This window comes from Phalacrocorax aristotelis, chromosome 1 (assembly GCF_949628215.1).
Source record: "Phalacrocorax aristotelis chromosome 1, bGulAri2.1, whole genome shotgun sequence".
Lineage (NCBI taxonomy): Eukaryota > Metazoa > Chordata > Aves > Suliformes > Phalacrocoracidae > Phalacrocorax > Phalacrocorax aristotelis.
The window spans coordinates 153986565-154221184 of record NC_134276.1 but is presented as its reverse complement, the minus strand read 5'-3'; the positions used below and the strand labels follow the sequence as shown (position 1 = coordinate 154221184).

At 40.3% G+C, this 234620-nt stretch overlaps 1 protein-coding gene and 2 long non-coding RNA genes across 13 annotated transcripts; 1 reads left to right on the top strand and 2 right to left on the bottom strand.

Annotated features, from left to right (window-relative positions):
- Window positions 1-12335: 12335 nt before the first annotated feature.
- On the bottom strand, window positions 12336-38736 carry LOC142067894 (uncharacterized). Its single transcript, XR_012664165.1, has 3 exons — window positions 38585-38736; window positions 26178-26341; window positions 12336-13295 (listed from the first exon to the last, which is right to left on the bottom strand). It is a non-coding gene; the product is annotated as an uncharacterized LOC142067894 (long non-coding RNA).
- Window positions 38737-64258: 25522 nt separating this feature from the next.
- Window positions 64259-169666, bottom strand: CHRM2 (cholinergic receptor muscarinic 2). Of its 10 annotated transcripts, XM_075116829.1 has the most exons (5): window positions 169337-169666; window positions 95804-95914; window positions 77783-77897; window positions 71642-73077; window positions 64259-68377 (listed from the first exon to the last, which is right to left on the bottom strand). In XM_075116829.1, exons 4-5 carry the CDS (start codon window positions 73036-73038, stop codon window positions 68356-68358), a joined length of 1419 nt encoding a protein of 472 aa, XP_074972930.1. In that variant the 5' UTR covers window positions 73039-73077; window positions 77783-77897; window positions 95804-95914; window positions 169337-169666; the 3' UTR covers window positions 64259-68355. The 10 variants fall into 10 exon arrangements, with proteins under 10 accessions (XP_074972930.1, XP_074972964.1, XP_074972920.1 ...); XM_075116863.1 differs by lacking the exons at window positions 77783-77897; window positions 95804-95914 and adding an exon at window positions 164898-164982; XM_075116819.1 differs by lacking the exon at window positions 77783-77897.
- Window positions 169667-169758: 92 nt separating this feature from the next.
- Window positions 169759-184080, top strand: LOC142067883 (uncharacterized). Of its 2 annotated transcripts, XR_012664162.1 has the most exons (5): window positions 169759-169837; window positions 177465-177583; window positions 178152-178198; window positions 178787-178861; window positions 183263-184080. It is a non-coding gene; the product is annotated as an uncharacterized LOC142067883 (long non-coding RNA). The 2 variants fall into 2 exon arrangements; XR_012664161.1 differs by having other exon boundaries at window positions 177465-178861.
- The last annotated feature ends 50540 nt before the right edge of the window (window positions 184081-234620 follow it).

Below are 234620 nucleotides of genomic sequence, written 5' to 3'. Positions count from 1 at the left end.
AATCTTCCTGTTTTTAATTATAGCTGGTTGAAAAATAGTATGTCTGGTGGGAAGTAGCAGAAGAAATCTGTTTGGAAACTCCCTGAGATAGTTCATATTTTTGACCAAAAAAGGGACAATTTGTGGGACTTGAAACCAATAGGAATGAAATTAATTTTTGTTTCTGTGTTAGTAAAGCATAAGGGAAACCATAAAGCCAGTACCTTTTGCTTTCTTCCATTTTTATATAAGAAAAAAGACCTTGGAAAAGCTCAGTCAAAATAAGAATAGGTTGTGATTTTATTTTTTTTTTAATTTTTTAATGGTCTGCAGAGGAAAAAAAAGAAAAATTATAATCAGGCGGTTTTCAGTTTGTTCAATTTTACCTATTTTAAATTATCATAAGTCCTCAGAAAAGTCATGAAGTAGAACAAACATGTGACAAAGGGTTGGTCTGTCCCCAGGTAAAGGGTTGTTTAACAAATAACCAGCAGACCAGAATTTTTAGAGGAAACATAAGGGATTTCAATGCCTAAATTAATTTCAAAATCATTGCTTTTAAATTCTAAATCTTATAATTCAACAGTAAGAAATAAGTTTTGCCATTTTTGTAGACTGCAGGCTTGCTTGCTGGTCAACAGGAATATTCTCCCTTGTGCTGCTGCGGGTACCCACTGACTTCAGCAAAGCTGCAGCAGGGTGTGTTCATCTGAGTAAATCACATTGCTCTCTTGGGATAAGCTTGTAGACAAGCAGAGAGTCTTTTTCCAGACTAACATCACTCCCCTTTTCTATGCAAAAAAATTATAACAATTGCAGAGCTTGCCCTCTTTTTTTTTCTCACAGGGAGGGTATGGCTGATCTGAACTCACAGCGAGGCAAGGCCTTCTGTAGACGTTCCCAAACCCTTTTGAAGCCAGCTGGCCCAGGCTACACATAGCTCAAGGTAGACTAGCCACACAATTATTTTCCAGACTCCTCAGGTGTGTTTTGCAGTCTGTGCTGATGTCCTTGTTACTTTGGCTCTGCTGTTAGACATGCCTGAGCCAGTGGTACAGTTAAAAATGTCCCCAACATGTGGTGGATGTGCAATGACCAAATCCAAAATCATGAAGGCTCATATTTCGGTGGTTCTGGGTGCTACTTGGTTTGTTCATGGTCTAATCAGGTCTACCTGTGCTTGTGCCTCAGACTTAAAATAATGGATTGGTAGGTCTGACTGAAAACAAATGGAGAAAGAAGCTTTTTCACTCACCAAAGGTTTGTCTGTCTAAATGCTGCATCAGTTCACTTAAAGTGGTTCAGCTTTGAGTGCAAACACTGTTGCACCATTGTCTTACACTGGTTAATCTAGTCATTGTTACATAGGGAGCTGGCAGGAGTTGGGAATGATGCTGAGACCAACAGTTTGACTATCCTTTAGCAAACCTTAGATGTGACTTCTGATTTCCACCTCTGTGAATAAGGGGAAAATAAATTCCCCTGTGTTTCCTCTGACACCTTATGGCCCTTATCATTAACTGTCCATCTGGCTTATTAAAGGAACATTCCTAATAGATTTTGAAGGAGGCCAGTCAAGTTCCTATGGTGGTGTAGGGCCTCCATGGAGAGAGTTTACAGAAAATAAAGAAACAAACAAAAAAATACCATGTTCGGACCAGAAGAAAGCACAACAGTCCTGGTAGCAAAGGGTGTGAAATAGGAGAACACTTCCTCTGTACTACTCAGCCACGCATGTTTGGATCTATATTGCCATCTTATTGTTGACAGTGATTGGAGTTGTATCTGTCATAGTTTATAAACAAGAAAGAATATTTCCAGGAAACCAGCAGAAAACACTTTGTGAAAACTCTGGCTATGAAGAAGATGACAGAAGTAATTCATAGCAAAACATAGAGGAAGACTGAGTAGAATAGTCAGTCAGGCCACCTCTGAAAGGAGGTACTTGGTACCTAACAGGAGTAGTTGCTTCACTAGTGATATTATCAAGAAAGCAAGAGGCACGTATCTGAAAAAAAACATCTTCCCACCCTATTGTGCTCAATTTCCTCTTGAGTCATTCTGAAATTTCTCCTTATTTGCTTTCTAATCTACCCTCTGTTCTTTAGGAGAGCAAGCTTGTCTGACAGTGCTGTGGGGGCAGCTACTTCAGATGAAATATGCATTTTTACCCTCTTGGTGCTATCTTTTTACGACAGAAAATGACTTAGCATAGACGCGTGGCTTAGCTAGTTGAACCGACCGAAGCTTGTTTGATGAATGTCCCTCTTGGGACATGGTTTCCATCTTCTTTTGCTACAACTATACTATGGTATGGGGAGATGACAGAAATCCCCTAAATGACAGTCTTTTTGTGGGCACTCAAATATTTTAGAAAAGAAAGGGTGAGTTGCTGAACATTAGCTAAGGATGAGTCTGCATCCAAACTCTGGGTTCTAGCAAGTTTAAAATTAGGGGCATTTGAGTATAGGTGTAGCTCCCTTCCCTTCCTCTAACTAGGCTGAGCCATGCTTCTAAGCAATTAGACCTGTCTATATCTTGATTCAAAACAATATTTGAGGATTGGCGCATTTTCTGACTTTGACATGTCTCCTGACAGAAGTGTCCATATTGAAAGAGAAAAATTGCTTGTCAGCCTGGCATATTTAACAGCCTATTAAGTGCAGAAAAACTGTAGGGTAAGGCTCCAGGAAGGGAAAACATAAGTTGTACGTGCAGGTAGATGATAAGTTGTAACTTACTGATTCTCATCTTCTAATTCCATAATGACATTCTGGACTGTACTGTTTCTCAAAGGAGAAAAATTAGAAGAAATGAAAGAGTAATAATTACAAAACATATCAACAGACAGTGCTGGAGACAGGTATGAAGTCAGGAGCATTTTACATAAACTTATTTTGCATGCTCCTTGAGTAGGGAAGGCAGGATTACTGGCTGGCACATTTGTTTTTATGTTTTCCTTGATTTATGCCTTAATGAAAACTATTCAAATGTAGAATGTTACAGAGAAGTAAAGTCCCACTCCAACCTCAAAAGAATGTGTCCAACAGGAGGCAAAGTCTAAAGGAGACAATATAATGTCTGCCTTTTCTGGTTTAGGAGTGCAAGTTATGATGATGTTGATAGGACTAAACATATCATATATCTTTAACTTTGGTGTTCACCACTTGGCATGTGGCAATGGACAAATCAAGTAATACAATGGAGCATTAGGACAAACGAAGGGGAATTGAATACTTGTGGAGATTGTTTATGGAAACAGGCCTATAAAACTGCTGAAACTAGCCATGCTTGTAGCAGCAAGCATCTGAAGGTAAATATTGTGCGGCATTCACATTTGTTTAATGAAATCCCTTACCATATGATGAACTGTATCTGAGTTTCCTTAGTCTAACATCAGTGATGAGGGTGGGACAAAAGTCAATCTCATTTTCCTTCAGTCTAGGAACTCCAACAACATTAACAATGTAAACCTGACACTTTTCTAAAGCAAAATATTGGTGAGGTACACCATTTTGACATGACAGAGTAGTCTTTTACATCTCCCAGATTCTTACAGGAAGGGGAAGCAGTATGTCAATGGCGGTAGATATCTCATATTCAGTCTTTTTAAACTCTCTAGGACAGCATCTTCTGTGAAATTCTGACTATGTTCTCTCCTTTGTGGGGACAGATTATACCTGTTGTCTGTCTTCCCCACTCATCCCTAATTGCAATAGTATTTGTAGGTTTTCTGTCAATTCTGCTAAGGCATTCTACCTCTCAGCCAAACTTCTGTGTATGTTGTTGATCCTTCCTCATGCTTGAGACTGTATTCTCCATTTCTTGCTGGATTGTTGTAAAAGAGCCCCAGCAAGCCCCTACCATCGGGTACCACTCACTGTGTTCTTCTAAGATTAAAAGACACAGCAGCAACTTGTTAATCAGAAGATTACAATGAACAAGGAAATGTGAGAATGAGCAAAGAGATTCCCTGGCTTCACTGGGAGGGTGGCTTGGTGATAAAACCGTTGCCATAGCTCAACCTGGGTAAGGCTTCCTAGGGGATAGAAGTTCATCACATTTGATCGAAAATTAGAGACAATGATGAAAGAGTGTCTGCCTCAAACAGAAAAAAACACCTTTGCGAAGTAAACAGTGGCAAGAAGCTGCATCCTTTCCCACTGTGTCCTCTTTTACCATCAAATTAAAGGGAAGAGACATGGTGCAGAGAGCTTCAGGGATAGTGGAAGACTTGCCTGAGTGCAGCAGAGCACAGAGAGAGTCTCTTCCACCCTGTGGGTGTTTGCATTTGTAGAAGGTCTGTGTAGTCTTGGTCATAGCAGCAGAAAACTTTTTGTGCTTTTGGACCGAAACTAAATGATGCTGAAGCCTAACCATTCTCCTAATGTCCCCTTTCTGTTACTCTTCAAAAATGGCAGTCTGCCTTGTGGTCTCATCACTCTGACCTGAGCAGAAATGAGATATTTCAAGGAAAACATGGAAATTCAACTATATTCAACTCTCATTATCTCATTGGTGGGGCTATGCAATCCTTTTGCTCTTTCTGCAGTTTGCCATTTAAGTGTGGAGTGTCTTGGGGTCCTGGACAGCTAAAAACTCAGTAGGTTTCTCCTAGCCTTTAAATCACTTTTCTTTGAGTGAGCTGCCTAAGAAGAAAATGACTTACAGTTCTTTTTCCTTTCTTAAAAAAAAATGATAACAAACAAAACCCATAACAAAACTGAAGGCATGTGTACAGTGTATGTCTTTACTGGTCAGATACAACAGAGGCTCCCAAGTATTCCCATTTCAGAAGGTTGTTCAAAGTTAAAGACTGTACAAAAGCTTTAGCCCTGAATTCTGTGATATAAAGCTAGAAAAATAGATAGCCTTTGCAGGGCTCTCTTACCCATGCCCAATTTTATTCTATTAAACACTGTTTGAATTCCCTCACCCTGATCTACCTGGCAACAAGACATTATTTGGCTTTTCTCATTAGGTCATTCATTACACTTCCCATACTATAATTATGTAGTTCATCTAGATTTTTATGGCTGAAGGGAATGCCTCTGATAAACCAGAGTGTGTCGTGGTTGCTGTGGGGACCTGAAACAGAGGCAGTCTAGTACCGCTGCAGGTTGGAGCTAGAAACCACCTAATGAGAATGTCAGCATCAGACACAGCAGCTCTCTAGACATACATACATACTGCATGTATATATATATCTATATCTCCATATATGAGGAAGCAAAACGCTATAAAAAGTGCATACATAACTCAAAATGTGTCTCACAACTAATGCTGCCGTGTTTTTAAGCTAAAGTAGAAGTGAAAGAGCTTTTTGTCCTGCGTTGTTATTTACACAAGGATACAAAAATAGTATATAGGATGATGAGCTAGGTTTCTTCCCACTCACCAGCATATCAGTTTAAGGATAGCTGTGTCCAAGGAAAATGCAAAACACATGCCAATGAAATGGCCAATAGGACTTAGTATCAGAGTGATGTTCTCTTCTGTCACACCAAGTACATGGAAGGGCTTTGTTCAAAGCCTCAGAGTGGACGAACTGCTTTAGTTAGGTTGGAACATAGAAACCCAGGCAGAAAAAGGCTTTTTCTCTGCCAATAGAAAGTGAGGAAAATAAGAAAAAAGGATGGAAAAAACAACGTGAAACAGAAATCATCTTGATACTTGTAGTTTAGGTGTTAAACAGAAAGAAGGAATGAAAGTCAAAATAACAAATTAAAGCCTGAATATTGTGTGTTCAGTGGATTTCTAATTCTGTATATATCTATTAAACCAGTGCTATATGATATCTTCTCATGGGTTACTCTCTTTCTCCTGTTCCTTTTCCTTTTTTTTTTTTTCAGTTTGTATATTGATTTTGTAAGCTAGCAGTGTGTTACCTTTTCGATTTTTTTAAACCTGTATGAAAGCCATATATCCATATTGTAGAATGAAAGTATTAATCCTGTAACATCCCTTAATGTTTCCCTTAGCTCTGTGGGATTGTGGGAGGCTCTAGCGAATGTATATGTTTACCAATTGTATCAACATAATTTACTTGCTCTTAGCAGTGATAAAGAATTAAATAAACTAATAAAGAGAAGTGTGGTGTTCTCATTTGGTTGTGAAAACCATAGGGGACTTCTGAAGTGTCTTAATACCAAGTATTCTTAGTGGTCTGTCTTTATTGTGCTAATTTCCCTTCAGCTATAGGTGTTGCTTGTCACAGAAACATTTTTCTTTGTAAATTCAGAAAAAGTTTTCGTCTGTAGAAAGAAATCTGCCAGAAAATTATTCTAGCAGAAAACTGCTCTTTGGTTTATTCATACCAAAGTCTGAAGCCTGTCTTCCCCAAATTCCTGACACTTATCAGTTCTGTAAAGCAGCTGGTTTCAGTATACAGTTATTTCAACCTGTATAATATTGACACAATGATGGGTTACAGACGAAAAGTTAGATTTTGGGGCTGATTTATATTTTTTTTTTAAATTACTCTATCAGCTAAGCAGTGGGAAAACCTTATTCCCAGCCCCATTGTGCTCAGCTGTTTTACTTTAATAGTGACTTTAATGAGTGTGTCTGTTTGGTGAGAAACGATTAAGCCTTAAGAGTGGAGGATAGAAGTTAAATTACGTTAATGGACTAAATAGAATTATGCAGAAATTCAGGTAATTCTCATTTTATGTTAATTTATTCTCCTTTCCTTTTGTTCTTTCATTATCCTTTTTTTTTTTTTTCCCCCTAAATGTACTTTCTTTTCCAAATACTTTTCCTGGTTTTGTTTCTGTATCCAACTATTAGTTAAAATGTTAGAATAATTAATTGCTCCATACAAGCCATTCCATCACTTACTGCCAAAAGAGGGAGATGCTTCACACTGTTTGCAAGACTGGGAGATTTATACAGGCTTCTGAAATTGTTTGGAAGAATGAAGTATTATAAAGTATGAAAACTGACAGTACACTAATGGACACAGGCAACATAAATCCTACCAATCATTGGAAAGGAGACCAAGTACTCATTATTGTTTGATTACAAAAGAAACACTTTAATTCTTTTTTAATAAGCTACTTAGCAGTTAGTTACATTTTTAGGTTACTAAGTAATGAGAAAGTTTCAAGATGCTCTTGTTCTTCCATGAGAGATATCTAATCTTGTCAGTAAGCATGAGCTGCTTGAGGATTGTCTCAAGCCATGCTTAGCTTCCCAAAGCTCCATCATGCATGGCACACCGGTCTCTGATTTCTCCTGTCCTTCCCACCTCTGTTCCCAAATGCTGACTAAGCTATAAACGAGCCTGGCAAAGAACCTGTGGATCAGTTCTTTTCTGGTGGGTTGCCTTCATGGAATTGGGTCTTAGAAGGCCACCTCTGTCTTTACGTAGCCTCTTTTTGTTATATATGGAGTATATGAATGGAGAGGACCATTCATGCAGAAGAGACCCGAGTTCTGCTACAACTCTGTGCTCCAAACTTCTGGGAGTGGCGGTTCATTAAGTGGATCTATGGATGCAAGGAGGACCACCAGTGGTGAGTGGGATGAGATGCCCACGCAAAAGTAACCACTAGCAGTGTGAAGGCCACTTTGAGAACTGTAAGACCCCAGAGCTCAACCTATGCACCACTATTGCTAAAGTTAAAAAACTGTACTTCATCATCCTTCTGGCCTTGTACAGGAAAGAATTGTAATTAATACTCAAATGCATGATAGTCGCATGTGCACATACACAGAGACACACTCACCTCATCTCTTGCCTTGTAGATGACAGGGCAACAACTGATTTTTCACTGAGAACAGAGAATTTGCAAAATCAACTGTTCACATTCAAGATGAAGCATTCCCACAAAGTAACAACACAATTTTGTCCATTGTCATCTTTTACAGTGATGTGGGGAATCACCTACACAAAGACCCTCTCTCAGTTTATCTTAGCTTGTACTAATTGTCTCCAGAGAAACCCAAACGGAAGAAAAAACCTGTAATATTATAGTAAAACACAAGTCTCAAAATCTTCACTTTTTGCTGAAAGCATTTCTTAAGAAAGACCATCACACTTGACTTGTGGTCAAATAAGATTTGACAACGAATATAAATAGGCATGCACACACGCATAAATATGTGTATACAGACACACACAGAGTCTTAGACAAAAATATGTCCAACATTTCCAGGTACCCTGAGTTATAGAAGGCTCCATTGCTACACAATCACCATTGAAACTATTATATCCATTGGCAAAGAGTGGTTTTTAATTGTATTTATTCAGTCTCTGCTTTCTTAGTTACACAGTAGTCCTTTTAACTTACTGCTTCCCTCCATTTCTACCCCGGGAGCAAAAGATGAGAGCTTTGATCTGAAAAGGTCAGTAATTATTTTTTGTCCTTTTCAGCAGATAAAGCCTCTCAAAACCAGAACACAGAAAGAACCCTTCTTTAAAGACAAAACAAAACAAAACATAAACCAAAACAAAAAAAATCATTAAATGAAATAAAATTTTTATATATATATAAAATGATAAATATTTTCAGTTAATTGATAGCTATTCAGCAGTTGCTAGTGTTTGTTACTGGAGGTTCTGGAGGCAGAGTAAAAGAAAAATATAGAAAAATAAGGTATGGTGGGGATGGAGGAAAGGAAAAGAGCTTTCCATAACAATGATAATTAACTTGCATACTATTGTATTTTGAAATACAGCTGTTACTTTGTTTTGTTTTTACCCTGATATTCAACTTCAAAAACCTACTGTTCATAATAAAACAATTCTGCGCCCAAGTTAAATTTTTTCTGTTTGAAAAAGTAGCTTTTTTATTACATTAATTTCTGTATTTCTATTATTAATTACATAGCACTATAGATGTTCATGGGACCTAGATACTCAGCCTTGGACAAGGGCAGTTGGTGTCACTCCAGAGTGCACAGTGGGACTCAGTCTGACAAACCGGCTGCTTGGGGATGTGCCTGATACAAAGGGAATCTCCAGCTGCAAGAATGGACCAACTTCCACTTTCTCCTCAAAGCATTTATGGAGGAGGTAGTGGCCGAAGAGATGTAATAGAGGGCAATATTATCCCTATTGGCCTTTCTTTTTCTTTCTTCCTTGCTTGATTTCTTTCTTCCTTTCTTCCACTCTGTGCTTGGGCTTAAGCCACATACTGCTGACCCAGAACTCAGGGGTTCAGTGGTCACCTGGGAAGGGACATGTCTCTGATGTCTGCAATTGCATGGAGTCACTGTTGTAAATAATCTCCAAACTTCTGTGGGGCTAGGAGCTTTGAGAAGAAATGTTGAGGTGGAGCAGTGCTTTTGGAAGGTGGGAATAGAATCCCTGATGTAAAGATCAACAAAAACCTAGGTACACACGTCAGAGAAAGACACAAAAAAAGGGCCCAGACTGAGGTGCTGAAGAGTCCTGTCCCAAAAACAGGATTACCTGGGCCATCGGTAGAGCTGGCTGCAAGGAAAGCCAGAGATTTCTTCTCCTGTCTTCTGACAAGATGCACTAAAAAGATTTATGTTGAATTCAGGACCTGATTTTTGTTATATTCTGAAGGTGAAGGGGCCCATTTTCAGCCTGGAGAAATATCTTGAGACTCCTGATACAATGTATAAAGATCTTAACATATATAGTATCTCAGTCCTGTAACAAATTACACGAGTTCTGTGCTTTATGTGCAAAAGCCCGAGGAGTGGCAGGACCAGGTCTCCATTTATCCTTAGCTGGGAGTGAAGTACAACATTTGTTCTTTTTGTTGTTGTCCTCCTTTGATGACAGGGGTCCATCAAGCCACCTGCACAAGTGAGTGTTGCAAAGACAAAACATACGCTCCCTGCGATAAAGACTATTTTCTAAGTAGTTGAATTTGACCTGGGCCTGTGTATCGTCACTGCTACTTGCTCTCTTATCAGGAAAGCTCCCTAAATAAGCCACTGCTCTATCTACCAGCATGGGAAGAAAAAGACCAGTTAATATTCTTTCAGTGCAGTGTGTACCCAAAAGAATAAGTGCTCTGGAACCTTAACATAAGGGTCACATTAAAGTGGTAGAATAATGGCAGAACAAGCAGCTCTTAGAGGAAGAAGAAACAATGGAAAAGGCAGCCACCTTCCTACTTTGCAGCATTTATGCTATGGGTCCATGGATCAGAGGGACTTCATCAAAGGAGATGAAAAACACTCTAATATTAAACCCAGAAATATACATTATTTGCTGCTGTTATTAGTAGCAATGACAACAACAATTTAACAGCCACTCTTGTGCTTTGTACCGTAGTTTAGTAATACACTCTCAGTTAACACCTTTGGTTCAAAAACTTTTATGCAGCTTTTCAATGCTAAGTACCCACCATCCCTGTGCATGAGGTGGAAGGTTAATCTCAGAGGTTGTCCTTAGGCTCCCTCTGTAGCCAATGGAGCATGACAAGTCTATTCAGAAGGTGACTCAGTGTAGACGGCTAATTTAGCAAATCTGAAAGATGTCATGAAGGGCCTCTGTCCTCACTAGCTGTGGAGGGAGCTTAGGGAAATGAAGTGTATTAGGCTGACCTGAGTTTTGCCTGGTAGTTTGCCCTCCCATTAAGATAGCAAGCTGTAACACTGAATACCAGCACTTCAAAGATATTTAGGAATTTTAAAAGTAAGGAGCCTTAACAGCTTTGATGACAGGGGCCATAAAAAGTAAAAGGCAAGTGGGCTAAGGCCATGGATTGTGGCAGCAAGTGATCCAATCTGAAGTCCCAGTGCAAATCTTTCTTGTCAGAGGGGAGGGAGGACTGCCCACATAGCATGGCCCCAAGTACGGCCCAGAGAGCGGGAGAGAGGGGAAAGAGGAGAGTTTGCTGCCTCCTCCTTGGCCCTGACATCGGTGCTGAGGCAGAGGAGAAAGTCCCCGTTTTTGTTCACTTGTTTGCCTGAGCCGAGGGAGGGAGGGAGGCCGGGTGAGTGGCTGTGCTCCCTGCTGGGCTCTGGGTCCTTTGTGCCACACAGCAGGTGTGAGGGGAAGCTCCTCTCCCCGGATGAATGCGCATGTGGATGCGGATGCCCCCGCTTCTTTCAAGGCCGAGCTGGGAACCAGAGCGAAGCCACATTTCTCAACAGCAGGCCAGTAATTCCTGGAAACAAACGAGCACAGGAAGGGGCCACAGAGCAAGAATGGGGATGGTTTGGGAATAGCTCTGCAGGACTACTCCTTATCTAGCATTGCCCATTGACAGATTTAAGGCTTCATCCCACAAGGCGTTCAGCATCTCCCGAGAGACCTAAAAATGGTGTTTTAAATACTTTTCTCTGTGAAAAGCTGATCTGTCCAAAAAATCTCTCTAAATTCTTCAATTGAAAGGGGCTACATAAACTTTAAAAAAATTTATCATAGTAGCCACAGGCGCCTCTTATTTACATCCCAGTTCCTCACTTGCTCTTTGTTTGGCACAAACGAGTTCTCGCCAGCCCGACGCTCTTCCCCCTGCATCCATATCAGTGGCTGCAATGACAAGAGCTCTAAGCCAAATGCCTGGCATCCGAGAGCCTCTGCCAGGACAAAATCCGCATATTTAGATCTCTGCTTTCAGTGCCAGGTGGGAGATGTGAACGTCAAAAAAAGGAGGCCTGAGGCTGCAGCTGGCAGTCTGTGCTGTTGCTGCAGGGGGCCAGCCACTGTTGGGGAGCTTCAGAAAAACAGAATTAAGCACATGAGTTAGAGCTGATGGGTTGTGGTGCTGAATTCACCACATTCTGCCTGACACATTTCAGGTTGGTGCTGCTTTTGTCCCAAAGCCAAATCATGTCACCTCTGAAAAGAAAAGCTGAACTTGCTTTGAAAGTTAAGTTTTTGAGTATGGTTTTAGCCATCTAGGCAAATAAAAAACCAATCCTCTATTATTTCCTGTAGTAGGTAGAGTAGGCTAGGCTGTGCTAATTATTGCCTCTAGGGACTGAACCTCCAGCTGTTGGAGCTAAAGCACGTGCTGCGCTAAGGTACCCGTCCCCCGGGTGTGTTGAAGCACCCAGGCCTATGTCCAGATAGCCTTAGCTTTCCTTGTGTCCTTGAGATCAGTATTCCATACTGGCTGGGCTCTTCTGGAGGTGTAGAGCAAACTGACAGGAATACAGGGTTTGGAACCTTAAGAAGGAAGTAGTCCAGATGAACTGGACCCTTAATACAAAGTCCTGAGCAGCCTGCACCTTCAGAGTGGGGAGAAGCTCAGATAAACCTCTGGGTTTATTGTTGCCTAGATATAACTTCTTCTGCTGATGATGTGAGGATTGTAGTCACTGTATTTTTTTTTTCCTGAATCACTTGCTGAAGCACTGCAAGATTTTAATTAGGCCCCTAAAAATACCTTTGAGGATGTAAGACAGAACCTAGGTATCAGAACAGACTTGTGGGTTTTTTATGGATCAGATGCACCTGACAATACAAAACTCTCCTTTCCATATGTTAAAGAAACTTACTTCTTCAGCATTTTGCTTTGCAGGTATCTGAGAACTGAGCTAGAGAGACTCAGACCATTTGACTGCCAGGATCATTGTCATCTAGTGCAAAAAGTGCTTGAAACTTCTGAGATTTGGTGGTCAGGAAGCTGAACAGAGATGATCTTTTAAATAGTATGAATTTAAAGCACTTTGGAATGGGCTAAGGTAAAAAGGTCTCAGTTCTCCACTGTGAATTACCAGTCCTGCTACCACTAATTCTCATGGACTCCTATAATCTCTGCTGGTGCAGGTTTTGCTTTCTGATGCGGCACTTTCACCTGTGGAGAGATTTTTCTGAGTGAAATCTGATTAGACTTTTCAGAAACCGTGAAATGGAGATTCTGCAAGCAAATGCCTTGCTGAAATATAAAACATGAGAGGTGAGACGGAGAGGTTAAGCCAAAAGGAAATGGGAAATCATAAAGCAAACCCGCCTTCCATTACAGTAATGTGTTTTGGAAAAAACAGCTGATTTGCAGCATATGTAAGTTGGTCTGGCTCGATCAGTGATGGAAGAAGTGTGTTAGTGAGTATAGCTGAAGCCTTCAAATGGTGATGGGAAAGAACTGAGGGAAACAAGAGGAATGTGCTGCGTCCTTAAAGGCAATAGCAGGAGTAGTAGGCATAAAGCTTACTTTGTGCACTTGTGAGCAGGAAAGTGGAAACCAAATTACATACACAGATTTATTCAAGCAATTTTGTCATCATGATCCAAAGCATAGAGGATGCACCTGGAGTAGCATAGTAACATGGTCACCGGTTTTCAGAGCTGCTTCGTTGGAGGTTACAGGCCTGATGACTAGCATACTCAATAAAGGTACCTTTATAAGGTCACTGTTCCTTCAGTGAGGAACTTCCACCTGGAAAGCAACAACAAATCAAGGCTGTCAATAATCTTCTTATACTTTATACCCTATATAACATTCCTGCAATCTCTTGTATTCCTGCCACACTAGTCTTGGTGCTAATATTCTTGTACACAGGGCAAGAAAAATGTCATCCATTTTGGCTTTGGCTTACGTTCCTGTGAGGAATCTGAATTTGAGCCTTCTCCTTCTCAGCTGTGCAAAACTGGCCTGGCCTCTGACCTATGAAATCAACAGGTCCTGTGGATCTTTGACAGGACAAGATGGTCCAGATTTTTAGGGAGGTGGGAGATGGAAAAAGGAATAGAAAAAAGGCAACACACACAAATTCTCACCAGAAACAGGTACAGCAGAAGAAAACACAGCTTTTAAACCTGAAGACACACTTCATACATATCTAAGGGAAAAGAATATATGTAAGAATCTGAATTTTTATAATGCCAACTGTGTCATTTTGGAAGTACTAAAATGACATTTGTAAAAGTCACAGCTTTCTATTTGCAAAAAAAAAAAAAGGCTTTGAACTTCAGCCATATTGTGGTAACAGAGTTGGGCAATTTGTAGGTATGGTTGGTCATTTGCAGTCATTGCACCCAGTGACAAAAGGGATAACTGCTATCTATGCCAGAGACTCAGCTTGAACTATGTGAGGAAAGAATAAAATAAGAAATTCTGAATAAACACTGTATGAGAATGAAGTCAGATTCACAGTGAAGTGCACAAAGAAAATGAACCAAAGGAAAACTAAACTTGCAAGCTTGGTCTGCAGTTTCGAGGAGGTTTTGCCTGGCAATTTGTAGAGATAACAGGATACATTTTGTTTCTATATGTATCTAGTGGTTGCAGTGCACATCCTGGCATCCTGCTAGAGAAAACATCTTTTCCTGAGAAGTTTGTTTTCATAGTCTGCCAGGTAGGCTTGCAAAGCAGCACTCATAAAACTAGACACTACTCAAAACAGTTAACACCTCTGCATCAAGAGATTTTAATGGGGAAAAGAATGGATTATAGGTACCTTTTGGCTTAGAATGAAAAGCTGAAATAAACTCTTCTTCCTTAACGTCATTTGTACATATAAACATCCAGCAAGACTTGAGCATGGCAGGCTCATACCATACCAAGAGCTTAGGGAGTTTAATTCACCTTTCTTTGGTGAGACACCTCTGCTCAGACTCTGCTCTCTGTCATAGCGCATTATGCCTCTTCAGACTACTTGCTTTCTAGTCTTCACCTTGTCAGAAGAGACTGCCTCATGAAACATATTCAACAGTCATGGGGTGGAGCTAAAGACTTTTCTCTACTCACTGGCATTCTTTGATTAACTTGTTTAAATTAAAACCTGCCATACTTCCTTTTAACTGCTTGTATGTTGAAAAATTTTAGAAGGAAGTCTGGATTTTTTCCATGCAACTGAAAGAAAATATGGCCCCTGAATGAAAAGCTAACACGAGTTGCTTTTCAAGAAGGCTGATCTGGAAGAGCCCCAAGCCCTACTTCAGATACCTTCCCTCATAATGATTCTTAGCCATCTAGGAAATGCCTGAGTTTGGCCTAATTCTGGATATTCCTTTACCCAACTGCAGCATACCAGAGGCAGGACACTTATCAAGGGGCATCGTGTTTACAAGCATCATTTGTCATAGCTTCTCTCTCCATTTCTCTCCAAGAGTGGGCTGTAAAGAAATGAAGTGGCATGGTGAAGAGAAATACAGATGATGTTTTCAACCTGCTTTATTTCTTTCTCAACTGTTTATATTAATGATGTCCTGCAGTGTCTGGTTGCTATCTGGCACAGGTGGAGAATGCACTGGAAATGACTGTTTTATGTAATGTTTACGCACACCATATTTTTTTCACAACATACAAAATACAGAATACTATTATTAGTTTCCAAACATGCCCAGTACATGCAACTGCCACCTAGACCAGAAGGCCATCGGAAACATACTCTAGTAGCTCCAGACAAGGAAGCTGTTGGGTACGTGTAGAGGAAGAACCTAAAACACGGTGGAAGAGTGGAACATGAATCATTGGCGCTGCTTTTGTGTACATAGAAGCAGGAAACAAAAACCTAGGTGAGAAGGGGAACAGTGAGAAGAGTGTTTACCCAGGACAGATGTTAATGTCTGAGTAGTAGGAGCACCATAGAACAGCTGAGTCTTGTGTCCTACAAGATGACCAACATGCTAAGACTTGCACTGTATAAGACATACTGAAATGATTTAAGAACAACTTAGTTATGTATGTATATGTATAAACATATAAACATATAGAAGGCATATATACATATATAGATTTCAATATATAGCCTATATGTGCATTTTGTGGGTTCTCTCTTGAAAACCTAGCATATGCTTAATTTGTGGAACTATTTCTGGTGGGTTGTTATGACAGCTAAAAATTTAAACAGGTTCAAAGAGTGTTTGGACAAATTCACAAGAAAAAGCAAAAACATTCAGGACAGCTAAATGCAGTTACCACCTGTAATTTAGGAAGTCTCCAAGATGCAGCTGTTGAGTTGGCAGTAGATATAAATTAGGAGTTGAGAGATTGTCTTACTTGGCCTGACCTTTTTTCTATCCCCTGGTGCCAGTGGCTGCTGTCTCTATTGACAACTCTTAGGGCTGGGTTGATGCTTGACCCTAAAAGTACTTTGCAGTACCATCCCCACTGGGATAAAAAAAAAAAAGAGGCAAAAAATAGCAGATAAACCAAAGGTGTCCAGGAGCAATAATCAAAGGAAGAGAAAGGGAAGAGAGCACAAAACATTTTGGCCATGTGGAAGCAGCACACAGACCTAGCTGGAATTTAGCTCTTACCTGGTTGCCTGACCTCATGTTTTCTGTAATGTTTCCAGTGTTTAACTATAAGCCTATCGAGTCCCTTACTGCAACCTTTATTAAACAAGATTTCCTCCTGTTTTCCTGCCACAGCAATCTGGTGTCAGTGAGCACAGTCAAACAGAGCTCAAGGAAAGCAGAGAGAGCAGACAGCCCAGAGGGACCTGCGCCCAGAGACATGAGTGAGGAGCCTGGCAGTGTGTCCTTCTGCCACAGAGCACAAAGGTGAGTGCTGCTGCCACCCTTTCATGTCTTCTGCCCTCCTCTCTGGACATGAGGGGGAGTCTTGCCATAGGCATGGGTAAAGCCTGAGATGTCACATATCAGTCCTATGTTAGTGTTCTTAAGCTGTTATATTTATCCCACATTCATTAATATTTTTTAAATGAGCAAATAATTCTCAAGTATTTCTCTTGGTTCCACTATTCTACCCCTCTGTTGTCCTTGAACAGCTCCTACATGCTGTTCTACATGGAAGGGATTCATTACTGGAAGTCAATTGCAGGCATCTTCCTGCAGGGATTTGCTATGTAAAATCTTGTGCTCTGTTGGTTGTTTTTCAACTGGACACATGCAGTACAGCATGGGCTGTGTCTCTTTCCCTAAGCAAGTCTGCAAAACTATTAGAATTGCTTTGCTGGCTGGAATTATAACGTTTTCAGATTCAAAAATTGACATAAATGAGCTATTTTTTGCCTGCAAACCACACCACTGGATTCTTTCCAGAAAATAAACAGAAAAAGGGCATCTGTGCATTCAGAGTGAACCCATTTATAATCTGAATTAGTATTAGTGGAAGACATTTTACACTTGATTTACTGAGAGTTTCTGGTTATCTGGGGCTCCCTGACTTTTTGCTTTTGGCTAAATTTCCACTGAGCTACATGGGAGCCTGACAATGGGAAGAACTGAATCATCATGCCCTCATTTTCATCAGTTATGAAATGCTTTATTTCAGTTCTAGTAAGCTGGGAACTTTCAGTAACAGGTGCACACCCCTGTATAGTTAATTATTTTGCCTACTCTGAAATATAAACTGGAAGGTTGTCTTTCTGCCTAGGGAATGTGCTTTTCTATTTTTTTCCTGTAGTGCAGTTGCAATTTGAACTTGTACTGATTTTATAAAGTGGTGAGATATACACTGAATGCAAACCAGCCATTGCTGACAGGGGCTGGCGTGTACTGTGACCCCATGAGCAAACAATAAAATTTTACTACTATGTCCATGTATTGCTGAAGAGAACATGAGCTTTCTGAGAAAGTGGAAAAATCCAGGTGGTTCAGTGGGACTAGTAATAACTTGAAATATTTATCTTCAGTCATTGTTAAAAAAACATAGATGGCCTATCATGCAAGTGAATTTGATTGAAAGACACATCATTAGCTGATAGTGAAATGATTTGGTTTCCACTTATTTCTGTCTTGAATACATCATTACTGATTTTTTTCATTAATCCCATTCTTTACATTGTCATGTAATTTTCAAGGCAAAGTGCACTTCATGAATTCATCCCCTCTCACTATCCTGGCTGTGAAAACATATTTTCAGCATTTATCCATCTCTGCCATTTGAGATTGGCTGCCTCTGCAAGCACACTGACACCAGGTCAGTCTGCTGTGATTTCTCAGGCTTCCAGCAGGGAGCCCAAGGGCTGACCTGCTCTCCCAGGAAAACCATCACCTTCTCCCCACAAGGAATAGAATAAATAACCATCATCTGCTAGGTGGACTAGAGAAGATGATTTGGTGCCAGCCAGGCTGTGCCTGCTGTGCAGGCACAAGACCTTTATTTTTATTTCCAAAGGGGCTCTGGCACTTGGCACAGTGCTTTGCAGGGTCACTGCTCAGGGCGATCTGTAGCTGGAACACCTTCATACTGGCTTCTATCCCTTCCAGCATTTGAGGCCAATCTCTTGCTGCTTGGTCACCTCCAGGAATTCCCAGTCGGACTTGTCATCAGGTAATGAGGTACCTCCAAACCCATTTTTGCTTCTGACACAGTCTTGTCCCTTGCCATCTTTACTGAAAAATCAAGTGAGGTCTGAGACAATGTTAGGTGAAAAACATGACTGTAAGTTACTGTATTGTGCTTATGAAACCTTAGGTAAGTGAGAGCAAATTTACCTTGTAGTCTAAATAAAGAAAGCACACTACCATCCTAGGTATTTTGTTTTATTCAATGTCCTTTTGCCATTCCAATGTCATTTGATTCTGACAGTTACACCAGGGGAATAACCAAAAAGCTTTCTCTGTGTATATGCCCCCATGAGCTAACCTCCTCTATGGGCAGTTAGGTAGGAGACGAGACAGACTGCCCTGGAATGCTAATTAATGCAGAGCATTTACTGACATTATGTCACATCAGAACCAATTACCCTTCCATTACACTTGTCTACTTTACCCCTTCCTGCATACATGCTGTTGAATCCAGTCCATGTTTAATTTGGGAGTGGATTAGCTAATGAGGTGGTAGAATCAGTTACTAGGCTGGCAGCAAGGAAATGAAAGCCATCCAGCAAACACTTTCTGATTTGGAAGTTTTCTCTGAAGGGTAGCAAAGACAAAATAAACTAGAGCAGGCTCTCTTCATTAATCCAGCTTCCCTTAGGAATGGCCTGAGCACAGTTTCCTCATGCTGTGAACTTTCTTCTCTTTCTTCTATCTCATGGTAGTGTGGGGTGACTGAAAGAATAGCTATTAAGCAAAAACCATTTGTGCAATAACTTCTCCAGAACAGAGGAGAGATCTTACATCTTCACAATCTGACTCCAGAAAAGCCAGCTTTGGTCAAACAGTAAATAATCTAGGGTCAAAGTGATGCTCCAGAAATACTCTATGAGTGGAATTATTCTGGAATCCTTCTAATGCTATATATCTGTTTCCAGCTCTGCTCATGTAATTTTACATGGAGGCAGAAAGAGAGCTTGCAGCATTCGTAATGAAGCAATCATAAGCAGCATCAAGCAGATCTGTGTCCTACTTGCTGGAAAAGAGCACTCAGCGGCACTTAAAAGTGAAGCTCAGAGGTCCCATCAGGGAGAGGAAGTGGGAATCTGTTAGGGAGGAAAGGATACTCAGTGCTACTTGGGAGAGAACAGAAATGAGCCTGGGTCCATCTAGGACAAACAGAGCAGAAGGGGTGGTGGCTCCCATCACAGCAGATGAGCTCTGAAGGCCACATAATGCCTCAGGTACATGAATGAACTTGGTTTGAAGAGATGATTTGTGTTCAGGACCAGCAGAATGTGCAGCTCCAACACTGTCAGAGCTCACCCGTCGAGCTGTGTTAAGGGCTGTAGGGGAATAGACAGGGATCGGCGACCGGAAGATCACGGGATGTGATGGAAAGATAGACTCCTCCCCATAGGAGTGGCAGGAACAGGAAGCGCAAGAGCTATATAAGTGTGTGATGCAGCTAAATAAGCGGACATTTTGTATCCATCATATTGATGTCTGTGCATCACTGTCCCCAGGGTGGGTAGAGCCCTGTGTCCCGGAGATATGCGGCCCAAGATAAGTTCTCCCATAGAAGCGTACAGCTACAAGGGCAAAGGATAGCAGAGCTCTGGAAAGCTGCAACGTGGGCTGGTTTTGTGGTGGTTTACGATGGCATCGCTTCATGAGAGTCAAGAGAACTGAGCAGGCTTGCAGGAGCTGAGCATATTTCAGCAAGTAGTGTAGGACTTTTCTATTATAAAGCTGTGTGTCATTAAGAAGTGAATTTTGAAAATACTTTAAAAGTAACAAAACTAGGAAGTCTGTGTTTTGACAGCAATGCTATGAATCCCAGGGACTGAGAGAAGGGAAGAAAGAGGGTGGTGTGGGTGCTGTTACCTCAGCAATATTTTATTTGCTGCTTAATGTTACTCTTACACACTTCTTTTGCCAGGCTGATGTTGGTGCCTGGCTTTTTGAACAGTGACAACTGTTAGGTACAGCTGTATCTAAAATGCACAGTCAAGAGATTAGTTGATACTCTGCCTTTTTAAAAATGACAACTGATGTTAATAGCTTGTAGCTTTCAATCATGAAGGGAAGAGCAAACAAAACCTTTTCTGCTATTAATGTTTACACGAGTCCTAAGCCAGGCTATTTTATCCATTCCTACAGTCAAGATAAAATAAACCAAACTAGACTGTCCAAAGAAGGGAAGAATGAAAGAGGGTTTTTTTTATCCAGACTCTTACCTCCTGTTTTCCACCCCCTATTCTCTACAACAAAAAAATTGATTGAATCATGAAAGATGGGAAATCCAGCATCACAGATTACAAGGAAATGCAGCACGTTTGCATTCTTTATCAGGAGACAGAACTGCCTTCTAGTCACAGCTCCAGCTAGCCCTTTCAGAGCCCTGTTAACAGCAGCATCGCCGAGCGTGGCAGTTTGACAGGGCTAGGCTGATGCTTATTGTTTTGCTATTGCTTTTCATTCAAGCTGCTGTCATTCTGCTGTTTGGCTGCTTTGAGTGGCAGTGTGCAAGGGCTACGTTTTCAACTTGAGGACCTTTTCATGGTGAGGTTGCATGCAGCCTCATAGATAAGGATTTAAATAAGTGGAAGTCACAAAATTAAGAAACTGAAATTACAATCCCCACACTAGCGTGAAGTTAGCCACAAATTCAAAACAGGGCCAGGAGCGGTGGGAAGAGGACAATGAGAGTCACTTCAGCACAGGGTTTAGTCCCATCAATATTTAATGACACAAAATCTGTATTTTGCTTTACAGATGAACACAACTTGCTGAGGGATGAGTATCTTCTGTTTCTGATTTAATGTTTTTAGCTCTTCATCTCTAACTTCATACTGAATTTTTGGTTTATTTCAAAGTAAGGAGCATAGGAAAGAACTGTGTGTGTGTGGTGCTCCTCAGTAAACTATCATTATTTTCACTTTGCACTTTGCAAATATCATATGGATATCTGAGGCATTTTTAGTCATGGTTTCTCATGGACTGGCCACAGAATCACGAAGTTTGTCAGCTGCACTCCTGCATGGATTAATTTACTGTATGTCTCAGTTTATAATAGCTAGGCTGCTGCCAGTACCTGGGCCAGAGGGTTTGGAGGCCATCTGAGGTATATTATAGTCCATACCAGTGTAGGCATATACTAAATGGTAGGTGACTGAATGGCAGTGTAACACCAACAAAAACAGTAATAAAGGGATTTGGCAGTAGGAATAGAAAGGACAATGTGAGTTTTGGATACTGCAAAGATTTCTAAGTTGCTTGAGAAAAAGCAGCCACAGCTATTACCAGCAATCTAAATAAAAGACTGTAGGAGTGAGAAAAGATAGGACAGCACAGAAGCTTGTGCTATTATTAATCATCATAGAGATGGAACAGGAAAGACAGGGAATTCAGGATCTGCCTTGTTAGATTTGAGTGCATGGAGGAACTTGGAGCTGTGACAGTCTAGGAGGGCACCCTGCCACAATGTGTCTTATACTTTGCCCTTCCAAGGTCATATTTAAAACTCTAGTGGATGCATGAATTTGCTGGGAAGCCAATGAGGTTTAAAGGCAGTCTAAAAACATTCAAGCTGTCCTCAGCCCTGCCTCAGAATGGCCAATGTGCGCAGCACATCACCCAGCAGCTCGGGGAAGGGGGAACACAGGGCTTTTTAATGCAAGACTTTTTAGCACAGTCCAAAGATGCTGTCATGGCACAGACCAGCAGTGATTCACTGCCTCTCAGCTATCACATGATTAACCCCTCTTTCATTCATCCTCTCTAATTATTAGTCCTTTTTTTTTTTTAAATCATTGTGTTCTCATCTTTTCCCATATAAAACCGTCAACTTGTCAAAAGTGAGAGGAGCTAGGAAAAATTCCTCTCCTTTTCACCTTGTCTGGCTTCTTTCAAACTGAGCTATGCAAAGCTGTAGTGCAGCCTGACAAGTCCCAACAGCTGAGATTTCACAGATGCTGGGGGAATGGTGGTGGGAGGCAACGAGGGAATTATTCCTGTAAGGTCTTTGCTGCAAGTTACCGCATTTTGCAGGGGCTCACAGATATTCTCCTTGGGATGAAGAAGGGCAGCTAAAATGGAGCAGAGGAAGTCTCCAACAGGAAAGCAATGGATGTAGGAATACAAAAATATGATTATATATCTTCTGTTTCAACACAAGAAAAGCTGCTGATTTAAACAGCCAGGAAAAGTGGAAACTTATTTCTGTAATGAGAGTTGCCCCTGGAAAGGAAGCAGGTATGTTTTATTTTAGGGCAGAGGACTTATTTTACAGACTGAAACTGGATTGAAGGATTACTCTGCTACAAGCAAGCTATCTGTCCATAGATATATTAGACTTGATAATATTCTTTTCTTCACAGCTATTAATACCATGGCTCCAGTTGGCCTGCTGCTATGCATCGTCTTCCTGGATCTGCCTGGTAAACAGGCAGTGGAAGAGGCTGCTATATTCCTAAGACAAAAATATTGTTTTGAGTCTAAAAACTTGCACTGCAGAGTTAGTGAAGTGAAGGGAGCTTCTCTCTTCTGCCATGCAATATGCAAAACCCTGGTAGCTGGCAAGTTTGGTAGGTCTGTGTTCAGCATCAGTTCTGGACCTCTTTTCACCAGTGGCATCATTCTGACATTCACTGCGTGACGATGGCACTAGGACAAGGCTGTGCCTTCTTCTTACTTTACTCTTTCATATCATTTACACAGTTCTTAGTGGACAGATTTGGAGAGGTGTTCCTGATTTGTTACTTTCTTGTACAGGTCTCTAATTTTTTGCCAGGTGCAATTGTAACTGTTGGCACATTTAGGAAGAAAGAAAATATATTATGGGTTACATGAGCAGGGTGGGGAGGAGAGAGCTGATGAAAAGTGAGCTCTGCAGAAAGCAATCTGCTTTTGTAACAGCAAAGTTTCAGCTTATTTGCCTCTTTGATTGTGACACCTTTTGTTTTTGCAGAAGGAAGCAAGTTGTAAGTAGCATTTAATCATCAGAATACACAGGGATGCAAAAACTTTGTGATTATATTGTGACTTTCTTCTGCCACCATCTGGAACAGCAATTGAGTTTACAGCTGGAAAATATCTCTCTCCTTGTCTTTTTTCTCAGTTGTTACCTTTCCAGATGGCAAATAGGAGCCAAGTTTCTCTTCAGTAAAGACTACTGAAGCCCTATTTCTTAACCAGAAGCTGCTGTAGGAGCTCCTCTTTCTCCTAAGTTATACCAGACTCACTGCCTTTCAGGATGCAGGAATTAACTCAGAAACTATCTTGGTCCAGAGATCCTTAGCAGTTTTCTGACAAACATGTAATGAAACCTTATGTCACTGCAGCCGTCAGGGACATTAGTTACAACTCTTCATCAGCTACAGTTTCTTCTTCTCCAGGTTTGGCTTCCCAGACGGACACCATCTTCCCTTTATTTTACGTTCAGTATGCTTGTCCCCAGGTCCTGAGCTCTGGTTTTCATTTGCCAGGAGTTCAGAGCTTCTGGAGCTGCTGGTGGCAGGGTGGGGCTTGTGGAAGAAGCACTTCTTCCATCAGTTTCTCAGAGCAAGGAACATTTCTCCTAGTACCCATCCAGCTCCTGCAAGCTGAATATGCCAGAAAGGTCACAGTTTCAGGCTCTTCAGAAGGCCTTTCCTCTCCTTTTGTTTGAACTACTCACCTTTGAATAACAGAACTCTGAGCCGAAAAAAACAACTTGTCATACAGTGATCTGCAGCAACATCACCCTGGGCCCCCTTTGCAGATTGTGAGGAGCAGTGGGAGGCTTTGAATACACTGTACCTCATCCAAAAGGAGGCACTGAAAAGGTTCTGAGGATTGCTACTTTGGAAGCGCCTATGCTTTCTATATTGGCTGCAGAGTGAGCGTGATGTACCTGGCTCATCTCCAGGTGTCCATGTCGTAGACAGCTGCAATTAGGTGAGAGAAAGTCAGTCTCTCTTCTAGTCTAGACACTGGCTTGTCTTTCAAGGGATTGAATGTACTATATCTATAGTATATTCTTCAGTGCCAGCCCTGCATTTCATACAGTCATTGTTAATCTTTATTCAAGATCGTAATCATAACCCCCTGTGTTAACCTCATAGGTCTGGAGAAATGTAAGCCTATGTTCAGGGAAGATTGCCGTAACTGCTGCCTCATGCCGAGCTGCAGCAAAGTGGCTCCTTGCTACTGGTACCTACCTGGGGGAGCACTGAGCGGAGGGAGAGGGAGCTGGGCCTGGCTGACCAGGGATGCTGCTCCTCACGGAAGGGGCCGGGGCTTTGTGGAAGCAGTGGCTAAAAAGAGCCTGCTCAGAGCAGCTGCAGGGGCAAGGAGAACAGTTGGTGTTTTGAGGAGACATTTGGGGCCAGACATACAGTACCATGAGGATGGGAACACCGAGGAGGCGCACACCAGAGCAAAAAGCTTTAGGCAGTTTATGTCTTCTTGCTCCCTTCTTCCTGGCCTTTGTCTTTGATTGAGACACTTTCATCACTTTAGCTCTTAAATTATGAGATGTCCCACAGTGCAGGTTGTCTCAATCCAGAGGAAGTGCAGTTACAGAATTACAGTGGGTGCAGTGTCATTATAAAAATTTTGAAAGAATGTTCCTTGGGCATAATGGCATAATTTTGCCAATATTCTGTAACTCAATAAACAAGCAGTAAAGCACTGATTCATAGCTAGTGGAAAAAAGAATCACAATTCTCACTAGTAACATTTCTCATTTCTGATTTGACAATAGCTGATGGAAGCTTTTGTAGACCGACCTCTGCTGAGCACACACCTGCAAGGAAATGAACATGTGAGTTAATGTATTGTATAAACTTAGCTCAGGAATAATTTGTACAAATCGACGATAAAAGCCAAAACAATTGAACGAAGCCTGCTATGGCAGCAGTTAGCAAGGAACGGGCCTAGGGGAGGTAGGTCACTTTGCCATCCACTTCAGTCAGAATCCACAAGGTGCCCTGCTTTTCCAGCTGAGCCCAGATTCAAACTGAAAGTAAGCCAACCCTTTGCAACAGCTGCTTTTGGTAAGGAGTTCTCCCTTGCATGTGTGATTCCCGTCTGAGTAAATGTTCTTTACTCTAAGGAAGCACTGAACAGTTTAGCACCAGACTGAGGGAGAAGACAAAGAAAAATGATGGAAGATACCATATGGAAGCAAGTGACAGTGTATTCCTGTGGCCAAAGGAGAGTTTCTCAGATTCTCCTTGACTCAGCATTTCAAGGCAAAACATCATCTTGAGAAGAGCTACTTCTTGCTGGGGTTGCTCTTTGTGGTGAAATAATTTTGCAGTTCTGTTTCTGATGCAGGTTGTGTAAGGCTTTAGGCTAGTCAATGCTTTGTATTGAAGGCCAAATTTTACTATAAAAAACTAAGTTACTGTCATGGCTCAGTCTGCATTAAGCTTCAAATGAAAAGCAGTCTAGATCACTTCATGCTTCTTGTTTCTCCAAGTGCTCACTGGACATTTTAATGTAGTCTGAGTGGAGATGCTTCACAAAATGTGTCTCAGGTTTGCCTCCAGATATCAACCAAAAACAGTTTTAAGGCAAATTGTGCTTTTACCTGCTTTTACCAGGTTATTTATAACAGTAGTATGTGTGAGCCTAAATCAACTTGATTGAGGGTCAGAGGTTGAACTGTTTTTCTGCATGCATCAGATCATTTGAATAGAGAAACCATCTCAAGAAAACTGGCTGTAGCTGTTCCACTTCTGTGGTTTAATGGTTTATTAGTGCAAGGAGGGCTGACTACGCCACTGCTTCAAGCATGCAAATGCAGTGTGGCTATTGGCGGCCCATTGCAAACAGCAAAACGTGGGAAAAGGTGCAGTGTTATGTCACCAGAGGAACAGACAGGCCTTCCTCAGTGGTCCTTCAGAGATACAGACTAACATGTAGTGTGAAGCAAACTGTTTTTCAAGTTGTAGGAGTTGTTAAGGGATGCATGGGAGCCTCTTGGTGGTAAAACTGTGTAAGTGTATATTCTGACGGGGTTGTTCTGCCACAGGATAGGCTCGCTGTGTGTAAAATGGAGTCAGGATCAAAATGTTTCATGAAAAAACTGGTCACCCACCTAGTTCTCTTTCAGGCTTGAGTGATCTGTTTTGTAAGTTTTTCTTCCCTCTTTCAGGAGAAAAAATGCATGAGTGTGTTTTTGGAGACATGTAAGTTCTCAATTCCATCAAAACTCCACACTTCTGTGGGTCTGAAATGTTCCTTTCCCTTGCCATGACCAATCTGCAACAAAGAAATGATATGATACTGAGCGCTGAAGCTTTCTTGTTCTGAGGAATGATGGTATGTGAAAGGTAGGGTCAAGCAAAATTGAGATCTCTTCTAATCTAATGGAATGCAATGTCTTGTGCTAAGTGAAAATAACCTGCTTGATACCTTTTCTGGAGAAGAAAGGAAGAGTGAATGAGGAAAGCTGCTCTAAGAAAATATTAGCCAATGCACAGCAGAAGAGGTGGTTTGCTTTCTTTTTCTTCTGTGTGTGGATTGATCCTGGCTCCTAGAAAATTACACTTTCTCCCATATGTTATCATAAGTTCTCACTCACCTGGGGAAATATTCTCCTGGTAGAGAAAAACTGATTCCTTACATGAACGGAGGAACCTATAGATAAAACAGTAGAGACTGCAAAGTTTTGTTTTCAGTCTCTACTTCTGAGGTACCTCAAAGGTATGTTGTTCATTGGGGAGGATAAATTCACAGTGAAGAACTCAGCTAAAATACAAATGCTGTAGACAAAATAAAAATGGCAAATACTGTCCACCCTTCCAGTACTCATCCACTTTTTATTAGCCAGTTTATCTGTTCTGCTCTCATTAATTTGTTTCGAGCATGTCTTTTTCTCTCTTCATTTTGCACTCATCCTGAGTACACTGTGCTGCAACAAGCAGGAACTATTCAGCAGATGTTTCTGCTTGGCGGACTCTGGCATTCCATACTTGGTTGTTTCTTGACAACTAGAAATCCTGACTGGGATGTTTAATTTTTCTCGCATGAGCTTTGGGAGCACCACAGAATAACATCTAATCAGTACTAATTCCTGAAGCTTGTATTAACATTAATTACTCAACTTTAGGGACAGAACGTACCCTTAGCAAATTTGCAGATGATGTTAAACTGGGGGGGTGGTGCTTAACATGCTGAACAGCAGAGTTACAATCCAAAGAAACCTGAATATTGGGCCAACAGGAACTTCATGAAGTGCAGGAAGGGGAGTGCAAAGCTCTGCACCTGGAGAGGAATAACACCAGGCATCAGTGCAGGCTGGGAACAGACTGGTTGAAAAGGGCCTGGGAGTTACAATGGATGCCAAGCTGTGAGTTAGCAGTGCACTCTCATTGCAAACAACACAAACTGCATAGTGGGCAATTTCAGGGGCAGTGTGGTCAGCAGTCCAAGGGGAGGTGATGATTTGACACTGGTGAAGCTGCGCTTCAAATAGTTTCAAGTTTGCAGACCCTGCAGCCCAAGGAAGAAGGGGAGAGACTAGAGAGGGTCAAGTAGAAGACTAATAGGATGATCAGGGGCCTGGAGCACAGACCTACAGGGAGAGGCTGGGGAGCTGGGCTAGCCTAGCCTGGTGAAGAGACTATTGGTCAGACTAACAGCAGCATACAGCTACTTGGTCTGGAGCTACAGAGATGCCTGAGACAAACTTCTCAACAGTGGCAGATGGTATAACGAGGAGCAACAGTCATATGTTGCAGCTTTGGAAGTTCAGGTTAGACATTAGGAAAAAATTCTTCACTGGGAGGGAAGTGCAGCACTGGAAGGTTATCCAGAGAGGTCAGAGACCTTGTGCCCTTGGAAGTTCTTAGGACTAGGCAAAGCAACAGCTGATCTGACCCAGTGTTGGCAACAGCCCTGCTTCTTATGGGAGGCATCCAGAGATCCCTTCCAGCCAGCACTCCAGTGACTATATGAATTTGAGGGATGCAGTAAGCCAGTCTAAAGGAATCCTGTTGCAGTCAAACTTTAATTGAACGACATATAGTTATGAGCTGTTACTGAGAAGTGACCTGTATCTTCATGTACAATGGGGAAAGTGTTCTCCCAAATCATGCTTCACATGTTATAAAGCTGCTACAGAGTACATGACTCCCAGATGAGTTTAACACAGGGCAACTTTTTTTACAGGCCTGTGCCCAGTTCTGGAAGACTTGTAGTACGTGCCAATGTTTAAGCATGGACTTTGTTTTAAGCCTTTGCATCTATCTGCCATTTTGTTAAAGTCCAAAAGCATGTGCATAATTCTTTGATGAATGAAAGCATTTTCAAGTCCTTAGCTGTCTCCTGGTGGTTGTTCTATTCCTGAGGTACCTCAGCTGTAGCTAACTTTGAAGAATAAAGTAAGTCAGACAAACTGAATGTACATTTTACATTGTGCACATCTGTGTCCCATATTCAGGTTACCGGTTCACAAAATAGCATATCTCTTTTCCAAGTGAAACTTCAATGAAAACACAAGCTGCTCCCATGTCCTCATGAGTGCAGTACTTCTCAGGAGGAAACCCCCCGCAACATCTGCGGAAGCAATAACTATTTCAGCAAGAGTGTTTGCCATCCCTCGCAAAATCCCCTCAAAACAGCTGAGGAGCATTTTTAAAAGTAGAACTTGCAAGAACCCATTACATTTTTTAGTGCTTCATCAGATTCTTGACTTGTTGGACTAAAGACAAGAATGTTGTCACTCTGGTTGACTCATTATTCATAGAATTGATTAATTTGCTGTCACACAGCCAAATATATTTTTTCACAGTATCTCATGTCAGTATGAGTGAAAACTGTAAAGCCTGAATTCAAAGTGTGTTTCAGGCCTTTGGAAATGTTTAGTAAGGCTCTTTTTTAGTAACCCTCTACAAGGTAGGGCATTGTAGGTTGAGACATTCTCATTTGATGCAGCAATTGGATGATACATATATATGTAAGAGTGTATGTCTATGTGAGTTTAAACCTCTTAAAACTTGGATGCCCACTGGGAAGTTCAATGCACTTTTTTCAGAATTGATTTGCTTTTCTCTTTTTGTTTTCATAATTTTTTCATGTACTTTTCTGGTACTCTTATTCCATGGAGATAGTGGTTGTATCTAGTGTTAAATAACTTTTTGCTATATTCAAGCCCCATTATGGGACCAATGTTTTCTGATAGGCTTGAAAGAGTTGCAAGATGTCATTTGAAACTAAGAACAGGTAAGTTGGTGAATCTCCTATTTGATAAAAGCTTCTTATCAGTAGAAGGGGAAGAAATATAATAAACATTAAATGCATGTAACATGAAGGAAAGTTATGGGGTCCTGCTGACAGCTCTTGTCTTTTGTGTCCTTTCAAAAATATAGAACTTTGAGGTTAAAAAGCTTCCTGAATTGAACTTTGGCTACAGAATATGTAGTTATATGTTTTATTAACCCCAAAATCTCCTGCAAATCCTTCAGCCAGCATCTTGTTGTCGCGTATTATGTCCTTGGTTTCAGACATTGATATTTGCTTAGTGTAACTGAGTTTGTGTTACTGTAATATGAATTACTTTGTCCAGGAAAGGAAGAATAACAAAGTTCAAGTACTGTGACTTTTTGTTTGATCTTCACTCATGCTTTAATTTCCATATCAATTATGTATTATAGGAAGCCAGAGACAGAATTAGTGTCAAGAAAAACTAGAAAGAAAAAATTGCTCGAACATGCAAGATTCTCCAGAGTCAGCTCATTCAGCCATTATACTAAATACATTTGTACAAGGTTCTTTTTGTCTCATCATTTTATCCTGAAGCTGTGATTTAGTCAAACGAAAGAATGGAAAAGTACCATATGCTATAATGGACCTATGTACAAAACACTCATTTGTGCCTTTTTCAAAGCTATTACATTGTCCTGTTGTCAGCCCACTGGTCAACGTCTGGGGCTTGGAGACTGTTTTGTACCTCTGCCAGCTGCCCTCTGTGCCATGATAATACTCATTCCCGCCTCCTCTACTGTTATAACACAAGTTGCCCGTCTGTGACAGAAGTAGTTAGAAAAGGAGTAACACCTGCAACAGTTGTGTGTCTCAGCAGCCACCCCTTAGAAGGACTCATGGCTGAACCCTTCAGAAAGGTTTAGATGAATGCTTAAAGTAGATACAGTCACCCACTTCGAGACACTATGTCTGTTTTGAAAAGGAATCATTTGTGAAAGAGCAGGTATCTTAAAAAAATGTTTGGGCCTGGACTTCCATTGAGTATTGCTGTTAATCTCTGTGGAACTGCTGGTCTTTTTAAAAGGGTATAATTGAATTAATATAAAGCCATATGCATATATAATTAGGAGATTGCTATGTGAAATACAGCTTTTTTTAAACAGTCACTTATTATTGACATGAATAGTTGATGCTAGAGATACCATTTGGTGTGTGGCTAAGGATAAAGACCCATAAGCAAGTATCTATGGTTTAGAAAAAGAGGCTGGAAGTGAGGGTAATATTCATCTCCAGATTGTAGACACCTACATTAGAAATCTGAAAGAGATATCTCCATGCAAGCTGGGTGCATATGTGCCCATTCTAATCAGAGGCAAATCTGTGTTTAATTTAGCTGTCTTTTTGTAAATATCTAATCAACAGATTCCTTTAAGGTACCTGAAGTATCATCTTTGCACTGTCAAATATGACACAGGACACAAGGGAATACCACATGATAACTGAAGCACCACTATGGGCCTATATGCGGACAAATGAATGAGCCCTAGATCTGCAGTGACTATGTCAGGAGTTCAGACATCCAGACCACAGGTAAATACAGGTACAGGTACTCCTCCAGGTTTCTGAATTTGAGTGGAATGAATAATCTAAGTGAATAGCCTTCAAGAAGCTGTGAAGTGTACAAAGATATTTTAAATATATGCCTAAAGATCCATAAAGGAATTGTTCCTGAATTGTTGGGCTTGTTATAGGTGAGGCTTTAATTGTTATATTGATCCAAAATCTGAGCTCACCATCTGGGCTAACAGTTATGCAAAAGTAACCCTTCGGGCAGTGACAGAGCTCAAAGGGTCCATTTATGAAAGTCCTCATCTTCTGTTTGGTGACTCTTAATGGACCTCTCATATTTGTTGACTTACTAGGTTGTTCTCACTTGTATAGGAATAAACCTAAGTACTTATAAGGTTTCTTTGGTCTGGGCAAGTTACGGTGGTCTCTCCTTTGATGTCTCTTGTAGATGCTCTGGGTGTAGGCTCCCTTCAGAAAAGCAAGCTCCTGGGATTCAATTACATCCTACACAGATGTGGACGCACAAGGTTCACCAGTTGTTTGCTGTTTCCCAGAGCACAATAGCAGTAGGCAGTCTGTTTAAAAGTTAGTTTTCCCAGAAACTCTGAGTTTCTGGATGAGTTTGGAGGATTCTTACATACTAACAAAGTTTTCACTTCCAACTGTGTGAGAAACTTATGGACCTAGACAAACAATGAAACATCTGAGTTTCTATCCCTGCACTGTGTTCTTTGGACTTAGTCCAGGTGCTTCAGGGTCTCTATAATTGCTCGTATGCATGTCTTCTGTACAGCTCATTTGTCTCCTCCCTGAGTATTCCCCAGTGTATAAACCAAATTGCTTGTCAGCTGAAACTGGTGAATTGACTTGTGTAAGAATTTGTTCACATACCCTAGCATTTTTAATCTGGCCTCTGAAAAGTCTTCTTATTTGTTGGATCCCAAAGTAAATCAGTCTGCAGTCAGGAGATGTTACCCTGATGATAGTCCTACATAGTTTTTCAGAGATCTAAACCTCCTTGTCTTTACCTCCTGAAATGTACACTCCTTTTCTTACTCGGTGTGACCGTGACAATCTGGTATTTGCATTGTTTATTCAAATATCCGTTGTGCTCAAAGAGTTAATGAAGATGACGACAGGCTCACACTGAGAAAGCATACTTGAGGCACCAGGTACAATTCAGCCTTTCCCTTGTTCCTGATCTGTATCTGCTCATTGAAGAACACTCTGTTAAATCTCCATTTTAGAGAAGCTTTCAATGTTACACTGATTTCATCAAAACAGTGGCTATTTACGCCAGCTGAGGGCCCGGTTATGTTTGGATTTTTAAAAATAGCCTAGCAGACAAGTGTAGTGAATTTAAAAGATTATCAAATAAGCCCTGTCTGTGGTTCATTCTATTACACATCTTACTGGTGTCCAAAACGCTTGTGTGGTTCTATTTAAGGGAGTAACTCTCCCATTTCAATTTTGGTTTCTTCACCTTACCTGCTGTGTTATGAGTTTCTTCCAGAAAATTACCTTGCAGCAGAAGACCATAGTATCTTGAGTGAAACAGTCAATGGGCAGAAACTGCAATCTGGACATTTTCAAGCGGAGATCAAATTACAAAGCTTGCTGTAGAAAGTGCAAACAAATTTTGGTTTGATCGGCGCTTATCTGTTTTTGCAAGTACATCAGTTTGGAAAGAGGCTTGCTCAGCTAATCTATAGCTGTCAAGAAAATGTAATTCTTCATTCCTCCAAACCAGTAACAGGCACCTGGCTTGTGCACCCATGCACTCAAGTCTAGCAGTTTCCATGGAAACCCATCAAACTGTTGCACCAGTTTTCTAACATGCTGCCACTTCACAAACACTGGACAAGCTGTTTTGCACAAAATTCCTGTGTAATGCTACTTCGTTTTCTCTCTGAAGACAATTCAGTAAGACTAGATGTTTGCAGACTGCATGAGTTGCTTCTTATTCTGACTAAAACAGCTCATCTATATGAGAACATGCAGGCTGAGGATTTCACAAACCCACGGAAAAATACATTTTAAAGTCCCCATCCTTAGATGAGAAAAATTATAAAGTTCCTTTTCAAATGTAAGTGTATTTGTACTGTGATTTCACTAATATACTACCCATGTCTTTTGTTCCCTTCTGGGAAGATATTTCAGTTCTAAACTCAAGATGCCAGACACAGCTGCCTCTTTCGAGAGGCTCCCATGCTAAGTTTTAAGGTAGTTTGATAAATCTATTCAAGGAGTTTAAGAACATGATCTCTGTGAGAACAGGAGATGGGACTCAGAGATCCAAGAGGTCTTGTCCACTCTATGGCTTAAGGCCCATATCGTGACTAAAAAAACCAAGGCTTCTTTGATTATGAATAATCCAGATTTCAAGCTGTATCCTAGCATACCCAACAAACAAGGTTTCAGAGAAGCTTTAGCATTTCAGAGGTACAGAGGAGTCTGGTACTCGCTCATCAGGACTATCCAAACATGTAGGTTTCAGATATGGTCCAACACATATAGTCCTCTCAGGTTTTCCATTTGAGTACAACTCATGGCAGGTACCCTTCCCATCATGCAACTCAAAACCTATTTATCATTCATCCAGGAGCAAGGTTTTCCAGTGAACAAATATCCTGATATGACCATTTTTTGATTCACACAGTGCTCATTTTTAAAAATGATTCCTGAATCTTAGAAGCTGCTGCCTCCTATAGGTGAAGAGTATGTTAGGGGACTGGTTGTCTTCTTAAAAATATCACGCCTTTTTCTGCATTTGTTTGTTCCCTATGGAGCACTGTTTTATTGATATCAGCAGTGGGCCCTTATTTAAATTGGAGAAGCATCAAACAGTATGAATTTATCCCATGGAACAGCAAAAAATAGTTAACGGTATGTGTGAAATGGAGCTCAAAGAAAAGGTTCAAAGAAATGGTCAATTATTTGGCAGGAGCCATAGAACTAATGCACAGCAAAATATACAAGAATGTCTTATCCAGTGAATATTTACAATGGAGATCAGATGGAGCTGGTAGCTAAAGGGGCATAAATGGGATAAATGTCCATTTATCAAGAAGCATTTTTCAGCTGAGGAAACCTGAGACTGAATAGTGCATACTGTAAAAGATTGAATATACTTAATATTGGCTTGCTTAAAGGAAAAGTTTGTCTACGCTATTTAGCATTAATTTAACGCTAATGTGCCAATTTAATAGCAATTAATATTAAACAGTTTTGTATTTAGTGTTAATTGAAAATCACTGATCTCCAGTTCCAGATAGTATTTAATGACATTTATTTCAACTAGTGACAAAACCCACATTTTTATTTTGACCTGAAAACTTCGCAGGAAACATAAAATACAAGTAGCACAGATCAGTCAGTAGAACTATAAAATTTAATTTAATTGCATTATTGTTGAAAAAAAATGACCATCAAAGCCCTAGAAACATAATCAAATGCCACAAACCACAAAGGATACACTGATATGATACTGCAGTGGCTGTAAACTGAGTCATACTTCTTTTTTCTTCTCCTTTACTTTTTTTTTCTTCTTTTTTTTTTTTTTTCTTTCTGGTTGAGCATGGGTAGAAAGTGGTTATAGTAAGGAAAGGAATTCTGGTTTGATCACCACCTCTTCCAGATTAAAGCCTGTACTCACCTTCTGACTTTCCAGGGCAGATGCCAATGGCCTGCCAATAAAAACTGATGGCATGACCCCTTAATTTTCACTCCCTATGTGGCTAGCTCTATGAATATACACTCAAAATATGCCTTGTGGGTTCCAGACTGGCTGTGAACTGTACAAAGATCCTCAGTACCCGACAGCCTCTCCCTATAGGTATCTACGGTGTTCAGTGCTCTAGGACCTCAGCTTCTTTTTCAATCCAGCTGCTGACTCTTTCTGGAAATTATATTTTATCTCTACTGCAGATGTCTTGCTTGTATCACACAGACTGTGTGTGCAGCCTGTTCATAAATTATCTTTGTCCTTTCCCTCATGCATATACATGCACAGAACAAAAAGAACATGTAACACCTGTGGGTAGGTTCATAAAGTGAAACATTTGCATATGTTATGTTAAGTACAGTTGCATCATTATTTACAAGTAGTCTGCCAGTCTAGATATCTAATCTGCTACTGATGTCAAGGTCTTGTCACTGCCCTCAGTCTTGCTATATTTCTTTGCTACTTTTTTATTCCGCAGGATTTGTGACTCAAGTTTGACACAAGGTATCATGGTTATGTTTTCTGTGCATTGTCTGACTGGATTATTTCAAAAAGTACAGTGAGTCAATTATACTAGTGCCTGTTTTCTAAGTGCTGGAGAGAAGCTCTAATTGCTTTCTGTCAGTTGACTCAGGCATGGCTATTTCCTAAATAAATTCTCTTCACTAGCAGAATAGTCTCCCACTGAGAATACTCCCTCCTTATTGTGGAAACTTGTATTTTGGTGGGTCATAATTAATAACAGTGATGTTATTAATCTTCATTGTATTTTCTAAACTTTAAAGCAAAGGAAAGCATAATTTATAACATTAAGGAATAAAATTATGGTCCACTCCTTTCCTGAGGGGAAATAGGTTTCCTGCACAATTTGTAATTCTTTCCCATAGTGAATATAGCCTGTAGAAGGCTTTTAAAAGGAAAGCTAATCGTAGACGAGTGGGAGGCAATACCGATGGCGTTACTTTACTGTTTGCCTGATTGCTCTTGCACATAGAAAGTGAAGAATGATTTCAGGGATATGCTAATCGTAATAGGTCTGTTATGGACAGGAGCTAGATGCGTCTGTTGTGAGCACCACTGACGGATCATCCTGTTTCTGATTCTGCTGACACAGGAATGTCCATATGTCTGAATCAGTCTGAAGCATTGCACATGTCAAACTGTTGCTCTCCCATTGCTTGCATTGGTAATTCATCTTCCGCACTAAAATTTGACAAGCATAAAATTTTGAAAAGGCCAAGTTTGGGCTCTCTTGAGATTATTTTTGACCTCAGCTTTGACAGCGAATGAAGGAAATCACTAGTTTATGCATTTTGCAAGTCCATTAAGCAACCGAGGCCTGGCAAGTTGCCGTTATTAGTAGGATTAGTGATAGCAAACTTTCCATAGCTAATGGAAGCCATTGTTGATGTTAGAGGCTTGGCAAACATAGAAAGGCTTGCATCACCACTAGGGCTGAATAAATACATGCAGCGGTCCACTGAGGTACTCTGTGGACAAATACGGCTTTTCCAGACTGGAAATACTATTGGTTTGAAACCATGAGGCTGTATCCTGGTGGGGTCCTCGATCCCTGAGGTACCAGCATTTCAGAAGGAGACACTAAGGCTTTAATGAGGTTTGTTATACGTTCTTCTTCTTCATGGTGACCTGAAATCTGAATTACTGGTCTGATAGCTGTGGTGTTTTATCCAGCCAAAACGGGAAAGTAATCCCCACCTGAACATGACTCTGCAGGGTCAGACTAGAAGGTTCAAGGAAATATGCCATTCCAACCTTTGCCTGCAGAGCGCCATCTCGAAAGACAACAGTAGGGAAGGAGATACTCTCCCAGAAGGGAAATCTGTGAGCTCACCCTCCTTGTGTCTCTCTGCTGTTTGTAGAAGTGCTGTAGTGGCACACCTTTCTTAAGGCAACTTTCGCCTGTGCAAAATGCTCTCTCCCTCTTTCCAGTGTGGTCTCTCTATCACTCCACCTTCATTCAAAAAAATTCTTATCCAAAGATCTATATTTTACCATTTCTACCAGCAATAAATTACACCTGTGGTACTCTCACACTTATAGGTAACTTACTCTGAGAGGAGTCAGTGTCTGTGATGGGGTTACTTATGCAGTAAAGATGTCAGAATCTATTTTTACATATGTACCAGAATAAGAAAGTCCAACTAATGAAAGCTTAGGAAAAAACATAAGAACTGTATGTTAAGAAGTGACTGTGCCTGGGAGAGTAACCACTCAGAAATTAACACTATAGCTGTGGATTGGAGTCCTCTTTCCCACTTTTACCCTTTTGATGTTAGCTTTTATGTGGTAGTTACATAAAGAAAAGTAGTAATGACTCTAGCAGGAATACTGTGAACTTAGTATTAATGAAGAAAGAGCTCTGTGCTGTCCCCTTCTTCTGAGGGCAAGAGAGAAGCAAAGACCACAGAAGTGCATTTCAGTGGATAGAGATATGCTAGTTTAGCACATGATAATGGGAGAAACTGAGGTGAAAGCTAACTGAGATGCTGAAGAAGCATATATATTCTAAAGTAGCGTTGCAATAGATTACTTTGTTGTTTCATATTTGTTAACGTCTCCATTTTATCACAGCCATGCTTTAAGAGAAATAACTTGTAATTCAAGTGAAGTGATAAAACAGACTGAGTAATTTGATTTGTCACTGGGTATTTCCTTCCTAACAGTGTGGCAACCCTGAAAAACGCTCTGGCATACTAGAATATTCTAAGAAGTCCTTTCCTTTCCTACACTGGTCAAATAACAATTGTATGCTTTTCTGCCTGGCTTGCATGGGCTGATTAGCATCAGTGCAGCAAAAGTGCCTGTCACTTTTCACCTGTAGATAACAGATACTTTATGCTTATATGTCCAACGAGCAAACGCAACAGAACTGTTAGGCAGGCTTGCTAAACCAAGGTCAACAGAAAATTTATGAAGCTGCTTTTGACAATTTATAGCTACTAATGTAGACTGTGGCTAAATCAATATAAATATTATTTATGAATACAACCTTATAGAATTTTATGTAGTGGCTTGGTTTGTTGGTTTTACTTAGTCTTGCTTTTAAGGAACAAGGTTAACTTTCTTTAATGTTATTTTTCTCTTTCAGGATTTGATTTAGTCTATTTAGAAGGGGGGCTAAATCCTTTGCAGTGAAAAAGAATATGACATGGGAAAGACAGGGCTGGATCAAGAGCTGGTGCAGGCCCATAGACTGGTCCATTTTTTTGCCAGAGAGTCCAGCTCTGACTTCCAGATATATTCCCATGCTGCCAAAAGCGCTGTCTGTGTGTCCCAGCTCTGCCCATTCACCTCATCGGTCGGCAGTGCTGACTCCTGCCTGCGTACCTGGCTCTGGCACAGCACTCCCAAAGCAGGGAAGTACCTCCTCTGCTTCTTGGCACATGCTTTTCAGCACAGGTTTTGTACGGCTGTCTAGCAGCAATGCATTTCCATGCTGTTGCAAGACTAGGGAAAAGTAAGGAAGCCAGACAAGAAACTTCAGTCAAAGAGAACTGCTTTCACTTCCAAAAGTAGACAAAAAGTGAATTGGTGTCCATTAGGAAGAAGTAACCTCAAGGCAATTCAGAAAGTTTCTGAAACTGCAGGCAATGTGGTCCTATTTTGCTCCCTACTCAATTTCTGTTTGGGCTTTACTGTATGTCAGTTATTTTTTATTTATAATTGTTTTTAAACTCATAGCCAGCTCAGCTAAATGAGGTCATCCTTAGAAACAGGCTGTAATTGCTATGAATTGTCTTACGTGCTGTGTACACTGTCACAGTCTTTGGCATTTGTGCCCTTTTAGCATCTTATGGCACACAGAATACAGTGATAAGCCTTTCATACCTTCAAAGTCATATCCTTATAGGCATGTGGCCTATGAATTGAAGAAATGAATGACCAAAGGCAGAAAAGAAGGGCAGAGATTAACTTTCACAATAGCAAGAAACATGATGCAAAGAAAATATCTCATTTAGGGAAGTAAAAGAGCCAATTACCTCTACTGAGAAAAAATGATGGAAGAAGCAGTCTCTTAGGAGGTGAAATAAAACTTAGCCCAGTCTTGAGTTTTACAGTGACTATCTTATCCTTTGGCGGATTCCTGTATGTAACAGTAATCTTCTGACGACATTCAACTGTACAGGGAGTTTGACAGTTTACTTAAAGACTATGGAAGAGTATATGAGGACAGTTCAGAAAATGAGGCATGATTTAGGCAACGCTGGGCTTCAGCACAGTTAACATCAAAATATGTTAATTAGGTCTATTTGGAAACTATCTCAAGAGTATGTTGTATTTTCTCTTAGAATCTTGCCTTTAACATGATCCCTGGGGAACCCTTCTAGTGCATAAGTTTTGGTTTGATCTAAGGCTATTTGTACTCACTTTTAGTCACCGCTCTACCATTTGCTAACATTTTATACTCACTTTATGTAAAGGGTGACAGTGGGCAAACACACCTGTGAGCTTCCTGTCTGACTTGTGGGCGTGTGGAAAAATGCCCTGTGCTGTGCCATTAAGACTGATGTGAATTATGTCAGTGATGTAAAAATGTTTTAAGTACATGGTGTAGCATTTTAGCTCTGAGGGTTTAAAGCAATACAGCATCTTTGATGGATGATTTCAGTGTCATTAATAACAGCTGTCAATGACAGTGGGAGGTGGCAAAGGAAAAGCATCGGTTTGATTTATACTGAATTTGCTTTACTTGCAAAAAATTTCCATCTCCTGTCTGAAGGGTTTCCTGATAATTAGTAGCACTTTACATTGGAGATAACCATTTTTCCTCTTCTGTAAAGAAAAGCACAGTGACTGCATCTTGTCTCTGGGCCTTGTGCTGACAGGGCCAAAGTTTTTGAGAAGCATCAGTTGTCATTTTGCTCAAAGGAAGTGAATTGCTCTGGATCCCGCATGACACTGACCTCCTGCCCTCCCCAGGCAAAAATCTAAGCACTCAGTTACACTTAAGTTGGACACATTTTCTTATAAGGTCTGCTGAACCAGAGCTCTGCAACAACCAGTTAGTTCTCTTATCTCTTTGAAGTTGTATGGTGTCAGTACCCTGGGGTTTGGATCACTGGCATAGGTCAATTTTTCAGTGTTAGACGGTGCTGGGAGAGATAAGTCTAATTAGTGCAATTGTCTTGCAAAATCTGTAACTGCCATAACTGGAGCTATTTCTTTTGTATTTAAAATAATTACAAAACCTTTATTTTCCACTTTTATTCATATTGAAAAAAAATTAATTTTTGTAGCTGGTAAAGAAGCATGCCAAAACCTCCCATTAAAGGGACTTTTGACATCATAAGCCTTAAACTGGAAGAAAAAACAATGTGTGATGGAAAAAATGTGGGCTTTTCTCCTTAGTTTGGAAAGTAAAGTATGAAAATAATAATTGCTTCTTTTCCTTTGAATTTTATATTAAATACATAAAAAGTGTAGTAGTTGTTGATTCACATTTTGCAGAGAATACAAAATTCAACAGAAGCATTGCCATTCATTAAATTTAGTATACTTGCTACAGAGTGTGTGAATGTAAGATATGTAAATACGCTAGTTCCTTCTAAAATAGGTGGATAGGGCTGCTGTTGTATTGTTACATTAACTTACCATATACATAAGAAGTGCAAAAGTGTATGTCTGTGCCAGAGAGTAGTTTCAAGAGTCACACTAGAAATTCAAATCTTAGTTCTTTTTCATTCATAAGTCATAAACCAATTTATCTCTCACTAATTTTATAGGTATTTGCAATTAAATTGGATTTTGCCTTCTCTGAACCCATCTCCTCCTTTGACTGCATTTTTACTTCTAGTGAAGGAAAATTATGCTGAGCTTGTGACATCCATAGCAACATATTATCTTGACATCAAATGCAGGGTCAAATGAGGGTAGGTGCCTTATTGCAAGAAGAATAAGCTTTAACAGGAAGCATGTCCAGTGAGGTAAACATTCCCATCACTCCATGTTCCTTCAGGGGAGCGTTAGCCAGCATATGTATGTTGTTATCAGTTCCAAGTGGCAGAAAGACTAAAGGAAATGCAATGGCCCTATATGCTTCTACAAGACCCTTTGAATAGATAGACTGAAGGTCAGGCAGGTGTGTAAGTTTGAGAGTTATATTTTTCAAACATTTAAGAAAAAAAAAACCAATAAATACAAGTATTCTAGGAAAGCAATACATTCTGTCCTGCAGACAGCTTATTTGGATTTTTTCTGAACTTGAAGCTATCTAGTAACCTGAACATTTCAAATTACATTCCTGAGAAACAATTCCTTAAAATGTGAAGCACATTTTAAACCATGGATGTAGCTAAGTCTGGAAGAATTTCTACTGAATTGTGATGGATTCTCCATTCTTGAAAGCTGTGACATTAAAAATGGTTATTCCTCCACAGAGGACACACTTGCCCAAATAGAAGTAATTCACTGATGAAAGTCACATGACCTGTGTTGTGCCATTGTCCAGACTACATTGTCACAGTGACACCCTGGGATTATTTATGGGTGTATCTGTGAGGCAGTGCTTACTGAAGAATCAGCCACTTATTTTTTTTTCAATAATTTTTCATTGATTACTGGCTTTGTTTTAACTCACCTTTTTTTTTTTTTCCCCCTCAGTAACTGTGCACTAAGAAGAAATTATAATTACCAATTTGTGGGGAAAAAGTGGGAAAATGTTTGTCTTCATTTCCGCATGCAGCTGTTTAGTTGCAAGCCAGAAGAGTAGATGAGAGAGCCAGAAAGCTGTAGGCAAGGGCTATCCCAGCCTGTTAGGTATATTGGGTGATGGATGTCTCTTGATGCTTACCATGCTGGAAGCCTTGGCAGCTCTTATCAGAACAAATCACAGGCACAGACAACAGCAGCACACACATCTTAAGGGATAAAGGAACAATTTTACTCTTGTTTCAGCTTTGGGGAAGTGCTTTGCTCCTCTGTTCTCCAGATAAAGCAACTGTTGAGGGAAGTGAGAGTTAGGCTGCAAGCAGAGCAAGGGCTAGGAAGGAAACTGCAGTGTTAAGTATCTTCAAATTCTCTTCCTGACACCAGCAGCAAACTGAAATGGTGCAAAATCTATAGGGTTGGTTCTGTTTCCTCACCTGCTGGAGTTTGAGGAGAAGAGCCATTACCCTGCAACCAGATCTTCCCTGCTCCGGCTGTGGGCAGAGACACACAACCTCTTTGCTGATACATGAACGCTGATGTAGATTGCAGATAAGTATTTTTGCTTTTAAATTACTGCAAAGTTCATTGAGGTTGGTCTAAAATTTGGCTTTTTATTTTTGAGAGCTCAGGTGGATCCATGAAATCCCTCTGTTCTTTCCTGTATCTGAAAGTTTAGCTTAGGCCAGTTGTCTTGAATGCTTGGAGTATTTTTGTTTGAGGAATGATCGCAACGAAAGCGTAACTTCCTTGTTAGTGTTAATTTATAGGCTTTTATAACTATAGCAATTAAACTTTGGCTGTTAAAAGTGAGTATATACGGCAGGAGTTTATTTATGCATATTCAGAAAAAGCTTGAGGATGAGCCCAGTGGAAAAATAAATACTGGCAATGTTCTGAAATCTCAAAGTGAAAAATGCTGTGACTAAACCAATGATGATGCTGGTTTATGTAATGTCTCCTTTAGTGGAAAGAAAGCAGGACACATATTCACATTACATTATTTTTGTCTTCCCAGACGGCCTTTCTCAGAGAGCTGGAAAACTTGCTTTTGCTAAAAATTATTGCTGGGTTTACATTTTGTTTGTTTTTCAGACTTTAAATATTGTGGAGAAAAGCAAAAATTCACTGTGAATATTTCCATCTTTGATGTAAATTAGTGACCACATATATTCATTCTTTTTTTCTCACCCATCTACATTTTCCTCTCTGCCAAAAGATGAAAAATCTGAATTACCAAGAAATTCAAGAGAATATTTTGAGGATTCTGTTGAACAAAAATATTTTTTTAGTAATTTGAACTAGACTTAACTAAGGCACAGAAGAAGAAAGAGAAAGCAAGAGCTGTAAGAGAGAAAGAGAAAAACTAGCAATCCACCACCTATATTAGTCTAGCTTTTCTTAGAACTCTTCAAGTTTGAATTCATCTCTGCATTGACTTCAAAATTCTGATTTTATAAATGCCCTTAATTAGTATTGGCACAATTGTTGTACTCACCGATTGTGCTCTTTTACACGGCATCGTGGCGTATCATTACAGTGAAAGTGCACTTAACAGAGTTAATGAGGAATGTACCGCAACATCTTAAAATATGTCTGTCAGTCTCTGTCTTTGGAAATCTACTTCCTGAAGCAGCTATACTGCAGCACTGGTGAGGAAAGACCATAACAGATCAAAGATGTTTCTCAGACGTCATCCTTGATGTATCCTGATGGAGTGGTAACTGCTGATCTCTGGATTCCACACTGGGAAAATTCTTCTCTAAACTGAGGGGGAATTGGCATAATTCAGAGGTGATGCAAAGAAACTTTGAAGGTGAAGATGAATTTCGGGCACATTGTAAGTTTTTACTTAATACTATTAAAACAATTCCACCTTATTATTTCCTGCATCTCTTAAGGAAGTTGAAGTTCCCTGCTGCTCTAGCAGTAGGCAAGAATGAATACCATTCATTTGTCAATGTGTCACTGACCTATTTCAGAATAACCTGTAGAGTAGCTACAAGTTCCCGATTTATTTCTCTGGTGAGGCAGTGAATGTGGTTTTATTGCAGATAAACTGACACTGAAAACAAGCTCTCCCTTTCTCTTGCGGCATTCCTAAGGTCAGCAACTCTTTGCCTGCAAAAATACCCCCAGACAGGGCCATAGGAACCTTTGAAGGACTGTGTATAACTGGAAGTTTTAGTGCACAACAAATAAACATACATAAACTACCAGATACCACCAGATATTCTGCCTGAAAAGTAAGCCACTAAAAGAGATGTATGCTTACATACTTACACAGGCATCAGCCGATGTCCACATCTATGCATACATACACAGTATATATTGGCACACATGCACATAACCCCAAGTGCATATAAGATGAAGCAAAGGTTTTTCTGTTCCACTGTAAACATAAATGTATAAAAGATTATTACTTTCTCACCTTCAGAATTTAATATCCACAGAGGGGAGAACAATTAGCCAAGCCTTAGCCTCATACATTTATCATGTCAGTATCAGGGGCAACTTATTAACCTTGACAGAGGATTAAAAAGGGTGTTACTGCATTATATGGACTTGGAATTCCCTAAAGAGAGAGCGAAAGTGAGGAAGGGCTTAGCAAGCCCTTCCCCAGTAGGTTGCTGTAATTTATAACCTCCAGGAATATAGAAGAGAGGTGGGAACGAGCTGGGACTTTTGGATCTCCTTCTTTTCCCCTGTGGTACATGCCATCCCCAAGACAAGTGTAGCTCTAATTATCTTGCTTGAGGACCAGGGTTGTTTATCATGAAAAATCTGTTTCCCATCCTTCCTGCATTTGGTGGTAATAAAATACTCCTACTAGCTTCATGACGTGTAGCACACTCAATTTAAAAGAGATCTTTTCTTTTCAAGTGCCTTCTCTGTTAACCCCATACTTTTGGTACTATCCACAGAGTAACAGCACGGTTATTGTTTTCTAAAATCCTCTTGAAGTTTCATTAAATTTTGCTAGATCCTGTAATAAGCTATGACTAATTCTTTGAGACCCATACTTACGGGTGCATTATAAGTGCATTTATTTTGCTAAACTTTATTTTGCTCTCCTCTGTTGCCTGTGGCTAATATTTGTTTTGTGTGACATCTTGTAAAAGTATTAGAAGACTGTGGGCATACAGAGAGGGAGGTGACTGCATTTAGTTACTCTCTGCATGTGAAGAACATAATTCAATTTCTCTCTGATATCACCAGTAAAGGAAAAAAGAAAGATAGGGAGGTGGTGGTGGTTTCAGTATTCCTCATTAAAACCTGCAAAGAAATTATCAGTTACATCAGCCTCAGTGTTGACAGAACAGATGAGGTGATGTGTAAGCAGCCAATCCAGCCCCTCTGGTGGTCTCTGGCTTGTACTGGGTCAGCTGAAAATAGAGAGGGCTGAGATGAAGGAATTGTGGAGGGTATTCTGAGCAGCTCACACCTGCATGGTACTTGGCTTCAGAAAGCCCTCTGCTCACACTGCTTTCCTAAGACATGCCTGCATTTCTGATAAAAAATAGTTCCTGTTTATAATCTCAGTTTCTCAGTCTCCCTCCCACAGGTGTAAAGAGAAAATGCAAAGTAAGGCAGAATCAGGCACCATGCCTGGGATCCAGACCATAAAATTAAACCTTTGAATCCAAGTTTCTATTCCTCTATGTTCCAATTAAGTTAGTAGGCTTGAAAAGATACACAGGTAGTTAATTTGCTTCATAGTAGCTTGTACCATGCTAAGTTTTGGATTTGTGTTGAAAACAGTATTAAAAACACTGGGACAATGTCAAGGCTTTTTCTGTTTCTTGTGCAGCCCCACCGGTAAGCAGAGTGGGAATGCACAAGAAGTTGAGAAGGGACAGAGTGGAACAGGTGACCCCAATGGACCAAAGGGATATTCCATACCGTATGATGTTGTGCTCAGCAATAAAAGCTGGGGGAAGAAAAGGAAGGGGAACATTAAGAGTTATGTTGTTTGTCTTCCCAAAAAAACTGGTATGCATGATGGAGCCCTGATTTCTTGGAAATGACTAAACACCTGTCTGCCAGTAAGAAGTAGGGAATGAATTCCTTATTTTGCTCTGTTTATGTGTGCAACTTTTGCTTTACCTATCAAGCTGTTTTTATCTCAAGGCATGAGTTTTCTCACTTTTACCCTTCTGATTTTCTCCCCCATCCCACTGGGGGAGTGAGCAAGCAGCTGTGTGAGGCTGAGCTGCCCGCCAGGGTTAACACACAACAGTCCTTTTTGGTGCCTAGCGAGGCACATGACCAACAATGCTGGGATTAATAGTCCCATGCTCCCATGCCAGTAAAATCTGTCTCTTTGGGATTGTTTCTGCCCGAAGCACCATTTGTTTACAGCGGTTCAAAAGGGATGCAAAAATGACCCTGTTTAGATGTGGCAGTAATTACATCTACCTAATACAGACTTATGTGCAAGTTGAGTGTAAAACAGAGGCGAGCAACTCCTTTTCTTCAAGAAGTGAGTCCTTGTTCTGTTTGCTGGAGGAAACTGGAAGTTGAACCCGTCCCTACACTTGCACTGAATTAACTGGGGATCTAGCCCGTGATGAAGTAAGGGCATGTTCTCTTCAGAGGGGTAACATATGCACCTTGGTGATTCACTATCAGTTCATTAATCAATGAAGAGCTGACATCTTATGCAAAATGGAGCTGCTAAAATTTTCATGACTGCTTAATGGAAGGGACCAAAGAAAAGCCAGCCAAAGCCTGTCGGCTATTTGGGATTCAAATATACACAAATTTCCATTCACAATTAATGCAGCGGTGCACTCTGCATGAAGAGCAAAATCACAGGTTGTCCCTGAAATGATTTTTACAGGACTTGGAGGCACCCGGTTTTGTTCTTTGATTGTGTACTTAGGACAATAAAAGCCCTGAGGCATCCTAGAAGGGACATGTCTTGGATCCTTTGTGCTAACTAATTAAAAGCAAAATGTCCTAGTTGCTGGATTAGAAGCATTCATTAAGTTAGTAATTTGTTTTTAAAAGTTAGTGCTATTTCTTTCTGGGTTTTCCTTTCACTTAAAAATTGAAAGCTTCATTAGAGCAGAATAAGGAACTTTATTTTAATCATTTGCAAATGTCTAGAAATAAATGTATAAATGTTAGTCAAGGTATTCCTTCCATAACAGAGACAATTTTTTTTTTTTTTTTTTTTTTTTTTTTTTTTTGTTGTGCATTGTCTTGAATGGACTTCTGGTCAAAGTGCACATGTGCATTAGTAGAGCTATTATTCAGTCCTAAGTCTTTATGTAGGTCTGTAGGTCTAAGTGTAAGATTTTGCATAAGACAGTGTAGAAAATAATATATGCAAACCATTAGGGACGGAACAAGATAAAGATAGGAATAGTAGTTTTGCATAAACGAGTAACAATAGAGGCAGCTTATGCCAGTTTAACGCTAAGTTAGTACATTAGGAAGATGGATAACTGTGAAACTTCAGAGACACAGGTCAGAAGAGTTTGACTGGATCAAAAAGCAGCTGATAAACTTATTCTATAACTCAGGTTAAGATAAAGCAGTATTGTAATATTTGTACACCTTATATAAGGTATATAATGAGATAATGTTATGTCAATACCTTAAGTGAAAGAAAGACCATCCTGGAGAAAGTGCTTTCTTTCTATTAAGCCTGTGCTCGTGTGAGATTCTCATCTATTGATACTCCAAAAATACCTCTGTGAGTTTAGCTAATGAATTTAGGTAACTTGGGTAAGATTTCCTGCCTTAGTAAGTTAATTTCTTTTGAAATAGTCTTTACATTTGATTTGTATAGTCCTTCATATTGTATGCACTTTTCATTTTCCTTCACAAGTGTATTTGTTGGCTGCATACCCTTTATATCTCTGTGTGACAGGATATGTATGAAATACCATTTAGTTATTTAGTCATTGCATTGCAGTTTCAAACAAAAAATTCTTTTTATCCCTACTGTTGCTCGGGGTAGGTTGCTTGAACTCTCTTGATTCTCAGCTAATGTCAACATGTGAGAGCAACAGAACCTGTCTGGTTCATGTTCTCTTCCAATCAAAACTTACTTGTTGCATGTGCAGGGAATGAGCAGCACTGCCAAAAGTCCCATGGGCACTCATGTGGGGGGCTTGTTCTTGGGACAAAGCAAATTCCAGAGCAGCAGGGACCTGAACTGGGGCACTTTCAACCCGCTCCTATCTTTGAGCACAACCTGTCTGATTTTACCAAATAACTCAGGGGTCTGGCTTTTAATCCAATGCAGGAGGAAAATCGTGGAAAAGCTTCAGATATTTTCTCAAAATGTAAATCCTGTTTGATATTAATCTAGTCCCATGTATTACAGTGACCAGGAGAGCATTGCTGGAGGAAATGAACTACCGCCAGGCTGCATTCCACCCCCCTCCTTAGCTCAATTTGCCCAATAATTTATATAATGCTTAGAAAGAGCAGCCAAGAGTTGCTTTAAATGAAGGGAGACCTGTACTCATATTTCTACTAAAAACCCATCAGAGTTCCCCCTAAGCAGCCCCTTGTCTTCTGTGAAAGCTTGAAACAAGCTGTTTGAGGTAAATGGGAGTTCTTTGGTTCACCTCAGTTGGAGATGAATCAAATACACAGAAATCATAACAATTTCAAACTGGTAAGCTCTATGTGATTGTTTCTACTGTTCTGTTGCCATCTCACCTTTCACAGGGTTACTAGTGTTTTACCCTTATTTTGAATTCACCCTAACTCATACACTGATTATTTTCTGCAACATCAATACCAGTATTAGGGTTTGTTTGTAAAGTGTTGCCCAACGGAATCCAAAAGCAATACCTCGGTAAAACAGAAAAAGAATCTCAGTTTAGAAGCTGAAATCTGAAGAAAAAAGGGATGTTAAACTTGAGGGGGGGACACAGCTTTTGCCCAGAATAGTCTTCATGCTACCCTTTGAAGATTTACTTCATTTGGGGATTGCCTCTCCCCCTTCCTCAGGAGCCTGGATCAGAGCTGTTTGCCCTTGAAGGCTGCTTCTGGTTAACAGGAGTTGTCCTCCCACACTCTCGATAACTGCTCCTGGTGAGGATGAGTGAATTAAAAAATGAAAAGCACTGGAAATATCAGAAATACGCTTTTCCTTGTGATATTTAATGAGGTTGCAGCTTATGGTAATAAAGAAATTCCTCACTCTAGAAAAGAAAAGGGGTTTATGTTAATCTGCTGTGACACTGATTGTTTTCTTGGTGTGAAATGATGTTGTGCCTGTGTAGCTGTGCGACAGCAGCCACAGCCTGTGCCACCTCACTGCCAAGCCTGGAGGCTCAGAGATGGGTTTGGGAAATGCGTGACAGAGAGCTAGTCTTGCTTCACACAAGCTGTCTAGCTGACTCTTGCAGACATTGTATTAAACGCCCTCCCTTTGACCACCACCTCAGGGAAGGTAGAGCTCTCTGTGTTTTCCTTTTACACATACATTGGTTTGTGGAACCAAGAACATATTACACTTTTCAAAACATGCAATTACAGTTAATGAGAATCTTCCTGTTGAAATATAATTTTATGGGTATGTTAGCTCTCTCCCTCAAATATTGTGTTCATAAAAGCTGTCTTTTTTCCTTGGAAATTTTATTGGCTTGTATTTAGAAACCTTAAACCCCAGCAGACTGGGCTTTCATTATAGTTAAACGGTGAGAGTGTTGGGCAGTTTTGGATAGAAATATTTTAATTGTGGGATTTTAAAAAATTTTCCCAATGATCATCACTTTGAAATTCAGGGTGTATAACTAACCAGGAACATATATCAATGAGAAGTGGAACTGTTTTAGCAGTAGAGACTGGGAGAGCCTGAATTAACTTGCAGTCACAACACTTGCATATATCGAACACATTGTCTTGCTTACCCACACTGTGCTTTTCCATGCAGGGATATACCCTGTACCTCCAGGCTGTGCTCTGTGGGCCCAGGAAGTCCACTGGGGAGATGAATGAAAGGTAGAGGAGAAAAGAAAGCTTATTTCTAGTTAGCAAAAATGAGCTTTGTAGGAGGCTACATTTCCAAGAAAAAAATTTTTGGGTGTTTACAAATCAAAAAAAGACAGAAATTTATTGTCTTCCGAAATAGAGGGGTATTTTGGGAGCCTCAGCAGCATGCTAAAGGCTTCAGGGATTGCTCTCTCGAGAAGAGGGAGTTAGTTGTCTTGGGAAAAAAGCTGGGGTGAATAAATCCCTTGTATTCATCCTGAGATAAATAGGAAAAATGGACACTGATGAGAGGATTCTATTTAAGATGATGAATTACAGATAATCTACTCTATGTGAGTATATTGAAAAGACAAACTCCACAGGCAAACTCGCACATATAAGGCATAGTCCTGCAAAAGTAGCTGTGCACATCTTTGAAAAGAGAGCTTTGAATAGAGAGCTGGGAATAGAGCTTCATAAAGCACAAGCGAAACAGAAAAGGTTCCTTTGCACACCCATTTTTTGTGGGACTTCACTAGTTCCTACCATTCTTCTGGGAAAGTTGCTTGGTATTAGGAGGCTAGAACAAGTAGTAAAATACACAGCACAAGCTGTGTAGTCATTGAAAAAAAAAAACACACCAAACAGTAAAATGCCACCCTGTGCTTCAGAAAAATAAGAGCCTGGCTCCCATGCGTTCTTGTGTGTGCAACAATTCAGAACCGGATAGTGCCTTTACCTGGAGGAGCTGTGCAGGACCTAGATGAGTTGTGAAGCTGGGTGCCTTTAGGCACACATTCCTTGTCTGTCCCTCTTTCACTTTGCCTGAGGCCCAGTACTTATATCTGTATTTTGGGAAAACACAGGTGGACTCCCCCACAGATGTACAGAAACTCCTGTCTGGACTGCTTTTTATTTCTTGTCATGGAGAGAGGGAGAAGGGCAAAACTAACTTTCAAAATTGATTGCCTGTATGAGGGACTGAAGCAGCGGCAAGGATGGACATTATTAGTCCCAATTTGCAGAGTCAGAGAGGACTCTAGAAGGTGAGGGATGCTCCACATTTTTGAGAGACCTGATTTTCCTGGATGGGAAAGATAGCTGGTTGATTAAGGACTAGAAACCTTTTCACTGCAGTTTTCGGAGTTGCCTGTCTATATGTAAGTAAGGCAAATCTCACGAGCTTTCCTGTTTTGATTCTCTTTGTCCTGATCACTTTCCCTTTGCTCAATTCCCTCAGTCACATCTGCTGTGGAACTCTTGTCTCCAGCTGGAAGGATGAGATGTATGGAATCTTTCCAAAGCTGTATATTGATGACAGCATAGGGGGCTCAGCTGAATGACAAGCACCTTTTTTTAATACAGCTAAATGCAAGGTTGTTCATCTAGGAAACAAAATTGTAGGCCATATTTATATAAGATGAGGTCTGTCTTTTAAAAAGTATGATTGAGATAAAGGACTGAAGGATCAGAGTGGATAATTGTTGCAACATGATCTAAGGATGATGTAGTAGCAATGCAAGAGAACAACCCCCCCTTGGAAGGAACAGGTATTTTATATGCTTAATTAGCATGAATCTAGACTCTTTAATACTTAACCTAAGCTTAGGGATGGGATATCTTGGCCATCAGTGATTATCCATTTAATCAAGGACAAGTGTTCTTTTTAGAAGAAAATTATGGAAAGATGACAAGAGAAAATAGCCTTAAATTGTCCTTGAGTAACATGTGACCATATATGGGTAAAAAGGGTTAGGTGACTTCATCTGCAAAGACCACCAAGAGAGGAAAGCATGCACAGAAGAATCTGAAGTGGAGTCAAGAGGAGTGACTTAATGCCATTACACAGATTAGAATGAAAATGTATTAGATAGGTAGCATATGTATGGACTTATTGTATAAATATGAGGTAGCTGGCTTTGGGGTGCTTGATTTGTGGAAAACTGCTGAGCACTCAAGCTTACGTAACCCTGAAATAAATTAGTCGTGTCTCTTCTGAGTGTGTGATTATTGACTCATTGCACACAGGCCAATGAATCCGCTTTTCGGACAACAGCAAGACAAGAGTCTATGCAGTCCTTGGTTGTGTAAATAAAGATCAATCTGAAGCAGAGGTGCTGTTACCACCATATGTAGCAAGACTGTACACAGCTTTTATATTTAAACCAAGATTATCAGGAAAGTAGGAATTCTGTTTTGCAGGGTGTTTTGAGGCATAATCAATATTTTTAGCCCTGCAAAAGAAAATTGTTTGACTGTTGATGTGTGAAAGCTAAAGACCAAAAAGGAAATCAGGCTAGCCTGTGATAAGTAGTGGTACCTGGGACATCATGGACTTAAATTCAAGTGGCTGGACTGAGTCCCCCATGGGGTGACTTGGAGCCTAGGTACATCTTGGTACCTGGTACATCTTGGTACCTGGTACATCTGAGACTCCTTGATGGTCCCAAGCCTCAGCTGCCTCCTTTCCTGGCCACCACAGAGCTCACAACCTGTGGAAATACTGCAGCAGGGTCTGGGCATGTTTACCCTTTTGGACAACCCCCCTGAAGGACACTCAGGATGGTGGTGCTTCCCACCAGGCCATAGCCCAACCTTTGCGGGTGTCTGCTTTGCGGGGTTTGGACTTGGGATTTGAACCTGAGATTTTCATGCCAGGAGTGCTGCTGCCAGGAGAGGTCTTTCAGAGCACATTATGCACTACTGTTTTCTCAGTTTGGGTCCACTGAGACTCAGTGAGCTACAAAACTGCAATAACTCCCAACTGGGGACAACCAATGTAGAGAACTGCTGTATTAGTGATTAGGTCAATCCCTTGGATTACAGGAATTAAAGATGCAAGATCCCTGCTTTGAACTGGGATGACTTGAACATGTGTCAGCCACATCACTGGAAAATATTTTCAATGTTGCCCTAATTCTAAGGCAATGCAGAAATCTCCTGTAAATCAATATGTTTCCATGGAGAGCTTTGGCTTTCATTGAGAAAAGGTGTTTCAAATAAAACAGTATTCTCAATCAGCTCAAGTTCTTATTTTAAAAAGCATATTGGCAAACTGAAATGTCTAGAAAAGAGCTACAAGAAATATTGGAGTCCTGGAAAATCTTTACTACAAAAACTCATGACATTCAGTCTTTTTAGTTTATCTTTAAAGGTAAATGTTGCCTGTTCATAGTAGATAAGTGTCTATAAGAGGAGTAGATTTACTAGGAGACAACATTTTAATCTTCTGAAGGCATAAAAAAAATGCAGAAAGTTTCTCATAGCTGAGAACTGAGGCTGCTCAAATTCAGAACAGAAATCAATGGTGAATGTTTAAGATAAGGATAATCAATCACTGAAACACCTTTTAGAGAAATGGGTTATATCTGCCAGGAACTGTTGTCATTAAACCAGGATAATTTTAAAATTGTCTCAAGATTCAGCAGAAAGTTTTTTTATAATTCAAGTGGAATTTCTGAACTTGTTGTGGAAATCACTTAATTGTATCCCATGGCCTGTCTTATGCAGAAGGTCAGACTAGGTGATCGTATTGACCCTTTCTAGGTAAAGTTTTGCTATTACTTTTTCTGCCTCATAAGTTACTGTGAATGATAAATAAATAAAATTATTAGATCAAACAAAATGATTTCTCACTAGACATGCAGTCAAAATCTATTTAAATGAAACAAAGCTTGTTTTTCCACCCCTTTCCTTAAATTTTCCACTTACTAAAGTGTAATTTAGGTGATTTTTCAAAAATATTGCTTTCTTTTGACATTTTCATGAAAATATTTCAATTACTCATTCTAAAACTTTGGCTTTCTTCTTTCCCAGGTGTATTTTTTGAGAAACTTCAGACAAATAGCTTTGCTTCACTCAAATATGTATTTTTCATTCCAGCACTGAAAGAGCCTGTACCTTGTCATCTGAGCTTAAAAGACAAGATTTTGAGAAAAGAATCTGAACTCACTCTCTGGTACTTTTCCCCATACTGAAGGGCACACAGGCCCTGGGCTTGCATGCCAGCTTTCTCCCTTGAAGATTTGATAAGTAGCAGTCTTATTTCTAGAGAGATGGTAGAAAAATTGAAGATATTTATTTATATAGATGTTCACTAGTTATGTTTAGTAAAGAGTAGCAAATTGCCATGATAAAGGCAGATAAAGAGCTGATAGAGGCAAATTAGTATCAGACCATCTCTGCTGGATAGGGTTACAGCTGGCCACAAGACAACATTCATGCTGAATCTTACCAGTATCAGTGATGATTTCTGCACAGGAGATAGATTATTCTGCCCAATTTCCCTTCCTTTTCACTGAGATTTTATAGGACAATTCCAAAGAGTATGCAGAGATGTGCCCATGCAACTTTACCCAGAGATGAAAGAGAAAGGTTATGAGAATATTTTAACTATGAATGTATGACTATTTGTTTTCAAAATGTCCTCTTCTTCATTTTCTACTAAGCATGCCATAGATGAGGAAAGCTCCCAGGAATATGGAGAGGTGGTGTACCTAAAAACACAGAGATGGCATTCTGGAATGGCATCTCTCATGCTTTCTTACTGTGTGGTAAATCTAATACACTGTTAAAAATAAATTCCTTTTGAACATTCCCTCATTTGGTGTAAAATGAGAAGTTTGTAAACGGATTAAGTTTTAAAGAAGGTTTAGTACATGCTTTGGATTATCTAAGTCTCTGCCTGAACCATTGTTTTAGTTCAAAAATAAATAGTGACATTTAAAAAACATCTCAGCTGGGAGACTCTAGTAATCACCTAATGTAATTATTTTCAAAAATTTGCATGCTGTGACTTCAGAAGAGAGAAAGTGTTCAGAATCTACCTTCATTTGTTTGGCATCCCATTTCAGATAGTCCTAAAGATGAACCACAGTCTCATAACCCCGAAGCTTAGCTTTCAAGGAAGATTGCTGCCTACAAGGAAGCGAGTTCATGTTCAAATGCTGCCTCTTGCACAGTGGCAGCATCATCACTGGCATCTCCATGACTCCAGAAACCTGTGCCCCTCAGCACAAGGTGAAGGGTGGCCACTAGGCCTTTCTCTGAGGTGAAAGCTGAGGGATGGGAGGAGAGGAAAGGGAAGAGTGGCAGGGCTGGGGAGGATAGGTGAGATCAAGAGCTTAGTTTTAATTCAAAAAATAGTGCTGAGCAATGAAACCTCAGCTGGTTCATCATCTCAGCTACCAGGCCTGTTCTGTGTATAATTCTTATTATTCTACTTTGTGCTTGTGGTCGGCTGGCAAATCAGGTTACAGAGCTGCATATGAACATCCCTCTTCTAGGGCTGGAGAGAAGAAACTCCTCTGGATCTTGATTTGAAGAGCCTGAAGCATTGGACAGACGGTGGAGCATCCTGGGTGGCAGCCTGGGATCCCCAGCTGGGAGAGCCACCTGTGAAACTCCTCCACAGGAATGATTTATCATTGCAATGCATTTCCCTCTGATGCAGTCAACAATCATCTTCAGCTGCAGACAATTTGTAATGACGAATGTGTCATGAGGAATATACTGCCTTCTTGGAGCACTGAAAGAAAGCTTTTCTCTAGGCTACTGCTGTAGTTATTCTGTTGGATTTATATTGCTCCCAATATATGTCCTGGATAGGAATGGACCTTCTGTGATGTGTTCAGATGTAGACCTTCAAAATATTCATCTACCTCATTAATAAACTCAGAGTCACATAAGGAGCTGGGTACTGCAATGCCAGACCTTTTGGTACACTTCCCTTCGGTGACAGGGCCATGAAAGGCTCTCTTTGTAAGGAGCTGGGTGCCTTGGAGAGGAAGGCCTGAAAGCTGGCTTGCTGGGAAGGAGCTGCTTTTTTTTTTGTTAACTGGAGGCAGTGAGGAAAATAAAAAAGGCTTAATAAAATCAAGCACTTTCTTCTACTTCGCATTCCTACATGCAACATTGCTCCAGCTTTCTGATGGTTTCTCAGACTTGAAGCAATACTTTAGTGGCCCAGGAATGCTTGCCTAGCTCTAGAAAACCTTGGTTCACATCCCTGTCTGTCCTGTCCAAGAAGATTCCTTTTGAATCTTTAAGAGCGGCTGATCCAGCTAAAACTCTTCTGTTTATTGGGCTGAACAGAGTGACCACCTAATGTTGTGGTTGGAACACTGACAAAAAAGGGGGAAAGTCAGTTCTGGTAGTTGGTCCAGCTGATATCTGGGCATCCACAGGTATCGGCTGCCCCAGGTGAGTATCCTAACACCAGGTATCCAGTGGGTAAGGCGTCATTCTTTTGCTCTAGGCTACTTTAAGTAGTTCTTGAAAAATAGGAAAAGTTCAACCAGGAGATCTGAGGAGACAGTGGTGGCAGTCTGGCCTCACTGCCAGTGTGGAGCATGGCTGGGAGACTCCGTCCTGCATCACTCCAGGGGCATGGGGGCCCAGGCTGGCATGCTCTGCCCAAGTGCCGTAGCCGTGGGGAGGACTGCTAAAGGCGGGTTGCACTGCCCTGTTGGCAGTGTGAGCAGCAGAGCCCAGCTGGCAGGTTTGCTCCAAGAACATGTATTGCCTCAGGCCAGACAGGCAGAGGAATATTTGTTTATGAGTTTTTGGATCCCAGCAGAGCTTGGGGATGAACTAAGAACTTCCTTGGTCAGCACTCAGCAGGCAGAGGCAGCTCTAGCAATGCAGCTGCAAGTATTTAGACACTAGGGATGTTTTACTACTCCTCTACTTAGTTGCCTACCTGCAGTCCTATTACTGTACAGGGAGCCTGCGCCCACTATTTGCAATCTTAAAGTCCTTGCTCAGCTGTCATGTAAGTTCTTCTTAGCTCCTTTATGTAGAATATTTTGCTCTGTTGTTTTTTATGGTTGCTTCTCTGTCCTTATGGCAGAAAGTATGGGTATGTTGGGTACGTTTTGTTGTCTTCCCGATTCTTGCTGAAACTTCTGGACTATTTGTTTCTTATGTCAGAAGTGTGGGCACAGGGGAAATCACACCTGTTCAGTATTGCTGACTTCTGCTGAAGATGCTTACTCACTTTTTCCCCTTGCTGTGGACTAGTGACCTGAAGTCAATCACTTTTCCTTTCTGCTTTGCCCATTACAGTCTCAGTATGAGAAATGTAATAAAGGCAGGATGGAAGTTACTTTACACTACAGAACATAGCTGGGTCTACTTAAAATATCTTGTTTATTACTAAGAAAAACAACCAGGAAAAGAAACGTTGTCTCAGTTTTCCCTGAACGTAAATGTTATGTCTATCTAGCTCTTTTTCACATTGGCCTTAAGATGAGGTGAATTTGCTCTGTGTTTCAGTACCCTTGCCTTTTTCACATACGTCAAAAGTAAGTTGTTAAATGAAGCAAAGAAAATGGGATACTGCACGTTTCCTCATACCTCCCTTGGAAGAAGCACAGCATTTTGGGGCTTTTTGGCCAGCAGACAGGGTTTGCTCCTTACTGCAAGCCAGCTGTAGATAATTTTTTTTCTATGCTTTGTTCTCCAGGCTCCTTTCAGGCTAATCTAGTTTCCTCTGTCACTCTTGAAGACCACACAGTAGTCAATACAGGTTGCTAAACAAGGAGGGACCTGGGAGCTGATGGCTCCACTCAGGACTGCCACTCCGCACCACACAGTGTCCGCAAGGGGCTCTGTGGCCCTGCTGAAACCTCCTGATTAAGACGCAGCAGCAGCTGACATCTAATTGCTTTGTGTGGGAGTTTTCAGTGAAACATCCTGAGAGTGTAATAACTTTTGCAATTGATGGCACTTCTTAGAGCCCTTCTTGATATTTAATTGATTCCAGGCTGATGCTTGCTAAGAAAAATGCTGTTTGTGGGTGCTTGAGCTGTTTATTAGCCATTAATAACCACGTAGGTGGACAGCTGTATTGTGCTGATCAATACACAGACATGCACTCCTGAAATAGAGGGGTGCGGGGAATTTGGCACCCAGGCTGTGCAGACAGAGGAGAGCTCCTTTCTTGCCTTTTAAGGGTCCTTCTTACCCTTGTTCAGCTGACATAATCCCTTGCAGGGGTCTGTCACCCCCAGGTGTCTGGAGAGACACTTTTGCACCAGACATAAAGGATAGGCTGTGTGCTAGGCCACCTCCTCCCAGCTGAGACACAGAACAAAAATGGGACAGCAAGCATCCGTGCTCTAGACTGGGAAAATGTATTGCTTTTCCTAAGGTTTAAAATACCAGATTTCTTTCTGCTCAAACCATGCTTACTGCATAATTACGTTGAATACAAATTATAATATAAATCTTGAAATAAATATTTGTACTAAGGAGGTGGTAGTTTTATATATATTTCAGGTTCTGTGCCTGCTTTTGTATTATGTCCAGCGTGTCAACATCCTGATCTTCAGCTTTTTCAATGAGACTGAAAAATATTTTCAGTTAAACATATGTCTGTGTATATGCATATGAAGAAGACATACAAATATTAGAGACATCAAAATATAGTTTTCCAATTCATGGAAGACGAGGAAATTATTATTTTGTTTTGTCTTATTTAGGCTTGGAACAAAAACTTGTTTCTACAACTTCCTATGAAATAAGAAATCCTGAAAAAAAAAGTTTCAAAATTGTATGTTATATGGTGCATGACTTCCACTGATTTGTCACAACACCATATAGAAATATATACAAAAAGCAGTGAATACATGATGGAATTGTGTTAAATAATTTTTTCATTTTTACTGAATTTTTCATTTCTAGTTTTGAATTGCTTTTCTGATGCTTATGTCACTACAGGTATGATTTGCAACAACAACAAAAAATCCATTTCAGTGTAGTATGATTTCCTGACAAATGTATGGGTGAGATATATTCATAAATTGCTACTGGGCTCATATCTGCACTGAGTTGAAGGTTTATTTTGATTTTGTTTCAGTTGAGCTTCTGACCTAATAAAAACCAGCAGACATTAAAGATAAAAATTACAGCTCTCCCTACCTAAGTTCTATGTTTTCATCTAGGTTCTTCCTTTAAGTGCTTTGCTTTGGGGCTGCAGTAGCCACCACCATTAACATATTTTGTCATCTTCAGATTGTGATCACTTTTAGCTACTGGGAAGCTAGAGATGATTTCAAGGCAGTGACCTAGAGATGAGAGGTACTTTATCTCATTAGAAGATAATCAGCACTATCTGGGCCCCTGAGGAATTACTGTTTCATGATTAGGTCCATAACCTAATGGAAAATAAGCCCCTTGGAGGAGGTAACTTTGAACAGTAGGCAAAAGGTAATACAGCAGGAGATAGGCTGTGCAGTTGAAAATATTTTAAACCAGAATCTCAGGGCTTCTCCTGGCAAAAAAACAACAAAAGGTGGGTTTTTTTAATTCAGTATATTCATTGCTTATCCATCACAGTCACAACCTAAGTGTCCAGCAAAACAGGAAGAGCAGTGGCTTGTGTGGAATTGAATCCCAATCTGTTATTTTTTTTCTCCCTTCTGCACAACATGTGAAGTAGGAGAGGGAGGGGAGGATGAAAATCGAAAAAGTGTATGGAAACTACTGCCTGTCCCTTCTTTGTGCTTTGGGGCTTTGTCACATTAGGCCTTTGCAATCAGATTAGCAGTTTCCTTTGTAAGGCTCCTCTCATTTCAGGTTAGCATTCACATGCAGTAATGTTCTTGCAAAGTGACTCTCCTAGCATGTTCGGTAAGATGCATGCTAATAGGAAGTGATGGAGAGGAGCTAACATGATGGGGATGTCAGGCGGCGTTAGCAGAGCAGTGCTGCTCTGCTCTTTCTAGCTTGTGTTGCACCAAGCCAGAGCACCAAGGACTGGAGCATATTTCTTTGAAGAGCCTTTGTGGGGGATGAGGAGGACAGCTCCATGCCAGCCGTGACACTGCAATCAGAGCAGGTAAAGACTGTTTTCCTGTGCCCTTGGGAAACTTATTTCAAAGGTGGCTTTGCTGTGTTCAAGGACATGCAAAACTGGACATAACAGCATCAACAGTAGCTGTTATAAGAACCAAATGTTCTCCCAGAGGGATGTACACTAAATACACTCCTGGATGCAGAGCAAAGGCCTAAGAACCAATTAATTTTGTTTTCTTTATCCATGCAGTTTGCAACTTTGTGTAATGTATTTCTCTCCTTTCCTCCCATCTCTACCTTTTCTCTCATCCCTTGCACAACCCATGTCAGGAGTTCATCTGAGATTCTGACTCTGACTCTGATTGTGAACACAAGCAACTAATTAATCATTAAGCAGTAATTTCTTTTCCAGCCTAATACCAGTTACTATAATTATTGTTACAGCTGCATCTATAAAATCTAACAAAGACGGAAACCCTGGGGCTGTGCACACCTGGGCTGGGAAGAATCTCATTTAACTGTGGCTGCTCAAAAGAAGGTCTGAACTAGTTCCCCTGGCTCTCCCTATCATCGGTATAGGCAGAAACAACTGTATCCAAAGAGGCCTTCAACCCATTTAAATATGCATCCTGTTCTAGAGAAAATTTTGTTTCTATATCGCCCCTAGGAGGGTGCCCTACTTTTGACAGATAAAAATGTGACATGCCTCATCTTCATTTCTTGCTGTGGCTTCATAGTTCTTCGCAAACACCATTGACTTTCACTTTTCAACCCTTTCCATTCTGAACTCTGTCTGCCCAGTGATTAACACATATTTTAGCATTTATCTTTTAAAATATATATTCCTCCCTCTTTGAAACAGTTCCCATTTGCAGGGTCCAAAGTATCAGAGTAGCACTTACCTAAGTGTTCATAAAAACGTAATCATGCTAACAGTCTGCTTTGGACTATGACACAAGCATAGCCAGAACAAAAACCATGGTCATTTCTGTCCTCTGTGAAGTGCTACGGAAATCTGTTCATGCTTGTTTTAATATGGTGCATCTCTCTGATGTCCTCTGTGCATAAGAAATACAGCCTCTCCCTCCCTATGCAGATTTACAACGTGGTGTTTGAGTAGCAGCGCTCACCTGGCTTTGTCACCAATATCTGTTTGTAGCTCTGTTATACACAGTTTCTTCAGGTGTTGCCCAAGGAGGATTGATTCCAGGGCACTGCCCTGACATGGAGCCCACCCTGACACCCTGTGCTTGGCCACCCAAAACATCCCCCCAGACAAGCTAGCAGTGTGGGAGAACAAGGTTTCAACAGGACTTCAGATCGATGTGGAGACAGATCTGCGCAAGCACATGCCTGAGAGGTATTTTCGCTAGTAAATGCCTCCCTGACTGCTGTGTACCAGCACTATTGTATGCCCAGTAATTGCAGATCAGGGCTCTTGTGTCCATTGCACAAGTGAAACTGGTATTGGGTTTTATGCTTTTTTTTTCCTTCCGCCCAAGTAAGACTGGATAAACCAATATATATTTTTTAAAAAGCTTTTTCATTTTTCATATTGATTCTTTTAAAAGATGTGTTACAATAGTCTCTTAAGTCAAGTTTGATTTTTCCCTAGAATATTTCAGAAGCAGGTAATCCATTGAAATTGAGTGCTTCCCATAAAAACAAAAACAACCAACCAAAAAAAAAAACACCAAACCCCCCCAAAAAAACCCAAAGAAAAACCAAACAAAAAAAAACCCACAAAACCAAATCAGCATTTTATAGCGGAAAAAAGTTTCACTGGAAAGTTCCCAACTAACTCCATTATTTTGTAATTGTCTAGCTCATGTCTTCTCAGCATGGTGTGAAATGTACCAGAGAGAAGACATTCCCCCTCCCTTGTATAAAATTATGGGTTTTTTCCATATGTGTAATGGAAAATACACCAATTAAAACCACTGAAAACTTTTGGTTTCTTTATTTTTCATTTTAGGAAAACAGCATAACAATATCTGGGATTTCATGTCTGTATTTGAAATGTCTCATTTATATTTTCTGTAGAACATCCACTATTTTAATGACTAAGCCTATATATACTGAATTCTGCTCTCATCCTTATCTGTTCACTCCTGGTAGGAATGCTGAAATCTAAGCCTCCTGTAGTAACACATGCAATCACTGGCAGTAACTTAGCCCTTGTTAGGCAAATGACAGCCTGGCCAGACGACCCAGGAGTATCTTAATTTCTGCCAAGGAACGTGACTTTTAGAGAGGGAAGCTCTTGCTCCTTTCGGCTACTGGCATTTCTAAGTCTTCCCATCTGTAAGGGGAGCTGAGCTGACTCTTCTGTGCTGGAGGGACTGAACTGCTTTGATTTTGCTCCCTATTCTTTTTTAGGCTGGAGATTTAGCAGGAAGAATTTTACAATGCCACAGATCCATTGTGCCCAAACTCCCATAAAATGATTTGGTGCAGCTGCCACCAGTAACGCTTCCATTTGGGAATATTGCTTCTGTGCCATATGGATCCAATCACCCCTGCTCAGCCCTGCTCCTGAGTGTTTTTCAATTGCAGGCAAAATCATAGTAATGATTATGGTGGGAGTCAAGGAAAGTCTTTGTTCTCTAAATTTAGATGAAGTAACTCAAGAGCTTTTTGAGGCATTCCTCCTTGCCCCCTTCCCCTCTACATTGCTTCACTTCTTTAAGCCAAAGGCTCTGCTTTCATAGTGATTTATTCAGCACCTTTAGCAAGCTGTTAATGAGAGTGAAACCTGGAGAGCTAGCTCAGACACTTCAGAGACAGGAGAAGAAGAAAGGGACAGAGGGAGGGAGGAAGGAGCAAGGGAGGGAAGGAGAGACGGGGGGAAGACAGAACAACGATTGAGGGCAGAAGGAGATGGGTATTTTTGTCTCTCAATTTCTTTAATATCATTCTTGCTGGTTTTATTATTCACCTTGGTTCTGTGTGTTGGTAGAAATGAGGTTGGCAAGCTCCATTGAGAAGAAGGTGGCAAAGTCAATTTTTTAGTGCTGCCAAGTAGGTTCCCATGTCTAGACAGTACATACAATGGTTGGCAAAAGGCCAGAAACAGAGTTAATGGATTTACAAAATAGCAGCATTTCTCTGTATTGATTTTCTCAGGGTGTTTCCAGAACTCAGGGAGAAGTAGGTTGTTATACTTTACAGTTTTTTTCTGCTAATAAAAGCCTGCAGAGGGAAGCACTTAATAAAAACACTTCTGATCTGGGAATGTTGTCTAAAAATGTATATCCAGAGGGAAAAAGATTAATATTATTATATATTACATTAACTGTAAATATTACAGGCTGGATGTGGAGTTTGATGTGGCAATTTTTATTATGCTTGAGTGGGATGCTATTCTTTTAAAGAAAAAAAGTAACCTCATCCACAGCTCAGTGGTGAAAACTGAGTCTTAGTCAATGGCTTAGGCAGGGAGATGAGTAGTTTGGCACAAGCTATGTCCCTTTTCTCCTGTGTGCAATAAACTCTGGCAACAAAGTTTTCAAAATACGTGTGGTCAGTGAAATGTGCCTAAATTTCCTCTGGGAAGACAAAGAAAAGTTTAACTTCAGTGCTTTGAATTTACAGGTACCCTTAGTTGTAGGCTTTCTGTAATGTTAAGTGAACTTAAATACACGTGCCAAAAAAAAATGTGCATGCTGGAAAAAGGGTTTTTTTGAACTCTGCTTTCCAAAACATATAGAGCGGGAGATTAAGTCTTGGCCTGCATTGCTCTTTCAACTAGAATTGACAACTCCACCCAGTTGGAAGTTAACCCTCGTATTTGCAGAAACCTCTTCCATCTGTGAAAACTCTCACCATTGGCATCTTGAGGCCGCCCTGAAGCCATATGTTGGCAATTATAGGATGGTATAGTGTGTGTTTGAGAGAATTATTTGGACTGTAGCAGTATACTGACAATCTGAGTTATGCATATGGCCTGTCATGGATTGGTTAGCATTGTGGGGTCTGAAACCGGTAATCTGTTATTTGAAGGGAAGAGATGATTCAGAAATAAGTAGACTTAGATTGTGGCTTGGGAAACAGAGTTCAGGTATCTATTTGTGTCTCTATTGTGATCTTGACAAGTGTCTTTAGACCATCAGGATTTACCTGTAAAAGAGACATAATAGTACTTTCCCACCTTACAGCCTACCAGTAGAGTATATGCTTTGCAGAGTGCAAGGGACTTAAATACAGAGCAAATGAAGGAATATATTCAAACATATAAATTTTTCTGATTGTTTTGAAAAAAAGGCAGCTGAAAAAGTAATTTTTCTGGCTTTCATTGTGGAAAGCTTATGGACAGCAAGGGTGTGAAATGGCTGGAGGTGAACTTGGACTGAAGAAACAACAGGGCAAATGGCAGTGGTGGGAAGTCTTAGGCAGAGAGGATGAAGGTAGGTGTAAAGTCCTGAAAATGTGGAAACAGTGAAAATCCTCAAATATTAGCAAAGGAAAAGTTTAGAAAGAAGAAGTCAATACAGAACTCCTTATTAAAACTACTTCTTTCCATTCTGGAGTGGCTGGGCTGAAGTATCCTGACAGAGCCCAAAAGACCCACTCTTCAACCTCTTGTCAAATTGCTAGACTGACTGCACACCAAAAGCCAGATTTACCCAGGCAGGGATGGTCCCCAGTCACTACTGCTGGCTTCCTCCGCTGCTTCTGAGCCCTGTCTGCTCCTGCAGTGGTGGTGAGACAGCGTACTGAGACCCTGAGGAGCTGAACGTATGAAGCCTATGTTCTTTATTCCAACTTTCTAGGTATGCCATGCAGCTAGGTTTGCATAAGGCAAAGGGAGCTCAAAATACATGAGGAGGTCCCATCTCTCCTAGTAATTAACTAAAAATTTATTTTCCTTTGATATTACAGGATGGCTACAAAAGAGTCCTACCTATTCCCTTTTAACACTTAGATGACAGAAATATATGAAGTCTTATTGGAGGCCCTCATCAGATTACTGAAGGGGCCTTGCAGTTAAAGGCGAAATCTGCTGAAGGAAGCAGAGTCAATGGAGGAGGTGAACTGAGGGAGTAACAGAGATGTGGACAAGACAAAGACAAGTAAAATGGTACTCCAGACCTCTCTTGAACTTCACAGTTGCCAAGAAGGCTGGGGAAAGGAAAGTTAGACTTTTCTTCTTAATTAGTACAGACAGTCTTACAGCCCCGTGACTACTGTAGGGAAACTATTTTTCTCCACTTACTATCCCAGTTTCACATTTCACGGGGTAATTCACTTAGTAAAAAGAAAAAATAGACTTACCACATACAAAACCATTTTTATTATTGTTATAATTTGCTGTTTAATGCAATGCTTTAACTAGGAATACAACTCAGCAGAAGTACATACACATATATTGCATGTTATTTTAGTTGTGTCTTCAAGATATTTCAAACCCTCATCATCTCAGTCCTTCATGAGTTGTTTTGGTGAAGTACCTTCTTCCTTCCTTCATTGTACATAACATATTTGAATGTTGCTGAATAACACAGACATTTTTCTTCCAAATAGAGCACAACATTACAACCAAATTCCCAGTTAATATCACTTTATCAAACTTTATTTTCACTGTACGACTGTTGTGTATATATCTATACAGCATATATAAATATATATCTATAATGTATATATAATCAAGTGGGTCAGCTTTACACAGCTAACCATAAACTTGTGCTTATCTTACTTATATGAGATCAAATGTACGGCATCAAGAATTTGACCAGTCCCCGATTTGTAAGATCCTCAGTTCCCAGTCTTACTGTATGATTTTGGATATCACATACATGTAATGCATTCCTTTCCTCCTCGCAGTAGTATTTTCTTTTGAAGAAAAGAATGCAGTTGGGTTTTTTATAGAAATGAATAACAGGTTTTCCATACCCTTAAGTTAAAAAAAGTCTCAAGAAGAGATGAGGTTCTTCCTCGTACATAGAACTTGAAGAGTAATTGGACATTCATTGTAGATATATTTACATTATAACCTTATCTGGATAATATTACACATAATATTTTTTTTTTACACAGTCGAGATATGGTGTTGGTCATGTTAAAACACACTATCTAAAGGTATTTACAAACTGCTAGTCTCTAACTTACCAACCACCTCTGCAAAGTGGCACCAGAATTAAGGGATAAGATATAAGAAAGTCTGTTTATTGGCAACCATGGCACTCTCACCAGTGTTTTTATTACTATTACTACCACTACTACCATGATGTGCTTCAGAGAAGGGCTGTCTTTGGGGTAGAGGTGTAGAGCTGGAATCCCAGTGGGGGCAGAAATCTCCCCCCACTCCCCTCCACAGCCTACATGAGCTGGGGGGAGCAGAAAAGCCATCCAACCATGACCTGTCTGTTGTTAGGGCACGTTAAGCTTGTCCCCCTGTGCTTTCATCAGTGCTGTCAGGTAAGACAGTCCAAATGTTAAACACTCAGTGAAATCCTTCCTTCTGAAGGCCACTGTAATATGGACCGTGATCACGTTGCCTCACGTACCACCCACAGCCACTTCTCCCAGAGAGTCCAAGCACTTTGGGGCATCTCAAAGAAAACAGTTTCTATGTGCTTCTTGGCAAGTACGGTCCAAAAAAAAAAAAAAAAGCTACTCACTACAAAAAGATGAAAAAGAGTAGTTACCTAATGGCACTTATCAGGTTATGCAGAACTTTGGAAGGCAAAAAGACACCAGAATTTTTTCCTTTTATTTGGTTGATACCAGAATGAAATATGTACAACAGATCTACCCAGTATCCTGAAATATGAGGCTGGGAGGACTAATACACTCATGTAACCAAGCAGTTCCACAGTGTAGCAAAAGAGGCCATAGCAAAGGGAGGGAAGTAAATGTGTAGGAGAAATAATTGCATTGGTTGTGGTAAATGATTCATGTCCAACTCAGCCTTGTTATAATTATATTCTTAGGCTTGGTTTCTTAGTCAATACTCTGCTAGTAAGCGCAGGAATGAAAGGGGATTCAAGGGAAGGGAGGGCTACCTTACCATTGCACAGGGCATAAAATTAATCCATGCACATCTCTGCATGATATTCCACTACAGGAACATTCACCCTTTGCCATTATTCACCAATGTTTCTAACACGGAGATGGCAAAACTAGGGAAGAAGAGAATTAATTTGGCTTTGTTTCACACAAGGGCTTTTTTAACTTCGAATTTAAAATCCATGAGGAAAGGATTTATGGAACTTCTCACTTCACACAGTAGTTTGGGCTTCAGTGGAGGGGGATTTGCACGCTAGGGAAGGCAGTATTTTGATGGGGTTAAAGAGTTTGAATATCAGCATTCACAGTGCCTGAAAGGCAAGAGAAACTGCACACCTATAGCTGAAACACAGGCAACAGACTTGTTAAAGTGAGGAAGGAGGAAAGCTTTTTGCCAAGACTGTGACAAAAGAGGAAAGACAGGCACAGAAATGAGAAAAGAAGCCGCAGCAAATTAAGGACCATCTCTCAGCTTCCTTCAGGGAAAGATCTTCTATAAATTAAAAAAAAAAAAAAGTTTCTTAAAAGTCTAGAGCTTTTCATGGTATACAATAACAATGAAAGTGATACTGTATAGAAATCACATTCCTAGCAAGTGTCTCTACACATGCTATATAAAACATCTGTAGACCCAGAGGTGAAAAAAAAAAGCTTACTTCTTTTAAACTTCTCAATTTCTACCACTTGCACTGCTGTCAGCTGAGAGTATAGAGCCATCTAGGAAGAGATCGTTAAAAATATCAAAGGTTATTAGACTCCAAACCTGTCAGCAAACACATCTGACCCACAGGACCAGAGTTTGTTTTCCTAACAATTTAGCTTCTCACAGGAAGCCTCCTGATCTGTCAAAAAATAAAGATTTTTCAGGAATTATTGTAAGGGGAGGGAGGAAAAAAAATATAAGCAGCCCTCTTCCTGTCCCCCCAGCTCCATCACGCCAGCTTTGCAGTGTGATGGCTGTGAGGACGTGACCTATTTAGTATTTGTTCCTGCAAGGCCGTTACCAGGATCAGTTTTGGGTAACAGAAGTGGCAAGGAGAGGTGCTGCCAGCTGAGGTGAAAAATTCAAAGTGTGCCACCTCAACACCACAGGAGAAACCAGGAGCCATATCCACAGGCAGCACTGGGGCAGCTCTTGCATCCATAAAAATGAAAACAGGGATCAAAATTAATAAAAACTGGGGAAGGGGCCAGTGAGTTTACTAGCAAGTCCCACTGCAAAGCAGACACACATGGACATGTTTGAATCCATCAGGAGATGAAACAAACAAAAAAATTTTCATCCCCTCCTCCCCTGTCCCAGCTGGGATGGCTGAGGGTTTCCTCACCAGTGTGTGGGCTGTTCTCACCACAGCCATGCTCGGTAAGGACTCCTCCTCTTGTCAGTATGTCTCCACAGGAAAAAAATGAAACAAAGGACTGACAGATTTAGCACTTGCTTTTATCGCCTTCATGCTTTGTGGGTGCCAAACGACTGATACCTGATGTCCATTTGAACAATCCCATATCCATAAGCATTTGTGAGGGGAAAAAAAAAAAAAAGAGAGAAACAAAGAAAATTTGACTTATATAGATGTGTTTGTTGGCTTTGGACTACATTTTATGAGGCAATATTCAAACACTTTACTACTTCTGAGTGGATCCTCATGATTCCTAGTAAATCAACTTAAAGTCCCAAACAGAAGGCTGACAGAAATTTTTCTTAGGTTTTGTCCTCACTGGAAAACAAATTTCTTAACTTCAGCTTTTTTCTTTCTTTAATTATTTTTGGGGTTTTTCTTTTTTAATTTTATTTTTTAACCACAGATGTCTTTAATACTCAGAAAAGGTGCCAGTTGGATTGACATATCTTCAGGCTGTTGTTCTCTCCCTGGAGAGTGAAGGTAGGGCTGGCCTGTGACAGCACAAGTCACTCCCCATAGATCTGCTGACGTGACAGATCCTGCTGCAGCAGGGCTACTAACAAGGGTTGGTTGGGTCTTTTCAGTTTTAGCCTGTTTCTGGAAATAATTAATAGGAAGAAAAAGAGAGGGCAAGAAGTGCTAACTGCAGGTTTTTGTTGTTTGTGGTTTTTTGTTTTGTTTTGTTTTGCTGTGTTGTGTGTTGGTTTTTTTTTTCCTCATCAGTCACCTGCAGTTTGTTAAATTTCTATGTGAAACAAAAGTGGCCAGCGCAGCACATGGGGTGGATGTGCCACTGAGATCCTCTGGCCAAGCCCAAGGTGAAGATGTGGCAGCACCAACAGCAGGGCCACCTGGGGCCTTGGGGGCGACGGGGCGCAGGTGACAGCCAGGGAAGCCGGAGGAGGTACCCAGGGAGCGTCGCTCTTCAAGACCGACATCTGCATCTTGCAGAACTGTCACTCAGAAGAGAAGTGAAACCTGGTGAACATGGTTTGGGACACAAAGGAAAGACATGAGAGCTCAAAAGGTGTTCAAAGGAACAAATTATTTTATGGCTCTGAAAGTTTATCCTACTTTTTGTCTTACTGAGCCACAACCAGCTGAAGACCTGAGAGGTTCCCAGTATCTCAGGGCAGACTCTGCCTCCTCCCTGCCTCAGGGAGGGGGTAGACAGTGTCATGAGTAACTGTTGGCTCTGCACCTCCCGCCAGCTGCCAATGAGTGCAACACGGACACAATCCCATGCAATATCTTGAATGTTAGACAATTATTTTCCATGTATATAAACCATGTTGGAGTGTGTATTTGCGTGCCTGTGTATGCACACATAGGTACATTATGTCATCTATTTTTACGTTGTTTCATTGTCTGTGAATGTGGATGTAGCATGGAAATATTTTTTCATTCAGCTGGTACTAGGTGGAAACACATAGGATTGTGTGTCCTGCAAGCCTTCTAAATATACGCTAAAACAAACCAAAGCATCTTGGTTTTTTGGATCAAAAGTGGGGGCGCTGCTAGGAAAATTGCTAGAAAGATTCAAACTTAAGGTTTTTCTTTTTCTTTGTTTATTTCATGAAGGCTGGCCCCAAAATATTCTTTTCTGCATGGTATTTTGAGTGTCATCACATCACATGACAAAAAAGTACAATTGTAATCTATATCTTGCACTTCTTACCCTGTAGAAGTTGACTTAGCTATTAGAGGAATTCAAAATTTATGAAAAAGTGATAATTTATGAAACAGCTTCAAAGGTCAGAATAAAGGATTTGCACACCTGCTGGAAAACCGGAGTTAAAAGGTTAAATAAGAATATACAAACCATTATTTCCCAATTATAGTACCTGTACTATTGATACCCACAGCACTTGCTGAAAGAAAGAAGCAGGTGTGTTTCTTTTATGAAACTTTTCTAAAGAAGTGAGATTTATAAAATGAACAGATTTCCTTTCATCTTTGGTTTTTATCTGGATTTTTTAACATTGTAAGCGAATGAATGATCTAGAAATGATCATGTAAGTATTTTCCTTGACCTGTCAAGATAAGCGTAGTGAATATAGTTTTGAAAGACAAGCAGCACTCAGTTTTGCAAGCCTTATCATTGAGCAATTCTTCCTTACAAGCAGGAAGATGAAAATAGTGATAGTAAATATGACTTAAGGCAAGTGAGGGCTGGAAAGTTAGATCCTTGGCTGTATGATGACACTTAGATATATTAGGATGAAATCACTAGGGGTATAAAATCAATGAATGCATATTAAGACACATTAATCCTGAGTTTAATGTGGCCTTAATTTACTGCAGTTTAATCCTCCTCATGTTCACTTTCCGCTAAGAACTTTTACTTCAAAACATGAAAATCGTCATAGTGCCAACATGCTTTGACACTGTTCCAATAAGTTTGTCAAACGTAAAACTTAAGTTTTCAAGATTAATTTACCTGTATTATTGAAAGTTGCTGTTTTGAAGTGCATTTTGGAAGACACTAATGTGGTAGTATGAACTAACAGAATGATTTGGTGTCCTATGTGGTAGGTGGCTTTCACTCCAGAAGACAGTCTCTCAGGACATTGTCTATGCAGCACGCTACTTTTTTGTGTAACAAGATCTGTAAGTATACCTTCACTAGTGCCTGGAAGTTAGAGTTACTAAAAAGACAGTAACTAGATTATGCATAACTCACAGACAATTGCTTTTTTCAGTAATCTGATACATTTTGTCCTATCCACACAGTGCTCTGTTGTGCTACAGTAAATATCAAATATTGAAAGAGTAAATTCTTTGCCAGGCAGAAAGAATCTGAATTTGAGCTGGTGCGGAGTAGCAGATAATATCTGAACTTGACCTCTGCCGACCCCCCCATCCAGACTATTTCAGTATCTGGTTTTGTGTAATCACTGTTTTCCTCTCTGCCTTTTAGTAGCATTATCTCTTGGCTTAAAGTCAAAATATTGCTCCCAGCTGGTACAAAAGGCAAAATAGCCAATATCTTTTCCATAAGGTAAACCTCTTGTCCAGGATACATCCAGGAACAACCCTGGTTTCACAATAACGGCTTAGGCAGAGTTTGATCCATGTAGGCACATCAGTCCATCTTATGCTTTTCCTCAATAAATAAGTATGAATCATTTTTTGACTGTTCAAAAGCATGTTCATCTAGTATCAACTATTCATTCTGTGGAGCCTCAGCATACGTCTTTGCCTGTACATCCAACTTTAAAAGGATGTAACCTCCATTTTCCTAGTAATAACCTTATTTCTATTCTTCAACTGAGGCTCTCCAGCCACCATGGTGGCTGACTGGGTGAGACCTTTGAATTTACAACTTCTTTTGATATTCAGTCTTTGTGCCCTGGTACAAAAGGGAAGAAAAGGCTGATGGAGGTAAAAGACAAATTCACAGGTGGATTTTATATGACAAATGAAGTGAACAAATTTGACTCAAAAGCTTTGGTTAACATGGATGCTGAAATAGTCTTGGGATGTAGTAATCTGGAAATAATGCCTTTTTTCACTTTTTTCTTGACATGATGAAGGAATTGTGGAACAAAGACTTCTAGAAGGGAGCAAGCAGCAGACTTTGAATGATACACAGGTTAGGCAATGGCTATGTGTTGAACATAAGTACACTTTCAGAACTGATGCAGTTTTGGAAATGGTAGTGTCGTAAACAATGTAAAATAACTTTCATCATGATTTACCTAACATTAAGGTTCTTACATGACAGTGACAAAAAAGCTTTAGACAACTTTGAGATTTAGAAACCTTCTATCATGATTCAGTTCGATTATGCAATAATCTTCCAAACTCCTATGCTTCTTCCACACAGTTATGGTTAAAATTCCCTTTTCTTTTCCCTATATGAAGACATATCAAACAGACACAGGAAAAAAAAGAAAAAAGGAAAAAGAGGAACAAGTATTTTACACAGAATGGCCAAAAATCGTAGACTCTAAAGCCCTTCTGCAGAATACTCTCAGAGAACAAGGAACTGTGTCTCCAGTCCACATACTTGAATAATTCCTCCAACATCCCTATGTCCTCAAGATTTATTTTCCACAATTAAAAAAATGTTTATACTTATAGTAGTCCTTGGGGGTGGAGCTGATGCCCCATGTCAGTATTTCCATTAACAGCCTGGATTTCACATTCTGTAGAAGAGCATAAAGTGCTATGGCATATTTTTTTTAATTTAGTTTGGAACTTCTTTACCCTTTTCATGATTTTTATTAATATTTTTACCTTGTAGCTCCTATATTCTTGTAATGACACATAAGAAGGTGCTTAAAGGTCTTCTTAAAAGTAGCATTGCAGAGTGCATAACAAGCAGGGTTGATGGTGCTGTTGATATAACAGAGCCAATAACCTATGGTCCATACAGTGCCAGGGATGCAGGATGTGCAGAAGCTGTTGATGAGCACCATCACGTTATATGGGGTCCAGGTGATGATGAAGGCCAGGAGGATGGCCAAAATAGTCCTTGTCACTTTTTTCTCTCTAGAAGGAGGTGGTTTCTTTTTGGCTGGCTGCTTTGTCATCTTGACAATTTTTCGGGCTACACTATTCTGCTTCTCTTCCCCATTGGTGCCTACAATCTCCACAGTAGTGTTGGTGGGGGCACAGCAGTCACCCTTTTGGGACTTGGTGACTATTCTGATGCATGTCAGCTTGGAGTTCTCTGCTTTGAGAAGGTCTTGGGAGGCAGAAGCCTGGCTGGCATCTTTGGCAGCTTCATCCTCTTTCATGTTGGAAGCAACCACACTGACAGAGGTGGAGTCGTTGGAGCTCTCCTTTTCCTCCCCTTGAACACAGTTCTCTGTAAGAGTCTCTCCGGTGGTTTTTCCATTCTGAATTTTGCTGTGCTCCAACCCATCCCCACTGGTTGGGATGTTGTTATTGTTTGGTTTCACTATTTTACTTTGGACAAGGCTGGGGGAAACTGTATCTTGGTTTTGGGCAGCTTCCTTTTTCCCTTTCTTTATCCGACTCTTACTGGCTTGAGAGATTTGCCAGTAAAGGACAGTCATGATGATAACAGGCAAATAGAAGGCTGCAATGGCAGTGCCAAAAGTGACAGCAGCATTGGAAAAAAACTGGATGTAGCAATCCCCATCTGGCACAGTCCTTCCTCCGACAATGAACTGCCAGAAGAGAATTGCAGGGGCCCACAGGATGAAGGACAGCACCCATGCAGCTGCGATCATCATGCCTGCCATCTTAGTGGTCCGCTTTACAGGGTATGTCAGAGGTTTGGTGACACAAAAGTATCTGTCAAAGCTGATAATGAGGAGGTTCATTACAGAGGCATTGCTGACTACATAGTCAAGAGCCAGCCAGAGGTCACACACCACAGGCCCTAAGGGCCAGTAGCCTATCACAGTGTAGAGGGTGTATAGGTTCATAGAAAAGATGCCGATGATCAAGTCAGCGCAGGCCAAGCTGAACAGGAAATAGTTGTTGACAGTCTGTAGGTGCCTGTTGACTTTGATTGACACCATGACCAGGATATTCCCAATTATGGTGACTAGACTGAGAGACCCTGCTACCAGGACGATGAAGACCACCTCAACAGTTTTATAGGGGCTCTCCAAAGCCATCACATTTTCAGTGGAGGAGTTTATGTACGTTGAGTTATTCATTTCTGTTCTGCTAACAAGATACCCAATTATCACTTAAGCCTGCAGAGGAAAGAAAACAAAACAGATACCATCATGAAATTAGTTCCTTTACCTTTAGGAAATGGATCCCAGAAAAACTACTTGGAAATGGTTTAAAGATAGAAGATGTGTGCAGAAGGAACAGTCAGCTTTGGCTAATGAAAACACCTTGCAACATACAATATCCCTTTAGGAATAACATACCAAAAGGATACCTCTAAATATGTGACAAAGATATAGCGTTTGCATCCAGATCTAGATTTTTAAGTTCTCAGATGCATTTTTTTCTTTGTCCTGTCATAAAACCAATAATGACTTGAAAATTTTGGAACCAGATCTGCCTATCGATTTGTTTCCTACCAACAAAACAGTTCACTTTGCTCATTTCAAGTCCTATTCCAAATAAAAATATCCAGTCCTGAGAGTATGCCATTCTTATAACCTGAGGTGAAGATGTGATTTACCAGGAGCCAGATCACACAAAGGTGACTTAGGTTTCCAACTTTCCCTCATGTTTCATCTGGGTATGCTTTTGTGAGGTTTATGGAACAATTTTGTGTCATGTCTTCTCCCTCTAGTTTTCTTACACATTTTTGTAAGCACTTGCAAAGGTTTTGGCACTGCATCAAACTGAAGTTATTAGTTTGCCAATAAACAAAAAAAGGTAGGTCTGCTGAAGTCAGTAGAATTAGTAGACTCACCTCAGTTGAAAATCTGTCTCTCCAGTTAGATGTGTACGATTTTTATAATTTTTTTCCTGGAAAAAGGGTTGTTGCTTGGGGTTTTTTTAACACAATTAAGTTAGCTCTTGATGCTCACTTGCTTGTACTTTCCTCAGTTCTGTCTGAGGCAACTTTGTAATCTTGTAATTTATACTTAAAGAAATACAACTGGCAAAAGATCGGGCTCATACATTTGCTTCGTATAGTAAGAATAGGCTGAGGGAAATATAAAAGAATTTATACCCTGTGCAATAAATAGGAGAATAGGCCAGACATCCTTAATATACAAGACTGTCATTTCAGCAGTTGACTGTGTGTTTTTCACCTAAAGCCTCACACATGAGCCACTGGCTATCCAGTTAGATGTGTAAGATATATTTTTGGGACAAGCTAAGAACTTCTCCCAAGAAGAGTTGTTTATGAAAATTCTTGACAGAAGTCATTCTTTATGAAAAGACAAAATAACTCACAGAGATGTACTGATTTCAAAAAAATTTCAGCTGAAAAGGGTTTGTGGTCCAGGGCTCTGCAGCTACCTCTGGTGACAGAGAGCGAGAGGGGAAGCAAGAAGGGAAGAGAGTGAGAGAGGATCAGAGCTGAAAAAATTGTGCTTTATGATAAGAAAACAAATGTTTCTGTACGACTTCATTTTAACAAAATGTTCATAGGTTTTGTTTTCATTCCACTGAAGAACTAAAATAAATTTTAAAACCTAAAATTTCTTGTGAAACCAAATTACCATCTTCCAGCTAATTTTATTCCTAAGTATTTTAATCTGATTTTTACCCACTTCCATATTGGTAATTGAGTATATATTTCCTTGAATTTATTATCTCTGGTGCAAAGAGCTCGATGAGAGCTAAAAGGTAATTTTACTTGTTAGGAATAGGATTTCACTGTGTTCTTTTGAATGGAAGCAAAGCAGAGGAGTCCCATTCCCACTGATGTCTCTTGGCACAAAATTTTCCTGTCATGAGACGGCTGGCAGTTCTGGACTTCAAATTACATTGACAGTTACAGCTTTCTTAGCTATGGAGAAACATACCTGCTACCACTTACTCCAGTAAAATCTTCCTTTGCTTGCATCAATATGACTGTAAAGTGAAGCCTGTTTTGCTGTGTGTGCCGATGAGAAGGTATAGGGCTGTAGAAACATTTGGTTTCAACCAACATATATCTTCACTGCTGATAGCACTACCATTATATGAGCAGAGGCACGGGTATGCACGCTTCCTAATCCAAGACCCACTAAAATCTGCTGGAGTCCTTCCTGTTGGCTCCAGCAGGGTTTGAATCAGGTCCATAGTGAGGTTTCTGTTTCTTATTGTGTCTGCCTCCTCCCTCAGTACAGGACTGCCTGTGGACTACTTTTGTTTTTGTCATGCCATGGAGCCAGCCCATCTCTCCCGCTGGAGGGGCAGTTGTTATGGGAACAGATGTTATTCATCAGGCAGACCTACGGGGCAGAGTCATTTTAAGGTAATATGACCTCCCATTATGAGAAGTACCAGATCTTATCCTTGAACAAACAGAACTCCCCTCTGCAAGCCCATGGATAGTTGTGTGAGTTACACAATATAGCACTGACTCCCATGGGTACCATAATTTATCCTTGTATACTAAGTGCATTCTTGCTAAACAGAGAATACCCATGTGGTGGTTTAACCCCAGCCAGCAGCCACGCACCACACAGCTGCTCGCTCACGTCCCCCTGCCCCCCTCATGGAATGGGGGAGGGAATTATAAGGGCAAAAGTAAGAAAACTCATGGGTTGAGATAAGAAGAGTTTAATAATAGTAGTAATAGTAGTAATAATAATAAAAATAATAATAAATGTAGTGGAAAAGTAAACAACAAAAAAAAGATAGAGAGGAACAAAACCCAGGAAAAATAAGTGATGCAACTGCTCACCACCTGCTGACTGACGCCCATCCCATCCCCAAGCAACAATCACTGACCCCTGACCAACTCCCCACAGTTTATATACTGAGCATGATGTCATATGGTGTGGAATATCCCTTTGGCCAGTTTGGGTCAGCTGCCTTGGCTATGGTACCTCCCAGCTTCTTGTGTACCTCGCAGAGCATGGGAAGCTGAAAAGTCCTTGACTAGTGTAAGCACTACTTAGCAACAACTAAAACGTCAGTGTTTTATCAACATTATTCTCAGGTTAAATCCCAAACACAGCACTATATCATCTACTATGAAGAAAATTAACTCTATCCCAGCTGAAACCAGGGCAACCCAGGAAAGGCAAGAAATTTCTCTTGTGCCCTGAAAACCAACCAAATTCATTTTCTGAAATATTTTTAAAAATATATATGACTTTGCGGAATGCAAACACCGTAAACACTGCATGGTAAATGTCCAAAACCAATAAATCAACATATAAATAATTTATGATTTTATAGTTGATATGTATTTGGGAAACATTTCCAGTGCAGTATTTTCTACCCTCTAAAGAATTACTTCATAGTGCTGAAAAGCATTTCCTTCCCTTCTCTTGAGTTAGAGAAGTGTTTGGGGCAGAACTGGGGGATTTGGTGGACTACATGGTACATGCACTTTTGGCCTCATGTGATGCCAGGTCTTTTTGCACTGAGTAGCACAGAGGCAGAAGCAGGGCACGGTTGGGTTTACCTGGACCCCCATTACCACTTGCGAGGAGAAACATAGCCCAGGTTGGCACAGGCTGGAGTAAACCTTCACAGAGCATGCTGGTAACCATGGTCTGCTTTGCTTTCCTTCATTTACCTCCCTGGCAGTCACTGGGAACAGCAAAACAAAGGTCTGATAGGTGAATTCAGTAAGCTGGTTCTCTGTAAAAGGGAACCATGGTAAGTATGAGGAAGCAAAATGATACTGTTGAGGGTATTCCTCCTACTCCATTGCAGACCCTGAGGAGGAGGCCTGAAGAAACAGGAGGGCAAGGAGATGGGACAAGGACTGTATGTCACCCTTAGGATCAGGATCTTCAAGCAGGAGGTACTTAGGTATTACATCCTGCTGACTATGCTTTCCACTTTCCACCGTCCCTTTGGTGCGGTGAATCTTGTAACAATTACTGTAGTTTTAGGTTTAGAATATATTTCCAATATCTGTCACAAAACAGTCTATGGAAACTATGTGGAAACTATGGAAATGTTGTGTATAATGAAAAAAAAAAAAAGCCATGCCTGTCAAAGCTCGTTAGACAAATCCTTCCTCTCTATTGTGCATATTGCCAAGTTAAATATGGTAAGGATTTAATCGATGCTTTGAATCCTCTGAAACCACACAAAGGTCAAAACATGAAAGAGGAAACAAACGGTCTACACCTGAAAGTTATATATGTGATTTAAATGGGATTACCCAGGAACTTATGTGCATTGTTATTCTGAGCACTTTTCAGAATTCGGCTCTCAAACAAAAATAAAATATACTTTTGAAACTTCTCCTCTTTGATCTAGTTCCTCTCCAGTCCAAACCTATGTAAATTGAAAGCCACAGCGTGAAAAAAAAAAAGAGAGAAACAAATCCCTCAAAGCCTGTGACAAATATGTTAGGCATTTTAGTCAGAATTTATTACAGACTTAAGAGACATTATAGATACAGTCTGGGCTTTTGATAAAAAATACATTTCAGAAAATTCCCAAATATTAGAAGACAAAAATCTTCACCACATGGGTTACCTTCTACAACACATTTGAAACTAGAAATATCTTTGCAAAGTGTTACTGCCTTGGTGTGGTTCATTCTTCTCGTTTTCATGCACTTTTATTTTCCTCACTCAACACATGTCCTACAAAAAAAGGTATTATGTGGGCCTGTCTGGATATACTTTTCCCCATCTCATCATGAAGGGTGCCTAAGGGCAAAATAAACAATTTCTGCACATTTCTTGAAACAACAAGTAGATCAGAGTTGTAGAGCATTAACAAAAGCAGACTAACACTGTGTCACTCACAACAATTGAAATAAAGCAAAAATAAAAATACTCCCCCAAAAGCAGTAGGGAACTGTACATGAGTAGGTGGCAGAGCTGGCATCAACACTGCCACCTCAGTGCTATTGTTATGGTCTGAGGATTAGTGCAGCTATTAACTACGTCTTGCTCACTGCTGTTCTGATAGTCTGAAACTGCAAATATAGTGCCATGAGCCCAAAATCACAGAATCATAGAATCAAAATCACAGAATCACAGAATCATTTAGGCTAGAAAAGACCTTTAAGATATTTGAGTCCAACTGTTAACCTAGCACTGCCAAGTCCACCACTAAACCATGTCCCTAAGTACCACACCCACATGTCTTTTAAATACTTCCAGGGATGATGACCCAACCACTTCCCATTTTAGCTCCTGAACTAGAGGAGATAACTTCACTCAGGAGCCTCCTTATTCTTACTAGGATTGTATATAAAGAACCCTTGGTCCCAAACTAGTGAGCCACTAGCTAAGCCTTTTGGCAAAGTTACAACAAGGTTTTTCTCTGCACTCTGGTGGACCCATATGACATGGTTGCCTGTATGGTAAAGGTGACTGAAACAAAGGTCCACATTATTCCCTCTGAGTCCTACCTGCAATACTGTGCACTTCAGCTTGTCAGAGGTGCATGCACACTGGAGGGAATTTGCAGAATGGCAATTGAAAAGGTGTAGTGTTTCACCACTATATTTCAGGCAAGGTAAATAGTTCAGGACACTTTTGTTATGGAAAGCTAGAATAGAATAACAATATTTTTTTTCCTTTTCAGGTAAGCTGTGAAGCGTGTGCGTGTGTGTGTGTGTGTGTGCGCGCGCGCACGTGCTGTTTCTGGAAATCTAGTTACTAAGATCAAAAGAGTTTTATAACCCAGAAATAAGAGAATAAACTAATATTTGGTCTATGGAGTATGAAAGGCAAATGGAGCTCTTACTGAAGCATCCTACAGTTCTCTCTAGAGGGTTGAGTTAAATGGGTAGGATCTCCATCTAGAGGCACAAAAAGGTAGCTACCACATAAAGTAGTCATTTCCAGTAGTAGGATGGCTTCAGTATGTGCTGGAAATTTAGATGCAATTTAAGTATCTCTCTGGTGAAGAAGCTCCATATTTTATTACATTTTATATTCTATTTTAATTAAGGAGCAGGTATATAATTTGATGAAATTCGGAAACCATTACAGTCAGATATTCTTGTAGCAAACAGTCTGAATACTGAGGTTTAATTAGAGTTGGGTAGCCACTACACAGACACACATGTTCAGGCTGAGTTTACTCCTCTGGTCACTGCAACCAGTATTATTTAGTCGTCACTTTAGGCATCATCCAACTCAAAGTGTTGTTTCAGAGCCGGCTGTAAATGGGTCAGAAGAGTCAGTGGTATCATCAGAAGGGACTAGCTCATGCCACAAACATATTTCATCAGTGAACCTATGCTGATTTCCACTTTCAGGGGTTACAGGCTAGCTAGAAAAGGGACATCAAAACTACAGATTTCAGTTTTCCCTCATGTTGCACCACTGTTGTTGGAAGTTGACTGAAGCTCCTCACACCAGTCAACCCCAGCAAGATGAGTTTTATCTGACTATAACTATCTTCTTCAAGCACTTTAGATAAAATACTTATACCACAACTCAGCCTAAAATTATACCTATCCTCAGCCCTGAGAAAGCTTCCCGCAGCAGAAGAGTTATTTAAGCTTCTGTTAAGGTTGAATTGAAGATCATTAGATTCCAAGATATGTTCTCTGAGGGAACAATGCCTTGATAGGCAAGTACTCCCTCTGTAGCCTGGCATGAATTGGAGACACAGTACTTCATTAGCCTCATATCAGTTACTATGCCTGTGCTATTAAATAAAAAACCTTATAAGAACTACTTCAAGTCCCTGGCTGACAAGTGGCAAAGCTAGGGAAAAAGGAGAGGGTTCAGAAGGCTGACTGAAACCAGCTCACAATTTGTTCTGAATACATGGAGCTAATGCATAACAGAAATGCACCTCTTACTTAAAACATGTACAGGTAGATCAAAAAAAAAAAAAAAGCCCCACAAAAAACCCAACCCAAAATAAAAATATCAAACAAAAAACCAAACCCACACTCTTTCTATTTTTTCCTGGTTTAAATTATTTTTTTCTGTCAAAGTCTGAAGGAAGATTGGTGATGAAATAACAGAGAACTATGATACAGGGGGTGTGTGTCTCTCAAAGAACTGCTGATTAACCCCTTCCACCTGCCAGTGAGTCCAGGAAAGGTGCTGTGATATTTCAGTGAACCTCTGCAAATCCCTCCACGTCAAGGAGGTCCTTTTGGGACTGTGAATAAACCCATGGAGACTCTCACTCTTCCTTGGAGATTTTGCAGCCTTCAGTAGTGTCTCTGACAAGAATATTAACATACTGAGGGCCCGAAGGGATTCTTACTGAAGATAATGAAAACCTTTCCTTTTCTCTTGGTTGGAAATGGTGTTAGTACATTGCTTTTATCAGTGATTTCCTTATTAGCTCACTTATGATCTAGCAGACTCACTTGTGATACCTCTAGATGATCCTCAAACTTGTTTTGGAAAGTACCCAATTTCTTTACTCAGCAAATGCTTTTAAAATTCTTGTAAGTCCATTGTGGTCACTCTTACATGAAGTTCTCAAAAGCTTGAAAATCTCATCTGTTCTGCTTCTGTGTCCACTAATCTTGGGGATTTGTACACATCTTCCATTTTACTTAACAGCTTATGTAAGATGTAGATTAAAAGCTGACAGAAGAAAGCTGAGTCAGATATAAAAGGAGTTGGCTCAAATTCTCTGCAAGAATTTAAGCATATATTGAACTCAAGTTCAAACTTGTTTCTAAAAGGGCAGCTAAATCTTTTTTTTTTTTGCTTGCATTTCTGCAGACCACGTTTAAAACGGTGACAGTGAAATAGTAAAAGAACCTAATTAGCTCTTTTTACTTACCAGAAAGGAGTGGTAACTAAATTCCCAAATCAGAATCCATATTTCCAAGCCCGTTCTGCAGTCTGAAAGAAGACTGTTTGTGAAAGATGGAAAGGTGCTAACAATACTTAACAAAATGTTCGTAAAATGTCTGAAAATCTCAAACGAAGTGTTTGCTACAGCTAATTATAAACATGTTGATCACACCTATGAATGTTTACTGTGAACCTGCATGATCATCTCCCCTTTTGTGGACAGAGAACCTCAAAGATTACATATTCTTTGCCAAAGGAAGGAAATATTTATTTAACAGTTTTTCTGCAGCATTTATGTTCACAGTTGCTACATTATTACAGGCTCTCTAAGTCTCTGACTGTGTTGAGTTTCACTAAATGGCTGCTACCTACTTTAAATACATAGGCAGTAGCTGCAGACTAATTGCATTTTTCTTTTTTACAGGTTTAAGAAATCCATGTCTAATTCTGGCTCTAACACATGGCTTTAGATATTGGTCTCAACATGCTGCAGTTACACGTAACACGGTAAAATACCTTAGCTCTGCATATGAATAATTCAGCAGGGCATTAAAAGAAGTCTCTATCCTATGTTAAAAAGTAATGTAATGGTTAACGTTATTGTTACATATTGCAATAATGTAACATGGTACAAAAATTGTACATCATTGTGTACAAATTGCAACAAAAAGTACCCCAACATGGCAAAAAAATTGTCCAACATTGCACTAATGTTAATGTTAAGTACTAAACAACAAGGTTAACTTAGTAACAGGAAACTGGTGGACTTGACTCTCATTGTGTACCTTCTGTTAAAAATATATTCAGCATCACTGGGCCAGGAAGACTAAAATGAACACGCAAATATTCTCAAGCATGCTGCTCATTTTGATTTTTAAAGAGACATTGCAAAGTTGTTCACAAACCTTGACCTTTTGCATATTTGAAGAAGAAAATAATGGGAACATTTGAAATGCAAGATTTCAAAAGTGCTAAATGGGATTATTTGAAATCAAAACTATTAAAAGTAACACGTGACAGAGAAGATCAGGCGATTATTGTATGCATGGATCTGCACTGCGAGGCATGAAAAGCCTACACAGAATACTGTCCCTAGGTGCAATGTTCAGCTCATCTTCTCCCTCATGGGAGCCAGTTTACTATGATTACTAAACACAAAACCATATGCCCCTGTCAGAGGAACTGCTTGGACACGGGTGTGTAGGGAAAATACCGTTACCCCACGCGGGGTTTTGCAAACTGATCCTGTCACTTTAGCAACGAACTCTTATGAGATACAGAGTTTCTGCAGGGTGATAGTGATGAATATACCTGATGCCCCTTGCACTTTCCATTCTAGATTTTGATCTGAAAGATTAATTGAAAGATTTTGAGCCAAATAGGTTGATTTTGAAATTCAGGCTTCTAGAGACTGTGCCATTATAGTTTACTGCATGGGAACCTCTTTCACAGCAGAAGCACCACATCAGCTTCACCTAGACTGTTGCTAGAATGACTTGACTTGCATGAAGTCAGTTGCTCTCCCATTTCTGGTATTGAAGATCTCGAACTGCTTTCATTAATATCCTGAAATTCCATAACTATTTTGTAGATGAGTTTGGCAGGCTCAGCTGTTATTGTCTGCAAGTTTGCTCTTTCTCCGTCCTCATCTCAGACCACTTTTCCACAGCAAACATGTCTGGGGAGGAGAAGACTACTAACTAATACATTTTGTTTCCTGAGGTTTTGCTTTATCCTCATCTTCTGCAGGGTCACCTACATGGTCCAGTTCTCTCAATCTAATTCCATCTTTACTTAACAACTCTTTAAATTGGGACTTGATAGTGAAGTAAACTTATGGGAAGTGAAATACTACCTAGATAAGAATACTATCTAGTAATGTACTTAGGAAACAATCTCCTCCATCAAACTGCTGAGTCCCTGGGGTGTCATGTCTGAGATTAAATCCCTCCCACTGTGCCATACAACAGTAGCTGAATCACTCAGCAGTGATTGCTGCATTGCGATGTGCCTCCATGCCGCACAAACCTGTTTGATGGACACCAGTGCATGCCTAAAGAAAGACATATCAGGAGGTGTGGGGCAAGAGAAAAGAGAAAATAAATGGGTTGAAAGCAAGAGGAAGGAAATGGCAACAAGGCTGAGGTGTAAGTGAAAAAGAAAGGAAGTTAATGAGGAGCAAGCAAGAAAGAGTGACTGCAAGAGAAACAAAGAGTTCTGCAAGAACATTCACCTGGGATCTTTGAAAATTATGAATGAATTTCTACAGCCTATGGATGAAAAGACTGTTTATATGGTTTGCAATTCTCCTGACACTTCATATTTTTCAATGAAATATTTTTTGTCTTTTCTGTTAGAACTGAATAACAACATGAATATTTTTTAAAAATTTATTTGAACACTGGTACTCTTTTTTACTCTTCACCTCCCTTCTCCCCAGCAGAAAAGAAATAAAATAAACAAGCACATGAGCAAAAGCTCCTAAATAAAATCCCTTCAATTCTATTTATTGAACCAGGCCAATTTTCATTGTTTTTTGAACTGCTTCTTTGAAACAGTGGAACATTTAAAACAATAGGAAAATAATTTACTAATATTTTCAGGCATTGCAAAAAAATCTTATGTTTAATTGCCATCCCTTATTGCCTGTTTTCAGCAGAAATTCCGCACTGAGCCTAGTTTCAGTACCTGTCTGCAGTATCCCACACCAGCCCACGGAGAGATCAGCTAGCATTCCTTCATGTCTTGAGCATTGAGCAGTATTGTTGAAGCAGTGAAGTGACTTGAAGATATGAAATCTCACCTCCAATAGTCATTCAAACATTTAATTTCCTAAATTCTGCTGCCATAAACAGAGACTTGGCCTCCATAACCACTTTGTAGAAGAGAACAGAAATTATTTTTTTAAAAAGTTACCCTCTTTCTTTCATGAGGAATTCCAGTGTATTCAATTTCCTTTAGAGATGATTTTTTTCCCTTGTAGATTGCTTTTGTTGTTTCCTGTGCTATTATTTATATTGTGGACGTGAACTTATTTCCCTTTTGTCCTATCATTCTTTTCTTGCTCAGTTCTACAGCAAAACCATGACTTTGGGTCTGGGACCACTAGGAATCAGTTCCATGATGGGACTGCCTCCAAAAGGCATGGGATTCAGATAATCAAGCAGGATTCAGATGTATGTCTCCAGGTAAAGCTGGCATTTCCTGTAGGGTTTCTGTATTCCTGCTTGTGATCCCTGGGGAATGTGAGTAGTGCAAAAAGGCAATGGAAGGAAATTACATAAAGTAAGCAACAAAGAGAAACGGTGACTGAACTCCGGGGACCCCTGGAGCCTGGTGTCCAGCACACCATGTCCCTGCTATCTCAGCTGAACAGGCAGAGGCACAGCCCAGCTCTGTGAAATAGCCACAGCTCTCCATGAAGTCATGTCCCAGGAATTTGAGTTGTCTTAGCATCATTTTTTCCCCACTCCTGGTTGTATTACTAAGTGCTGCCTCTGCATCTCCTCTCCTTAATGGCAATGCTGCTCCCTCACATCTCTGCAGCAGCTCTGCTTTAGGGAGAAACAGGGTCTGATCTGTAACCTTGTAGCCTGTGGGTCTAGGACAGACCCATATCACTCTTCTCATTTATTCCCTTTTTATTTTCCCTTGTTGCCTAGCGCAGTACCTGATTACCCTTCAGCCTCTCTGGTCTTTCTCGTATTGTTCTCCACCTCTCTGCTGTTCAGATCAGTCTTCTGGCTACCATTTTCCTTAGGTTGCACTGTCTTGTTTTTCTCATCCTCTGGTTTAACTGTTACTTCCTTTGCTGGCAGTGCTCAGTTCCCATTTCTCTGAGCACTTTGAAATGCAGAAAGCCAAAAAAGATTAATGCAGTCTCATATAACCCTCCTAGAGGGACTAGCAAGAAGCGATGCTGTAGTGAATGACACACTACGGCACTGCCCTCTGTCTTGATATTAATATTGGGTGAGACTGATCAGTGGCTTTACCAGTCAACTTATAGAAATAGTCCTAACCTTCACCAGCTTTTCTCTGAAGTTTGTAAGAAACTGATACATTGGTACTGACTGTTCCAAAAACCATGACAGCCAGTTTTGCTCCCTGTTTGAGAACTGTCAGCGGGGCAGCATGTCCTTTATATAATATCCTTTATGTATGAGAAGTAATGAAAGTTGTTTTGGCTGAGAAATGCAGAAGACCTGGGATTGGAGAACTGGGAGACATAACCAGTCAAGACCGAGGTGTCCTGCAGATCTGTGTGTTTGATTATGAAGTGAATCAGATCTATCTGAGCAGGAATAGTTTTTAGTAAGTATGAAAGTGGTGTATTGTGAAGGGACTTTGAAGGGATGACCTTACAGCAGCAGAGAAGTGGCAGTATATTTTTAACAATCGGAAAGTACCCAGTGCCAGCAGAGTGCTAACAGGGCTGAGTGGAACAGAAAATGGTAACTATACCTAATTTAGGCACATATAATAAATAATTATATTATATAGAGAATGTATGTGTGTGTTCAATTATTTCTTCTTAAGCAAATTACACCAACATAGTTACTGCACACAGTAGCAGTGAAACCCCTGAAGTGGAACGGTAGAATCAGAATGGGAGAAATGATTTTCCATTGCTGAAGCTTTTGGTTCTCTGCAGCTCCCAGAGTTTGAGGCTGAACAAAACCTCAATAACGCCACGCTGATATGTATATGTCGTGTACCCCAGTCATATGTGCCTTATGATACTCTTTGAGAAGTCTAAGGCTCAAAGGCACATTTCACAGCTCCTTGCTCTCAGTCATTCACACTATAAGCCTGTGACTTCAAAGGGACATCTAAAGGAAATGTTTGGAGGAAAAAAAAAAAGAGAGAAAGATTGTCTGCTTGCCCCCTTTTATTTTCTGCTCATGATATAACAGACTTAAGATACTTGGGTATAACTGCTTCTCAGTGGGTTATTTTTTCCTTCTTACTTTACAAAGACCACAAAAAGAAATTGGACGTAAGGAAGAAAACAGCTGTGTGATCCCAATCCAGGTGCTGTCATCTTAGAGTGGGCTTGATGGAGTGCAGGCAAGTGACTTTCTATCTCTAAGCAGGCTCCTTGGGTTGAGCTGGAATGGTGACCAAGATAGTGACTCTCTGATTTTTCATATCAGAACTTTCAGTAGTAGCATATGCAAAAGCATATACTGCTCCCTGCTGCATATCCAATCATAAAATAAGTGAGAAAAGTCTCTGAGGGTTGGTGGTGCCCTTCCAGGCTATAGGCAAGAGCACTAAAATGATGTTTTCTCTTGTTTCTGAATCAAATGATGTTCAGCTCTAAATTCAGTTAGTTTCAAGGCTTTAAACTTGTTATCCGTAACATCAATGTCCTCCATAGAAATTAAGTCCTAAAAGGCTTTCATAAAGTATTTGAAGTGTATCGTTTTTTTGGGGGTGGTGGTGCATAAAACTATATGTAAAGTAGAATTAAATTCTTTTTAAATTTTTAATGAGTCAATTTGGGACCTTTTTGTTTTAGTCTGTGATATGCTATGGAATCACATTGAATGGCTGATGCACTGAACGACACTGGTTAAAATGCAGACACTCTTGTTTGTAGAAAGACATAATGGAGGGATTTACAGGCAGGTTAATATTTAACCTCTTAATCTTTTTAATGTTATGGTTGGAAATGCCCTTTAAATTTAATTATCTGCTTCTTTACTTTTACTACTTTGCAAATGAGTATTTAAAAATGTCAGTCATCTCTCTTTCCAGAGATGTATAATAATTTTGTATCTACTCATAATGATGCTGGTCATCCTAAGCAAATGCCACTCAACCCATCATGCCACTGACAGCATCATTTATTGTCTTCTTAATTGTCTGAGGTTTGCATATCTTGGACCATGTACTTCAAGGGATAGTGTGCTTTCCCTTTTACCCCACCAGATGTTAGAAGAGTTTCAAATCTTAATAGGTTGTGGTTTCACATCTAAATGAAGAGCCTTTTAGTAATCCACATAGTAAAAATCCCAATAACTAATTGGGGATGGGTGGCATTGTCCTGAGAAAAGAATTATTCCAGAAAAAGGTCTAAATTATTAATGTTAAGACAAATAGAAAATAAATCTCAGGAAGTAACTTAGTACGGAGTCTACATAAGATGCAAACTATGTCAGTACATTATCTACACTTTCATAACAGTTTCTCAAAATTTGGAAGAGCAGGCAACAAATTTTTATTATCTTTTTTTTCATGGAGGATATTGTGGGTGTCTACTGTTTTGGAAAACAGTTGCCATCCTGGCTGTCAGGTGCAACAGAAAGTTGATAACGGCACTGGTGTAACTATGTGATAAGGATGGGCCCTGTAGGAATAGATGGGAAGGAAATATTTATCAACACAGTGTCCAGTAGTATCCAACACCCTGCCTCGTAAAATCAGCTAACACTATCCAGTCTGACCACTACCATCAGCTAGGTGGTCAATGGAGAATGACAGCACAATTAGGTCAAAAAAACTGGATATCTTCCCACTTCTTATACACCTGCATACAGTAATAAAAGGCTCCATAGGGACCTGGGAACCCTCTGCTGAGACAAAAAGTGAAGGGTGGTACCATTGCTGCTTCATTTCCATAAACAATCTTGCCTATGCTTCTAAGACCGGCCACAAGGGAAGTGTTGGTTATACACAAGCTGCAGACAGGCAAAGCACAAAAAAATGTAAGGGATGTGGGAAAATACAGGACAATTATTTATTTACATCTTACACAGAACTGTATTAATTCTTTCTTTCATTATCTCCAAGGTGGGTACTGCAAATGCATAATCTATTTAGATCAAAGATAGCACATTTGAATTGCATCACGTGTGCAAAGGAGATCAAGCACCCAAAGGATGGAATTCCTAAATAACACAATTATATCTGGTAATAAGACGAATGTATTTTCTAGCTATTCCTGCTGGGCCTTGTGATTTACTTAATTCTTACCCAATACTTCTGCACAATGAGTTTATAACCAAACATAGTAACACACACAGTTCATAGCTATTTTCAACTACAGCTTTGTCAGAGGGATTAAGAGAACAGAAGTCTTACATTTTTTCTCCCTTGCAGTCTTCGCAGGTGAACGGGGTTTGTTGCTTTACATCAATGGACAGGTTTAGCGCTCCAGATAGTGAGAAACTGATGCAATTTACCTTGAACTAAGCAGACCCAATATGCCTTAAAATCACAAACTTCAAACACGAATAGAAATTTGAGTTTCAGGCATTGTAGCAAAATTCTCATGAACTTGTTGCACTTAGCTTGTGATATCTTTCTGTTCTTTCAATACTGGGAAATAGGGTGACGTTTGAGAACACGTAAATAGTGATCTAGTCTATTCTGATACAAAGAGTGTACTGCTATTTGGCTGAGAATAAAGACAAGGTAGTAAAAAGACAAAAAACTCATAGGTTTCGTAGTTTCTCTTTTGCTGTCTTGTGATGTACATTGTGCTTCTCTGGAGAGAAAGTGTTTGTGTTTGGTCAGTACCTGTGTTTGTTACGGTTTTGAAAGGCTCTGTACAGGAAGTGACAAAAGGGTGTTTGAGATTTTCCTTTTTCTGAAAAGAAAGTTCATAAAGTTGTTTGGAGACTTACAAGCAAACTGATTAATGCAGTAGTATTAATGATGGGTCATAACAAGAAGTTTAGCGGTTCATTTTAAATAAGTGATTGATTGTTTGGAGCTTATATATGACTTTCTTAAGCCTATGAATTCAAGACTGCTCATAAGAATTTGGCATTTCTTATTCCCAGACAGCCAAGACACAGTTTGGGGCTTCCTCTCTTTCATTGCCTTGGAGCCCAGGAAAGGGACAGTGAAAAGTCTCCTGGGAGAAAAGATAAATGAAAACTCCCTCCAGCCTCAAAAGAACATCTTGAACAAGAGCTTGCCATGAAAAGAGTATGTTTGTCTCACCCTACCCAGGCAGGCTAAAACCAGTGTTGAGGTTTAAGAAATGTTTTGAATTTGTATGAAGATTTTTTCTAAATGAGAGAATCAGCCCACATGGTTTTGCCTCAGCAGCCTGAGTGGTTAATGCTGTTCTGACTCTGATGGGACTGTTTCCTTCAGAGTGAGAAGCTGGTGACATAAGGCAACTAACTTGCTAGTGAAATTTCCTTATTTACAGGAGTCCTTTCTGTTTTCCTTGCCAGGGCTGATCACTAACAGACTGTCCCTGACAGGCACCCTGAAGGAGTCTTTGTGTCCCAGAAGCCGCCTCCCTGATTTCCACAAAAATCATGTTGAAGCGATACCCGTCTCCCCCAACCCCAGCCCAGGCACAGCCTCTCATCTCCAGCTCAGGCCTTGAGGCTGCAGCTAAGGAAGTGCCTCACATCATGTATTTTCCCCGGTATACTCTCCAACTGGGAGCTTTGGGGAAGGACTTCACTAACCAAATAGGCTGCTGTGCCCCATCCATTGAGCTTAAAAGATTGTGTCTCATCCTTTTTGGCATTAACATGGTTGATGCTGTCTTTGGGGACAATGAGCATCTGCTGGCTAACAGCTTCTTTTAGGAACTGTTAGATCTTGATACCTTCATTTGGACTAAGCATATTATGGGGAGCCACTGTACAGTTTCACTGAATTTATGAATGTGTTTCAGCTGTGATTGTTTATGAAGCAGCTGGACAGTGTCCAGCACCACAGGGTCCTTACCCTGTCTGAAGACTCCCGCTGTAACCAAGGTATCGATTAGGGTATAATTTTGTCCATAACAGGCAAATCATAAAATCGTAGCAAAGGTATATGGAGAGATCTTCTGGTCTCCAGAAGAGCTGTAAATGTACTTCTCTGAAAGTAGGTTTAATTACAGTTCTTAAAAGCATCCATTACTTGTCTGTTGAGTACTTTTGGCAGATTAGACTTTGTACAGTTTCACTTAGATTATTACTAATATTGGGCAACAGTTAATTTCCAAGTTTTCCCTCACTTCCTATTTTCACTGTGGCAAACATATCAGCTGGACAGAAGAGGAAATTTTAAACAGGTACCTGTGAGGAACTTTCAGTATAACCTGACCAGCACAGCTAGTTAAGCAGCACAGCCCATCTCCTGCTACTTTGAGAATATTCAGAAGATACCTGTGTGCCTTTTTGTTTTGCAGGACACACATAGGAAGTCTGTGAACAAAAAGCAAATGCATCCTGGTGTTAGGTATCTCTGGATCTGCTGTTTCACACAGCGGGAAGGTTCTCTTGTGCATTGTATACCTGATCCTACTCAGCTCAGCTGACACCATCTTAATTCAGTATTGAGTGTTTCCTTCCTTTTATGGATGGGATTTGAGTGTTTTCCTTCCTTCCTTCCTCTTACAACCTGGACCCTGGTGTTTTATTCTTATTGAGTTGTCTTGGTTATCTCCTTTTGTCCTCCTATTTTTATTCAAGGAGCTGTTATATCACCAAGAATGACAGTAGCTTCTTCAGAAAATACAAAAGGTGGTTAAGGCTAATCACTATTCAACCAATTATTTTTCCTGCTTCCTTAAAGGGAACCTGTTCTGCAACAGATAGGTAGAAAATCAAAATCCCACAATACCTGCAAAGTATAATCTCTCTTTCTCCACACATGTGTGTATGGAATGCATATTTATATTGTATTTAGTTTTGTTATTTCCTATCAAGTTTGTCCTTTACTGATATATTTCTCAATATCACTGATCTGTATTGCATTTGTTCCTGTTTATCTGTCTTCTTGTTATGGTATACACAAGGGTTTTGGACAGAACTATGAATATTAGACAAAGTACAGTAAATACAATATAATCCAAATTATATGGGCTAATCAACAATAACTGGTATCTCTGTCAGAAAGCACACACCCGTTGAGTGTGCAGTGTCTCTGATGTCTCTTCCCCTATATTGTTTGGTTTTGAGATTCACAGAATTAATCTGAGCTCCCTCTGTAACTAACAGAGCTATCTATTCATGACAAAAATGCACTGATAATATTTGCTTGTGTTAGATTTACTTCATCTGCTCTGCAAACATTCTACGTTTGTACAGCTTGATATTCTTAAGAATGAAATAAAATGGGAATCACTGGGAGGATATTACAGAATTTTCATGAAGTGAGTTGTGAATTTCCACACACCAGCATTGCCAGTAGAAGCCTTGCTCAGAGAACACTGAGAGCAGGGGTCTACTGTATAGGCTACGTTACCCATCCAAACTCCAATTTTAGAGTCTAAAATCCCATGGCAAATTGCTAATCAATAGTTCAAAAGCCCCATGTATGCCAATGGCAAAACTTCCGTTGCTTTTGGTAGGTTCAGGAATTTTCTGCAAAAAAGGGAAAAAACAGGATTGGTGCCTGGGGACTAGTCCCAGTTCATTGTTTTATTGGATCCAGAGTTATATTCTTCTCTTTCATGCTGTAAACTGTCTGGGGATCATGCTTGCAATTCATCACTTCAGAGAAAAGTCTCTCTACAGTACCCCTTTGTAACGTTCAGGGTATCTGACCAAGCATTTCCTCCTTCTAAAGGACAACACTTCCCTTTTCTCCCCTTAGCACCAGATCACGTAAAACTACCTAAGGGCTGTGACTATTGCCAGGCAGTTGGCACACATATCTGATTGTAAACCAAATTTGCAAAGTATACCATTGGGTTGGGGGTTGGGACCTAATGGGCTTCCCAGTATCCCAGAGCTGTAGATGCAGTCTGCTTTGCAGACTTTTTTCCAGGTGTGTTTACAAACAGTGCTTCTCCACTTTTAAGCTCCTGCTGCAGCTCACCCAACACATTCTGTTCAGAGCCAAATGGATCTCTGTGTATATAATCATTTCACGTTCATGAAGTTACATGGAATCCTTAACTGATAAAAGCACTTTGTAAATGACAGAGTCTAGCAAAAGCATTGTAACAAAGAGCATATTAATAGCATTATGAACAGACACGATAAGCAGCAGAACAACTAAGGAATAAAATCTCATTTTTGTCATTCACCTATTATATGGAAGAGATGTGGATAACAGACATTTCTTTATAAACTGGAATTTTTTTAACTGGAAATTTAAAAACTGAGGAAATAACTGCAGGAAGAAGAGCCACTGGGGTGGTATAGGATGGGATGGGACGGGACGGGACGGGATGGGATGGGATGGGATGGGATGGGATGGGATGGGATGGGATGGGATGGGATGGGATGGGAAGGAGGAGGTCCTGGCAAAGATGGGGTCATCATACTGCAAACAAAAGGAGGGAAAAGAAATTATATGACTGCCATGGACAAGTGCTTTTCTGATAAAGCAAAATAGACCTAAATCATCACTTGTTTTTACTCAGCTCTTGTTACTGAGTGAATAAGACAAAAGAATAAATAAATACCAGCAAAACAAATCAAAATCCCCCACATTTGTTCTCCCACCCCCAAAAAAAAGAATAACAATGTTTTCTGTAATAGGAGCATTAGACATTTCTTTAGCTCCTTTATGCAGCTCCTGTGGTGTAAGGTAATGGAAAAGCTGTCAGGCAGCTGAATATTTTCTCCCTGCTGGAAAATCTCTGGGTGGCTTAGACCCAACATTTAAAGCACTTAAAAATGTGAATAACTTCAAGATACCACAGGTGGCCACATCTAATGTTTTAACACAAAGGGCACTAATTAAAGTCCTCTCTGTAAAAGGAAAGGCAAAAGGCAATGCTATATATATGTTTCCCTCTCAAAAAAAAAATCAATGGAGACTACAGGAAGTTTCTAAGAGAACTGCTGGATGGAAGATTGGTTCTTTCAATTCAGTTACTGAACCCATATAGAGTGGCAGAAGCTGTGCAGTATTCCCAGGGACAACTGGACTCTGCCTGCAAGACTGGGGGTAAAAATCACCACTGGGAGAAACGTGGTGTTTCCTCCTTCAAATCACATTGCTTTATACCCCGATTCTCCAAAGTGTTACCACCATGTTGGCGGTGGGTGTCATCCAATGTACAGTAGCTTTAAATACCTCCTTGTTTCACATGAGCCATGAGACAGAAGGTATGTCAAGGGAGGGCTGTGTCCAGCAGACCAGAAATATCTGTAATCTAGCAAAGATTTCTAATAAAAAATGCTTTTATCTGGTGACTGATGCATCTTGGAAAGTGGTTTGAGAGCAAACTATAGGTCAAAAATCAGTGATAGACGATATACTATTTGATAATCTGAAGTACTTGGCCTCTGAGGAGAGGTTGAGGGAAAAGGGCTTGTTTAGCCTGAGGGAGAGATGCCTTTGGGGTTGCCTGACAGTAACTTGCCCATACCTTCAGGGAAGTTACTGGGAAGATGGAGCCAGTCTTTCTAGAGTGGTGTGTGGTGGGAGGATGAAAGAAAACAGACATAAGGCTTTGATGGGATTTAAGGAAAAATCCTTTCACTATGAGTACACCGAAGTAGTGGACTAGGTTGCCCAGAGATCTTGTACAGGCTCCATCCTTGGAGTTTTTCAAGACACAATGGATAAAACCCTGAGCAACCTGGTCTGAGCTCGACACTGACCCTGCTTTGAACAGGAAGTTGGAGACCTCTTGAAGCTCCTTCCACCTGAACTATTCTGTGCTTCTGTGGTTAAGTGATTCTGTCATATGCCATGAAGTCTGCAGGTGCTATGGACCAGGGAAGTGGGAACACATATCCCTTTTTAAAATGTGAAGTCAGATATTATGAAAGCAACCCACATCATTGTGCAGAAAATAGTCTGGGAGTCTGGCAAAAGCACGCTAGAGAGATAAAGGAATCAGCATAATGTAGATCCTTGGCTTCTTACTCAGAGGTGACACATACAAGTCAAGGTTCCTGCAGCATCTGATCTGCACTAGAATTAACTGCCCCAGGGTTTGCCCAGGGGGAGTCACCAGCCTATAGCCTGCAATGTGGGATGTCTGCTGCTTCCCAGGAGCTGAAGCTGAGATTGCCCCAGAGAATCAGAAAAGGATCCCATCTGCCCTGATTTCTACACCTCTGATCTGTTCATGGCCACCAGTTACCTTCTGCAATCAGTCTGAAAGAAAGGGACCCCAAGGATGGAGAAAGAGCCCATGTAGAATGGTTTAAGGATCACAGATCAGACTCTTACAGTTCTGCTCCACTTCCAGAGTTTTCCTGGTGCAAAGCAAAATGTGAGCAGAGCATCTAGGATACACACAAAGCTGTGTGCTGGTGAAACTCAACCACAAGAGTGTCTCCTCAGGTACGTACCTCAGCTCATGTCTAAGTAAAAGGTCTTTAAGCACAGGTGAATCAGGCCCCGTGCTTGCCCTTAACCCTTATTTCTTTCCTTGCCCTACAATGAACACATATGTGTTGTAATGAAGCAAATTAGAAGATTGCAAGCTCTGCACTGTCTTCGAAACACATGCTAGCTTACATAAAACTAAAGAAAAGGCTGTTTTAGCAGGCCCTTGTAGACCCACAGAATACTAATGAACAGGATCACACAGAGGTAAGCCTTTCCATCTCTATCACGTGATGTATCTTTTTCATCCCTTCCAAATTGCTTTTACCAGCAACAATGACAGCTGTCTATCTCTGGTCCCAAGCATGCAGGTCTTGGAGGACCAGCTGTTTCCTCTCTGAGTATAATAACCGTGACAATGAATGCAGTCTGCAATGATGATTCTGCTTAAATTCATTTTTCCAGTGTAAAGGCTCAGCACAGAAACATCAAGAAGATTAGCAACATACAGTTCAACCACAAAGGCTTGCAGAAAAGTAGACAGGCTCATCGTATTATCATTTCAGCTGTTAACATGGTGGTCCTGATTTTCATCCATCATTGAACAGGATGAGGGTATACAGACTCACTCCATTTGAAGAATAGTCCAAAAACTGATGCTGATGTTTGGTGAATAGTTACCTCCATAATTACACCAGCTCTGCTTACGACCCAGCCAGATTAGCATTCTCATTTTTTTTTGGCTGTTCTAATAGTATCATAAATATACTTTGCAAAATATTTGAGTACAAAAGTACTGGGAGGATGTGTTAGGGCAGAACCATCACACTAGAACTGATGACGATATTGCACAGGGTGACACATAGCTTTGAAGGAACAAGGGTTTTGCAGCAAAAGCAATGACTTAGATTGAACTTCTCCAGAATCAGTGTCTGATCGTGAAAAAAGTGGGCACAGCACATCACCCCTGACATCAAAGGCACCTCAGGCACCCAAATACTGTTGGTTATGGCAATTTGTTTCTCCATTTCATTCTTCTGTCTGTGTGTTTTTTCTCTTTCTCCTGTATCAAGTTTATCTTGCAGCTTAGACCTGAAAGATCCACAAGGCATGGGTGATCTCTCACTCATATTTTAGCAATGCCAGGTACAATAGGTCTTCAAGACACCGGAGCTAGTCTATAACTACACAGCATGCCACAGTTCAAGGTACAGGAGGGGAGCTGGAGGTTTGTTCACTTTTTTACTCGCTTGTTTGTTTGTCTTCAGGTAGGACACCCAGTGAAATGGGCAAAGACTGAGTTTATTTTTAGCTCTGTGCTTCGCTGTTTTTACACAGAGCCTGTGCTTGCTGGGAACTGGTGGGATTTTGGGGCACATGGCTGATGGCAGGCATTTCCATACACACACACAGAGCTTTTGCTAAGGGAAGGCTAGAACAATGCTCAAAGAGAATGGAGAAAACAGGGTCTGTGAAAGGAGTAAGGGAAGATAAGAGGATTAATTTAACACAGTGGAGCTGAGCTAAAACCTGGATCAAAACCTTGAAATGGTATCATGAAGCTGATGTGAGCCTGGCAGAACTGGCCCAAGTAAGACTGCTAAATAATAAGTGATTCATGCTTATCATTCCCCTTCTCTTTCATCTTTATGTGATGAAGGTAAGCAAGCCCTTTTTCCCTATTGCTATGTTCAGTGAAACAATAAATAAGCAAGTGTTGAGCTCCAGCTGTAATAACAAGAACTGGCAAGAGCCTGACAGGTTTGCAGTGTTTTCCCTAAAAACAGCAAGAAAAAAAAAAGAGCCCTACCACTGCCAACCACCATCACCTTCTTTATATATCAGACTACTCTGGAAACAGGTAATCTCTTCAATCTTTATATATTATTGCCTCACTCACCTTGAAATGGGAGCCATTGGTACTTTGATACAAGGACTGTAAAGTTGTTGATATTCACTGTAGCTTCTTTAACACCCCTGTATCCTCAGCCAATATGCAGCTTTGTAACATCTGCAACAATTTAATTCACAGTTAATCACTGCAAGGGGAATTCAGCCTCCTGCATTGTGGGGCAGTGACTCTTTGTTCCCTTGTCAGGGTGAAATTAGGCCAGTGCCACAAAGTGTTTGATCAGTTCACAGGAATATGAAGTCCCAGCAAGTACTAGTTTTAAAGATGAACTTCCATCATGTCCCAGAGCCAGATTCTAACATCTCTTAACTTTTCTATGTGTTAGGTATCTAGCCTGCTTAGGCATCTTTGTAAGCCCCATTAAATGACTATATACACCTTTAGATACATGAATAACTCAATAAAACCTGGTTCTAAACCTGAAAATAATCCTAGTGCTGTCAGCAGGACTGCTTGTGAGCAGAATCTCATTTCAGCCTGCCCCACAGGATTTGTATAAAGTACAGTATCCGTAAAAGCACAAGATGGAAGTGTTCAGGGGCATTTTTATCCAGTCAAATGTACTGGAGAATATCAGAAGGAAGATTCTAGGGGGAAAAAAGCAGATGGAAAAATATCCTCTTTTCTCTGATTGGGTTGTAAGTGAGGACTTACACCACATAACTGTGTTGTTAGTTTAAGTTTCCTTTTAGTGTTTTAATCAGTCTTTAAACCGTGAATCTAGTGCCCAATATTAGCATTCGTTTTTTTCTGAATACTCTGAAGAGATTACTTCTGTGTATTTGCAGAAGTAAGCTATCAAGGTTTCATTATGAGGAGCTATTTGAATATTATTGTAATGACAAAGGCTCACAAACCCAGAGAAGATTTTTCTCCCTGATGACAGCACATCTCAGGCACTGTTTTAAGAGGTCAGCTCATGACTCATCCAGAAGACACTTTACTTCATTACTTTATGCAGACCTTTCCAATGCAGTTTTCATGAGTGCTCCATGAAATAGTTTTAATGGAAACAAGGATTTAAATATTTTTTCTGTTATTGCATATTCACAGGTAATTCTGTATGGAATACAGGTGTTTTGAAACACAGCTTCCTCTTAAAGCCTTTCCTCTGCACTTTCAGCCCTTGTCAAAATTGCTAGCATGCTTTTATCTTAATGTTATATTTCACTAAAGAGTTTTGAAATTGCCTGAGATGTTCATATGAAGAGGAAAAAAGAAAAGTACCAAGGCAATGAGTGGATATTGTACAAATGTTGCTGATTTAAATGTTACAGTTAACATTTTAATGTTACATTACAGTTAAGACATTATAATGTGTCACTATTCCAGTCCTAAAGAAACATAAAGATCATTGCTTCCAGAAAAGCTGCATCCTTCCAAAGGTGGAAAACAACCCTGAAAGGTGGTCTCTCTCATGAGCCACAACATCAGTGAGTCATGTCATACACTCGCCTGCATCAGAGGGGACTTACAGGCTTAACACCTCTAAAAATCAGCATTGCTGTTTGCTACAGGATCTCAGATTTACCAGATATCATTTATTTTGAGAAAATTATCTCTTTCATAGGGCAGATACTGTGGAAAATGTAACTCTACAGTTTGCATCTGTGACTTTGCTACAGCATCATGTGCTTATCTTTCCTGTTTTACCTCTATACTTTAATCACTTAATTGTTTGCTTATAAGTCATATTCAGCTGTGGTCTGGTGTATACTGGAATCTATTTCTTACCCATATTCTGGCAAAATATTCCTGCATTGCCTTCCTGACAAAATTAAGTCTTCTGCTGCTATGGATAGTGCAAGAGTCAAACAGCAGTTGGTGATCAAAGAGTGGCAGGAAAGATGGAGCCAGTAATGTGATGGAAGGTATGTGAGGAATGATTGTTTCTCCATAGGGCAGGGAGAATTTGGGGTGATTCATTGCCAGATGTGAAAGTGCAGCAGGAAGCTTGAACTGTTCAGAGAAGAGGAGCACAAGTATGGTAAAGAAATAAAGAGGAGTAATCTTAGAATGAAGATGAAAGAAATGGTAAGGGATATGCTAGACAGTAGAAAAACAAAAGTAGGAACATAGTAGAAGACAAAGAAATCAAAGAAGAAAAACCTAGGTGGCCAAGGAAAGGTACAGTAAACCAGAGCTGAAAGCTAGAAGAGGATTTTGCAATACACAGAGGGAAGGATGTAGGAAAGAAAATTCAGAGTGAGCCACAGTGTTATTGATTTATAACTGCTTTGTACAGCAGACAGGATATGCTGTTATTTCTGACTATAGGAAGGGTGGTAGATCATAGCTGCACAGATGAACAAATTCTTAATACCCTCCCTTCAAAAAAAAAAAAATCCCAAACCCTTACCTTGTGTTATTATTATCAAGATTGCATTGTCTACATACAGCTTGACATCTTTTAGTCAGGCTGTATGTAGACAGACACAGGGATATTGTTTTATGCAGGGTTCCTCTATGTTTATGCTGAGGACCACAGTAACCCTAGGAAATCAAAACTTAAGTGTGTAGGAATTGGTGTTGGCAGAGCACCTGGTATTCATACAACAAAACCCTAGCTCTATACCTGGTATGATGTTTGCAAGACCTAAATTTTCACCATTACTCATTCACATTTGCCATCATTTAGAAAAGATATTGGGAAGCATAATGCACAACACAGAAGGAGATCAGAAATATCTCAAGGAATTTCTACTTTTCTTGATCTTATAATATATTTTGACAGCACTGGTTTGGTAGTTTTTAGCATGGATACCAGCTAGATTGTGTCATATTAACCACCTCTCCTTTGCTTTAAAAATCTATCAGTGAATCCAGTTGCAGAAGAACTCCCCTGAATGTCTATACATTCTGACTCATTAATTCATCTATTTCCATAACTGGTCCTCTGATGCCATTTCAAAAAAAAACTGCTGAAAATATTCCAAACACATTTGCTTCCCTAAAGATTGTTTGATGCACACCACAGTGTGTTCCGTCATTTGTATCCACTAAGCTGTGCACAATGTCTCTCTGTTCTGTCGTTTGCCATCCTCCCTGGAGATTAGCAAAGATAAGTTATTTAGGTTTTGATGACTCCACAGGGCTGCTTTCAAAGTGGCTTTTTTTTCATGGACATTTTTTCAACTTAGAGAAAATATCTTTCCTTCTGCAACAAACTTCTGGAACACTTTCTGCCTGATATTTGCTTTTCCTGTTAATCTTCACCTTCAATTTTGTAGATATTCAGGAAACAAAAATGCTAGTTCTTAGACCTGAAGTGCTGTGGTGCTTTGAAGGTGTTTAAGAAATGTCCTGTCAAATGGTTAGCCTTCTTTGGCTTCAGAACATGTCCCCTACCTTTGGCTGTTCCTTCTGCCAATATTTGTACAAACTTTCTGAATAACTCTGAGTCCAGATGATGACTCTAACAGCAGGTGCTGCAGTCGGTCACAACAGCTCAATGCTATTTCCAGTTCCAGTCCTTCACCATTGGTAGTGCCCCAGTGAGCTAAAGTAGCTTTTTGCAAAATGATACTGTGTCCCCAGTTTGTTGAGCTCTCAGCTCATGCCAGCCCTATTCAAACACTCTTTCCACCTGTTTTTGAAACAAGTAAACTGAGGCACCATATATCTGAAGGAATCTATCACCTGTAACCCCTCAGTTGCAAGCACATGGCAGCAATGTTCAGCAGTGCAAGTACTGTTATCTGATCACTGACCCACTCCCTTGGATCTTTGTCATGTCAATTGATGGATGCCTAGTAGGAAACTACTTGGTTATTTCCTCCTTACCCCTCTTCCAGCCTTTCAGGTATTGTGTGAGCAGGAGCCCTACCATGGCTTGCTCTTCTGCTGTTACTCAGCAGTCTGCCAGACTGCTGGGAGTCTACCAGCTGATATTCCTCAACAATTTCATTGTCTAGCATTCACATTCTCTATCACTTGATATGTTAGGAGGATTTGAAGCAGATTGCCTCTCTGAAGTGCTCTTTACCCTGAACAGTGTATGACAACTACAGATTCTATTCTTCCTATGCTTATTCACTTATATATTTTCAGGGTCTCAAGAAGTGCTCAAGATGAACATCACTTCATGTTACAAATTCTAAAAGTATTTGATTGTGGCCTAAAATCTCCTTTATGACACTCAGTTTATTTCATTCCTTAACAACATTATAAAATCTTGTAATACCACTTTAAAGCATACCTTAAATGGAGAAGCTCACAGCTTTAAAGTAAGTTACAGTTATCATATTCCTTGCAAGAAAATGTACATTATGGTAGTTAATTTGAATCTTGTAAAAGAAGTCAAAGTATGGGTGCCCATAATAGCATTTTTTTAATTATTTCTTGGCATATATGGTAATATTCAATAGGACTCTGAGCAGCTTTCTGCAAAAAATATCCCAGTTAATAGCAACACTCATTCTTTCACCTCACAAATAAACACTTCTCTGGTTTTCTGAACCCCCTAGTGTTTGAGTGGCCAAAATTGTGTACTGAAGAGCTGTTATTTAGTATTCATATTGCTTCTTGACAGTAGAGCACCCAAGAATGTGAGCAAAGATATGCCTGAAAAGAAGGGGCTGAACTGCCTTCTTCCAGGTACTTTTTTAGCAGCCTCATGTGACTGTTATACAGATTGGCCTGTTTTGGTTATTGGAACCAGTGTAGCAGTAAATTTAGAAAGAACAGAAGCTGCATCAGAAACCCAGTGAGGAAAAGGAAAAAGATGCAAGGCTGACACCCCTAACAGTTTCTGTTTTCATGGCAATACTGATGATGATACGCTGTGCACAAGAACGGGCAGGGTAGTTCTATTTAGCACATTTCCAAGTGACACAAGCCACCACAACAGAGTTTTTCAGTCATTTCAGTCCAATTTTTTTCAGTGTCGTGGACTTTAGGGTCAACAGGCAAGAATCCATTCTGGATTGTCCCAGGAAATTGTGATGTGCTGTGTTCATTACGTGCTTACATACAGAAGTCGTATTTTTCAGCGATGGGGTAATGCCTGTCTTCAGAAAAAACCAATTAGTGATAACTTGTGTTCACTATTACTGTCAATGGCATGCATTGGCTTATGAGACATTTCCAGGATAAAACTCGAAACAGATTGATAAGGGAATAATGTGTAATAGGGGGTTTGACCTTTGAAAAGCTGCTGACAAGCATCTAAGGCTTCTGAACTCTAGCCCGATCTGATCAGCTCACCTAGTCTTGTCGACTTGCTTTTCTTATTTGTCAGAACTGTATACAGAGCTTTAAAAACTGCAATTAAAATTACTTTCAAATCTATCTGGAAATAGAAAGGAAAATACAGGGCAGGATATTGCAAGTGAGACGTGTGATGTATGTTAATTTAGAGGACATTTAATCTCTGTTGGCAAGCAGGACTGAGCCTGCTACCTTCATGCTTTAAAGTCACTTCTGCATTGACTGTAATGGTGATGACAACAACCTTTACTGACAATTTCAGCCTTGCAAAGGGTGAGAAACGAGCAGCTGCCTTTTCTGAAATTTCATGAGCCTACTCAGGATTCTCCACCATAGGATTATGCGACTCAGTTGTAGGAAGTAAAGAAATAAAGAGTGAGAAAATGCAAAAGTCAGAGAGGGGATAAATTAGGAGAAAGGCCTTGTCCATGGATAGGAATAAAAGCCATGCAGATGGAATGGTATCGTGACAGAAGTGTAAGGGCCTTGCTGTGCCAGAATGCAGTTCAATACCTGGCTGCTAGGGATGGTTAGTGGTTTACTAGTTAATTGTTGCAGAACAAATGCAGCATGGAGGAGTTTTCATACCTGTAGCTGTTGATGTTTAATTGTGTTACCTAAGTTAGCAGTCTAATCTTTAGCTCTGCAGTGAGCAAAGAGAGAAAGGTTCTTTCGCAGTGATTTGGCTCTTCAGAGCTTTGAATTAGCCTCCTGAAATCTTTCTCTCTGCTCTCTCTTAGGCTCCTAACCCAAGCACATCAGCTGGACGCCCAGGGACGTGAAGCATGAATCCTTACCATGCCAAAGAGTGAACTGTGCCATTTAGTTGTGTCTGTTACCCAGTTTAATCCCAGGGAGTGTTTCAACCTCTCATCTTTGTCTCATCTCCCCTCCATGACTTATTGTGCAACCTCATCTGGAGAAAAATGACAGTCAATCAAGTATGTTATAAATACCTTGAAATAAGTGGAGTAAACAGCGTGGCAATAAAGCTGACCAGCCAGCCTTCCTTTGTGGGATGCTTTTTATTATATTCATCTGCAAGTGTCTTTTCTCTAATGCTGTCCGTTCATCTTATGCTGGGTTACAAGTCAAATCCGCAAGCACCTGAGCTCTCTTGGGGGTGGAGAGACCCAGCAGTGGCCAGCTCATGGCAAATAAACCATGTCATAAAATTGCAAGGGTTCCCCCATAATTTATTCTCCTGACTTTTTGTTTTGTTGCCATGGAGTAGATGACTGCAACTTGACATTCCTCAAATGTATTGCCTTGGCATATCAGGCAGCTATGCATCATTTATTTGAGATGCCATCACAATAGCAGAGGGATTCTGGGTGGGGAATAAAAGCTATAGTATAGCCTAAGCAGTGTGCAGTGGTAACGTAACTGAGTGTAGATACAGCAAAATGGAGTTTACCTACTACTAAACTAAGCAGTGTAAATTTACCTACTACTCCACTAGTGTGGTAACATTCACCTGGCAGTGAGAATGATATATTTGTGTGTTTTGTAAAGGGAGAGGGAACAAAGAAATGACAAAAATTCAAGCACTTTGCTGTAGAAGATAATAGTGGAAATTTCTATGAAAGCAGTTGCTCAGTTTCTCACCCTGAGTTAAACTGAGGCAAAAGGTCAGTGAATGTAGCGATGGCAGCCATGATGGCAGTTCAGCATCTATTTCGATCAGCAGCAAAGTGACTTTGCCCTCTTCAATCTTTCAACATGAAGAAAGAGTGCCTTGATTTTTAGCACTCAATGGAACTAAACTTAAAAGGTCAATAAAACTTTCTGGTTAATATATTTCAGAAACTCGAATCAAACCATCTAGCTAATCTCAAATCCTGAAGCTTCTACAACTCCATAATATTTACACCTTCAAATCCTGGCACTAAGGCAAGCAGAGACATTTTGCTCTTTACTATAGAAGGAGCTTTCCTGCTCCTTGTTTTTCTGTTGAGCCATGAAAAATTCCCTGCTATAAAAGATGTGAGCACAACTTACATTCCTCTCTTCATATCCTGTTTTAATTATGGTTTTCATTATCTCAAAAGTTAGCTTAAATACTCCCCATTGTCCAACCAGTAAGTGAGTAAATAAATAAATAAACAATTTAACTGCAAGGGAAAGAAAAGCATCATTCCAGTGTTTACCACAAAGTACTCTAAGCAACCCTTTCCAAGTTATATAACTGAGTTAAGATTCTTCTCTCTGAACATTTCAGATCAAAATGTCTGTCACCTTTTCTGCCTCTACCAAAGTTTATTTAGTTGACCTACAGAGGCTGCCACTGTCTACTTTGGAGAAAAAATTAGGAGGAGATTCAGTGATCACATGAAAGGCACTTAGTATCAGAGGTTAAACTGGACACTCATTTTGCCCCATCCCTCTCAATTAAGGTGACTTCAAAGATATTTGAAACTCCACAGATACAAATCTGGTACAAGGAGAGGGTTTTTCATGTACTGCTCATATAGCTGCAGAGGTCACTGCCACAGGAGAGGTTTGTGATAACAGACTCATCAGCATTTAAAAAGGATGGCACATACTTGTTCATAACAAGTCTATGTAAAATGTTCATAATACAAGGTGGCAAGGTGCAGGGAGGGGTGCCAGACTGGTCTTCTAACTCACCTGTGACTGGATTTCAGATTAGGATAATTTTTGTGCAGTCTAATTTACACAGATTTTTGTTTATTTCCTGGTAACAGCTATTCATCCCAGTACTTGCTTAGGAGCTTCTGATATCTTTGATACGCTTATTTGAAGCACTATCAGACACCAGCAGAAAGAGGATTAAAAACTCACTGGGCAAGTCCTATGTTCCTATGGTCCAACACTGTTTGGCTAGCACAGAGTGTGTTGAGATCACCCCTGAACATGCACACCTTTCAGCCTCCATTAGATCATTAGATCTCCCATAGATGTCATTCCCTTGAAAAAAATGTACTCTCCCACAGCACCCTTCTGTGCTCTAGGGACATTACCTTAGTCTTACTCCGAGGATGAGGCAGGAAGGCTTGCAGGGATAACATATTGGCTTTTGTAGCTGAAAGTACTTACACTGACATAATTGCAATTATTAATAGTGGTGAAAGGATGTGCCCCATCTATAATTTGAGGTAATGTTTGGCAACTTGAGCAATATGAATCATGAATCATTCATAAACTGAGTAATGCTTTTAATTAGTTAGAATTAATTTTAAGATGTCCTCTGTTATTTTGTTGTGCAATTTAAGGTCAATAGCTGCTTTTTTTTTTTTTTATTGTATAATGACATTGAGGCTACGAAATTCCTACCAAATACAAATGCATTTTGTGTTTTAGTTCAAACTGTTCTTATTCTCAGGGAAAAGGCTTTGGGAATGGTGGAGAGTCTTAAAGGTGAAGACTGTGGTGTATCCCTAGTTATATATGAAGTGCTATTCCTGTGCTACCAGGTCTGAGAGCCGTGATGCAGTGACATCAGAGCCTGTAAAGAGAAGTTAGTGACATGTCTACTTGCTTAATATTTCAGATGTTCTTTAGCTGTAAATAGGCAGAGCTGCATTGAAGCTAGTAGAGCCCTACCAGCTAAAAATCCTGACAATATGGATTTGAGCAGGGCTCCATTCCCGGTCAGTAGGTTTCCAGGCTGCCTACCAGTCAGCAAGGCACCACTACATTCAAAATATTTACAATCCTTTCTGGTTGCTCCATCAAAAAATCTCAGAGATTATGTGGCCCAGGACATAGTCCCATTAAGTTCTGTCAGCCCAAAATGGAGGGGCTCAGCCAGAGAAGCCCATCTTTTCAGAGATCTGAGTAGGACACCTTTTTCTACACTGACTTAGGTTCCATTTTTTTCCCAGTACATCTGCTTAAATAACTGAGAAAATCCACTCTCTTCTGCCCAGTCCCATAGCTTACATTTTAGTTGTACATGCAGTCTCTGTCTCTGGAGACAGTTATCCCCACACTCCATCACCAGAGGAATGAAGACAAAACTCCAGCTCCCTCAGAAAGCACTAAGACATTTTTAACGGCATAATAATTGATGTTTTTATGGAGTTCCAGATCATTTACTGATACTGAACACTTCAGTGGCTTAATCCTTCCTTACACAATGTGGAGATAAATAATAGCTTGATAGACTTCATCATTCATGAAAGGCAGACAGAGCAGGCAAGCCAGCATGAAAATATTTTAATTATACTTTGTCAGAACTATATCACAGGAGATAAAAGTGCTATTCCTTCACCACTTTCACTTGGGGAATTTTTCCAAGTCTAAATTTATTTACTATTGAATATTGCACTTTGGTCCAAAGACTGGACTTCCAGAAGCTGAGAAGAAAGAGAAACAAGATAGAAACAAGCATAAGAACAAAGTGTGGCAGAACACCACAGACCTTTAGGACAGCAATTCCCTGCTTGAGGCCAGGTTTGGAGAAGAAAAACTTCCTAGAAAACAGTAAGTATTATGGAGGAGATGATGGGACAGATCTCATGTTTCATTGATTCTTTTCTTTATGCAAATTTAATATAGGACAGTAGTATGCAGTACCTCTGGACACATATCAGCTCATTGCAGCAACACTTTCCATTGGTATATGTTCTCCTAACTAGTAGATGTTCTCCAGGCATTTCTCCCTAGCTTCTCCAATCTATATTTGTAAAAATAAGGATCTAGAGATGCAAATGAATGGCACCTGGGATTGATAAGGGACATAGAAAACTGGTTTTCTGATCAAAGGAAAAGGTTATGTCATAAATTAAATTTATTTCTGGAGCTGAAGCCCAGCTTACTTAAGTCAGAGGGATTTTTTCCACTGTGTTTCAATAGTTTTGTTAGTGGGGGCCTTGTAAACCTGTGTAAGATAAAACAGGACGTATTGCAAAAGAGGGTTGTTCATCATCGGACTGTTCAAATTCTGCTTCTGTGGGTACTTTTATTTATTTTTAATTTTTTAATGGTTTTCATTATATTATTTTTATGTTGTATAAACCAGCACTTGATAAGAGTTGTTAAAATTATTTTGTCTCCAGTGCAAACCCAGTATTACGTTTATGTGTCAGCACTAATTTGTTACTGGTGGCTTACCTTGTAACAGTATGTCACGGTAGGAGGTGTGCCAGAGAATCACTGATGACAAACTGGGGTAAACCGTATAAGCAATTCTGTTTTTTTTATTCTCAGTTAATGTTATAGACTGGAGAGTCCTCATATTGCTGAGGTGGATTCTATTGAAAGATGAGAAGTAAAGTATTTAGATGGTCTTTGGTGCATGCTGGAAAAGGTCAATAGCTTGTCTGCCACTTTGGTTGCCATCAAATGTCTCAGAGTGAGCATTAAAGAAGGGATTTCCAAAAAGTGCCTAGAATTTGGTTTATTCTGTTACCATTTAAAGTCAATAACAAAGTCCTCTTGACATTTATAGTAGTGGGATCATAGCAGGACAGGGGCTTGAAATTCTTCACATCCTAAAAGGTCTACACATACTTTACTGGTGATGGCATCGAGCCCCAGGCTTCCAGCCATGTACCTCATTCAGCAATAATGTGTCTTCTGTAATCAACCAATTTCCAAAACACAGGAATGGATACTTCATGAAATTCATACAAACACAATCTTCTTTTTTTAAAGCTTGCTAAGCTTTTAGTGTCAGTACAATTTCTCTGCAGTGAGAAGCTCTAATTTAATTAAATGTTGCATGAAACTGTATTTCGTTTCCCCTGTTGAACATTTGCTGCCTATTAATGCATCCTGTATTATTGAACTTAAGGTAAACAGACATTTCTATTTGGCCTTCTTTATGCAATTCATTTGTTTTAATAACTCTATCATGATTGATACAACTCTTTTCTTTTCAGAGTAGATTCTCCCAGCTTCTCCAAATCCTTCTTATACTGGTGTGTTCCCTTAGTGCCTTTAGACCTTCCCATTTCTGTCTTTTCTTTCTTAAAGACAAGACTACTGAAACCAGAGACAAGAGGGCTGAAACTACTATGGATGAGACACTTCACATTCATTTTATTCAGTTCCTCTCTAATCAGTGTTTTGTTTCTGATTAACTAAAGGTCCTTAACTGTTATTTTCTTTCCCTAGAAAGATTACTTTGATTTCAAAGCCTATCAATGTACATGGTGTCCTGGTCTCAGGTGGGATAGAGTTAATTCTCTTCATAGTAGCTGGTATAGTGCTGTGTTTTGGATTTAGCCTGAGAATAATATTGATAACACACTGATGTTTTAGTTGTTGTTGAGCAGTTTTTGTACTAAATCAAGGACTTTTCAGCTTCCCATGCTCTGTCAGGTGCACAAGAAGCTGGGAGGGTTCATAGCCAGGACAGCTGACCTAAATTGGCTAAAGGGATATTCCATATCATATGATATCATGCTCAGTATATAAACTGTGGGGAGTTGGTGAGAGGTGCAATAGTTGCTGCTCAGGGACCGGCTGGGCATTGGTTGGCAGGTAGTGAGTGGTTGCATCGCTTTTTTTTCCCCTGGGTTTTGTTTCTCTCTCTCTCTCTCTCTCTCTGTCGCATTTTTTCCCTTTTCATTACATTGCCATCATTATCATTATTATTAAACTATCCTTATCTCAAACCATAAGTTCTCTTTTGCCTTTCTGATTCTCCTTTTGTAATTCCTTACAAGTACTTTGGAACCCTCCTTTATCTTGGCTAACCTAACCACTGCCATCAGCTAATTTTGCCAACTCAACGTTTCCCTTTAGCCTATTGACTTCTTTAGTCTGTTAATAATTGCAACTAATTAAGAGCAACTAATCCAGGTAGTAGTCCATTTATCAGTTGGATCTTATACTGAGGTTTGGCGTTATATTATTTCTGTTGTCTTATTATCTCTCTGAGAAAATTTTTTCCTTGAGGGTGTGGGCTCTGAGGAGAGCTGAAGGGTGGAGGTGAAGAGTGCTTACACAGACATAAACCAAGTCTTAACAGGACATGACTATATTCAGATACTTCAAAGCCAGCATGCTATAAAAATATACATTGGTCTGAATAGCTTCTCAGTCAGAGAAATGTGAAAAATTTAATTTTCTTCCTGTAGGAAGTATTAATATTTTGTTTTCAACCCACACGGATGAGATTTTGACATCTCAACTATTTTCACATAAAAGAAAGTGGAAAACAATCTCAATTTGGAAACACTGGACTGCAAAACGTTTACTCTCCTAATCAAAAAGACTATTAAGCTTGAAAGGCTGATGTGTGTGATATTCAAAACTATCTGCAATACTTCTGACAACTGGAAACATCAGTGTTGGCATTTTTTTAGGATTAAAAAAAGTTTTGTTTAAAATGATCTACTTGAAATATCCTATAACTGTTGTCACAGACAAAACACCCTGGGGTTGGTTTGTTGTTTTTTTTTTTTTTTTTTGTTTATTTGATACTCTAAATTTGTAAAGAAAAGTTTCAGTCAAAATTTTTTAGATTTCTCTCTTCTCTCTTATTTCTATTTATTTTCTAACAGAAAAAAATTGAAAAATCATCTTAGAGATTACTCTTATGTAGTTCACTGAAGGCATGGAGAACATCCATGCAAGCACTCTTCCTACAGTGTTCAACAGAAAAGGTGTTTTGAAAAGATGTGCATTTTAGAAAGATATCACCTCTTTCTGCCTGAACTCAGAAATTCAACTGATTTCATTTAATAAATTTGGGACAAGGATTATTGCTGGCACCCTGCTTAACACATTTTCTTAACTGTGTCTAGTTTTTGTTTTAATTAAAATACTTTTCATAGATTATGATAGCGCTGTCTTTATTTGCTGTTGCTGCTCATTTAATACTAGGGGAAATAACGGAGGAGAAAATCTTGTTTTGATGTGGAAACGGAACCTAATACCCTGGTAATAGGAACGAAAAATCTTGGGTTTGAGTGCAGGTAAACATCTGTGGAACTACAACAGGTTTTTTAACAACAACAAACAGAGAAAGTTGATAAAATTAAATGTTCCAATTACCTTGGCTTATTTGAATTACCTTGGCTTATTTGGATGAGAGTTCTGTGGCAAAATACATGCCAACTTTCAGATTTCAAGGGGGCTTCATCTCATCTTTGCCACTGCAGGCAGGTAGCTTGTGGTGCCCTAATCCTCACTGCAGGCTTGATTACCTGGGGATGTGCAGCAAAGGCAAACCGAATCAGTTAATGGTGTGAATTAAAGGACATTAAAAATTCTGTGGGTGTTCTCTTTCAAGTGTTAAGAGCCTGTGTGTCACTGCAGTTTAATCTTTCTGTGAGGAGGGCTTCTCCTCAGTGAGGTGTTAGCATAAGGTATAACTCCAGCATTTCTCCTGGCTGAACTCCTGCACACAGAGAGCAGTCTCTAACTTGCATTAAGCAATGATTTAGACACCTTTGCTGTGCTTTGCATCTGTGCTGGTGGATGAACTGAAGTGCCCGGTGTCCTGCTTATCTGGGTGTGGAGGCTTGCTAACAGCTGGTGTGCAGTCTGCCATACCCCAACAGGGCTGAATTGGCTGGTTTGTCACAGGCCCAGGCTGAAAGTTGACTAATGCTTATTTTCAAACCAGCAAGGGGGAATTCAGCTACTCACTGCTAATCCCTGCACAGAGTGTGTCACTAGCCAGTGTCTCCCCATAGCTTCAATGTTTGCAGCATGACCATGTTTGCCTGAGGGAGGCCAGCTCCAGAGGAATCAAGCTGCCTCTAAGGGTACATGCACATGACTGGAAGCAATTGAGTTACTGAGGCTTAACAAGTTACCTCTAATCAGCTGATGAGCTGTAACTCAATAAGACACAGAGATTTTATTGCTTTTAATTGCATGTCTCCATCTTTGGTAACCTGAGTTAACCCTGCACTACCAATGTTCCATGAGAAACTACAATAATACATGAGCAGAGAGTCATGAACAGGGAGAAGGGGGATTCAGCTCTCACTTTCAGTCAGTCATGTGAATTAGCTGGCTTTTCTCTGCAGTTTTCACTAGAGCCAAGGGAAAGAGGAACCTCTGTGAGGTGGCTTTGACAACATAAATCAGGTGTCTCCTTGGAGTCTCTCTCTGGAGGAGCTTACCTCTCTGCATTGATCACAGCCGGCTAATTTAGGCACAAGTGCTTGTTTTGGGTATTGTGCCCACTTGAAACGGATAGCGCGGGTTGGGAATACATTGCCGTATGTGTCTTCTCTGCCAACAAAAAAAAGATGTTTCCCCCATAAGTTGGTCTCCAATGCCAGCAGAGTCTACATATGTATGTATTCACAGGTTTTGGTCTAATTACACCGACCTTTTAATAAAACAGAAATTTAACATTTTAACTTTTTTTTACCTGTCCCCAAATTTTCTTTTTCTCCCTAAATTTGGCCTGTACAAAACTCTAAAGTGACAGGCAACTTCTCACTCACCCTGGAAGTGGCAAGTTTACGCTGATTGTTAATAGTGGGGATGAACGGTACCAGGTGACATACAAGGATACCCCAGAGTGCTGCCCTCCAGCAGAGCCATCTGAGACAGTCGAAAGGGATTTTTCATTTTTTAGTGATGAAATATGAGGGCATCAGATCAGCGAAACCAGATCAGATGTGACTGAAGAATTTGGCCACAGCAAAAACTATAATTAGGATTTTGGGTTTTCTTTCCTCCAGCTGCAGGCTACAGCTACTGTATTTTCAGACGTTACCAAACTGCAGAGTGAAATAACATCAGGAAGCCATTTAATTTTCTAAATTAGCGTTGGCCTTTCATTCACCTTTCCATCCTCTTGGGTTACTCAACTCCATATGAGAAGCGTTTGTTTCTATCCCCCTTCATTGTTTGTGTAATTGGAAAGAGTCAGTACAACTGTGCTTTTGTGGTTTGGTTTTAGTTGCTATTACTGCCGACTGTGTAGAATATTGCTATACATTACAGTTTAAAGAACCACTTGTATACAAAGGCCTTTCACAAATATCAATTCTGAAAGTTCTTCTGTAACTGCATGGGGTAAATGGGATTAAATTTATGCATTCTGCAGCTGTGTTAAGGGAACTGGTGAAGGTTATAGTAACCCAGGATGGGTTAGAGGAATGTTAACAACTGCAGTGTAAGCTATTCTCTGCAAAACTCTGCCCATGCAACATGGCTCTGACTTTATGTTTACCATATATTCAAAGCCTGATTCCTACTCATCATCTCTCGTATCCTGTTTTTGCAAATATGGAGCCTGTTTCAAACTAACTAGACTTCCAGGTGAAAACTGGGTGAAATATAAGGTTCCATTTTGATTTTCTGGGACATTTAACTATTGCATTCAAAATTAAAGTAACAGTAAATAGAAATGGAGGGGTCTGCCATAGCTAGTAAGTGAAAAACTCATACACTCTCACCGTTCAAGTCCCAGTGCCTCACTTCTTGCTGACTCTATGTGAAAAACAAACACATCTCTGAATGCTGTGCAACTTGAGAAATGTCGGTTTTATCAGCACGGATAAAAGCTCCAGGTACTTAGGAGGCCAGTAACGCCCCTCTCCCCCCCAAATCAGAGTGGTATTCATAATACCTTTTTATTATGGTTCAGACTTAAACTGAGTTCTCCTCTATGGGATTTTGCTTGAAGAAAAACATCGCAAGCTGATCATCTGTTGGATTAGACAACAGCTTCATTCCCAAACCCCAGCCTCCCCCATTGCCTCCTTCTTACCCACTTCCTCACAGTTGCATCCAGCACATTTCAAGGGCTGAAAAAGCAACACTGAAACTTCTTTACCCCAGAAACTCAACAGTATGCCCTGAGGAGACAGCTTCTCCTTTGGGGGCAAGTCCCTTGAGTTCTAACTCCCATGCACGCTTGTTTTCCTTCTCTTCTCTTCTCTCATATGGGGACTAGATGTCAGTGTTCATAGCTTCTCTCCATGGGTTATACTCTTGCTCCACTTTTAAAATCTCGAGTGCTCTTCAGCAGATGTGAGAGCCTCGGGCTCACTTGCCCTCTGAGCCCCAGAGAAATCTTGATTATACAGAACCAGATATTATGTGTCAACAGCAGGCATTGTAGAATAGAGGTGTATTTTCAACAATGAGCTGCTAAAACTGTAAAGACTTCTAATTGAATTGCTAAAATCTCACAAGGGAGGGCTAGTCAATGCAACATAGTTCCCTCCAAAGCTGTTTTTCCACTCCTAGTGGAAAAAAAGTTTTTTTTTAAAAAAACCAAACCTGTTTTCATTTTCCTGATAGTTCTGTTCTCTAACTTTATTACTACAGTTTCTCTTCAGCAGTTATTCGGATTAAGAAGTTGATTAAAATTCTTTGCCGTTAAGCTCCTGAGTTTTCAGCTGTGTAAATGGCAGGGGATGTTAAGAGAAGGGGAAACTCTTGTAGTCCCCAAAGAAGTGCTTCATGCCTCAACTTGCTGATAAAGAGAGCAATGCAGATCCCTTTTTCTGACCAACACACTTCAGCACCTGAACTGTCTTTTATCAGAGGCCATACTGGAAATAAAAGTCTGCTGCTCCCATGGTCTTAGCCTATGACTACAGTATCACAGTATTAGGTACAGTGAGTCCTACCTCCTAGCACTAACTGCTGCTCTGCTATGTGTTGTTAGTACCCGTCAGCACCACAAGTGCACTCATGGGAATCATGGTGCCAAATTCCTAGAGAATACCTAAGACCAATATAAAGATATTCAGACTCCAGAAGTAAATACTACCTACCACTGTAGCCTTCCCCTGTATCTGCAACATGCAGCATATAGACACTTTCTACATTAATCCACTTTTATATTGGTATGCCTACATGAAAAGAAATCATATTACAACAGCATAATACTGAAATAAAACAGTGGTGAGCCAGGCTTCATACCCCATAACTCAATTCATTCACACCTGCCTTTCAAGTATGTCTGTGTGTGCCATATATGCATCTATACATGTAAGTAGTGTGCATGTTTGTGTATTTGACTCTGCACATAAAAATCTATATGTTTTTCTAGTTTGAATACTTTATCAGGAAAAAATACACTGAAGTTAAAGTTAAGACAGTCTCATTACAAAATACCAATATTTATGATCCTTCTGTGTGTTCACTTGTTTGAGCTGGGCCCATAATCTTTTCCCTGCCTTTTCCTCTGGCTTAGGATGAGAAATATTTCATTCAGATACGACAATTTAAAGGAATTCTTAAAACAAGACCCTAGTAGGAGCAATAGAGGCTGTAAGTTATATTAAAATCCATAGACACAAACTCCGGAAAATGTTTAACAACACAGTTCGGGTAGGTGTCATCTAAATTATCCTATGGAATTCACTGTTTCTCTGTAAATGTGCTGCAATGATGGGTTCTTGCACACTTGCTGTTAATTTTGTGACTGCCAAAATCTTTCTGCTTATTTGTCTTTGTTTCAATTAGCCTATGTCAACAGCTCTCTAACAATGGAAAGATGCACATTTGCGACTGGTACTATCATGCAAGGGAATTCAGACACTTTTGCATGGAAATGAAAGATGAATGAGTACACCCATCAATGCTTGCAGTGGCTATCTCTATGCTATCTCTAAGAGCAGGCATAAGATTGATGTAGGACACACTATTCTCATTGATACTCATGAAGAAGAGCACTTAATATCCAAATTCTGTGCTCCATTTGCCTATATCACAACTGTGAGGGTTTTTATATTGTCAATAAAACCCACTGTACCTTGTTTCATGCCTGCTTAGGCCCGTCTAAGATATGTTTTGTCTACCAAGCTTTGGCTTTTGAGATACATGGTAGTGTAACCAGAGCAATAGAATTAACCAACCATGGATGTTGCTATACTCCTTGTACAGCCCTATCCAACTGGACGTTAAGTCTGGGGACATGGAGTATACCAATCAGTGTATTCTTTGATCTGTATTTTAGTCCCTAGGTAATCATTAATGTGAACAAAACAATAGACAATGTGCTTGTGTCAGAAAAGGATGACAAAATGTGGTTTCGTGTAGTGGACTGAGAAAGCTGGCCAGGACTGCCAAGATTAAGAGCCAAGTAGGTAAAAGGTAATTCCAACAGGGGGAGATCGCGACCACCGACTCATGGACCACCGACCCAAGTAACATCACCTCCTCAAAAGAGAACAATGGAAGAGGACAACTGAGCCTGCGCAGTAATTTGCATATGGAACGAGCAAGCTTGTACCAATCAGTAGAAAGGACAATAATGAATATGTATGAATAGGTAAATTTTTGATCTATAAATTGTATGGGAAAGGTGTGTAAGGCATGCACATTAGGAGGAGCGATCCCCCGTGCATCCGGCGCCGTGAATAAAGAATGCCTGCTGTTTAATACTAAATTGGTGTTAAAGAGTTGTTTCTGATTTTACCGCGTTTTTCGATAACAGTAGAAGAACCAGTTGAAAAGGTTAATCTGTGGTTGTATCTCCCCACTCACAATGCAGGCATGGCATATTTAGACCTATACTGAGGGATAATATGAGTTAAAGTCTTCAGACATTCATCATTGCCGTGCCTTGAACATTTCCTCCACCGTACTGGTAAATATAGCTGGACTCAAACTCTGTGAACACACAGTGAGCCTAAATGAGTAGTTGGGTTTTGCCTACGCTTAAAAGGCAATTTTGACGTGCAGCCTGGGTGAGAGGTTCCTGGACTCAGAAATCCTAGGGCTGTAACCTAAAATAATTGAAACATGCTAAAAAAAGAGGAACTAGAAGTGTGTTTTGCTATTTGTTAAGACTCATATCCCCCTGCCACTGAAACCTCAGTCTCTGAAGTGCTTCTGAATTACCAATGACTGCCAAATACTACCAGAGGCTGAGGTGCTAGTCCATGTACTCCTTGCATAGCTACATCACCTGGAAAGGCTGTTAGTAGAAGGGTGGCCCTAGAGCTGCTACTGTCCTTCATGGAGTTTGATTCAAAGAAGAGATGTGACAAGCAGCTTCAGCAACTCTGAGGCTGCTCTACAGTCCCGCTGTCCTGCAACCCCAACATTGAGTAGGTATCTTGACAATCCATAAGTGTTTTGACAATGAAAATTTGAGGCTTTGCACACAAAATTAGAAGAACACAAATGCACATATGAGCTTAACCTACAAAATCATAAGACACATTAAAGCATCACCAGCGAAGGTGCCAGATAGCTGGATTACAGTTTCCTTAATTTTCAGTGCTGATATCTGAATATAAAAGAGAAAATATACTACTTCTTTTTTTTTTTTAAATCCCAGGGTGAGCTTAGGATACTAGCATTAAAAAACAGACAGAATGGTTGAGGTTGGAAGGGACCTCTGGAGGTCATCTCGTCTACCCTCCTGCTCAAGTAGGGTCATGTAAAGCAGGTGACCTGTTTGAACATTTAATCGACTTCTTTATTTTTTGAAGCTTTTGGGTTGAATTTGCAGTAGGTGACCCTCTGAGTGCTTAACAGAATTTAGATTAGCATCCAAGAGTTCAGAATTCCATCTGAAGAGAAATTGACTTTCTCTGAACCTTGGTAAACAAATCCTACTGAAAATCTAATGAAAATCACTTATTTTGTTACAATGAGTCAAAATGCAATAGAAATTCATTTACTGAATACCTCTCCAGTTGTTTGGTTTTTTTTTAACCAGAATTTGAAATGCCACTGGCCTCATCCCTTGAAATTTTGATCACTTCTTTCCTTGATATTTCTGAGAGTTCCTATTTCTTCTTTTCTTTGAACCAAATCGATGAGAACAGTCTTTATTTTGCTCCGTTGGTATTTTCATGTATGGATAAATAACAGAAGGACAAACACACACATGAACCAAACCTTTTCATAATTGAAAATGGCTTTAGTCTGAGCTTTAGGTTAATATTAAGGTCATTTCTCATTTTAGATAAACCATTTATTTCCACTAATCAAACACCAATCTTACCTTCAGCCAAAACCTAATCTAAATGTGAGCTTTTCCCTCAACAAGAATAACTTTTCTGGGAGCTTATGGGTTGAGAAGTTCATTAGCGTTCTCCTGTATTCACAACCACAACTTTCTCCAAGTTTCAATTACTTTCAGGTAACACAGTTCATTCATGGCCAAACAATGATTCTAATAGAGAGATTAATCTAAGCCTTCAATGTCTATAGACAGTACAATTGCTCTGAAAGTAAAACAGGGTAGGGGAAAGGCACAGGAACTGACACTGTCTAGTAACTGCATGATTGTCTTGACAGTGTTATTAACTTTTCAGAATCTAAGGAAAAAGCAACAAGGTGAGGGGGTGCAGGGTGACTGCAGAAGATGATATTAAACACATCAAAGGCCTGGAGAGTAGAGTTTTCAACACACTGCTTGTCTGAACTTATGGCAGTACTTCTTAAATCTGTTTCAGAGCAGAACAGATTTCTTCCTCACTTTCGGATCAGAGATCTAGCGGGAATAGGATGTGTTCCTTTAAAATTTTCAAGGCAAAATCACCAGCTCAGATAAATCAGTATAACTCCATTGCGGCTTTAATTCAATTATACCAGTGCCTGAGCATCTTGCCCTTGAATATTGGAAGAAGGAAACTCTTCCCTCTCAATTTTATCAACTAGATAGATATGATTGAAGAAAGGAAATATTACTGTCTGTAATAAAACTTACTTATTACAGGCAAGTAATTAAGGGATACAATCATAGAGAGCTACATTTTCTTCTTCACCAAGAAATCTCTGCAGCAGGGTTGGGGAAGCCATCAGGTACATGGCTGCAGCACACTAATTTACGTGGTCAGTCACAGACAAATAGTATCTTAGAATAGCTCTTAAGCTTGGTGTCCCCTAAAAGGACTTTCCGGTATAAAAGAGATTTGTTGTCTGTGCTTCCTCCTTGAAGTGGAGAATGAAGGTGACAGACGCAAACTGCCATTGCAGTTAATTTGCACTGAGGAATTCCCTTTGGGTATAAGCAGCAAGGACACCAATCTTTTTCACAGGTAGTGTGAATTAAAATAGAAATAATAAAATCTTTGCTCTGAACTTTTTTCCAAAGGAAAGCATAGGAAGTCAATGACAGAGTATGGTCTGGAACCCAGTTTTGAGGATGTTTCTAACTCTCCTATTCATGAAATTGCCTTTCCTCCTCATTTTATTTCTTATATCTGTTCCTGGTTTTGGGAGTACCTCATCATTCTCCAAAATATTTTTATGCAAAAGAAAAAAATGCATGATGACATTTTGTCAATCAAATACAGATACAAAGAAATCAGATGTTACAAGAATAATTCTATGAAACATTTAGAGATTCCTTAGCCACTATGGTATTTGTGTCTAGATATTCTTCAGTGCAACTTCCCTTCAGTTTAGATTACAGGGACATAGATTTTAATCTCCACTACATACTCTTCCTATTCATCTTTTGGTTTATTTCTGTCTGCTTATATTTAAAAGACTATCTCTTCTCTATGTAAACCCTTTTAAATTTCCTCTTAACTTCTTGGCCCATTGGTAGATTTCAAAAGATGTTGGATCTGCTTTTTGCAAAAATAAGACAGCAATTAAGGGGTAACCTAGAGTCAGGTGGCAGCAGTTTGAGAGTGTCACAGCTAGATGAATGCTCATGCGGTATAAGAAACCCACTTTTTAAATGACCACACCATTTAAGAGAGCAAAGGAGAGGAAGAAGAGGAGAATGGGAAGCAAAGACTCTTTCCCACAGAAAAATAAGGCCAGTTTAGCACAAGGGTAGAAGATACTATGACCCTGTCAGTGACCTAGCGTTGCCAGCTGGATCTGAGCTTAAATGGAGTGTGGTAAGTATAGTTTTGTGTTCTACCTTACGGTGACTGTTCCCATAAGGGGAAAGAATGTGCTCATCAAAATGTGCAAGTATCTCATGTAAATATTGAGGTTTGAAACTGTGGCATTCTCTGCAACCTTTTGGTAAGGATTTGGAAATTGCAAAACCAAAGCCCAGTGGGGCATCCATGGATGGCTGATGGCCTGCATAAGCCAGAGCATCCCTCTGGTGCCTTCTGCCAGCTGTTGAGCAGTGTTGTTGCTGGGATGTCTGGAGGCTGGATGGATACACCAGAAGAACCACAGAATGGGGCACAAACCATGGACCTCTCTGTTCAAACTTCTGCCTCATATTGGCAGAGAAGGGACCAGCTCTACCAGTCTTCCCTGGTGGCCTAGGTTGGAAGATGAATTCTTCCTGAAAAGAACTTGACAGAAGACTGCAGTGGTTGCCATGAAAGAGAAACCCTGTGGTCAGTGAGATAACTCATAGCCTCATTTAACTACCTACATCCCTGGAAATGTCTGTTAAACTGCCATTCCTCAGGGACAAATGAATAACAAAGAAGGAAAATGGCCAGGCTCAACAGCACAAATGATATCATTACAGAGCATGTTAAAGAGGTATTATTAAGTGAAGCGGGCTGGATGATTTACCTGAAATCTGCTTAGTGAAAATTTTACACTGAGAGACATGGAACAATGCCAAGGTTAATCATCTGCATGGCTTGTCCATAGCAAACATTCACTGCATAGACATCTACCTGCTCTTTAAAAATAGAGAAAGTGTAGAGTGTAATCAGGGAGGAAGAATGAAAGATCAAACTGTCTGCATCATATATTTAATACAAAAAATAATATTTTAAATTGCCACATGGTACTAATGAAACTATGAAGCTAATAGAGTTAAGGAGAACAGCACATCATCTCTTACATGAAGTTTGCCTTTTAAAGCACCCTAGGGCATATCTTCACATATAAGAGACTTTGTACAACCTAACTAAGAGGTGTTTTATAAGTCAAAAATATTTCTGTACTATTACATTGATCATTAACGATGCAAAAGACTGAGTTACTCTTCCAGACTATTGGATTTATTGAAGCCAATCTGACATCACTATTTATGGCTGGTTTCATATTTGTCAGGGAAAATACAATCAATACTGGCAAAAGTTCCCTGAACTATAAAATTCAGTACAATGCCAGGCACTGCACGTGGTCAAAAAGGGCAAATATATTATTTGGATGGTTGACAGTGTTAGAGAAACAGACGTTTCACACAGCTCATTTCACAGGGGCATCCATGATAATTCCACTGTTTACAGCAGTTGTCAAACTCAGTTCTGGTTTACAAAGGCTTAAGCATTTGGCATTAATTTTAAGTATCTGTAACTAGTTAAGATGTATTTTGCAGGTTATCTTGTTTTCAGAAAAATGAATATTATTATTGACCTTTCTGCATAATTGATATTCATACTAAAATAACTGTTAACTTGCAATAAATGGCTGCCTTCAAAATAGTCACTGGACATTAGGAACCTAGGAACACAAGAATCTAAGAAGGGAAAAAGACATTGGATATTGCTATGACAGAATTATCTTAAACATTCAGAAAGTATTTTGAAGTAATTTTCAGTTATTGAGGGGTTTATTTTGACAGCTTAGGTGTGTATGAGGATTTACAGAATTATAGTGTAAATTCCCTGTTTAAAAGGGGAAAAATATATTTTTTAAAAGATATTTGGAAAAAAAATTGACCATGCAAAGCAACACTTTGGAGTAAAATCCCCCACTGCATTTGACATAAATTGAAACCTCCTCTGTTTCTGTTACTTGTAAAATCTTCACCAAGATGCAGAATTTAGGACTTTGATAATGCAGATGATGGAGTTTCTTTACCATGTTAGGCCTAAGTATTTGAAGTTTCCTTCTAGATAATATATGGGTAACAGAGAACTGCGAGAAAATATCCCTGTGGAAAACAATATTCCCTGTCGAGGCTATTTTCCCAATAGAAGTAATTCTCAACCATCGTGCCTTAAACACACAAGCAGTGGTTGATCAGGGAGAAGCTACATACTAAAAGCAAGGAACCACATGGGAATGATTTGTTCTTTCAGGCTTTTGCTACAGAGAGTGATAAAGGATGGATGAATCTGGGGATGTTTAACAGTCAGGGATCCCTGACTGTATAATATACAGATTGAGCCACATCTGAACCCTGTTTAATATACTTCTAACAGCGGACAGCTGGTCCCGCATGCTTTACTTTTGTGCAGTCCTCTCAGTTACCAGTTTGCCCCTAAAATCATGGTGGGTGAAAAGGTTCAAAGGAGGTTTCTGCTTGCAATTCCTAGCATAATTTTTACTTTTTTGATCCATTTGAATTATGCAGAGGGGCTTCACCCAGAGTGTGAAACCTTCCTTCCTGCATCCATGAAGCTGAAGGCCACGTCTGTCCAAAGCCCTGCACTCTAGGCGTCAGGTGACACAGCAGTATTTGTACAACAGGGGTCATACTTTACATAAAGCTAAGGAAATGGCCTTATATAGATAAGGATTAATTATAAGCAAACAACCAATTCCATTGTTCACCAAAGAAAATGTGGTTTCAGCCAACACCAGAATTTCCTTTTCAATAAGCAGTGATGGCTGGAAGACTCAGCTCTTATCCATGCCCTAAGAATGTGTGTGGTACTGCACCATAACAGAGCTACGTTTCTGGTCACAGAGCCCTTTCTCAGGAAAGCTATGTGATTAAAGATCTAATTACATTGTTTTCCCTATACTTAGTCTGTATGCCCTGACCTGACATTAGAAGTCTAATTTGTTTAAGCAAATGAAAGATGTCTGTCCCAGCTAATTTGTATTTGGCAACACTGCTGTAGAAATTTTTCAGAGAAAACATTGCTTCTCTCTTCTTGCCAGAGGCAGGTAAATGTGATGCGAGTGACAACCTAATTGCTGGTTCTGGGTTAAGAATGAGGTGTGTGAGGCTGAGACCCTACTATGGAAGCAGAGGGGACAAAATATCTTTACAGTAATGAGCATGTCACAAACTCTCTGCACCACCAATGCCAATATTTCAAGGCTATAAAAAATTCAAGGGAAAAGGTCACTAGGAAAAGTCAGTTGTGGAATTTGAATAGCCCTTTTCTGAGTAATTGAATCTCATCAAAAAAGAAATTTAGGTTTCTATCTGAGATACTGTGAGTGAAATGAAATCAGATCTTATAGTTGGCCATTTTCCTCCTCCCTGCTTCTTTAACAATAAATACAAGGAAATTCTGTTAAATTCCATTATGATTTCCCTCTAGTTGTGGCAGCCTGATTCTCTGCCAAATCTCCTGTTGGCAAAATTCCACTATGTAACTGGAGAAATCCATTGGTTTTATGAGCAGAAATCTTGGCTCATAATCCCCAGTCATAAACAGATGTAATTGCAATTTCTGAGGTGTGCCTAAGATGAGGGAGGTTGTCAAAGTGCAGCACTAGAAGTAATGCCGCTATTTTAGATAGGAATTTTAATATATTTGTCTATTCAAACGTAGTAGGAGTGGATAAATAAGTAAGTATTTGAAAGTCAGGAGAAAAAAGGGGGAAAACCATTTAATCTCATGAAATTGCACAGGGCAACGAGACCTTTCCGGAGGGAAATATTAACTATTGTTCATAAAAGTGGGAATTACCCCTCTTAAGAATGGAAATGTGGCATGTCTGAGAAAGAAGTTCTTCCAGAAAGTCCACACACATTGAAATAAGGAATTCAGTGTTAATTTAAGCTGAAATGCCAGCAATTATTTCTGCTCCAGCACCAAGCAAATGTCTCATTTAGCTGTATGAATTTTTTTCAATATTAAAATTCAATAAAGAATATATTGGGGATCTGTAAGTCTGAGGAGACAACTGAAAGCAAAATATGTTCCAGGTTCTTCTTCTCCTGTCCTTTTATTCTGTAATGTTGTCTGAAAGGAGAGTGATGGGAATAAGCATTGCATTTTAGCTGTTCATAAATGTGGATCTAAGTTTTTATCGGAGCGGAATTTGGACTTGTTCTATGAAAAGGTACTCTGAAAGCTTGGAAAGCAGGTATGTCACTAAATGGCATGGCATCTTGTACCAACATGGTGATTCCCACTAAGAGAGTACCTAGAGTGACTATCATCTTTTTGCCTCCAGTTAAATACTGGGTGAATCATATTAGCACGGGGGCGGGGCGGGGGGAGGGGGAACAACCAAACCAAAAACTGAAGCATGCTTAGATTTTTCAGGAGGTTATTAATTTAAAAGAGCAGCAGGGTATCTGCAATTCTCAGTTCAAAAGACATTTGGATTCCTCCATTCCTCCATCACATATGGAATAGGGCTCATTTGGAAATATTGCTCATGCACGTGTATAGCTGTTTTCCTGCAGTTATTTTATTTAAACAATTGTGTTAGTCTAAAAAGGTATCTTTTCTCCTTTTTTCTTTTTATTGTAATTTCATTTAAAGGTTTGACTGGTGTAAACAGCTTTATCACCATTCATCTTACAGGTTAGTGTCCAGACATAAATTTCAAAATGATATAGTATTAAGAAAGAAATAAAAACATCACAGAAGAAGAATAAAAGGAAAATTATTCTATAGGCCGTCAGACTCTGATTTGTCCTTTTTATTTGCACTAGTAGTATGGTGTAGTAAAAAGCATGTAGTTTTTGAAAGGAGTCCTGGGATACTAAAACCCAGAATTTGACCAGGGAAGGTAAATAAAGATTTAGGATTCTGGTACTGAAAAAGTAATTAATTTGGAATGTGAGGAAGTTGCAAATGAGAAGGAAGAAGCAGAAGAAAGATGGGTGTCTGTGTTTTGTATAATCTCTGTGTCACTGTTATCTGAACACTTCACAACTTCACCGTGAGGTGAATTTGTTCATCCTACCATGCTCCTGAAAATTGAGTGATGAAAACTTAACCGGAGAATGGAAATGAGAAAGCTAGAAAAGAGTGCATAGTGAACTATTCACTATCTTTTTTGGCTTTATGCAGTTAAGTTTTGACATTACAGTGTATGCCCTGAATAAACAGTTGGATGAGGAGGAACTATTTGGAGCAAATTCTGGTTTATTTACACTTGTTATTTTCTATTGGGCTGTGTTCTACTGAATTCGGTATTCTGTGGAAGAATCAATGAAGAATTTGCCTCTTCTGCTTCTAGATTTGTTTTCCAACCCTCTGTCACTTAATAAGACTCAGCTTCCATATTTGGTCTCATCATTTCTGAGGGCATGTCTGAAAAACTTTTCCTCTTGTGAAGGCAATGTGGAGGCGCCACTGCCTCTGATGAAAACATGTGAGGACTGGATGCCCTGGCCTTTCCTCCTGAGACCCACAGTGTGTGCACCCTCCTCACACAATCCTATGACATCTTGATTGCATGACATACACAACATCCAGGCAGGAAACAAGAGGGTCCACTTCTAGTCAGGTGATATGGGGAGAGACTGCAGCAAAGAGGAGGCTCCCAGAAATAATTTAGAGATTTCCCACCTCACTCCACACCCATTTCTGAAATCTCTTAGGATGTAATTGAAGGTTGAGTTATCTGCTCTAATGGTCATGCCCTGCCCAAGGGCTGTATGGAGGTCATGGACTGAATCATATACAGCACACCATGGTAGCGGTTCCTTTCATTATCTAGAAGAACTGAAAGTCATATTATCATTGACTTTGAGGATTGCCCCTGGATGAGGGTTTGAACCCTGCTGGTCATGCAGTGCTGCTAAATATGCAAAATTTTGTTATACCAACAGTACCTATGCTATGAGGCAGAGGACACTGTTTCTCAGAGTCATCAATCTAATAACTTTCATCAGCACTGAACAACCTCGAAGAAGTGTCATTTGGTTAGGTTTTTCTTTTCTTTAGATATTGCCACCTTAAGAATGTTAGAAGACAATAAGTGTCTGCCTAATATAATCATCTTTTACAAGAAAAATGACATGGCCCAGTGAGACATCTTTTGGGGCATGACCTCTTTTATCAGAACACTTATTGGAGTGGACCAGTGGTTGTAGAGGATACCTAATGAATACAAATTGCCTTACAACATAAAAACATTCCTGTTGAAAAATTTCTGCAGCCCCTGGCAGGTTTGAACACAGGTTTGCTCTCCTGCAAGAAGTGCAACTTTATTTTGCAATTACATCTCTAGAAGTTTCTGTGTACATTGATTAGAAAAACCTCACAGTAATCACCTGAGGTCACTGGTTGTACCTTGCTGGGTCCCCACCAGGGATACAGACGCTGAAGTCACTGCAGGTGTCTGAGGTCTCAGGAACTGAATTGCAATGAGTAACTCCCCAATCCTGGCTGAATACTGGCATCTGAGGGATTTTCCGTTATAGCATACTGAATGTCTCTAAGCTGTTTGGAGTACCTTCTGTGGGAGCATCTGCTCTATCCCTATCACAGAACTGAACCATTCATGTAAAAGTGGGAAGGCAATGGGAATTGTATGACAATAGAGAAGAGAAGGAGAGAGGAAGGAAGACCAGGGAAAAGGGAGAAAAAAGGGGAGGAGGAAAGGCATGAAAATGGTGACAGGAAAAAAGAAAACCAGGAGAAAAGGAAAAGAAAATAACATGTGCTGAACCTTTTACAGACACAGCACAGGTTTTCCCTGGAGGATCTTCCAGTGGTTGGAGTTGGTGAATTACCCTATGTTTAAAGCTTCAGAAGTCTTGGTTGATTTCTGGCCACACTATAACTGGAAGCAGCCCAAGATTAGTGAAGATCCTTGTTCTTGTCATGTGTAGGAAGAAAGGCTTGAGCCTGCTGATAGAGGAAGACTGACAATTCTTTTCCTTTGCCTTTTTTTTTCAAGCTAACAAGATTTAGGACGAATATTGCTGTTGCAGGCACATCATTAAATAACAACTTTGTCACCTATTTCTACTTTCATCAGATCACCATAAATTCTACCTTAGGAAAGGTATATGGTAGATCTTGATAGAGGATATTGACGAAAGAATTAAACGCCATTAAAAACTTGCTTTCTTACTGTGCTTCAGGATGCTCCTGAACATCCTAATGCTTTTAAGTATAACTGAGTATAGTACCATATTAATATCAGACAGTAACTCTAAGAGGAGACTGCATCCTGCCCCCAGAGCACTTAGCGGTATTGTGCTTTCTGTCTGTAAGTGATATGAGCCAGCATATGACATGAGAACACCACATTAAGTCATGCCATTGTTACACTACCATCACACTGAGATGCAGCCCCATGGTGTTATCATGTTATTGAGCTTAGTCCTGAAAATAAACTCTCTAAAGGTCACAATTATAAATAGACCTGGTACACTGCCTTATCACCTCCATAGCCTGAGCTGAGGAGTAGCCTTGGTGCTCACAATGAAATGAGATTGACTGCATATTCCCAGCCACCAGGGCCCTGTGTTTTGCCAGAAGTTGGATGTTTCATGTGCTGGAATCTGGGATGGATTCTGCCTGTACTAGAGAGCGGTGTTATTTTAACCATCTCAGTAAAGATCTAACAAGTGTTTGGTCACAGCACTCCTAGGGACAGGTCTCATGACGGGCAGAACGACCCACTGTGTGCAGTGTCAGATAACCAGAGCGGTAACACAGCTCAGGTCTTGCTGCCTGCTTTGCCAATGCCACAGCTCTGGAAATCCCTGGTTGCTGCTGCCGGGGGAAAGAGAAGGCGGCACCTAAAAGCAGATACTGTGTCAGTGATGGCTCCTGACAGAAGTAGTAGCTGCTGACTGCTTCCACAAGACTATGACCCTCTGGGTCCCTCTCTTAGTTATGCCTGTTTCTCTACCCGGTCCTGGCCCCTATGCTAGATATAGCAAGTTTTGGTCTTAACCGAGAAGCTATAACCCAGCTCTGAATTATGTGCATCAGCACCTCATAGTTTCACTGAAAGATCACAGTGTGTTTAATGAGTACCAGAACCTCAGTTCAATATCTACAGGTACTAAGAGATAAATGAGTAATAAATAGATTTTTAAATTTGCATTCCTATCATATGCCCTATCTGCATATTAATTTTGCACATAATGCTCTAGGAGACAGAATAAAAAAGTTTTCCAAAACGAAGGCATATTATATTATATAATGTAGATTTCCATGAAATGCTGCTCTCCCCAGAAACCCCATCTGACTTAAATAGGAACACTACTGTCCATGACCTAAGGAAGAACAAAACACTGCAAATAAAGATGAGAGTTCTGTGATATGTCTGACCTGGGGAGTGATATCCTCTAATGTGGCTACTGGGAGAGCTGTTTGATTTAATTTTATTTAACATAGTAATTAATACGAGAACATAAACAGCTTAGAAATGAAACAATGTGAATATATTATAGGAAATAATAGAGCAGATGGAAAAATAATACAAATTGGTTTGAGCTCTGATTCGGGCAAACACTTGTCACTTATTCAGGGAAATGTTTAAAATTAAACATCAAATTTTAGGAATATATCTCTATTGCTGGCGGTGGCCAGGATATTGATGGAAGACACTGCACAATGACACCTCTATTTGTTATATGTCCTCGTGAGTGTACTTTACCACAGGAATGAGAGGAGGGGAGAAGTTATTTTCCCCTTAGCTGTAAAGTCTGGTGATGTAATTTTGACTTAAAACTCAGGATTACCATTAAATGTCTTTTTAAACACTTTCTTCAAGGGGATATTTTAATGATTTGGGTTCTCAAGAGGTTTGGAAACAGAACAGGAGAAAAGCTATATCAATTGTCAGATTTGAAGAAAATTAGTCAGAACACAATATGCAATGAAAATGAGAAAAAAACTATACTAAGAGAGGCCTGAGCGATAGTGAACATTAATGAGATAGTATATTGCACTGCAGTATAGATACCAAGGAACAGTGTGATTTAACACTTTCCTTAGAAATGTAATTTACCAAACAAAAAGCAGCCATTCCCTCCCACACCACTGTAATGAAACCACAACACAGACTAGCATATTTCTTTCGGTGAGCCAGGTGGGGACTACAGAGGGCTCCACAAAAATGGCAGTCTCTCCCCTGAAAACCCTAAGTATGTTAAGAAGAACTGATTATCACACACTTCGCCAGTGTTAGTATGTGGAGTAGTTTGCAATGTTAGCATGATAAACACCTAGCAAAAGGATCAGAATTTCAAATGCTGCAGTACACTAGAAAAAAAAAATCATAAAATAAAATGTAATAAGGCAAGAAAAAAGTGTTACATAAAGGAAGTGAAAATTAGATGGATAAACACAAAATGAAGAATAAAGTACTGTGGAGAAGATTTGGATATTAGTGAGAGCCAATATGCAGCGTTGCCATGAAAAGATAAATTTGATTATGGAATGTGTAAATCTGCAAGTTGAGGAAAATAATTATTCCAGTACCTTACAATAATGAGTTCTCAGCTGGAATACTACATTCTGTTTAGCACATCATTTTCAGAAATGCAGAGGTATTATCAGGGGTCCAGGGCAGTAGAATTAAACTGATCAGAGGTCAAGAAATCATGCAACAGAGGGAAAGTTGGGAGAATTGGATTTTTTAATTCTAGAGAAGCTTGAATTTCAGAAGGCTTTTTCAAAGGGTGAGAAACCATTCTCAACACTCTAAGCAACAACAGAAGGAATAATTACTTTGACCTGCAGCAAAAGAGATTTTGGTTCTTAATTAGGAAAAGGTTCAAACTGAGAAGAGAGTTAAACACTGGATCAGTGTACCAAAAGAGTTTTGTAGCATCTCCATCCATGGAAGTCTCTTAATATCAGGTTATACAATCATCTTTCAAGGATAATCAAGATATCCTTAATACTGCTTCCAGGGAGGAAGAGTAAAAGCATTGTGAGTGCCCTTCTAGCATCTACTGGTACAATTTCTAAAAGGTCTAATCATGACACCATTACAATGCTTGCAGGAAAACCCTGAAAGAGACGAGGCATACACCAGTGTGTGGTTTAATAGCTTTTTTTCATTTTACTCATTGTGATTTTCAGCGTTACCTTATTGAGCTTGTTTGTCATTCTTACGGATGACTAGCAAATTCAAACGTGATTTTAGTACAATGAATGTCTATGAGTGCATAGAAAAACAATATTATTCTATATCAGAGGGGGCTAAATTATATGAAAAATAGTAATTCTTCCATATGAAGAAGGGGGTTCTCTCATATAACACATGAACATACGGGAAGAAGCAAAGAGCTCTCTCACAATTTCAGTATAGCTATGTAATACCATCTGCACCTCTTTTCCTACAAAATCCTGGAATGGGCTCAGGAAAGATAAATTGGAGCAACCATTGATAGAAGACCTACAGATGTGGGGGTGGTGGCTGTAAAGTAAGGACAACAACAACAAAAAAAATATTTTTCTGGTGTGGGTATGATCAACTTTGTTATCCATATTAACATAACTTGAGGAAGTTACTTGCATGCATCTTCTAAAAGGTAACTTAAATGACCTGCAGACATTGGGAGAATTCTCTGCACAGGGGTCCCTGTAGCTTCTGAGCTGCTGGAAATATTATGGGATAGTTTCTTGGCTACAGCACATTGTCCTTCTGTTGACTGTAATGGAGCTTTGTCACGTAACAGTGGCTGAGACTCTGACATTAGGACTGGCTAAAGATATAATGTCTTTGACTTAATGTGATTTCTACTTACAGTCATTTATCTTTACATACAATCTAAAAATGCAAGCATTTATCTATTTATGTTTTCTAAACCAAGTCACTTTGTGCTTTTACTGGGCTCCCTTAATATTTTTGCCAAGATTAAATAAAGAATTAAATGGTCAAAGAGTAAAAGGAAACAATGTAAAACTTCCTGCATAGATCTTTGGAATCTGAAACCATATGCCAGTTCCAATACTTAGAAAAAGCCACAGGGCATGACAATAAAGGTGAGTGACCGCAGGGTAAAACAAGCCCCCCAGTACTTTTATTTTTTAAGATTCAGTTCTCTGCTGGCAGAACATCTGAAAACATATTCAGCTGGGCATTACACTCAGACTTCTGTCCATTTTGAAAAGGCTATCAGGAGAATTAGGAGTTCAAAGAAATCCTCCAGAGCAGGAAAAATTTTGAAAATACCAGAGATTGTCAGTATACATATATTAAGATAGTGCATGAAACTTAACTACACTGTACATTTAAGTCTGTCAGGCTTTGTAACATGGAAATCACCTATTATGGGATATGCAGAAGAAGGCATTTTGTAGGATTTAGTAATTCTTCAATATTTTATATTACAGCAATTTCATTTTGGGATAACCTAAAACCACATAGAGGAAAAAAAAAGTCTGAAATATTAGCACTGAGGCAAGCTTTAGCTGATCCAAGAGAAGGGACAGATAAAAATGGGATTACACAAACTACTGGCCCAATTCAATGGCATCTTTTGAAATCTGCACATTTCAAAAAAGAGAAAATGACTCATTTTTTTGCCTGGCATCAGAAAAAAAGTTAAAAATCCAAACTCCAATGTCTGAAATGTTGCTTAGATGGATTTATTTTAAAATTAATATGTGCCCAAAATAAAATCCTCATATGGCTGTTGGTCCAGCATCAGTACAAGGGAAATTTTCTTGGGAACTTTGAGTCCTCCTCTAGTGGCACTATTAATTAAATAGGAATTACTTATGGTAATTTTGGGCATACCTTTATTTATTAGAAAAAAAACCTAATACATAGAAGTATCTTGGTCTGTATCTTACAACTAAGACAGACTATTAGCAAATATTGTGCTGGGGCTTAGGATACATTCCAGCCTTAGGGTCCCAGATCACAGACATTTTCTTTCTCAAAAACAGAGGCTACTAAAATGCTTGCCACACTCCAAATGCATAACAAGTCCTTCACAGACACACCTTGCCCTGTTAGTAAAACTCTTGCTGAAATCAACAGACCAGCCCCCAATAAACTTCCACAGCACAACCTAAAGTCTCAGCGAACAAAGTGGCAAGAGAGAAGAACAAGCACAATCCATTTTTTCAAGGACCAAGGGAAAGATGCACACCCTGCACACCACCAGAACATCTCTGTCTCCTTGACAATGTCCTATGGGAGCACTCAAACCTATCTGAAGATACAGTAGCTTCAGCTGACCATCCTCATTTTCTGCCTAGAAACCAGTTCCTGCTCAGCATCTAAGCAGTTAGGTAGGACAAGCCTTCCTTACAAACTATATTCATCACCTAAAGGGGTAGCCCTTTATGTTAATATCCAGACAAAAGAAACTCCTTAGAGCTGCTTACAAAGAGCCCCTTATAATCCATATTTCAGTTCTAGCAAACCAGTTTGCTATGTCCCTTAAGTAGGTAAGCTCAGAGATCTTTAAGGCAGAGAAGTTCGTTGGAGGTTAACCAGTTATTTTCTCTCTTATCAAAATCTATTGCTTTCTGAAGCAAGGAGACCTTCAGATGCCAACAGGGACAGTCCATTAGAAACAACAGCCTAACCAAGTGACAGGGATGTATACCCTGTTATTTCCTCTCTCTATGTAGCTGCAGGCGGTTATGCTATCATCTGTACCCCAACATGATCCAAGGCCTTTTGAGGGTGTACAGGACAAATTGGAGCATATGGATCACAATTCAGAGCCAAGTCTCAAAATTGCTGTGAAAAATAATCATGATGGACATCCTTGTCTTTTGGCAGCTGATCTGCCATTATTACCCACCGTATGTTGGGCTACAACCATCAGTAGGTCTCTGTCACTAGCATATTCTGCCCATCATTCCTTGCTCTTCATACTTCATCAAGGTCTGTGTTTTGGGACAGGAAAGAGAATACAGCATGCAAAACAGACTTCAGAAGTGATTTTCCTTCTCCTTTGGTGGGATACTGTTTGCCTGATTTTAGTGTTCTGAAAATTGTATACCTTATCAAAGCTACTTATCTAGTGTCCCTGTACAGGCAACACAGAGATGCCTGTAGACGTCAGTTAATACCCTCTTTCTTAGTCCCCCATAGGACAGAATTAACTGCCACCAGGCGATGTTTCTTTACTATGGGGAAACCCTAGCCAGCCCCAACTTGTAAATAGACTTTGAAAACTAACTGGGAGGAATCCCACCTATAGTACTCAACTGAAGTACCTCACTGGACTGACCAGCTTTCACTTGTGAAGCTTTCCACTACACAAAGAGGAGACACCATCACAACTGTGTTATGAAAGTCTTGGTGCTTACTAAATAGTAAAGCTATTATTCATTTTCTTTGATGTTAGCAAGGGCTCTTAAAGCACGTCGATTTCTTTGGCTATTGTTAGGTAAAATGTCAATCCTCTAGCCTGTGATTAGAAAGCTTTCAAGCTAAAGGTATTATTTCCTTCTCTCCATTATGTGTGTGAGACAGAACTCGCAGTTGGTGGAAATGAGATGGAAGGGAGTTCTGGAAAGAAAGCAGAGTAATAATGGCATTTTTTTACCCTCACTCCAAACATCAGTAGTAACCACAAAAGCCACACTATAAAAATATGAAGTAATGTTCTAGTCCATGTTTGCTGGCTTATGTAGATTTCTATGCCATATTTGCTCAGTGCACAAGTAAAAAGACAACCTGAGTGTCTACAAGCCCTGCAAACCCAGCCTCATGTCTAAAACCTCTTGTAATAAAAGCACAGTGACTAAGCCATAGCTGACAATTTTGCTGATGGAGCATACATCAGAACAGAACGCAGCTCATTCTTTCAGATTGTAATAGCTCTGCATTGCTAACAATAGAAAATCTTGGTTTGGTCAGTAAATGAAGCAGAAATGTTCAAGGACACATACATATTCTGGATCAAGAAGTGCCTTTTTCACACTTCAGACTAAGACTACATTAACAGTATAGAATTGTGCTCCCCTGTTCCTTCATGGCATTTGTAATCGTATTGCTCCACCACAGCCCATCAAAAGCACCTGCTGATGAGTGCCTATAATGAAGATCTTTGATGTAGAAGAGCAGGAAAACTCCTGCTGTAAGTCTTCAGGAAGGGAGCAAGAAGTATAAGCATGAGTGGCCTGATATTAACTCACGCTGGGAATTTAGTGCAGGATCTCTCCTGTCACCTAGCCCTCAAAGAAGCAGCCTGTGTCACAGATGCTGTAATAAGGAGTAGGAAGGAACATGCATGATGGTCACAGATTCTACACTCTGAGTAGAAAACACAACAATGAGATGGCTACATCCTTCATGCAAATATAGAAAGGGAGAGAAATAATCCAACTTGGAAATAGGTTCTGTTCCTATTTAAAACTGTCTTTCATCTTACTGAAGTCCTCCAGAAGAGTGTTAATTTCCTTATCCAATAAGTAATATTGAACAACAAACAGAATTTTAATCTCAGCAGCTCCAGCTGAGGGAAGAAGCCATTACTGAGAACTCATCTTTATTTATGGTTTTTATTGTTTGGTTTTCTTTTTTTCTGAAAATGAGAATAATAATCCAGTAGGAAGAAAAATCTCCGTATAAATCAGGTGCAAAATCTAGTACTGTCAGATCCTGTAATTTTAACATGAGTCATATGTTTGTTCTTTTTTGGTTTTTTCTCTCTTAAAATCCCAGTTCTGTGAATCAGGTAATGATAGCGTCTAATATTTTGAAAGAAAGTAAGTTTCCAGTCCTCCTTCTGCTCTATCTAAACCTTCCAACATCTGGAAGGAATTGAGAACAACCAGAATGTTTTATTTTAAAACATCCTTGGCGAGGGACAGCCTTCAGCAAGGCTGATCTGACGAGATTCCCAGGGCTGAGGCGAGGCTCAGTCCATATCTGTTTGTAGAAAGGAATCACAAATCTAATCTAATGCTAGATGAGACCTTAACACTGTGTAAAGGTTCCTGTGTTGCTGTCTAGTCTCCTATATATGAAGTAGCTTGTGCTTCTAGTGAGGAAAGACAGCAGCCCTTACTGTGGTGATGGTGGCATAACTTAAAACCTATACTCTATTAGTTTACATCCTAGGAGGTGAAATTTCCTTCACTTGCCTCCTCTAGTTTTTGTTTCATTGTGTGTATGATGAAAAGAGGGAAGAGAAAAAGGAAATTCTAACCTGTATTAAGGTGCACTATTCTGAATAGATTTAGAAGCATCCCCCTTGCCATATTAAACCGCATTAGTCTGATGGATGAGTTTTGCAGTTGAACCCAGTTTTATATGGACCAGTTTTAAACAGTCACTACATTGTTTATCCAGCCATAACAGAATGGAAAGAATAGATTCACGAACCTTGTAAAATCAGCAGGTTGAAAAGGGCAACTTGATTAGCCAGTTTGCAGTATGCCTTATACTTTGCAAACTAAGCACACCAGCTGGAACTACTTAGCCTGCTAACAAATATCCATATGCCATGAAATTTCATAAACAATGAAAATGGTCATTTTTTTCGCTTTGGTTCAAAATGTAATCTATTTTTTAAGTATGAATTTATTTTTAAGAGACTGCTGCAATGAGACAGAGAGCAACTGGAGTTAAAGCTATAGCTATAACACGTGAATAAGCAGCTGTCATCATGTATTGTAATTCAGCACCAATCACAGTCTAAAAATAAAAGCCATAAATAAGGGAAAAAAAACCCTAAACCCATACAAGTTAGTGCAGAATTTCTTAAAGGAACCTGAGGGAGTAGGAATATATTTTCTTCTTCAGAAGGCAGGGAAAAACAGAGACAATGATTACACCCTCTCTCTGGGCATATCTAGACATATGGGTACAGACAGATCTGAGCCCCTCTGCCTTAACAAGGTCCTGCTCTGCTCCATGAGTTGTTTGAGGACAATGAAAGACATACTGCTCTGTGAACATTATTTTTAAAAACATCAGGGATTTGCTTGAGCACAATCCACTCACACAGCCAGAATTTAACATACTACAACATAAAGCTCTTTTGAATAAGGAGGAGCATATATTTATTCCTGATTAAAAATATTTTTTCTTAGTAACAGTGATATGGTGACTCCTGGACACTTTGGAATCCAAAAAGTTTCTTTTATGACATAAGGTAACCAGCAAAAAAATGACACCCCATGTGCTTTCTTGCTCTCTGTAGGCTGCTGGCAAGTGGCACTACTGCGGATTGCTTTGAAGAGGGCTGTTTACCACGGTGCCAGCTCAGCAGTATGCTAATAGGGCGCTTGAAAGTGAGTAATACACTTTGTCCACTCTCCCTGGTTATCAGCTCCTCCCTCTTCTCAATCATTACCAACAGGTTTAAGGGCTCCAGTAAAAGAATAAAACAAATGGCCACTCACTGACGGTCGCATATCAATTTGTAATACATGGAGCAGCCCAAGCAAAAAGAGAGCAAGGGAGCTTGTAATTCCATGTAACTCACAGCCACGTCACAATCGATACTGTATAATACAGATGCATTGTTAGTCTCTGAAAGTAATTTTATCCCTCAAAAAATTTTTTCTCTCTCTTTCTCTCTTTTCATTTTTTTTTTCCTAAAGAGGAAAGCCCTATGGAAAGCGGAAGTTGTTTGTGGAAATTCTGTGACTTTTAAGTTGCTCATCAGTGGCAGCCCAGGTATATTTAAATTACAGTTCAGTGCAGCAAGCATAAAGATATGTCCTGCTTTATACAGTTCTTGCTCATGTCTAGTCTCTTCCAACCTCCTACTCAACCGTCAAATAGAAATCCTGTATAATAAATATAAAATGTAAATAAGTCCAGTAAGCAATGGCCTAAGCTTTACCACTGACAATTCCTGAGAGCAAAATTGATTTGCAATGGTTCATTGTCAACCTCCTTGCAGAACCTTAGTGCTCTCAGGTGCAACAAGTGAGTAACCCAACAGCACTAAGTCCTTTGACCTGAACAGGTGTCTTCCGCTCTGAAGTAATTCCCCTCTTCCAGTACAAGACCTGCCTTTACCCAAGTGAACAACCGAGGACTCAATATTGAATTAAATCAATACATATAAATACTTACTATCATACAGAAGACATGATCCTCTATCAGTATGTCTACACTTCCAGGTGAAAAGAGGGCTCAAAAGTGTATGTAAGGATGCCATTTCTCATGACCCTAAAGCTTCCCATTCGCACTGGTATTTATAGCTCAAATGTCCACACTATACATGGAAAAAGCTGTACTTCACATACCTGCTGATGCTGTGGGAGCGTAACACACTCTGCCCCACCACCACCTGGTCTGTCTATATCACTTAAACAAGAGTTTGGGTTCATGCGGAGGCTGGGAATGGGCTCAGGCTCTCCTCTCAGAAAAATCATAGAATAACCTAAATCCAGAGCTCTTAACACCCCTGCAGGTAATCACTGTGGATGGAAGGCAGGTATGGGTTTGAGAATGGGTTCATACCCATAAATTTTTGATAATGTAGGCATACCCTTTCAGAACATGCCTGATTTCTATGGTTTAGATAGCTACCCACTTAATATTTTAACTGCTTCACATAGGATATCATCTGGCCATTCAGCCTCTCCCTTTGACAATGAATGGAAATTTACAGCATTCACAGAAAGGTGTAAGAAAATCCACTGCAGAAGCAAGTAAACACACACGAACACACTTGGTAACAACTTGGAAATCTCCTCACCTGTGTATCAGTATTGATTGTGCTTTAGTCCCCAACAGAGAGATGGTTTGCTCCTTCTCGTCAGTTGTGAAAGGTTTTTAGTTTTCTCCATGGGCAATTTCCTCCAAAGTGAGAGCAAACAATGCAGTCAGAAGAGCTCCAGAGGCAGACAGGAAAAATAACCTGGTAGCTGAGAAGAGTTTATTGGCTTCCGCTGCTTATGAACAGCTCAACAGCATGGAGTCCTCCAGGTTGGTGTATCTCTATAATCTTGACCCACCTGGAGATCCATGGTGTCGAACCATGAACTTATGAAGATAGCACTGCCTCCAGTGAGTGGGGGAGCTCCTCTTCATCTTCAGTGTGTTGAACAGTCCAGGAATAGATGAATCCTTTACCATTTCTTCTATGACAGGCAAGTTCCTTTCTTTCTTTTACTACCCCCTTTTCCACCATTGTACATTTTAATTCACATGGACAAGAGATGACGCACATCTTTCATTTCAGCATTTGGTAAGTGGCAGTCAGTCTACACCTTCCATATTCGGTAGCTTCTGTAACAATCAGAGTATCAAGGCAGATGTCCCCAGCAGAAATTACAAAATCTCTGATTCCTTTCATGCCCTAACCACCTCTGAATAAGTTTGTTGGGTGACTGCTCTGTTTTGCAGGGATGGTGAAGGAAGCGAGAAATTATTATGAAAGGTATTCCTGGTTGGCCAAGAAAGTTTTATAGAAGAAGGTGGTTTCTCAGTATTTCTCAAAAATAGTCAGATTGTAGATTGTCTTTCTACCTGCTAAACAAGAATCTTTCCAACCCCAAATCACACGCTTATGTCCAAGGAGGATTAGATACTATGGTAGGGTGATGATGATCTTCGAATATAATTTCCTACAATTGCCAAATATGCAAGTACAATGTCATAAGCTGTTCTTTGGTTCCACTGACTCTGTACTTCACTTTTGTGTCCCTAATGAGACCTCTCTTACAACCTATGCTATTATTTTCAAGCTTTACGACTTGCCCATTTCTCTCCTACAGTTTGGTTTTGATGTATAAATAATAAATGGTCAGCAAGATGGCTATAGGGGCTTTATGAAAAAGTATTAAGAAAACTTCTTCCTGTGAAGGTTTAGATAAATTAACTTCACTTAAAGAGCAAATTTCAGCTGACTGCTTGACATTAATTAGCTTAGCTTTACAAAACCCCTGCAAGGTATTATATGAATTTTACAACATGCTATGCGTCTTACAGATGGGTATGCTGAGGTCCACAGAAAGGCTAAATGCCACATTATTATTTTATGCAAACAGCTGACTAATGTGTTGGTTAACTTGTGTGGTGATACACTCTTGGCAAGAGTCTTTAGCTTGCTCCACTGGGGAGCGATAGCAGGACATTTTGAACAAATAGGCATCTATTTTGGAACAGTTCTCCCACACTGATTTGCAGCCTAGGTTTCTTAATTTTTCAATGCCTGTGCAAAGGCAATCTGTTTAAGCTTTGCTTGTCTTTTCTTTTTTCTTTTTTTTTTTTTTTGAAAAAAAGAAAGATAATGAAAAAAAAAAAAAGAAAACCAAAATCACTGCAAGGGATAATTGCTGGAGACTTCTTGCCTGACAGATATCATCTGAGGTTATCGATACATGAGTGGAGATGCAAACCTTGAGAGGTAGAGTCAGGATAAACTGTGCAGCTGTACACAAACAGGTCAACTACACATAGAAAAGCAGGCAGAAGGAACCCCTCATACCTGTAAGTTGGCAGGTAGGTTGGCCATTCATTTTTCTGTAACCCAAATACCAAATAATTTTTTTTCGGGGGGGGGGGGGGGGGGGGGATAGGAAGAGGGAGAAGGGGCAGCAATTATCACTACTGATAGATAATGACAACACATAGCAGCATTTCCTGATGGGTAGAGAAGACGTAGAGACAAGACTCCTCATGTATGCCCAACCAACCTGTCACAGGGAAGACACACACACAGCCAGCTAACTCTGCAAAAGCCTGGATATCTCAGAAAAAGTTTAAGAGGAAACCTTGCACCCATTTAGGCTCCTGTTTAACAGCATAGGAAAAGTTACTCTCTAATCCTCTCTTTTTCTAGAACTGTAGAAAAGGATGTTACATTGTCATTACAAGAAAGCAGGACCTAACCTTTAGTATTGATATATATATGTTTCTAAAAATATAAAAAGAGATGAAAATGACAATTCAGTTTTGAAAACTACACAGTATCAAGAAAGCACTAAAAGCAAAGAAAGTATTGCTGCATCTTGCAGTGCATCCCTATAAAGATGCCTCACATGGATGTCTTTAAAGTATTTGAGTTGAAGAAATTTCTGGTTTCTATGATGGATGTGTTTGGTGTTTCTTTTATTCTCCAACATATTGCAATGAATATTTGCCCTGAGACAAAATACATGAGTTAAAGCTGAGGGTTTTTAGAGATGTGTATCTGTTCTTGCTGCTTACTCTTCATTTGAAATTATGAGGCTGTTTGTGCCATTAACTTCAGTTGCAGCAGAGATGCTGTGATATCATGGCAGGGGCAAATAATGAATATAAGCAGAAAGAACAAATGAACTCTTATTCCTTGCTTTGATGCACTTGCCAATAGTCATTTCAAGCAAACATATGCACAGTAATTCAAATTATGCTGATGACATACTCAGTTCATATAGCGAATAGTACATTACTTCCTGAGTTGATGTACAGAAATGTATGGGATTCCTGCTTACTAAGACATTATTCTTCAAGTAGCCCAATTGGAATATATGGACTACTGCTGAGTAAACTCACAGAAACATGTGAGTCTGATGGGAAGAATAGCTCTTTCCAGGATGAAAAATGTGGCAGAAGTTAACTGCAAGGAAAAAATAAACAAAAGACACAGCATCTGATAGATCAACTAAATTACAAGCCTGTATGTTTCTGAAAGTTTCCTACAAGGCACCAGCAGCCCTTTGATCACTTTACTGTGTAATATCACTGTAGATTTATTGTTCTCTGTTTCATTTCGAACAAGCATGAATCTGAACAAAGTTTTACTAAAGCAATTGGCATGAGAAAATCTTTAAAGAATGGGAATAGGGAGCTGTCATAAGGTACTTGGGAAGGTGAAAGACAGATTATTATTAAGTTTGTAGTCCCACCTTCCAATTCTCTCTTCATTTTCACTTACCTCTCCTGCCTCCTTCACTGCTCTTGTAGGACTGTAAACCTATACTTCAAATATGCTGCAGTGATGACTGACAGCAAGATACCGTAGTACTTTGGAAAGGTAATTGATGTTGCATTCAGTTACTTTACCTTATGATATTATCACTGTAACAGCAAATTCCAGTGCACACCAGAGAAAGTTTCTTAAGAAATTCCTGACTGTCAACAACAGAGCAGACTGATAAATGTGCCAATAAAAAGCTTGAAATGTTCTTTCTTGGGAATGGGATAGAAAAAATATTTAGATTTTGTTTCAGCTTGTGCCAGACATCCTGACTGGGGATCTGCTCCAAGATTTCTTTAACATGCCTAATTATACATAGTAACTGCTGGCTGGCTGATCACTGTCCGTCTCCAACATTAAACAGAATTTGCTACTTTGGAGAAGGGGACAAAGCTTTTTTGCAGATATCAAAAGTCAACCTAGTCTTTGTGATATCCTCTCTCCTCAGAAGGCAAAGAGGGGTTTTAAAAGAGTCTATTCCTTCCAAAACCCATGAATTCTGTTAGCAGTTTTTGGTTTGGAGTAGAGTCCAGACTTAATGTAACAATGCTGCAAAATACTATTGTCTGCAAATACTAGGCCTCAGCTGTATGTTATTGCGAAGTCTTTCAGTGACTGATTTGAAGTTATGTGAAAAACATTCCTCAAAGCAGATTTTTCTTTTATTCCTCATTTGTTCCTTCAAACAGTTCTGGTTTTGGGTCTTTCTCTTTTAACATTACAAGGGTTGGATAAAACTGCCTCCAGAGACCACTGGTATCACTAGCAGTTAATTACTAGCAACTGTGCCTGACTTGGAAGTCTCTTCTCTCAAATGATAATGAGTTGGATTAAAGGAGATAGAGAGCTGCTCCCCTAATACAACTTGGGTAATTAAATTCCAATATTTAAAACTCTACCTGGCATTGCCATAGGATACCATACTGCATTTCCTATCCGTTGATAACATGTAATTCTGCTAAATACTCTGAACCAGTTGGCATGTTTCAGTCCAGAAGTGTACTGAGTACGATGCTGTGGGGGCTTTTCAGTCTACTGAAGTCCAATCAATTGGTAATATATTGTTGCTCTCTTAAGGTGATAGATAGCATGAAAATATAAACCATTTCCATTAGCATCTGACTAAACATAATGGAGAATCTAACATGATTTGTCGAAGTGTTGAGCTCTAACAGCTCCAATCAAAGGCTATGAAAGCAAGAGATTCCCAAAATCTCAGAAAATCAGCCTCATAGGCTTCCCTAAAATGCTACTGAAGACTTTCCTGTAATTATTGCTAGTAACATGAGGAAATGCAGCACAGACAAGATGAAAGCTCTGGTTAGATAGCAATTTTTATAATCATCACAGAAGTGGAAGTTCGTGGGTGGAAGTAGTGCTTATAAGATGAAAGTCCTGCCAAGTCAAGGATTTTTCTGCCTATGTAAAGTTACTCGTCAAAGGGACATGTCAAGGAAATGGATTAGTATTTGTTTAAAATTTTTACCAAGGTGGAATCTTGGCTGAGTGAACTCAAGTGAAACGTTTCCACTAATTTCTGTGGAGAACTCGATCAAGACAGATACCTGGTTTACAAAGATACAGCCTTCTCACAAGATTAAAAAAGTTCCTTACCTCTTAGGAGCTCTAGGGGTGTGTCTCTGCTGGTTTGTTTTAATTTGAAGTAAGGTGTTGTCTAATACTAACTGTCCACAAAGGCATAAGATGAACTTTTGTGACAACCAGAAGCGAAAAGAGATCTATTTTGACCTCTGTGGAAACAAAATCTTGTCCATGACAGCTGCTTGTGACCTGAGATTTCTACCTAATGGGCAAAGCCAGGCAGAATTTATTTGATGTGAACTGAATACTGTGTGCTACTGAACTAATGAATAGTTGCTGATGGGTATTGTATCTAGAGGGTATTTCACTCTGCTGAGTTATATAGTTTTTGCAGTATGTCAAAAATGAAATGATTCTTCTAAGGGCCAGCATTTTTTCTGAAGACAAATAGAGACCAACATGCAGGTAAAATCTTTTTAAGGGACAGCACAATCTATCATTTCAGACATGATTTTGACGTTATCCAATATTTTAGCAACTTAGCATGCAAACTGCCTGTGCCCAAATGCTGCCACTTGTCCTCTTCCATCAAACAGTTATAACCAATACTGAAATGATGAATTGTCTACTACAAATGTTTTAATCGTCTTATAAAACCAATCAGCTGTCAGGCAACACTGTGGCAGAAACAAAGAGAAAAGAGAGGTCTGAAATAATGTAATTCATGTTATAATTAAAGACATCGTAATTGTAAAACAATTGCTCATCTGAAGTATACATAAAAGGAGAGAAGAGAATTTGGATCCTGAAGAGTTTTACATAGGGCAGTATTCTAAAATATTACCAGCCTGATAGTTATCCACAGGAAAGTCAGAGGCTTCAGCCACTAGAGGAATTTGTTTGCAAAATAAGAGACTACCTGTTTGCACCTAAGAGACAATCTTACCCCAGCCCATGGGTGGTCATTTCCTTTGGGGACTTAAATCAGACAACTCTTTGAAAAAAACTCTTGCCAGCTGTATCACTGCATATTGAAAACAAATAGCCTGCTGGGGGTTAGCTACGAAAACTTGCCTTTTTGATGAGTTTAGCTTCTGCTGTGAGAAACATGGGAAGTTTAATCTTGATTAAGTGGAACAAGGAACACCCTGGTGTCCCTGGTATTTCAAGAGAGATTATCTTTCACATTAAGATTTTTAACTCCTTGCCAGCTCACTCCTCAATGTGCTAGTCATTAGCTTGATGCCAGAGAATGAGCTATTTATGTATGGAAAAATCTCAAGCATAGCACAAGTCATTTTGTGCAGTAAAAGGCTGAACTTCGAATTTGAGATAGCCACATGGTATTTTAACAAACTGCACTTTATCCATTAGATTATCAAAAACTTTGGCCTGGCAGAAGTGGTTCTTTTCCATAATGCTGTTACAGAAATTGTGTGTTTCATAACTGTGTTTTAGGTAGGATGTCAATCCTCACATGTAGAGGACAATTTTTCACAAGAACATAACTGGTTTCAGAACAACCAGGGTTTTCATAAGCATCATGACCAGGGTTTTCATAACCTTTTGTAGAAAGACATGATCTTGCCTGAAGAGTGAGTGGTTTTAACAGTAGGATTTTGATTAATGGCTTCTGATTTTTGTTTCTCACACTACTTTTGATATTTGTTTGTTTAACTAGGCAAACAGTCATGATGACAGAAAGAAATAGATTAGTGTAAGAGGAAGGTAAGAGAGCACGTATCACTTTCTTGTGTCACAGTTTTGTGATTCTGCTGTAATGCCAACCTCAGGAAATTAGGTTAATTTTCCGGGAGGCGTGTTGCTTTGCCAGTGTCTGAAAGCTCCTAATTTCTATGAGTCTGCTACGCATCATTCATGACAGGTGGCAAAGAGAAAGAACACTTAGTAAAGAAGAAAGAACAACCCAAGGGACAGCAGTCCTACCCAGTAAAAAACATATGCCTCTAACTACAGAATGCATTAAATTAAAAATGTATATGTAGAGTATGATGATCTTTTTTTCTCATTGATGACACTGACCAAACTAAACAGAAAATTAGACTTTTATCTAAAGGGAAATTGCTCCTTCAAAACAGAAATATCTCCAGCAGGATGTTCTTATTTAGAGATGGTCTTCTGTGGAGACTTAATTGGAAATCCAACTTTGGTTTGGTATGGTTTTCTTTTGGTTTTCCTAGTTTGTAATAATTTTGTCTAAAAGCTAAAAGGAAAAGACAGGCAGTCAGAGAAATGCCATAGTTAAAGTATAAACTGATTAAAGTGGAGAAAACAAAATTACATTAAGGGGCTGTGATGTGTTGCAGGACAAAAAGGAAAAAAAAAAAAAAACAACAGAACAAAACCCTGGAAGATGAGCTGTTTATTACTTTCTGCTTTCAGAAAATAATGATTGTTCTTCCTACCAGTTGAATCATTGCTTTAGAAAAACTGCTTTTTTTCCAGTTAAATGGATGGAAACCTGATTTCCTCTCTGACCGCTGAAGCTCCTATGAAATATGGTATTTTTGGAACAGGCTGCTGTGCGTATCAGAGGTAACTGGGTAGAACAGCCTGGGGAATACAGGATATTACCAAGAAATTCAGAATGCAACTCAGCTCAGTGTGCACCAACATAAAAACCAGAGCAGGTCTTCATTGCTTCTGCCACTGTCATGTTAATTCCTAGAAGTAGTGCATTGCATAGTGTTAGTTAAGCAGTACCATGAAATATTTTGCATCTTATTAGAAAGCAGGTAACAGACAGCAAGGAACCTCATGGTAATATCCTTGCTCTTGTGGGGCTTTTTGTTATCCCAGGCTTTAAGTAATTTTCTGGACTTTTTGCTTTAATAAACAGCAGAATAACATGTCACACAGAAGTGCCATTAACCAGCTTTCAGGTAATTTCCCAACATACCACAAAGTTATTTTCCTCAGTAGAGGGCTCTCTGTAAATCTATGTAGGTGTTTATATTGCCCACAGACTCCAATTGTCTTGTGAACGATTTTCCTTCTCCAATCAAAAGACCAAACTATTTCCTAAATAATTTCAGGGTGAACTGGAAGACTTGTTCCCATGGTTCTTGGATAAAAGGATGCTAGGTGCAAGCAGCCATGGATGACCAAAAGATTTTTATTCAAACATTAACGCCAACAAGGAAAATTCTTCTTCTGAAGAACACCATTAAGTGAACAGCAAGCCAGCCTTTAAGATTAATGTTTTTACTTCTCCTTAGCCTTCCAGGAGCTTCTTCAGTAAAACTTGAAGAAAATCCATACACGTATACAGAATAAAAATGAGGTAAGAAAGGAGAAAGAAAGAATATGGAGCTAGGGTTTCTTTGTGCAGTGTTTTGTTTCATTTTGGCTTTAAATCTACCTATAAACACACAGGAAAATTATCTTTTACTGTGGAGAACGTGAAGATTACAATAGATAAAAACATAAAGAATAGAACTGTGTTCTCTTTTATTTCCAGAGCAGCCTGGGCTTTGAGAAGAATTTCTCTCCTATCTCTACAGCTGGAAGATGTTTCTGTTCACCCCAGGGGACCGTGACCAGGGAGAAATCTCTCTCTGCCAGCTCTGCTGCGGCACATTCTGAGCAGACAGGCCATTGTTCTAAGGAGGCTAACATAAAGACACTCACAGAGGCAGCATCAGGTGGGTATAATACATCTGGGCAGTCCAGAGAGCCTGGAAATACCCTGGGCTCAAAAGCTCTGATAAGGTAATATAGCGTGAGTGGAGCAGACACATGTATGTTCCCACTTATGTTCCAAGCACTGTCAGTCTTCAGAACTCATTATAAAATGCTTAATGTAGAAGACCTTTGAAGTCCCTCTGGCCTGCAGTTGTTAGCCTGTCTAATTTAGTGTTTATTTTATTAATGCAATTGTGGCCACTGCTGGTAGGTTGTTCTCTGCAGGTGTAAGGGTGGTGGGAGCAGGCAGGAAAAAGTTGTTCATCTCGTGTCTGATGCCCCTGAAATAATTGCTGTTACTGTTAGCTGACATTGTGACGGAGACAGATTGCTTTTACCCTCTTCTTGCATCCAGATATTTCTAAAAGAAATACCGATGCAAGTGCTCTGACAGAAACTGCCACAGCAGCACGACTGCTGCTGTATGAATGCTGGCATGAGCCTGCTCCGAGCACTGTGGAGGTCAGTAATGTCAATGGGTTTGAGGCTGGACTCTCTTTGCCAGCATCTATCTATGGATGTGATGGAAAGGCATGGTCTAATGTACAAAACTGGTGCTGCTTTGCTGGAAATCAAGATATAAATAATCCTGGGATAGGTCTGTTTCAGTCACCCTGTGTGACAGGAGCTGGAATACCGAAACCCTCAATGTTGGTAGAAAAAAGGAGAGCCAGAAAATGAAAATTAAGTTTGTCTTGCACTTTCAAGAGTGTACATGAAAAGTAAAACAAAAACCAAGTCCCAGATTTGTGAACCAAATCCAAGTTACTCCACCTGGGTTTATGATTTGCTCTGTGACACCCATAGCTTGCAAAAGATCAGAGGACAGAATTGTGCCATCCCTTTCACTCTGCAAAATTACTGCAGAGGAATGCATATCTATAGGGAATAAGATATGAGGTAGGAGAGTGGAGAAGAGAAAGCAGAGGCAGGAAAAAGGTGGGAAAATCCCTGTGTGTGAGTGTAAAAGAGAACTCCTGAGAAATAAAAAAGAATAGAAAAGAAACATAAAACTGAAATGTAACAGAAGAAAGCAATTAAAAAGAAAGAAAAGGGAAAAAAAGGCAAACTTTATTAAATTACGTAACATATACAAACTCCTTGTGAACCCCAGCCAAAACTGTAGACTAGTTTAAAGAAAAATGGGATAGGGAGGAAGAGAGCTGAAGAAGGAACGACTGACAGCTAAACAGAGTTTAAGAGGCAAATCAGAGTTTGGACCAAAGCACTGGGATTGTTCTGTCCCTAACCTATTTATCTAAAAAAATGAGCCTTGTTTGCTAACATAATTCATTTTTTGCTCAACTATTTTGCCTGTGTTTTGTTGGAGGGATGTGGTGGTTACCTCAAATTGTGTCTTCTTACCCCATTCTTTCAGCTTTAGATTACATTCTGTATGGCCAGACATTGGGAAGCATTTTCATGTTTTTATTTATTTTCCCATATATTTTTGCATACAATAAAAATAAAGAAGCATGTCAGTAACACATTTTAGCTCAGAATGGAGAAGTATAATTCATTGGTTTGGAGTCATGTTTAAAAAATAGTGTGAGCTAGATAACTTTTGCAGAGGTGCAATTTTTTATATATATGTATGGGTGACCCCCTCTGGATCCTACAGTGATTTTCTTTCAGCTGAAAAGAGAAAATAGATTTCAAGACCGAGTTATTTGCTGAAGAAGCAGAGTTGATTGTTTCAGCCTCTCTCCCTTCTATCCTGCTCCCACCTGCTATTCCAGAGCCAGTGAGATAGTAGAAACCACAGAACAGCAATGTCATTAATAGAATTTTATCTCCTCCATCCCATGGGGTGGCTTTGGCTTTTGTCTAGCAAAAAAGTGTTGTCTCAGCATTAATCTCTCCAGTTCCATGGTCTGTCCTCTCTGTCTTTTGCAAAGGCATATGCTCCTGCTGGTATTGCTGTAGGCCTGCAAGTCCTTTTATTTGGTCCCATTTCTCCCTGACTATTGGTCAAAATGCCACTTCACAGCACTGTCAGATCCCTCCACACCTCGAGTGCTCCTTGTACCTTCAAGCTACACCAAGACAGGCATGTCCCGCAGTCAAACACCTCCCCACCCTTGTGCTTTTACCAGCTTTGATGCAAGTGATGTTTTGTCAGACAACTCTGTTTTCTCCTGTACTCACAGGAGCTTTGCTTGTCTTTTTTTTTCTTTTCTTTTTTTTTTTTTGAAAAAAAGAAAGATAATGAAAAAAAAAAAGAAAACTAAAATCACTGCAAGGGATAATTGCTGGAGACTTCTTGCCTGACAGATATCGTCTGAGGTTATCGATACATGAGTGGAGATTCAAACCTTGAGAGGTAGAGTCAGGATAAACTGTGCAGCTGTACACAAACAGGTCAACTACACATAGAAAAGCAGGCAGTAGGAACCCCTCATACCTGTAAGTTGGCAGGTAGGTTGGACATTCATTTTTCTGTGACCCAAATAAGTTGTTTTTATTTTTTTTTGGGGGGGGGGGGGTTGGAAGAGGTGTGGAGGGATCTGACAGTGCTGTCCTCTGTCCAAAATACATCACGCAGAAGAACCCCATTGCAGAATGTCGGTTGAGCACGTTGTTTAAATTTAGTACGATATAAACAGGTATCTGTACATGCTAGTGCTCATGTGGAAAGGGAAAACTTAGTGGAAAAATTAAAAGCCCCAAACACTGCCCCCTCCTCCAAGTTTCCATCCGGTGAAAGAATCTGAAGCACGTGACAGTTTAAAGAAAAGCAAGCTGCAACGCATTGCCTGGTAGTCAAAGCTCTGATATAGTTAGGCAATCACAAACAACTGTGGCAATACTTCATCCTATGCAAGTGCTTATGTTTTATGGTGATATTGATAAAAAGGCAATCACCCTGCAGGGTTTTCAACAGGAAAAGATGGAACAAGGTTTACTTACAAACTTGTACATAGCCACGCTGCCCAAATGCATGGCCAGTCCCACAGAAGGCACAAAAAATTATATCTGTTCAAAGTTATACATGTTAAAGTGTTTTCATGTTCAGAAAGTGTATTTGTAGCAAATTGGTGCACTCTGTTTTTAGAAATTCTCATAGTAACCTATTCACCAAAAAGTAGAAAAAATTACCTATTGTACAGGAATTGCAAGGCATTCTAAATGTAAATGGATCCAGTCAAATAAAATAGGTACTCTATTTAACTCAAGAAAAATACCAACTTTTGAGTCAAAATCTTATAATTTAATGGGCTATGTCACAGTAGTAACAAATACATTTTTATAAAACTACCATTGTTTCCTAAGGCATAGATGTCCTTATTCTCTTTTTTGCTTCCACTAATTTGCTCTGGCATTGTATTTGGTTTCTCCACATATACATACCTTGCACACTGCTGAGCTGGCACCGTCATCTTTCAGAACAATGTTAAGCAAAAAAGATCAGTAAGGTTTTATAAATTTTGTTTAAAAATGAAAGAAATTAAAAGCAAACTGTTCAATGAGCTTGCTAAAAACTGAAAGTGCATTGTTCTGAATTTCTAATGAAGAGATTAGTCTTTTTTTTTTTTTAACCTAGGCAGATATTTTCTACCAGAGTTTTAGCTAATAGAAAATAAAATATTTTACTGAGGAGAAATCTTTAATAAATGTAGTAAAGTAACAACTTTCTTGAGTTTCTGTATTTTGGGGACATTCTTTTTTTTAAAGACAAATAAATGCCAGTTATTGGCAGTTGGAGCTCTTTATTTTTTATCTTCCTCTCTTATTGGATATTTTTTAGTGCTTATATATAGGAAATGACTATACCTGAAAAGAAATAAAACCCCTCTGCTCTAAAATAGCTTCTTTCATTAGAGACAGCAGTAATTCTATAATACATATACTAATAAGGAAGTTTAATGCATAAAGAAACATTATAATAACTGAAAATGAAAGAGGCAGACTGTTTAACAAACAGGCTGCGTCTGAAATGGGAAGCTTCTCACAACTGTGGTGTTAACTCAGAATCTTAAAAATTAATTAGGGAGTATAAAGAGAAAGGGACAACAAATTAACTAAAATGGTAATACTTAGTTCTAAATGTGGACATTCAGTACAGGTAAGTACAGCTAAAATCTTACTCTTCAATTCCATGTAGAGAGTGAAAACACAGCTCAAGCGAGAAACGGGTACATGAAACAAACCTGACCAATTCTTTTGACTCTTGTTGTTGCCATGAGCTTTCAGCTTAGACTGATCCTTTCAGGACAATTACGCAGTCAATGACATGTTAACTTAAAACTGTGACACTTCATCAAAGTACCAAAATAAGATCATTTTCATCTCAAACAGTCTATTGTAAAACACAGAGTGAACATTTTATCTTCCAAGACTAGCTATGTACTAAAAACATTATGGTTAATGGGACCAGGGGACAAAACTTCAGCAGTGAAGTGCAGTGACACCAATGCATAACTAACATAACCAGTCTGTTCATTACCAGCTTTTCCAGTGAGCCAATACTGAATACTGGCAGATTTTCTCATGCTTGTACATGTACACTTACATGCTGCATTTTTCTAAAAATAATAATTCCTGTGCCGTGTCATTAGCACCCATCCTCCGCAGAGTTACAACACGCAGGCGGGAATTCAGAGCTGGATCACCCCCTCACTGTTTGGAGGCAGTTGCTGTTCATGCAAAGAGCGTTCCTCAATCCCAGTTAAGGACACCAGTTCTGCAGTCCTCGCTTAAACAAACCACCATTACTCATGCAAATCTCCTACCTACATCTGAGGGACTGCTTGTGAGAGTGACAGTTTCAAAACTCTGTCAGCAGGATTAAAACACCCAACTCTACCTCAGGCTAAGGACACCAAGGCTGTTTTAAAGACTGCAGCTACTCAAAAAGTATAACCCGAAGCACTTTACTATTTGCAGAGCATAGGGAGAATAAGCCTTCACCCGAATTTGTGAGCTATACTGCAGATGTTGCTACAGTTACTGCCAAATACCTCTTCTAAATAACATGCACTGGTGTACTGTGCTGGCTGTGTAAGTAAGTAGCAGGTCTAACAACTATGGTTCTTGCTAATATAAAGATCAGTTACTGTTTTACAAATAATTTCTTTAAATTAAAAAACCTTTATCCTAAAGAGATTTTTTTTGTTTTATTTTTTTCCCCAAATTAAAAAGCAGAATGGAGATCTGCTCTCAATGAAGGTACTTGGCAGACAAAGAGCTGGCATTCATGCACTGACCATCTTTATTTTACCTCTTTCTGTCCCACATATTTTTTCCTCGTGTCTTGAAATCTGAAACTCCGAAGGACATGCTGTTGAAACCCTTCTGTTATCAAAATGTTGATATGGAATTGCTGGGAAGAAGTGTTTGGTTTCTGGGCGGTTTGGGGTGATTTGTTTTGGTTTGGTTTGGTTTTAACTGCTAGGTAAATCCACTGAAGATCTCTTTAAAAGTTCAGGACTTGAATATTTTGACCACTCATATGACTTGCTGTTAGTGTCTGAACTCAACACAGATTAAGGAAACCGTTTACGTTGAGCTTGCACTGCATGGAAGTCCCACCACAGTTTATCTTGCCTTTTGCCGTGGCTGCGTTCATTCCCTCTCAGACCCACCTCACCATGGACTAGTAAGAGCTCCTATGTAGCCCTCAACCTCCCTCCTGCTGCTTTACAATAAAGATACCACAAATATAAAACTACTTTTTACTTGAAAAAATGTGAAGGCCTGTAAACATTAGATGTTGGTACAGCAAGGAGATTTATAAAGCAAGTGGACAGATGGCATTTATTTCAGATCAAGCTTTGCATCAGTCAGGAGCTGGAAAATAAAAACAGCTTGTGACAGGCAATAACCTGTTCTGGTGGTACAACGGCCCTTGTAATGAAGCTGCAATCACTCTTCTGATCTCCCATGGTCTTGTTTCTTTCTTTTCCTTCTTGAGGAACTGGCACTTCCAATCTATTCTAATTTTCCTGATTCTAGGGTTTGATTTATGCTGCTCTGGCTGTTGTACATCCTGTCAGAGGAAGGAGGAGTTAAGGATTCAAGGTGGAAGAAGAGGCAGCACTGACACAAGGATGAGTAAGAACAGAGAATAATACCAGAGATTAAATTATTCTGATGGGTGATATTTTAGCAAGTCTAGCTCCATAAGTATACATAATATTTTTCCTTCAGTCCTGGCTGATGTGAACAAACACCACCCCACCCTACCATCCCCCGCCCCCCAAATTGTAAAATGATGGTCCAATAATAAGAGAATGGTGTTGAATTCAGGGTCAGAACATCTGGGTTCTGGTCCCCTTGGCATCAACATGAGACTAGACAGAAGCCATTTATTCTTCCTTCTGCCTTTGTTTATTCTGATGCAGAGAAATTGATATTTATAAGCTCTGCTTTGCTGACAAAGCACACCAAATGAAGGACAGGCTTTTCAGAAGTGATATCTCAAACAGAATTTCTCTAGCCATGCTAGTTGAGACATTTGTCTCTCTATTTACAGGTCCCTGGTGCCCTGTGCATATCCCATGATCTTTTTGGTTGTTCTTTTATGAACCTGAAACATTTCTGAAATGTAAGAATCTCCATGTCAGCAGAGGTCACTGGTGTCCTTACCCAAGATTACAGTAACTGTACATGCTGACATATAGTAATTATTTGTATTTCATGCTTCAAGGGAAAATCATGCACTTTGCTCATCAATCAGTAGTCTTTTCTTAAGTGGAAGGACACTTCTTTGAGCTCTTAACTTGGTAATCAATGTAAAATCAGGCACATAAGAACACATACCTGTAGTAGTTTTAATCATGGAAGGCATAACAATCAGTATACCTGGAGGTGATGCTTATTTAAATGTGACTGACCAATGCTTAAAAATGCATTGCATTGCTTAGTTCAGTAGCTGCCTGTAGTCTGCCACTTAACAGCGTAAAAGTCACTGAGTAAAATAACCCTTGCAAACACTTCAAAATGTGCTGCTCTCTATTTTCAGCATGTGTGAACAGGTTGTACGTGTGGGAGAAGAGATGGTAAGAAATGTGGGTGAGGCAGATCATGAAAAATTTTGCAGTCTTTGCTCGGACTGGATACCATTTCATTCTGTCTTTGGTTTATGTCAGACCTGGGGACCTTCACTCACAGTATGTAGCAGTTGATATGGCAAACATTTCTGGGATATTTCTTCAACAGTGATGTACTACTCAAAGCAACTAAAAGAGCAGCAGCCTCTGGCCTACAATGAGCAGAAGAGACAGCAGGTGGTGTAGAAAAGGCAGTGCTAAAACAGTAGAAATGTTTGTAAGACTGGAATCTCTTTGCTTGCATTGCAGGTCGAAAGCATTCAGGAAAGGGGATGATGGAGCAGCCAGATGCTAAAGTGAAGGAAACCACAAGACAGAAATCAACTTCCCAGGGAAACCAGACCTGTTCTGGAATCACACACTTCCCCTTGGGACTCGCACAAGCAACCAGATTCGTATTTTTGGAGTGGACTGAACCCTGCGCTGCTGCTAGGGTAGCGGAGATGCAGCAGCTTCTGTTCTGTGTGATGGCAACCCTGGTGTAAGCGATGAAAATGTCCCCAAAGGTAGTTTCGAGTACTGCCCACCATTACCCCAAAGATAACCACTGTGTGGACCTGCACTTGGCCTTAATGCATCTTTAAAGGCACTTACCTTCCCCTTCAAAAAGACAAGGGGATGATGCAAAATAATGGCCCCTTTAGCCTTAAACTGTGACATATCAGCATTCGGTTCAGAGTTATTGAACAAAAAAATCCTGCTGCAGGCCATCATCAAGAACAAGCTGGGTTATAGAGTCAGCCACCAGGGATTTGCAATAATTATCTGGTGTGGGGAAAGGGACAATAAATACAGCCCCTGCTGAACAACCCAGCCCTCTGGTTTTGTCTTTTCTCCAAGGTCTTTCTGGTTTGGTATCTGTCCCCTCAGCTGTGCTGCACTTGAGCCCTTTTTAGAGAAAAAGGGAACAGTTGTTGGCCAACTTATCTACCTGTCCCACCATCTAGAGCACCTTCAGCTTCTGCTTATAAATATCAGGTCATTAAATTAGAGGTGGGAAGATATGTTACATGAGTTAAGTGAACAGTCAGATGCTAAAAATACCAAATTCTCAGTGCTGAACATTAAAACCTTAGAAGAATCTCTTGGCCTTAACATGATCATTGAAACTATTAATCAGACTGCTAAGCTTAGCCAGCACACTTGCAGATGGACAATTCAAAATATAGGGGGAAGATATCCAGTGGACAAATTAATGATAATTAACAGATTGTTCAGCATAGGTCATTCTATTTTCAGTGATCTGAAAGCAAAAAAGAGCATCAGCTGCCTGATGAGACCAGTGACCAGTCACTCAGGACTGAGGGAACGTCTGTTCTCAGAAAAGCCCATCTTCAAACAACTGTGTTTGAGGCTATTGGAAAGCCAGAAATTTTCTCACGTCTTTCAGGTTAGTGGCAATCAATCATTTACAGCCATTTTCCTGTATAGAAGCCTACTAATTATGTCCCCATAATAACCATTTGTGTTGGCATTACGCTCCAGCACACCAGCCTGATCAGATGACTTGCTTGCAAACAAATTTCCTCACCATTACCCCAGAGGATGGCACAAGCTTTTAATGACCACATGAGCAAGGCTGAGTGGGGAGAGCGGCAGGCTGGAATATAAGAGAATGGTGTGATTTTGTCCCACACCTATTCTTTACATATAGCCTGACAACTTTTTGTGTCCTGCTCTCTCTTCCTTAGACTGTGAGGTCAGAGACAGCTACCGGATAACCCCCACAGAAGAGACAGATTGCAAACTATTCAGAACAGCGATGCTCTCCTACAGCGAATGTGCGATACCAAGCAAAACAGTAACTCTGCGTGTAGCTGGGGCTTTTTAGGTGATCACATAACCCATTGAGTCAAAGCAGCAGAGGATGTCATTGATGACTGTCTGGGCTGTCTCTTTTCAAAGAGTGATGAGAAGTGCATGGTGGAAGGGAGAGGTGTATGGAACAGAGAGTAGTAAGAAAGAAAGAAACTGAATGGAAGAGTCCTCTGTTTTCAGTCTACTGGATGTAGACTGAAGAGAGAAACTTTCCTTTCTCCTCTCCCTATCCTTTGCTCATACCTCCCATCAGCTCTCGTTACCAGAGTGCTCCTTTCCATAAAATAATAAATTTTTTACTTGTTTTCAGAGAAATATTGCTCCCTTCAGTTAGATTTTAATTACAGAATTGATAGATCATTTTTTAAGAAAGTAAATGGGGAGCAACGTTGGCAAAATCTATTCTTTGAAGAAACATCAAGAAAAGAATGATTTGATTTTCAGATTATTTATGCAATTAAACCTTTCATTCCTCACTGTGTGGCAGATAGCATAATCATCTATGTATAAATAACAGTAAGAGCAACTGCGTGACATTATCTGGTCTGTTGTGGAGAATGAGAGAATGAGGAGGGGTTTTGCAGATTTTTTTTCTTTTCCTCTTGAGGGGCTGTAGGTAGTAATTTCAGCAAGCAGCAAAAGAAAAAAAATGCATTACATGTAGGTATTGTATTTGTGGGCTAAGCTAGCTACAAAGGGTCTGGTCCTGCACCCTCCAGCATGCAGGACTGAACCTAAAGCTGGGATGGCATGTACTAAATTTCCTATAGGAATGCAAACAGCTATGTCATTATTTTGTGAATTTGCTTGGAGAATGCTTATCTAAGCAAAGACCAGCTCTCATTTTCCTTGCTGTACAATTCACATCAGAGTTCAAGGAAGAGTGGGAGAGCAGACAACATGCAGCCCTTCTCCCTTCTCCCTTCTCCCCACTGGCATGTACCCATCACTTCAAAGCAAAGGCAGTGATGTTCTTGCTTTCTAGCTAAGCAATTCTCCCCCCAAAAAAGACCGTCAGCCAAGTAAAAATCCTAGCAGCAGCAGCATGAGAGGTAATTGGAAAGACACCTTGGCTCTCTGAGGGGCTGCATTGTTTTAGTACCTCTCCCCCTCCTTTCATGCATCTCTCCTAAACACCCATCAAACCCCAGTTTGCCAAGCCCTGAGGAAGGAAACACACTGCTAGCCGACAAGGACTGGATTAGGTTCCTTCTGAGGTGCACTTTAAGGACTCAGAGGGGTCACTGTAGAGCAGCAAGAGGTCTGGCTCTCAGGATACATATTAATCCTCTCAGATCATGGCAGGGGAGCTCGGGATGAGATAATGGTCTTTAAAATCCCTGTGGCCGTACACACTAGGTGAGACCGTGCGCTCTTTTAGCGTGCAGGATGCAGTGAAATCAGAACGGGATGTGCACAGCCTGAATGCCCACACACACACCCGTGGCTGATCGTTGCAGCAGAGTAGAGGGGGTTAAATCAGGATAGAGGAGAGTTGGTATGACGACTGCAGAAGTCTTCTATGTGGCCTGTGCAATAACTAATCATTACACAGTAAAGGGTGATAATTACTTCTTAATGCTGCAGTGCAGGAACTGGCTTCCTGGCAGAGCACAGCAGGCTGAAGAAATGGGGTGCTTGTCAGTGCAACAAAAAATAAATAAACTGGTGTGATCCCTATCAAAGAGGTCTTAATAGACCTCTATTTAGTAAACTGTTCCTCTTTATTTAGTTATTATCTCTCCTCTGACTATGTGCTCAGCTGAAAAAAAATTCTTCCTGGCTGTTGTGTTTTTGGTTTTCTTCCTTGGTTTATGAAGCAATAAGGTAAAACAAATTAAGTCTTGGTATGGAGCTCTTCTTGTGAAATAAATAAATAAATAAAACACAACAAAAAACCCCAACCAAAACTAAATAGAAGAGCACTCCTGGGTTTTTCTCCTTGATCTCATTGTCGTGTTGCATTAGCGGCACTGCCAGAGGGTTAGGAAACAAGCTCAACTACAGCCTCCTCATGCCTTGAAGGAAAGGGCTGAAGACCTCTTTCTCCTCTCCATCTACCCAAGCTGCAGGAAAAGTTAAATTGAGAGTTTTTCATCTGCTAATATGTGCAATCAGGGGTCTCTGTTCCTCCCAGTTGAATCAAACTGCACATAGGATCTAAAGTGTATCGGAAAATGAAACACAGAGGATGCATTTGTCCTTTGCAGTGTGTTGTAGGTATTTCTTATGCTATCATCCTTAGCACAGAACCAACATGTACTCATCTGGTCTTGTCTACTGACTTGCAGTGGGGAAACTCAATGTTTCATCTGTTACTTAAACAACTGGGGGGAAAAGGGGGGTATGGAGAGGAAGGGGTTGGTTCTCATTCAAGTCACAAGCAGGAAGACACTTTTGAGAGGAAATGGCCAGCCAGCCTGTGCCCCAGCTCACACAAGGAAAGGTGATTCAAACAACCTCCAGTGAGAGTGAATCTCAGAAACTGCACCGTTTGCCCAAAGCAGCCAGAACCAATGCCTCTCCCTGAACAGCAGCACACTGGTTTTCTAGAGTGCCACAATATCACCTTGTCACATGTTCCCACACTAGGAAAACACTGCTGATGCTGGTTTGTGTGGCTAAGGGCCTTCTCTCTGCAACTTTGCAGCCTGCCTTTCCCTCGCAGCTCTGTATCCTCCCATCCAGGCTGCTGGGGAAATGTTTTTAGAGCCCCTGGTGTGGTGGTTTCCCCTCACTGTTCCTGTGCTGTTATTCTCATGCTGTTATCCCTATAGCCTGTGCAAGGGATGTGCACAGCCTATAGCCTGCGCACCCAAATAATCTTGCTGTGATGGGTTCTTATGGGCAGTGCTTGCTACCAGCAAAAGAATCTGCCTTTCCCTCCCCATATTTGCCACATTTTGGTTGTAGATCTTGGTTTATGCAAGGGACACAATAATGTTAATATGCACATAAACGACTGACCATGCAGCCCCTACCCCAATCAATGCATGCTCCAATCAACACTAAAGGTAAGCAGTGACAACCAGGTGAGGGCTTGAGCATGTCCTGGTAGAAACTATATAGTTACTGTGGGAAGAGCACTATGGGGATAACCAGCTGCTGCACAGCAGGAGATGGCCAGGAGAGGTCTGTAAACCCTGGTTGCTTCACTTCCCAGCCAAGTGCTACAAGGAGACCTTTCCCTTCTGTGTGTCCTCTTTGTTTTATTTTTCCCCAGGTTTTCACAGTTAGAGACAATGTAGGCCATCAGCTATGGACTCCACTAATAAATCTTCATGCATGTGAACCTGTCTCAACATTGTTTGTGCAAACTGGCCATAGTGGAAGGGAATTTCTATTACACCAGCATATATAGCACATATCATGTATTGGTTTACATTGTTTATCTGGTTTACGTATGTATCACCAAATACGTCGAGGAAATCACCAAATGACTGAAATGGGTTGGGAAAAGTAAAAAAAAATCAGATCTGATGATAGATCATGGGAACCCATAACTTACAGGTGAAAGGCAGTGCTGAAATGTTAAACAGCTCGGAACAGTGTTTTCCCTAACCAACCCTGGCAAAGCAAAGATGTGTGCCCCCAAACTTAGCTTCTTTCCCTTGTCTACTTTTCAGAATAACTTGGAGAATGCCATTGAAGTATTTGTCAGGAGAAAAACTCCAACTCACTGGGGCCTGCCATAACATTATATCATCTACCTGCAAAGTTGCTCACTGGTTTTTAAAATTAAAAAAAAACCTGCCTCCAGAACAAAATACTTTGCTAATTTGTGTGGTATGAGCCTGGCTACCCTTTCCCTTTGGTATTTTGCAGTCATTTATATGTACACAAAATAGCTTTGAAGTGTAGACGAAGCAGAGCTGAAGCTTTTTACAGCCTTGTGGGTAGCAAAGAAAGAAATTAGGTTCCAGATAGAATGGAACCAAGCCCACGTTTTTCTTGAAATTTATTTTGCTTTGATTGTTAAAGATTTTGGCTTAGAGCTAAAAATATTATACCTAAACATGGATTTCTAAAGCCACAGTCGAGAACACACACTAACAGCTTGATTTTTGAACAAGCAAAGCACCCAGCAATCGTTTTTACAGTTATTCAGAAAATGTGGGGGCCTCAGCTATTATGATCTTGGAAATGTAATTTTAACACTGCTGTTGTGTGGGTTTCTTAACAAACAGAATGCTTGGCTTCTGCTCATTTCAAAGCTTTTCAACTCACCTTTAAGTTCATGCCTTTAAATTGGCATGTAGTTGCAGTACAGGGCAATCTTGCATAGGTGAAGGAATGTTGTGATTCCCACGGGACCATGGTAGTGACAGGAGAACTCTGACCTGGAGAGTTTTCCCATGTCCCACCACCTACATACATAAAAGACATCAGCAAAGCAGAGATCATCTTTAGGAAATATCTCCTTCATCATAAGATCAGCTTTAGTTTTCTCTTCTGTAAAGTTCTTTTTTATCTTCTAGGACTCACTAGTTAAAAGGTTATTGTCTAAATCCTGATACAGCACATGAAATTATATAGAGCTTTGAGAAGGCTGTGATTCTGGAGCTTTCAAGTGAAAAGCAAGAAGAAGGAATAATCCCTTTTTTGGCATTTGGGAGGGGCAGGTCTGTTCTAATGAGGTAAGAAATTGTACACATGCAACTGCTGAGGGAGGCTTTCTCCTGTCTCATTTACAGGAGTGCAAAGGTCTCTAAATGCTTGTCACATCCTTCCTTATTTTTGGAGTGTATAGGCTGTTTGTTCCATTTTGCTTGTTGGAAGTAGAAGACTGAATGAGAAGAGAGACAAAAGGCAGAGCTGTGACCACATTTTCCCTTTCTCAACTCACTGTTCCCCTGTAAAAGGAACACCTATAAAGGGAACACAAAAGCATTAAGCTGAGAGAGAAGTGTGTCTGCAAGGAGGTTATCTCGGGCTGTTATATCAGAGTTACAGACAGTGGGGCAAGGAAAGAACACTCTGTGGCTGGCCTCAAGATCTTCCTGGAAACCACATGCGTATTAAAATTATCCAACTGTTAAAATGAACAAATAAAACAAAGAATAATTGCATTTAGTTGTAGCAGGTCTTTCTGGTGAGTCAGGGTTAATTAAACAACTTTCCAAAGTGTCTTGTGGTTGTTTTGATAAGCACCTAGCCAAGAAGGACAACAAATTTCTGGTGAGCGGCAAAAGTAAAGCAGGTTGAACAAACAAGCCCAAACAAGATAGCTACCCTGAAGGCTCCAAGTGAGGCTTTGAGTGCAAGAGCAGCCTCCCTAAGCCAGCTTGCCCGCTGCTCTCTCTCAAAAGTAGCCAGCAGCAAAGAGCAAGCAAAGGGAATGGGCATTCAGTGACACCACCCCAGCACACATTTCTTAGGTCGAAGCAATTGGTGGTGTGGGGGGCTCCCTGTGACTTTATTTGAAATGCAAAGCTTTTGGTAGTGTTTTTCTTTCAGTAATCTGTCTAGTTTGATAATTTTAAATTTATTTATAACTTTGGAATCAGCAAAACATCATAGGGCAGTAAGTGCCGCAGCTCAACCATGCAGTGATTTTTTAAAAATTTAAGCCTGTTAATATCCACCTGACAGCTCTGGGTCTGATGCTGTGAAAAAAAAAAAAAGAAATAGCCCCCTGTTCACCTTCTCCCTCTCTTCAAGGCTGCTTAGACTTACATGTATGCCTCACAAGTAATATCTTTTCTGGGATGATGAGTCCTAGTCTACTGAATATCTCGTCTCTGGAAGGCAGGTAATTCTCACTATCTTTGTCACCTTACTATGTACCTTTCCCAGTTCCTCTGAACCCTTGCAACACCAGCGTGGGCAGAGCTGCTTTCAGGGTTTAAGAAGATCTATGACGGACCCACTCCCAACAGAGGCTGCTGAGAGGTATCCCATGTATAGATGCCTGTACCAGCAACCCACAGGGGTGAATGGAAAGGCTATTACTCTCTAAAGAGGAGGAAAACCAGGTTCATGTTACAAGCTAATTTTTGTACGGAATAAAAGGCAACCAAATGTTTGAAAGATACTGTATCGTTCATGTCTTTCTGTGGATTCCTAAATTTAGGTAAGATTCCTCTGTGCAGACTGTTACAGAATTTCTGCCAGACACTTTAAAATCTAAAGAGGAAAAGCAGACAAAGCATGTGAGAATGCAAATGTTATTTTATACAATTTCCATGTTAGAAGCTGGGGTACAGGAGGTTGCTGAGTTTGTCCGAGGTCAATCCAGCAGCCTGTGGTGAAACCAGGAATTCAGCCCTTGTCACTATTGTCCGAAAGAAGTAACAAGAAAATTCCTCATAATCATTTTAGTTACGTGTCATTTCCACAACCCACTTTGATTTTTAAGAGGCATTAAAGACAATAATGTGGAATATAAATTGTCAAATTTGTCTTTTGAAAGAATGGCAATACTTGAGTTATCCAGGGGCTTTGAAGCCAGATATTTTGCATTCCCCTGTGCTTCGAAGGAGATAAACAGTCTCGCTCTTTGCTAAAGAAAGGAAGAAAGATAGTTACAAGCTTTCTGCAAATGAAACAGACCAAATGGTTTTCTTAATCTTTTTTCTTTTTCCTTCCTTGTTTCTTTCCAATTGTATACTTCTGGGTTTTTTCCCTTTACTGAATCATATTGCAAAATGAATAACAATAGGATATTCCTTGCAGGGACTGCTTCTGATGTCAAAACCTTTCAGTAAAGATCCCTACATTTACTCCCAGAGGATAATATCATGAAAATGACTTGCAGACATCAAACAGACATTTTTAATGATAATTTAATAGTGATCCCTTCATTTATACTTTCCTTCTATTGGCAGCTAAGTGTGTTGGCTATCACAACTGTCAGAAGAAGAAGGTAACTTGTATTACTTTCCTTCTTCCTTGCTTTTCCTTATACTTAAGAGCCTTCCATGTTTGGCTAAAGGAAGAAACTTTACAACCAAGACGCCCCATTTATATCCTCACTGCTAGGGCTCAAGATCAGACCTGAGAAGGCATGACACTGCCAGGTTAAATATAGCACTTTGTTTGGTGATGGCCTCTCCTTTCACGTCACTTATGTTCTGACAGCTTTCATCAGTTGAGAATACACTGCTAGAAAAGTGAAATTAGTGTGGGTGAAAGATGCCAGTAATGGATCAGGAGATCAGTTTGCAGCTTAGCCCAAGCATGGAAAAGCAACAGCGGATAAGACATCTCCCTGTCTATTCCCCTTCCCCTCAAAGCCAGTCTTCCCCCAACATCCATGTTGAGCAACAGTTCTAAAGTTCAGTGAGGAGCAAGTTGTCCATATGCTTGTTCCATACCAAGCCCCTCCCCAAGGTTCCCACCACCAGCCTTCGTCTGCCTTAATTTTCTACCCATATATTAATTTACTGTCATGCAATATTATGTATAAAATGGAGTAAACTGAATTTCCCACTATGTCAGAATGCTGCTGGACACATAGGAAAGTAAGTCTCAAGGGCAACCATTTTTAATACATCATCTGGTCTTGGTAGCAAGTGAAATGTGAAGCACTACATTTAATCTATCATAGTAATGATGATTCAAATCCTCAAGGACTCTAGGTAATGGTGAAGAATAAGTGTACCCTCTCTGTCCACACACAGACATTGCTCCATCCATGTTCCCTGCTCTCAAAGTCCACTAACCCTGTTTTACATCAGAAATGAGTACTGGGGCAGGGGAGAGCAGGAGGATCAGTAAGTCCTTATAATATTTGTGAACAGCTGTGAAGCAGTGTATGACCCGAGTGAGGTCACACCATTGTAAACCCTACTCTTTTACCCCTACTGAACACTGACTAATCTGAAAACACACAGACCTAAGTAAACTCCAGTCCTGGATCTAGTCCTTAAACATTGCCTTGAATTTATTTCTTCTTTCTTTTTTTATTTTTTCAAATAAAACCAGATTATGAGATCTACTTTCTTCCACGGACATGTTAGTAATTTTACCATTTTTCTCCTCACAAAGATCTGGAGCAGTTAGAAGCTTCAGTACCTGTTTTTCTGGGGGGATGCTGAACATTTCAGCTTATCCTCTGTTACGAACAAAAACTTTCTTGGTAATTGGCTCCAAGAGGCTCAACTTTCCAACACCCCAGTGCAAAAAAAGTCCCCTGTGGATGGAGTCTGTCTGCTCCTGTTTTCAGCACCACAGCTGAACCTCAATACCTGACCAACTGTGGTAAGTGAATCCTCGCAACACTGTCATGAGATCAGGAAGAGTTACTCTCCCCACCTCAGGAAGCCGAGCCAAAGCCTATCCAAAAGTAACAGGAGTTGGTCTCTGACCTCAGCAAGGTTTGTGTCAGGCCATAGGAACTTGTCAAATGTCAGGCAGGAAGCTGGTGGCATGATCAGGAGCTTATCCATCATCTCCATGGTCTCGGTTCAGTGTGCTAAGCATAAACATACCCTTTTTTTAATTAAATCCCGATGCTTGCACAAAGCATTAGCACACTTAGTCTAGGAAATGTCTGGGATATTCAATGGGTTTTATGGAGAGACATCAAAGAGGCGACTGAGTTTAATAAAATGGTAATCATGTGTGACTTCACCCACCTGTACATGGGTAGGTCAACTGGTACAAACAGATTAAAACACCCCCTATTTCTAAGTGATTTCTAGAATAACCAGAGAACATGACAGTATTTGTTCTTAGCTTAGTCTTAAGTAGTTGAACAAATGATACAGTCAAGCCACTGAATAGTAATGAGCTTATTATTATGTTAAGAATATGAGGTTAAAACCAATAATAATTGGTGAACTTCTTAAAAAGTACTGGAGATAGAAAGAGAACAGGAAAGGAAAAAAAAGAAAATCAAAGAATGGGAAAAAAGAGCATAAAATCCATAGATTCAAAACAGCAGGTATGTTAACAGACAGTTTCTGATTCAGTGAAGTCATGCAGAAAGCAAACTGAAAGGCAAAATAGGGAAAAAAATGGTATTGTAAAATGTTAAGGTCCAAAAGGTTGTTTGAGCCAAGCCACCAGCTTTCAGAAAATGACACTTCAGCTCTAGTGAAGCCCCTGGCTAAGGGATGGAAATTATAATAAAACACAAACAAAATGTCAGCTGTAAATGAAGAGGGCCAAGGATGTGTTAACTGACAAGAGCCTGGGGTGGGGGGGAGCAGAAGGGGGAACTGCACGACATTTCTGAAAGGTCTTAAATTCTCCCAGTTTAGGAGGGAACCAATAGGATCTGCTGCACATCCAGGGGGTAATGGGGATAATTAATCAGCAAAAGGACTTTGCAGAGGTTCTGAATGATTCATTTGGGTAAATCATCCCACAAATGATGCTGTGCCATTGTCCACACTAGACCTATTTTTTTCAAGACAGGAAAGGATGTGAGCTGTCAGAATGTGAAACTTTGAAAGGGGAAACACTGGAACAAACTGATAAACTAAATAACAGCATGTCACAAGGACCTCATGGTTATATATGCAACAATTTGGAAAGCATTTGAAAATTAAGTGGCTGTGCTGATAGCAAAAATACGCAAGCTGTCGCTGAAGTCAGATATGCTACAGAAGGACTGGAGGGTAGCAGCTAGCATACCTATCTTTAGGACACGCACTGGATTGACTGGATTATATACTGAAATGTCCTGTTTTACTTCCAGGTAAATTGATTGAAACTAACAAAAACTAGAATTACATACAGGAGAGAAAACAAAAAAAGAAATTTTGTCCTTTCTATACATTCTTCGAAGCATCGAGCTAATAGACCAAGGAAAACAACCTGTTAAGTGTATATATACAGGAATTTATGTATCTTCTTAAATTCTTTAACAAATTTGTTTTGAAGAATCTAAGTCATCACAGAATAAGTAGCTTATTATTACAAGTTGGAAACTGTTTAAGAGAGAGAATGCAGGAACTACACATGAACGACCAGTTTTCACTGTAAAAGTTTAACAGTTTTGTTGTCCAAGATTCTATACCATGTATAACTTCTTTACTGAAATTATTGCTGTTAGAAAAAAAGAATAAGGACTGAAGTATTTCAGAGTATGCTAATTATGTTGGGTGAACCTAGCATTTGGATCACAAATGGAAATAGTGTTGGCCAATGCGGAACAATCCCAGGTGGATTGAAATACTTAGAAGCTTTCCTGGATTCTAAGCCAGGATATTGACATCACTGTGGACAACTCAGTTGCAAATTCTGCTCAATTACAGCAGCGGTCAAAAAAAAAACCTCAAACCCAGCAGAAAGCCAAAATATCCATTAGTGCATAGAAGGAGTAAAAGGTGCTAAAATGAAAACAGTTTTATTCCATAAGCCTACAGTCCTCACCTGGAAAACTGTCCAAACTGGTTAATCCATCACCAAAAAAGGAAACAGAAAAATTAGTAACTTTTAAGACATGCAAAGTGACTGGGAACCACGGGACTGTCTAAATGAGAGAAGAAAAGGCCAAGAGGGTTCATGGTTGAGTAAATGAATGGCATCTATACAATGAACTGGGTGCTTCTGTTGGCCTTTTCTTGTCATATAACAGAGATGTGGCAATAATGTTAAAAGACAACTAACTAAAATAGATCAAAGGTTGCTTGGAGTGTGGTTTTCCTAAGAAAATATGTAATTAACCTGCTGAACTCACTGCTACATGCTATCACTAAGGTAGTGAACTTACTGGAAGGCAAAACCCGATTAGCTGCTTATCTGGCTACTGAGTATATCTGCAGTTTGTTTAGAATCGCCAGAGGTTTCCATTTGGTGAGGAAGGCAGACATCTGTTTTCATTTGAAAACGGTCTCCGGGCAGCAAGCAAACACAAGCTGGAGGGCATTAAAACATTTTACTTGAGGGCAGTGCATTTGTCTGGGGCAGCATTCCCTGCACCTGCCTCTGAAGCATGTGGTAGGGGACATTGATAGAGACACTATACTGGACAAGACAAAACACCTGCCTGATCCAATGTTGCAATCATTATGTTCTAATGTTCTTTAACTGGATGACTGATGCATTTTTGAATAGGAAAATAATGAGTAATGATAACAAGTAACACAATTTCTGTTAATTATTCATGCTAAAGTTCATGAAACTTTTGAGGTATATGAATATTTTCATTAATAAATCATTGGTCACTAGCTTGCACAAAATGACCTCAGAAACCGTAGCGGAATGAGCTTGTTGCCATTATTCATGAACAAATTTGTGAATCGTTTTCAATATACGACCGCTTTGCTTCCTAATTGACTAAATATGAGGTAGATGAGTATAACATAGACATCAGTAATTCATTGCAAAGCTGAGAGACAATTTCTTAGGAATCTACAAAAATGTCATGGCATTTACCAGAAACTTATTGTTTCCCATGGACAGATTTTGCTAATTTTTATTGCTCACATTCTGGAATGGATTGTAAAAATGAAGGGTCTGATCCTCAGAGTTTGCAGATCAACCTATCTCCACCAAAATCAAGAGAGCTTTACATATTCAGACTACCCGAGAATCCTGACCCAGAGAAATTAGTAAGCAAGAGAATGCTTTTAAATGATGAGGTTTATTTTATCTCCTTGGTTTCCAACACTAATTTTCACAATGATTCAGAAGAAAGATCTATGAAGATATTTTTTGTCTCATTCCACCTCTTTCTCAAAAAAAAAAAAAAGAAAAAAAGAACAAAAGCCTAAAAAACCCACACCTGCCCACAGTTTACTCAAAGCTTTTCTAAGAGCTTGAGGAAAACCCTGGGAGATGCTGGTTTACAGAATTTCTCACCTATTTGTGTTGTGGTCTTTCATAGACATCTCTATTGCCATCACTGTCAGAGGTGCCCCATACTATTCCCAATGCCCGTTATCACACTGCATTTCGCTTTCAGCAGAAGCTGATGAAACAGAGCTGTTCCATGAACAGTTGTCAAAACACCAGCATATTCTAATTACAACACTTACTATGTTTCTGTGAAAGTCAAATTCTGAGCTCAATTGTACTAGAATAAACCAGAAGTAATTAAAGTCAGTGGAGTCAACCCTGATTTGAAAGAATGTAATTAAGATCAGAATCTAGCCCATGGAGTCAAAAGAGATACCGGAAAGACAGGAATCAGAGGATCATATGATCAAAAAGAAAACATACAGAAGGCTCTCAGCAAAGCAGCTGGCCCTAAATAATGATCTGTTTCATTTTATCCTTATCATATTCTTAAAGACAATACATGAAGCACATGGACTACTGAAATCCCATTGCATGTCTTAGTCTCATTGGCAAGCATTCTTTAGAAAGTGCTTGATGGAAATGAGATGAAACTCACCTCACTCTGTCCCATCCTCTTATGGTTTGAAATCATGTTATATGAGAGATGTCTCTTTGGAACACCTGTTGATATGTATCTCTCTCTATAGGGCATAAACATTGTTAGATATTAGTAATTATACAGCTTTAAAGGGATGCCACAAGGTCCAAAATGACAGGCAGCTCCATAGCCTAAAGCATTTTTATATAGAAACAAGCTCAGGGCCCACGGGAAAGTGATGTAGCCTTTTAATACAACTCCAGGGGTGGCCTCATCTTTTAATTCTGCCCACTTGTATCAGGGAGATGTAGGAAGGCAACGGAATAAATCACTAAGTAATCCCTGCTCAGTTTGGTATGGACAGCTAAGGAATGCAGTCTGCTGGGCACGAGAGGTTGGCATTCAGCTAGTGGGACAAGGACAAGCAAGTAGATAACTCTGCATCTTTTGGGCAGCTCCAGCCCAGGAAATGCCATGGACACCCTGGCAAAACTGAAAGCTATCTTTGCCAAAATACAGGAACTGGAAAAGCTGGGTAGGGTGGTGTGTGGGGAGTGTGTTGATTGACTCATTTAGTTACAGCAGTTATCAGTGCTTCGTCCTTTGTGCAGCCTGGTTCTTAGAGATGGGAATCCAGGCTCAGATTTAGCAGGGCTTGAAATGCTACCATACAATTTAAGCTTTTTAAGATTTAAGGCTACAAGCATTTGTGAAAAAGTTATCCCTGTCATTCATATGAGCTGGACTAAGCCCCTTCAGCTTTCCTTAGCCTGATTAGTGTTGTCCACCCATCCACCCACCCACCCACCCACCCAAAGACCCCACAGAAGGTCAGGGCAGCATTTTCACAAGCGAATAATCCTCTTCCATGCCTTGAAATCTCTGAGAATTAGCTGCAAGTTGCTGCAAGCTGTGAAGCTCAAAGCCAGAGAGATCCAAAAATTGTGAAACAATGGCTAGATACAGACTGGGCTTCCCAGCTTTAAAAATCTTCCTACCTATTTCTCTGTAGTTTAACCCACCCTACAGGACCTGCAGCGTTAGCCTCTGGGTGACAGAACCAGAATCAGCTGAAACTCCACCTGCCTTCTTTTGCAGCGTGGGATCTAGAAGAGAGAAGAGCTGTCTGGAAACAGACACTGGGAGGAATGTCCTTATCTCATACCTCTTGGTTATTTCCCTCCTCTGTAATTTGCTATCAAGCCTCACATACCCTGTGCCCAGGGACGCTCTCCCTCGTCTGCCTCTCGCACTAGAGGGCGTGGAGGTCTGGGGTTTGCACTGGAAATCCAACTCTCTGCAGATCCCTACTTTCCCTTAAATTGAACTCAACTTTCAAAGAGGTCTTGATTTCACAGAAAGGAAATCTGCTTCATTATTACTGGTTTGTCTGCATTCCCCATGCTGCATTGCTATGGAAACAGGACCAGAAAATAAGTCTTTTGCATATAGGTCATGATATTAGTGGAGAAGAGAAAGTCTGGGTGAACAGGTGAATGGGTTACAGGAGTGAAGTGGCACAGAGTAACCGCCTGGGACTGTAACAACAACAGTGGGTGATTTTATAGTAGATGTCTTCAAAAGACTGTTGAATTAGTCACCGAATGGGCTGAAAGATCCTAACACTTAAAGCAACTGAGAGCCACAGAACACACACAGGGAGTCAGCCCAGAGGTGAAAAATGAAATGACCATGGGGCATGGGACTGAACATGCAGGCAAGAAAATATGCTTTTATTCACAGATGCTGCTTTTCACTGGTAGCCTCAGTTTCCCACTTTCTGTGTCTTGGTCTCCCTCACAGATGGTGGCACAGCATGGCACTGCTGCACTTCTACCTCCTCAGGACATTCCCGATCATGCATGGTCCAGATCTCCCCAAGCTCTGCCCAGATGCAGAGTTACAACCTTTTGGGTAGAGGATATTACTTAAACTCTTGGGTTTGGATGGGAGAAGATCATGACCTCTCTTTTTTATTATTTTGCTCTCTATCCAAAGTAACTTGGGGACAGCCTAGACACACTCCCCTTTGTACTGAGTCCCTTTCCTGAGCAGACTGCAGTGCAGAAATCACGGAGCACTGCGGGCAGGGGCAGGGAGGGCAGCTCGGTGGGGCACATGCTCACCAAAGTCAGCAAGCCCACTGTACTTCGCTCTCTCCTGATGCAAAAGCAAACATGGCTTCTTTTGAAGTCCAGGGGTCCCGCAAAGGGGAAGTTCAACCAAAGTTATAATCAAAAAGAGCCTAAAGGAGAGAGGGAGTGTACTCTGTGTAGCTTAATGTGGTTTATAGACAAATCACCGAGAGCGGCTGGTGTCATAAACTGTACGATTAAGGCTGGTGTGTTTTTAGACAGGGGCTGTGATTGCAGGCAATGCAATACCATAAAAGCAGACAGCATGCGTACTTCCTCTTTGTCAGTCTTTTGGTTTGGGGTTTTTTGTTTTTTTTTTTTCTCCCAAATTGCAAGAGCAGGCTGTCAAGCAGAGGTTGGCCCCTCTCCTTTCCCCACCCCCTTTTCTTCCCCTTCTGCAAAGGGAAGACCTTCCTTAAGGGTTAGGCAGAAGCCAATGTGTGCAAACACACTGGTTGACACATAAAAATAGAGAGAGATATTATTCCGGCTAGATTTGCAACAAGAATTACCCCTGCTGTCCCCAGTATCCTCTTCCAGTTGAGAAAAAAATAAGCTATCTATCCTTTCCCTAAAAGAACTTTAGCACACGAACGTAGTAGGATAAAGACAATCTTACGGGGGAGGAAAGTCCCTTGCCCTTTCCGCATCGAAGGGGTAAGGACTCACCCCTAGGCCCGTGGGAAGAAGTTAAAAGCCCTGGCTGCTTCCCCCCGGAGCTTGCAGTGGGCCGCACTGTGGCGGCAAAGCCCCTCTCCGGGAGCTACGGGCCGGCTGGGGCAGCGCCCTCCGCCTTGGCTGCCTTGCGGGGAGGCGGGTGGAGGGGAGAGGCCGTCCTTGCCGCTTCCCGCTCCCCGGCGGGCCGTCACCCTGGCGCTTGGGCAGCCGCGGGAAGCCGGCGTGTCCGGCGAGGGGGCAGACCGGTGGGAACACGCGAAACGAAGAGTGGCCCGAGATGAAGCGGGTGGGGGGGGGGATACGGGGGGGGGGGGGGCGGGGGGCGGCGGACGGGACTCGGCTTTTGCCCGAGAAGAAGCATCCCGGAAAGCACTTTGCCCCTCCAGAGCCTCCGAAAATGGCTGGGCTCTGGGGGAGCACCAGGACCGCGGCGACCCAGAGCGTTTCTGGGAGGCAGTTTTCCTCTCATAGCCTGATCTGAGCTGCCTCTCAAAGCATCAGCTCGCTCCTTCTGGTCACAAGCACCCCGTGGCGGCGGCACGGGCGGAAGGAAAAGGAGCCCGGAGGCACGGCCGGGACCAGCTCAGCGCTGCCCGGGGCTCAGTCGGGCCGGGGGAGCGGGGCGAGCCGGACCCAGACCTGGAGCATCCTTCCCTGCCTCACCCGGATCCCTGGCCACACCCGGGGACCGGACCCCAGGGGCACCGAGCCAGGGAAGCGGGGTCGGAAATGAGCCGGGGAAACCCCATACCCTCCCCGCCTCCCCCGGCGCCCCGCGCCCGCGCTCCCCGTCCCCGAGGCAGGACCTGAGACCTGCGGCAGCGCAGACGGGCGCTGAGCCTGGGCAGGCGCACGGTCCCCAGGAGGGATGCTGAGGGGCGAGGGACCGCACTGACACAGCAGCCTCCTCCCCTTGTACCCCGCATTGCTGGGTACATCGCTGTCCCCGGCAGGGCAGGGATCCCTGTCGCCCCGTCTCTACCCTCCAGCCCGCCAGCTAGCGCGCTCGGCAGGCAGGCTCTTCTCACCGGGGACGGCTCCGCTCCAGGCTCCCAGTGACATTTTGCAGGAGTCGTCAACACACATATCACAGAGGTATTTGGGAAGGGTAGTCCGGGAGATGTCCCTGTGTCGGAATGCAGCATTTATATATACGTACATTTATATATATAAACCACCCTGTGGACAGCGTTTGGAAAATGTGAGGATTTCTTTAAATCAGTCTACTGCCTCTTTCCTTCCCCGCTATACTGTGCTAGACTCGATTCTGGGGTTAATATCACGACTGTAACTCAACAGAGGAAGGCTCTGTGCTGGGGGCAATCGCATTTCTCTCCTCTCGCTGCCTTTCCCCCTTGACCCGCACCACTGTGGACCCTTTCACCAAAAGTTTCCCTATGTTTTGTTCCCCTCCTTCTACGAGGACACAAAACGTAAGCTCGTTTCTTGGACGTTATTTTCTTGGCGGGAGCTTTCCTATGACAGCAGCGGGTGAAATCCTAGGTGCGGCGATGAAGAGGCGGAGGGTACAGGACGAGAAAGAAAAGGGGGGAGGGGGGAGAGAAGACAAAAAAATAGAAGGAAAGAAAAAGGAAATTTAAAAAAAGGGAGAGGAACCGTCTGTAAACCCCAAAGCTTTCCTACCTGGGATCCAGTTAGCAGAAGTTGCATCCCATCCCGCTGCAAGCGGCTGGTTGCGAGCGGCGGCTGCGGAGTCGCGCCGGCTGTGGCGGCAGAGGCATGCGGGCTGCGCGCCGTCAGAGCCCGGAGGCAGCCGCTTTATCTTTCTCCTCCATATCTTCCAAGAGGAGGGAGGGGGGTCGGGGTGGGGGAAAGACAGCTTACTTGGTACCGTGATAATGGGGGGAAAGACTAACAGTTTGGAAGCTTTAAACGAGAGGTGGCATTGGCCGGGCTGATGGAGTTTTTGTCTCTCCCTCGCTCGCTCGCTCCCTCCCACACGCACGGGCACACGCATATACACGCACACGCTCTGTGGCTCTGGCCCTTGGGAGTCTGTGCTTCAGTTCAGCCAAGTTGAGCTTAAAAAAAAAAAAAAGAAAAAAAAAAGAAATAGTGCTATCAAACCTGGCTTAACGGTTGAGACAAAACTGGACACACTAAAAATACCAGAAGCTGGGACTCGTAAGTAAGCTGGTAATAATTCATACTTCCCCCAGTGCTTCTGAGGAAATGAGGGCAAGCTGCCACCTTCGTGGCGGGGGTGTCGAGGGAGGGAAACAGGGCGCCTAGATGAGCATCTCGGGTGAATGTCCTTGCTGGGGTGCTGCGGCTGTGGGTCCGCTCGCTGCCTGCCTGCGGGGGTGTGAGTGTGTGGGTGGTGCGTGGGGGTGTGTGAGCGCGAAGTGGGCTCGATTAGCTGCAATGGGCAAGGCAATTTCTGCAGAGAACATTTACAATTTTCTTTCAATATGACAGGATTAGTTGCTGTTGAAGGCTCTCCTCCAATAAGATCAGCACTGCTCTCTGATTTGGTGGCTTTGCTGAATAGAAATTACTGGTTCTTGTTATCTCTCAACGCACTCTCCCCTCTTCCTCATCAGACACTTCCCTTTTCCTCATCAGAAGTCTTTATCTACAATTTGTACATCAGAACCGATTTTTTTTCTTCAATTACCTCTTCCCCATCTTTCCCCTCAACACTCTCCTTTCTTATTTCTGGTTACTTTTTTTTCCGCAGTTCCGTGATAGCTGTAAGTCTACAGCGATGTACGGGGGGAGAAAGAAAGAGATCTTGCTTTTAGATTATTGGAGTCATCGGAGTCTCTGTGTACCGTGGAAGAATGTTGTAACACTAAATCCAATTTAGGTTTTTAAACTGATTATTGTGCTGAAATATTCATGCAAAGCTGCTTCCCTGGTACAATGACAAACGAATTAGGGGTAACAGATACATTTTATGAACAAGAGTTAATTCTCCTTGGGTGTAAAGCATTTTCCTTTAATTAATAGTCACTAGGCTGAGAAGTTTTTATTTTGCTTAAGGGAATTTGCCAGTTCGATTGAAATAATCTGAAAATAAATAACTTTAGGTTTACTTTGTTTTTGCCTCTCTCCTGGACCAGAACTGATTTGTGGTCTGCAGTGATGCTTTTTCCCTTGGGATAGTGGCTGTAGAGGTGGGAAGCAGGAGAGGGGAACCCATCTCGTTTATTGTCCAAAGAATAATAAGGGGAAGTGATAAGCAAAGAGGAAAGGTGCACCCTATGAAGATGACCCCAGCTTCTGTCTGCTGCCTTCCCTGCCCCATCTCTCTTCTTGAAGGGCCAGCGGAGCCACAGCCCTACAACTCCCCTCCTCTCCACTCCAGAACCCCCTTCCTTCACATTGCAGAAAGTATTTCTTCACCTGGGCTGGCCCCAGGCAGAGGAGCCGCCTCCAATAGTTGCATGCATTTAGCTATTGCTCCTGCAAGGATCTCAGGAGTGGATTTACCCCCAGGGGGGTGATGTGCCTGCCTTCAGGGTAGCAGGACTCTGGTTATACTCTGCTCTGTCCTGGGGTGCATATTTTCCTTGCCTTGGGTGGCAGGACTAATTTGGAGGCAGGGAGCTCTGAATTTTGCAGGTACTCATGCTTCAGTGTTACACAAGTCTGTGTTTCTCTACCTGAAAGCACTTCCACTAGGTTTAAGGGTTGGATCACTTGTAGCTCTAAGAGCATCAAGGCAGCTGGGACCCGTCATCTGCCCCTTGATTTCTTAGCCCTCACAGAAGATTTTGCCTCGACTTCATAGCAGAGTTAGGAGACAGCTATCCAGACAACTCAGATGAGATATGGCACCGGGAAGTTGGAAGCAAGCCATAAGCAGGCTGTGGCCCTGTGGGGCTGCTGCGCCGCAGGAGCAGCCACGCCGGGGCAGTGGACAGCCACCCCCAGGGCCTGGCTGCCACTTACTTTGCAAGCTGCAGCTCCAGGTTCAGCCCTGGCCACTCACTCCCTGAACCTCCCACGGGCTGTCTTCGAGACCTTGGCGCTTAACATGTTTTAACATTCATTAATCAAGATGATTAGCAGCCTCAAAAGGGGCAATGCCCGCCCCCTATTATTATTATTATTATTTTCCATCCTAGCGACGTTGCGAGTGTTTGATTGTGCACGTTGATTTCCGGAGATTTAGTCAGAGTTCAATCCCTGCCAGCACGAGTCAGCCCTTCCCAAAGCGAGGAGCAGGGAGGGGGCGACCCTGGCAGCCCCCGGCTCTCTTTGGGCCGACCCAGGGGAAGGAAAAAGGTCCCGGGACAGGGGCCCCTTCCAGCAGCTCGCTGCTTCCCAGGGCTAGAGTGAAGGCAGGAGGTACCTCGGGGCCGGGGCCGGGGCTCGGCTCGGCTCTGCCCGGCTGCAGGGGGCTCCCCAATGCCGCGCTGCTCAGAGCCGTGTGTCTAAAGGCTGCAGAGCTCGGACCGCTGGAGGAGCATCCTCCGCCGTGCAAACCTCACCCAAGCCGGGGAGCATCTCCTCTCCTCGCACGCATCCCCCCTGTGATCACCCATGGAAATAAAAGGCCGGTGCTGAACACCCTGCTGTGTGACCCCCACCTCCACCTTGCCTTCTCTGCAGCCAGCCCGGGGAGAGCGGAGATTTCCACCCCCACACCCACACGGAAACGCGTGGCTGCCTTCCAGTGCCCGCGGAGCCGTGCTCTTAGGCAATCTCAGCAGATATATCTTTATGGCATCCGGTGACTCCGTGGTAAGCAGCACCTTTTAAGTTTGACAGAGCATCTGTTATTACCGGCTCCTCTCTTTAGAGCACTACGTGCTAGACACACCTCCTGAGGGGGAAAAAAAAATGCTGCTCCTGAGCTTAAAACATTTCAAATGTATCACTCCCCCTGTCCCCCACTCATGTGAGAGGAGAGGGTGGGGAGCAGAGTCGTTTACAGTGTTCTAAATAGCTGTAAAGATAAATCCATCGTAAAATCACAGAATAAAGTGTTCAGCCCTTCCCTAGCAGGAAAAAAAAAAAAAAAAAGGTGCATGAGGAAGCGAGTATTTGCTACTGACAGTGTTCCCTTCCCACGGAAGGACCAAGAGAGGCTCCCGGGGAGGGGAGGCAAAGACAGCAACTTTCAGCGAGGAGGCTTCCAAAAGAAATTGCATCCATACCCAATGATGCCGAGTGATCTCTAGCGAGACTTTGCTGCGGACCATGGCCCTGCCTTTAGCCATATGCCTCCCAAATGGTTCCTTCCCCTGGGTGTGGAGCTGCCTTGTTGGGGTGCGCTCCAGCAGGCCGAGAGCCCTGTCCCGAGCGTTTCGAAGCTTGGGTGCGTGAAGGGTGGAAAGGGAAGAGGGGTGCCTCAGGGACTGCTTCTAAAGTGATCTTTTCTGTTTTACCCAGGAGGGTGTGGTCCCTCACATGCATCTGGGGCCACAGAGGTATTTGCAGAGACTCAAGGTTCCTTCAAGGGTGAGGGAGGCTACGGAGGGGCCGGGGACAAAGTGCCCTGGGCGGGTTGTCACTGCGCTCTCACGGTGCCTACTCCCCCCTCCTCACCACCCCTCCACTCATGCTTTCACCCCCTTGCAACAGGGTTGGGATTAGGGGAGGGTGTGAGAAAAAAGCAGACCCCAGGGGAAACTGCTGGCTTGCTTCTCACTGCCAGAGGCACTCACATCCACCTGGAGCCAGGGCAGACTAAAGCTTCCCTCCTGTTAACCTCTTTCTATCCCCAGACGGACAAGGATGGCCACGGAAAGCAGCCTGACTCCCCTCACTTGTTTCTGACTCTCCACATTTCCTAGGGAGAGGGAAAGGAGCTAGGGTGCACCCTTAGATGTGTGGGTGCCCCATGGGGGGGTCCCGATAGCTCAACCATCTCACAACCCATTTGCCATGGCTTAGGTGGTTGGCTTCCCAGCCAGCAGACAGCTTTCTTGGGGGCCTGAGAGAGCAAGCACAGGAGACAGACAGCTCTGTAGACTGACATGCTCGATTTCCCTTTGGAGGTCTGGTTCCCTCCCTGGTCACTGCTGGAAGAGGACATGTCACCTCCCAGGGGAAAGAAGTAGCTCTGAGAACCACTTTTAGTTGAAGCACCTCTTCCCTTGGAGTTTTTGCCACTGATTTTAGGCCAATGGGACTGAGAAGAGCAGGGAGAAGCCCTAATCTCTCTGTGGAATAAGAGATGCCTGAAAATGGGCACTTGACCCAAGCAGCACAAGGCTATTATACAAGGTGCAAAGCGAGAGGGGGAGTCAGCTGCACCCACCCAGCTGAGCTGGACACCTCACTCCCAGCATGGACCAGTGCAGACCCCAGGGCTGCTGCTCCAGGTCCCTGGCCGCAGGTGGCTGTGGGCTGTGTTTGCCACCACCCATCATGCTGCTCTGCTACTGTTTAGCTCTGAGGCTTCGACACTCGTTTGCCTCCAGCATTGCAGTGAACAGCTGATTTTAATGGTTTTACACACAGGGGAGGCAGGTATTTGACAGATGATGGGAAAATGCTGGTGAGAATTGGACAATGGAACAGCAAATCATCCTGACGGTGTGGGCTGCAGAGAGCAAGAAGAAAGGAAGGAACAAATCCAAACCAAGACAACGGTGAGCCAGACTTCATGCAAATAAATGTTAATAGGTGCTTACTAGCAGAAATTAAATGAGTTAAATAAACTGATGGTCAAACCTTTAACAGAAAAGGGCATATAATCACTTATCTGTGTCCAAAACAGTGCATCCATAGCAGTGTCATAAAGCATGGTTAGATCTGCCCGGGGAAGGCACTGAAACATTAACATGTCGCAGTGTGGATCTCACTGGTCCTAGGGAACTAAGAGCATCTTGGTTTCTTCTTCCCAGCTGAAATCTTCTAAGTCCTCCAGCACAGCTAACAAGGAGATGTGTTGCTTTCACCTGCCAGCAACATTAAGCACTGCCTTACTAACAGAAAAACACCAAGCTTTTCTTTCACTTTTCCCCTGCATGACAACAGTGGTCACTTTGAGTCTCAAAGCCCAACATACTAGGAATTATTAAAAATAGACCACACTAATGAAATGGAATCTCCCAGCAGGTTTAGATGGGGCTCTGAGTCTAATCTGCAAAGCCAAACTGATCCCCTCTCGTATGGAGCAGCTAGGTGGCAAACTGGAAAATCGAATCTATTGTTTGATTAAGGATAAAAACAGTATCTGGAAGAGCATCCTGATAGACACAGCAAAGCTGAGGATGCACCCTTAAATGTAAACATATAAGTAGTTTACCTGTTAATGTAGTCTTAAATTGCAGATCTGCACTTCTTTTTGTGTGTGTGTGTAGGAATTATTGCTTTTTGCAAACATTGCTGCATCGCAGATGAGTGAGTAGTATATAGGTGGGCAGATCTGAAAACAGTTTCAGAACAATCTGCAAAGTATATTTGTTGAGAACTGGTGTCACCTTTGTCCAGGCTTGGAAAGACAGCTACTGAAAATGACGGTATAGCATGTGTTCAAGGCTGTCAGACATACTTCTGAGTGCAGACTGAAAAGTGACTTTCAGGAGAAAGAAAACAAGAACAAAGTTTAAGAGCTCAATTTATGTGATATGGAGTTAAAAAACATTAACAAGGGGGCAAGGAGTCATATGATTGTGCTTATAAGAGGATATGTTTTACAGCTGTGGCACAAGGCTCTTAAAAGGCCAAGAGTTAAATAAAACACTCTGTAAATTGCGTGCCTGTGTGTGGAGTGGGTTATCTACAGCATAGAAGTTTTACTTGACATTGACCATAGAAGCACAGACTCTCTTCGACCTGAAACTCGGGGGTTTATAGCCTGAAGTGTCTCTGGTGGGGATAAAGTAGGAAAGTCCTGCAACTGGCAGAGCCACGGCAGCCGCCGGAGAAGCGCGGAGCCGCCGCCTGCAGCACCCTGGAGAGCGGCCGGCCCGCCGCAAGCGTGTCGGTGTGTCCGTGTGTCGGTGTGTCTGTATGTGAGCACACACACACCTTTGAGCATACGGCCGTTGCTCGCAGCTGTTTAGACATATGCAGACCAATAATCAGCTGCACATCTGGTGTGATGTTCTTTGCTGTCACATCTGTTGTTTTTAATGCTGTGTTCCCTGGAAGATGAGTCCCTGCAGAGAGCTGGAGAGGGCTGCTTCTGTGCATTGCATGTACCCATTAGCTGGAATCAGTGGCTAGAAATGAGGAGGATTTCATCGTGTCCTTTAAAAGTGTCAGAGAAGCTCTAACATACACTGCAGAACACAGGGACCTGAAGCTCAGGACTATGAAAAGCTCCTTCCAGTACAGGCTCTAAATAAATAGTTGTGTTATTGCAAGAGTCAGTGGAACTTTTCTGCAGAGAGCTTCAGTCACTGGAAACCTGTCCACTTCACTCACATTATTCACAGGGGTGGTGTGTGGACATAGGAAGGCATGTGTCAGGCAGGCCACGCACTTATTTTTATTTTAATTAGCTGGAGAAAGACCAAGAGGTATTTCAAATGCAAATTTTTCTCAGGCAGCTAGACCCTTGGCAGCTTTATGTGCAAAGCTCCAGTGACTCCAGAGGAGTGCCAAGGAGTGTTGGTTGGGTGGAGAGATTTAAAGAAGGCCACAGTTCTGTGGGAAATATTTTCCCAAAAATATTGCTTTATGAACAGACTCAAGAATTTATCTCCACGATGCATGAAGTCAAGGGCTCTGGCTGCTCTTTAAGCACTTTAAGCCCAGGAACCAAGCTCTCCTGCAGTGTAACTTTGTAGGCACTTCCCCTTTGTACTTCTGATTCTGCCACAGGGCTTGTACAAAGTCTCTCTAGTACTGATACTACTCACCCAGACACACATATGGAGTGAATGGCTGTTTGAAGCCCATCCAAAGCCCATAAATCCAGAAACAGAACTGTTAAAATAGGAGTTCCTGAGCACTCCTTTAGCAAGCTGCTTCTGTAGGCAGCTCAGATCCATTCTAATAGAAAATAAAAACAGGAAAACAAATGCAGCTTCTTTAAGGGAGAGCAGACTGGAATCCACACCTCCTAGGTTGCCAATGAGCATTTTCCTATTGGATACTGGTTTTCTCTGGCTTTTTCCTCCTGAAAATGTTGCATTTTTTGCCTACTGTCACTTACCAGAGCAGTGAGATTTGCAGAAGAACATTGCCATTTTATGGCTTAACTTCATGGTGGTCACACATATACACAGCTGGGATGAGAATTCAAACAATAATAATAACAACAACAAAAACAACCACAATAAAGTAGTTACCTTAAAACCAGAAAATAATAAGTTTCCATTAACTATGCTGGATAGCACCTTTTTCTTAGTGCCTAGTGAGAAGTTGATTTGAATCACAGTGAAAGTTGTTCCATTTGTCACGTGCTGGGCAGACATCACTCATCACGGTCAGGAACAGTACCACGCTGTTTTATCCTTTTCCTCTCACCCACTGGTAGTGACACAAGTGACACACCAAGGCTTTGCAGTGTACAATGGCAAGAGTCCTGAGACGTCAGAGACAGAGATGCTTCTGCAATTAGGCACAATATTCTCTAATTAACTCTTCTGTTGACCAGGACTTATGGGCTCAGATGGAGCTCCATGTTGTTGTGACTGCTCTGTTTTCTGTACCTGAACTGATATCTCCCAAGTCACTGTAGTGTACCAGCTCTCTAAGGGCCAGCTTGGTAGTTTCTGCATTACACTCCACTGTCCTCTGTAGATATGACCTTAGAACTACATCTTTTATTTGTTTGCCTTGCTCTTTAAACTGAGTTCCATGTTTGCTGTCTCTAAATTTTTCACTTGTTCCTTCACAGCTGGAATTTCTTTTGAAGATTTTTGTGTGTCTCAGACTCACAGCACAAGAAAAGTAAAGAATTCCCAGCCTGTAGGCTGACAAATTTAGCAGCCTTTCTCCAACAGTGGCCAGAATCAGGTAATTCATTAGAAAGACCAAAGCAGTTTCTCCCCTAGACATGAGATAATCTGTCTCCTCCAAGAATTCTTCTAATCACAGAGAATTCTGCTGTTTGTCTTAGCATTTGCTACTATAACTTATGATATTGTTGGTATGTATAGAAATGCCCTGTTCTTCTTTGAACCTTTTGAAGTTTTCAGGGTCATCTTTGACTTTGAGAACAACAGTGTAATTACGTGATTTAAGTTCAATTAAGGTTGTGAAAAATGTGTTTTCTCTTACAATTTTTTGAAGTTGATACCTTTTATCTTGACTGATGGCATCCACTACGTGTTTTTTTTTGGTTTGTTTGTTTGTTTGTTTGTTTGTTTGTTTGTTTCCCTGATGTGGCAAGAACAGCAATTTCCTATCTTGGAACAACAAATTCCCATATTGGAATTATTCACTGAGTCTTTACTTTCTCCATAATCTTTCCTATGCTCCTATTCTCTTAAGGGTAAGGATGCATATTTTTTTCTTTACCCTCTGTTCAGACAAGAGTTTCTGGTTTTTTTCATGCTTCATGACAATTCTTTTTCCCTTTCAGAATCCCCAATACAGTACCTTTCTTGAGACAAGGTCATCTTACAGCAGGTACTATTCCAGATTAATACCTAATACACACCACTTAGATAGATGGCCTGTATAATGTTCTGATAAGATGGCTTAATATTATTTCATAAATCAGTGTAAACCTTGTTGCTTAAGATCCATCTGTTTTATTTACTTAGCTGAACACTGAACACATCTTTGCTAAGCTGTCTAGAATTATACCTGTGTCACTTGTATGTTTAACTGAAAAACTTCAGCAAATTACATCATCATCGTTTTTTTTCCTTCTCCAGCATCTACTCTTTTGTATTTATCAACACTGATCTTCATTCACTGTGTGGTTGTTCAGTCACCAAACTTGTTAATGTATTCACCTTTCTTCACTTTTTCTCTTGCTTCCAGTCCAGCACAAAAGCCCTTCTCAATTCACTGCACTCCTCTGAACTGCTGTTGGAGTCCATTTGTCAGAACTGATTTGTAAACACTTTTATTACTAATGGCTGAGTGCTAAATTATAACTTTCACTTTCTTTACTCTAGTATAACATTCCTCTCTTATCTGCTTATTCTTTGAAGGAAAAAAAATCCACTAAAAGGAGTTACTCAGACTTCCCCTCCTTCTTATTTCTAGCAGCTGCTGTGAAGTTGTACTGGTTTTTACCAGCTGTGTATCTATAGTTTTTCAAACTTCAGTTTGAGAATCAAGGTAAGATTAGTAACAGTTACTGTCACATATTCCATAACTGACTTCTTTACTCTTAATCTTTTTTTTTTTCTGTGCAGTTTTGAACTGTAATCAATATCTTTCCATAAAAGTTAAAAATCCTGCCATATTTTTTTCCTTCCTCATCTTCATTATTAGCACAGAAAAAACCTAAGTATATTCCTAAGCATCCTGGAGAATTTACTTGTATTCTTTTTGAAAACTCTGCATTATTGCCATCTAGAAAGGGTGATATACACCTATGAGACATTACAATAAGAAGCCATTCTTGCTTTCTTCTATGATTTTAGACAATTTCCTGTCACTAGGTTATGTTTAAGAATTATAATATTAATAAAAACAATAACAAAAATTTCTGATGCAGTTAGGCTCAGCAAACATAGAATGTATGCACACTCTGGCAGTATTTACATATTGTACATCTTAAAATTACTTGTTTTTACACTCCTGTGCAATGGCCTAATGGCTGAACTGTTTTGCATGGAAAGAAACACACTCTCTTGAGGAGACATGACAATAGTTTTGTAGTTCAAGCTGGTATTGAAGCAAGTATAAGCAGTCTTTCTAATAAACTTTTAAACTAGGGAAAGAAAGGTCTCGGATGAAGTTCTATGTTGCTGCAATGATTATTAAAAGCAATGAATCACACTTGGCCAAACTCAGCCAGCAAACTGCATGAGCTCTGGAACTCTTTAGAAATGTGTCTTGCAGGCACACTTTTAATATGTTTGGTGATCTGGCAAGACACAACACGTAGTAATCTTACACAAAAGTGGAGATCTGAATCTGTTAGTGTCTGATTCCTGTATGGACCTTTAGAATGAGAAATAGCTAAAATCTACTTCTTTTCACGTGATCTTTCACCTTCCAGGTTATCAGTGGGGGCTTCCACTAGGTCAAAACAGTGTCTTTTCATCAAACCATCTTTTCTACCACCAATACCAAATTACCATAATTTCTTCTCTTCCTCACCACACCACACACATTTCAACAACTGAAGAGCAATTCCTTCTTGCATCACTTGTAGAGCCGACAGTTGATGCAGTGGAATTTCATATAAGCCCTCTAGAAGAAAGTATGTTTTTTTCTTCAGAGTAGATAGATAGGCCCTTTCTGACATTAAAAACAAACATGATAAATTAAATGTAATTGTATTTAATTATGAATCACTTGGAATAACCACTTGTCAATGTTTTTCAGCACCTTTAAAAAAAAGTCGCTCCTTGGTGCAAACATAATAAAATACTGAGACTGCTAATATTCTGCCTCTGATATGTCTTTTCAGTGAAAAACCATACCTGGCTTCGTGAACTGTCTAGCCCAGTGTGTTATTCCAATGGATTGTATCTATTTAGTTTTGCATGACTGCTTTTGAAATATTATAGGTACCTGTCGTGGTTCAGCCTCAGTTGGCGACTAAACACCACGCAGCCGCTCGCTCACTCCCCACACCCCTGTGGGATGGGGGAGAGAATTGCAAGAGCAAAAGCACAAAAAAACCCCAACTTGTGGGTTGAGGTAAGAACAGTTTAATAATTACAATAAAAATAATAATTATAATTATTATGATAACAATAACAATAATGATAATATCATAAAATGGAAAAGGAAAAAAAGGAAAAAAAAACCAGAAACACAAACGATACAACCACTCATCACCTGCCGACAGACCGCTACCTCTCCCTGAGCCACGATTGCTGCCTCCCTCCCCCTGGCCAGCTCTTCCCAGTTAACCAACTGGGCATGACATTACATGATATGCAATATCCCTTTGGCCAGCTTGAATCCGCTCTCTTAGCTGTGCCCCCTCCCCTCCCGGCTTCTTGTGCACCCAGCAGAGCATGGGAAGCTAGAAATGTCCTTGGCTAGTACAAGCGCTACCCAGCAACAACCAAAATATTGGTGTGTTATCAACATTGTTTTCATACTCAGTCCAGAGCACAGCACTGTGCCAGCTGCAGTGAAGAAGATTAACTCTATCCCAGCTAAAACCATGACAGCACTACATCTACATGTCTTTTAAATACCTCCAGGGATGGTGACGCCACCACTTCCCCGGGTAGCCTGTTCCAGCGCTTGACAAACATTTCAGGGAAGAAATTTTTCTGAAGATCTAATCAAAACATCCCCTGTATAGGCTACAATCTCCCTTGGCTTCCTTTTCTAATCTGCAAAATCACTACAGTAATTATCTCCCTCAAAGGAGTGTTATGAGACATTACTAATTAGAGACTTTCAAGTAACATGCAGAAAAGTGCACGTGGAAAAGGTGCTATAGCAGAAATTATTAAGAAAGCAGCAAGCAGGCACATATCTGTTTCATTTAATGGAAGGGTTATTTGTTCCACCTACTCATGTCTCTGATTCAATAAAGTTAAAATTTATGTGCCTAAATACTCATGAAATAGGGTTAGATTCAAGCACATGACTAATATTACATCTCTGTACTGGTGTTTCATTGAATTAGGGCCCACCCGCTGTACCAGTAACTGGAAAGATGGATAATGTGGTTTGGATTGTTCTTTAAAATAAAAGAAAAATGCATCAGAAAATTTCCGTATTTCTTTATCTGTGAACTATGGTGGTTTGGTTTTTTTTGTTTGGGTTTTTTTCCCTGATGATTGTTTTCCTATTTTTTTCTTCTTTTTTCTTTTTTTTCTCCAGAGTCTTCCCTATATTAATATACTGGTGAATATCAGCACATTTAGACTTCATGTTATTCTCTAATGGTCCTTTCTGACAGAAGTTTCCACTTCTGGTTTACATTGAACAAGATTTTATGAAAAGAAAATAGCATATACCTACAAAAGTGTTCCTTACATTAATCACAGTATTTCATACAAGCTGTTTTCTGAACTGAGCTGAAACAAAACATGCTGGAGACCAAAGACCAAAATCTCCTCACTTCCAGGCAATAATAATAAACAGGGAAACATATACATAACGGAAACTGTTTTCATCATCTGAAGCTATCCTCTGGGCCTTTGAAGGACAAGCAGCTAGTTCTAGTCCTGCAAAATGAACTAGTTCGTATCACATTATCTTGTAGACTCTGCAGCCCTGAGCCAGGTACTTGGGTCTTCCTATAGAGGTTTAAGACCTAAGATTCATAGAAGATAGTTCAGTCAGCAGGAAACTGAATTGACTAATAAGAATCCAGATGAAGAATGATCCTTTGTGCTCAACCTTTCTGGCTATTTATATACCGCTAGATCAAGTTTCAGCCTCTGCATGTGTTTGTGGGCAAGAAGATTTGGGCTTTTGCTGATCAGTTTCTGTCCACATTGTTGGTATCTAGCTGTATTGGTTTTGGCTGGGACAGAGTTAATTTTCTTCATAGTAGCTTGTATGGTGCTATGTTTTGGATTTTTGATGAAAATAGTGTTGATAACACACCAATATTTAGCTATTGCTGAGCAGTACTTACACGGCGCCAAGGCCTTTTCTACTTTCTACTCTGCCCTGCAAGTGAGTAGGCTGGGGATAGACAAGAAGCTGGGAGAGGACATAGGCAGGACAGCTGACCCCAGCTGACCAAAGGGATATTTCATACCATGTAATGTAATAAATCAGTAATAAATACAGGGGTGGGAGAAGTTTGTTAGGGCTGCCATTACTTGGGAATAGGCTGGGCATCAGTTGGCTGGTGGTGAGTAACTGTCTCACCTTTTTTTTTTGTGGGGGTTGGGTTTTTTTTTGTTGGTTTGGTGTTTTTACTTATTAAACTGCCTTTATCTTAACCTGTGAGTTTTCTCACTTATATCCTTCTGATTCTCTCTCCCATCTCACTGATGTGGGGAGTGAGTGAGTGGCTGTGTGGTGCTTAGCTGCCTGCCAGGGTTAAACCACAACACTAGCCAGCCGTAGTTCCCACGCTGTGATGAACTTTTGAGCTCTGATGTCTGCTGATGCACTTTAGACCCCTGGGCTCAGGTCATCCAGACTTTGGGTAGGACACCTGATTTTTTTCAGTAGAAGTGATCATGAGCAGGAGAGTGGCTGGATTCACTAATTCCTGTTTGTTTATTGTTGTTTTTAATAGAACTTCCTTGCTAATATTTCAAAACCTGGCAAAATTAAGGTTATTATTAGACTGTGCTGCTTGTCCAGGATTTCTGGTTGGAAAAATGATCTGGACTACAGGTTATCTTTTTCTTGGACAAAATTTTTGAAGGTAAATATCACTGAAGCCATATGAGGCCACACTAACAGTGTGTGGCAGCTCACGGAATAATGGCTACATAGGGAGTCACGGTTAAATGAATTCTCAAAGGACTACGTCCGTTGTGTGTGAGCCTACTGTGGAAATTAGAGCTGGCTGGAGAATGCTAATTTCATTTGGTGACACCCACTAGTGTTTCACAGTTTGCTTTTGTTCTGCAGTGTAAAGATGAGAACTCTGAGAGCTGTGTTAAAACATCAATTTATGAATCTATGAAGTCAGCCTTTCAGGAGGAGGATGGAGGAAGGGTCTTTCTTCTTAACCAATAGTGACCAGGAAGATTTATGTCCCCAAAACGACATGCCTTGAAAACACACACAAAAAATATGTGCTTCAATAAAATACAAAAAATATATTCTGCACGCAATACTTGTGTTGGATCTAAGTGGTAGACACTGTCCATTAAAAATAGAGAGAGTAAAAATAAGGGGTGAAGAACTGAAGAGATGTAATAATACTTATCGTTATCTACCCTCAGACAGATATAAAAAAATTTAGATGGTTCATTTCTCCAGACTTCGACAGGTGAGAAAGTACAGCTCAGAGCTGTCATTCCAGTTCTGCAATAGGTAAAATGATAGATCGAGAAACAGATCCCAGATGTTATTTGTGTAATGAGCATTTGATCTGCTTAGCCACAACGCCTCTGTGGAAGATAAATATTAATCTTCACTAAATCATACAGAAATTTCCCATTGCACGGTCCCTTGCATGGTGTAATCAGAGTCATCACCACAAAATGAAAATATATTTTCTTTGTTCATGACTCCTAGGATATAGATAATTAATACCCAACAACACAAGAAAGAAAAGAAAAGAAAAGAAAAGAAAAGAAAAGAAAAGAAAAGAAAAGAAAAGAAAAGAAAAGAAAAGAAAAGAAAAGAAAAGAAAAGAAAAGAAAAGAAAAGAAAAGAAAAGAAAAGAAAAGAAAAGAAAAGAAAAGAAAAGAAAAGAAAAGAAAAGAAAAGAAAAGAAAAGAAAAAAGAAAAGAAAAGAAAAGAAGGAAGGGAAGGGAAGGGAAGGGAAGGGAAGGAAGGGAAGGGAAGGGAAGGGAAGGGAAGGGAAGGAAAGGAAAGGAAAGGAAAGGAAAGGAAAGGAAAGGAAAGGAAAGGAAAGGAAAGGAAAGGAAAGGAAAGGAAAGGAAAGGAAAGGAAAGGAAAGGAAAGGAAAGGAAAGGAAAGGAAAGGAAAGGAAAGGAAGGAAAGGAAAGGGAAGGGAAGGGAAGGGAAGGAAGGGAAGGGAAGGGAAGGAAGGGAAGGAAAGGAAAGGAAAGGAAAGGAAAGGAAAGGAAAGGAAAGGAAAGGAAAGGAAAGGAAAGGAAAGGAAAGGAAAGGAAAGGAAAGGAAAGGAAAGGAAAGGAAAGGAAAGGAAAGGAAAGGAAAGGAAAGGAAAGGAAAGGAAAGGAGAAAGGGAAGGAAAGGAAAGGAGAAAGGGAAGGAAAGGAAAGGAGAAAGGGAAGGGAAGGGAAAGGGAAAGGGAAAGATAACATCAAGAACAGTTGCTGTTTTGGTATAACTTGTTTCCAGGAGAAATAAAATACTTAGTAGCTTAAGATAAATGTGAAGTGTGTTTGTCCTCATTATTTTTACACTGGCATCTTGTGAGCTGCCTTAGTTCTGACGTCATAGAGCAGGTTCAGCTCATCTTATACTGTATGATGAACACGGATGTGGGATCTTTTGTATCTGACTTATTTTTTGTGGCCTGAAGACTTGTTCCCTTTTTGTCTGTTACAAGATTTATTCCACCTCTTCCCTCAATGCAGTGAATTTGGAAGACCTTTTTGATGAGTATTATTTTTATCTGTGCATCCTTTATTTGAACACTCATCACCCAGGATCTGAGGCCTTCCCTGATTAACCAGGTTAGCTGAGGGAAGTTGCTGATGGCACCATTAGTCTAGAGCTCCTCATGCTTCTCTGGATCTACAAAGGGTCATGCTCCTTTTGCTTTTGGGATAAAGATCTCAACAGTAAGCAGGCTGAAGCATGGTTTCAAAGATCTGTGATAATATGAGCTAATTTATTCTGCCTGAGTTTGATAATGGGCAGCTACTATTGGCATCTCCACTGTACAGGGCAGGGAAACCAGGTTAAGTGGTATTTGCTCCTTATTTTAAGCCTTTAGGACACACAGCTTCTCAAAATAGCAAAGCAAAATAGCAAAGTGCAGTATTACATTTGCTCTGGGGACCATGGTCAACAAGAAAATTGTTGCCAGTGCTAACAACTGTATTTTTCCTTTGCTCCTGCTAGTGCAGGTGTGCTGCCTTTTATTGAAGTTCACCATTGCTAGGCAGGCCATGCAACCTTTAGGCAGCAGCTGCAAGGCAATTTAACGTCAAAACATCCAACTATTGGTGCACCGAGCAAGGACATGGTTCCTATAGACATTGCTCACAGGAAGTGGTGTTTCTGAGATTAACAGCACAGCACAGGGAAGCTACTACTTGCAGTGATAAAGTACTCTGTGCTTCCAGGTAAGTATTTGAGGGGAAGAGGCAGAACTCGCCATTGCTTTCCAACAGAGACAACCTATTTGTTAACATGTTAACATTTGTTAACAGACCTACCTAGTCTGTTCTTCCTGGTATGTAACTATTGCTTACCTCACGGAGTTACATGCTCTCTAACAGGCAGTACCATTACAATGGCTCCCTCTCATCTACAGTGAAAGACAGCAAGAAACAGTCATCTGTTGTTTTTATCAGGATCAGCCCAGCTCTGAGAAACCAGCAGCAGAGCTATTGTTATGTTCTCTGCCAGATTTATTTATATGGAAAATTTTCCCTACATTAATATTTTTCTGCTTAATATTATGGTTTCCTTTTAAAATTATCAATAACAATGACAATAATAATAATGCCATCCATGTCAACATCTGCAATTTCAGTTAAAAACCCACCCTTAGGGATAAGGAAAAGAACCCTCTCCTGCCGAAACTCCTAGGAATTTATGTGTTTATTCTTATATCTCAGAGGTCAAGGAAATATACTAATTGAGTGGGTAAATGGTACTGATTCAAGCACAGAGTAGTTTTTGAAAAAGGATGAAACCCTACCTAAAATCAACAGTCTACCCCATCAGAGCATGTTCTAACCTTATTAGAAATTCATTACTTTAAAAAGGACACAGCTGCATATATTTTTTCATGAGATAAAACACAACTCCTTTGACAGGATCACTGAGATGTCCATTTCTAATGTGAGAAATTATTGGATCCTAGTCCCTTCTGTTGCATCCTTTTTTCCCCAGTTCCCTTGCTACTTGTTCTTCTTCCACGTACTGCCAAGTGCCTAATGTCTAGACTGTAGGTCCTAGAGCAGAAGTTTTCAGAATTTTGTGTTTTATATATCCTAAAAAATTCCAAATGGAGCTGCATATATTAGACTAGTGAGAACAGATTTGTTTTTCTTAGCTATACTTCCTGCCTTCCCTAGAAATAGCCGAAGTATCTCCAGGGGGTTGTGGACGAGCAACTGGAAAACAGAGGCGTAAAAGATGAGCTTTCTGTACTTTGAGGCTACAGTCAAGCAAAATTTGGGGTGTTATCTGAGCAGTAGAGCTTTTGGGTTTGAGAAGGCTTCTCTGGTAGCATGTATATAAGACTGTGGTAGCAAGAAATATCTTGTGGAACAAAAATGATGCAGTCTGATGTAATAAAAACAAAGAGAAGCAGTATCTTTATCCTAAGGAGTATAACAGGGCTTTTTTTTTTTTAAAGCTGACAGAAACAGATCTCAATGTCTCAAGGCAGACAGTGTACAATAACATAATATACAAAATTATTCGTTATTGGAAGAGTGAGGGGTGCCTTTTGGGACTCGGCTCTTTAAGCAAAAGTACGCTGTCCATTATGATTCTTCCTTCAGAAGAATGCAGTGGAAGTTGCACATAGGTGTGTATGGTGTTTTAGATGGTTGCAAGACCAGCACTTGTTCATTAATGTAGCATATAATATTTTTTTCATTTAATTATTTCAGATTTACATTTCTCAATAAGATATCAGTGGCAATAGCAGCTGAGAAATAATTCAGTGATTATGTCACCCTCAGAAGATGACTCTTTGCTATGGTGAAATAGGTTTATGAAAAAGACAGTGTTTATTGGTGTTATTTCAGCCTATGTCTGAATATAAAAAAAGCATCACTTCCATTTGTTTTACAGAAAGTTCACACTTCAAGATTAAATATGACTACAACTCAACAGAAATTAAAAATGATATTTACAGACTCAATTATTATTTATATTTGAAATCAAATTTAGGTAAATAATTCCAGGCTTATTTAATAATGGCTTCAGAGGGGCAAATGTATGCATTGAGGTATCCTTGGATAAAATAATTTTGGGATCTCTCTCTATATATGTACACATGCATGTATAACTTCAGTTGTCTGCATGAAGAAGAATAGGCTCTGTATAAATGTATTTTGTGGCCTAAGGTCTTCTACATTTTTCCAAGTTCTGAATTGCTCCTAACTTTTCAGCAGACATTTCTGAGGTTAGACCTTGTTAAAGTTCCCTCATGTATTTCATAAGAAATGAAATATATCCAAGGGAAAGCAGTACAGACAGTACGAACTTTCTCCTTAAGGTAAAAGGAAGAAATAGTGAAGATATAGTGACTGGACTGTTGTTGCAACTGTAGCGGGACACTTGCACTCTGACTCTTATGCACCAGTTGTTCTCCATGATTGTAAATGCCACTAGGTGTTCCAGATTTTTCTGGATTATTTTTCTTTGTCCTATATTCACTCTTCCTGAAAAAATACTGCTTTACACTTCAGATATTGTGACAGCTTGGGTGAGTGGAGGAGAGATTAGGATCTATTCTTAACAACAATGCTACATCTATCAGGAGGTCCTCCCTACTGACCTTAGTCAGCTCAGAAAGCCTTAAGGAAGCCCTTGCTTATCTACTAGAATGACCGCACTCATTGGAACAGCTATGGATTTAGATTGCTTTAGATTACCTATTGCTCATCTCTCATGGACTGCACAGAAGTTTAAAAAAAAAAAAAAAAAAAAAAAAAAGGAAAAAATAATGATCTATAGAGCGCTCATTCTAGAGTGTCCAGACTAAAATAGTGCTTAATTGCATCTAATGAGCACTAGCCCTTTTCTTGTTTCTGGCTAAAAACCAAAGGTATAGCTTCCTACAGTGAGTGAAAAATCTAAGTATTACATTAGTGAAGAAGAAAGTGGTTTCCACATCTGAGGTATCATCTTTGTTTTCATTTCTCTCTCAGTGGTAAAACTGAAAGTGCACCATTAAATAGAGCTTTGCAACCTACTGCCTTCTTCCTCTGTGTCAGCAGGTATTTTTATAACGCTGAAGTAGAAACAGTGATTTCTAGGTCCAGAAGTCAGCCCTCAGAAAACAAAATACATCAACCAGCCACAAGTTCTGCTGGAGGAGTGCAGCTCCCAGCAGCATATCTTCAGCAGATGAACTGCCACTGGCAAGAGTGAGAGGGTAAAAACCCTCCCAGGGAAGAATGCTACTGCCTAGAACCCCAGAGCAGCTCTAGGCTGTGGAGCAGGTATGATAGCAGTAGTTTGGAAACTGATGGCTTCGCTAGGGTACACCTAAAATTTGTGCTGCAAAGCCTTTCTTTGGCAGTACTTGAGAGAACAGCATTAACAGCCATCATTTGAGTGATGGCTCACTCAAATGATCCTCACCGTACATCTCACACCATTTCAGCAAACTTTGCCTTTGCATGCACAGGCCAGAGGCATTCAGGAGGTTTCTAGGACTCAGAAATTGCAGTCATGACCAGGTCTTGAAAAACATTTGTGGTCTCTTCCCTAAGAGGAATGTGCTTTAATTTCAAGGAGCTAGAGGTGTCTTAACTAATCTCCACTTTACTTAATTAGATGGGCTAGCAGAAACGTCCATGCCACCTCCTGAGGAAACAACAGGAGGGAATTTGAAAAGGCACTGTTGGTTAAAAGGAGTAAAGATGTTATACACACCTCCTGGGCCTGCCTAATTACTCATGACATGAACACACATGGCTGTGACTAGGATGCACCAGAACAAACCGTTCTATAAATTTACAGCAGTTTCCTGTGAATTCCAAAAAAATGCATCAACACCTGCACAAAACACAAAGTGTCCATGGCTTCTAGGCAACTGTGCTGAGTAAACTTATACAAGGACTGTAACAGAGAATACAACCATTCACTTAAAAAAAAGTTTTAATTCCTTCTAAGATGTTGGATACTTATCTCCCAAGGAATTAATTTGTTTGAGGCAAATACTGGATGTTCCCAAGGCCTCATTGAGAATTCTCTGCTGAATGAGGGTAAAGATTCTGAAGCTTGTACCAAAGTGGAGGTCAATGTAAGAAGCTTGTAGCTGGGTGTCTGAGGAAACACATTGGGTTATTTTCTTCTAGCTTTGAGAACAGAATCAGAAATTAAAAGAAGATCAAGCAGTTTTATTATCAAGGAATGAACATAAATCTATGGAGCTTGATTCCTCTGCCGATTACACTGGTTTTGCACTTGGGCAGCTCCATGCATTTTAAGGTAATTATTCTCAGTTAGCGCTGATATAAATGAAGGGAGAAGCATGGCCTTCGGTCTGAGAAGAGAAGCACTGGTTACTTGCCATACAAAATATTATATGTAAGTTCAAACAAATTTCTAAGATACATTTGGTTCCATTTTAGATTCTTCTTAATTGTATCCACTGTTACTTCAATTTGCAAGAACATTTTTGCCAAACCGAAACATCTTATGCAGGCTCATGAAAATAATAGCTAACATGCAGGCTTGTACAATGAGACCTTCTATTTACCTTTTTGAAAATTCCTTCACTTTGCATCTTCATAAAAGTTCCTTAAAATACATGAGACAAATAGCACTGTATATTTGAAGAGACCACAAAAATGTTCAAAGATTTAATAAAAATAATAATTGATGTACTGTTGAAAGATTAACATGTTCTCATAATGTCTTCAGATTATATCAGCTAGGAATAGTTCTGTGTGTTGGCACCAGAGAATAGAAGACAAAATCTTTCTTTCATTTGCTACCATGCCATTACTTTCTATGTGGAGAGGCAAATAGGGTCCACAATGCAGAAATCCATTTGCAAGAGAGGTGATTTCTGCCCACATTCAAAACTTGCCCAGAAATAAAACTGAAAGGATGGAGCATTCTGTTCAGAGAAAGACAGAGGAAAAAAAAAAGAGTTGGATTGCTAAAAAGTAATTAAAAATAATAATGAGGTGTTCCCATGCCCCTCTTTTTTCTTTATTTGTAGGTAAGCAGATAATTTACCATATGGCAATTATATGACAAACCTGTAACAACTTCTCATGACTTTGGGGTCAGATGGTCAAAACCTGTCTCTGTTAATGTGAATTGAAAAAGTATAATTTATTTGTATAGGGTTGGGTTCTCATCCATAATCATGGAAAAGACACTTGATATTTTCAGTTTTGCAGCAAAGCATTACTTTCAGTTCTGTTTCCAGACACAGGCAATAAATAGGGTTTTTTTCAAACCATGATGAGTTCATTCACATTCTTATTCCTTTGTTTTGCATAGATATAGTTAGGAATGTAAAAACCCCCAACCTCTTAGTTATAGTCCCACAGAGTGTTTGCACTAGGAGGACTTAAAATTTATACAACCTTTTCAGCAAGTATCATCATGTTTATTCTTTCTTCAGGTTGCAGACTTTTTCAAGGAATTTGACTCACATTTTCAGAGCAATAAAGCCACCAAGCAAACCGGTTGGATGTATTATATATACAAATAATGTATGTATGTATACAAATATATACACATATCTCCTAACTGAGATTTCTAAAGAAACTTTCCATAGAAAATATTCTTGTAAACCCAGGTATACTATGAGAAAAGCTGGTCAAAAGTATTAATTCTACCTATATTACCCCTGGGTCTGGCTGGGAAGCAAACTGCAAGTGCCTGTTAGTCACAGCTCTCATCAAGTAGTTTCTAGCAGTAAATTTCAGCATATGGCAGCTTCACACATAGTTGGCTTTATTTACATATCATTTGTTGCTCACAGGAGGTGAGTAGTTAAGTCACATGACAAGGTTTCTGCTCCCCAATTGAATTAGTCAACATTTTACAATTGACAAATGATGTGCAATAAATAGGAAATGGGAGAGTGAACACTTTTGTTTGCATGGAAAGATCCTAGTTTTCATGTTTGGATGGGTATTTAAGTGATGCACAGCAAGGCCTCAAGCATCCGTGTAAACTGCATGAAAGGCAAGAGAAGCAAACATGACTGAACTGCGAAGCCTCTAATAAATAGATTGAATAATTTGGATGCTGTTTACCCAGCCCACAACCAGTTCTAGTACAGTGTAGGCTGTGTAGACTAACAAAACAGAGTTAAGAGCCCTAGAAAGACCCTCCCTTCTTGTACCTGCTGAAAGACGTCTAGGGTCACCAAAGTGTGACTTTTTGATAAATGTCAGAGCTTCCCCTGGGAAACTGGGTTGTTGCCAGTGTTGGTGGGAAACAGAAACACATGGTTACTTTAACAAAGCACAAGAAAGTAACAAAGCCTTTAAGAAAGGCTTTTGAGAGGCCAAGAGAATGCTGTGGAAAAGCATAGTGTTGAATAATGCCCATACTAGTGAAGCGATGGGAGAGTCCCTTTGGATGTTGGGTTGGAGAAAGCGCAAGCGAGAAGAAGAATCTCAGTGTTGCTAGAACCACGTGCTATTGCATAGTTGTTGAAGGGCACTGAGACCATGGGCTTGCTATCTTTTAATAATTTTAAATCTGAGTTAAAAGATAAGAAGGAATAATATTTCAGGTAGACTCTGAGTCAAAACTCTGGATCTACACATCCACCAGCATGAGATAAATTTGGTTCCAAAGCCAAATGTTGCTGCCTGGGCTCAGTGCCAGTGATCTAGTGTAGTAACTCATTATTAGGATGTCCAGGGTAAACGAAGGCTCTCTAGAGGTATGAGCATATTGATTGAAAGCCCAGTAGTGCCAACAGAGAGACTTCATCCCAAGAGTTTTAAATCAGGCTGTTAAAACTAGATTCCTGGGGTTATTATTAAAACTCATTACACATCTTGGTCCCCTGCAGAAATGTAGCTATCCATTTGATGAAGTACGGAGATTTCTGATAGAAATATCCAATCTGATACTGACCTTGCAAATTTCTATCCAGTTTAAGTTCCAGTAGCCAATTACAATCCAATACAGTATAAACTGAGCTATGTGCTTGCAGGTATCATCTCATACACATCAGTGATGTCATAATGCCTTTTGCTCACACTTTGCATTTATTTAAGAAGACACATTAAAACCTGCCTCTGTTATTAAAGAGGTTGAAGCAAGTGTCCATAGCATCAGGAAGTATTTGCAGAAAGAGTGTCAACTTTGCTATTGCAATTTGGTATGCAAAAGACATATCTATAACACCTTCATCTTCTAACAAGTAAATAACTCAACAGAAAAAGTGTTTAAGAGAAAAGTGTTAACAATTAATTGCATGCCTCAGAGACCTCAGGTTCCAGATGTAGGCACAATGGCTTTGAAGGCTGAATTTATAGAAGCAAATAATGAAATATGCAAATTATTATTTTTAAAATTGAAAAATAAAAGTTCCAATATCAGCAAAACATAGGAGCAAAACAGTAGCTTCCTCCGCTTTGCAGTCTACACATCTTTATTGGAACGGCTGCAAATAAATTAACACAGGATACTTTGAAGGACCCATTTATGGCTGGAGTAATGCTAGGTCATTTGATGAATTTTGTAGATCAAAGGAATAATCTGTAAATGTGCAACAGAATGTTAAGTTATGTAGAAATTATAGAAATATAGGAGATGAAGATGAGAGGAGTGAGGGACACGTCTATCAGTTCTGATTTGTTTGAATATTTAGTCTGATTGAGAATGTTATATTTATGTAAGCCTAAGAAATATCCCTGAGCCCATGTTTCCAGGGAAAGCAAAGTATGAAGGAGTGGAGAGGATTTTTAATCAAATGCTGTACTTGCATCATGTAATGGCTATTGCTTTTTGTCCAGATTGCCTTCCTTAAAAACCAGTCACTTTGCACATCTGTTCTTTATCTAATGCTGGCTATATTAAGAGTAGCTTGTTACCAGACACAGAATTTGGCCATATTCTGAGTAAGTCTGGTATTTCTTGGAAAACATGAGAAATGTGGAGGGGTAGGTTTTGATGCTTTCTTGGTTCTGATAAATGCCCCAATTTGGAAGGGAGAAAAAAGCCCTGTAAGTTATCACTGTTTTTTCAAGGTTGAGGTAGAGACAAATTTGAAACAATATTTTATAAAGATGGGATATTTTTTCCTCTGTGATCGAAAAGAAATCTTCAATGTATCTGCCAATATACTTGATCTGAAATTTAATCCAAAGTATTAACTAAAAAAGTTAAGTGTGAAATACTATCTTTTAATCAAAGAATCATATTAAGGTTCAGGCCCTGATACTTGTATAAAAACTTGTACGTTCCTTTCTAAAACATTTTAAAGGCTACTGATGAAGACAGACGCGGTAATAACTTATTTTAATGAAATATCTTGGAAGCACACTACTAAAATGTGTGTTTTCCATTAGCAAAGATAATAAGCAAGTAATTGACTTGTATGACTTCATAGCAATGTATTACCCTTTAATAAAATTGTTAATAGTTTATTAACAACACTGTAACAGAATGGGACCTTGATGGAAAAATGCAACCAATGAGATATTCAGACTGCAAATTAAATGAGAACACAAAATAAGGCAAATCCTCAGACCGTATGAATTAGTCAGAATCCATTTAAGCCAAGAGAGGTGGACCAATTAATGCCAGCTGACTATGTAGTTCCACAAACTTAAATCTGTTGTCCCCTCATTAACCGTGAAACAGCTAGTGATCTTAGTGCACTGAACTGTACAAAGCCTTTGCACACTGAAAAACACATTATTCTTCTGGTATCAGAAATGGAATTTGAAGGTGTGAAGAGGTTAAGTGATTTGCAAAGGTCGGAGAACAGATAAGTAGCAGAGCCAGGAATAGATCTGGTATGTCATGACTCCTGTGCAGTAACAACAGAACCATCTGGCTTGTCAGAATAAATTCACATTTAATTATGTGATGTTCTAAGGGCAAACAAAAATGTCAGCATAGGTTAAATGTCATCTAATAATTTGTCCTCACAGCAGTTCATCCATAACAAGCCATTGTGTCGCCTTATTTCTTATTTGTTGCATCACAACTACACTACATAATTGTTAAAAAAAAATCCATCATCTTTGTCCTCAAATGCAAATTCAGAAGATGTAGCACTGACCAGGTTGTGCTTTGTCTGGAGGTATAAACAGGAACTTTTATTGATTTATAACGAACAACATTGAATGCAAATACCAGATCATTTGTCCTTACTGCTCTTTCATTCATTAACTGTATTATCCAACTGGGAAAGAAAATCTACCTGATTTTACTGAAGGCAGTTCTAAACTGAAATTCAGTTGGGCCTCTCCTGTAGCAGCAGTCCAGCACTGACTGGAGTGAGGACACCTGCCACCTGTAGCAAACAGGGCAGCTCAGCCAGATCTGGATCCAGTACTGGCCAAGGCATTGGGATGTCTCTCACTTATCTTCGCTGAGTTTGTGTTTGACCAGATTTTCATTCCCCTTCATTTCCCTACCTGCTGCCTCCTCTTATGTTGCTCTCTGGTGGCCACAGGGTACAGCTAGTGGTGCTGTTTTCTCCACCCCTTGGCTGAGAACACAATTTTCATAATGGGATAACTCTTAAACTTCTTTATATTAAGACAATAAGTCCCAGAGCATGTTGTGCTGAGATATTATCTTTGGCTGCAATTTGGCCTTTTTACCGTTTACTCTTACACTCTCCTTTCTAAAAATGTGACCTCGATGAGAGATTCTTTCTTTTTATTTTCCCTGAGCATCTCAGAACATCTCATTTACCTGCAGAACATGAAAGTGTCCATAAAATATTCTGCAATATTAACAGTGCAGGAAAGGCAGTACATAACAATAAGGGAGCAGAGCTTCAGACATTGTAACTCACTTACAGTAACCCAAATTTACAATGACTTGCCCCAAATGAGGACCCGACTTACAACCTATGATAAGAACTGACCTCTAAACTAAGGTGACCTTACTGTGAAGTTTTGAGGAAAGCTGTGCGTCATTTCTGGGAAGTGAGAGAACTACAGACAGTTCTGCTGAGACTAGCCATTGTTACCTATGCCAATCACATCCTGATCCAGTGATAATTACCAGTGAGTATGAGAATGTACATGTAATCATAAAGTAAATTAAACATATAAATAAGTTTCATACAGGTAATTGCAAGCAAAATGAAAAAAAAAAGAGAGTGCACAAGAGAGAAACAGAAAGGCAAAATGAAAATGGAGATTTAAAATGAGAATTTGATGAAAGACTTTGAAGATCTTCTACCCTAACTGATGACTTATATTCATATTTATGTAATTTGTGAAGAAAGAATTGGAAGGGAAATGAAAAGAATAAATTTAAGATATATTTTTAAATTATTCTGCCTGATTGCTGTTGCTTTGTAATTATCCAGCTGGGTTGTTCAGTTGACCAGAAGGACAAGATCTATTCCCAAGTTTCAGTCTCACCTGGCACCTTCTCCCTTTCTGTAAGACCCTTTGCCAACTTATTAAAGGTCTGGCACTGCTGTGGGCAACAATGTGAGTGTAAAGTTTTTGTCCAATACTCTGGATGTGAAATCTGCCAGGTCACTACTCTGCTCTGGAGACACTAGCACCTCTGTTGTGCTCCCCAAACATGACCTTCAGGAAGGAGGAAGAGATTTGTACTCCTCATCTTTCTTTAGTGCTTATTTGTGCAGTCCAACCTTCTAGCTCATTCACATTAGGTCTGTGATACTGGTATATCTGCAAGTTAACAAATCTTCCTGTCAGAGCTCCCTGCTGCTTTTTTCTTTCTCTGTGCCCAGGACTGTGACTATGCACTTTGATTCTCCAAGGCCATAAAAGCCTGAGAATTATATTGAAGTATTTTTCCCATTTTCTTTTGGTGACCTCTGTTTCAAAGTTTCATCCTTTCTTTGGTGTGGCCTGAACAGGATTGCTCTCAGATGGTGTGAATTTCAGGGTTGTCCTATGCAGAAACAAGAGTTGGACTTGATGGTCCTTGTGGGTCCCTTCCAACTCAGGACATTCTATATTTTTATGATATGCAGTCAAATTATCCAGTTATTACTAACTTACATGTTTCTATGTTTCTACCAATCACACATATTTAACTATGTGAAGTCATCACTGTTCAGATAATAGGAAGTGTATACTCTGGACTCTCATAAAACACATTTCTGAGGCATGTGAAGGGCATTAACAGTCCAAAGGGTAGAAGAGCCATAGAGCAGTAAGAACCAAGTTTTCTTGCCTAGAATCATAGAATCACAGAATGGTAGGGGTTGGAAGGGACCTCTGGAGATCATCTTGTCCAACGCCGCCGCTTGAGAAGGCACACCTAGACCAGGGGGCACAGGAATGCATGCAGGTGGGTTTTGAATGTCTCCAGGGAAGGAGACTCCACAACTTCCCTGGGCAGCCTCTTCCACTACTCTGGCACCCTCACAGGAAAGAAGTTTTTTCTCATACTGAGATGGAACTTCCTGTGTTCCAACTTGTGCCCATTGCCCCTTGTCCTGTCATTGGGGACCACTGAAAAGAGCCTAGTCCCATCGTCCTGACACCCACCCTTTAGATATTTATAAGCATTGATAAGATTCTCCCTCAGTCTTCTCTTCTCCAGGCTGAACAAACCCAAGTCTCTCAGCCTTTCCTCATAAGGGAGATGCTCCAGTCACCTGATCATCTTTGTAGCTCTCCGCTGGACTTGCTCAAGCAGTTCCACGTCCTTCTTAAACTGGGGGGCCCAAAACTGGACACAGTACTCCCAATGTGGTCTCACTAGGGCAGAGTACAGGGGGAGGATAACCTCTCTCGATCTGCTGGCCACACTCCTTTTAATGCAGGCCAGGATACCATTGGCCTTCTTGGCCACAAGGGCACATTGCTGGCTCACGGTCAACTTGTTGTCCACCAGCACTCCCAGGTCCTTCTCAACGAAGCTGCTTTCCAGTAGTTCAGCCCCCAACATGTACCCGTGCATGGGGTTGTTCCTCCCCAGATGCAGGCCCTTACACTTGCTTTTGTTGAATTTCATGATGTTCCCCTTGGCCCAGCTCTCCAGCCTGTCCAGGCATCGTTGGATGGCAGCACAGCCTTCTGATGTATCAGCCACTCCTCCCAGCTTGGTATCATCAGCAGACTTGCTGAGGTTACACTCTATCCCCTCATCCAGGTCATTGGTAAATATGTTGAACAGGGCTGAACCCAGCACTGACCCCTGGGGAACACCACTAGTGACAGGCCTCCATCCAGACTCTGATCCATTGATCATGACCCTCTGAGTTCTGTTCTTGAGCCAGTTCTTTACCCACACTTCCTTAGCTTGCCTGTGAGGATGCTGTGGGAGACAGTGTTGAATGCCTTACTGAAGTCAAGATAGACAACATCCACTGCTCTCTCTTCATTCATCCAGCAAGTCACACCATCATAGAAGGCTATCAGGTTGGTCAAGCATGATCTTCCCTTGGTGAATCCATGTTGACTACTTCTGATAACCTTTTCCTCTACATGCCTGGAGATGATCTCCAGGATGAACTGCTCCATCACCTTTCCAGGGATTGAGGTGAGTCTGACTGGCCTATAGTTCCCCAGGTTCTCCTTGCCCTTTTTGAAGAATCATAGGATCATAGAATAGTTTGGGTTGGAAGGGACTTCTAAAGGTCATCTAGTCCAACCCACCTGCAGTGAGCAGGGACATCTTCAACTAGATCAGGTTGCTCAGAACCCTGTCCAACCTCACCTTGAATGTTCCAGGGATGGGGCATCTACTACCTCTCTCGGCAGCATGTTCAAGTCTTTCACCACCCTCATTGTAAAAAATTTCTTCCTTACGTCCAACCTCAATCTACCATTTTTTAGTTTGAAAGCATTGTCCCTTATCCTACTGCAACAGGCCCTACTAAGAAGTATGTCCCCATCTTCCTTATAAGCCCCCTTAATATTGAAAGGCTGCAATAAGGCCTCCTTGGAGCCTTCTCTTCTCCAGGCTTAACAACCCCAATGCTCTCAGCCTTTCCTCATCAGAGAGGTGCTCCATCCCTCTGATCATTTCTGTGGCCCTCCTCTGGACTCACCCCAACAGTTCCATGACTTTCCTGTACTGAGGGCTCCAGAGCCAGATGCCATACTCCAGGTGGGGCCTCACTAGAGCAGAGTAGAGGGGCAGAATCACCTCCCTCAACCTGCTGGCCACCCTTCTTTTTATGCAGCCCAGGATATGGTTGGCTTTCTGGGCTGCAAGTGCACATTGTCAGCTCATGCCCAGCTTTTCATCCATCAGCACCCCCAAGTCCTTCTCCATAGGGCTGCTTGCAATCCTTTCATTCTTCAGCTTGTATTGATAGCAGGGATTGTTCCGACCCAGGTGCAGCACCTTGCCCTTGGCGTTGTTGAACCTTAAGAGGTTTTTGATCTTGTCCAGGTCCTTCTGGATGGCATCCTATCCCTCAGGCATGTCAACAACACAACTCAGCTTGGTGTTGTCTGCAAACTTGCTGAGGGTGCAGTCAATCCCACAGTCTATGTCCCTGATGAAGATATTAAACAGTACTGGTCCCAGTACAGACCCCTTAGGGACACAACTTGTCACTGATCTCCATCTGGACATTGAGCTGTTGACAACTACCCTCTGGATGTGACCATCCAACCAATTCCTCACCCACTGAACAGTCCACCCATCAAATGCATGCTTCTCCAATTTAGAGAGAAGAATGTTGTGGGATACTCTGTCAAAGGCCTTACAGAATTATAGATAAATGACACTCATAGCTCTTCCCCTGTGCACTGATGTAGTCACTCCATCATAGAAAGGCACTTCATTCATCAGGCAAGACTTGCCTTTAGTGAAACCATAAAACACCTCCCTGTCCTCCATGTGCCTTAGCATAGCTTCTAGAAGGATCTGTTCCATGATCTTCCCAGGCACTCAGGAGAGGCTGGCAGGTTGGTAGTTCCCTGGGTCCTCCTTTCTACCCTTTTTAAAAATGGCTGCAATGTTTTTCCCGTCAGCTGGGGACTTCACCTGACTGCCATGACTTTTCAAATATCATGGAGAGTAACTTGGCAACTACATCAGCCAAGTCCCTCAGGACTCTGGGATGTATCTTGTCAGGTCCCCTAAACTTATGTATGTTCAGGTTCCTCAGGTGGTCAGGAGCCCAATCTCTTACCATAGGAGGGACTTTGCTCCCCCAGTCCCTGTCTTGCAGTCCATCCACTCAAGAGATATGGGAAAAGAGGTTGCCAGTGAAGGCTGAGGTAAAAATGTTGTTGAGTACCTCAGCCTTCTCATCCATTGTTACTAGTTTGCCGGTTGTGTTCATCAGGGCAGCACACTTTCTTTGACCTTCCTTTTCTGACCTTCTACCTACAGAAGCCCTTCTTATTATTCTTTGTGTCCCTTGCCAAGCTCAGCTCCAGCCATGCCTTGGCCTTCCTGATCTCATCCTACATAACTGGGCAGGATCCCTATACTCTTCCCAGGATACCTGTCCCTGCTTCCTGGAAATTGAGTTGTTGAACTTTGCATTCTTCACGATCAAGTTGAAATCAGAAAGTGTATGAGTCTGTGGGTGTATATATATTTGTTTATATTTTGAGAATTGATTTCTCCTAGGGCGATACTAGAGGGAAGAAACAAAATAAAAGAAAACTGATTGTTATAGAACAAGTTCCTCTTAACAGTCTATTAATAATGCAATGCAACTTTATTTTTCGTAGCTCCTTTCATGTGAACTGTATCCTAAAATGTTTTACAAATTTAAATAATACAAGACCATGGATATTATATTGTATAAATTGCAGACAAACAGTGGTAAAAAGATGCTGTGTATAAAATATATCGCAGAGAGATAAAGGCCAATAACAGAAAGAAAAGAGTAAAAGAAATTAAGAGCTGCAGGCAGGGGAATGAAGAAGTGTTTGCAGATGAGATCTGAAAAGAGATGGAGAGTTGATGAGGCAGAGGGATACTGGAAGGCTGTTCCAGATGGGAAGAGATTATGCAGAGGGAGAGAGAGGAAGCTGGTGTTAAGCGAGTGGAGGGAGGAGGCAAGGGAGAAAAACACAAGGTCTGGAAGTGTGCTAACAGGCAGGCATTTTGCAGCCAGTGTCTGATATGAATGGGATGCTCAGGGATTTCTCTGGAAACAGAGGGGATATGAACTGGTGGTTTTGGTATGACATGTGCAAGACAGTGGACAGCCAAGAAGCAGAAAACCCCAGGGAGGTTCTATAGGTAAATCAAAGAAATTTGGAATTCTACAGGAAAAAAATAGAAAGCAATAGTCTATCTTCAGACATAACTTATTTACTAAGTCCAGGTGCAGTTTGCAGAGGGATAGGTCCAAACAACAATAAATTCCCCTCAGATCTTTAAAGCTGCTCTACTGGTGTGGCTTTTCAAATTCCCTTACTATGCCTGCTGTGCCTCTCACCTACCCCTCCTAGTAGTTTCCCTATATTAGTATGCTGTCTAGCAGACAGTAAACAGATATTCTGGACATTCTGTGTTTTAGAAATTACTCCCTTTTTAGCATCTGCAGTTTAAGGGCAACATATTTTGAACATACAAATCTAGCTGTGCACATGGGACTTGGACTCACAAATATGACAGATATTCTCAGGCTGATTTGTTCAACACTAGGTTCTGTCTGCATAAAACCAGGGGATGTTAGAAGTTTTGCAGGTTCATTTTCCAGCCCATGAACCCTGACCTCACTACTCATGACCCCTAAAACTGTTTTCTTTCTTTTACTTCTAACACTGACTGTTGCACAATTGATTTGACATTAGGTCTGCCCTGATGGGGTTATATCTGAACACTGAAGAACATTTTAGTCTTGTGATCAAAGGGTTATCTCATGGTGTACTGTTGAGCCTGAGGCCTCATGAGATTTTATTTTTCCATAAGCAGTGCAGGGCAAATAGTCCTGTGTCACTTCCTCCATTCCAGCCTTACTCCAAAATTCATCATGAGGTCATTTCTGTGCAAGAGAACAACTTGAGAAGAGTTTAATAGTGAATTTATTTACCTAAGCAAATATTTACAGAAACGAAATGGCTTCTCCAACAGCTGATCTGGGGGGGGCAGTCTGGTGCTCACTAAGCCCATAAAAGTCATTACTGTGAAGCCAACAGGCTTTAAAACAAGCCTCTGATTTTGATCAAAAGATAAAAATTCTACTAAGACTTAGAAAATTGTTAATAAAGTACTCCCTTCAACTTCCCAAATTTTCAGAAAGCAAAAACCCCCAAGACCAACAAATCAATATATTTGTTTTTCTCCAGAGGTTTCAGAGATCACTTGACTGTTCTTCTTCTCGGACCAATGTAAATTTAAGACAGGAATCATGCCAAAATATGCTGCAAGTGGACACAAGCGAACAGATGGATCTGAATCCTAACTGATCTGCAGAGCCCCCCCATGACATTAGGTACACATAATCTGCATCAAATTGCTTCTTTCTTTTATCAAAGAGTTTAGCTTTAACGAGACTGGAGATATAATGGTAAAATGTTTATTGCTGGGCCATCTATTTGTCAAGTGATTTTGCTAAAAAGTGTAGTCATACTCCGGTAAAACTAATTTCTAAAGCAACCACCAAAGAGCGGTATTCTCTTGAAGAACTGTCTCCTTGTGTTCCTCCCTCCTCCACTTGTGCTGCAATTGTCCGATTAGTTTTGTTTCTCAACAATGTGTAAGAGTTACATGCAATGTGTTACTGACTGACTCGTCATGTAACAAAGGCAGTAGTGATACCATAGCTGATTTTCATCTAACAAAGAGAAGAAAGAATACCAGTGTAATAGATTAGGTAATTTTTCCAATATTTTTTAAAGCCAACTTGACAAAGTGGTCATCTGATGCAGGATTCATGCATGTACATGGAAATGTTTTGGGTAATATACAGGCAAATTTATTCACCAGGCAGATGTTAGGGAATGTTTGCCTTGCAAAACTACAGCCACATGTGAATTGCTCTTCTTTTAAATGACCTGAATGTATATCTAAGGATATATATATTTTTTAACTACACTGCTCATATGAAATAACTAGACACAAAAATAACAACTAGCTCCAATTCCCATACCTACAGGCAGCAAACTGGCAAGAGCTATGAGTTTTGCAGTGTTTCTTAAATACTGTTTGGCTTGGATTCTGGTAGCCAGTGGGAAAGACAAATGGAAGAAAATAAAGTGATCCCCAGAAGATGTTTGGCCACCAGCTCTGAGGTCTTAGACCAATAACATTTCTGATCAAGTTGTGGCAGTCTTCTGATAACTAGTTCCAGCATAAGTGGTAGTAATGTCTTAAATTATATTTGTCTCTGAAGTAAATAATTGTTTTCAGAAAAAAAAAGCTCTTACAGTTCTGATGGGTAACTTGATTTGGCACACATCAACTAGCTAACCTGTGTGCTTGGTATAGCACTAAAAGGTTGTCTAGTATTGTCCTGTGTAGAGAACAGAATACTCTGAGCCTTTGGACAGCTGGTTTCCACTAATTAGTGGAGTTAGGGCCAATAATGTGCCAGCCAAGGCCGTACTCAGAGGACATGCAGAACTGCTTTGTTCTAATTTTTCTACCCTGATCACAAAAAGTTTAGGAAGAATGCAAACCTTCCTTCCTTGTGAATGTTACCTTACAATAACAGCCCAGCAAATGCCAATGAATGGCTTACAGTTCACTTAGACTCTTAAAGAAGGATATAAACAAGACTTAAGTGATGCATATGCTATTTCTTAGGGATTATTAATTTTCTAGAAGTATGAATTAAATATTCTAAGGTATTCTCAGAACCCCTTTTAGAAAAGGAGACAGAGCATGACAGTATTGAAAATGCATGGAACCACTGCTAAGCAGAACAGCTTGGTACACTGGAGAAGCATTTAGAGGACTTACAGAATGTTGAGCAAATCACAGTATTGCTCTCAGTGTTCCCATTGAATGTCTATATCCCATAGGGATAATGAAACTGCTCTGATATCTAAAGCTCTTTGGAAAACACTGTCCAAATACTTGATAAAAAAAGTGAATGTTATCACAAATGGTAAAAGATGTATTTGGGGAAAAATAGCTACAGACTTTGAATACAAAAACATAAGTTTCTTGGCAGGTACTTGCAGCATTTTCAGTCAAGCTCTTCAAGCACATCTGTGCAAAGAATTGGTTTATTTGCAAGAAGGTTGTCAGATATGAAAATGTCACAAATACTCAAGGAGATGTTGCCCAATATCTCTGGCCCAAAGTAGCTGTATACTGTTGCTGAAAAAAGAAGCTTCTATTCCAGTCCCCGTACCGCACTGCTTCTCTCCCTTATTGCTTACCTTGTGGGAGCTTGGCACTTGTTGGATCTCTCTGTGAGCTACCTCAACTCATTAGCTGAAGAAAAAAAAAAAACCCTTGCAAACTAACAAGCAAACAAAACTTTTGAGCCTGGAGACCTTTCTGCAGAATTAGTGGGTTGAAACAGGTCAGAAAAGGTCTAACAAAGATGCAAAAGCAGAGCTATAACCATGTATTCAAGAAGAGGGGGAGGAAGGAATAATTACTTTCCATTTTTATGGATGTTGAATTTTAGTTTAGTTCTTTATCATTTGATTTGACTCTTATTCACATGCCATACTGAAAAAAGCTAGCCCTGGTAGTGGTATAGCTGCAATTTTGAAAATCCTTCACAGACACAGGCAGAAGGATCGCTGCCAGCAGACCCAAAAATCTTCTTGGATCCAATCTGCAACGAAGTTCTTATGACCATCTATCAGCTCTGTAACTAATTTTTTCCTGATAAGTGGATCCTGTCATTCAAAGCAGACCATACAGACCTGAAAAAAAGAGCAGGGAGGAAGGCTTACTTGCAGGAAGATGGAAGAAGTACATCTATGTCATCTATGTTCGCCATGGAAGTGGGCTGACTCAGAGGTGATACCTTTTTGACTGAAGAAGAGAATAGTTTCATTATTTATGATGGGGATATTACAAACATCAAACTACAGTTAATCCAAGCCAGTCCATGTTACCACCCCCACCTGAGCAAGAGTGTGCCGTGAGGAACCTGGCTGACTGAATCATCTTCAGCAACAGAAGATCTCATAATGCTTCAGGGCAATGATGAGCCTGTGGAAAGAGCAGCTTGAGGGGACCGAAGAAATTCCAGCTTCAATCCTGCATTCATGTCAATTAAAAGCAAATATTCAACCTTAAAAAGATATAAATGCAGATAGGAAAGGAGAACAAACAAAAGGAGTAGCATCAACAGCTTCCCATAACCCTTTATAGCCCTCTGGACTGATTACATCCTATTTACTTCCACTTCTTGCAGATCTGTTATTATATTCTGCCACAGGAAAAAAAAAAAAGCCACTTTAATTATCCTTCCACATTTTTTGCCAGCCAGGCCCTATGTCCTGGATTGAAATCAATGTTAATGGCTTTTGAGACTCCAGTATAGATATATTTTTTAATTGATGTCTCCTCTTCCTCCTGCTGACCCAATTCTCATTTTCATTATATTCAAAAACACATTGATGATCCACTCAGATCTGATCAATTATTTTAGCTCCTTTCTGCAATAACTAAATTTAATAGTGCTTTGCTGGCACAATTTAATTACTGGCACAAACATCTGAAATTTGTGAACAACAGCTGAGCTGCAGTGACAGAAAGCAGGTGGTCTGGTGGCTATTAGGATCCAAGCGGCAAGCGAACTAAAACAATGCAGGCTACTGGGTGGACTCATTACAACAATTTTACTTTTTGAACCTCTTTCTTATCCATCAGCTGTAATCTTTATTCCATCTGACAAGGCAATGGCCATCATAGCCCTCCTCCATGTGGCTATTTATAGTTATGGAGAAGGCACATACTTAAGAAACAGCCAGGTTATGGAAAAGGGAATGGAACAAAAGCAGAAAAGGTGTATAGAATGACAATAAAACAGTTCAGGATGCTTGAGGTAAAGTATATGGAGGGCAGACATGCAAGGATCTCCCTGTAAGCAGATAGTGAAACAAGTACTCCAAGATCTCAAACAACTGATCTCAAACAACAATTTTTTTAACCTGTGGTGCTCACTGTTGCAGGAGAATAGTAGGCAGTTAAAATTGGCAGAGTGAAGGAAGCAAAGTTCATCAGATGTCATGCTGTGATATTCCCTCTGGTTTTGCTTCTTACCAGAGGTGGATTTACCAGAATAGTATCCCCTGTGTTAGCACTGCCTCACGTGATGAATATCATTTCGTATAAAGTGGTGGGAAATGTGCTGTCTCCATAGCCTTGCTGGTATGAGCATTATGCCTGCATATAGCTGTGCTCACAGCTAGTTTAGTGCCCAGAAGTTATTGGTTTTTTGGTGTGTCAGGCAGGAGGGAAAGTTGTTTGAGGCAAAGTGACTGATCTGATCTGTTGCCGCAATATCACCAGGCCCAAGATCTTCTGAATGTTCATAGTTCTCCAGCTGTTTTTTCCTGGATAGTGTTGCAAAGAATCATGTCCCTCAAGAACAGAATTATCCAAACAGAAATTTTGTAGGATTCTTATGAAACAGCTTGCTTGCCATCAATGCCAGGCAGAGAAGCATGAGCACTCAGTCTCTCAGAGTCTTTTGCATGAAGTTTGCTGCCTACTGGAATATAGTCCACTGGAGGAGAAAGCAAGTTCAATAAAATAATCCTTTTTATTCTGCAATGTGCTTTAGAGGAATCTTCATTGTTACTGTTACAATTGGATACATATCTATGGCTTAGTGTGAAGTTTTACTGGGTGTTGTCTAAACACAGGATAAAAACACCTGTTCTCTGCTCCAAGCAGTTTTGGGGCCTGCAGCAAGAGACAACAGATGAATTCAGGCAGACAATGAAATATGAGGAAGCCCTGCAACAGTCCTGTGTCAGTGGGGAAAACAGTAGCCTCAATATACCAGAGTCAGCCTGCTTTTTTGCTGTTGTTCACTTGAGAGCTAATGGACAATTGTTGGTGAGCTTTGCAGATGTACCTGTATAGGTCTATCAAAGCACAGAGATTTATGGAAGGAGATTTTTCTCTGAAGAATTAATAAGGAGGCCCTGTGGCTTCTACCTAAGCTTCTGCTCCCTTTATTGTTCATTATTTAAGATCGTTGTCCTGGATCTGGACTATTCTGACTGAAAAAGTCCACACTTCACAAACTTATTGAAACTGGTTCATGCATTTCAGTTGTAGAGGGAAAAAACCTGATAAAACTGGCTTTTTTTCTCATTCTGGAAACTAGATATCACTAACTCTTTGCTGAGGTAAATCTTAAGAGCACAACATAGGCATACAATCATGGCTACTAGATGTAATGGAATAGCCATCAGAAAAAAACCCTCCATATTCTTAAAATTAAATTCAGAGACCTAAGTGAAAATCTTGCCATAAAGTTTGTTCATCTGAAAAAGGTGATGAGATACTTCCAGTTGTTTGTGTACCATTCAACATTGCTGTTGGAGAGGGAATGTCATCGCTTGAGGAGATCTTATACATCAAACTCATGTTTCAAATCTGTGAAGATGAAGAGGTAATCAAGGGTGCTAATGGTCACAGTGAGGTGTGATAAATCTGGACAAAAGTGGTGGTTGCAGGTAATAAATCAAACAACCTCCTGGGCCTGGCACAGAGCTGCCTGGGACAGGCTGATTGCCAGTAGTTTTGAAGGTGAGTGTAAAATGAAGCATCCTCTAAGTTAATAACACTCACATAATGAATATAGTCTTTTATTAGAGCATGAGGTCTATGACCAATGCAAAATTAGTCTGTCTGAGTGCATGAACGCGTGTGTTCAGATGCAGATATTCAGAGAGGAAAACAGGATGATGAATGCACCTGCAGGCTGTTCTTTTCTTTCCCTTTGGCTTCTCCAGTCCTTGTTCAGCAGCTATATTCTCAGAAGGCTGTTTAGTCCTGAAACTGTGGTGTATCATCAAGTTCTACTGTGTTGGAGGAGAGCGGAATCTGGCTATATTAAGAACAAATACTGGGGCAGAATTGGGACCGTGTATCTTAAGGGTAGCTTGGATGTCAGTGATACAAAATCTATCATTATTGTCTAGGCTGAAGATGATAATGCTTACAATCATCAGTGCAAGCTTCCAATTCTGAGGTGACGCTGGGAAATCATTGAAGTTGTTATTTATCTTCCAGGATGGAGAACTTCCTGATCATTAGTGACTACTGGGCACTATACAGCCTGTGCAAGGGCAGGAGAAAGTTCTGTTCAACACCCTGGTCTGCCAAAGGACCAGGTACTCTTGAGGGTCCTTCAATTGCTCCTCAATGAAGTTCGTTGGTTGGCATGCGCTGAGAAGCTGAACAGTCATGGAAGACTTGTACAGGGTCATTGTGGGAGAGACATTGTTTATCCTCACTTCCTGAAGAACTTGCTGTTGTTGGTCAGAGGAGGAGGAGGACTTGTTAGAAGAAATTCAGCCCTGAAGCCATGTACTAAACAACTCTTTGTAGGATAGCAGGGCCATAAGGCTGAACAGTAATCTCTGTTCTGGTGGGACTAGAGGTCTGATGGAGCTGTAGGCTGATCTCAGCTCTGCTGATAATATAGCTAACTATTGCTGTGCCTGTGATGAGAATAGGCCAGCATCCACACAGGTGTGTGAGATGTCTCCTTTTCCTTCTCTTCAAAGACAGCCTCCTGTCTGTAATGACGCTTATGGTGCTGCATGAGCACAGTCCTCTTGATGACCTTCTTAAGTGCTCCATATCCTGGGCAGAAATGGCTTCTTGCCCCAACAATGGGAGTGGTCATTGTGTCATGGGCCTTCTTTCATTTTTGTTTGTTATTAATTTTTATCCTGCATTAGTGTTTATGTGGCGACAGCTGGGAAACAGCTTCCTCATTCAGATGCCTCTTTTGGAAAGATTGGATGTTTTTATCCCATCCATGTGATGTAGTGTATCGGTCCTCTTCCCAGATTCAGAGTTCAGAATGTGACTACCCATTAGAGAATGTGTTAAGTACCATGAGAGTATAATTGAGAAAAGTGCACATCCTACCTGACTTGAGGAATTTGTGACCAGGACATTATACAGGAAGATGCAGAAGTGCTGGTGCATGGCAAGAAAGTACTGTGCTGTGGGCCATGCTTCATGGCCTTGTGGGGTATGCGCTGACCACCTGGGACACTGTTCCCCATCAAAAACTCTCCTGTACTGAGTGTGAAGGCAATGTAACAGGCCCTGTGTGGGGCAGATACTGCTACTTTTCTGCCCATGATGTTTCACTGTGACTGTATTCACAATATCCTGGAGGCTTCTGTCAAGGGTGTTTGAATGATCAGACCAGTTGGACTTCATGACACTTCTGGGAAGGGCTGCGTTACAGCAGTGCTGGCTCAATGATCAGGACTTACCCTTTTGTTCATCTAACATACCTTTGGCACATACTGCATGATCCAGATGTTCCCACGATGTTCTAGGAAAAGGAAAGCAGTTGAAGAGAACTTCTGGACAAACAGCACGAGGAGTATGCTGCAGCACAGTATCAGAAGTTATCAACCTGTTCCTGTTCTCACTGAATATACATTCATTAGAGTCCCATATCTCCTGGAAATCCCCCCAAAAGCTACAGCCCCCTGAAGATTCAGAGGTCCTGGAACATTTTCAAAAACATAGCTCTGTCCATCCCCAATTCCCTTCTTTTTTCCAGCATGAAGGGGGTGATCAGGATGCCTTCTTACATCCTGATATTCTCAAAAATTCACTTTGTTTTTCTTGATCTCCCAAGTCTCAGTCACCATATAGGGTGATTTATAGGTAAATAAAGATTACATACATATCTCTGGCAGCTTTATTCTCCCTCACTTAGCTACAGTAGTGTAAACCATAAGGCTAATGGGATTACAGTAATATAAATGAAGGAGAGTGTGATCTGGGATTTCCAGGGTAAGAATGCCAGATGTCTCACCTAACATCAAAAGACAAGTATCTTCTAGTTAAAAATTTATTTTTAAGAGTAGGTCAAAACACACTGCATATTTTTAAACAAGATGTTGTTGGCTTTCTGGCAGCATAGGTCTGGCAGTATAGTGAGAGGTTGTAATGAAGAGATAAAAATGGTCAAATGACTTAAAATTTTCAACTGGGTTTTTGAATCAGAGCAAGAGATAAACTGATCCACAGGATTCTGAGGACACTACAACTGAAATCAATACAGGTGAGTAAAAGGTTTTAATGATGGCATTTTTAATGATTCCCAGCTACAACAGCTACAAGAGAAAGTGGGAAAAGAGACCCATTAGCAGGCCAATGAACATTCTTTTAGGATTTAATCACTTCAGTATCCATGCCAGTCAGGGACTCTGTGTTCACACCTCCACTAAGTGTCTTTCTGCTCTTTATTATGTTTTTTTTAAGCACCTCCCCATGAGTGGCAGCTAGAGTCCTTTCTATCCATTCTTGGGAAAGCACACTGGCAGCAAGGGAAACCCCAGCAGTTCAGACTGGAGGGCTGTTTGAGCTCATTGTCCTTCCTCAGTCCTTCCCCACATTGAGCTCCCTGCTTGTGGTGGTACGTGAGGAATAGCATCAGGACTGAACAGCCTTTGAGGTGACAGGATCAAGCACCTCCCCTTGAAACTATTGTTTAGGATCTCTGCAGGTAGGTGGAGGCTGCTGTAATGTTTTGGGGTGTGTGTGTGTGTGCTTTTTTCAAAGAATCAGTCAGAAAGTATTCCTGTGCCTGTGGAATAATGACACAAAACCAGCATATGGGGCCCTAAGCGTGGTATGTAAATCTTTGTTTCTGAAGAAAACTAAATACAGCTTGCTGCAGAAGGAAATTTCCAACATTTGGTTATGAACATAGTTCATGATAACTGGCTTGTTTGTTTTCTTCCACCACCCACATACATTGATTCTTCCAGTAGATCCACTACTTAGGAAGCTGAACTAGACATCAGATAGAGTAAACCCCTTGGGAAACACTGTTTTGACAATTCATAATAGAAGGTTGTTAAGTTAGTCCTTTGATTTTTCTTCTTTGTTTTTTTTTTCTTTTTTTCTTATTTACAGGACAGGTTTCATGTTTTTAATATCCCCACTTGGAACTAGGAGGGCAGCTTCAGGATCCTCATTAGCATTCACTTTAGCAGCATAAAATAGGATCTTGCAGCTGCCCTCTCTCTGCAGTATTCACCAAAGCAGATGCAGGAGTTGTTACCAGAATGCTAATAAAGCAGACAGCTTCCACATCCAGCAGTCTGACAGGCAACTTTCAAAGCTTATGATGTCTCTTTCAAGTCTCAGTGTTCCCAAATTAACATCATTGTACCCTACTGTACTTGTGCATTTTACTTTATTCGATGTGGTGTTTATAGACTCGCACTCATTTCAGCCAGTCACTCTGTGTCTAGCACTACTTAGCCTTCTATTTTTCAGTTTCGTTACACAGATTACCTCTTGCTTAGAAAATGGAGAGCTCTGACTCCATATGTAAGACATTACCACGTGGAAAGCCTAAGTAATACGTGAGGTAGTGTCAGTTCTGCAATGGAAATCGTGGGTAGGAATAATTGCATATTTTTAATGAATCTTTCTTTTCCTTGCTGAAAAAAACTTGTTTATTGAAACAGAACATTTTCTTGAGCAAGGAATCATCTGTTCTGGAAGAACTTTCCTGTTACGGTTTAGCCCCAGTCAACAACTAAGCACCACGCAGCTGCTGGCTCACTCCCCTCACCCCAGTGGGATGGGGGAGAGAATCAGAAGAGCAAAAGTAAGAAAACTCATGGGTTGAAATAAGAACAGTTTAATAATTAAAATGAAATAATAATAATTAACAGTAGTAATAATAATAATAATATTAAAATGAAAAGGAAAATACCAGAGAGAGGTGAAACACAGAGGGAAGCAACTGCTCACCCTCCGCCAACCAACGCCGCCAGTACCTGAGCTGCTATTGCTGTTTCCCCTGGCCAACTCCCCCCAGTTAATATACTGAGCATGGTATCATATGATATGGAATATCCCTTTGGCCAGTTTGGATCAGCTGTCCTGGCTGTGCCCCCTCCCTTCCTGGCTTCTTGTGCACCCGGCAGAGCATGGGAAGCTGGAAAAGCCCTTGACTGGTGTAAGCACTACTTAGCCACAACTGCAAAATCAGTGTGTTATCGTTATTCTCAGGCTAAATCCAAAACACAGCACTATACCAGCTATTAGGAAGAAAATTAACTCTATCCCAGGCAAAAACATGACACTTCCTCGTAAAGATTTTGCAGATCTAGGGCATATTGCATATAGATCTAAGTTCCAGTCCAAGTTCTGGCTCAGCAAGCTGTGGAGCACAGTGTACCCCTGTCTTCACTATCTCAGGAGTATACTCTGACTGCTGGGGTGCAGAGACAAGGATTCTGGCAGAAAAGTACTGAAATGTGGGAGAGACCCTGAGAGCTATGGTTGCAGAGGGCAGGATGTTCATTGCATTCACCAAAATTTTGCAGAGATTTGTCTTCCAGTCTATTGTGAAATAGGGCTTTTGTGGGGTGTCTTTCTCTCAGTGTGTTTGGATGTTTGCTTTCTTTTCTTCCTAAGAAAAAACAAAGACCCAAGTAGCCTCCATATTCTTAGTTTTGTCCCAGGAAAGAGAAAGAAAGGACTTTAAAATGTTCACAGATAAGAATCATTTCCTACTCAGTTCTGGATGGTATCAGTCAGACTCAGATGACCTGAGATGAAAGGGCAGACTGAAGGACAGTTTCCTTCTCCTCAGGTTTATCAGCTGTGTTATAAAAGCAGAAGCTGTTTCAAGGGCCTCAAACCTGTAAAGTTTAAGTCCGTAGGGGTAGGAATTCCCTTTTCTCTTATTTATGGGCACAGAGCTTAGCAGAGTGGGACTCTAATCCATGACTGAAGCCAACAGGCACTACCAGACAGAAAAAATGTTTAAATGAAGAAGGGGTGTTTCAGTCAAAGAGAAACTATCTTAAAAATAGAATTCAGGAACAAATATTCAGTGTAGCTATTACATAAATGTAACTATGAAGATAAGAAACACTGCTTTCAGTAGTCTTCCTTACAGGATTTAATAACCAAACTCCTTCCTTTAAAATTTCACAAGATAAAGCTACAGAACACATTCAGCTGAATGAGAAGAAATAGGTACTTAGAGTTTATCCTCCTGGGAACAGAGTGAGGGTTCCACTTCCTATCACACACCTCCCCCTGCCCTGTCCTATGCTGAAGGCTGAGTTTCAAAAGCTGACAGCTTAGCCAAACATTCAGCCACTTCTTCATGTGGGGAGGCCACAGCAAGTAATGTACAAGGATGGTAGGTGCTCTCAGTGAATCTCCTGCTATGAGTGCATCTCTTTGAGGTCATCATGATTGGTCTTAATGTCTAGTGGTCAATTCTGCAACAACACTTCTAGCATTTAGTTCCAGTGCATTTTCTACATTTGGCTTTTTCTTATTTCCAAGGGATTCTTTCTTATACTCTCCATGTTCACTACCAGGTCAGTTAAGATGACTGGGACAGATTTTACAGAGATGGCTGCTTCAAAAAGTACGGAAAGGTTAAAGTCCAACAATAAGAGTTGATCTATTTGCAGGTGCTACAGCCAAAGTACTTGATCTGGAAAGTCCTTGGAGACACAGTAAAGTTGGAAAAGGGGAAAAGAATTGGTTACCTAGGGAAAATATTAGGTGCACATAGATGTAAACCCTCTTTCCTGGTACACTCTTTTTTTGTTTACTGGACAGTCTTCTGAGATTACAGTTGGTAACAATAGAAAAATGAAGTGATATTTCACCCATATTATGCCATATGTGAACTGTGGATTTCAAAAAGTGTTTCAGCGTTTTTGCCATGCTAAAACAGATGCTGGCCATCACAACTGGCATTCACTTAGGAAAAAATACTTTAAAAAAAATTGTAAAATTTTAGGTTCATATTTCAGAGATTAATCTCCATTGGAAAGAAATTCTAAGAAGTTTGATATTAATATCTTTTAGGAAAGGATTACCTGTCTCAAAAAGAGTCTTCATAAGAAACAGAGACACTTGTTTTAAATACTCTTTTCTGAATGTATGCATTTGGGACATGACTTCTCCAAAAAGGTAGGGAAATCCACAGGACCAATCCAGCTGTTACTGACCTTGCAAACAAAGTGACTGTGGGGAGACAAAGTTGTGGCTTTCATTGTAATGTCCAAAACATGAGAGGCTGCAAGAAATCCTGAAGGTAATTAGGAACAAACTTCACACTCATGTCCATCTCTCTCTCCCCCCCACGCCCCGTCCAAGGGAAAATCTGCATAGTCCATAGAGAAAAAACATACATTAATTTTGGATCAGATTAGGGGTGGATTCTTGTACCTAAATATGTGTCAGAGACCAAACTTTTCCAAGTATATAGCTCCTATATGAGTAAATTAGACCCATCCTCTAACACGTACGTGAAAGATCTGTCTCTTTAAAGCTTTGGCTACACTTGTATAGCTTATCATGGCAATTAAATCTTTTTGAATTGAACTGAATTGAAGAATGAATCATTGGTTGCAAGCCAGTTCCTAGTGTGCAGGTGTCCACTTCAAATAAACATTGCTATAGTATTTTGGCATCATATCATATTTTGCTTGTGTGAGTAGAATCTGCCAACAGGAGCCAGCTTATTCCTTAAGGTGTTTCTTTTCAGTCACAGGGAGATTAACACAAAAATAAACAAAATGAACCTGCCTCAAGGTCTTAAGGAATTACTTGCTTCAATTTGATCTAACTCAAATCCCACTGAAATCAATGGGGGTTTCTATTGCCTTCGGTGTGGTTTGCTGTGTCCATTCTTAGACAGAACCATGCATCTAACAATGCGTGCTTTTCAGAGAGCTAATCACTAGAACATCCAGATAGGCGAACTGAGGAGGGCACCTGAAATAGCTACAGAAGGTGAGTTCTGATCAAGTCATGCATGGAAACAGTGCCTTTAGAGAAGCAAAATTCCCCACGCACACCAAGACATGGTCTGACCTTCCCACCTGGGTGAATGAAACATTACACATAGATGAACAGCTTACAGAGTGGCTGCCAAGAATGTTTTATGGGACTTTATAGATGAACAGCACGTTTTCTATTCAGTGTGATTGGCCACCATTTCTACCAATGACAAATTCAGTTTACAAAGTAAAAGTAAGTCTTTTTTATAAAGAAGTATAGAACTGTCTTTGGATGCTCCCTGCTCTAGAAGGGGAATCAGCCACTCAGTGGAATAAATTCAGTTTATATTCTCTAATTAATTTGTAGTTCAAAGTAATTCTAAAAATAGCACTAAATTAAAGTTACATGAAAGAACAGACTAAAGTTCTAATTCACATTTCAACTGTAAAAATACCGCTAAAAACTCAAAATGGTTAAAACATGCTTTAAAGGCCTCTAATGAGATGTAACAATGGGTTGCATGAATTTACAGAAAACAAATTAAAAAAAAAAAAAAAGAGTTTCAAGGGTTTGTAGTTGGTTGTTGTTGGAGTTTCTGAAGCAGGGATGGGAAGGTTTTAAAGTTAATGTCATCTGGAAAATGTTATGTGGAGACTTCTGAGGACCAACAGTACCTATAGAAACATGTATTTGGAAGTAAACAACCAGTCATCAGTAGGAGTTGCAATGGTTATCACCAAATTCACCAACTAAGCTACAAATTCACCAACTAATTCACCAAGTAAGCTACAAATGGCCCTGCTTGAATTAAATCCTCTTCCATTCACTCCTCATTCACTGTGAAACATTCCCATTGCCTTCAGAGTGTACTGAGTAGTTATGCTGGTATGAGCACAGAATGTGAATTGGCTTATTTTTGAAGGAAAGTAGCAATTCCACTATCCCTAGACATAATACCGTTGTAGTGACCCAATGAGAAGACCTTACTGTTCTATGGAAAGAGTGAGGAACAACCTCACTGTAAATGTGCTGACAACACAAATATCCCGCCATCAGTGCCTTTGGTTCTGACACACCCAGATGTTTTCTTTTCAAGACAGCATCACAAACTTGGGTTCTCTGCATTCAAAATAAAAAATAACAAGTAGCAACCTGTTGAGTTTACTAAGTAATTTTCAAGGGTCTAATAAATATTGGGTTCTGTAGAAGGTTGTTTGTATTTGCCACAGCCAGTGTTTCAGGTGTCTAACTTGATTTCAAATGATTAGTGAGTAGAAGCCAACCATTGGGGTACAGCCCAGGAACAAACTTTATCAAAAGTACCTCAGGGGAGACAGTGAAGGGAAGTGGGACTGGAGGCTAACTGTAGTGTATAACATGACTCTCTTTTCACTATTACTGATGAGTACCTGCTTATTGATGATTAGGCCTTTTTTTTTAAAGCAAAGTTTTTGTTTCTAAAAATGTTAATTATTCTCAATTTTTGCATAGCTACAGGTAGGCTACTTTTCAGCTACCTGCTACCAATACATAATCCCAAACTGTGGTTTCTTTATTGGTTAAGCAGTCATCTGACAGCTCATAAACCAGAACCCAAGTCTTGGGGGGAAATTAAAAATTATTGTGGCAGCCTCAAAGAATCAGGAAAACAAACCAAAGAAAAGAAGCCTGTAATGACTAACAGACAAGAATTCTTGAGCTAGGCTTAAATAAATAAATAAGCTTAGGGTAGCCCATCCAAAGACATTAGTTTGCATATAGTATGAAGCAGCACTTGCCTGGAGGGGCTGGTAGGAATCACGACAGAGTTTGCTCAGGTTTGAGCAGCAATGGAAACAAGAAGCAGCTTGACTGCAGGTTCAGAAGCAATGGAAATATAGTTCCTCAATGGGGTTCGGGCATGACTACAGAATACAGACACTTGTTTTTATAAGCAGTATGGAAAAAATGATCCAGGAAACCAACAAAAGATCCAAGGCTGGGGCAAGAAGGAATTTGTTTGTTCCAGGCAAAGAAGGTAAGCACTTCTCATTTTGCAGAAGGAATAAATAAGACACAGAGAAGCAGGTAACTGACTTAACATAGCAAGTGAATAGAAGCCATTTCCCATTGGGTCATGTTACATTTGCAAGCCCACAGATAGGCAGTAATGCCTGTTCATGCACCTTTTCCTATCCAGACTAAGATCCTCAGAAGATATTCACAATCTGAGCGTGTGGCAAGCTGTAGGCAAAACCTGAACAGGGGAAGTAATTACCCATCACCCCAGAGGTAATACAGTGCAAAGAAAGGAAGTGTGCAACATACAGGACAGAAGAAGAAAAGGCCAAACCTTCTTTCCTTATTAAGACAAGTTGGTAAGATTATCAAAATATACAGATTTCCCCCACAGATTCATCTTTTGCATTCCAATAGCAAAAAATATCATTTAACAGTAATTAAATAATAACACTGTTTCACCAAATTAATCAAGTAATAAAGAAAAATTTTGGAGTCTCCTTTCAGTGCATTGTGAGGCGTTGTTTGAGTATAAGTAAGTGAAAGATTGTGGGTTGCTGAGATATAACAGCCACAGAGGACACATAAGTACCTACCATAAATGCTGATCTATTAATTGGTATCTTAACTGCCAGCGTTAATTTTCAGGACTTTACAAGCAAAACACTTGCACTGGCTAAATGGTACATTAGGTGATCAGAAAGTCCCAAATGCATTTGTGCATAGAGAGTTGATGAGAAAGGGTTTGCTGTTCCTGTTCTGTCGCAGACCAGACAAGACAGCGGCTTGGGTTGCCTTACTGCAATAAATCTGGCTGCCTCAACTCCCCTGGGGAGCCAGCTGGCAGTGAGGTACTTCTCAGATCAAGGCAGGTAAGGAAAGGGGAGGCTACTCTGGGAAGGTTTCCAGAAGGAAGGATGGGGGAATATAAACAAGAGAAAAAAAAAAAAAAAGAAAAAAAAAGACAAATATGATCTGTCTTCTTTCTAATGAGAAGAACACGGCATGAGGCTGAATTCCCTGAAAATGATGAGTGTGTGGGTACTCCTAACTCTATTATTTTAATGGCTTGGAGCCTAAGCAGACTGCACTAATATATTGATACTTCAGAGAAACAGGGAAACAGCTTTAGATTTCATTTACTTAATGGCTCATAGATTAATTGAGTTCCACACAGACCTGGACAGTGGTCAGCAAACCTTCAGTACATCACCTTGCCGATGTCAGGTTTTGCCTTCTCTGGGAACTACAGGGATGTGTGGAAATTCACACCATGGTAGGAAGAGCAGAAAAGAACGAACAAAAGAGAAAAAATGGTAATTAATATAAAGACAAGGTGTCATACTAATGCACAGACAATTTAAAACAGCTGGATTCTGTTTAAAGGCCACTTTACTGTTAGCTAAATCACTTCCTTTATCATATTTCTTCTTTTTTTATTTTCCCGATACTCATAAAAACAGGCCACTTCAGCCCTAAGTTAAGGCATAATGAAATCAGTAGCAGCAAGTCCTCACAAGACTCCTTTACCACTGTCATGTCCCTAGTCCGCTATGTCAGAGCAGCTCTAAGGTTTTCAGGCCAAGCCTGCAAACAATTTTCTGTTTTTCCTGACCTTACCAGATGTTTTCTGTCAGCTGTAGTCATACCCCTGTCCAGCCTATGAACTTGGAGAAGGTTAATGAGAAAATTATTTAGGACATGCTTTAACTTTAGTTACTAACGTAAACAGTAACAATATCAAATTTCTCCCCCTTACCTACCAATCTTCATGGAAACTGTAGGCACAAAGCTATAAATGGCTATGCATTAGTTTCCACCCTGACTCTGTTACATATTGTTACCATGAAAAAAGAAGCTGGTATTAAAATGCCCATGATTACACTGGAATATAAAACTATAAGTAACGTATTTACTGTGTAAATGTATTTACTGTGATCTATAAGATTCCACCTGTATAATTAACAAACCTGTGTTAATCACCTCACTCAATAGCAGAGACTAACGAGTTGTCAGTGTGCTAAAATGCAGTCAGATGCATTGCTGTGGCAGAAAAGAACTTTAAGTTGGAGAGGAAAGCTGGTCAGAGATTGCTTCTTCTTTGGACATTATTAAAAGTGTCATCATACAGAGACTGAGGTCATAAATGCACACCATAGGGACATCAGAGAGGTGATGAGCTCTGGGTGTTCCCAGCTGTCCCTGCCTCCATGTTACAGTTATACCACCACAATTGTTTTTGTGCTTGTGTGCAAACCAGATCATGGAATGGATTTGTATTTAAAATAACACCTTAAAAAAAATATATATATCCTATAAAGACTACTATTTGGTAAAAACAGTGTTGCCAGGTCCACCTTACACAAATAGACTTTATGCCTCATCAAGTCTTGTCTTTCCTCCCACAGCTGACGTAAGTGCGGAAAGTCAGCTTACACTCTCTACCTGTGCTTGATTAATTTAGCAGAGGCATGACTGTATGCTCTGATCCGGACCAAATTCATGCCACAGCATAATCCGATGTTATGACTGGAAACAAGGCTTAAGCTTGGAACCTGTGAATGAAGGAATACTTGCAGAGGAAGCAGAGAGGTTTCACTTCTAAACACCCCACTGATCATAGGAATAAGACTGTATTTGTCAGCAACGAGCAAATAGTGTTTGATTGGGGAGATTGTTTAGATTTGTTAAGGCCTCTCTATCTTGCCCAGGAAAGCTGGTTGCATTTGGGTACTTTGGACCGTGAGGGACGTAGTGATTCGTAACATGGGAAAGTAACTGCTGACAGGAGGCTGCATAGAGCCTTTTTAGTGTTAACATGCTTTCCTTTAAGCAAGTATTTCACACTGATGAATCCCAAACTGAGAAAAATGTATTAAATTCAGCCCAAAGAGCTGAGTTTCTGGTGTATTTGCCAGGGTCATGATGACTGTTGACCAATAAACAGTGGCAACAAACTTCCACAGTTAGAAATTCCAGTGGAGGTGATTATGTTTGTAATAGAGACACACGGGAAGAGACAGACAGGTTCCAAACCACAAACATACTCTGCTTATCCGTAATAGTTCTCCCTGTCATAGAAAGTTACCTCTGTGAAGACAGTGCTGTGCTAAAATGCGCACCTCTTTTTTTTATTTTCATGTGAAACTGCTAAGTCCTCTGGTGCCAGGTTTGAGTGTACAAATGCAAAATTCAGAAGTTTTAATTAAGTCCTCATGTTTGAAAAGTAGACTTTTTATAAGGCCACATATTTTGGAAATGAACCATGAACAGGTACCTGAGATGAGGTCGGGGAAGTTGCCAAAAACAGATATTGCCCTGTGAAGATTCACTGGAGATATTCAAAAGCACCCATATCCAGTGGAGATATGCACTGGTGAGGTGCTGCTCTTGCATCCTCCTCAGGACTGGCATGGACCAACTCAAAATACCCATTCCTGTTCTGTTCAAAATGTTTTTATTTAATAAGCAACAAACAGAAACAAAGAATTTACACATCGTCTGCCTGATATATGGATCTCAGGACTAGTGCAGGAACAGTTCACTTCTGTAGGGAAAATAGCACCTTCAAGTCACTTTAAATAGTAGTTTTATCCCACTCATTTTAGTGGCCTTAAAGCATTCAGGGCATTATCCGCCACTGGAGTCAGAGGTGCCTCAGTCTCTGCTGAAATCCCAGTCCGTCATCTTCGTGTCTCACTTGAACCTTTCTCTCACCTTGTACATTTTGTCTGCTACAATAAAGCTTTGGGAATCCTGTATGTCTCGCATTTGGAGGGACTAGTTGGCAGATATTGGTGGGGAAAAAAGAAAAAAGATCTGAAATCCTTTTTATTCATCTTTGAAGGAAGCTCAGGACTGCCCTAATTGAAGAAGAGGAGTTTTCTGAAATGCCTGAAGAAATATTGTGATAAAACTCCTGAGCTCTGAAGAATTGTTTTCCTCATAGAGGCTTTTTGCAAAGGAACATGAAGAAAATTTCATATTGTCATCTCAATCCCCATCTAAAACTTTTTCAAAATTTTCCTTGCTTTGAAAAGACTTTCTAAGCCCCAGAGGAACTAAAGGAAGCTCACGAAAAGCAAGGGCTTGCGACTTTTTAGTCAGAGGATTTATGAAGAGGGTAGAAAGATGGACAGCAATGTTTGAACCTTTCTTCTAAATCCCTGGCTGATCAGAGGAGAACTACTTTGACGTCCCTCATCTTCTGCAACTTCTTTTTTTTTTTTTTTTTTTTGTAATCTAATGAAAATTATTTGGTTCAGAAATATTGAGGCTGCACCCAGGATTTTTTCTTTTAATGTCTGTTGACTTCTGTTACCAAGGGCCAATTATCTAGATTGCTAGTGTAATGTGCTTGCCAACGTTTTCAAAATTTACAACAGCTAGTTAGGATTGGTAATGTTAGTTTGATACCACCCTCTTTCACATTTGCTATGTAAGAGGGTGAAATAACCTCCCAGATAAACTCAGCAGGAGAAATGTAGGAACCTAAATCCTGCAACCCCTCTGGTATATTTAGAGATGTGACTAAATAAATGTGAGAACAACTAAGGACTTCAAGTCTTAGCCTAGCACATTTTGTTTTCTGCTGCATCATTTTCCATTTGGACTCAGCAAGAGCACAACTGCCTATTGATTAGTAGATACCCACTATGAAGGATTCAATAGGTGTTTTTGCAGTCCTAAATGCAGAAAACTGAGCTAAAAGGAAAGAAATTAACACTGCCTTTCCCTGCAGAGCCTTCCATAACTTTCTCCAAAGAAATGACTCTTTGCACATTGAATTGCTTTGAATTCCATTTGGAAAAAAAAGTATATAATAAATTATAATAAATTATTAGCAAAAGTGATACGATTGTGACTTGCTGGTCTTACAACACCTTCTAGTGACACCAGCTAGTATCAGGCATCTTAGCCCAAGGCTAAGCAATATTCGCAAAAAGAGAATTCTGGTCTTGAAATACTATCAACTGAAATAGTCAAGACAGGAAAACAGATGAATAAAAAGTCTTCTTATAACCACCTAAAGACAGGGCTGAAGTGAGGATCTAGAGAGTAACCTGCTTTAGATTACTGGGAAAATAAATGGAAAAGATTAAAATTAACCAAAGGTTTAGTCCTGTATCTCAAAGGAATTTCCTTTCACTTTCATTGCAAAATAAATATAAAGAAATGCAGAGAAGAAAGGATAAAGCTGTTTCAGGCAGTCCCTTAAAGGTCTAGAATTGCCTTAAGCAAATACATTTAAATGAATAAAGTTTATGGTGATTGCATTTAGTGTACATTACCACTCTTCAGTTAACAAATATTCTATTTGTGAGTTGCATAATGCAAATGTTTTTCAGAAACTTGCCATGAATAACTGTTGATCGACAGTAATTTTGTGAAAAAGACTGCAAGGGTATGAAATTTCGAGAAATTAATCTGTTAATTTTGTTCAAATCTGTAGTTTAGTTGTAGATTTTACTTCTGTTGACTGTGACATGAGCTGTACTTCATTCTTGAATGTTGTAATTTGTGTGTAAAACTATGTAGGTGCCTTCTGTTTAAATTCCTTTTTAGCTTGTTACAGAAACACAAAGCTGTATGTGCTTAAATAATGCCTTACCATAGCCAGTAGGACATATCTTCAGCAGGACATTTCTCTTTTCATGTAATTAATTGCTTTTTGGGTTTTTTTTCTTGTTTTTATTTTGTTTCAAGTATTTTATCATGCAAGTAAACAATTATTTGCATTTTACTCTCATACAGCAATACAACTGGACGTTTCCAGTTTAGTCACCTGCTAGACTAGGTGAAATACAAACACGGGATATCTAAATGGGTAAAATAAAACTCTGGCCACATTCACTAGCTCCTTCCACAGGCTTCATAGATCCTTCACTTATAAATAACAAAGGCATTAAGTTTGATGGTGGTGAAGGTCTAAGATACCACGGAGATGCTTGGAAACTATGAACAAAAATTTGTCTCAGGGCAACAGGGTGAAATGTGTCCTTCATCCAAAAGACCAAATGAGAGAGAGGGCATGAGATGAGAGAAATGGGCACAAGAAGGGAAAGGAGCAGTGGAAAAAATGAGAAAGGCAGATTAGAGAGAAGCGAGGGAAGCAAACCTATAGTTTATCCCTGGCAAGAGAGAGAATAGGTAGAACAAGCAGATGGAGAAGTCTGTGTTTTTCCTAGTTCAGACTCCAAATTTTTATGACATGTTTATGCATTCATTTTTGTGTCTCCCAAATAATGGTTAAAAACCTGATGTTTAGAAAAAATACGTTTAGAAACACTGTTAGTTTACAATATGTGAACCCACTCCATGATTATTTTGAAACCTGATTTAACACTTTTTGGAATTGGGGATAGACTATGCCATCATTACTGCTGAGCTCATCTCTACTGACAAGCTGTCTAGAATCCCCTCTGTCTTTGCTGTTCTCAGTGCTGTGCATCGGCAGAGTAAATCCCTGCGGGCAGTCTTGGAAAGCATGTTGGAGTTTTTCAGCAAGCTAGGTGCTGCTGGCTCAATATGAACTCACCACATTTTATTCTGCATCATTACTATTTATACATCTGATAGGCCTTTGAAGCAGCCACTGTTGCACTTCATTTGATGACAGTGCTTAATAATTCTTGACCAACAGGATTACACAGGCAGAGCTGGAAACACATAACAAATTGCTCTTTCAGCATAGTAAGAAGTAGAAGATAGTCCTCTGCATTTCCTGACTCATGCAAAGATATTAGCTTCAATAATAAGAGCAGGGAAAAAATGTTCAGTATTCTGTGAGGAGACTAGTGGTATAAGTTGGCAAGAGGATGATCATAAACCAATCAGTTTCAATTAATGAAGAATTTAATTCACATACTAACTTCTTTCCATAGTATCAGACTCCTGAAACTTCAGCATATGGATATTTGTCTCTCTGGTAGGCGATAAGATGTTCATAAAACAGACTGCATATTATTTCAATCTCTTCATGGAGATAGATACTTTAATACTTCACAATGTCTACAGGTCTCAGAATAAAAAAAAATTAAGGATTTAATAGCTTGCACCTGTTTACTGTTGACAGAAATGCAGGCATTGAGAGAGCTGTTACCACAACTCTAACATGGAACTGCAGTCTTTGCATGGGGAAAAGGTAGATATTATAGTTCAAGTCTTCAGACAGTAAATTGTTTTACAGCACTTCAGGTCAGCAGAAAGGTCTTGATAATTTCATTTTATTTTGGTAAATTAAAAGCGGATCTTTTCCTTCCATGATTTTATTTTCAGGATTTTAAATATAACGAACTCATCCCTTACATGGAGCGGACCTTTCGAAGGCAGGATTTTGCAGCCTTAAAAATACTTGCAATCTACACAGATTTCATTAAAATTATCAACTCTAATTTATTTTCAACTTTTCTAAGTAAGCCTTATTCATTGACCACGACCTTCTGTTGCTTGCATAATTTATCTCCAGAACGTAGACAGGAGACTGTAACCTAGGTAGAAAGCAAGGGATCCATCAATATGGCATGGCTTGTTCCTCAGAAATCCAAAAATGCCATCAGTTCAAGTCTCTCAATGTTTGCTGGGCAAAACTAATGGAAGCCCCAAGTGTTTGATGGTGCTCTCATCTTGTAAACTCAGCTGCCCCCGGCAACCTGCAGTGGAAACCTTATGTGCACTGAGATAAGAAACAAAGTAAAGTGGGGGAAAGACAACAACTATAGAGGGTTACACACTATAAAGGCACAGGAAATTTGTCAATTTGTAGAACATTGTCTGGGAATTACAGTCCTTCCACAGGGCTGCTAAATTCCAGCCTTAGCACTTCCTTGCAATGCGTGACAAGAATTCAAAGAGAGCAAATATTTCATTTAGAGATACCAGAGGTCAAAACAAACTTTAGGGACACTGAAATGGTAATGGTGACCTCACTCCACAGGGAGGAGACAGGAAGAGAAAAACACTGTGTACATTATGCAGAAGAAATTCTCTCTTGAAAAACCCAGGGAGCTGGGAACAGAGGGAGATAAAGTGTATTTCTGAACTCAGAATTGCCTGTGTGTTGGAGCTTTTAGTCAGACTGCCTTGTTCTCTGTACTGCAAGACTCAATATTCATTCCCAGAAAATTGTTGTAGTGAACACCCTGGTCATGCGTGCACTAGAAAATGTGCACATTTAGTACACAACCCATACTGAAAAAAAAATGGAGAAAGAGGATACATAGATCAGTAAGTTGTATTTCCCTCTTTATAACTGTTCTGAGGAAAGTTTCTGTGCCTGTTAGATGATAAGGAAGCTTCAGATTAGGGAGTGTTTTGTCTTCTTTGAGAAGACATTTATTAGCTTCAGTTTATGGATAAAATTACATGAGATACCTAAATAGTATCTGGCACTACCTATTTTTTCCAGATAGCTTCTGTAGAACAAAAGAACTCCCTTTCAATGCATCAGCTTTTGACAAGAAAGGGTAAATGTAAATCACTTACATCACTCTGCGTGACTGCAACTTACAAATCTGTATTTGCATATTGTATATTGTAACTGTTTTCTGCTTTCCAAGCATGGCAAGAACCCTTACATTTTGCACTTAAGCAGCCCTACCAACACTGAAGTCCAGGGACCTGCCCCCTGTAGTCCACAAAATCTGATAGCTTACATACATCATATATAAAAATAAGTCAGTTTTCTTCTGTGAAAGCACATTAAAGTAGTTAAGACAGAGTGTTATCTTAGTAATTTGGAGAATATATGCTATAATATCATCCTTTGTAGTTGGCTTCACTCTCATATTCAATACTGAGTATTTAAAAATAAGCAGAACTTTTGGATGTGGATATTTTCCTTCAAGATCTTTTTGTTAAATAAAATATTGGAAAAATGAGAATTGGAATCTAAAGCCTCAAGTCCTGTCCTCAGTTTGCTATTTGTGCTTTACCTACGCATTTCTTATGCAGAGGAATCATTACTGTAGATATGTTAAGCAAGTGAAAAATAAGATAGTAACCTGGGACACATGAGTTCATTTTGATGACAAGGTTCTTACCTAATCTTAGATTATTCATGTTTAGATGCCTGTCTCCTTTCCTTAATAATCCAGCATATGAAAAGATGTAACTTCAGAGGCAAATAAGCTCTTAAGCAATTTGTCTTTACTGGTGGTGTATTAATACTGGAATATGTTACCAATATATTATGCACTACAAGGCTTTGTTTTTCCTTGCCTAACCAACTGCTGTGAATTAACATTTGCACACCTCTAAGATGTTATAAGGACACAGGTGAGATTTTACTAATAGGGTAAACTAAGAGATCATTCAAGGCATAAATGAAAATACAGAGAAAAGAAAAAAGAAGAAAGAGAAACTGACGGGGTAATGAGGTAGAAGCAAGGACAATCAATTTGTGAGTAGGTAGAACAGAGGTTTATGCAGAAGTCATGCTGAGAGAACTGAAAGTGAAGATGAAACGAATCTGATGCTAAGATCAGAAGGAAGCTGTAAGGAAGTGCAGAGAGACTGTGATATAGCCTAGGAGGGATTTCCAAGATTAGTAACTGTTACTTTGACGACAGACTGAATGTATTTAGAAAAAGAGGTCTCTCCATATACTCCAGTCTCTCAAAACACCATCCATCTAAATAGCTGGACACATCTGCCTTTCACGGAGTACTGGCGATGATCTCCATAACCTTCCTTTACACTCCCTAGGGTTTCAGAGAAAAAGCCCTTCTAATATTAGTAAGAGGACGCCACCTTTTTAACCTGGCAACTGGACCCTGCTGGGTTATGGAGCTCACTTAGGTGGTTCCAGGCTTTTCTCTACCAAGATTCTATATTGCTTTTGGAGCTAAGCTAGGTATAAACAGATATAAGCACCAAGTAGTTTATGGGATTTGCTGTAGCTCTTGTCTACTGTGGGGATTAGAAGGGCTAGGTAGAAATAACTGTGATGAAAGATGTATAAAATATTATTTTAGTGGAAGCTGAAGAGGGATGTGCTTTCAGGTATGTTGCAGTGAAAGCACTAACTGAATTTAGTGACAGGCTTGATTTATGAGCTATAGCTAAAGCAAGAGTCAGAGAGAAGAGAAAGAGATTTTTCAGTCAAGTTGGCAAGGATATGAGTGCTGACACTGACAGTTAAGTATGAAAAGCTTTAATGAAAATATGCTCAGTGAATGCCCCTTGTGCCTTTTCTGGACCTAGACGCCTCTCAGATGGTTGGTGTGCCCTTAAAGACTGTGTTTTATGTACCTCTTCCCCTCAAGAAATTAAACTGTGCAGAATGATGGAAACCTCTTCAAGATGCCTTCAAACAGAAGCATCTTGAAAGTAATGATTGTATTAATCCCTCAAGTGCTTTCTTTTTCTCTTGCTGTCATTCTGTTAAATGGAGACGCCACATGACATCTTTGTACTTGACATCTCTGTGTAGCATGTAAACATCCTGTTAGAGTCAATCAGTACTTCTTTCCTGCAAATTAAAAGCACACTGAAAGTCCCTTAGATAAGATGCGATTATTCATCTCAAAGTAATTGTTGCTTCAAAATCTGTATTCTTCAGGAAAGAAGGGGAACGTAATTTGAAATATAGGAAAAATTTGGGGGGTTTTCATTCTGTTTTTTTTAAGTATTGAGGCTAAATGGTTACAGACAACATTGTGTTCAGGACTCCAGAGGAGAAAATTTCTGCTGTTATCAGACAGATTCGCAGTGTGCTTGCAATAAGGGATTCCTATTTGAGAATGTAACCCCGTTGCACCAAAACCTCAACCGCAAAAGATGAACCTTGACCCCACTGCTCATATCACCTAAGCAGACAAGCAAAGAGTGAGGTAATAACTCTTTTTAAAAGAAAAGGAACAAAGGTGGGGAGAGACTCAAGCTACAGTTTTAAAGGGAGCCAGCAGGTTCGCTTTGACATTTGAGATGCCCCGCTCTCAAATGACTTCTGATGACTTGGATGCAGAACTTGTCCCTTCCACATCTTGACCCATGCCTGAAATTTGAGGCTATCATCATGCCTCTTCTGTTGCCTCAGTGATCAAAGTGCGCTGCAAAAGCCTGTGAGCATGCTGACAGCCATCTACCTGGATTAAACTTCAATTTCAACCTCAACAGAAATAAATTATAAAACTCGGGTTATTAGTAAAATGTGTATAAGAGAAGAAAATAAATATTGAGACAGAGTTCCTAGCTTCCTTCTTTCAAGGTGGACTGCTGTGTCAGGTTGATGGACATTAGGAGATATAATGTGTACAGTTCTGTTTTAATATTTTTTCATGTGAAATCCTAACTCACAGAGGGGTTACATAAGCCTGTATCTTCTGATCTCAATGACAGGACACATCTATTTGTCAGCTAATGATTTTTTTTCCAGTTTTCTAGTAAGATTTCTTAATGTGTCAAGTGCTATCATGATTTTATGTGAATGCTAATCTACTAACATCTTACTGAAGTACACCATGAAGTTCACAGACCCCCGTGAAGACATTTTCAGATAACATCTTTGTTGACTGACCTGGACAATAAAGATGGAAAACTCTTAATGCATCCGTTACTCACTTATATTACTTGTAATGTTTTGGAGAATCTTTGGATCTAAACCCACTTTGTGTAATAAATCTGGCTACTCAACTAGAAAATGCTAGTTGTGCTAAAGCTAGTATAAATGACAGTGGATAGATATTTATCTAGTTGTAGGATTCCCATCCAATTTAAAAAGTGTTTGGCAGTGTAAAAATGCTAGGGTCTGTATCATCACTGTATCATTTAAAACTGGTCACATGTATGTGTTAATAAGCAGAAATAATTTCTACATCAACCAAGCAAAATGAAATTGTGCTGAAAAAATACATGAGACTTACATTGCACAATGGACTTTGGAGACCATATTTCTAATGGTCAGATTTCAACTTTTTTGAGGGATGACCATTCAAATCTTCATGTCTTGCTTCCAGTGGCTGAAGCTGCTTCCCTTTCTCCATGGGATTTCTCATCTTCTGTTGTGTTTGTCTGAGTAGTCCATCTAGACATTGACTGAAAAAGAGCCATAGACTTATACTGAAAGAATGAGAAATTTTGGTTAAAATCTTGATAAGATACGATGTCCAGATCCACAGCATTATTCTAAAAAGTGTGGGGCTAGGAGGGACTGGTTATGTACCAGAACATCTTTTCCTGTGGGAAGAGGTAAAAGAAAGAAAAGACACATTTTAGACTTTGAAAAACATTCTGATGGATGGTTTTAATTCCTTTGCATTTAGTATCTTTTCACTTGCGTGCTAGACTTGATACTGTATTTTTCCTTCAAGAAAGCTGTGTTGTAATGACTAGAATATTAAGGACTAATATTCTTCTATGTTTTTTTTCCTACTCAAATTCTGGATGACCTTCAGCAACTCACTCCACCTCCTTATTTCTCAGGCTTTACACCTCCAGAATGACCCTGACTCCCCACATAAAGTGCTTTGAGATCTGTGAGAGAAAAGTGCTCTGCAAGAGGTGGTTCTCATGATTGCAGAACTCCAAGTAGGATTACTTTAGAAGCCATGAGTACATGAGGAGGTCCCAAGGGCACTCCTTTATTGGTGCTAATCCAACTCCTAAATAGAGAAGTTAACAAAGCCAAATACTTTGTGTCCAAGAAAAAAACAGACCATTGCCCTCTCGAACACTAGAACATTATTATTAGTTCTGTGATACAAGTGCCTTTGACACTGTGGGTGCATGCATTGTATAAGAGAAACAATGGAAGTAGTGCATTGAGGCAAAAGCTAGCAAGCTGTACTGTCTTGCAAGAACCATGAAATAATGCCAGCTTTTTGCAGACTGGTAACTTATATGGGACTAAAGAGTGGAGAGAAATTAACCGAGAGAAGAGTGGCTAGAAAGGTAAACAGCTCAGCCTACCAAAAGTTAATACAAATTAAAAAGTTACAGGGAACACCTTGGATTACAAAATTATTTTTGCAAGGGTGTTTACTGATATACTCCCATACTGTTTACGGTCCGTGGGATCTCCCATATTGTTTACAGGGTCTGTGGGATCAAATGAGTGAAATAAGTGTTCTCATTGCCTTTTATTTTTTACTCAACGTCAGTACAACATGGTATGCTAAGAGCAGATTGTTCAGCAGTGGTGTATTTTGCACACTTGTTTTCTCAAGATTACTTGTGGATGCTGGACTGCTGCCTTTGACCATGGTGAGAATAATCAGTAGTTTAAAGAAAAGATAGAAGAGATTTGTTTTAAAAAACAAGCTTATTGAACTGACATTGAACGCAAACTTTTCTAGGTGATAAATGAAAGAGAAGATATTGATGATAGAACTGAACAAGTAGTTGATCAGATTTTATTTTTGGCGTGGGGAGGGGGAAGAGGAATTCTTCCACTTCCAGTTTGGAAGAATTTTTTCCCTTTAGTATTTCTTCTGAAGAAGAAACCACGTTTTTTAATATGACTCCCCTACAAAAGCTGAGGATTATGAGACAACTCTTTCTGAGGGATGACATGGAAATTATTTAAAAAAAATGCAAGAGGATTTCTTCAAGGAAGATTATTCTTCCTTTGTGTTCAACCACAATCATCCTCCAGGGTCCACACAATTCTAACCTCCTTGAATGAAGCCAGTGTCAGCTTTGGGGATGCTTGCCTCTTAAAAAACTCTTAATATTAAGCCATGCTATTGTGAGTCATTGATTATTCCACCCATTTCCCAGGGAACAGAACCTGTCAATCAAAAACATCTCTCAAGGCCCTCAGCTGATTTAAGTCGATACAGCGCTGTTGACACTACTAGAGCTAAAAAGTTACACTTGCTGAGGTTCTCCCACAATACCTTTTTCACTGCAACCACAGACCACGGAAGCAAAGAGGCTAGGATGAAGCTTTGGGGGAAAAACATAGTGGCTTTGTAAAATAAGTTTCATTTCAGATGGGACTGTTCAGAGGGGTACAAAATAAGATCAACAAGGAATGATCTAGGCCAGTTTTAGGGTGTGCCTATCTTCCCATGTCCTGGCTCCCTTTCCCAGCCATGAGTGTTTCATGGAGGCCAGGATCTACACTGAAGATTGAAACCATACGACAGCATTTCCCTCCGGGATTTCTGCAAAATATGTTGTTTCTTTTTTCCGTGACCAAATCAAAACAGTGCCGGGCTGAGTAAAAATAACATTTCAGAACACTTTAAGGGCTGTTTCTTATCCAGCCTTGCTTGTCAGAAAGATGCCATGGGAAGAAAAAGAAGTTTTCTTAAGGGAATAAAAGGGAAAGAAATTGGGTCCATTAGTAAAAACAGAGTATGTACAAGTACTTGTGTTCATTGGGATACGACATTTTAGAAAAGCCTGCTCTAGGAAGTGCATATGTAATGAACAGATAAAGGACTTGTATCCCACAGAGCTTCATCTCAATATGGAAGACTCCGTGAGCCACTGCACAGAAGGCTCTTGGAGGCCATGAATAGTGTAAAGCTTGTGATACAATTGGCCCAGGGAGGTAAGAGGCCCATTCCTGGACTGTTAGTTCTGTGACCAATATTTTCTTTTGCCATGTAACTGGATAGTGTGCAGCTAAATTTTTGGCCTTGCTTGGGACCTTCTCATATCACTGTAAGAAAACATCAAAATATCATAATGATAAGTCAAACTGTACTGCATAGATAATGTACAGGCTTGTCTGAGCCTTCCAGCAGATCTCAGTATTATTCAGAGAATGACACCAGATTCAAGTTCAAGTGAGGCCACAGTGAGGATGGTCAGTGTAAAAACAAATCACCTGATGAGAAAAGGGGACCTTGCTGAACTTACTCAATGAGACCCTTCAGCATCCCAGTTTGGAAGAGGAGAGATGATCTATAAAGAAAAGTAGAATCCAGCCATGAAGAAAAGCAAGTGACTGGAAAAAGCTAGGAAGCATAACACTATCAGCTTTGTTTTCTTTGCCAAATATCAAATGTCAAACTTCAGGGAAACTTCGTCTACCACTTCAGTTGTGAAGGGGGAGATAGAAGTGATAACAGGTTAAAAATGTGATAAATGTAAATAGCTATTTAAATATAATGAATGCTTTTCCCATTTGATGGCCCTGATTCCAGTCCTGGTATACAGTTAAATAGTGATGACTGTTTGCCATCTACCATTCACATCTATGTCATCACATGTTATATCCAGCAGGCAAACAGTAAGCAGAGCATTCAAAATTGCACACTGGGACTATCCAAGAACTCCAGAAGTCAACAGGGCAGGGCAACAAGGCAAAGACAAAGCTTACTAGTCTTCATACACAACAGAAGAATCCTTAGACGACAATACAGTACTGACTTGAATTCAGCTTATATGTTTAGTTCAGTGGCTCATCAGTTCTTGTTGATGAACTCAGAGCTACTGCACTAGTGGGGCTGCGAACCACTAGGACAACCAACAAGCAAGGCACATTTGCTGTGTTTTGTTGTCCTTTTCCTCTCAGCACTTCATCATTGGAAGCAGTGAGTGTGTACAAACAAGGGAAGCTAGGCAGAAAACAGATGTTTTCCACACAATCAGTTCAGAAATAATGAGACTGTTTCTGTGCATGTTGTCAGCTCTCCCCCTCTCGCTATTGACAGTGAAATACAATGGGAGGGAGACAATGAAGAAAAGACAAATGTACAACCATTCTGTCTATGCAAAAGTGGGGAAAAAAATCTCTCCATGGCAAAGAATTATTTAAAACTGTGGAGTTATTTCTGCAAATTCAGAAAAATTTTCACCACCCAAAGGGACAGGATATGTCAAAGGAATATAACAACATGTAAAATATTTTACTCAAACATACCAGGCAGTGACCATAACAAGTCAGGACGAATAGTTTCTTTGTTTATGTAAAGAACTGTTGGTAAGCAGAGGATAGACTAAATGTTGAGCAAATGTGTACAACCAAACCATTCCCCTCTTTCTCCTCAGGTGGAGTTTCAGAACAGATTATCACTAGTCTGTCCAGAATGAGGCACATAAGCAGTGCTACAAGATGAGGTGACATAAAAATAAAGAACATCTGTTGCAAGTTTGACAACCTCTCCCATTTACTTAATTACAATAATTCCAAAGAAGGTCTTTTCTTTTTTTTTCCTTTTTTATCCAAGCAGTTTAGTTTTTGTGAGATGTTGCTTAATTTGCCTCAAGATATAAACAACATTTTTAAATCTAAATCATATCATCTTAAATAGAGCGGGATGCTATAAATGACCAAAATGACCTTTCACTGGTGTAATTCCCTGCTGAAAACTGATGTGTTTCTCTAGTGCAGCTCATCATAGTACAGAAGACTACTTGTATACATAAAGATTCTTCAGACTGAATGCAAGAAAAAACAGTTGCCAGTACAAAGTAATTATACAGATTCCAGGCCCATACTGAATTTACTTCTCATGGTAATCAAAGTAGTGGAAAAGCTCCTGCTACCAATGACACATTAGCATTTGCATTCATCTGGTCATCAGGAAGATGACAATAGCAATTCCTGCACTTATGAATGACATACTTATGAGAAGAGAGGAGAATAATCATTTCTGTGCAGGACAGGACTTTGATGAGCATGGAGGTTGAGCTCTTAGCAGACCCTCAGTGATTTGATCACTGCTGGTGAATTGGCAGATAATTTAACAGGAAGCAGGAAAAATATACTAAGGTTGTGTCCCAGCAAATGTCCTTCATAGTCAGTTCACAGTCATGTATATTACCCAGCTTAAATATCTTGGTTTCAAAACAGCCCCCCCAAAAGCTTACAGTGTACTCTACTGGTATAAAATGATGACCACACTAAAGACACTCTGTAAGGTTATTTCCAAAATACATTATATGCACGCACTCTCTCTTTCTCATTAAAATAAACTGAATTTTACCACTGGGATCTGCAGGTTGCTTTTGAGGGTGGGTGGTGTTAGTTGCTGTGACAGAGAAAGCTCTTTGCTGTTGTAGATCTGCAGAGCGGTAGCCTAGGAAGTGGTCTTAACAATACTTCGTCTTTTAATTCTGGGGTGTGCCATGATTACATATCTCCACTTGCTGTCCATGAGCTGTTTCACTTTGGAGATGACCTACTTTCTGACTTTCACATTCTTTAGTTAAAGCATAGTTTTCCAGTAATTATCAGAAGAATTCCAGGCACATGTGAAACCCTTTGGGAGAAAAGCATTTTTTCCAAGATTCAAGGCAGTGATGACTGAGGGCATACCTGATGTTGGCTGAATTTAGTGGTTCACTTCTTGGGAGCAGGTTACACTGCCATAAATTACTGAAGAGCTGTCATTGCTTAAGAGCTGCTGCTCAGCTGTCAATAAGTGGCTATATTGTTGAGTCAGCAAGGTTTTAGGATTATTACTGGAAGCTGATAACCAAGATACTTGGTGCCCTCCATTTGCAGAACGTGCAAAAGAAAAAATTAAATTCTGATCCATTTTGCTGGAGTGTTTTGTCTTTGTGTTATATTATAGATGTCTTAGTAGAAAGAGATTCCACCTGGGAATGGACTAACTGCATCCAACTTCTTCCAGGTTTGGAAGGACTGGTAGGATGCATTCTGGCACCCATAACTATCAAATTAGGGATTATAATTTTGTTACATTTGTACATTGTCTAAATGTGTGATGGATTCCAAGTCTCCTCAAAGATGAAGCAGAAGAAACATGAGTAAAATGAGAATCTATCAATACAGCTACGAGTGACCACAAAATGTTTTATGATCCCCCAGAATTTCCATTTATTAACAATCAGAATTAAAAAAAAAAACCACTAGTTTTTAATTTGTGTCACAGAGATAACATTTTTAAATATACAGTTTGATAATAGTCAAATATAAGACAGTCTTGTGAGTGTAGCAGTTCTGCAAGGCTTTTGGACTACCTCCACAAGCAGGTCCCTTGCCTTCACAGTGACTCCTCATGCATAATTATTTTTGAAAGATACAGTCCTTCCTTCCCTAAGATTTGGTTAGCTGACATCACGTGCTGTTTGATAGTAGGACTTGGGTATGGCTCCAGGTTTCTCCTGCTTGCTGCTGACCTACAGTTAAAGGGGCCACCCAAGCAGCAATCTTCAGACTCCAAACACTGCTAAAAGCAGAGACAGAGTCCTTGGAACAAGAACAGCTCATCAGTAAAACTTTGCCCTTTGAGTCATATGCCATGAGTATTTATGAGGTTGAAATGCAGCAATTTATGCTCATAAGCAGAGCAAGCTCAAACATGAAATACTACTTCAATGAGCCAGTAATGGGGCTGTGGGTGTCAGCCGTGGGACAGAGAGCCATGTCTCTCCAATGCACACGCCACTTATCATGCACAGATCTTGCCTGGGACTGTTTTTGGGAAAAAAAGCAATATTCATTCTCTTACGCTGGATGAACACGGCTGGCTCTGCCTTGTCTCTGGCACTATGCTCGTGCTCTCATTTCACTGTAGAA

Coding starts and splice junctions, on each gene's coding strand:
- CHRM2 (XM_075116863.1), bottom strand. CDS start 73,038: ATGAATAACTCAACGTACATAAACTCCTCCACTGAAAATGTGATGGCT. Junction 68,378..71,641: donor AAGAATATAGGAGCTACAAG/GTAAAAATATTA, acceptor CATGTTCACCAG/GTTTCACTTCTCTTCTGAGT.